The sequence below is a fragment of the Tribolium castaneum genome, chromosome 7 (genome assembly GCF_031307605.1).
Source record: "Tribolium castaneum strain GA2 chromosome 7, icTriCast1.1, whole genome shotgun sequence".
NCBI lineage: Eukaryota > Metazoa > Arthropoda > Insecta > Coleoptera > Tenebrionidae > Tribolium > Tribolium castaneum.
The window spans coordinates 4,228,881-4,515,092 of NC_087400.1; the positions used below are offsets into that span (position 1 = coordinate 4,228,881).

A 286,212-nucleotide genomic window follows, 5' to 3' on the forward strand; every position below is an offset into this window, starting at 1 on the left:
GTTGGTCATTATTAAAATCTTTTATTTAACTTGCTTTGTTGTCTGTCTGTCTGTTTCATATTTTTGGAGCCAAATTTGAAACAGTTCCCGTTGTCGCAATGAATTGAAATTTTGCATACTTACGTAATCTGTAAGTAAAAACATTATTTTGTACATTTTAGTGCATCTTTTAAATAAAACCTTTTTTCAAAAAAACATTATTTTTCTCTTATTGTGTTAACACCGGTGGATTCCAACAGTATTATCTTTCGTTGATAGTGGATAATTCGGCATAGGCGTACTGTCAGCACCGCAATGAATGTCCGACTGTGGCGTCAGTGACATAATATGTGCCCATCATCCGTATCTTGACTCCGTATCAGTTTCTCGACTGTCTTTTTTCCACAGTTAAAAATTCCTCGTCTGGTGTGAACAGCCCCGAACCCATAAACCAATAATAAAGAATTCGACTGGTTTATTAACGCCCTGCCAGCATCTGTCATCGAAGCTCCAAGGCCGCTCGTCGCCTCATCCAGCGTCGAAGTCTCCACTTCCTCCAGCTTCTTCGTCTTCGGGTCCCTTAGCAACTGCCGCAGACGCGCCTCAATAAAAATCAAGTGCATGTGGATGTACGACTAGGTACGGTAATTACAATAAACTATGATCGGCAGTGCCGTCGAGGCCAGTCGACAAAGCCTGAAACCGGTCTGTTGAGCCCGCCTGACTTTTTACCGTGGCTTCTTTTATTTCATTCTTGCGGCCCCTCCCCACCTGCTCAGCGATGCCGCCATCAGTCGACGCTTGTTCAACTACCAGAAAGGTACGCGAGCGACTTGCAGTGCCGGCACCATTTCCAGTGAAAGTGATTTACCTACGCCACCATGGGATGATGCGACACGGGAGGTAAGTGCTTGTTTCCTTCCGGTGGCGGCGGCGGACGCCGCCCGGAATCACAGGGCGGTGGGATACGTTGACCGGAGCCGATTCAAGGACGAGATTTTGAAGATGAAGGTTGGACGTGGCCACGGCGTGTAAACAACAAGGGAAGAAAGAGGCACTTTTCGAGGGTTAACACCCGGTGGGAACGTAACACTGACTTGCTATGAATTATGCATACGAGGAGAGCGAGCGTGACGGCTGCTCAGGGTATGGTGGTTAAAATGAGGCTTATTTAACCATTTTTTACAATTATTGGAGGTATTGAATACCAAACGTGCCGTTATTGCTGTTACAATTTGCATTTTTATTGTAACAATCATTCGCTTATCATTTATACACTCATTACTCACCACTGACTAAAGCTTGCGTTTAAAGTCAAAAATTAGCACAATTATTATTAAATTAGCGTTTTTCTCATTCCAATCAACTGGTTTTCGCTTAAACTATTGATGAGTGAGTGATAATTGAGAAAATTATTATAAAAATGTGTTTTTTTTAAATTTCTAGTTGTAGTTAATTTTCAAAATAAACAAACAAACAAAAATAAAAATTTCATTCTCAATACAAGATGACCGTTTTAATTATTTTGTGAAGGCAAATAATTTGAACAAAAAACTCGTTCAAAATTCATTTTTTAAAACATATTTTGTACCTCTCATATCCATAAATCATAACAAAATTTGGACTCAGTTTAGAGTCAGATTATCTAAAGATTATCAAAGTTTTAGGCGCTGGGGTATATTAAAAAAAACATAAAAGAAAAAAAGAATAGTTTTTGTAATAAATTTAACAATAAGTTTTTCTATAAATAGAACAAATAATAATTTGTGAAGAAAATTACCAGAGTCCTAATCATAATAACGGTTTACAAAATTTCACTTTTTGCAAATTTAACAGTTAATTCTGTCTACTTTTGAAGTGTAGATTTCAAATCTGACGTTTAGGTTTCTCGATAAGTTTAAAAAAATTAATAAATAAATTTTTTTTAGCACTCAGTGACCAGTTCTTATCTCGATTTAAATATTTTTAAGTTTTAATGGGTTAAACAGCTTAATAATTTTAATGTTTTTATGGAAAAGCCTAAGGTTAGGCTAATAAGTTTATAAGTTATATTATGCATACATTATGTATTATACATATTATAAATACTAGAACCCTAATAAAATACGTACAATTTTTGATAAAAAATAAAACAACCAAAAGTTTTTTTTTCATTTTATTGTGAATTACTTACGATTTTTTTTCAGATTTGTATATATTGTTGCTAAGGCCCTCACAAAGTTACGATTTTTTTTTCTTGAGTCTTAAACTCACCATATTTTTTTCTATAGAACAAAAAAAAATAATTTGTGAAGAAAATTACCGGAGTCCTAATCATAATAACGGTTTACAAAATTTCACTTTTTGCAAATTTAACACTTTTAAAGTGTAGATTTCAAATCTAACGTTTAGATTTCTCCATTAGTTTAAAAAAATTAATGAATAAAATCTTTTTTTTACAATTCGATGTTGTTCCTAGGTTAAGCACTCAGTGACCAGTTCTTATCTCGTTTTAAATATTTTTAACCAAGTTATAATGAGTTAAACAGCTTAATAATTTTAATGTTTTTATGGAAAAGTCTAAGGTTAGGCTAATAAGTTTATAAGTTATATTATGCATACATTATATATTATACATATTATAAATACTAGATCCCTGATAAAATATATCAAAAAATACGTACAATTTTTGATAAAAAATAAAATAACCAAAAGTTTTTTTTTCATTTTATTTTTAAATGACTTAAGATTTTTTTTCAGATTTGTATATATTGTTGCTAAGGCCCTCACAAAGTTACGATATTTTTTTTCATCAGACTTAAACTCACCATATTTTCTATAGAAAAAAAAAATAATAATTTCTGAAGAAAATCACCGGAGTCCTAATCATAATAACGGTTTACAAAATTTCACTTTTTGCAAATTTAACACTTTTAAAGTGTAGATTTCAAATCTGACGTTTAGATTTCTACATTAGTTTAAAAAAATTAATAAATAAAATATTTTTTTTTAAATTTGATGTTGTTCTTAGGTTAAGCACTCAGTGACCAGTTCTTATCTCGTTTTAAATATTTTTAACCAAGTTTTAATGGGTTAAACAGTTTAATAATTTTAATGTTTTTATGGAAAAGCCTAAAGTTCGGCTAATAAGTTAATAAATTATATTATGCATACATTATATATTATACATATTATAAATACTAGATCCCTAATAAAATATATCAAAAAAATATGTACAATTTTTGATAAAAAATAAAATAACCAAAAGTTTTTTTTTCATTTCATTTTTAAATGACTTAAGATTTTTTTTTCAAATTTGTATATACATATTGTTGCTAAGGCCCTTAGAAAGTTACGATATTTTTTTCATGAGACTTAAACTTAAATTTTCTATGGTTACGTAATAAATCGCGGTTTTAACTCTTTTAAACTCGGTTAAAATGAAGTACAAACTAATCGGTGAGGGAATTATTCAACAATTGAAAATACAACACCCAATTGTAAAGAAACCATTTTGAATTTCGTTTACTGCTTTTCAAAAAAAATCATTTTCAAATTTTGTGATTACGCCCTTGTAGGAACAGCTACTTTTCAGACGTTAAAAAAATTGAGTAAACGGTAAAACGGCATTTTATTCACTGATTACTTCATGGTAAAACGAAATTTTATCGTCTGGAGAAATACGAGTATAATAGTTCACAACTATTGTTGTTTTTCTGTCATTGGTGTTTTTTTTAATTGTTTTTTTTAACATTTATAATTTTATTGTCAATCAAACTAACTCAGTAATTCGATCCAAATAATGGGAAATGGAATAAAATTTTGGATTCTTTACGACAATAAAATTCAATATTATCTTCTCAGGCGTTTCAGTCTCTCGACCTACGCCTAAATATTATCATCTTATGTAATAAATAACTCGTTTATTTATTATTATTTGAATTACATTAGGATTATTCGAGTTGACGTATATTTTGTACAAAATGTCGGAAAAAATAAAAATGGTGTTCAAAGGAAATAAATGAACAAAATTTAAGAAAAAACCTAGAAGAAAAGTTAATTTGAGCTTTAAATCTTTAAACTGAACACAGTTATTGTTATTGACAAAATTTATGTTCAAAAATATCTTTATGATTATGACATAGAAAAAAATACATTTTAACAACTAATAATAAGTCATTATGAAATGACGAAATTCTATAATTTACGAATAAAATAAAAATTTGTTTTTTTGTTATTTTTCATTAATTTACCTATTCGTAATTAAAATAAATTTTTGTTTTTGGTAATAAATTGTTCTAAAGTGTTTTCTTCGTAATTCAAAAAAAAGCTTTAGAGAAAATTCACTGTCCAATTTTTCGGTTTTTACTGAGATTCTGAATTCTCGTTGTTTTCTAAAATGGTACAGGATGGTCACATGAACATAACATAAACTTGCTATGAATAATGCATACAATGAGATCGAGCGTGACGTCTAGTGAGGGTATGACGGTTAAAATAAAACTTATTAACATTTTTTTCAATAATTATAATCATTGAATGCGAAACCTGCCATTCCTATTAGCATTTTTCCGCAACCAATCATTCTCTTATCATTTATCATCCATTACTCATTATTTCTCAGTCACCGATTATGACAATCATTATTGCGCTTTCTCTCTGATTTAGGGTCGGTTTATAGAAGCGGCATTAATTAAATAAATTAATTTAATTTAATTAACAAAAAACGCCAGTCTGATGGTGTTATGTCAGAATGTATTGTTTTACATGGCACACTACGTTGGTATCAGAAAAATCGAGTTATCTCCGAAACTATCAACTTTTAGAAAAAAATTAGGAGGTGAAAAAGATGTAAAATGGGATGCTGAATAATACTCAGTAATAAAATACAGAGAGTGCTATTTGAAAAAATCAAGTTATGGGCCTTCAAAGTTTACCAAAATGAATGTGTCACAGCATGGTAATGTAAATGGACAGTCTTGTCGCCGAAAAATACCTCCGACAGTTGTTTACACACAGACGAAATCCCAACTCAATATCTTGAAAACCAAGCGCACTGCGATTTTTTAATTATGTGCTTGCAGACGCACAAAATTGTAGAAAAAATTAAATAACTTCTGAATGGTTAAAGCAAATTGCAAAAACTAAATTGATTTATAAAGCCTAAAAAGTGCGCATTTAAGTATGTACAAATATACAGGGGGTGCCATTTAAAAAAACTATGTTGAAGGCTGCACTGTAAAAATAAAACACCCTGTATAGGGCAAAATAATTTTAGGACGTACACTTGGACTTCCCATTTGCAGTGCCATTTAATTTATTTCGATATCTTTGACAGTATAGGTGCAATCAAGCACGTCCTTATCAATGACTCACCCTGTATTATAATTAAATAAGTTAAATTTACTGTAGTGCTTTTTTCAGTCAATTGTGAAACACATGTTGATTTTATTGAATTTAGTTTATAAAAAAAATAATAGAGACATTTATTTTCAACTAGAATACTTTTTGAAACGGCTGATGTTGGGTAAAATTCACACGCTAGATTTTTACTATGTTCTATAGGTTAGTATTACCTACTTAAAGTCTGATTATCATTCATAAACTGTACAAGAGGGACATTTTAACAATGTTTTCTGTTGAAATTCTAATACGTTTGTTTCATTGTGGTTGTAAGTGTCGTAAAGCATTGAAATTTTTAAAAGTTTCCGCTGTTTCAGTAGTCAGTGTTGGTTTCAAACAATTCAACCCTGATTGATTTCACTTTTGAAATACACAACACGTATAATAATACAAAAATGTCAACTTAAGTATTTTGATTTTTAACAACGAAGTTAATTTTTTTCTAACAAATACAGCGTGTTAGGGAATAGTTTAGGAAAAATTTAAAGGTAGATAAAATGCATAAGAAATTCATAATTTTCCCAAAAAATCCCAAATTTTGAGAACCGCTGATGTAGAATTATAAAAATCAGCGTAAATTTTAATAATATTAACAAAACACTAGGGGTAAATTAATTTTTTGGTCCACTACGTTATTCTTCTATTTCAACTTGTGTTGTGTTATTTAATTTTACGAAAAAAAAAAACAAAAAATTTTTTTGCCAGGACTAGGATTTGAACCTGCCTCACAAATAAACATGTTAGCCACAATTTTGAAAAATTCTCAAAACGCCCATGCGCCACCATCTCCATTATTTTTAATAAAAAAAAAACTGCAAATAAACTACCAAAAGCCACACAGTGGCTCTCAACAGGTGGGTAAATAAAAATTTCTGAATTTCTTTTGGAAAAATTATATGAGTTTTTAACTCGTCTGATCATGACACCCTGTGTTAGGATTAAAAAATGAGTTATTTGTATTGTAGTGATGGAAAACTAACACAAAATGCATGTTTCACTTGACATTTTTGATATCTCACTCATTATAAAAGTAGACTGAACTCTATTAAAAACATTTCTGAAGAAAAAAGCATCCAACCTGTTTTAATACACTGATTTATATTTGTTCGTTCCTCCTACCTGTAAAAAACCTATGAATAAATATCTATTAAAAAATTTAACTAATATTAGGAGTAGAAACAAGTGGGTAGGTCCATTTTTAATCAAAGATAATAATTCTTATAACTAGAATTTTTTGTTTGGTTTAATTTCCAGGCTTAGTTATAGAGCTATTAAGTTTCGAGTAAACTTTATCAAATATAAAATTTATCTCTCGTAAACATGTGCTCGTATGCCGAGAATTTAATACATGAAAACTATCAAATGGTCACTTATCATTAAATTCACACAAGAAATATTTCTAATTTTTTCCTTCCCCACTTGCAGTCTATCTCGTTTCTAGCATTCCGGTTCGAACGGAAGTTTCAGTTTCACTGGCAGCGACCAGAAAAATTCCTCATCGGTTCGATGAAACCGAACTAGTTGGAAGAAATAAAACTGATGAATTATTCCATTGGCTTCAAGGTCTTGGTTCTAATTGATTATTTTTGGCGCCAAATTCTAAAACTGCGCGTTAAACACATATATTTTTTTCGAAACGGATTCAAAATGGCGGAAGGGCGCCAAGCGCGTTAGAGGAGCGCGTATGCTGCGAGTATTAGAAAGGAGTAGAGGGGAACGGCCTTCAGATTTCATTTCATGGCCGAGGTAAATGGCATCAAGTTCATGTTCAACTGAGCGTTGGCGGACACAGTCGGTTCATTGCCTGGGAGCAGTTTTTCCAATTTATTCGAAAAAATACGCACGCACCCATCTCTAATTCGGGATTCACCGGCCTGAAGTTGGCTGGGTGAATAACCTAAAATCGGGAGCGCTGTGGAAATTGTAACAATAATCTAAAAATAGATTTGGCGCTGAAACCGGTCATGTCCACCAACATATGAGTAAAAAATGCGGAATTCTTGCGCAATTATCGCGAAGATAGCCGTGATTGCAAAGACGTGCCAACCTAACAAACTGATAAAACGGCATTTCCGCCTCGATTTATGACATATCGGGTATAAATTGCATCGACGAATAATATTTCACATTACGAATGCCACAAAAACCATTAAATCAAGCCAAATGACAGCAAAAAACGTAATAATAGAACGGGTTTACGCTAACATAACTGTGACATTTATGGCTGCGATTGTTTCCAGCTCTGCCAACTTCCTATCATGTTTTGGTCAAGTTTCGGTTTTGTGTAAAGTCCAATGGCCTTTTCTGGCCTTGACTCCAGCGGGCGCTTTTATCGGCCACAATTAAAAACAGAGCAGTTGGTACGACTGGGTAAAAGTACCGAAATTCTTGGATATAGTGAGGAGTGGTAACTCCACCACCGTTGGCGTGTGTTGTACTGCCAGCGGTCGAGGAGTTCCTTAACCTCGCTGTAATTCTCCAAAGGACAAGGTAAGTTGGGAAAAACAACAAGTATTGCCAACTTAAACATTAGATTAGGTGTAAATGTCACTTTTGGGTGAAAATGTCAAGATTTAAGGAGGAACACCTACTTTTATTACCAACTGAAGCAAAAAGAAAATGTGACAAAAATCAAAAGGTTGCACATAAATATGATTGTGGATTATGTAAAGTTCATAATTTTGAGAGACCAGGAAGACATTAACTGTTTGGTTGGCAACTGAAATAGAACCTTGATTCAGATGCAATTATTTGGACACAATCATTATTAAACTAATGACTATGTGGGTGTGACATGTTTTCGATCATTGTTTTAAATAACGAAAATGAAAAAAAAATTAAATTGGAAGTCAAAAGGCAACCTTTGAATGTTAAAAAAATATTTTTTTACAACGGTATTAAGCCCCTGACTCGCCTAAAATTATCATTAAGTAGGTATACAGGGTGTTGTCAAAGTTAGCCACGATACAGGTGATTTTTTAAATGGAACACCCTGTATTTTTGCATTTTTAGATGTAGCTTTTAACACTTATATATTTAGGATTGGTTGATTTTTGTTAGTTTTTTAAATGATTTGATTTGTTTGACAAAAAAACCTTTAAAATTTCGAAATTCCTTTTAGTTTTATAACTTTTATTTTATACTTTATACAACTTTCATAATTTATTTTTAGAAAACAATTGATTCTAAAACAATATTATTAAATTACAAGTAATTTTTAGAGCATTTTCTTTCCCCAAAAAAATTGCCGTATAAGGATGCCATTACAATTTTTTTTGATAATTTGAAAAATAAAAGAAATTTCGAATAAAAAATTGTCGAAAAATAATTACACTTGAGAGTTTCGGCACAAAACGATTGGTTCCATACTTTTGACCATTAAAATTTAATGCGTTCTTTAAAGTTAATCTGCCATTAGTTCGTAAATGTTCGCAACTGATTGGTTCAATTTGGTCACGTGATCTGTCAATTAGACATTTAATTGCCGTACTTAAAATGTGTTAGCTCTTGCTTTGTCGCACCTTAAGAAATCATCCATAAGTCTATCCTTTGCTTGCAAAATCCATTAAAATTTAAGTATTAGCTCTTTCAAAACTATAAAAACGTCGCATTTTATCAAATTATTTTTTTAAATAAGAATAATAAAATTGTAAAGTAGTCATTAATACGAGTATAAATTACATTAGCTATTATTTTTTTGAATTGCATAAATAATTTTGAGAGAAAATGCGACGTTGGCGTTTTTATAGTTTTGAAACAGCTAATATAAAAAACAATGCACTTGTGGTATCAACCTGAATTTATCTGAATAACTCATACCTTCACTCATAGCTAAGTTCTTGTACAAGATAATACTTAATTCAACTAAATTTTTTTCAAAATGGCGCCAACTGTGAAATTTTAAATGATTTTTTTTGGGTCAAAGAATTTCGCCGATCATCGGGATTCCCACTCAAACTCCGAGCTAGCAATTGATAAGAATATTTGTCAATTTCCGCTAATTGATAACAGGTGCGCAAAATAAAAACACACTTGCTTCATTTTTCCCATATATATACAGATAACGGTGTAATTAATCGAATTGTTTGTAAACGATAAGCGATACATTTTCTAAATTGCGTTAAACGTGCGACATGCTAAAATTAGCAAAGTGAGTGAGCCATGGTTGGAACAAACGAAGAGCTGGGTCCTGATGATGACGATCCGAAACTCCGGATATATCTACCCTCGCAAGACAGTGGCGTCGACAGCACTGAGTACCTAAACCGGTGAGTCATTTTTAGCTTTGATTCCATTAGTTATTCCAATTTGGTAGCTTAATTACAGCTATAAAAAGTAAATTGTAGCTGGGTTGGGTTGCTATCTTAATCTGTTTCATGGCCAACTTGCTTTACATGTTTGTTGGCAAATTGGAATCAAACGGAAATTTTGGGATCTTCGCACAGGCGTACCAACCATAAATCGTCCATTGTAATTAATTACTGTCCCAAATACAATACAGGGTGATTTTTTAACTTTTCAAATCAACAAATTTGAAAAAATTGTTGTATTTATATAACGGTTAATGACAAACAAACAAAAATACAGACAAATAGAGCATTAATTATTTAATAAGACATAAACATAATGCAAAAATTTAATCGTAAACTACAGGGTGACCCAGCTCAGCTCCCGTCTTCCGTAGCTTAGTTATTAGTAAAGTTGGACTTTTGATATTCTGTAGACGGTATTTATACTCTAGGACGTATTTCAGGAAAATATTTTTGATTATACAGAGTGAATAAAAAATAAAAAGTAAAACAAAAAAAATCAAAAATAAAACAATAAAAAATTTAAAAAATTCTTATAAAAAATCTTAAAAAAATCTTTTAAAAAAATAGCAAAAATAAAAACATTCAAAATAAAAAAAAATAGAAAATAAAAAAAAATTAAAAATAAAAACCAAAAAGTTTTCACATTTTTTTTAAGTTATTAAAAACTAGAAACGATGTTTGTTTGATGACTTTATTGGTATGAACGTCTTGAACAAGGTCTAACAGACATATTAATTAAGTTTGAATGATCTGAAGTACTACAGGGTGTTTACAATTTCTTTTCAAACTTCTTAAACTTTCGAGCCTTTTATTTTGCGCACCGCCGCATATTTATCAAAACGCTGGGAATACAGTTGAAGATACAAAAAAAGTGTAGAGGACAAAGTTGTAGAGAATTAAATTTACTATAAAAAACTCTGAATACTATGTTTCTATCTTTTACAGTTTAGGTATAAATTAATTTTCCGTTACTTAACCTTACTTAATCCGTCTTTAAACGCCATTAGGACCTAAACCGTTGACGTTAGAGATATGGTCTCGCTGACTTTTTTAAAGAAGATTTAATTCTCTACAAATTCCTTCCTAACATTTTTCTTGTATCTATAACCGTATTCGCAGCGTTTTGAAAAATACAGAAGGAAGCGTAAATTTTAAATTTTAAAAATTATTTTCTAATGTTTTTTATGCCAATTTTAGCCGTCAGTTTTTCTCAACCTGTTAAGAGCCCAAAACTCAACATTTCTGCATTTTTTTCCAAGTAATTAGTTAATTGGTTGGATTTAAAACGATTGCCGAGACGGTAAAAGCGCCCTCATTTTTACTCTGCCGTACTAATCCTTTGTGTTCAGAGAATCCTCCTAACTTGTAGTCCTCCGTAGTTTTAACTACATATTTCAAAGTGTTCGGTCTATGAGAGAATTCGCTGGATGTAAATAGTTAAAAATTGCAATTACAATTGAAGCCTAAGTAATTATTTACTTCTGCACGTAATTATAATTAATTCTTGACACCAGTGACCGCGAGTGACTCTCTTCAAACCACTCGATTTGCATAAATATGTTGCAAGTTGGTTCAAACTAAAAATACAAAAATGTGCGGCTGGCTACCAGTTTTTGAGCAGCGCGCAAAGCGGTTAAACAGGATCTTGCAATAATTACTTCTCTTCTTCAGATACATCAAACGTGAATTTCCAGCCCAAGATGGCGCCGCGGCCGTGTACAGCATTCCCAAAACATTCCGAAAATCGGGGGAAAAACAGGCGAGTTTAGCCGAACAAGAAGTTTTCACCAAATTGACGAAATTCGGCCAAAACGCCAAATTTCGAAATTTATGGATGATTTTCTTCCATGGCACCTCATACGCTGGCCACTCTTTTCGAAATCAAAGAGTGGGCAAATTGATGATTCGCGAGCACGACTTTGTCGTTTTTGCCACTTTTAACGACTCCCGTTTTGTGACTTTGATCGAAGTTAAATCAACAAACGACAATAATCGGAGCAATTTAGAAAAAACAAGCGATGCGAAAATAATTAAAAACAACAAACGCTCGGCCCAGCACCAACTCCGCGACCACCTGGAGGTCCTCCAGAACATCCTCGGGGGGAACCCCCTGGAAAAAGGGGTCCAGAACTACGTCATGTGGCCCTTCTTGACCCCTTACACTCGCGACCCTAGACAACAAGTCACCAAACGGTGGAAGGAGGACCACAATTTGCACGTTTTCGAAGACACAATTTCAGATCAGAGCAAATTTGATCAGTGGTTTTATGATAATGTGCTCAGTGGAGCCAACGTTGATGAGGGTATTTTTACGAAACTTTTGAACAGGTTTGTGTGAATTTTTCGTTTGGTGCCTAATTGCTCCAGATTTATTATTTTGGGTTGTGGGGCGTTTGTTGATGAGATTGATCGTGGGTTGGTGGCACTGCTGACACAGGAACAAATGGAGCTTTTGAGTGGGGAAGTTGGGAGAAGGGATAAGGTGCTGGTGGTTCATGGGGCTGCTGGGACTGGTAAAACAATGCTGGTTTTAAGGAAACTTCAGCAGCTTTACCACGATGGCAGACTTAATGAGCACAATCGGGCGCTGTATATCTGCTACTGGCCCGGAATTAGGTAATTCATCCAGGTTGCGTTTTATACAGGGTGATTCAAAAGTACCGAACAGTTTCTCGGGTGGTGATAAAGGACATCAAGCAGTATTAAAAAACATTAAAAAAAAACAATAAATGTCTTATGTACAAATCATTAAAAAAACTTGCCATAAAAAATAAAATAAAAAATACATAAAAATTAAGTCGATTAAAAAAATCTGACTTCATTTTTGTGCTTAACTGAACGTCTTTTAACACCATACGAGAGTTTGTCCGACACTTTTGAATCACCCTGTATGTTTCCAAAAAATTTTTTTAAGTTGAATTTTATACAGGGCTGTCCGTATTTATGTAACAACATTTGAAATGATATTATTTTAAATAAAAACTCATTTTCTATCTCACTGATAAGAATTAGAGGTATCACACTAATCTTCGGAATTATTTGACTATTAATACAGGCTGATGCTTTTTTAAAAACTTTTAATGCAGCTAGAACTTTTAAAATTTTGGGCATAACCCAATTCGACCATTGTGAGTTCAATTAAATTATTTTCAAAATTAAAGAATGCCGGAACTACGAGAAAAGATAACCACCACAAGAAATAAAAATAAACAATAAAAATAAGTTTTTTACATTTTTTTCAAAAACTGTAAGGGCATGTTGATAAAAGTAATCCTATAGATTGATGTACAATCTATTGCAGAAGCCGTTAAGAAAATAAGTCATATCATTTAAAAAATCTGAGTTATAGCCATTTGCGAACATTTCACCAAAAATCATACTAGCCTTGAAATTTGACAGTTGACAATCTTTGGACCTACCTACGAATCTTTAGTTATCAGATGTAAAAAAAATATTCATTTATATCAAAGGGTTCAAGCATTCAAGAGCTGTGATGTTTTCAACTAACACCTGCCAATGTAGGCTCTAAAAGAAACACCTTGTATTGTAAAAACTGATTTCCAGGTGCAGCCTTTCCGGGAAATATTTTTAGTGTTTTTTTTATTATTTTTATTTTTATTTTATTTTTTTTTATATTTAAATAAGCACTATTTTATAGATTATTCTTTATGTTCAAATGTTGGTGCATAAATACGAATAGCCCTGTATAAAAAACTCCTTCTATAAGTTGCATTTTATTGAAAAAAATCTGGGAAATATTCCCAGTACATACAAAATCTGACAGTGCAGATTTTCTGACTGCACATCATTCAATCTTGCCAACTTAATTTCAATATCACTGGCTACTACGATCTGAATTTTATTTATGTTTTCATACATATTTAAAGGTTAATAAATTTACACACCTTTATATTTCTTTTAATATTTTTGTGGAATTCATCTGATTAATTTTGTATTAAAATTTTTATCCAATGAATTTTTCTATTAAAAAAATATGAAAAACTCTATATAAATAACCTTTCAAGTTGCATTTGACTTAAAAAAAAATGGAAATATAGACAGGAGAACAGGAGATATGAAAGTTAACCTAATCCATATTAATATATATTATTATATATTTATATATAATATTAGATATATTAATAATAATATAAAATATATTATGCCAACTTGATTTCACAAACCTAGGTCACTTTGATCAGAAGTTCATTAATGTTATAGTTTTTTTAATTTCATTTTAATTTACCACACAAAAAATGTACAAAACACTTTCAGGTACGACATGGAGCTGAAAATGGAGGCCTTGGGCATACGCAAGTACGTCGACACGACCCGATTTTACATCTCCCTGTCTGACTTTTTCAAAAACAACCAAAACGCCTACAAACATGTGTTTATGGACGAAGCTGAGGCCATTTGCCTGGCCCTAGATGGCGCCATTATCGGAAACACCCTCAGCGCCATCTATCGGTGTTATCACGCCGGGAACTGCAGCCTTAAGTCTTGTCCGAATGCAATACTGCATTCGGATAACATTTTAGAAAAACTACAAAGCCATGATGGCACAAACTGGGGGGAGTTATGGTTCATGGTTGACATAAACCAAGCCTCCCTTTTCCTCCCCAAACACTCGCCACAAATCCTCAAAACGCCGTCTTTGATTTTAAGCAAAGTCATGCGTTCGACTGGGTTTATTTTCGAAGTGTTTAGACAATTCTACAGTGTTCCTATGCCCCTCCTACCGAAGGAAATTCTACAAAATGTCAATATACCCGAAATTACGATTGGACACCATGTTTGGGGGCCTCCAGTATACTGGGTGGACTCCCAAAACAACATTGATAAAATGATAGCCCGAGTTATTATAGATTTGTGTTCGAGTAAAGGGATCAAAGCACACGATTTGTGTGTGATTCCGTTTTTAGTCAACGAAAAACTAATTCCTGAAAGTATCAATAAATACATTGATGCGGAATTTGTTGAAAATAGTTTTAGACCAAATGCGGTCCGCGATGTTGAACTGTTTTTGAAACACAGGGAGATTAATCAGTTTTTGATCGCGTGGGCTTTGAGAGTCAAAGGGCTGGAATTTAAGGTCGTTATTATGGCTGTTGATGAAGATGATTTTGATTATAAGGACGCAGAAGACCGGAAGAAGGCCTACATTATGGCGTCAAGATGCACCTCTTTGCTGATTGTGGTCAGTAATGAGAAAATTAGGAACAGTCTGGATCTAGATGGCTCTTTCCAAAAATATCCGTTTTGTACTAACTTATAAATAACCAAAATATATAAAAATGATATATATAAATATTTAATTTTTTTTTCAAAAAAGTTTGAAAAATATGAGACGAAGCGCAAATTTTAAATAGTTTTTTTCCCATGTTTGTTATAAAAACCTTAGTGATCACTTTTTCCCAGTCTGTTAATAGTGCAAAGCTCAACATTTCTGCATTTTTCCAAGCAATTAATGAATTGGTTGGAATTAAATTAATTTAAAACGCTTTGTGATACGCCACTGGTAAGAACAACCCGACTGACAGCATTCTGACAGATAATTGTGAGGTTATGTCATCAAATTTCCAAAAAAACGTTTTATTTGCACAAGTAATTACATAACTCGGCACTTTGACCATAAATACCACAATTACTGGCAATATCTAACATTTGAGAAATAGTTGAGTCATGGCAGGTCGTGTTTTAGAGGCCAAGGGCCTCATGAATTTTATCCGAAATAGCAAAGGTTTCGACAAAGTTTTGGAAAAAGTGGGTGCAAAAACTGATTAAGGACCGAATAATGTGCGTTTGTAGGTAAAAATACTCTCTCTAGGTGGTGGCAAATGCTCGGCAGAATTCAAAGTTGACGAAAGTCATACCAATCCCATGGGCGGGTTACATGGGGGGTTTTCGGCAACTTTAGTCGATTGTATTTCAACGTATGCACTCATGTCGAAAGTTGAGGTACCTAACGTCTCGGTTGATATTCATATGAGGCAAGAAATAATAATAATTTTTTTGTAATAATTAATTTCTCCATTTTTTGCAGTTATTTAAAAGGAGCGAAAATTGGAGATGACGTTCTAATTGACGCAAGTGTACTCAAAACTGGCAAAAGTCTCGCATTTCTTGAAGTTGAGCTTAAAAATAAAGAAAGTGGCGATGTGCTGGTTAAAGGGTCACATACGAAATTTTTAATGCGATGATTCTGTATTTTGGGTTGAATCTGTCTAGTCATTTTCAAGGTTTTGTTATCTTGTACACATTTTTGTTATCAGATAAATAAACTCTTTGAATCATTGAAGTGTAGTGTTTTATTGAATGAACATGCTTTTACCGATTTTATACGCCGTCTCTACCTTGGTAACAAAAATCGTTTAAATATATATTTTTTTAATTATTTTTGATGTTTCTATAAACCTCCAGCGGATTTCGTAAATACCAAAATATAAAACATAAATACAAAAAAAAACAACCACCTCTTATAAAATAAAGCAGGAACAAAAAAATTAACCTCTTGGTATAAAACTCAATAATTTTTGTAACTTATACTTTTTATTTTATTTATTTTTTGATTTTTTTGAATTGTTTTTTGAAATTTGTTTTTATACTTAAAAATATTGGTTATCAAAAATTAACAAATGACGTCATAAATGTCAGTATGGTGTCAAAATTTAGGTATTATTAAAAGTTTCAGACAAATCATTGTTAGTTAAATTATTTTGGAAGTTTTGAAATATATTTTTTTAATTTGATATATCAAAAATTATACTGATTTATTTTTGTCATATTACTTTTTAGGACGCTCTTGCTTTTGCATTGGTCATAACTACGATAAATCCCTATGCCTTTTCATTAGGAGGAACCCAATTTTATTTAGGAGTTTTAGGCTCACTAGCAGCCTTAATTAACCTATTTTGGAACCCTATTGTGGTAAGTTAAATAATAATTATGCGACAAAAATTAATTATTTCAAGGGGAGTTTAAGTGACAGTCTTGGACGCAAAAAAATCCTCCTACTATGCCTCGCCTTTGTCTTCGTTGGAAATTTACTAGCGACACTATTTTCGTCCCTAACTGTACTTTTCATCTCGCGGATTTTATCAAGTAGGCGGTAAACTTAAAATTAAACAAAATAAGATTAAATTTTAGCATTTGGGACCCAAATCGCAATCCTGATCAAGTCGCTCCTTGACGACAAAATCAAAACAAAAGAAACCAAAATGGCAGCGATATATCGAATGCAAGCGATAGGCGGCATTGCTTTCATTTCCGGCGCCCTGATTGGTGGGCATTTGAGTGAGCATGCCAACGGTTTCAGGATCACATTTGCCTTGATATCTACCATGGTTGCGGTTAATTTCGGTATAACCGGTTTTCAAATTTTGGCGCCAAATAGCACTTTATTTCAGCATTGATTTGCCTGATCCCAGACGTCCACACCACAGAAAAAAAAGCAGTGCCAACACTGCAAATTGCAACGGAACTGAAAAACGCTGCTGCCAACCTAACCAAAGTTAACTGGCCGAAATATTGGGACTTGTTCACTATGAAACTAATCGTTGATTTTGTAATGAACGTAATGCAGTTCAATTTGGGTCTGATTTTGCAGCAACGTTTCGGCGTCAGTGGAAAACTCTTCGGTTACGTTTTCGCTATAGCGAGTGTTGTGTCAATTGCTACGAGTCTAGCGATGAGCAAAGCGCAGAAATCTTTGTATAAAAATGATATTTCTGGGTTACAGAGACTAAAACATGGATTTTTGCTCCTAATGTTGGCTTGTTTGGGGCTCGGTTTGAGCCCCAATGTAATTTTATTTTGTTTGTTTCTTATGCCAACGTCTGTGACCAGAGTTTTGTTCGAGTCGACTTTTACCGAGATTATTTTGGCAAGGGCTTCGCCCCAGGAAAAGGGGAGTATTATGGGGACGTTCGAGACGACGCTGTCTCTAGGGGGGCTCACTGCGCCCCTGATTTCAGGGATTGTGTCCGATTTTTGGGGCGAAATGTACTGTATTTTAATGTGTGCGGTGCCCCTTGTGTTGGGAACAGGTTTAATTTATTTGCAGAAGAGCAAAACGCAATAGTTGTATCAACAACTTAACTTTTTATTAAACAATTTTAAATAAAACAAGTGTTTTAATTACCCGGCACTGCGTTCCAAGGCCTTGATCCGGTCGGCTTCTTGTTTGGCTTTGATTTTTTGAATGGCATCGAGGAATTCTCGTTGTTGGGTGGTGTTTTCAGGGGGGTAGAGCTCCCGTTTTGTCTTCACGACCCATTCTTCGAATAATTCCGGTTGGTTGAAGTAATGAAACATTGCCACCGGGAAGGTTATATAAAGGGCCATTTTTCCAATTTCGAGACGCCAACTGCCCATTGTGGCTATTATTCGTGGTTTTTGCGAAGAAAATATGCACAAAAAGTGGGGTTAAGTAGCTTTACGTCAAAATTGGAGGAAACTGCCATAGGCGACTCCGACTCGTCGGTAAAATTGTAAAACAAAGAGCGTATTATTGGTTGCATATAATATTAACTGTAATAACTCAAATCGGTAATATAGCGATCTATTCTTGACCCTGCAGAAGGATTAGATCTGAGATGAGATGCTTATGAAATCTCATCATTAATTAATGATGATTATTAATAAATTATTATTATTATTATTTATAAATTATTATGAAGTATGAAGAATTAATAAAAATGTTGCTTGGGTGTTTAGTCGTAAACCAAAAAAACAGTGCTTCCAAAGGCCACTACAACTTCCCATAAATGTCAAAAATGACATTATTTTTTGCAATTTCTGAGAATTTAAACATAGTTTTAGATTAAGGTCAAGTTTTTCGTTCATTTTTTTTAAATAAATAAAAAAAACAACACATTTAGTCAAAACTGACGAGAAATGTAGCTTTTTAATGCGTACTTAATTATTGCGCAAAAGTTCTTAAAAAGTAAGCCAATAAATAAAAAAAAAATGTCAAAAATGTTATTATTTTTGCAACCTTTGATGATTTAAACAAGTTTTCAAACTAAAAATCTAGTTTTTCTTTTTGTTTTTATTACACTAAAACAAAAAATCACCAAATTTAGTCAAAAGTTATCCAAAATTTACTTCTTCTAAGCATTTGTTCAGCAAAAACTCAATGAACTTAGAATAATCCATTTTAATCATACACAAAAAATAAAAAAAATAAGAAATACTCAAAAAAATCCGGTAAAATCAAATAGAAAAAATTTCGCTCTATGTAGGTCTAGCGACATTTTTTTTAAGTATTTTTAATTATTTTATTTTTTTAGAGATGACAAGAAATAACAAATTTTTAGTAAATAGTTAATAAATTCTAATAATAAGTTATAATTGTGGAAAAATTCTGAAAAAATCACAGGTTTCGAGAAAAACATACACAGTGTCCAAAAACAAACCCTGGATTTTGTGCAATTATTAGTTTTTGATTTATAGTTTTAGTAGATTCTTGCTCGAAGAACAAGCAAATAAACTAAAAAAATAAGTACATACATAATTTTTTATTTAATTTGGCTACAGAAATTTACAAAATATTCAATGCCTCGTTTTGATAACATTTTGCGAAAAAAAAGCAAGCTACCAATTATTCTAGGCAGCTTAAAAGAACACAACAAATTAGATTCAAATTTGGCAAAATTTTCTGATTTTGGAGTCTGCTTTAGCGAATTTTTGGCAAAAAAGCAAATTTATAATCATTGTTCCTCCTTCAGTTAACAAACTTATAAAAATTATATTATTGTTATTATTTTGCGTATTGCTGGTTGAGTCCATCTTCCTTTTTTTAAAGCTTTTGATTTAACTTGCTTTGTTGTCTGTCTGTCTGTTTCATATTTTTGGTCCCAAATTTGAAAGAGTTCCCGTTGTCCCAATAAATTGAAATTTTGCATACTTACGTAATCTGCGTGACAATACAATCCTATAAATTTTAAAATCCTAATTTGTAAGCAGAAATATTCTCCTCTGATAGAAAAACATTATTTTTAAGTTTTTCGTACAGCTTTTGAATAAAAGTTTTTTTCTAAAAACAAAAAATTAAAAAAAATTATTCTGTATGTAACACGACGTAAAATTTTACAAAAACATTGTTAAACATTTTTTTTTAAATAATTCAATAACAAAATATGCTTAAAAATATTTGAATAATAAATACGATTAAATAATTTAAAAAAGAATAATTATTAATTAACTATTGTGTAATTAATTTGTTTAAAAATACTTTAATAATTAAACACGTCGCTACAAAACAAATTCCAGCGTGTTAACAATAAAGCTGAAATGCCAAATTAAAGTTGCCCTTTAATTGCAAGTGTGTACAAACGTGTAAAAATAATTCGAATCACAAAAAATAAGTCACTACTGGATATACATCTTAGAGTACAGAAATAAACTTGACGTCCGTGGGCCGAAGAGTGGGCTGCGATTACTGAAAGAGCCGTGCTGCACGTCTTATGTTAATAACCCACACAGTTAACAAGGAACCGAACAAGGGTCACATGATATAAACACACTGCTGCTACTTCTCCCAGAAAAATCCGGGTTTTATCGCCCTGTTAGTGACAAAATAGCTCATTTCGTCATTTTTTCCCAATTACCAAGCATGACGTAACCTGTTACATGCCCTGTGTGCATCACATTAAACAATTCACCCGTGACCGTCCTTTGCAACGGTAATTTTTTTTTCCACTAGTTGTGTAAAAACAAACGGCGAGCGCTACACCGGTGGTCGTTTGTCGATGATAATGGCGTCTTTGAATGCAAGTGTTGATGCACCGCAAGATTTTTTTTTACAAAACGTGCATTTTGCATCGCTCTTTGTCAATTTGTGCTATCACTTAAGCGTAAGATTGGCATCCGATGCCTTTGATGAGTTTTGTTTTGCACAATTTACATAAAACAAATTCGTTCGCTCTGACGATTCGGTCTTTTCCCTTTGTTGCAAGCCGGAGGGACTCACGGATGGCTTGCTTTGATTTGCGATTTAATGAAACAAATCATCGTACCGACGTTTTACTTTAATTACTTAAAAAGTAGCAAAACTGCGGGAGATAAACTGGAAGGGAGATGCAGCCTTAAGAGAAAACGCAACCACCAATACACAAGCTAAATTCTGTGCTTACTACGAGCTCGGAAAAAATACAGACAAGTGTTAAACAAATATTTTCTAACGATAAAAGATGTTCCCTTCCAATTAATGGTTTTTTAATCTTTTTCGTTTTCTTATCTTTGCTGAATCTTTATTGAATAATTAGATTTAATTTCTCGTCCGTTGTTCGTTATTTTGCTTCGAGCAAGTTTAAAATAAACCATTTTTCATATTCTATTTAGATTCGTTATTGTTCTTTTTTTGCATAATTTATATCGAACATATGACTGTTTTTTTTCGGTTTTTCTACGTTTTCTCTTCTGTTGTCTGTTCTCTTGGCTACAATTTTTGTCTTTTGTTGAATTTTGTTTTTTTTTGTTGTTTCCAGTTTTTGCATCATTATTTCTTTTTTATTTCATTTCATTTCATTTCATTTCTATCTTTTGTCTTTTATTTCTTGTCTTCTAACTTCTGTCTACTTACTGTCTTCTGTTTTTCAGTCTTGTTTTATATCTTCTATCTACAGTCTACTGTCTTTTGTTTTCTATCTTCTGTCTGCTGTCTTGTACCTTCTATCTCCTGTATTCTGTCTTTTGTCTACTGTCTTTTGCTTTTTATTTTCTGTCTACTGTGTATTGTATTGTTTTTTTGTCTCTTGTTTTGTCTGCCTTCTGTCTGCTACCTGCTGCCAACTGGTTTTTGTCTTCTTGTCTTTAGTTTTTTTTCTTTTTTCTTCTGATCTCTGTTCTGTCTTCTATCTTTTTTCTGTGTTTTGTTTTCTGTTTTCTTTGTTTTGTCTTCTGTTTTTTGTTTTCAATCTTCTATTTTTTGTCTTTTGTAATCTAACTTCTTCCTTCTGTATCCTACTTTCTGTTTACTGTCTGATGCCTTTGGTAACCTATTTTCTGTCTGCTATCTTCTGTCTTCGGTCTTCTATCTTCTGCCTACTGCTTTCTGTCTATTGTATTTTATTTTCTGTCTTCTGTTTTTTGTCTTTTGTCTTCTGTTTTCTGTTTTTTGTATTCTGTCTTCTATTTTTCTTCTGTTTTTTGTCTTTTGTCTTCTATCTTCTGTCTATTTTTTTCTGTTTTCTGCCTTCTTCTGTTTTGTCTTCTGTTTTATTTTTTCTATCTTTTGTATTCTGTCTACTGTCTATCTGTCTATCTTCTGACTGTTGTTTTCTATCTTTTGTCTTTTATTTCTTGTCTTCTAACTTCTGTCTACTTACTGTCTTCTGTCTTTCAGTCTTGTCTTATATCTTCTTTCTACAGTCTACTGTCTTTTGTTTTCTATCTTCTGTCTGCTGTCTTGTACCTTCTATCTCCTGTATTCTGTCTTTTGTCTACTGTCTTTTGCCTTTTATTTTCTGTCTACTGTCTACTGTATTGTTTTTATGTCTTTTGTTTTGTCTGCCTTCTGTCTGCTACCTGCTGCCAACTGGATTTTGTCTTCTTGTCTTCAGTTTGTTCTCTTTTTTCTTCTGATCTCTGTTCTGCCTTCTATCTTATGTTTTCTGTCTTTTGTTTACTTATTTTGACTTTTGTTTTCTATTTGTTCCCTTATTTTGTTATCTTCTGTTCTATTTGTTCTCTCCAATAATCTACGTCATTCTTTTTCTACTATTTTTATTTCATGTCTACTTTTTTCTGTTTCCCGTCTTCTCTTCTGGCTTCTTGTTTATCTTCTGTCTTGTCATCTTTTAAAAGTACAAACTTTAGGTACTTCTAAAGTTTATCTCGATGAAGTGGTCTCCAAAACAAATAAACTTTCGGATTTTTTTATCTCACTTATGTGTTTATAAAGCTAGTAAAAGATGTCATTATTAATATTATAAAAAGAAAAGTCGATACTGTATATTTTTTTAGATACAGGGTGTCCCAGCAAATGGGAAAAGTTCGAGAATGAGTCTTTTAATAAATGTTATTAGGTATACAGAGTGTTTTCGAAAATTAGCTACAATACAAACTTATGATTTTTTTTAAAAAGAACACTTTATATTTTTTTTTATTGGTCGGTTTTACCTAGCTTTTTAAATAATTTGTTTTTTTGTCGAAAACACGCTTTTTAAAAAATATTACATAAAAACTAAGAATTTTAGAAAGCAGGACTTCTACAACTTTAAAGAAGAAAGTTCTCACTCAAAGAACTCAACAGGCTCTACTTTTTTAAATCAAATCGTTGTAAATTTTTAATTATCTATATCTAAACTTGACCAAAAACATCAAAATTTGAGAGTTTTTTGCTATATTTTTTACGAGGCGGTTTCGAAATATGTAAGCATGTAGGGTGGCCGGTCATTTTCAACAATTCCAAGTACACAATAGATAGCAATTCCCAAGAACCGCGATTCCATTTTTCACGTTTTCCATAAGTTATGGTGAACTACCGTTTAACGTGATCACGAATTATTTGAACAAGAGCTGAACAATGAAAGGATTCAAAGATAGGAATCTAGCAAACTACTATCTGTAAAATCTCATCTGGCATAGAACATCACCATAAATAATAAACAACGATAGTTATAGCCATCGTCAGTCTAGTCGACTCGTGTCATTTACTACAAGCCTACCAACATCAATTAAATCAAATTCAATGACAGTTCAATTTTGTCCCTCTCCGTGCTATATACAGGTATAATACTGAATTAATTCGTGTAAGACAAGCAGTGCGTGGTCTCATTAAAATGGAAAGAGACGTAAACAACTTCATCTGCTGTTGCCTCGTTTAGGGGATTTATTTTTTGCGACAGTGGCGCTACGCCGATTAATAGAGGGAGAATTCATTATAGTTTTTTCGGACGAGTGGGAAATTGATGGATTTGAGGCATGCTACGATTTTATAAAAACCGATTAAAATAAATCACGGTTTCAATTAAATAACTGCGTGTATTTCCCTCCTACTAGGTAGTAGAGAGGTACTTTTTCTTTGTATAAATCACACAACGGGTAGGAGACGAGGTGAGAATGGCAATGGCCTTTCGCTGTTACTTATCTGACGGGTAATAACACTATTATGTGCTACTCTCAATGCCGATTTTTATTGTTTTCGTATTTTATGCCTTGTTTGTACTACAATAGGGCGTTTAGGAGGATGACAATTAAGAGAACGTACAGGGTGTCCTAGCACTCTCAGCGACTTGAAAAAGTCCATAAATGCTATCAAATTAACCATTTTTTTACTAATGACATAAATACCAACCCTTTTTAAGTTAACTTAAACTTAAGTTGTAAGGATATATTATGTATAATATATAGTGCTCAAAAACTGGCGCACCAACTCAATGGTGTGTGATAGAGAAGTGGTTACATATAATGGTAAAAATAGTAAAAAAAATTCTTTGTATTAAAGTTATTGATAAATAACTAATTTTAGGTAAATGATATGTGGCAACGTTGTCTAACAGTCATGATCGCAATAGAATTTGAGCAACAATAAAAATAAATTATTTTTAAAACGGTTTCCTAGGCAATAATCCCCAGTGTTGGCACATCTACACATTGTGATTTTTTGGATGAATTTTAATTTTTTTAAATCAAAAAAACTGCTAAAATCTCATAGTAAATTTTAAAATAATTATTCATCGTTTTGTTATGGAACGATTACCTGGTACGAAATATACAAATATAAAAAAATAATGAAAACTAAAGAAGTTAACACAATAAGTTTGTAGCTCCAGATTTTTCAAAATATAACTTTAGGAATTTTTTCAACATTTTTCCCGTAATCTGCACTTGCTTCTCAATAACGTATCACTGAGTTGGTGCGCCAGTTTTTGAGCACCCTGTATAAGGATATATATATTTTTTAGCTCACTTCAATCAAGAAGAGATTTATGTTGCAAGTTGAATAACTTAAAATTTTTAATAGGAACACAGATTTTTTTATTTTTGGACCTAAAAGTCTTTTAAATTGTCCCTCTAAGTGTAATTGAACATCACTGCAAAACATTTCGAGTTTAAATAATAATAATAAAAAAAAATTAAAATTAAACAGTAAAGAAAATAAACATATAATTACAGTAAAGTACAAAAAGAAAAAAAAAGAAACTTTGTATAATGACATTAAAACTAAAGAAGATGTAAAAAAGATGAAAATGAAAAGAAATGTAGCATGAAATGATGAAAATCATAATTAGCACTTAATCATGTGAAATCGAGAAATTTTTTGTATTATCTGTAATTTTTATTTTGTGATATTATCTAAATAGAGATAATATACAGAGTGATCCTTTTAGGGCTTACATTAAAAACTATTAACTTCTAATACAGCTAGAGCTTTAAAATTTTGTATACGGTCTAAATCCACCATTTTGAGTTCAACTAAATTATTTTCAAAATGGCTGAGCTTCCGAAACTACAAAAAATTGGTGCCAAGTTTAAAATTTTAAATAGTAACAACACATTTTTATTGCATATTTGAATTCACCTTCTCAAGCTGAGTAAAACTTACCCAAGTTGTTGGTACTTACCTGTCATAGTTTTTGACATATGTCAATTTTTTTAACAACATTTTTATTTGCAAGGGTTTATCTAAGATATTACAGCCCTTGAACCCTTTGCGATAAGTAAACATTTTTTTTGTATTAGATAACCGAAGGTTTAAAAAGTTTTCTAGAATTTTTGAAATTGTCAACTGTCAAAATTCATGGCTAGTATGATTTTTTCAAAATGGTTTTCAAAAAACTGCTATAACTCAGTTTTTTTAAATGGAACGACCGTGTTTTCTTAACGGCAATCAAAAGAATATCGATATCTATGGTGACTCTTATCAATACGCCCTATACCTATCTCTTCCAGTTTTTGAAAAAAATCACAAAAAACGGATTTTAGTTCGTAATTTTCACAGTTAATCCAGTAGACTTTGTAAAACGGTCAACAATTGTCAAACTTCAATATTTTATTTAGTTTTTAGCTGGTTCATTATCGAATAAGCAATAAAACAATAATAATTAATTATGGTTTGTTATAACTTAGTGAATTATGTAAAGTAACTCACTCAGTATGCCATTAAATTTTGAACTTATTGAATAAAAATGGTGAAAAAATCGAACATTTCGTTTAATCAATAGTACAATTTTATCGTATTTTTCCAAATTTTACTTGATTAAAAATGAAAATAATGAGCTAAAATTTAGTTTTTTGCAATTATTTCAAAAAGTGTTAGAGATAGATAAAGAAGTTATTAATAGAAGTTTGCATAAAAATTGATATTCTTTTGATTGCCATTGAAAAAACAGAATCATTTCATTAAAAAAAAACTGTTTTATAATCATTTTTTAATCATTTTCAAAAAAATCGTAGTAGCCTTGCAATTTGACAGTTGATAATCCTAAAAACTTGAGAAGACTCTCAAGTCTAATACCTTTGGCGTCTAATAATAATTTAAGAAAAGAATAAATTTTTTTAGGACCATATTATGAGTTCTATGGCCAGTTTATAAAAAGCTTCATTAAATTTAATTCGTTGTTAAAAGTTAACAACGCGAATATAGACTAATCAAATTGGTTCAGTTTGGTCACGTGATCAGCTAATCACGCATTTAAGTGCGAATTAAATTAATTGGTTTTTAAAGAGAAGCAAAAACAAACAATAGGGTGTTCATTTAATTTTATCATAATTAAACTTTTAACATTTTTTTTTTATTTTTTTACATACTTAAATTGCAATGCTCTTAACAACTGGTAGAGATTTTAAATTGAACTTTGCCCTTTAAAATGGGGAAAATCTTACTTTTATTGAATTTCTAGTTTTTGTCTTAAAAATTAAAAAAAACACGTTTTTGTAAAAAAAAAATCAAATTATGTATTTCAAAAACTAAGCAGAATCGACCAGTACAAGTTTAATTAGATCAAAATCATCAGTATTAGAAGCTACGTTTAAAAATTCAATAGAATTTAGAGACTTGCATTAAAATGTCATAAATTTGTATTGGTATCTCATTTTTGGAATACTTTGTATTTTTGAAAATAATTTTTGATTTTGAAAATATCTCCGATTTTTGTAAAAAGTGGATCATTTTTTTAACAGTTAAATATCAATAATGGACTTTTTCAAATCGATGAGACACCCTGTAGAAGCTTTCTTTTCTGATTAAAATTTTATTTAGAAAACAATGTGTAGAATAAAAATTCTGTTCCTTTAATCATCATTAAAATAATTTCTCGTGGTTTTGTTGCTTTATATTTTGCTCTCTGTCAATGTGTTGCAGTCAAAGTTAATTTCTTAGCCGGGTCTGTAATATAAATTGCCCGAAAAATGTTCGTTTTTCATCCGTTTTCATCCCGACTTTACGATCTTCCCTTCTAAACTAGAAAATATCCTCCGTCGCAGTTTATTGGCTGCAGCGAGCGTCTCGCTTACAAATGTGTAAAATTTAGTTTATGGAGTGCAGTCCTGCATGATCCTGACGGGATTGATCCTGGAGGAGGACATTTGGGTTTTGCGTCGTACGAAATCGTATGATTTAATTCGATTCGGGTGGGAGGGGGGCGAAAAGGGGTGAACGTCCTGCAGGATTTGAACTGTGAGGCGTCGAGCCGCCGTCTACCAGGTTACGAGTTTAAGGACCCGGCGTCGGGACGCTCGTTGCAGCGGGCACTGCGGGGTGATGCGTCTTACCTCCGAGGTCACCTGAGGTCACTTGTCAGACGCACGCTAGCCCCAAGGATTAGACCGGGTTGCGACTAATGGACGATGAGAGACGAAGCCTTTGGCACGACCGGGGGGACTCGGGGATTGACCCGAAAATTTATTATTTACCCGACTGGGGACACTTTTCTTACGACATTCACAACAAAATCAATTTGCAAAATTCCCGCACCAGGAAAAGAATTACTCATTTATTACTTATTTTATGACAGAAATGCCAGATATATTATACAGGGTGACCCAGGGGTGCGTAATGGGTCTATAACTTTTTTGTTGTTTGAAAAATTGCAATGCCGTTTTCATTATCCCAAAGATTGACTTAAAGTCGACAAACTAAAAATATTTTTATTGTTCGCAGAGTGTTGTATACAGGGGTGGTGAACCAAAGTTATATTTTTTTTAATAAAACACCCTATAAATTTTTGCATAAGTAAAATCTACATAAAAAATAATGTAACTTCATATAAACTATTCTGTGTCTATCTCTTTTTGTTTCGGAATTATTCAACTTTTCGTTATAGAAAAGACCAATTTTTGAAAAATCGCTGCAAAGTCGCCTATGACTATTTTTCGGTAAATTTGCAACAGAAAAACTCAGAATAACTTGCAGTTTTAGGAAATAGTCAACTTTTACTTGAAACACGGAAATAATGTACAGGGTGTGCCAAAACGCAAAAAGTTGAAAAACTCATTTTTTTCAAATGAAATACCATGTATTTTTTCAAATGTATCTTTTTATTAATATGCGGTTTTAATAGCAAATTTACAAAATTTTTCTTAAAGTGTTCAAAAAAATAAAAAATATTTTTTTTATTCATATTATTATTAATTCTTGATAAGTGAAATTCATTTAAGTATCAGATAATAATTAGATTACTTGTGTAATTAATCACATAAGTACATATCAAAAAATTAATTACCATTTGACTATCAGATTCTAGGCTAACATATTGTCTTGTAATAAAATATATTCTTTTGAAAAATCCCAAAAAATATTTTAAATTTGCTATGGAAACTCCATACCGTTAGAAAGCTTATCAAAAATGCATTCGATATATTTAATAAAATACAGGGTGTTCCATTTGAAAAAAATAAGTTATTCAACATTTTGCGTTTTGGCACACCCTGTATATTATCTGCGTGCTTTAACTAAAAGTTGTCGATTTACTAGAACTACAAGGTATTCTGAATTTTTCTGTTGCAAATTTATCGAAAAATATTCATAAGCGACTTTGCAGTAATTTTTCAAAAATTAGTCTTTTAATCTAAAGTTAAAAAGCCAACTTGTTGTTCTGTCATTTCCACCTTTTACTTGTAGATTATTTTTTAATGTTGAAATAAGTTTTAATGAATTAATGAAAGTTTGCACATTATTTTGGTTTTGGTTTTGGTTTCCAAAATTTTCTAAGTAATTGAATGGTTCTAATAACCACATAATAAACAAATGGTTTAGTTTCAATTTTAAATAACTTTAAAGATTTACTGATTTGCTGTCAGGGACAGGCTACCAGGAAAATCAAGAAAAGTTTTAAGTAGAAAATATCCGTGTAATAAATGTTTACCGTATATTTTATAATGACATTGCCAAGTTTTTTAATCTAAAGCTAATTTAAAGCCAATATCAACATTATGGGAACCTAAACTCAATTCCCGTTTCCTCTGATAAATCTTCTCTAGACATTACACACACAAAAAATTAAAATAGCTGCTCTTAATACTTGTAATTATTTAAAATAACTACCTGCTCATTTCAATATCCTTAAGATACGTCGTGGATTTCTTCTAAACATAAATGTTTATCCCAAGTAAGCGTACTTTCCTCTTAATTAACACGATTCAAGACGGAGAAGTTACAAGTAATTTATCAAAAATAATTCGCAATTGTCATTTTCAGTAATTACCTCTTGTAATTACCATGTTATTGCGGTATGTCCAACTTGTTTTGTTTGACCGAAATTCGCACTCTTTTATTGAACAAGTAGAAAAATTATTAGATTATTCAAAGCAATCACAAAAACAGTGAAAGCTCTTTTAATGGACATCTCTCAATAGCGGACACTTCTTCACAACGGACATTTTTTATTTCGAATTTTGTGTAACTAGAACATTTATGTCACAGTTACACACACATTTGTTCATAAAAAAAAAACAATTTTATATACAGGGTGAGTCACTGATATGGGCGTGATCGTTTGCACCTATACTGTTAAAGATATCGAAATGACTCAAATGGCGCTGTAAATTGGAAGTCAAAGTGCACGTTCTAAAATTATTTTGCCCTATACAGAGTGTTTCATTTTTACAGTGCAGACTTTAATATAGTTTTTTTAAATGGAACCTCTTATATATTTGTACATCTTTAAATGTGCACTTTTTAGGCTTTATAAATCAGTTTAGTTTTTGCAATTTGCTTTAACCGTTCAGAAGTTATTTAATTTTTTCTACAATTTAGTGCGTCTACAGGCTCATTATTAAAAAATCGCAGTGGCCTTGGTTTTTGGGATATCAAGTTGGGATTTTGTCCGTAGGTAAAGAAATGTCTGAGGTATCTTTTGGTGACAAGACCATACATTTGCATTGTATCATCACCTTGCTGTGACACATTCATTTTGGTAAATTTTGAAGGACCATAACTTAATTTTTTTAAATAGCACCCCCTGTATTTTATTACTAATTATTATTCAGCGTCTCATTTTACTTTTTAAGTTTTTTCCAAAAGTTGATAGTTAAGGAGATATTCGGTTTTTCTGAAAAATGCACACAAAATTTCTTGGATACTAATGTAGCGTGCTATGAAAAACAATTCATTTTGACATACTTATGTTAAAATGGCATTTATAGTACGTCACGTTTTGATTATATTGTGAAAATGAATTTTTCGCGTAAAATGCATCATCTAGACATAAATTTTAATAAAATTTTGACATGAAATTATTAAATAAAAATGACAGAAATTTGCAATGGAGAAATAAGGAAATAAAAAAACCGAGATATAACAAATCAACAGCGATAACATATTACTTGCAGTTCCAAAACTGTTTAAAATGACAGCATTCTTAAGCAATAAAGTAATACATTGGTCAATTCTTTTTAAAAATTCACTGCTTCTAATGTGAGATGATCAATTCTACGAAAAGCTTTATTAATTTTTTCTTGCATATTTTCTCTTGTAGTGCCGTCGAATTTTTTTATTTTTATTCTATGATTTCTTATCAAAATTAATGTTTATATCTTGATGAGCTGTGTATGCAAGTTACGTGAAAAATTCATTTTCACAACAAAATCAAAACGTCACGTACAAAAAACACCAGTCTGATGTTATGTCAGAATGTATTGTTTCACATGGCACACTACGTTGGTATCCAAAATATTTTATGTGCAGAAAAACCGAGTTATCTCCGAAACTATCAACTTTTGGAAAAAAAAATTAGAGGTAAAAAAGATGTAAAATGAGATACTGAATAATACTCAGTAATAAAATATAGAGTGCTATTTGAAAAAATCAAGTTATGGTCCTTCAAAGTTAACCAAAATGAATGTGTCACAGCATGGTAACGCTACAATGTAAATGAACAGTCTTGTCGCCGAAAGATATCCCTGACAGTTGTTTACACACAGAGAAAATCTCAACTCAATATCTCGAAAACCAAGCGCACTGCGATTTTTTAATTATGTGCCTGCAGACGCACAAAATTGTAGAAAAAATTAAATAACCTCTGAATGGTTAAAGTAAATTGCAAAAACTAAACTGATTTATAATCCCAAAAAAGTGCACATTTAAATATGTATAAATATACAAGAAGTGCCATTTAAAAAAACTATGTTCAAAGCTGTACTGTAAAAATGTAACACCCTGTATAGGGCAAAATAATTTTAGAACGTGCACTTTGACTTCTCATTTGCAGATCAACGGACAATTAAAGATTCCTGATCGGTGTCCGTTGTTGAGAGCTTTTACTGTAAAATCCTAAAAAATGTGGTCGTATTAGACTTTAAAGGAAAGGAATGCATAAAAAATTAGTCCTCGAACACTAATAATCGCATAAATATTCATTTCCTCGTGCATTGTTAAAGGGCGAATTCTCCATAGACCGAATTTAATGATAGAACAGTCATGATAACAGACAATTGTAAGTCCGTATAGCGAGGTCACGAAGTTGTAGCACATTGGGGGCTGCGAGGGGATGTCTGACCGAATGTGGCCCGACCAACATCGATAATTGCGTCTCACGAACTAGACGTTGCACCAGGAACATTAACGTTATCTAGACAGACACAGCCTGTATGTGAAACCATCCTTCTTTCGCACGCAGCAAAAACCACCCCCCGGCGGACGGACAGCTGAATTTTGATAACTTTACAAGACCAACAGTGGGTGGTTTATTGTCGGAAACTGTCGCCCCTATCGGCCTTAAGTTCGAACGACCGATGATGATATCGCACAAATAAATCAATTCGCATTCTCGGCTGCTTCGTTACCGTAAAGCACGCGCTGCACTAAACTACATTCGCTCGTGGAAGGAGGAATGCACGTAGTGTGCACCCGTCCTTATTGCACTTTTGTTCCGAACATGACGCGAGCTTTACGTGCGAGCTTTACTAAGAGGGTTTAAGGCGTCTGATAGCTAAGACGTGTCGACATCAACGTGATATCTTAAAGAAAAGTAAATTAAAGCGGACGGAGCTGCTGCACAAAGACGAGGAAGGCTGGCTTCTTATATTTTCAAAGAAAATGCTAACGACTTTTTCGTTTTGGACGTTCTTATGCTTGGCAAAAAGAACGCCACTGGAAATTTACAACATTTCAAAACTTGGAACTATTATATGTGTGTCAAAACCACGACCAGATTATACAGGGTGCTCTACAATCGCCACACTTCGAAAATCAATAAGGAAAGTGGACACAGTGAGGTTTTCTCGCCAATACAGTGTGTCCGAACAAAATCAGACCATAGTTGTATTTAAACTTGCTAAAAATTATATGACAACGCACTAACAAAGAATAAAAGTAGCGAAATAATGAAGAAGAAGAAGAATAATAATAAGAAGAATAAGAAGAAGAAGAAGAAGAAGAAGAAGAAGAAGAACTCCACACATAATTCTCTTTATTTAAGAGATAAAATACCACGCTAAAAAGCATCTAATTTTGTCATTAGCTGTTTTTATCTCCCGACTTCTGTCTCTGTTTTTCTGTCTGTTGTTTGATTTCTTCTATCTAATGTTGTATGCTGCCATCTGTTTTTTTTCTAATTTTGTTTTCTGTTTTTTTTTTCTCTTCTATCATTTGTCTTGTTTTCGTCTTCTTTTTTCTGATTTCTGAATTCGATCTTTTGTTTTAAGCGACCTAGCTCGAGTATTCAGAAGTAAAATTACCGTTGGGGGCGCCACTGAGCTAGGTCGAAAACAGTAACCATAAATGGCGGGAAAATGTTTATTCGGATATTTTGAGCGTTGTACGAATTTTGGGGCTTCACAATTATTACATTGCCTATGCGGAATGATTATTTCATCTTTGATGCAAGAAACTTATGTTGACAAATGAGAGATGACGAGGAAAACACGAATAACGAATGACTGTTTGGTTCACTTTCTTTATTGGAAAATTATTACAAAGACATTGAAAAGCCCACCTTTTGGCAAAATTTACGTTTAAATGTATCAGCAGTTGTTAATCTTTATTGTAGTTTTGTAGATTTACCGCAGCATTTCATGATTTTTTCAGTGGAAAATTCTAACCTAAAATTCATAACACTTCACTAATTTCTTGGTTTCTTGAGCCAAACTTTGTGTTCGCTGTGATCCATTACTTATAATCTTTAATTAGACAACTGTTTGATAACACTTTGTAATCAAAATTTAAATATTTTTCACTTTTTATCCACTTTCAAGTTCCAACAATAAACACTTTATACCACGAAAAACTACAGAACCAAAGTCAACGCTAGTATTTACCACCACGTACTTTTAAAGTAATTCTTTCGATTGTAAGTAATTAACACTATACACGCGAAATTGTTGAACAATTCATTAAATGTCAGTTAAATGTGGCATTACGAAAATTTCTTTACTGTTTTCGACATAGTTCAAAAGTCATCACCAGAGGGCGTCTAATTAATTTTATCTCCGAATTTTACAAAAATGTACAGCTATTTTGGATTTTCTGTTGTTTGTATTTTGTATCGGCATTAATTTTTTTAAACATTTCTAAGAAAGTTGCTGTTGGGAGAAGTGTAAATAAAGGTTAAAGCCGTCATCAGCATAAGCATGTTTTAATGAGCTTGACTTTATGTCTAACAAATTGGTCGTATATAAAGAGAAAAGAAGAGGACCAAGAGTGGACCCTTGGGAAACTCCTGATATTCTCGTTCCAAGATTAGGGAAGAAACTAGCAATCATAACTTTCTGAGTCTGATTAACTAGGTGACATCTAAATAAATTAAAAAAAAAAAAAATAACACAGCATAGAGTAGTCAAGAGTCAAGATTAATTATTACCCAAGTATGTCTTGAAAATAAGAACTAATCAAGTCATTTTTGGTGATTTTAGATACAATGCTTTGAAAATGGATACCTTTAAGCTTGAAACATTTTCTTTGTTGCATTGCATTGTGTTATCTGTAGAGTTCGGACTTTTTAGCACAAAAATAACAAAAATAAGCGCTAAAATAAGCTTGAAAATTAAGCAAAAATGCTTAGAAACCGAAAATATACCTAAACCCATACTCAAAACTTTTCCCAAAAAAATTTCGACACTACTTAAAACACAATCTACTTATCAAATGTTTAAGAAAAACGAACCTTTATAGAACAAGACCTAATAGTAATTTAAAAAAAAATCTGAAATATTTTTTGTTGAAATTTGATTTGATTGATTTTTTTAATATGGCAATTCTTTTAGTAAAAAATTTTTAAAAATGACATTTAATTAAGAAATATTGTTTTTTAACCAGTACTTTTTCAAATTAAATTATTAAAATTGGGTTCCGAGCTCATTATTAAGATTTTCGGAACTTGGCCGAATTTTATTTGTCAATTTTTTTGCCACGACGACTCAAATGACGAAAGTTTGTTAGTTTAAAAAAATATAAAGTTTGAAAACTATTAGATGATATTAAAGCTAAAAAAACTTTGCTTAAAAATAGCACAAAAAAGTTTTCTAGCATAAAAACGCCCAGTTAGCAAAAAAGCATTTAAAAAATTGGTTTATTTGAAAAAGATAAACTTAATTTGCCTATGACGACAAAAAAAATACGGATTAGCAAAATGCCAGAAATTCGAACTCTAGTTATTCTAATTTGTAAGCAAAAATATATCTTTTAAATAAAAACTTTTTTCTAAAAACACATTTTTTTATTTACTGTTTTTGAGTCTTTACTTATTCTTAACGTCTTTTTCTCTGAGATTTAGTTATTTAACCACATAGGATTGCATTGTCACGCAGATTACGTAAGTATGCAAAATTTCAATTCATTGGGACAACGGGAACCCTTTCAATTTTGGCTCGGAAAATATGAAACAGACAGTCAGACAACAAAGCAAGTTAAATAAAAATGATGAGCATGATGAGCCTGCTTTCCACTAACGTGGCCAAATTTATAAAAAAACGACTTCTTAGAAAAGTCGACAAATTTAAAATGGTAATTCTACCAGAAAACCACTTTTCGTCAACATTTTATCCCTGGAGTCTCTCGGGATAAGTGACAATGACGTATGACATCGATTTATTTTCAATTGAAATAACAGATTACAGTAAAAAGCTGAAAAAGTGTCTTTGGCTATGTATTTTAACCGCTGCAGTCTCCAATTTCCACAAATGTGTTTATTTACTCATCCTCTTTACCATTAAATTGAGGGTGAATTTACAGTTATTAAAAAAATTACGAATTCCCTAAGTTATGAAATTATCGAGTGTCTCATTCATCCCCTGGCTGGGGTTTGTTTTCTGGTTGAAAAGTGCGCAAAAATGCTGTCGTTCGAAGACAGAGAGGAAGAGGAAGAGGAAGCGAAGGCAGCAGGAGCAGCAGTAGCAGACGGGTGTATCGATCCGAGGTCCGGACCTACTCCACTCTGCCCCACTGCACTGCCCCGGATCGATTGAAGTATTAGCCACAGTACGCACAACCGGAACAGCATCTCGGCTACGTGGAGCGCACCAGACGACGTCTACGCTATAGTCTGCATCCGAGACGCGTCGTGACGCCGACGACGCTCTATTTAGGAAATGCACCACGGAGACCGAGCTATACTGCGCGCCGACGTATACGCTCCAGCTTCCAAGCTCACTTTTCCAGCTATGTGCTCACGTGTGACATACAATTTTTTCTACTACTCAAACAAAGCGGGAAAATATTAATCCATTTTTTTCATCTTGATTATCAATATGTACTAATTAGGAAATACACCACAGACACCGAGCTATACTGCGTGCCGACGTATACGCTCCAGCTCCCAAGCTCACTTTTCCTGCTGTGCTCACGTGTGACATACAATTTTTTTCTACTATTGAAATAAAGCAGAAAACTATTATTTTCATTTTTTTTCATCTTGATTATCAATATGTACTAATGAATACACATGAGTACACTACTTTTGTGACTTTTAAAAATTTAATTTCCGTTTTATAGGGCTTTTTAAGTCAGTAAGTGTGCATGAAATGCACAGTCCATTGTAATAAAATCTTCGTGGCTTTGATTCGGTACTAATTTCTAATTTTGTCACCTGAATAAAAAAGTTTGCGGTCGACGAAAAAATGTTGTATTCAACTCTTTTTACAAAAAAATCAGTAACTACGCCATTGATAGTATGCCTTGATTGTAAGAAAAAGTGAACAAGAAAAATTGTTCATTTAAATAAATCAACCGAAAAACTTTCAGATGAGTGAGTAATTTGAACACCTGGAAAAAACACTCGAAAATATTTTTCCACTCTCACCCGACACGCTAATCATCACAATTTGCGATTTTTCTTAGTCGTCGGGATTTTCTCAAAGGTTCTGTGTTTATGAATGTCTTAAACAGCGCCATTAACAAGTTTAACATCCCAGTGTTAGAGAATAACCATCTATTTACTAGCTGGCAATCCTGAGCCGCCATAAACTCTATCATTAAGTCACCCATTTACCATAGGCAAAAAGGTTTAACACTTATATGGAGTTTAATCGATGGTAATAAAGGTCGGAGTTTTATTAAAACAATGAGTTGGGTGGTATTTACAAAGATTATTACTTACACGAGATAAAAATAAAGTAAACGTGTTTATTATCTCTAAAACAATATTAAAATGTTTAATATTCTCTAACTGTTAATCACCTGCATCCTGCAGGCGAAGGTAATAACCATAAAATAGAGAAATGTGGAGTACGGCGGGAGGAAAAAATTCGAGGCTAATGGGGTGGAGCAATATCGTGGAACTTGTTTATAACTGTAGACAATTTTTTCAGTAGACTGTAAAGTATTAAATTCGTGATCAAGTCTATTCATCATAATTGAACCCAATTACCGGCTTTCCGTTAAAACTGGATCGATACTGGACTCGGAAGCAAGCCGCTCTCCGTATCCGAAAATAGTGTCTGCGAATTCATCAAAATTACCAAAAAATATTAATTAAAATAACTACGGAAAATAATTATTATTACAAAAAAATGTACTATTTTCGTACCATTGCTATGATAACTTCCATACATTTCAAAATAAGGAACTTAAAAATTTATAAAATCATCACATACCTAAATGAAAAGGTCAATTACCAAAATAAAGAAACCACCTATTTATAGATTTTTTATTTTTATTACTTACATGACTGTTGAAAAACACGTGTTCGTGTCTAGTCTTTCTTCTTTAATGATTTTTAGTAACAATTTATCGTTTTTTGGAAATTACATCAAATATACAAAAACTATCTAGAAATTAAAAAATATAGTGCCTGATGTAGAATAACATATAAAAAAGTCAAAATCCAAATTCTTGGCAAAGAAATGTCTATATTATTACGTATTATGTATCGGTTACTACTCGAAGTTTGTCAACCGGAGATTTTAACAAAATAATCCTGTATAATTTTCTGCTTAAAAGTTCGAAAATAAATAAACACAGTGATTTAGAAATGTGTGTAATAAGTAGAAGATAATGTACTAAATGATTTTATTTTTATATATATTTTTTATATACTTTTTATTTTTTTTCTATATTCACCCTGTATAAAATTTGATACTTTCTGGTTCTGATTTTGTATTAACTCAAATAATTAAAGAATCATGTCAAACATTCTGATATTAACCAAAAATATGAGAAAAATTTATTGTTGTAGAAGTAAGTAGAGGGTGATTTTTGGAGTCAAGTTCGTTTGTATAATTACATAATGTACCTAATAAATTTTGAATAATTTTTCGGACTACGCAAACAAAAGTTCTTTATAACTATTTTTTTACAAAACCTTAGACAATTTTAAATTTTAGAAAAACTTGTACCTCTAAACTACAAGGTGAGTCTGTCAGAAGTATTTATATTAGGTATATTTAAAAAATATAAGGGCGTGTATTTTTTCAGAAGAATTGATGCAATAATACATAAAAAATAACTAATTAAATAACTAATAACTAATTAAAATAAATAATTTATAGAAAAATTATTATTATTATTATTGTTATTATTAAAACCCTATTTAACCCCCTTAGGGTGTAATTAACTACATAGAATTGCATTGTCAGGTATATTACGTGAGTACGTAAAATTACAGTTCATCCGGACAACTGAAACTCTCTGAAATTTGACACAAAAATATGAAACAGACAGACAGACAACAAAGCAAGTTAAACAAAAGCTTTTAAAAATAAACAATTTTTTGTGTGAAAAAATTATTTATGATGTTTTTTTTGTTACGCATCGCATCACTTTAAGGTAATTTTGGGTAATAGGATTTAAATTTATAATTTCAATAGGTTGTTTAGACACAAAAGACAAAATCGAATAAAAAAATTTATTAGCAAGAATAAATAAAGCAGAAATCAAAATCAAAATCAAATTAACTTTTTTCTTTTGTTGTTTATTATTATTATTATTATTATTATTATTATTATTATTATTATTATTATTATTATTATTATTATTATTATTATTATTTCTTTTATTACTATTATTATTATTATTATTATTATTATTATTATTATTATTATTATTATTATTATTATTATTATTATTATTATTAATTGTAGTTTTTTAGATGTACAGTGAAAATTTTATCACACACACACTGTATAACAAATTTGCTGTAGTTAAAAGTCTTGTTTCAGTTTGGGTGTTAAATAAAAATAAAAGAAAAAATAAAAAAAAGTCGAATTAGACAATTGGTTAAAACTTGCAAATATGGTTACTTGACCTGACTTTGACTAAACCTTTCTGTTATTAGGATTTTTGAGTTTTTTTTACTAATTCATACGAGTCTGAAGTACTTTTATTAAAACAAGCAAAAAATGTAGAATAAGACTAAAATAAAAAATGCAAGTTTTATCTTAGAAGATCGCGTTTTGACGGTAATTAACTCTACAGTTTTGAATTACAAAAAAAACCAACCGATTATACTTATTAGTGAAGCAAGAAATACCAGGTGATTCACATAAGCTGACGAGCCTTCCAAAAAGGGAAACGCAACACGCAATAAAGCCGGTCATCTTACGTGCGAATCACCACAATCAAAACATCATGAGCAAAACAAAAAAATAAATGACATGTCTTGACGACTTTTTGTCTTTTTCCCGTTGCCAATTTAGCGTCAAAAATTCCCCCATAAAAGGTCACGTGACCCGAAACCCTTTATTTTGGATTTTTTGCGTGCGCGGCCCGTATCTCGTCCGCTCCGTCCATAAATTCCCCTTTAAACTTTGCTCTTTTTTCTCGTCGAAGGTGAAAAAAGAGCCTATCTTGGCGTGCAGAATGTAGCAGCGTGCGAAATTCGAGCGACTGCATCGGTCGTGACGCGATCTTGCAGGCGCGTGACCGCACTGCGAGTTTTCTTCACGCATGGTTGGCCATACTGCCGTGTCCCTAAACGCAATCCACTCTCATTACATCGAATTATTATCATACATATTATTACAGCGATGCAAAAATCGACGCCCCGATAACGAAATCGGAAACTCATTTCTCATTGCACAATTACAATCATTTTTCACCAAAAAAAATCATCTCCACGATACAGGGTGGCCCAACTAAGACTTTTTCCAACTGTTCTTTTTGTGTCAGTCTGGATTTTGAACTCACTTATGTTGCAACAGAAAAAATAATTTATACTGATTTTTTTCTGCTTATTGACTGATATCTAAAATATATCTTACATTTTTCCAAAATAAATCAAGAAAAAATAAATTCATTACGAGCAATTATTATTCTAAGAATTTAAAATTAGAAAAATAATACTAGTTTACAAAAATACTAAGAGATAATTTATAAAGTTTTATAAAAGTTTTGAATTTTTTTTCTGGTGTTTAATTTAAAATTCGTTGTTTCCCGGAAAAACTAATTGTTAAACAATTTATTTGTTTTAAAATATCGTCAAGTAAATTTAGGTTAGACCAAAACAACATTTGTTTTTGAAAGATTTTATTTAACTTGCTTTGTTGTCTGTCTGTCTGTTTCATATTTTTGGAGCCAAATTTGAAAATGTTCCCGTTGCCCCAATGAATTGAAATTTTGCATACTTACGTAATCTGCGTGTCAATGCAATCCTTTGTGGTCAAATACCCCCCAAATGGTTTTCGAATTATTATCATACATATTATTACAGCGATGCAAAAATCGACGCCCCGATAACGAAATCGGAAACTCATTTCTCATTGCACAATTACAATCATTTTTCACCAAAAAAAATCATCTCCACGATACAGGGTGGCCCAACTAAGACTTTCTCAAACTGTTCTTTTTGTGTCAGTCTGGATTTCAAACTCACTTATGTTGCAACAGAAAAAATAATTTATACTGATTTTTTTCTGCTTATTGGCTGATAACTAAAATATATCTTACATTTTTCCAAAAGAAATCAAGAAAAAACAAATTCATTACGAGCAATTATTATTCTGAGAATTTAAAATTAGAAAAATAATACTAGTTTACAAAAATACTAAGAGATAATTTATAAAGTTTTATAAAAGTTTTGAATTTTTTTTCTGGTGTTTAATTTAGAATTTGTTGTTTCCCGGAAAAACTAATTGTTAAACAATTTATTTGTTTTAAAATATCGTCAAGTGAATTTAGGTTAGGCCAAAACAACTTTTGTTTTTGAAAGAATTTATTTAACTTGCTTTTTTGTCTGTCTGTCTGTTTCATATTTTTGGAGCCAAATTTGAAAGTGTTCCCGTTGTCCCAATGAATTGAAATTTTGCATACTTACGTAATCTGCGTGTCAATGCAATCCTATGTGGTCAAATACCCCCCAAATGGTTTTCGAATTATTATCATACATATTATTACAGCGATGCAATAATCGACGCCCCGGTAACGAAACCGGAAACTCATTTCTCATTACACAATTACAATCATTTTTCACCAAAAAAAATCATCTCCACGATACAGGGTGGCCCAACTAAGACTTTCACAAACTGTACTTTTTTTGTCAGTCTGGATTTCGAACTCACTTATGTTGTAACACTAGTTTACAATTTTTTTTTCTTTTACGAAAAGATATTTTATACTGATTTTTTTCTGCTTATTCGCTGGTAACTAAAATATATCTCACATTTTTCCAAAAGGAATCAAGAAAAAACAAATTCATTACGAGCAATTATTATTCTAAGAATTTAGAAATAGAAAAATAATACTAGTTTACAAAAATACCAAGGGATAATTTATAAAGTTTTATAAAAGTTTTGAATTTTTTTTCTGGTGTTTAATTTAGAATTCGTTGTTTCCCGGAAAAACTAATTGTTAAACAATTTATTTGTTTTAAAATATCGTCAAGTAAATTTAGGTTAGGCCAAAACAACTTGTGTTTTTGAAAGATTTTATTTAACTTGCTTTGTTGTTTGTCTGTCTGTTTCATATTTTTGGAGCCAAATTTGAAAAGGTTCCCGTTGTCCCAATGAATTGAAATTTTGCATACTTACGTAATCTGCGTTTCAATGCAGTCCTATGTGGTTAAATACCCCCCAAATAGTTTTCAAATTATTATTATATATATTATTACAGCGATACAAAAATCGACGCCCCGATAACGAAATCGGAGACTCATTTCTCATTGCACAATTACAATCATTTTCACCAAAAAAATCATTTCCACGATACAGGGTGGCTCAACTAAGACTTTCTCAAACTATTCTTTTTTTGGCAGTCTGGATTTAGAACTTACTTATGTTGTAACACTAGTTTACAATTTTTTTTTCTTTTACGAAAAGATAATTTTTAATGTTTTTTTCAGCTTATTCGCTAATAACTAAAATATATCTCAAATTTTTCCAAAAGGAATCTAGAAAAAACAAATATATTACAAGCAATTATTATTCTAAGAATTTAAAATTAGAAAAATAAAACTAGTTTACAAAAATACTAAGAGATAATTTATAAAGTTTTATAAAAGTTTTGAATTTTTTTTCTGGTGTTTAGTTTGGAATTCATTGTTTCTGGGATAAACTAATTATTAAATATTTTATTTGTTTTAAAATATCGTCAAGTGAATTTAGATTAGACCCAAACAACTTTTGTTTTTAAAAGTTTTTATTTAACTTGCTTTGTTTTCTGTCTGTCTGTTTCAAATTTTTGGAGTCAAATTTAAAAGGTTTCCCGTTGTCCCAATGAATTGAAATTTTGCATACTTACGTAATCTGCGTGTTAATGCAACCCTATGTGGTTACATACCCCTCAAATATTTTTTTAAACACATTGTATTTATTTAATAGAGAAGAAAGAAAAGGTAAATATTAATAATAGTATTGAATCTACATTTCAAAATATTAGAGCTGGGGTGCCACAGAGCAATGTACTGAGTCCGATACTGTTTCTGTTCCTAATTATATAACTAATTGTAAAATAATTATGACAAAGCTAAAAGGCTTATAATTATAAATAAACAATTTAAACAGCATTGACAGTTATACAAAAAACACGATCTAAATATAAATGCAAAAAAAACCCTCGCTACAATAATTAAAACTGTTAGACAAGTTAATGAACAACTGAATTAAAATAACTAAAAACTTGCATAGACATTTTCTGGGAAAAATTTAGAAACTTACTTTGATAGAGCATGTACAAAAAAATTTTTATCAGTTTAGGCGTTTAAATTCACTAACAAAACTTATCAAAAAAACCTTTTAAATTCTAACTTAAAAATTTCATAATAAATTAATATTTGCATCCATGTCCACCAATTTTAACGTAGCAAAAATTTTTTTAGTCATCATTAAGAGCTAAAATATACTCGAAACGTCGACTTAAAATAAAAAGTCCGGACTTCTTCTATTCTATTTCAAACTTAATAATTATCACGGACGATTGATTAATCATCTTCCCAAGATTAAAAAACCTGTATATCTGTTTAAATTGTTAATTCAAAGAAGTGAAATTTATAATGTCAATGTTAGAATTAATTTATTAATAATTTTATTTTATTTTATTTACTTTAATAATTGATTAAATATTAATAAAAAAAATAACGATGTGTTATTGTTAAATGTTGTGCAATGTATCTAGTAATGTTTCTGTGTAGTTTATTTTAGGGCCAGTGAAAGATAGCAGCTGCTAACTGTTCCCTTTTGTAAACGTATCTTTATATTTACCATAAAGTTTATTATTGTTAAATCTGTTACTTTCAAGCAGTATTCTGTATTGAATTTGCCAAAAATTTGTAATTAAAAAAATTACAAAAAAATCGAGTATTGTTTTTTGTTTCTATAAGCCGGGCAAACATGCTGCCAACTGTTTTTTTTTGGTGATTTCGCATCGATCTGGTCCTTCTGCAGTCGCTTGTCACCGCACCACCCCAAATCGTTTAGGGTAGTGCGCCAGTCGTTTCATCTCAACCCCTTGCACCCTCGTGTCGCAGACTGTCCAATCTAGGTCACTCGTGATGACCCAATTTTCCCTGCATTTCGCCAATGGCAGACGCCTTTGACAAAACAAAGACAGACGCCGAACAAAGAAACTTGCATGATTGGCATGCACACTGGCGAAATCCCTATTTACCCTGATTTTTCAACCAAAATGTAAAAAAAACACCAGACGACAATACACTTAAATGGGTTTTTTGTGTTTGGCAGTTGGTGCGATTTACGGTTTTCACATTGCGTTACTGCCAACTGTCTCAATGTGAAATCGCCAAATTGTGAGACGAGCATTTTTGGTGGATGCGCCGGGCTAGTCCGTAAGGTGGAACGAATAACGGGATTATGATGATTGTTCGTGAGATTATCCGACAAGATGTCACTTTTAATAAACATTGGCAATAACTTTTCGTTCGTGAGACCGTTGAGTCACAAATGAGCAAAAAGCTCCACCGGTACATACATTTTCAGGGCAATAAAGATAAGGATGGTAAAGTGGATCGTAGTTTCCTCGTCATAAAACAAACAATTATAAAAAAATAAGATTGTCAACACGACAAATTATGTAAAGTAAAAAAAATTGTTTAAAAATTGTAAAAAAACGAAAAATTAGAAAAGTTTCATTCTGCAAATTAACTCTTACGTTAAAAATGGTTTTTTGAAACTTGTTTTTTAATATATTCTAATCTTGATTTACCCACAAATTACTGCACAATATGTGAGGAGTTATAATAATTATATTAGATAATAGTATATTCTATTATGTATGGCACGAATGGTTTTGGAGCACGACGAAGGAGTGTTGCAATATAATAAGTGCCACAATTATAAACCGAGTATAATATACTATTTTTTCTACTTTTTTACAGTACAAAATTTATCTTAGAAAATAGAAAAGTCATAAAAAATTGTCCCTTGATGGTGGTTTTGTCCAGATAGACAATCATGATTATTAAATATTTACGAGTTTAAAATTTACAAATTGAAAGTATCAAAAGTGCTTTTGATTGGACTGGAACGAGTAATTAATTTAAATTAAAACGCAAGTAATTAGTGACCACTTCTATTACTATCAAAATTAGTCAATTAATTTCCCAAATTATTGTGTAAAAAAGTAATTATTTAACTTAAAGTCATTTTTTTTGTATCGTCAAATTTCTCTCGCTTGACAGAATGATTAAAATAATAAAAACACCTAAACATTGGTCATGCTGCCACCGTTTAATTTAACCTAAATCGCCAGGAATCAAGCAAATGCCTCTAGTTTGTTCACGGTTAAATCCACCTAATTGCCATCGATTACAAGCGCTTTATATGACTGCAAAACTAAGTAATGACCAGATTAGTTTTTCACGAGTCATTTACACACATGCGAATTTGGCTAGAAATATACATTCAAAAAAGAAATAAAAAAAATCGGAAGCTCAAGGAAGTTTAATTAAAATAATCCAACACTGAGTTCCTAAGGCTACAAACTGACTTCACCTAAACTACAGTGAGCGGAAAAATTATGGAATAATCTTAATAAAAGCTGAAATATTTTGACTTTTTTTAAAAAATTATTTTAACATTAACAAATGAAAACTCCTACTTTTTATTTCCTGTTAATTGTCGAAATTATAATAAATGTAAGAAGGTAATATTCCAAAAAATCGTGGAAATAAATTTTAAACAAAATTTTATTACCCCTTTTTTTAAGTAGAAAATTCCACAGATCTGTTCGTTGTAAAAAAGTCGGTGATGACTTGATGAGACTTCAAAAATTAACTTTACTCAGTTTTTGTTAAATAATAGAGATTTGTTTGTTTGTTGTTAATATTAAAATTCGGGTTTATCGCCTTTTCGAAAAATTTTGGTTTTTTTTCAACATTTAGTATTTTCCCATTTTGACCATTAAAATACAGTTGAGTCCAGTTATAACGAACCCTCTAATAAAGAACTTCCGACAATAACGTACTATTCAGAAATAAAATTAACTAGACGCCCTCTGGTGATGACTTTTGAACTATGTCGAAAACAGTAAAAATTCCACATTTAACTGACATTTAATGAATTGTTCAAAAATTTTGCGTGTATAGTGTTAATTACTTACATTAGAAAGAATTACTTTAAAAGTACGTGGTGGTAAAAACTAGCGTTGACTTTGGTTCTGTAGTTTTTCGTGGTATAAAGTGTTTATTGTTGGAACTTGAAAGTGGATAAAAAGTGAAAAATATTTAAATTTTGATTACAAAGTGTTATCAAACAGTTGTCGAATTAAAGATTATAAGTAATGGATCACAGCGAACACAAAGTTTGGCTCAAGAAACCAATAAATTAGTGAAGTTTGTGAATTTTAGGTTAGAATTTTCCACTGAAAAAATCATGAAATGCTGCGGTAAATCTATAAAACTACAATAAAGATTAACAACTGCTGATACATTTAAACGTAAATTATGCCAAAAGGTAGGCTTTTCAATGTCTTTGTAGTAATTTTCCAATAAAGAAAGTGAACCAAACAGTCATTCGTTATTCGTGTTTTCCTCGTCATCTTTCATTTGTTAACATAAGTTTCTTGCTTCAAAGATGCAATAATCATTCCGCATTGGCAATACAATAATTGTGAAGGCTCAAAATTCGTACAACGCTCAAAATATCCGAATAAACATTTTCCCGTCATTTATAGTTACTGTTTTCGACCTAGCTCAGTGGCGCCCCCAACGGTAATTTTATTTCCGAATTTTTCAAGCACTGAAAATCTTTCCCGAAGCTCGATGTGTTTTTTACCGGTTATAGCAAACACGCTTATAACGAACTTCCAAATATTCTGACTTAAAATGTGACGCAATTTTTCGTTTCTAACGAACTTTTCACTGAATTATGAGAAATATGTTGGCTGATGATGACAAAGCAGCAACTGATGAAGAATTATTAAATCATTTTAACAATAAAAAGTGTGTTTTTAACATAATTACAGTGTGAATTTGGTAATTGTGCAAATATTTTATGATAGTAGAGCTCAAAGAAATTCAAAATAAATCAACCAAAAAATTTACATGTTTGTTTACTTCGACTTATTTCTTATGTAAAGTAAAAATAACTGCTAAAAAACACTTTTTTCAATTTACCGTTTATAATAAACTTCGAATATAACGAACTGATTTTGATGCATTTTCGGAGTTCGCTATAATCAGATTCTACTGTATATAGCAAAATTCCAATTAAAAAAATGTCGCTGACGTCGTACCTAAAATACAAAAATTGGAAAATATCAAGTTGAGAATTATGTATTTATGTCTTAATTTTGCTGCTCATTGTACCAGGTGGGGCAACCTTATCGCGCACCCAAAAAAATCGTGACTTTTAATGAAATAAAAATCCTGAAATTTTACACACCAGCCTGTACATTGATAGGAAATAGGCGTAGTTTAGAATAAAATTCAAAATTTGATTTTTTGGTCAAAAAATTTTTTTCAATTATTATCTTAAGTAAGTAAAGAATTACTAAAAAAATAGAGGAGATACTTTTTGAACGTACAGTCGATGTGTAAAATGCAATTTTTTTATTTGATTCGAAATCGCGATTTTCGTAGGTGCGCAATAAGGTTTGCCTCACCCGGCATGTATAGGTAATAATGTGAACTAAAAGTGGTTTAAAAAGTAAAAAAAATGCTTTTTTATTTATTGTTTGGCCAAAAATGTTCAGAAAACAAACAAAAGATTTAAATAAATTAATTTCATTGAAAAAATAACCTGTATTAAAGTAGATATTTTTAAAATCCATCAACTTTTGCCAATTTCCAATTTTTTTCTGTAGTTTATTTCATTTCTAGAAGTAGTTTAACGTAACTTGTATAAGCTTTTGCTGCGACTTTGCGAGTCGAAAAAAAATGAAAATTTCTTCTCAGCCCGCGAGTTGACCTCTGTCTCAGTTCAAGCTCTCGCCATGCCCGTGAGCCAACGTTATCATTACCCCAACGGTCCGTCGTTCTCAACAAGGAAGACAATTAGAGCTCAACGACGAAAATCGCATTTTTGCCGAGGCGTCCTTTCACTGGAGCTCAGTTTGTGTTGTTTTAATTGCATCGCGCACACACGAGGCCGTAAATTAGAGAGGCTTTACAGTGTGTGAATTGGCAGGATGCATCACGAGACACGCATTACATGTAATGCTCATAGTTGCGCTATTAAGTTGCTTTTTTGCACAAACGCAATTTTCTGCACGTTAAGTCTTCGGCCGTAACCGACCGTAAGCGTCACCATTTGTCACCGAACGATTTTTTTTCTCGCATTCGAGACTTTTTCACAAATTGATGAGCTCCAATGACCATGGAACGAACGGCAGCGTGATGTGCGAGGAAATTCAATTGCAAAACGAAGCAAGTAATTAGCGGCACTTGCAGATAAACGTATGCGAAAGGAGAACCAGGTTTTACTCCATTTCAACACTTTCTGGGAAAATTTCGTAAATATATATATGATTTTTTAAGGCTTTTATTTAACTTGCTTTGTTTTCTGTCTGTCTGTTTCAAATTTTTGGAGTCAAATTTAAAAGGTTTCCCGTTGTCCCAATGAATTGAAATTTTGCATACTTACGTAATATGCGTGACAATACAATCCTATGTGGTTAAATACCCCCTAAATAATTTTTGAATTTTTTTTCTGGTGTTTACTTTGGAATTCGTTGCTTCTGAGATAAACTGATTGGTTAACATTTTATTTGTTTTAAAATATCGTCAAGTGAATTTAGATTAGGCCCAAACAAGTTTTGTTTTGGAAAGCATATATTTAACTTGCTTTGTTGTCTGTCTGTCTGTTTCATGTTTTTAGACCCAAATTTGAAAGGGTTCCCGTTGTCACAATGAATTGAAATTTTGCATACTTACGTAATATGCGTGACAATGCAATCTTATGTGGTTAAATACCCCCTAAATAATTTTTGATTTTTTTTTCTGGTGTTTAGTTTGGAATTCGTTGCTTCTGAGATAAACTAATTGGTTAACATTTTATTTGTTTTAAAATATCGTCAAGTAAATTTAGATTAGACTCAAACAAGTTTTGTTTTTGAAAGCATTTATTTAACTTGCTTTGTTGTCTGTCTGTCTGTTTCATGTTTTTAGACCCAAATTTGAAAGGGTTCCCGTTCTCACAATGAATTGAAATTTTTCATACTTACGTAATATGTGTGACAATGCAATCCTATGTGGTTAAATACCCCCTAAATAATTTTTGATTTTTTTTTCTGGTGTTTAGTTTGGAATTCGTTGCTTCTGAGATAAACTAATTGGTTAACATTTTATTTGTTTTAAAATATCGTCAAGTAAATTTAGATTAGATCCAAACAAGTTTTGTTTTTGAAAGCATTTATTTAACTTGCTTTGTTGTCTGTCTGTCTGTTTCAAATTTTTGGAGTTAAATTTAAAAGGGTTCCCGTTGTCCTAATGAAGTGAAATTTTGCACACTTACGTAATCTGCGTGTCAATGCAATCCTATGTGGCTAAATACTCTCTAAAAGGGTTAAATGGGCTTTTGAAGATTTAAGTTATGTTCACAAATGAGTTTTCGATGTGTACATACCGTAACTTATACCAACATTAACGGTATGTTGGTCATTGGGAAATATATTAATACCTAGTCATTTTTATTACGTTTCGGTATAAACAAATGTCGCTATTTTTTTAATTCATTTATCTTGGACGATAGAGTATAGACACAGAACAGAGGTTAGGATGTGCTTTCAATGTTAACAGCTGTTTTCTATCATATACCACTACAAATTTGCACAAATCTGCAAAATAATGGTGTTACAATAATACGGTGAAACTAAATCAGAGAAAAAAAAAACGTTTAGAATAAGTAAAGACAAAAAAGCAATAAATAAAAAAATTTTTTTAGAAAAAAGCTTTTATTCAAAAAAGTAAAAAATAATGTTTTTTTATTTAAAACAACAAAGTTGGCGCCCACTGAGCAAGGCTTTAAACGTTTATGGCTGTATTCAAATTTTCAGACGATTTATCATTATAATTAGAACCTAGATACCATAATGCTCGGTTTAGACGAAACAGCCTGTATTTAACATACAAAGTGTATCAATTATGTAAATTTCAAAAATAAAAAATTGTTTCTTTGTTTTATTTGATCCATTTGATTTCGAAAAAACACTTTTCTGATTGTGATTTAAATTAACGGAAAGTTTGTCGTTATCAAAAAAGTAATCCGTTTAAAATTCCCCACATTTTGCTTAATTTTTCATCGGCCATTTCCTCTCCAGTGAGATTCTTCCATTAAATTACGAAATGAGTAAGTACGTGTAGCCATCATAAAAAAGAAATTCCAAGAATATGTTTCCAGTGTAACGTAATTGGCTTGATGCACATGTAATTATAATGACTGTAATGTTGCAGATATAAGTATTTAATTAGTCTTTTTCTATTAGGTTCGTTGCTGGTCTTTCTGTGTACGGTCGTTATTTGTTATGCCAGATGCGACAACTGTTTTTGTAATAATTAATTGTTACAAATTATTTATTTTGAATAATTAAACATTAATGTGATTAACGATTCACTTCGTGTCAGGGTTTTTGGTTGTTATTTTTCTTGTAAGATTATTTTTTTAAATGATGTCTCTAAGCCCCAACTGTCAAATAAGTCACTCAATTGGCAAATTCAAAAGGTGGTTTCCCTTTGCCATGGATCAGGATAATATCTCAATTCAACAAGAGAGACCTTTGAAATTCCACAATACTTACTTCTATAGAGAACCACAGTATATGGCATTGTTGGATGCAAATGCTGTTTAGGATCAGAATGGATTAAAAGTGAATAGGAAATCGGTAAAGTTAGCTAAGATTTTCAGCTTAAATCCAGTGGCCACTATTTGTTTTGTGCACACTACGATTTATTGAGATTTTCAAAGTAATAAAGTTAAAAAAACATATTTAGGTGTCAAAAAAAGTTCAACAAAAAAAAACAAGAATGACATTCTAAATAAAAAACTAATACGCTATAAGAGAATAAAAAACTACAAAAATTGATATACAAAAAAATTAAAAAAACAGGAAAATTAAAATTCTTCAGATCTATAAGTGAATAAAAGTTAAAAAACTAAAGAACTGCAAAGTAAGAACATTAAAGAACTATAAAATTACAATTATAAGACAGTGAAACAACGAAAAACTGAAAAATTTAGAAAATGAATATGAAATATGGCAAATTAAGAACCTAAAACGATGAAATATTTTGAATAAACTAAAAAACTGTGTTATTAAAACATTAATAAACTCTTAAATTGAAACACTAGAAGACTGAGAACTTAAAAAAAAGTCGAAAAAAAAGAATATAAAAATAAAAAGTTTGTAAAAAGCTAAATAACTTGAAAAAGTTAAATATTTTTTGGTTTTTGTTTCTCAAGGAGTAACTCAAATATACTCATAAATTTCAAATGCCCAAGTTAATAACTAAAAAAATATAAAAACAATTTTTACTCATTCCTGAAACAAATGAGACACCAGTGCACCGGTTTAAGGGTCGATCTTTTTCACAGAATGGGATTTCCTTTTAGATGCGAATTAAGTTAGTCGATTCTGGTTAGTTCTATAAATAATTTAATTTTTTTTTGACAAAAACACTCTTTTGAAATTTCATTAGACCAAATGGTGTCAAATATTTCCATTTCTAATAAACCACATTTATTTCTATTTTCAAGAAAAGCTCTTAAAATAGGTTCGTATGACCTGACCTGACCCAACCAGTTGCTTATTTTTTTAATTGACGCAGTCGGTAGGTTTCACAGATTAACCAATTTAGTAATTTCCTTTAAAGTAGCAACTAAATTTTTATTTAACTTTCTTTTAAACACATGCATATTAGAAAAAATTTGCTACTTTCGATCTTGATCATTGCTCACAGCAAAGTTTTTTTCTCATATTTTAAATTTTTACGCTTTTTTTTTGAAATACTGAAAATAAACTAAGAAACTATGAGATTGAAACACTATAAACTTGAGAACTAAAAAAATAACAAGTTTGTAAAAAGTTGAATAACTTGAAAAATTTTAATGGAACACCCAATTTTTTGTTTTTGTTTCTCAAAGATCATTAAATTTTCTAAAAACAACGTAACTCATAAATTTCAAATGCCCAAGTTATAAGAATATAAAAAAATAACCTAATTTGATACATTTTTGAGTTTTGTGAAAGAATCTTGCGAAACAATTAAGTTTTTGCTGAAAAACTTGCAAAATGTTTGAACTTGGACAAAAACTAATTGCAAAAAAAAAACAAATCGATCTAAAATTTATTCACGATTTTTGAACCCAAGTGTAATAAAAAACTTGAAGTTTTCTTAGAAAACGGCAAATCTGCAGATGGTTTGAACAACATTTACAAAATAATCAAACAATTTTTTACTCATTCCTGGAACAAATGAGACACCAGTGAACCGGTTTAAGGGTCGGTTTTTCCTACAGAATAGAATTTCGCCATAGATGCGAATTAAATTGGTAGATTCTGCTAAGTTCTTTAAATAATTTGTTTTTTTTTTGACAAAAACTCACTTTTTTAAATTATATTAGACATAATGGTGTCAAATAATTCTATTTTAATAAACCACATTTATTTCTAGTTTAAAAAAAAACCCTTAAAATAGATTCGTATGACCAGACCTGACCCAACCAGTTGCTTATTTTTTCAATTGGCGCAGTCGGTAGGTTTCACATATTTACCAAAAATTGCAACTAAACTTTTATTTAACTTTCTTTTAAACACAAGTTTACTATATTAGAAGAGATTTGCTACTTTCGATTCTGACCACTGCTCCCAGCAAAGTTTTTTCTCATATTTATAGTTTTTGTCATTTTTTGTTAACTGTTTGTGGGCCATTCGGTCGAATACAGTTAGCCAGTCCACTTGTGGCCACCAAAAAAATTAGAAAGCTCCAATTTCCCTTGATAGCAACTGTTTCCGATGGTGACCTAGGCCAATCCAAAATATTGTGTGGACAATAAAGTTGTTTGTCTGTCTCTTCTCTTGTCTGCCACGTCATTGACCTCATACGCAATGCGAAATGACGTCACGGGGACAACGACCATGGCTAGACTGTGGTATCGATTAGTTGTGGGTTTTCGGCGTCTGCTGCTCTTCCTCAAATCGCAAGAACCAACACGAAAATGCTAGGGAGAGGTCCTGACTTTCAGGCAGATGATCCTGCTGAGGGGTGTACAAACCCACACTCGGACCGACTGAAATTTGGACGCGTCTGCTAAACCCACACATTCCTGCTTCTTTGGAATCATGAATAAGAAATCGTCAAATTTTATTTGGAGCTATTCATCAATTTGAATGATTCATCATGTTAGAACATGGGGTCAATGGACTTTTAACGGGACTGTATTTAAAAAGACAAAAATTGGTAAATCGAAGACAGGTGTGGGTTAGTTTTCGTCAAAAGAGGATTGGAATAACTTAACTGTACTTCTACTGTATAATTGTTAATAAAAACATGAAAAAAAAATCAAAATGGCGTCTTTTTCTTTGATTTCGGCCTATGTTTGCGAAATTAAGTTGGCAACAGTTGCTGTCAACATAAACGTCACTTTGCTAAGTTTTATTTTTGTTACATAATAATATGTGGTTGTTTTTATACAAAATTAAACAAAATAGTCTGTTGCCAACTTAATTTGCGAATCTTAGCCCACTTTAAACGGAAATATAATCGAAGGACGGTATTTTGAATTTATTTAGGAGATATATTGATAATAACATTCACATTCATTAAAGCAAGTATTTCTAAATTACATTATAATTGGAACCTAGCCTAACACTGAACTGGTTTAAATAATACCACGTGCTTTTTTATACATATTAACAGTGATTTAGTGTTCAATTAACATTAGATAATGTGTCCGTAATCATTTGATATTTTAACACTGTTTTATTAGACAGAAAGAGATGCTATTTTTGAAAATACCAACCAAGAGAATAAATTAAAATTTCCTGATACCAAAAAAAATGTAAAACAAACTGAAGAATAACGATTATTTAATCGTAAATCTACGAAACAATTCATAAGATGTGTACGTTGTCGGTGTATCTGGCACTTTTCTTTAAAAATATTTAAACAAAGAACATATAAATTAATTTTTTTATTATGATTTATTCTTTCTAGAAAAAAAATTTAAGATGATTTACATAATTCAGAGTCTTTGTTTAATTCTTTGTCTTTTTTCTTCTGTTTCTCCTTTTTAGTTTAGCTTTTTTTTCTCTCTTTCATACTCTATTTTCTACTTTTTATTTTCTATTTTATGTTATTTGCTCTTCCTTTAGAAAATTGTTTATGGTACAGTCTTGTTATATATTATGTTCAAGTAGAGGGAAGACAATTTATAGTGAATTTATAATTTTTTTATTTTTGCTATAAAATAGGTAAAAAAAATGGCCACAAACTTGAATTGTTGTTAACTAATTTCTTGTTACCACCAATTTTGACTCAAAAATCATTGAGAAAAACTGAAAGTAAATTTCTACTATGTAGATACGTAATTAAAAAAAACAAAAAAAAAGAAAAACATACAAAAAACAACCGGTTATTTATAATAAAGAAACTAATGTTTGTTTTTTAAGTTTTCAAAATTTGTATACATATTAGTTGTTTCAAAACTATAAGAAAGCTAATGTCGCATTTTACCAATTTTTTTTAAATAAGATCTCTCACTGAAAGTATAAATTGTATTAGTCATAATTTTTTAAAGTGCATGAATAATTTAAAACAGCTAGTTTTGATAAAATATGCGACGTTGGTGTTTTTATAGTGTTGAAACAGCTATTACGTATCTCAACGATTTACAACATAAATACAAGTTTAGTCTTTTAAATGTATATTATTTTTTCTGTTTTTCAAAATATTTCTCTCTATGCATATGAATTTTTTCAAAATCTCTCAACAATTTTATACTTATATTCAAATATTTAAAATTAATTCATTTATATTAAGTAAAATTAAGTAAATATTAATATACAATAATAATAATAATTATTATTAATATTAACAATGCTTATCATTCCTGATTACCTGCTACTGTTACCCGACAATTAATAAATTTCACAAAAATTACATTTTCACTATTTAAATAATCTTGCAAAAGATAAGTAATAGTTTGAGAGTATGTTCAGAATTAAAAAAATGTCTCTGTATGCGTAAAAAAATTGGCACCTACTCCTAAAAATAATTAATTAAATAAAAGTTTTACACAAAATAGCTTTCTTTGATTTCGATTTGGTTTAGAATAACACTAAAGGCCGGTTTATAACAGCGTCATTAATTTAATTCGCAATTAAATGCGTGATTATCTGATCACGTGACCAAATTAAACACATGTGATTGGTCCATTCGCGTTGTTAACTTTTAACAAAGCTTTCTATATATCGTCGTATTTTTATTATTATAAAATTGTTTAAATTTTTAATTTAAAGCAATTTTTTTTCCAATTTTTTATTATTGTTTAGTTTAAAAAAAACAATCAGATTTTTAAATTTAGTTATTGTTTTTTAATTTTTACACCTAGAAATATTTTCTATCTTTAGCTTCCAGTCTTTCAATCTTGTAGTTTCAGTCACACATTTTTTAAGTTTCTCAGTATTTTAGCTTTTTGGTTTCTTTACATTTTTTTTATTTTTTTTATTTCATAATCTTATAATTTCAATTAATTATTGTCTTAATGTTTTTGCTTTGCAGTCTACTATTTATTGTTTTTTGCTTTCTTTTTTTTGTTTTTCAAATTTTTTTTTTGTTGTTATAGTGTTTAATGAAATAAAAAAGTATGTTTTCTTCATTTTTTCTGCTGTAGGAACTAGAAATTAATAAAAAATTAAACTTAATTTTTGTTTTTTTACAACCTTTTTGACAAGTAATTAAAGTCTTAACTTCCTAGAAATCAGGTCTTTGATTATAAGGAAAAAAATTACAAGCATCGGGAAATAGAATTTTAAATGCTAACAGAACTTATTGGGTACAACCCACACAATACATTTGTGGTGGAATCAATTCAACATTTTAAGAAACCATAAAAATCTGTGTTTTTATAACTGAATGTGGGCAGGTAAGGACACTACAAATTTATTAATACTTGTAAATTAGTAATTAAAAATTTTAACTTGCTTCAGTCTGATAAAAAAGTTGCTCATCTTTATTGAGCTGTGGCAATAAATCGTCATTTGTTGTAATAATGTATGAAATAGTTTAAGGCCTCATCCATTGTGTATTATCGTCGTTATCAAAGTTTGATAATCCTCGCCCAAGTTCGGAATTATTAAATCTCGTCCGAAATTTAAAACTGTTTCGGAAGTTGCAACTTCCGAGCAACATGTCAACTCGTAAAGTCGGCGACGTCGCCATCCCACTGTAAATAAGAAAATCCTGGAAGTAGGTCAGTCACGGGCCCTTTTCCCCATTAAGCAGCGTCGGAATCCCGATCCCGAATTATGATAAAGTTTTCGATTCGGTTTGAAAGTTTCGCGTTGTTCGTTTTTGGAGGAGTTACGCAGATATTTTATTACCGAGTCGTCGGTAATCCCGGTTTATGATATCGACCTCGAGGAGGATACGATGCGCCGCCATACTCCCGAGAGCCATCATTTGCGTCAAGGACTACTCCAGAATGCAATCCGGGATGCGCTATCAAATTAATAGTGATATGCGGCGGCACCTTATCGCTGGATTAAATTATCTGGGGCGAGGAGAATGGCTCTTTGTGATGGAGGAACGGACGGGGAAGGGAAACTGCTTCGAGTTAATTAAAGGAAATGGGGATTTTTGCAAAATGGATTAATGAAGAGAGATTAACTCATTCAAAACTTGCTAAATTGTTACAGAAGGGAATAAAACGCGAAATTAAAAATGAATAGGCGACGCTTTTAAAGCAGGAGCAAGGAGTTTATGGGATCACGTGTCGAGATCTCTGGAAAATTCAAGCTCTGCGAATTTGTTAATCAAACTAGGTCTCCAAAAACTGAGAGGTTTAATTCGGAAATAAAATTAACTAGACGCCCTCTGGTGATGACTTTTGAACTATGTCGAAAACAGTAAAGAAATTTTCGTAATGCCACGTTTAACTGACATTTAATGAATTGTTCAACAATTTTGCGTGTATAGTGTTAATTACTTACAATAGAAAGAATTACTTTAAAAGTACGTGGTGGTAAATACTAGCGTTGACTTTGGTTCTGTAGTTTTTCGTGGTATAAAGTGTTTATTGTTGGAACTTGAAAGTGGATAAAAAGTGAAAAATATTTAAATTTTGATTACAAGGTGTTATCAAACAGTTGTCTAATTAAAGATTATAAGTAATGGATCACAGCGAACACAAAGTTTGGCCCAAGAAACCTATAAATTAGTGAAGTGTTATGAATTTTAGGTTAGAATTTTCCACTGAAAAAATCATGAAATGCTGCGGTAAATCTACAAAACTACAATAAAGATTAACAACTGCTGATACATTTAAACGTAAATTATGCCAAAAGGTAGGCTTTTCAATGTCTTTGTAATAATTTTCCAATAAAGAAAGTGAACCAAACAGTCATTCGTTAATCGTGTTTTCCTCATCATCTCTCATTTGTCAACATAAGTTTCTTGCATCAAAGATGCAATAATCATTCCGCATAGGCAATGTAATAATTGTGAAGCACCAAAATTCGCACAACGCTCAAAATATCCGAATAAACATTTCCCCGCCATTTAATGTTACTGTTTTCGACCTAGCTCAGTGGCGCTCCCAACGGTAATTTTACTTCCGAATAATAAAACTGCTACAGAATTAAAAGTTTGTATAACTTGAAAACTGTTAAACATGAGTATAGGAAATGTTAATAATTTGGGTTTCTTAAACTTTTTTTAAAAAATTTAAAACACCAAGGAAAATATCTAAACCTTCTCTTTCAAATAAGCCAAAAAAAAATATTTTTTTTTTAATCGGCAAATTTACCGATGCAAATACAAACATTTTCCAAAAACTTTAAATATTTCAAAAACGACAAAATTTTTCCTTTTAAAATAAGAAAGTTGACAGTGACTTTCGGTAATATTTTCATTGATTAGGACCTAAGGAATTATGGTTGTACACAAATTTTCAGATGACTGTCATTATTACAACTCCCAGTACTTCTTAATGTGGAGTTTAGACAGAACAGCCTGTATTCTAGCAAAGTTTTCTTCGTACACCATTAAATTTTTATAATAATTACCCCAAACCGCAAAAATTTTTCAAGCTTATTGAGTGATTGAGTGATCGGTGTCGTAAATATTTGCTTATCTTAAACACAATTATCTGTTGTAAAATTTTATGGTGTACAAAGAAAACATTGCTAGAATACACATTGTTAGTTATTCTAAAAACTGAAAAAAGTGTACAAAAAGACCCAACAACATATCGACTTGTGCCTACTTTACCCATATTATTAATAAATAAGCCATAAATATTTATAGCGAGCTATAGGACTTCAGAAGACCAAACATTTTAATTTTACGTACAACTCTGCTTTTTTTGTTGGTAACATTTTCAACCTCCTTTTGAATCTTAGATTATAAACACTATTTTTAAACACGTGTTCTCGGGTGTCTCGCTTACGCTCGTTGCATAACGACAGCCCTCAAACTTTACGTTAGTGTTTTTGCACTTGTATTATAAATAACATAATAACTATAGTATTTAAACAACTGCACAAAAATCTGATTTTTGTAAACGATACTTAAATATTTTGTGCAAAAAATACGTAAAAAAAATTGTCGTTAGCCCTACTTTTGTTTGAATTTTTATTTTTAAATTATTATTTAATATTTTATTTTATACAGTCGAGCTTTGATAACCCGAATAGGCAGTGGCCAACGAAACAATTCGAGTTATTGAAAATTCGTCTCGTTAGAAATAACTCAAAAAAAAAACTTGAGATTGAAGACAAATGGTACTAAATTTTATTGCCTAAAAAAATTTCGTCTACAACCATTGTAGTTTTCGGTTTTTGATGGTTTTTTCCATTTTTGAATTTTTTGCCGTTTATAAATGTCAAAGAAAATAACTCAATAATTAATTTTTTCAAATTAATTTATAATTTTTAAAATTTTTTTTTTATTATTTATACAAAAAATACGCAAAGTGAAAAAAACTTAAAGTAAAAGTAGTAGAAATTTTTTTTTATCGAATAATAAATATTACGATTTCATGGCTTTTGTGTATAGAAGTCACAATCATTGAAGTTACCGAATTTACGATAACGAAAAATTTACTATTTTTACTATTATTGTTAATGAAATTATTTACCAAATAGTATTTTTTAGTGTAGATATGACCTTTTGTAATCGTGGAAATAGTTTCAAAAATGACCGAAAAACTCCCAATAAATGCACGTGTGTAATGTTAGTGACATGATTTTTGATCAGAACATTTAAAAAACTTTATCTGTTTTATCCAGCACGCATTTTAATATCAGAAAATGAACTTTATTCTTAAACAATTTTTAATAAAGTGTATTTTTATTTCGAAATCAGTTAATTTAAAAATTAATTTGCAAACAACTATCATTTAGCAAGTCCAAACAATGGTTGTCTAAAAATGAACAACTGAGCGGAAAACTATTTAATAAAAATTAACAATTAATAATAGTAGATAGGCTGTGTTGATTCTAATTCACTTCTCCTGCGCATGCGCTATTTTGGGAAATCCCCGGAGCATTTTCCAAAGTAACGCATGCGCAAACAAAGACAAGCCATGACATCATAATCTAAAAATACTTCTACTAATAATATAAAATAAAGACCATAGAACATAGAAGTTATAAAAGTAACTATTTTCGACAAATTAATGTTAACATTTTAAAAAATGACAAGGTTTAAAAAATTTTAAAGATTCAAAAAATCGAAAACAATTAAAATAAAAAAACAAACTTGCCACTTATTAATATTTTTTATGTTCTACAATTTCTAATTTATTTATTAATTTTAAATGACCTGACCTGACCTGACCTCAGAACTCTTTCAAGTTGTTATTTATAGAAAATGTGAAAACATCACATCATCACATAAAAAAATCGGAGAATTGTGCTGCCAGTAGATTTTCTGCCACAACTGGTCCGTTCTACATCGCTTGCAGTTTTCTGTGCATCACCCTGTATACAAATTAGAGCGTTCGTATGCTTAATTAGCGCAAAATAAGGTATTTTAAAAGCCTAAATCAAAGCCTGTTAAGTAAATTGCTCATGCATTAGCAGCTGAGTGCATTTACCACTAATGACATCTTATAATTGATTGACAAAATTGTTTCTTAGAAAATCAACGAACAAAATTTAAACAATGGAAAACCGAGTTCTGCGTCGCATTAGTAAACTTTCAGTTTTTCACATATTTTACGATTTCCTTTGTTGCTTGTAAAAATCGTCCAACAAAACCAAATTCAGGTCAATCCAATGGTGCAAACGTCGACCTTCCTCCTAGTGCAAAAGCTCGATTATTTAAGCTCCCAGAACACGAACTCTTGTTTGCGCTTACACATATTTTATTTTCGCTCGTAAAAGGGGAGTGGATATCTTGAAATTGATGCGGAATAAACATTCCCCGACTTGGAGAATAATTTTTGTTGGATGAAACAAGTTGGAAAAAACTACGTTAAACTTTACAGCTTTCGGAGGAAACTGCACGAAATCAACGGAAAAAGCGACTTTTTCCTTTGGACCACCTGTACATCTGGCGGTGTCAAACTTGGGCCAGCACAAGTTCGATAATTCAAACTTCTTGCCCAAACTTCCAACATGACCGTCATTAAATTAGCCTTATGTCGGTCGCAGGTGCCGTTGAAATTGTTGCTAATTTCAAAAATCCCTCCATCAACAAATTAATTCGAAGTTAGAAAACGAGCAAAACACAAGGATGTCGTTTAGCTCCAGCAACTTTTTTGTGCGTCTGCATTTTTTCATGCACTGGTCTTAATCCAAGGTTAATAATCGCATCAAATTTTTTAACTGGGATTTTGGCACAAAGAGATGTAACTGACCTTAGTTACGTAACTCTAACGAATTTCGACGCGACTGGAATTTTGGCGAAAAAAAAAATCTGAAATGTTTGTTGCTAAGCAGATTCGCGGTTTCTAGGAAGTTATTTCGAACCGTTACATAGACCTAACCTAGCCTAATATCTATGCATCGGTGCCAAGATGTGCGCAATGGGGTGATAAGGCGGAAAAAATCGCTTATCACAAAGTTCAAGTTCAATGTTGTGGCGAGATAAGCGCTTTTTGGAATTACACGACCTGCGAGAATAAATACAGCGTGCGTCATGCTAGTGGAGGTTTATCAAATTTTGATTATTTTTGCGTCGTGGCTTTGGAGAAAAGCGATTTTTCCGGTCAATGAGGCCGATTTCACTCGACCGTGAACAACTCGACCGATTAGATTTTGGATTGGATGATTCGTAATAAGTTGTGTGGGATAACTCGAAACTGCTAAAAATAGATATCTGCAGTTGAGATTATTGAATTCCGGCAAGAGGAGGAAATAAAACCAGAAAAGTTGACTTGCTTGCAAATGAAATCAATCACTTGTGTGTGACGGGATAATTTTGATTTTTTTAGTTCACTAAGTTTGTTATTAGATGCATTGAAATTAAATTTATTTTCGATTTTAATTTACGAGATTTCACACCATTCATACGCTACCAACCTTGCAGAAATATTGCTCATCCAAGTGATCTTTTAATCTCTTAATTACATTGGAATAGACTCAAGACAGACGAATTTTTAACTTAGGAATAATGCAAGTATTTTCGATTTAGAAATTTAATTTATATAAAAGTCGATACTGTATTATGCAACGATTATTTATAAAATATAATTAATGATTAGTAGTTTTCGATGCAGATTTTTGATGCAGGTTTTTCACCTTTTTTTAGACCAATCTGCATTCCTCGAGTAAGATTTTATCCAATTAGAGTGGCATTTTGCCAACACGTTGTTTACGTAATTATAATAATATTGCATACAGGAACAGCAATTTGGAATTTGTTAAAAATTCTTTCTTAAAATAAATGTAATCAATATTATTATAATTCGGTATGTTACAGTTTCATCCACAAAATTTTATCAAAAGATTTTTGATGAAATGTAAGAAAAATTTCTAAATACGTAATAGAAACTGGTTCTCGAAAAATCGGAATCTGTATCACCAAAGGAAGAAATTGAAATTGTTATTAACTTATTTGTACTTTTCAATATAAAATGTTTTGTTCTCGAATGCTTCATATACGGGGTCAGTTTTTCAAAGTATATTTTAACTGTACTTCGAAATCTACTAAAAACTGTACAGAATTCAACGTTTATTAATAAATAGTTTTTATTTTTCTACAGTTCTTATAATTAAAATTAAATAATAAGTTAAATATTTAATTAACATTACGTAAAAAAGTGCAAAAAAATATTATTTCTTGTGTCATCGGTGAACAATCAATGCTTAGTTAAATGAGTTTTGTGCAAGAAAATGTCGACAGACCTACAAATAATTATTTAAGTGACAATTAAAAATTCAAATAACGTAATTTTAGTGGTAGCTAAAATTTCATTGAGAATTTTTTGCTCAAAACATTATTAGACATCGTTGTTTTAGAATAAGAGCAGAAATCATTCAACAAAAAAGCAAATTTTCTGTCATAAATAAAAGTAAAATAAAGTGAAAATAGATAGATAGATAATGTAGTTCAAGTTTTCAGTCTTATTATTGTCCAAATTTTGATAAACATTTTATGAAATTTTTGAAATTCATGGAAGCTGGAACTCAAAAACTTTTTTTAACAATTAAAAAACTTTGACCGTAACGTTTACTTCTAGCACATGTTACTGAAAAAACAGCTGCATGAAAAATTTGAGTAAAACGTTAATTTTTGTTAAATCTTATAAACTGTTGACTCGCTGTTACTAAGCCTATAAATTATACACTAGAAATAATACAATTTTTAGATTTAGAACTACCACGGCTGTTAGAAGTACAGCAGAGAAGTAATTTTTTATTTTTCTAGGTAGTTGATAATTATTTTTCTACATAGATGTACTTTTGTCAGCTTTTGAAAAATCACCAACTACTTCTCAAAATAGCAAAATAACTAGTAAAAATTATCATATTGGTATTCATATGCTGGCTCATTACATTCTAATTGTTGTTAATGAAAAAACTGTGTTTGTTTTTAGAAAATTTTAAACTAATTAAAAGTATATTTTCAATGAGAAAATTGAAAAAAATATTTAAATGCTCAAAAATATGTAAATTTAATGGAAAAACAATGAAGTGTCAAATAATAGAACGCAATAGATATACCCGTTTTCAAAATAAAAGATATCGCGGTAGGCCATGACTGTGTAAAACGACCTTTACGTTTTCTAGCCAGAAGTGATAAAGTTACGTTTACGTTTGATTGCCAAAACTCAAAGCGTCAAACAAAATTTGAGGTAACTCTAGAAAAAACAATGTCACAGTGCTTGAAGGGCACTAAAAAGATATAAAACGCTTTGATTTTCAAAATTCAATAACCCAATACAATAACACACAACACAAAAGTGACAAATCCTTTGACAGTTTTGACACATCTAGCTAGAAAACAAATAAAAATAGCAGTATTACCAAATTAAATTCAAATTTCCACAGCTTACTGAGATATCATTTAATTTGAAAAAGAGTATATGTGCGTTGTTTTCGAGTTATCACTGATAATTTATCGACAGAACCATTTCATTTATAAAATCGTTTTGCTCTTCTAAGCGGTTGTATGTCAATTATTTTTGGTTTTAAAAATTTAAATAATTACAATCTTATGAAATAAGTGATATCTATTGAGTACCACAATAATATTTTTGATGTTATGAAGCCTTAGAAAGTAGGATTATAAGTATCGCATTTAAATTAAACTGTGGACTGGTTTCAAAAAATACTAAATAAACTGCTAGGTAAATAATTGCCATTTTGTAAGTAAATTATTTTAAATTTTATGTAAAATCATATAAGTTTGGAATCAAAAATAAATGCTACGTAAGTATAAAAAGTTATACCTACCTAGATTTTGACCAAAAATATTGATACATTGACCAAAAACAATTTTTAACATGAAGATCAGATTAAAACACATCTCTTTTAAAAAAACTATTTTTTAAGATAGGATTAACAAACCCATTGTATATTTATAAAAAAATAGATAAAAGGGTTTGAGACATTTTTTTTTCTTAAATATAAATTTTCTTTCGTAGTACTTACTGTTTTCACAAAGCTTTTAGCATTTTTACCCAGCGTTTACTATTTTTTACCTGTCATTTACTATTTTTACCTAGCGTTTGTTATTTTACCTAGCATTTATTTTTTTCCGTTTAAATATTGATAATATGTATCGTCATGATGAACGTAAAAGAACAAATTTAGGTAGTGTAAAGGCATTAAATAAAGAGAAGAAAATTTTTTCATCTTTTGAATAATCACCAATTCTTTACTTCATCACAGCTTTTTTGTTTTTATTGAAAAAATAAAAAAATAAAATAATAATAATAATAATGTCAATTTTTACTTTTATTTTAAAATTCTAAATAATTTGATCATCAATTATCCTAATTTATGCAACCTTATAAAGTAGGTACCTAGAGAGTACCAGAATATCCTGTTCGATGTTTTGAAGTTTTTGTAAGTAGTACCCTATTTAAACTATGGTCTAAAAACTAAAATGCTCCTAACAAGTTCTGCTAATATCATTTGTTGACATTATTCTTCTTATCAAAAAAAACAGAAAACATTGTTCCAGACAGTATTCTTCAAATAGTTGGATAAACAAAATTTCCATGTTGTGTGTGGCGTCCAATTAAAAATTACAAATGAAGTCATCATTTAAACAACTACTGCATGTAGTAAAACCTTACATAATAGTACTAGTTAACAGCACCACAAAAACTTGTGATATTGTAATGCCCTGCAGTAATCCAACCGCAAACAAGTCATAAAACTCCTAAGTGGAAGATGTGGTTTGAAGAATTATTGATATTCCGTCAAGATTGTGCTCATGTAGTATACAATCTGTGAAGCAGATTTGAAAAATGGTGAAGTTCTCCTTTCATAGAGTTCCATCTTTGCTCATTAGACGCCTCCTCTGGGCATTAACTCATCACATTGCTGTACCTCCGTAGTCGTCGACTTCTTGCCCAAGACACTTTGATTCAGTGCGAGGCATCCGGATGTAACGCTAACGTATAGAAAACGGCGAAGAACCCGAGCGTGACGAGATGAATTTACGAATTGCTGCACTGTTGTACCCTTCTACCACTTACCAGCAATTAGCGTGGATGCGAAGTCGTGTTATTCGACCATGAACGCAATATTTTTTGCCTCATCTTAGGCCATCTTCCAATTACGTTTGCATTAACGTTGCGATTCCCCGAAGAGTTCGCTCTTAATTGTCTTTATCCGGAAATGAGCCCCAGACTCAAAAACACCCCAAATAGCCGCTCTGATGGAATATTACAACATCAGCGAGTTCGCATTAGCTCGCTTAATATAGTTTATTGCCCTTTTGGGGCACTCCTCTGTGGCGTACCGGCGTGCTCCACATTCACCCAAGCAATCTTGGGAATTCCCCAACAGACAATGAGATTTGCGAAGATTTGACGCGAAAAATTCCGATCTGTGCGTGGTTAGTGAAGCGTTGGGCCCGGTTTTGGGCGATAGCAAGTGCGTGAGTTAAACTAAAATTATCAAGTCGGAGATAATAATTTACTACGTACATGGCTTATCGAAATGTTAATTGCGATTTTTTCTTTGTTTATATGCGTCGAATCTTTGAATCTTTGAACGGATGCAAAAGATTTATCGCTGAGTTTATTGAAGCCATAATAGAATTTTTATTAAGACACTCATTTTACTAGTTAGTGCAATTTTCCTTGAAAGGTTGGTAACGGTGTCAATGACCAGTAAATGTCAAACACCGAAACTCTTGAGCGAGTGTTTGAGTTGGCAACAGAGTCAAGACCATTTTTTAAATCCACTGTTACCAACAATAAAGCAGCTCACTTATTTTATGAAATTTCTTCACTAATGACCAAAAAATATCTTTCATCACCAAAAGATTATTTTACCAAATCGGTCCAGAAATGGTATTGTTTTGTCATTTTCAACTGAGGTTTTTTCGAAAGTTTTTCAAAAAATATAAGGCCTATATTAGAAATTTTTTAACTTCTAAGTACAGATAGGGCGTTAAAAAGTTTGTTATTTTTACAATTTTTATTTTTTTTGCAATTTTTAATTCAGTAAAAATTTCCAAGTTGTTGGTGCTTAACTGTCATAGTTTTTGAGATTGTGTTAATTTTTTTGTTTGCAATTTTCATTTGCAAAGATTTATTTGGAATAAAACAGCCCTTGAATTCTTTGCAATAAGAAAATAACTTTTTTCAAATTTGTTAACCAATGGTTTGAAAATTCTTCTAAAATTTTTAAAATTATCAATTACCAAAATTCAAGGATTTTTTCCAAAAAATTATTAAAAATTCAGTTTTTTCAAATAGAATAAAGGCAATTGGAAGAATAAATTCAGCCATTAAACACATCTTCCAAACGTACTTAAATTCTCAAAACTTGCAAAAAAATGTTATTTTTGACATAATTTTGTGATTTATTAATGGCTTGCTTTTAAAGAAATTTTGCAAAATAATTGACTTTTTGCTAAATAAACCCTTAAAAATAGTAAGTTTTTGGTCATTTTTCACCAAATTTGTTTTTTTTTTTGGTTTTAGTTTAATAAAAACCGAAAAAAAACTAGATTTTTTGACCTAAAATCGTGTTTAAATTCTCAGAACTTGCACAAATAGAGTCTTTATTAACATAATTCTGTTATTTATTAATTTTCTTTTTAAGAAATTTTGCGGAATAATTTGAGTTTTTGCTGAATAAAGCTTAGAAATGGTAAATCCTTGGTCATTTTCGACCAAATTTGGTGATTATTTTTGTTATAGTTTAATAAAAACACAAAAAAACTTAATTTTTGGACTAAAAACGTGTTTAAATTCTCAGAACTTTCAAAAATAATGTTATTTTTGACATAATTTTGTGATTTATTGGCTAACCTTTTAAGAAATTTTGAGAAATAATTTGAATGTTTGCTAAATAAACGCTTAGAAATAATAAATTTTTGTTCATTTTCAACCGAATTTAGTGTTTTTTCCGTTTTAGTTTAATAAAAACAGAAAAAAAACATTAATTTTTAGACTAAAATCGTATTTAAATTTTCAGAACTTGCAAAAATAATGTCATTTTTGACATAATTTTGTGATTTATTGGCTTTTTTTTTTAAATTTTGCGGAATAATTTGAATTTTTGCTAAATAAACACTTGGTCAATTTCCACCAAATTTAGTGATTTTTTTGTTCTACTTTAATATAAACAAAAAAAAAACTTAATTTTTTGACTTAAAATCGTGTTTAAATACTCAAAAATTTTTGGCCTACTTCGACCAAATTTTTTCGTTTTAATTCAATAAAAACAGAAAAAAAACTAAATTTTTGGACTAAAAACGTGTTTAAATCCTCAAAACTTGCAAAAATAACGCCATTTTTGACATAATTCTGATATTTATTGGCTTACTTTTTTAAAAATTTTGCGAAATAATTGAGTTTCTGCTAAATAAACGCTTAGAAATGGTAAATTTTTGGTCATTTTTGCCAAAATTTGGTGATTTTTTTAATTCTAGTTTAATGAAAACAGAAAAAAACTTGACTTTTTGACCTAAAAACGTGTTTAAATACTCAAAACTTGCAAAAATAATGTCATTTTTAACATGTCTGTAACAGAAAATTCCAATAGTTTTACATTAAATGTACAAAAATAAATAAATAAAATAAAACGGTATTGTTATTTTTTAAAATACAATGTGAATCATAATTTGTGGTGATTTTTGGGTCACTCTGTTTGTAAAAACATTTTAATCGGTCCTTGTAACTCCCACTTATGGCATGTTATGGCCAAAATATTGGTATTTGAAAAGCAAACAAAACAAAACTCGTCTCATATTGAGTGAAATAAAATACGAATTTAGAAAAAAGAAAAAAATAATCTATGCATATTATAATTATTTGCTGACCTCCAAAATTTCGTATGCAAATTTTTGGAGTGTAGACTTTGGCTAATCTCTCGCTATGACCTAGATATCAGCAGACTTGTTGCAAAAATATTCAAAATTGTGCATTTTTGCCTGCAAACAATGGACAAAAATATGATAATCAAAACGGCACTAACACTTTCTTCCTCTCATTCTTCTATTGAAACGGCTAATGAGATACACTTTTAAACCTGCATTGATCACAAGGTGAGACGAAAATTGTGTAGGTATGCTAATAAGTGCAAAAAAAATCAAAAGTTTCCATGGTAAATACGTGTAGAAAAAATTAATATTCAAAACAAAATTGATTCGCCGCTAATTACGGGTAATAATACACTTTTAGGTCTAGGTACAGTTAGAAAGTCATTAATCAGTGTCCGATTTTTTTCGTAAAACTATAATCGAATTTTCGGTAATTATGCGGAATAATGAGAGCTTATTTTAAAAAATAAAATCAATTAACCGATCACCACATCCGTCACGTCCAGTACATCGATACTCCGCGCGCTATTCAGTAAATTGAAACGTAATAAAAAGTAAATGAATCCGTTCAATATAAAGTCATAATTAGTGTGCGGAAACTGTTTGAAGGCTGGCTTCTTAAAGCGACTAACTGTACTCCTTTTTGCCGCTTTTTAACTAGCGCCAAAGTGCACCAGATGGGCCAGGTTAATGAAAAATTACACAATAACATTTTTACCAAGTTGAAAAAATGCGAAATTAACAAGCTGCAACCACTAGTTCCTGGAAGCTTATTTAGAAATTATCCCAGTTGAAATTTTTTTAACTCAAATTTTGAATCGCCTTGGCTGTGAATTCCTGAATAATCGCTTTTCCATTTTTCCAGATGGTAGAATGTGAACATGATCGTGTTAATTGCAAATTAATTTTTGTGTGGAGCTTGAACGCAGGTGCTAACATTGTAAAAATTTTGAGAAAAACCTAATTATTACCCGACGTGTGTGTTTATAGGAATTAATTTAATGCTTGAATTATTTGTAAAGCCTCAGATTCCAGTTTTTGTGTCCAATGTACCGATGCATAAGCTCAGTTACTAACAAGAGAAAATAGTTTATTTTACAACAAGAGGTGGAAATAGCGATTTTTATGAGGTAACAACCGGGTGATGAACGAGAAAAACATGTTTGGATTTTGCCGCGATAATTATTAGATGAGAAAATTTTAAATTTTTAATTTACTACGGATATCTAAAGGTTAGGATACAAATAAAACGTTCCCGTCCTCCATAGTTCCGTTAGTGACGCCAGAGAGCGCAGTTGTTCCATTACTGTCTAAGTTTTCAGAGCAATAACTTTGGAAAAAATGCTAGTATTTGTATAATAGTTAATAGATAGCAAAGAAAAAATACAGACAGGTAGAGCATTAAATTCTTATATAAGACATAAACATGATGTAAAAATTTAATCGTAAACTGTGTTTAAAAAAATTCCAAACTTTTACCAATAGGCACTCTAACCCATATTTTTCAAAACGCTGCGAATACGGTTCTAGTTGGAAGAAAAATGTTTGGAAGGAAGTTGTAGAGAATTAAATTTCCTACAAAAAAGTCCGCGAAACCATATCCCTATCTTCAACCATTTAGGCCCCCAAGTCTTTCAAAGACACTCAAGCAACGGATTTGCTTCATTTTACCGGTGGTCAAGTAATGAAAAGTTAATTTACACGTAACCTATCGAAGATAGAAATATGGTGTAGCAGACATTTTTGTAGAAAATTTAATTCTCTACAACTTTGTTTCTTACAGTTTTTTTGTAGCTTCAACCGTATTCGCAGCGTTCGCAAAAATATAAGGTGGAACGCCAATTGATAATTCTAAGCGATAATTTTTTGCGCACCGTCGCATATTTATCAAAACGCTGGAAATACGGTTGGAGATACAAAAAAAGTGTAAGGAACAAAGTTGTAGAGAATTAAATTTCCTACAAAAAAGTTTGCGACGCCATATTTCTAAGTTCTACAGTTTAGGTATAAATTAGCTTGAAGTTACTTGACCACCGATAAAATGAAACAAATACGTTACTTCAGCGATTTTGAACGTCTTTGGGGCCTAAACCGTAGATGGTAGAAATATGGTCTCGCTGACTTTTTTAAAGGAAATTTAATTCTCTACAACTTTCATTCTAACGTTTTTTTTGTATCTTTAACCGTATTTGCAGCGTCTTGAAAAATAAGGAACGAAGCGCAAATTGTAAATTTTCAATATTTTTTTTGTCATGTTTTTGATGAAAATTTTAGTTCTCTGTTTGTTAAGAGTACATAGCTCAACATTTTTCCATTTCTTCTAACTAATTAGTGAAATGGTTGGATTTAAATTGATTTCCTCTGCCGTACTATTTTTTGGGTTCAGAAAATCCGTCTCCTAACTCATAGTCCTCCGTAGTTTTATACATAACTCAAGCTCCTTGATTAAACAACTAATTATTAGCTTTGAAAACATTTTTGTTGCGTATTTTTGGGCAAGTGTCAGACTTGCATGAACTAACTAACTACATGCGGAGTTGTTCCTTTTTGTACAAATTTAATGTAAACTTGAGTTAATGTTCATGTCTGGGTAAATAGGGAAACCTAATGTTATTTACGGCCCTGAAAGCGAATTAACACAAGACATGTCTGTGGTGGGTTTTGACCTACATTAAAGTAACAAAATTTTTGACTAAAATAAAACACTGTTTATTTTCGTGTGTTTTGGTTTGGATAATTATCTGGTAAAATGCAGTTATGTATTACATTTTGTACAACTTTAAGTAAACAATATTAGGATTTTTATTGTACAGTTTGATAAAGAAAAATAATATTTACAGATTTCGTGTTTATTAGAGAAGCTGATTAACAAATTCACAATGAACACTTGTGCTAAAATCATTTTGATCATAACAGATAGATACGATAGTTGTAATTATCGAAGAGTAATTAAATCTTAGGTAAACATCAGGTAACAGGTAACGATCCCATCAACCGATAACTGAAATTGAAATTAATTTATTTATCTCATCTTCGCTTGCTCTAATATTAAATGACAAATGTGGGTTCATTCAAATTCTGGAATCAGTTAATTGTCAATCTATTATTAAATTAAATTAATGGTAATTGAATTTATGCACAAATACCGGTGTTCATCAAAATACAAACTTTATATAAAGCAAAATTAATGTCATGATTAAACATTTTTACAACAGAGGACGAAATATTAAATATTTTTTTAATAAAATGTGTTTTTTTTTTCGTTAAGCTAACAAAATTTTATTAGTTCGATAATTTTTTTAAAAATAAGTTAACATGAGTTACATTACAAAACTCTTAACTGCTCTTAAAAATATTAAATTTGATCCTTCTTGTTACTAAAAAAAATCAAGTTAGCCACAAGGCTAACTTGATGATACAAATACACAGAACAAATGAAGATAGAAATTTAATAAACATTTAAAACGACAGAATTTAAGTACTTTTAAGCGTATACCGATTTTAAATCAGTTCTAATGAATAGTTTTTATAATGATTAACAGTATTCATACTTTTAAGCGACCCTGTATATAATTTTTTGATTTATAGAATTTTTTTAATGCGAAATATGTAGAAATAGTATGTTCAAATAATTTATTATTCATGGAGATTAGGTGAATTACTGAAGTAAATACTGAAGATGAGAACAGCCGTTCTCGAAACGTAGCACTCCATAAATAAAGTGTAAAAGCAGTCAAATCTTCAATCTTCACAGATAAAATCAACAATAATTACAATAAAAAGAACTAATACAATTATATAATTGTAATTATGTTTTTTATGATTGTATTTGATTTTTCTTTAATAAAAATTGTACTTAAAAACATGACAGTTTTTAAAACTAATGCCATCTGCCCCAAACTTACCCTAATTACATTATCTTGGAATGTCTGTTTTAAGCAATAAATAATACTTACTTACCTAAAATAAATATAAAATTAAAAAAAAATATTTTTTATACATACATGGTTGCCAAAGCTACATTAGAACTCATTAATAATTATGATAATAACATTTAATAATACTTTGTTCACTTACGCCCGGTATTTCAGTGCTTGGTTAAAATCTTTAGTAACTAACCTAAAGTAAATACTCAAAATTTTCAAAATTTTTTGGAAATTTTTCAAATGCGTTCTTTGATTTAAATTAAATTAAAAGTAAAAAACTAATTTTGTTTAGTGCAAGAAAGGGTTTTCCCCCATCTGATATTTTTTCCAAGGCGTTCCAAGTGTCAGGTCAGGTCAGTACTAACAGTTACTGACCTGACCTAATGTCATAATTACTAATTATGACATCATGAATGCCTTGGAAAAAATATCATTAGAAAAAAATCATTAGAATATGAAATATTAAACTGTCAGGTCAGGTCAGGTCAGGTCAGGTCAGGTCAGGTCCTGACCTGACAGTTTAATATTTCATATTCTAATGATTTTTTAACTATCTATTGTTTATACTTTTTTTGCTTTCTTGTGTCATGCTTTCTGTCTTTCTCTCTTTCTTTGTTATACTTTTGGTAAAGCAGTTTCAAAGATTTGTGTTCTTTAAGTTGTACCTAAATAAAAATATTTTCATAAAATTTTACTTTAATTCTAAACAAACTGTGCAATTATTTCAAGTTTAAAGTTCCAAAATTATGTAATTAATTGGTGCAAAAAACCCTTTTTTTACTTTAACATAACGAAATATTTAAATTTTGAAAAAGTTTTCTACTACTAAGACTTATTTCGTTTTAAGTGAATTGAATAAATACATTATTACCCTGTATAAAAAACAAATTATTAAAGACATTCCTTTTCGTCAAAAACTGGTGTTGTGTCTTATAGTTATAAAACTATTAGCTGTTTCAAAATTATAAAAACGCCAAGGTCGCATTTTCTCTCAAAATTAGCTATAATAAATTATTCAAGCACTTTAAAAAAATAATAGCTATTGTAATTAATTGTTTCAATGAGAGATCTAATCATAAATAACTATTTTAAAATAATTTGGTAAAATGCGACGATGGCGTTTTTATAGTTTTGAAACATCTAATAGCTATTAGTTTTTTATTAATTATTGATTATTCCATTGAAACATACGTGTTAAATGTGTTCCAAGTAACGAAACGTTTCGGTTAATTAGTTTAAACTGAAAAAATAATTGACTTAGAACTTGCAACTGGCAAAGTTTCATGAGAGCAAATGCGTCGTTTTCCCCCGTTCTCCTCCCCTTCCGCCCCAAATATGTAATTTCCTCTTGCCATAAAAAGCTTTCGTAATAACTAGCGAAGATAAATTCGGAGCGATCTTGCTCTCGGCCAGAGGCCTTCTTTTTGAAAATTTAATCAAGTCTTGAGTACCTCCGCACTCCTGTCCTATAACGAACGCACAGGCGTGTCCGAGCTTCCCTTCGACCAATCGAAGTCGACATCCGACACCCTCGCAGCTCGAGGGAGGAGTCTGCACCCCTTATCCACATAGGGTTTGTTATCGATATGGTGTTCACAGCCATGACCCATCAAAAAACTCACTTATTTTGATAAATTACGGGGGGAAAATCGAAGTGTGTTGCAAATCCTTGTTCTTGTTTGCATAATATTCGCATTACATTGTAATAATTCTGAATTTTTACATGTTAATGTCGTTGGAATATATTAATATTCCAATAGTGAGCTGGGACACCTATCGATGGTTGACCTTAAGTGGAGTTTTATGATATGTTAATAACAATCGTTTAGATAACACTTTTTTCGCCTCAAACGACTTGAGGAAGTAACGCAATAGTAATTATAGACGGACATTTTGTTCACTTATAGGTCGTAACAACGAAACTATTTTTTGTGAAAGGAGATTGCAAGGATTAATTCAAGTTGCTTAGGTGCAGGATATTAATATTAAGTTGGGAAATTTCATAGATTTTCAATATTGAATATTGAATTATCTTTTTTTTTGTGAAGATAATTAAGAAATTATAATTTAATTATAACAAAAAAGTATGTTAAGGAAGTAACATGTTAAAAAAAATAGAGCTCAATGTTGGAATTAATTACTTAGATGCTCATAGCCAATATTTTTAAAAGCTTTTATTTAACTTGCTTTGTTGTCTGTCTGTCTGTTTCAAATTTTTGGAGCCAAATTTGAAAGGGTTCCCGGTGTCCCAATGCATCGAAATTTTGCATACTTACGTAATCTGCATGTCAATGCAATTCTATATAGTTAATTACCCCTAAATAAGCTTTTAAAGTTCTGGGATATGTTTACACAATTCAGCAAAATAATGGTATTACAGTAATACGACAAAACTAAATCTCAGAGTAAAAAAGCGGTTTAGAATAAGTAAAGACTAAAATGCAATAAATAAAAAAAATTAAAAAAATGGTTTTTTTTTAGAAAAATGCTATTCAGAGTCACAGTGGTTGTAAACTACAGTAAAACCCGACAAATTTGGTTTTTATTTATACGTTTAAGATAAACAAAAAAAATTTAACACAGTTATCCTGTGTGTGTATGTGTAATATTAATTACCGCTTAATGGGAGTTAAAGACTCGTAGAGTTGACGAACAATTTGTAGTTTCAATTGAATTATCTTTAACTGTTTATAAGCATGTGTTGATGTAACTTAGTTATGTACACCTAATAAAATTGGTGCACTTCAAAACGTCCTTTATTTATTAGATTATTAAAATAAAAAAAAATATTTTAAATAATTTTATCATTAATTTTCTACTCTCGTAGCTAAGTATATTTTGTTATTCGTTAAATATTTGTGACCTGTACCCGGTATTTTAATGATACAAATTTGTGACCAATCAGAATGCAGCATGCCAACCATAACAACCAATAGGGATGTGACATGGCAGGGTCTGACATTTAAAAATAAATTTTTGTGAAAAAATATTTTTTATATAACTGATCAAAAGGTAGAAAAAATAGTGTATGCAGCTTGCACTTAATAGCCATTACGTCCCTCGTACTTATTACAACACTCGCCCACGGCTCGTTGCATAACATGCGAGTGTACAGTTGTTCATGATAAAGTGATAACTTATTAATTGTCACTTTTCGTAAAAAAATAAAACCTTTGACATAATCCTGAAGAATTTTATTTAAATACGAGTAAATAATACAAAATAATCTAAAGCAAACTTTATATCTAAAACTTTACAACTCTATTAAGGGTAATAAGCAAATTTTAAATAATTTCTTATTCTCAAGAATTACAAAGTGAATGAATTAGTTCCTAATTTTACCTTTACTTGTTAGTAGTTATCTCAGAGTGACAAAAATTCATTACTTATATACCTATAAGATATTGAATTCTTATTACATTTTGTTCTTCAATTTGTGTAGAATAAGTACAATTAGTTATTATATCGGGTGTTTATTTGAAAAATTTATCAAGTTGCATTTGTTATCGTCACGACTTTTTAAACACTTTTGAATTAAGTAAAATAATTTACATTTATTATTAAAAAAACAAGATTTGTACAGTGACGAAAATAAGTAAAGTACAACTTACCACGTAAAATTTAACTTTTCAAAAATTATTGTAATCGTTATTATAGGTGTATCGGAATTTTTCTATGGCCATTTTTTCACATTTCACGATGTTTTTTTATACGAAATAATCATTTGGCTGAAAGATTTTAGATGCTTGTGTAAAATTCTGCTAAAGTGTGCCTAAAATGTTATGTAATAGTAACTATTTTAAAAGTTTACATTTGTTAAATTTAATATTTTTTTAATATTAATTATCAAAAATTACTTGAAATTAAACATTTTTCTTGCCTCAAAGCAATTTTTCTAAAATCCGACTTATGTCATCATTCTTTGTCCAGTATATTTTAAACATTTATTCTTTCTTTCTGTTTGCTTGAGCTTCATTATCACTGTAATGTGTAATTTGTTGAATCATATTGTTCCCACTATTATAAATGACATAGCAAATAGTATTTTGAAAAATTTCCTGAATTGTTATTACATGAGATTTTACCTTTCAAATAATTATAAAAAAATAACAATAAAACGTAAAGTTTGCAAAGTGAAAAATGAAAAAAAAAGAAGTTTGTTCAGAGTTTTGCCCAACCACTCGTAGAGTTGCGATGAATTTTTGTTGAACACAATGTTTTCTGTTTGTTTTTACTTTGTAAATAAGCTAGTGCTATTAAAAATAAAAATTTTGCTGTTTAAGAATTTTTTTAAAATTATTTAAAAAAATATCTCTGTGCTATTTTCGTACGAGTAAAGCTGCGTTTCATTAAACCGTACTTTGATCGCCTTCCAGAATTGTGTGGGCTTTGCAGAAAACAACCCTAGATAACTTCTTAGGAATTTACTTGAGTTCTTTCATAATAATCTCCAGCTGATTCTAGATGACTCTACATAAATCCAAAGCGCTTTTTAGTAAAAGGACAAAAGTTATTCCTATTTTTTCGCGTCGGAAATGGAGCTTTTGTGTGTTTTTAATCGAAAAACTCATTTATTTATCAAAATGTTTGCAAAATATTTCACAAAAAATCGCCGAAATGGGTCAAAAATGGTGTTATACACGTAGCCTTTGCCGGTTGGTTGAACACAAACGGCCTTATCTTTTCAGTGTTCAGGCCTTTTGGCATGTTTTTCAAGAAGAAATGTAATTATTTTGAGAAAATTTTAATCTTATAAAAATTACGCCAAATAAAATATTCTACTCACATAAATAAATATCTATTTTAAAATCTCATATTTCGAGAAATTCCGAATCAAAAAGACTTAAATATAATAAATAATCACCAATCACTGATTTCAGTTTGTGTAATTTTTAACTTGCTTTGTTGTCTGACTGTCTGTCTACAAAAAAATCGAGATATTGAGGTTTCGAAATATGGAATATTTCTTTTTATACTCCTATATTGTTTTAAAATTACATTGTTTTACTCTTTTTCTGACTTTTGTCGGCTCGGTTTTAACTCTAAATACGGAACTTTTTGCCGAATTTTATCAAAAATCTCCCAAAAAATCAGCATATTTTCGTATTTTTTAGTCAAGAATAGATAACATTTTTTAAACTATCGTCAAATTGGCGCTATTTTTACTAAATTAAGCTTACAATTGCATTATTTTTAATTTTGGTCTTGCTGGATTTTTTCAATTTGATACTTTGATTTTTCACTAAATTTTATCAAGAATCACGAAATTAAGGTAGAAAGAACAATATTTCAAAATTTTTCAAGCGTACAAGTTAATTTTTCAATTCGAAAATCCCATATTTCGAAAAATTCTAAATCAAAAAAATTTCTCCTTGTTTTCACTTTGTAAATAAGCTAGTGCTATTAAAAATAAAAATTTTGCTGTTTAAGAATTTTTTTTAATTCTTTAAAAAAATGTCTGTGTTATTTTCGTACGAGTAAAGCTGCGTTTCATTAAACCGTACTTATGGAATTGTGTGGGCTTTGCAGAAAACAACCCTCGATAACTTCTTAGGAATTTACTTGAGTTCTTTCATAATAATCGCCAGCTGATTCTAGTTGACTTTAACAATAATCCAAAGAAATTTTTAATAAAAAGACAAAACTTATTCCTATTTTCCGGAAGATTTGTGTGAATTCAATAAAAAATTTTTGGAAGTATTATTTTTCCCGCCTGTTTGCAAAAACCGTCCAAAGTCAAGGCCAACCCAATTTTCTCCAGTGACACATCCCGTTGGTATTTTTCCCGAAAACAATTGCCCCACTAATCCGTGCCCCCTTTCAGCTCACTGGAGTCACCTTGTACGTGCAGCGATTAACTCATTAATGGCTGATTGTCTGCGTTTTTTGTGCGTTTTGTTTAGGCCCACTCGTCTGCCGTAAAATGAAGTAGAGTGTGTGGTTCAGTGTTTGGTCAGTGGCGCATAACAACCTATTCATTATGCACGCATTTTGGCTGGGACTGACCGTCTCAAGGATAAATCTAGTCTACTAGGCCTGACATTGGCAACGAAACGACTGTTAGCACAACCCGGACGAGGGCCTCTCATTTTTTCAAACCGAATAGAATGCGTCTGGTTCGGTTACATAACAACACTCTGTGTACAGTTAGACGCTTTTGAAGTGGAAAAAAGGGGCCAAAGCTCCTGCTAGGGGCGAAGTGACCGCAGGAAGGGTGCTATTGGACTATTCCGGATGTTGCAGACGCTAATACGCAACACGGAAAATCCCATGCAAATTATTCCAAGAGTAATTGGAAGTTTTGGAAGCTCAGTATTTGGTGGGGGCTTTGTTCCGGTTGGGTTTAACGCGAGCTGGTTCAAGAGTATTTTCCAAACAACCATCCAAAAAAAAAAATAACACTTGAGAGTTCAATGAACAATTCAGGACCAAGTCCTGAAACAATAGTCCTTGTGTTTTTAACCAGCTTTTTGGAGACTTTTCGCTCTATTTTCAAGAGAAAAGACGTTAGGTCAGGGAAGGTTGTTGTAATCACAGTTTTTTTTGAAAAAAAATTCGATGGTTTAGTAATTTTTCAATCGGTGAAATATCGCCAAAAAATATTAAAATTCGAGCGCTTTTGAGACAAAAATGCATTTTTTCGCAAAATTTTACAAAACGGAATTGAAAATGAAATCATGTATGTTGTCGCTTAGCGGGCAAATTTTTCATCCAACATTGCAATTATTTCACGTCGGAAATGGTGTTTGTTCGTTTATTGAGCTTTTGTGTGTTTTTGATAAAAACCTCAATTATTTCTCAAAATGTTCGCAAAATATTTTACAAAAAATCGCCGAGAGGGATCAAAAATGGGAAATTTTAAATCTTATAAAAATTAAGCCAAATATTCTACTTACATAAATAAATACCCAACTCTTTTAAAATCTCATATTACGAGAAATTCCGAATCAAAAAGACTTAAATATAATAAATAATCACCAATCACTGATTTCTGATTGTGTAATTTTTAACTTGCTTTGTTGTCTGACTGTCTGTCTACAAAAAAAATCGAGATATTGAGGTTTCGAAATATAGAATATTTCTTTTAATACTCTTATATTGTTTTAAAATTACATTGTTTTACTCTTTTTCACACTTTTGTCGGCTCGGTTTTGACTCCAAATACGGAACTTTTTGCCGAATTTTATCAAAAATCTCCCAGAAAATCATCATATTTTCGTATTTTTTAGTCTAGAATAGATAACATTTTTCAAACTATCGTCAAATTTGCGCAATTTTTACTAGATTAAGCTTACAATTGCATTATTTTGAACTTTTTTTAAGGTTTTGCTGGATTTTTTCAATTTGATACTTTGATTTTTCACTAAATTTTATCAAGAAACACGAAATTAAGGTACAAAGAACAATATTTCAAAATTTTTCAAGCGTAAAAGTTAATTTTTTAATTCGAAAATCGCATATTGCGAAAAATTGTAAATCAAAAAATTTCTGAGACTTTTGTCGGCACGTTTTTGTCTCCAAAGACTGAACTTTTTGCCGAATTTCATCAGAAAATGTGAGTATTTTTTTGTCAAAAATAGTAAAAAATGACCAGGCAATAGTCAAATTTGCGTCGTTTTTGCACAAAAACTACTAAATTAAGCTGTGAATTACATTATTTTAAACATTCTTAAGGTTTCTGTGCATTTTTTAGTATGAGACTCACTCATTTCGCGAAATTCGGAAAAGTCAACCAAAAAATATTATGTTGCTAGTTTTTTGCTTTACATGTTAACACTAAAACAGTAAAAATTATGTTGTTTTTTTTCGTTCATAAGATGTGGTTCATATTTATAGAAATTTAGTTATAATGTGGATAAAACCTGGAGGTATTCTCTTTGATTTTTGATTTTTTAATCAAAGAAACTTACATAATATTGCTACCGTATTTTGTTGAATAAAATTATTGAAATAATGACGGCAGTGATGACAAATGAATAAATGACGAGTTGATAACAACAAAATTCAAAAATAAAATTCAGTGTTGCCAAATTATACAGTAACTATACCCAAAATGATAACAAAACATGTGAAAAAAAAGAAAAAAATTTAGAACAAATACTTTAGATGATATTTTTTTATCTTATTCAAGCTCAAAAATGGGACAATTAATAGAATTGAAATTAAATTTTTTTATAAGCTGTTTTTAGAAGAATATTAATTGACTGCAAACCTTATAATACGTTTCCTTTTGAATAACCTTAATAAATTTTATTTAACTTCTTCAATATTTTTTTTAAAACTAAACTAACAAAAAAAATTCGCAGAAACTTTCTGTAAGGAAATTGCCCTCTACGATAAATACCTACTGCTTATTTTATCATTTAAAGAGTGATTTCTCGTGTCATGACGGAATTCAATAAGGTAATAATAAAATATTTCAAATAAGTTAAATAGTTAGGACGTTGTCTATCCGAAGGAAACACTCAGCACATGTCAAAGAAGATTTGAACATTTCCTGAGGGTATTTTTTCGATAAATTCATTCATCTTTCACATGACTTGTCAAGTTCAAAATGATTTATCCTACAAGGATATGGTGAAGTATTTTATTCTTATATTTGTCTGATAGAATGTTTGACAACACGCTGAGCCGATGAAGTATAATATGAATAAATGTTCAGTCGTGAGAGACTAGCATATTGCTTAAAAATTGGCGTTTTACAAGTAACGACCACAGGTACATTTCCGCATACTGTTCCATTAAAAAATCCTACATTTTTTTTGTCTTTTATATTATATTGCAAACGCCGTCAAGCATAATATATAAAATTTTAGAATGTATTGAGAAAAATCTGTAACAACTCTTAACGATCCAACTTTGCTCAAATACATTTCCGCGAATCTCAGAGTAACAAACTAATAATGTAATAAAAGAGGATTCAAGTAAAATATTATTTTAGGTGTTAATTGCAACAGTTGCAATCAAAAAAATGTAAAACTGGTAATTATAAATCAAAATTTTGTCTAGACTGAGATAATTTATTCAAGGACAAGTTAAAACATTCCCAAGCAGAATAGTTCAATACTTCATGCCTCTTGAAAAAAGCAAGCAAATATCTCACAACCCGGAAATAATTTTAAACGAGGAGGAGATAAGTGACCGGAAATTAATTGGATTATGGAAACGCGATAATATACGAACGTACAAGTGCAAACTAGATATTTAAAAAATCACAATGGGAAATTCAATCCCGGCTTTAATTAAATTTTTACAACAAGAAAGCGCACAATAAAATCTCGGACGCCACTGTTCCATATTTTCCCCCGAATCAAGTTTTACGGTTGATATAAAAATGGTGGCTTGTAAAATCCTCTTTTAATAATAATAAAATTTCCTCATTCTTTACGTGGCGTGTAAAATCACCGAAACGAGCTTTTTGCGCAATTTGTTCAATTCGGGGAAATCGCCAAAATCCCCTCGGTCGTTGGACACCTGCACACAGGTGGTGCGGAGGCACAACCCTCCAAAACTGCCATTTCCGGAACGATTTTTTCGAAATTAGCATAAATATCGCTAATTTTGGACTAATTAGTGGAGGTTAGAAGCGACATGTGTGTTGCTTTTTTATCGAGATCAAAAGCTTGCAAAAAGCGCTTCAGATGTACAGTTTTATTAATTACTCTTCCTTCTTTTTTATTTTAGATGCTTCCTGTCGATTTGTACTGTGGCTAATGAATTATAGGTTCGTCAAATTAATTAGTTTCCGTTACATGACAGAATTTTTAGTTTCTTGGTTTTCGAAAAACGGATATCATTAATTTTAGAGAGCGTCCCGGTATGAGTGAAATTTCAGGGAGAATGCAAAGAGAAGGTGGATTTCGGTTTAATTAATGTACAGGATGTTCCACGAGTGCATTATTTTCAATCGTACCAAATGCAAAATTAAAAATTTTAGTACACTTATTTTTTGATGTTTGGAAAACACTTTGAGCTTATAATGAAAGGTAAAACATTGGATATTATGTTATGTATTATGTGTCTTATTGGTTTTGGAAACATTTTGACACAGTTAAAAACAACTAAGGTGTTGGATAGTTTTCGAAAAATTGTTATTAAAAATTGCAGAAAAATAAAAGAAATAACAAGATATCAGCTTAATTTACGAATAAATAATCACCAATCATTGTTTTCTGATTGTGTAATTTAACTTGCTTTGTTGTTTGACTGTCTGTATACAAAAAAATCGAGATATCGAGGTTTCGAAATATAGAATATTTCTTTTTATACTCCTATATTATGTTAAAATTACGTTGTTTTACTCTTTCTCAGACGTTTGTCGGCTCGGTTTTGACTCCAAAAATGGAAATTTTTGCCAAATTTTTTAGTCAGATGTTTTCAACTTGATAATTTGATTTTTCACTAAATTTGATCAAAAAACACAAAATTATGGTAAAAGGAGCAATATTTTGAAAATTTTCAAGCATACAAGTTGATTTTTCAATTTGAAAATCTTATATTTCGAGAAATTCTAACTCAAAAAACATTTTAAAATTACATTGTTTTGCTTTTTCTCAGACTTTCTATGCCGAATGTCATCAAAAATCTCCCAAAAAATCATCAAATTTGTGTATTTTTTAAACAAGAATAAGTAAAATTTTCAAACTATCCTCAAATTTGCGCCATTTTTGCACAAAAACTACTAAATTGAGCTCACAATTGCATTATTTTGAAGTTTTTTTAAGGTTTTGCTGCATTTTTTAGTCAAGAACCACTCATTTTGCTAAATTTGAAATAAAAAAATATCAAATTAGGTCAAAAAACCCAAATTTATTCCTTGTTCAAAGCGTTTCAGTACTTTTTCAACGTGAAACTCAAAAGTTTTGCACAATTTCGTTCAAAATCAGTTCAACCTTCTACAAATTTAGTGTGCTCTTAAAATATTCGACTTATAGAGGTTATATGTAGAGAAGACTGGAAATATGTTAAACTTAAAGAAAGATTTTTTTAATGCAAAATTGTTGGCCAAAATAATTTCAAGATATTCAGCTTTTAAAAAAACTTCTTAATTTTTTTATTTTTTTGACTGCCACCAGCTAAAAAAATATACTTATTTTTTGAATTTTGTTCATTAAAGTGGTAAGTGGATTTTGGACAATAGATTAAAAAAAAACGTGCTTCTGTTAAAATAATTCAAACATTTCAAAAACTAAGCAAAAAAAGTCAAAATTATTAGTTTTAAAAACTACATCCAAAAATGCAACAAATATAGAATGTTCCATAAAAAAAAACAAAAGTTTGTATGTAGCTAATTTTGGAAACATCCTCTATACTCGCTGGAACACCCTGTATAATGGCGCGATCACAAGTGCAATCAAAATTTAATGAACCCATGTCTTGCCTAACTGTAATGTTTAATCAACTATTTAAAAGCATTGAGAGAACTAGAGCCATTTAGAGTTATTTATTAATTTTATTATACAAGACGATAAAGAGATTGTTTATCTACAAGTAAAAAGAGTTTCTATAGAGAGTTTTTCTATAGCAAAAGTAAAAAGTTAGTATTAACCCTTCAAGTTAATATGTTGGGATTTCTAAATTTAATTAAGTAAGATAAAAAAACATTTTATCTACCCTTGCGGTTAAAGTGCTATTTCATCTACTCATCTGCTATAAAAAACTACTTTTAGCTTGTTATAAAATACATATTCAAGAGGTAGGTACCGTAAGGCAGGTGATCAAAAATTGAAAATTTTTTGAAAATTTGCGATATTTTTTGTATTTTGTGACAACAGTGAATAATTGTTGCCAACGTAATTTCATCTGGAGCATAGACCACTTTGCGAAACTGCTTTTTTTCAGCCCAACTGAAGCACAATGACGTAAAATGTAAATATTTTCCAACATACGGCAAGCGTTGTGCTACAATCTCATATTTTCATTCCGTTTTCCTAATTTGAAAATTTCTAAATACGAGAACGCATCAAAAAGAGCGTTTCCGCTCCTACTCCTTCCCCTTTAGCAAAAAGCAATTTCAGTATCCGTCGTCAGCCCCCCGACGCACCGCCGAAATCCTCATTTCGACCGATGCGTCCGTCGCTGCCCCCGCCGCCGCCGCCGCCGCTTCTTTGTCACAAAGTCAAAACAACGAAGACGCTAGACAGAGGGAATGCAGCGCGGGGGCGGCTGGGGGCAGACGTCTGGCCCCGTGCACCGGCAACGAAATTAGTGGGTGAAGGTAGCCTAGATCAATACCTAGTCTAGGCTAGTCCAGCACCCCTCACTCCAGACACTGCGTCACGCGCTGTCTCGCACCCCCAAGCCTCCGACGCCCACCCTCCCACACTGACTGCACTGCACACTGCCTCCGACTGCAGCACTGAATTATGCAGACGAATTGATAATTATCGACTTAAGCCAGCTTTGAAATTCGCACGCGAAACAACAACGAAAAAAAAACTGTTAAAAGGGGGCAAGTGGCTCAGTTTTTAATGGATTGACTTAGTTTCGGAAGCCGCGAGTCGATAGTTGGAAAGTTGGTTTTCCCCACTGGAAATGGTTTTCTCTCACTGATTAGTGTTAAACAAAATATCACAATAACGAGATAAGTCACTTTTGTAATTTTTTTTTTATAAAATATTGTTGCTCATTAGGAAAAAGATTCCATTGTTATTGTATTATGACTATTATGAGTCCCTTGCTATATTTTCTTTATCCTTGCTGTCTTTGCGGCACAGCTATATCTTTAATATGTCAAGTTGATCCCGGAAATACCTCTTATAAAAGCTTTGGCTTTTATAAACATAAATATATAAATACTCTTGGCCGTTGGCTGAATATAAAATTTTATATAAATTGTCTCTGAAATTTTATTAAAGTTAGATGTGCTTGAAGCTCGTATAAAAATTGCTCCATTTGTATATTGTTTTTGATTTACTTTGATGAATATACAGGACGTTCAAAAAATGGCGCACCAACTGCATGGTATATGGTAGAGAAATGTTTACATACAATGTGTACGAAAAAAGTAATTAAATCATTAAATATGTAGTTCCAAAAATGTGAATATTTTTTTCGAATTTTTTTTTTTAGTTTTCGAGTTATTCAAAAAACATTTTTTTGAATTTTTCCACAGCAATAAAAAAATTAAATATTTAAAAAATTGGTGTTTTTATCAAAATATGAAAATTCTGCCATTTGTCCCAAAACCCAAAAATTATTTAGCAATGTAAAAAATAATGTCCTGAGGATTTTTAATCCAAAAATGACGTTTTTATTCCTGTTTTTATTCAACTAGAACGAAAAAACTCATACAATTTGGTCCAAAATGACCAAAAATTTACCTTTTCTAAGCGTTTATTTAGCAAAATCTCAGCGCAAAATTTCTTAAAAAGTAAGCCAATAAATCACAAAATTGTGTCAAAAATGAGATGATTTTTGCAAGTATTGAGTATTTAAACACGTTTTTAAACCAAAAAATCTAGTTTTTTTTCTGTTTGTATTAAACTAGAACGAAAAAATCACCAAATTTTGGAAAAAATGCCCAAAAATTTACCTTTTCTAAGCGTTTAGTTAGCAAAAACTCAAATTATTCTGCAAAATTTCTTAAAAAGTAAGCCAATAAATCTCAAAATTATGTCAAAAACACATTATTTTTGCAAGTTTTGAAAATCCAAACACGTTTTTAGGCCAAACAATCAAGTTTTTTTTCAGTTTATATTAAACTAGAACGTAAAAATCACCAAATTTTGGCGAAAATGACCAAAAATTTACCTTTTCTAAGCGTTTATTTAGCAAAAACTTAAATTATTCCGCAAAATTTCATAAAAAGTAAGTCAAAAAATAACAGAATTATGTCAAAAATGACATTATTTTTGCAAGTTTTGAAAATGTAAACACATTTTTAGGCCAAAAAATCAAGTTTTTTTCGGTTTATATTCAACTAGAACGAAAAAAATCTCCAAATTTTGACAAAAATGACCAAAAATTTACCATTTCTAAACGTTTCTTTAGCAAAAACTCAAATTATTCCGCAAAATTTTTTAAAAAGTAAGCCAAAAAATAACAGAATTATGTCAAAAATGACATTATTTTTGCAAGTTTTGAGAATTTAAAAACGTTTATGGCCCAGAAAATTTTTTTTTCCGTTTATATTAAACTAGAACGAAAAAATCACCAAATTTTGACGCAAATGACCGAAAATTTACCATTTCTAAGCGTTTATTTAGCAAAAACTCAAATTATTCCGCAAAATTTCTTAAAAAATAAGCCAATAAATCACAAAATTATGCCAAAAATGACATTATTTTTGCAAATTTTGAGTATTTAAACACGTTTTTGGGCCAAAAATCAGGTTTTTTTTCTATTTTTATTAAACTAGAACGAAAAAATCACCAAATTTTGTCGAAAAAGACCAAAAATTTACCTTTTCTAAGCCTTTATTTAGCAAAAACTCAAATTATTCCGCAAAATTTCTTAGAAAGTAAACCAATAAAAAAATCACAAAATTATGTCAAAAATTACATTATTTTTGCAAGTTTTGAGAATTTAAACACATTTTTAGGCCAAGAAATCAAGTTTTTCTTTTTCTTATTAAACTAGAACGAAAAAAAAAATTACCAAATTTGGTCGAAAATGACCAAAAATTTTATTATTTGTAAGCGTTTATTCATCAAAAAGTCAAAGATTGCGCAAAATTTCTTAAAAACTAAGCCAATAAATAAAAAAGTATGTCAAAAATGGCAAGTTCTGAAAAGTTAAAAACGTTTTTAGACAAAAAATCAAGTTTTTCTTTCTGTTTTTATTAAAATGGAACGATAACGTCACTAAATCTGGTCGATAATGACCAAAAATTTAAACGTTTATTTAGCAAAAATTCACTTATTGTCCAAAATTTCTTAAAAAGTGAGCCAATAAATCACAGAATTATGCCAAAAAAACATTGTTGTAGTGAATAAACAAATAAACTAAAACATGGAATAAGAAAAAACCGTAGAAGGAGAAACTTGTGGAAGGAGCATAAACAAAAAAAACATGATCCTTGCTTTATTCCCAACTTGAAATTTCAAACCATTGGCGTAGTCAACATATTTTAATTTTGGGGGCACTTGCAAAGTTTGCCGCTCACCATTGGCAAAATAAACTTAAAACACTAACCGTTATACTAACAATTGAACAATTACGTGCCATTACTTAAAACATTAAAGTAGCTTTAGACCTGCGCACTGATTGTACATTTTGGCGGAAAATTTAAAATAGACAACAAAAAGTGTTTGTAGATCGCCTCTCCACACGTTTCTCCCTCCATGGAAAAACCGAAAATAGCTATCTGATTTTACTAAGAGTAGATAATGGAAACAATTTGAGCACTAAGGCGTAATGTTTCATAACGAAGGCAATTTCGAGACTTCAAGACAAGCCAGACAATAGGTCACATGAATAAACGGACGCTCCTTTTACTTCAGTTGAAAGTAGAGGAGGGATAAAAATAGTGATTGATTGTAAACTACGTATTTTCATAACAATTCGTTCTCCAACCCCTGGTAGGACAAACTTGATTTTGCACCAATTTTCCGATCGCAAAAACGTGCCATTGCCACTTTCCAACTTAATTATGAATGAAATCGTCACCAGGAAGTGTTGCCGGCAAATGGCACGCTGTTTATGAGAATAATCAACGTAAAAGCATTACAACGGAAACTTCTAACTATACACACGCTACGTGTACATAGCCACCAACTGTGAACTCACAATTTCGATAGTGTTGTTGCTCTTGGCACACTGAAACAATCCATTCGATAAAATCAATTTGCTGGCACTCGCTGCGGATTTTTACTTTTAATTAGTAATTATGTAAATATGCCCGAGGTGCGCTTATCGCTGCAGCTTTCTGAGTAATTACTGCTATTTTCATAAACGGATTCAATTTTAGCGTTAATTTTGTGAAAAAACCAAAAATTTTAGTAATAGGAATGAAATTGTCACGTTATTCTAACTGATAAGAAGCCATTAAACCTGCTAAGGTCACGTGTTGTTTCAAGCATTGCACGGAAGTTGCGTAAGGCTAACAAAACACCCCCTGTATTTTAATAATAGGGTCAGGTACTTTTTTCAACATCGATTGGATCCAATATTATAGGCTGTGTTTCATTGTCATCAGTTTGAATAAAGGATAAAATAAATCGAAAACAAATATCAACAAGTAAAGCCGTTGGTGAGGCAACAAATGCCGTTCCAATGATAATAAAAATTCTGTGATTAGTTGCATTAATTCGTTTGCTTCTCAAAATTTTTCGACAAATTTTGCACTTTCTATTTAAAACAGCCATTTCTAACTTGCTTTATTTGTTTTTTTTATTTTTATAGCAAATCAGAAATGAGCAAGAGACTCGTGAATTGCTTTCACGAGTTTATTAGAAAAATCAATGATCATCAATGTTATAAAAAAAAATTAATTTTTTGAATTAAATAGAAAAATCTCTAATTATCTGCTGAGCGTTGTTTTCGAAAGATAATCGTATTTGTCGAGGTATTTGTGCGAGTAAACAACTACACATTTTTATAAAAGTGTTGCTAATTAATAAAATTTTTGCACAGTCACAATTCCGATTAAAACTTCCTGGCTTGGAAAAGATGCGCTTCAATTTCCATTTTGAAACAATCATCACGTTTATATCAAACTTTTCAACAGTTTTAGCAACAATACAATTGTAGATACTCCCAAATTATTTCTTTATAGCAATGTGTAAGGAAATACGACTAAACATACTTTAGATTAATTTCCGTAATACCGTCACCCTATACGTCGTGCGTAAGATAACGATGTCCACTTGTTGCATAAATGACTGCTATTACAATACCACACGTGTGCGTGAACGTACACCTATCTCATCAAAAATAAGTGAAATATCATTTTGTTTAATCAACGATTAAATTGTAACAACCGTAAATAAATACCTAGAATCCCTTCTCATACAGAGACTTTTACAATTATGTTTAAACTGTCACCTCCTTTATTTTGCAATAAAAAAACAAACAACAAATCATATTTTGTTTAACTGTTTGTGGTCCTTAATGAAATAAAAGCCGTAATTTTAAAACTGGACATTATTTTTTGATTTTACTTTAAATATGACAGAAACGAGTTATCACTAACATGAGAATTTTCATAAGAACGCAATAGTTTGCATTTGTTGTATAATGCGGTCAGAATTTGAAACATTTGGAAAAAATTTAGATTTTGTGGGTCAAAAAAATATATTGGAGGTGTTTGAAAGGAACTGTTTAAACGAGCAGAATGAAAAATTTGAAACTACATATATTTTTAAGAAAAATAAAAAAAAATACAATTATTGTAAATTGTTATTAACAAATGAAATCATTATTTCCCAATATAAACTAAAAAAAATTAAAAAATTGTGAGCTTCTTTATAATAAAATAAATAAAATGTCAAAAATAAAATAATAAAATAAAAATAAAAAATTAATTCCTAATTTTATTTCCCTAAATTAAAATAAGAAAAAAAGTTTCTTTAGATCTACGTCCAGAAATGCTTCCCTTTTTTTTCAATGATTTGTACATACATTTAAAAGAGTTTGCAACTGGAGAAATTTTCTGCCCATGAATCTACTGTTGGTATCAAAAATTGTGTATCTAGCTAGTCAACGTATGCAAGGTGTAAAATTTTACTTTAGAAGAAACTTTTTTATTTTTTTATTTTCTATAAGTTATTTTGGAACGATTCACCGTTTTCGAGAAAAACAAACATTTTGTTTACCCATTTTAGAGATTTTAATAAATAAAATCTTCGATATGGTACATAATTCTCTGTCTAAAGTTCTCTAGACTTTAGAGGACAGGGGACAGAATACAGCAAACCAGAAAATTTTGTTTTGACTTCGGAATACACTCGTCTTTCTGTTTTTCTGTTTTTTGTTTCTCTTTTTTTGTTTGTCTTTTATTCTCTTTCTTCTACATAATCTTTATTTTTTGACATTTTGACACTATAACGACATTTCTGACGTCATTTGCTTTTGAGTAATGAAGTCATTTTTAATTTTTTTTAATGACAACTGACATTGAAATGTTTTTGTAAAAATTAAAAAAAAATAAGCAAAAAAATTTAAAAAAGAAGAAAATAAAATAAGTATTTTTTGGTTGTTGCTTTATTTTATAAAAGGTAACTATTTTTTGTAAATTCTTTTATGTTTAGGTGTCATATTAAATGTTTTTATGCTAATTATACAAAAAGAATCATAATAAACAATTACCACTTATAAATTATGCCAAGAATAAAAATAATGCCCATTATGTTTTAGTTGTCAATATTTTTTCTTGTTTTATTAAATTTATTTTTTCATTTTTAACTTCATTTTTGTTTTTTTATCACCAGAAAGACAAAGATGTGTACTATTTAAAACAGACAAAAGTGTCGGTCGTCATTTAAAAAAATTAAGAATGCGTGATGTCAGTATGTAGTATTTAAAATATAAAATCAACCTGTTCGAGGATTTTTTTGAAAATTGACTAATTATAACAAAGATATAAATTTTGTGCGTTACTTTTGGTTCAGTCTGTATAATATTCTGCATTATTTATTTCCTGTTCTTAATTTGCGTATCACTGTCCTTTTTTTCCTTCATATTCTTCCTCTCTTCTTTATTTTTTGTTCAAGCTTCTATTCCCTATTCTTTCGTAATCCTTCTGTTGTCATCCTTCCTGTCTTCTTTATTTACTATTCTCTTTCTGTATTCGGCGCTCTTTCATCGCTATGAATTTTTTCCAGATATTGTTCAAACAGATGTCACTATTTACAATTATATTTCTTCGAAGAATAAATTCTTTTTAAGATACAGGGTGACCCCAGGGGTGCGTACTCAGTCTATAGCTTTTTTATTATTTGAAAAATTGCTATGCCGTTTTCACTGTACGATAGATCGACTTAAAGTCCACAAACTAAAAATATTTTTATTGTACACAGGGTGCTGTATACAGGGTGGTGAACCAAAGTTACATTTTTTTAATGAAACACCTTATATATTTTTGCATAATTGGAATCTACGCAAAAATTATATAACTGAATATAAACTGTTATAGGTCTATCTCTTTTCGTTTCGGAATTATTCAACTTTTTGTTATAAAAATTTTTTTTTTTGAAAAATCACTGCGAAGTCGCCTATGAATATTTTCCGAAAAGTTTGCAACAAAAAAACTCAGAAAACCCTGTAGTTTTAGCAACTGTCGACTTTTAATTGAAACACGCGGATAATGTACAGGGTGTACCAAAATGCAAAGACTTGAATAACTCGTTTTTTTCAAATAGTTGAGTCATTTAACATTTTCATATCTGTACTTGTACAACCATCTTTTTTTTTAATTTTTTCCAAACTATTAAAATAAAAAGGAACACCATACAGGTTGGAACTATTTAGTAGATTTCCATCGCCAATCAATATCCAAAAAACATTGTTGGTTTATTTAATTTTTCTACATTATTATAAAATAAAAAAAAATCTCCTTGCAAATAAATAAAAAAAAAGCCGAAGAAAGCGAATTGTTGATCGTTGTTATCGTCGAAAATTCCTTGGCTCGGTCGTGTGCGAACGACGACGCAATAATAAATTCTATTTTAGGCGTGTATACGCGTGTGCGTGCGAAAGCAGACGTGTTCGCGTCCTGCATAGCCGCTTGGCGATAGTGCAGATTTGCGCCAGATAACAATAATAACCAAGTACGGCCTGCACGCAAATGCCACACTGTGGCCCCTCCGAGTCACCTTGCCTTGCAGATTCGGTCGCGACCTCCAAACGCATCGCCTAAACCTAAAATTTGTTGTTGTTGCGAGAAACGAGACGACGCAGCAATTATCTAACCGACAACAGCAGTTCCCAACTCTTTTTTTTCTTTCTTTCTTTCCTTCGTTGTTGGATTTTGCTTGCGGACGACACTCGAACGTGCTAATTGGACGGGAACGCTGGATATAATCGCTTCGGTAAACAGGAAGACGGAGGATCGCGACGTGACGAGCTAAGTCTCAATCGGGGACTCCCGGGAGGTTTCAACACGATTCAACGATTTGAATATAATCGGGCGAGAAAACGCAACTGCAGGCTGAATCGCCAAGGGAGGCACATTTCTAGACTATTTTCTAGTCAGATACCCCACATTTTTTAATTCTTATTAACGGCGTGACGATAAAAAATGCATTTTCTTTGTACACCATTAAGTTTTACAAAAGATAATTGTCTTTAAGACAAGCAACCCTCACAATAAAATGTCTTGACAAGATAAAATCATTAAAAAATAATAAAAATTAAAGAAATTAATAAGTTTGTAGCTCCAGATTTTAAATAAAAAAAAAAGTTTTTGAGCACTCTGTAGTAAAGTGCCTCAAAATATACAACGATTTTTTATAATTTTCACTTACTAATAGTAATCAGTAATCACTTTATGAGGGATTTGTCAGGCAAGGTCGTAAAAATGTTGAGCTACTGGCAGAGTATTTGTATTTATATATATAATGTATAATATATAATATATAATATATAATATATAATATATAATATATAATATATAATATATAATATATAATATATAATATACAGCGTGCTCAAAAACTGGCGCACCAACTCAATGGTGTGTGGTACAGAAGTGGTTACATATAAAGGTAAAAATAATAAAAAAATTCTTTGTATTAAAGTTATTGATAAATAACGGATTTTGGATAAATGATATGTGGCAACGTTGTCTAACAGTCATGATCGCAATAGAATTTGAGCAACAATAAAAATAAATTATTTTTGAAACGGTTTCCTAGGAAATAATTCCTAGTGTTGGCACATCTACACATTGTGATTTTTTGGATGAATTTTAATTTTTTTAAATTAAAAAAACTGCTAAAATCTGATAGTAAATTTAAAAATAATTATTCATCGTTTTGTTACGGAATGATTACCTGGTACGAAACATAAAAATATAAAAAAATAATAAAAACTAAAGAAGTTAACACAATAAGTTTTTAGCTCCAGATTTTTCAAAATATGACTTTAGGAATTTTTTCAACATTTTTCCCGTAATTTGCACTTGCTTCTCAATAACGTACCACTGAGTTGGTGCGCCAGTTTTTGAGCACCTGTATAATATATGATATATAATATATAATATATAATATATAATATATAATATATAATATATAATATATAATATATAATATATAATATATAATATATAATATATAATATATAATATATAATATATAATATATAATATATAATATATAATATATATTGACTACGGATTCTAAAGCTTTCCCGAATATTTTTTCAAAAACAGACCTCGTAAGAAACATCTTCCCATAATTTCATGTGACAGATTTTTGTTAAAGTGACACCACTAACTGCCATAAACGGCCCAAAAAGTTAAATATCCTTAAAGACCTTAAATCGTCATACAGGGTGGGCAACTATCGGCTCAAAGATATTGTAGCAACGTTTTCTTTGTACACAATTAAATTTTACAACACAAAACCAACCCCCATAATAAGATGTTTGGACAAGGGTGACCCGAAAATCACACAATAAGCTTGCCTGAGTGATTACTGATTAGCTTGAAGGGTCCTCGGTTTGGGGTAATCATAATAAAAATTTAATGGTGTTCAAAGAAAACGTCGTTACAATAAAAACGCAAATGCTCAATGAAGTATACCCGCATACAGAGTGCAAATACTTGAACAGAATAAACACTTAAAATAAATTCATCCATTTTTTAGCTTTTTCAAAAAAATTAAAAAAACACTGTTCTACAACCCAAAGTTTGCACTATTAACTGATTATTTAGAAAAAAACATTTGCATGCCTAATTTCATTAAAATTTGATAAATATTTGTATTGAAAAAAATACAAAAAAGCTAATAATTCCACAAAAATCATTTTTGAAAAAATAAAAATACATATTAATTTATTTTTAATACTTAATCTGTTGTTAAAATAATTGCGTTTTTTCACGAGACATTCTATATGTTTCTATTTTCGACCCTCTTTAGTGACTTTCCACCTTGGTTCATCAAAATGGCGTAGAACAACAAAACTTTTACCTCAAAAATATGCTTAAATGCTCGAAAAATACACAAATCGTTCCGTTTTTTAAATTATTTTGACGAAATTTTACTCAAAAATAATTATTGTGACAGAAAAAGCTCACGAAAACCTTAACGCCCAGATTTCGTAAAAAGCACTTCGATTGATTAAATAACTAATATCTTAAGTTTAGAAATTTATAAAGAAAATGAAAATTGGACAGTAAATTGTCTGAAAGCCTGAAACAGTTATAGTTATATAATTTCCCAGATGAGCACTTTCTTTGCTACACGAGCACAGCGAGTGCAGCATGAAGTGCGAACAAACAAGTTAGGTACAATATTTTTTGTAACAAATATATCAAAAAAAAAATAAAAATTATTTTTTGATAAGTTAGTGTTTTTTGCTGATGGGTTGATAACATGTCAAACAATCATTAAATTGACATGAACTGTTTCCATATCAACGATAGCGATACCAACCTATTAAATGTCCCTAGCCATTGTTTGGAATATCGGAATATTTTGACCTAAATAAATTCCTATTTATAATTCAAAATCTAGTTACATGTTTTGTTGCAATAAATATCAAACAAGTTTTTGCAGTTTTATTAATCATTTTTAAATTTTCACTGTCTGTGTCCAAATTATACTAAGTGAGTAAAAAAATGGAACCAGACATTTTTTGCTTACACTATTTATTTAAAAAAAATGATTTTTTTAAAAATAAAAATTTACATAAATCAAAACAGAAAAAAAAACATGCTCACATTTCTAGCACTTTGTCTTTCAACAATATGTAATTATTTTTTGAAAATACGTGGTTTAAACCAGAAAAAAATTAACCAAAAACTAAAAGCCAGCTGTGGCAGACTAGGCCTACAGGTATAGTAGAGACTCGATTATCCGGAATAATGTAGTAAATCCGTATTAACCGGAGTAGGTCCGGTAGTCATAAAATGTTTTGTCCAAAATGTGGAAATTATTGGAAAAAACTTTTATTAAATTTTGGTTGTTTTTTCTGCAATCGGCAACACTGTCTAATTGTCGCAGTGCACAGATCCATTGAACTGAAATCACGCACGTGACCTTCGATTATCGCGTAAAAATTGCCAAGTTGAAGCAATTCGCTCCTTAAAAGATCGTTCTTAGGCCTTCTGCCACCATCTCCTAGGCTAAAAGCGCAATCAGTTTGTGTTTTTCGTCGATAATTTGGCGTTAGGTGTCAATGTCGTGTCCAAATCGGTGCATCCGTCCATCGCGTGTGGTCACTGTCGGCGTCGCGTCGCCTATCGACTCGCAGACGTCGGCGGGTGCCCCACTTCCCCGATGATGCGTCTCGACGCTGCACTCGGCGTCGCGACGGCCGAAGGCGATGCGATGCGTATGCACCGCCGTGGTGGGGCTGCGGGGGCGACGGAGCGCGATCCGTTCCGACAGCCGCGATCAGACAGTTGGCCGGCGACTTGATTCGAAGCCGGGTCGGAGCACCCAGTGAGATGCACCCCTAGGAGCTAGGGCGTCACGTGCCATTTTCGCGACTATTTGGTGGCAGTTCCGGGTTCGGCGCCCGATGCTCTCCTCAAAGACGACCACGCTACATGCCCAAGTGCCACTTCCTGCTGGTGACCATTAAACCAGTGCTCAGTGTTACAGTTGGCGTTGCTGAAACTTTGTGCGTTCCACGCATTGCATAATCAATGACAGAAAGGTACCTCTTTCAATTTGACATTTGCACACACACGGGAGCGGGGATTTACAAGGCGAAGGACGGCGTGCCGTCATCTAATACGCAAAATACCTGCCCACGCATAAGCGTTATGATTGTTTGTTTAACCCAAATACGGAGGTTTTTGCAACCGGAAGTCGACCACTTCACCATTTCGGACAGAAAGTGGCAGTTTTGGAAAAATGCACCAAAGTTGGGGAAAATTTTACTAATTAAAACGCTTTATTGCCGGCGTTAGATGTTAACTACGCCATAAAAAAGAGACAAAACTTACAGGGTGTCAGCTCAGAATTCCATACGTAGTTCCAAAAAATACCTTACTACTTATTTGCCTAAATACATAAAACTGTCTCTATGCCTTTTTAGGCTTAGGTTAGTAGTTGGTGGTTTCATGGATTAAAAACTGTTTGTTGTTTTGTATTGTCCTTCGTACTTTTTGTGGTCACTGGTTGCTTACAATCAAATATAGGGTTCAGCTCTAAAATGTACAATCTCCAGGTTTTTGACTTTTCAGTAACTCAGAAGAACGATCCGAAAACTTTTTTTTTTTAGTTATTATTTGGTTTGGTTAACTTTCATAGGAAAAATTATATGTAGGTAAATTTAAAAGAAAATAATTGTCTCTTGATTGATTTTGCATTTTTTTATTTATACTTTATACTTTACCAAACTATACCCAATAATAAAGAGCTTTTCTGATCACAAAAAAATAATGTAATTATAGTTAATATTTATTAGAATGGGTTTAATAAGCCTTGCAGATTGAAAATTTTCTTTTTATACTCAGAGCTTTTAGATAGCTATTTCCTGTTATCTTCGGCGTGTGGAAACACGTATGCGTTGCTCTTTACTTCAGAATAGGTAACGTGTAGAGTTACCTATTTTATTGTGTTGTTATCGCCACCGTTGTGATAAACAATGATTTTTTTACGATAAGTGACATTTCATTTAAATTTAATAAATCTAGTGCTCTAGATTTAACCTACTAGCAAAAAACTAAATTACGGAATTGGAATTGGTTTGTTTATTTTTTTTCTAAAAACCACTAAACGTTAACCAAAAAAAAAAACAGTTTATACAGGGTGCTTCACATAATTTTACGATTATAAATTTTGAAAAATTGGATAGTTTTCTCTAGTTTGTTCACCCCTTAAAAAATTGCAGCGTTTTTAATTAGTTTTGATGAACTGATTAAGTTAAATAGATTAGAATCATATACGCATTCCGTCTCTGGATAGAACACATTATAAATTGTATATCAAAAACAGTGGTTAGTTTGACTACCTACTCCTATCATATGGATTTACAAAAAATAATTAGTAATTAAATATATTTTTTCTATGTAACAGTGTTTTATGATTTTTGTAAGGTTTCGGTCTCGTAAAATTGATTGGAAAACCCTGTATTTTTTATTCGATTTTTTATCTTTAAAAACACTTGTCAATTTTTATAAAATTAGGCGTAACTTTTTATAAAATGTAGGGTAATGCCGGTAGAGATGGGCCAGCGGGTGAGATGACCCATTGACATTATTCAGTTACAATTCAATTTAGGCGCCTGTTTGTCATACCAGGTTCATGTCATTAGCAATAGTGATGTGAAAATGCGGTCTGGAAAGCAACCAAAAACTAAGATATATCTAATATATATTTTCAAAAAAGCGTAAAATTTATTTATAGCTGGACTATGCTGTCGTTTAAAAAAAAATCTTAACTGATTTCTTACTGTTTCATCATATTATCATACTTTTAGGGGTATATTGACATTCCTTCATTTTCTAAACAAAAAAAAAAAATCAGCGCGCCATCTCTCCCGCAAGAATAGGATAAAATTTTGAAAGCAAAAATAGTATGAAGCGAGTGATGTAAAACATTACAGATGATACAGATGGCTCAACATCAAATTTTTTTGTAATTTTTTTTAAGAAAAGTTTTGATAATTTGTTACTTACCTGCGTACTCAATAGGACTGTAGTTATGTATTTGTTCTAAATTATAAATAGAAAAGTGTCAAAAATAACAAATTTTTTTTTTGTACTCTTGTTTAAATGTGGGTCATCTTACCCTGAGTTACCCTAGTTTTTTCCAGTGAAATAATAAAATGTAAAAAGACATCGCAATGTACAGGGTGTTTGTGAATTCTACAAACAGCCTGTATAAAAAAGTTTTTTAGAAAAAAAATTTAAAAAATTCTCGAGTTATCATCTGCCCAATTCAATTAAATTGCAAAATATCAGAAAACGCACATTATAAATTTATAAATTTTAACCACCAACCAAAATTAAGCAACCGAGAGTCATACAGAGTCGCTCAACAATATCGGGACTCAAAACTGTTTACACATAATTAATCTAATACTTAGCACGAATTATTGTTAATTATTTGAAAGGAGTCCTAACTTTGAATTTATCTAAAATTTTAAAATTCCGTGAAAGAATTATGAGTAAAAGTTGTGCAGTTTCTTAGAGTCCACTACTAAAATTTCGCTGATGTAAGTCGATCTTCAAACGGGCAAAATTGTTCAAAGAGCGACTTACACTAGCGAATTACACCCAAATTACACTAGGAAGTGAGCGCAAAGGAAATGAAACTACTGTAGTTACCTTACTTGTTTTTTTTAATAAAGCACAAGTAAAAATAGGTTAGCCTGATTAGTATGTTATTTCAGAAATAGTGTGACTTTATAGACAGTTTTTTTTGAGAATAAAAATCCTCATGAATTTTTTTCTCAAACACACATTATATAATAAATGAACGCATAATTTTGGTGATTTTTCGAATTGTTTTATAAGAATCTCCACTGGCAATTAAGTATTTTCGACATACAATTTGAATCAATTTTTATGGTTTGGTTCAGACCACATTTTTTCACAATATTTTCTAAAGCTTGATCGTCTCAGCTGGGACACTCTGAACATAAAACTTATTTTATTGCCTTAATTAAATGTTCCAATGATTTTATTATAAATTGTTGTTTGACTGGTAACAGACTGACTGCAATTTAAATACCAGATTTAGCAATTATCGAATTGAAGTTTACAATAATTTGCCATCAAATTCTTGCGATTATTATCATTCATTTACATAAACTGTGCAATTGCAACACTGGTTGTTATCATAATTCGTATCGTGCGATAATTTTTATTACCCAGGCTGTCCCAGTAGTATTTTGCAGTATTTTTGTTAACTATAATTTTATTAATTTATTTTTTTAAAACCCTTTTACTGAAATTAATTAGCCTGACACAATTATTTAGTACATAATCATATTACCGTCGATTTTATTGGTCAAAGAGTTAAAATTGAAAATAAATTTGGGACGTTTTATGGCCTATAAAATAAATGTCTTGTATTTTTTATATTTTCATTCTTTTTTCATTACATCACCGGATGTAATTGTGATCAATAAAATTTGGTCGTCGCGTTGGCCATGACCAATATTTTTTCGTAACTATGGTGTTTTTTAATTTAATATTTTAATGTCAGTTGTGTCAAATGATTTAGACGCCCTAATTTTTTCACGAAAAGTCTTCACATTTACTGCTATTTACATAATTACTCGATATTTGCATAATTCAACACTAGGAGATTATGCCGGATTTGGTCGTGTCTTTGTTGTAATTTTGTAATAATATTGTCATAAATAATGTGACGATAAATGTCAAAACTGACAACTCTTACACGCTAAGAGATAAATTGATTCGTGTAGACGCGATAAAATAGGAGTGATAATGTTGCTACATATTTGTTGATACAACCTTAGTGTACTGACTTTAATAAAATCGTCTAGGAGCAGTATTCAAGTGACAAAATGAAAGTAAATACGGTGGATTTAAGGTTATAATGAGCAATTTTATTGCATTGAATGCTAATGAAATGTCATTAAAGGTTTCTTCAAAAGTAAACGGCTGAAGCAATTATCTTGAACCTTATTATCACTAATTGATTTGAATGAATTATTGTTTTCATATTAGCGTTTTTTTTTTTCAAGTTGCCGGAAGTTCGGCCCAATACCCACGAAGCTCCACTTGCAATTTGGGGTTCAAGCAAAATTTAATATTCAGTCGTTAATGCAAATTTTGACGGAACAAATGCATCTAAGCACATTTAAATAAATTTAAATTCCGGGGAATTTATTCGTATTATATGCCATCCTGTAATTAAACTAATCGACGTGGCTCATAAAATAAATTTTCTCTGCTGATCTCACACTGATTTAAATGCTTCTATGAATATATAGAATATTATTACAGCAAGAATAAATTATATGGAGATTAGGTGTAATTTGCAATTTGACTTTTGTATCTTGATCGTTGCTATCTAAAGTTTTATTTTACCAATCTTATCAAATCAAACTGTGACGAGTCGCTGAGAGCTGCAATTTTCCGGGATTTGTGCACACATGGAATTTTTTTTACTTTATTATCGAAAATAACCAGCAATAAAGCAAGGTACAGTTTCTGAAGGAAATACCAGCAGAGATTATTATTAGTATTATGGAGTATAATTATGCAAAACAGAGACGTACTTAAGCTTTTTTTGCTCTCATTTAGAACCTAATTTAAATGTGTGGTAATTGCTAAAATTGTGTTTTTTCTAAAAAAAAACAGAATCAGTGCTAACCCGGATTATCATCTTTTCTTTTATTTCTTTAAATTATATAATTTTTTGTACATTTTTTTTATTTTTTAATTTTCAATTAAAATAGTCATGTCAGGTCAGGTCAGGTTAGGTCAGGTCATTAATTAAGTAGGCGGTGAATGTTAAAATTGTATTTTTTCTACAAAAAAAGGAAAAGAATTTGTGCAAACCGAAATTATTATTATTATTTTTTAATCATTTAAGTTTTTGTACGCCCAGATTTTTTTATTAGTTTTCAATTAGGTGGTAAAATGTTAAAATGTAATTTTTTCTACAAAAAAAGTAAAAAAATCAGTGCTAAACCAAATTATTATTATTTTTTTTTAAATTGTGTAACTTTTTTTACGCACATATCAAATATTATTTATTTATATATTTATACTTTTTATTTATTAATTTTCAATTGAAATGTTAAGGTCAGGTCAGGTCGGGTCAATAATTAAATAGACTGTGAATGTTAAATTTGTTTTGATTTTTCCTTTTTTTTGATTATTTATTTTTTGTATGATCATCTAAAGTGTGAGTTATTTCTACTAAAGTATTTTTTTTATTATTTTTCAAAAAAAATGGCCAAGTCAGGTCAGGTCATTATTTATAACTTATTATAACACTTAGTTAACAGTATTCTGGTCTAATGTAGAATCTTATTTAAACAGGTGATAAATGTTAAATTGTATTTCTTCTGTAAACATACGGAGAAGTGTTAGTGCAAACCAAGATTATAATTTTTTTTTTTTTATTATTCAACTTATTGTAGGTATGTTCACATCAAATGTTATTTATTTCTACTAACTTTTTTTCCTATTTTTTAATTAAAATATACAAGTCAGGTAAGGTCATTACTTAACACTTGGTAGTTAATTTTTTTAGCTTTTATTTAGAACCTAATTTAAATAGGTGGTAGATAAATGTTATTTCTTATAATAAAAATTGTAAAAAATGGATAGGAATTAGTGCAAACCCACATTATTTTATTATTATTTTTAAATTGTCTAACTTTTTGTACACATATGGGTATCAAATACTAGTTCTACTCAACTTTTTTATTTATTAATTTTCAGTTAAACATGTTAGGTCAGGTCAGGTCAGGTCTGGTCATTCTTTTGTAAAAAAGATGAGTTAGTGCAACCTGGGATTAATTTTTTTTAATTGTTCAACTTTTTGTACGCACATATCAAATATTTATATTTATACTTTTTTTTAATAATGTTCAATAAAAATGGTCAGGTCAGGTCAGGTCAGGTCGGATCATTAATTAAATAGGTGGCAAATGTCAAAATTTTATTTCCCCTCCAAATAAAGAAAAGAACTTTTATGTACGCACATACCAAATATTATTTATTTCTACTCATCTTCTTTATTTATTAATTTTCATTTAAAATGGTCTTATTAGCTCAGGTCAAGTCATTACTTAATACGTACTTAAATTTCTTAAGCTCTGAGATCGAACCTTATTTAAATAGGTTGTAAATATTAAAATTGTACGTTTCTTCTGCATATGAAAAGATAGAGTCAGTCAAACCTAGATTATTATTTTTTCTTTTTTTTTAAATTTAACTTTTTATTAAAATTTTATTTCTTCTACAAAAAAGGAAAAAAAATCAGTACTAACCAAGATTATTTTTTCTTTTTTTTTTAATCATATGGCTTTTGTACGCTACTTATTTTTTTATTTACTAATTTTCATTTAAATGGCCAGGTCAGGTTAGGTCAGGTCCAGTCATTAATTATGTAGGCGGTAAATGATAAAATTGTATTTCTTCTGCAACAAAAGGAAAAGTATTTGATTTTAATTAGGTACCTATACTTAGTTTTTTTTACTTATCATAGATCTAGGACCAGTTTATAGAAACGTCATTAACTGATTGGTCACGTGACCAAATTGAAGCAATTTGGTTGGTCCATTCGCGTTGTTAAATTTTAACAGCGAATTAAATTTTAACAGTTTCTAGTTATTTTTTTAATGTTCAATTAAAATGGACATTAAATTAAAATGAATTTAATTAATTTAATATAATTTTACTGAATGTACGTCTGTTTTAAAATTATTTCTTGTAAGAGCTCAGTATTGATTGAACTTTTTTCGAGATGCAATATGCAAAAATGTCTATTTTTGTACCAAGGACGCCATGTTTCTATTATTAACTTGTCAACGGAAGCATTTTTTTGTGATATAATGCGCTAAATTTGTATGGAATGTAAATTTGTTAAAAAATTAGCGCTTTTATTCAGCAACTGGGCCAGTTATTCTAAATTTTAAATAGACGTAATGAATTGCAAAGGTGCAAGATTTGCAAATTTTGACATTAACCGTTCAAATTTAGCCGCTCGCCTTGACTTCTAACTCATTTAAAATCGTGCCAACTTTCGCATAAAATTCCGCGCGATTTTTAAAAAACCATTCATGCCAACCCTATTTCGCGATGAACTGATTGTGATCGCTGGTGCATTATCGATAAGCCGGCGCCATTTTCAGGCAGGGGAGCCCGACACGTGTCGAGGGACCCTTCCGGCGTGCTTAATTTACGACCAAGAGCGGAGACCACAGAGATAACCTTCTTTCTATTAGTAAAGGGGCGTGTCCGCTCATCTTCGGCCAATGGAAAGGGGGGTTTAGATACGACTTATCGCCATAATGTAGGGCTCTATCGGCAGCATGGCGACCAATCGCAGGAATTCAAATTTCCGTAATTTTTTTATTTGAAGCACAGGTCAGGTGTAGCAGGAATGAAGAGAATATTAAATGTGAATAATAACAGATATGCATCGGAAAATTACAAGCTGACGTAACGGCTGGGCTACTGAATTGGTAATTTTGAATTTTTAAACAGGTATTTGAATACCTAGTTTGGCTGCCGGAATGCAGCAACGTTTAGGGAAATGGCTTCGGGACGACATGGAAATATTAGTTGCTGATTCGAAATTCTAATTGATTGGTTGGAAATTATTTAACAACATTAATATTTCGTTTTACTTATCGAAAGCTCCATCTCATTGTTTGTTGACTTTTAACAAACATTTTATTACAACTCGTGGACAAGGTAGAGATAAAGTTCTGGAATGAATTCCTTGAAAAAACTAGGGTGTTTGTATTCATAAAAATTCAATCAATATTATTAACTAATTTTTTAATTGTTTCAATCAATAAAAAATTCTCTTTTTTTATTTAACTTTTTCGTTAACTTGTCTAATACCTAGTTTGGTATTGTCGACGTAATAATAAAATTATGAATTATGATGATAATGACAAACCACAAATATTCGTAATTCACTCAGAAATGAATTAGAAAATGCCAGGAAAGAATATTATTATAAGCGAATTAATACTTCAGTCAATAAATCGAAAGCAATATGGAAGAAAATTCAATATATTTTTTTAACTGCGTTAAATACGACTATTTCGACGAATTAAATGATTAAAGAAGGCGTTGGCGCTGGTTTTCATAATTTGTATCAACTGATTTAGGTTAATTTTTGTATTTCTTATGTTGTTTATTCTGTGTTTGCTTATTGTCATCACATAGTTGCTTACATACGCTAAACTTTTGATTTGCGCTTGTTTTTGCGTTTGCATCTAGAGGGCGATGTTTTGTTACGTCAGGTTAGTGAACCAATCAAAATGCTAGTGGGCGGTTCTCGGCCTATGACGTCATGATGACTTAAAATTGTGACTTAAAATTATGTCTCTCAAAAGTCCTAAAGGACATCTTTCTTATATTCACTATTACCAAATTTTTTACTGTAGTATTTTTTCTTTTATTAGAAATAAACGGATTTATAATATAGCGGAACTTAAGGCAGGTGTCAAATTATTAGAGTACAATGTCTAAAGTATGAACACAAAAAGTTAAGTACTGTACAAACTACCGTATCTGTTTAGATTATCGAAACCATGTAGAATTTAATATTTAAATAAAATAACAAGATTTTAAATTTTTTTATTGCAATAACTTTTATTTTTCATTTGTAGGGAAATTCGAAATAATTTTTGTCTGAACTAATTTTACAGAAGCTTTGAGACCTAATATAGTCTTTTCATACATATTTTTAAAGCAATATACATAGTAAGTACAAGGTGTGTTAAAATGATTTTCATCTAGTTGCCTGAGGCGACTTGATGACTTGATCCACTTGACAAATTTACTTATTTCTTATTATATTTTTTCTTGGGTACTGCACTTTTTTACTTTTAAATAAATACTACTAATTTTTTTCTTTCTTTTAATTCAATCAAATTTAATGTTTATTTTTTATTTATTAGGAAAAAATTTGCTATAAATAACAACTATAATCTACAACTGTATATGAATTATAACTTGGAGCTTTTGAAACAAAAATGTAGAAAACATAAAGTGATCGAAAAATACATTATTTTAAATTTCAAAAAAGGGTTTTTCTTCGTAAATTAACGATTGACAATTTGTTAAAACGTTAAACAGTAATTCAAAAGCAACTTTATTCCCAAAAGTACTACAGGGTCTAAAGTACTCCTAAATAATATTTAAAGAACATCAATTATTTTCAGTTTTCAGGATTTTTTATTAATTAAATAAAGCATTAAATTAAATTAAATTAAATTAAATTAAATAAATACTTTCTTAGAGCCCAAGTAAGATGAATCCATCCTGTAAATAAATTTCAAAAAAATTATTACTTAAAGTTAAAACACCCATTTTTCAGTTTTCAGTTTTCAAGATTTTTTTCTGAATGAAATAAAGCTCTGGCCGCACTTTAAAAGATTTTCTCCTCTACAGCTCGAATAGAGAAATGTTCCGTAAATAACATTTCAAAAATTTTAGGTACCTACTTAAAAACTGTAAAACTCTGAGAAAAATAAATTAATTTTCTTATAAAAAAAACATCAATTTTAGAACAATGTCTAACGGGAATTTGAGATTTTCTTAATAAAATCAAATAATTCTTGTTGAAAAGAAAGTTAAATTTTTACATAATATAAAAAATAATAAAATAATAAATAAAAATAATAAGAAACAAAATAGATTTCTTCCCACAATTTTGGAACAATGAATAAAAAATCAAACGCCAGTAATTTAAACGAAACTATTTCTCGTACTGTGGTCTTAGATTCTGTTATTCGTTTGAAAAAATTTGGACTTGTTTATAGCTCGAGTTAGGGCATTAAAATGACGGTTTTTTATTGAAACTAAAGAGCATCAAGTTGGGTTGACTGCACCCGCTGGTATTTAAAATTTCTATTTTGGTTGTTGCTAAAATTTGCAAACAAGTTTTTGATGTATAACTTGAAAATTGTTTATTATGTGGCAAGTTTAGACTAAAAGTGCTTAAAGCTTTAACGGCGTCATTACGTCGGAAATAATTGACTCTCGTCTTGACTTTTTTTACCTGTTGATGTTGGCACTGTTTCAATATTTTTCCGTTCGCGATTTCTCATCGGAGGACTTATTTACGACACGAAATGTCACGCTTTTGTGTGCATTTCATCTCTGGAATAAAATTCGCCAACGGTTCTATTAATTAATTAGTGTCAGTGCATGCACCGATCATTGACTTAAAAATCAATGTTCCACGGCTATAACCCCAGTGGGCGTAGCTCGATACTTTGGCATTTGTTTTCGACTGTCGCCATTTTAAAATGGTAAAAAAATTGACGTCATTGGAGATAAAACCTGCGATTTTCTCAATTAGTCTGTGGAGCAAACCAAGCAGAACAAACTTTTGTATTTCGCAGGTTAGTGAAGCAAAACATGCAGGATTATGGTTTGAGCTTCATCATTTCACGATGACGTCAGAAAAACCGCTAAATTTCTCCAATACGCTGTCACTGTGGAGCAAACAACGTGAAGATTTATTTAGATTAAATTTTACGTTGTCGGAAGTGGGTTTTATTGGGAATGTCAGAAGTGAATTTTTCTACCAATCACTAAATTGAGGGTAACAGTGAAAGCTACCGGAGTTTTCGAATTTTACTTAGCAAATGAGATACTTCGCTTCTAATTTATATTTCACACTGATTTTAAAAAGAATTCAAGCGGGATTGCATCAGGCGATATCGCTGGCCAATAATAAATTAACGCTCCAACAGACACAGAAGGATGATGCAACGAAGCAAAAGTTATTTGCTTAATTTGAACAAAATACAGGATTATTCACTTAAGGCCCTTGACTAGGTAAAAGGTAAAAGAATAACCCTGTATACAATAATACAATTCTGTTAATTTAGCAATTAAAAAATACATGTTTTTTTTTTGTTGTTTACGTGAAAAGTTTTTGAAACCTACGATTTCATTATTTTATTTTATCAAATCAAGAAAAATCTGAATAAACAGTTAACAAAAAACACATAAACATATTTTTGACTTACGAAAACTAAAAACAAACTCAATTCACTGTATAGAATTGTATTATCATGCAGATTACGTAAATGTGCAAAATTTCAATTCATTCGGACTACAGGAACCCTCTCAAGTTTGGCTCGGAAAATATGAAACAGACAGACAGACAACAAAGCAAGTTAAATAAGAGCTTTTAAAACGCTTTTAAAAATCGTCAAAAACAATTCGAATTTCGGTCAAATTTAGTAAATTTTTAGATCGATTTATCAAAATTTTGTGAGTTTTGTTAACTTTTGAGGAAATTTTACTAACTCGCGTTTTTGGCTGAAAAATGTACCAAAACGTTCGAAATTTTTTTCGAGTAGTTTTATAACTGGAGGATCATGTTCATGAGAAATAGAGAAATTTTATTTTGCTGTGTAAACAGGCGATGATTGAAAAGTAAGGTGTGGGTGGTTGTTGTAAAATCGAGCCGATGAATACAGCCTACATCTTTGTAGTAAAAAATTGACAAAGAAAAGACTTAGTTGGAGAACGAGAACTGGGAAATATAATGACAATATTCTAATTTACAGGGACAAGTTATCGCCCAATATTTATGTTATTCAGCGGATAATAATAAATCAACCTTAACAAGTGTATTAATTAATTAATTAAAATCTTGAAATTCTGTGAATTTGTTCTTGTGAATTTATTTCTTGTTAACCAATCCATCCTGTTACGAGAAAAAGAGAAAAAATGCTTTTGTCTAACCTCAAAAAATGGGTTTGAAAATATATACTTAAGAGAGACACCTATACTTACGAAAATACGCAAAAAATACAGTGAGTTTAAAAAGTCTTTAGATCAACTCTTGCTGTGGAATTTGGATTGACAGATTTTTATTGTCTTTGATAGAACACTTGCGATTTTCGCCAATGCCAGTATTTTCGTATGAAGTAATCGTAAGAAATCAACATACGTTTAAAATTTCACAGCAAGAGTTGATCTAAAGACTTTTTGAGTCCACTGTACAATCCGATAAAACTACAGTTGGAACAAGAATACTACAAATTTAGACTAAATGTCATAAATATAACTTCAGTTATGCAAACAATTAATTATCGACAATAAATCTTCCAAGACGACAATTAGACAATTAGAATGGTGAAAAAAAAGAAACAGGGAAAAAGGAAAAATAAGGGAAAGGTAGTAAGGTGATTAATTTTGCATCTAATACCGAAGAAAAGTAAAAAAAACAGAAAAATGGAAGAAAATTCCTAAGTATACTCCAAGTGGCCAAAAAATCACATTTCTTTTAATAAAAAAAAACAAAAAACATAAAAATGTGAAGATAATTCCATATTTTATGGAACACAGATATCCAAATTTTCTATAAACGAAAAAAAAATATTTTTTTGATTTTTTGGGCAAGTAAAACACCATTTTTACTCGATTCGGCATTTTTTAGACCAAATTTTCGATGAACCTCGACATAAGCGCTTGAAACTCGCTTTAAAGAAAGCAAAAATAACATTATTTTAGACTCAGTACTATACAGAGTGATTCTGTTATTTACTGTATTTTGAAACCTAATAATATCTGTTTCAAAATTATGAAAAAAACACTCACTTTTCACAATTGCTTTTCTCCCTTACTGATTACTTTTTTTTTTGGTACTAAATTTGTCACTAGACTAGAGTCTAAATTAGCACAGAATTACACGGAAACACAGCAAGTTTTAATTTGTGACCTATTTGATCCCAAAAACTGTACTTAATTATTTTTTCATTTATTTCTTAAGATCAAAATTGATGGATAAATTAATAGGATTGGTCCCTTTTCTGATTATTTCTACTGAGTGATGAGTAATGACGTTTTGCAACCAACAAGAATTTAAAATAAATCTTAAAAAAAATTAATAGTGTGCAAAATATGAGCTACACAATCAATAATATTATTGATATTAAAAAAATTGTCCAGGGAATTTTTTTTACATAAATTTTGCACAAAATAACCCAAACATAGAGAAAAAATTAAGTAATAGTTAGGTGTTCATTGAAGAAGTCTGGACTTGTACAAATTTTTTAAGTCGACGTTTCGAGTTTATCGTAACTTTTATTCATGACTCAAAACAATTTTTTAAATTGAAGTTAGTCCATGGAAATTTTAAGTTTGAATTTGATGAAACCATTTTGCAAAAGCAAACATTTAAGCTCACTATTAGTTGGTCATGTTGAATAAAATACTCGCAAAATCACCAGAGTTTGGATTTTTATTAAAGTCAGTTTCTATCGGTAACAAGACTGGAAATTTTCTGAAATACTTTTCAACTGTAATTAAAACCAAATGAAGTTATGCGCTATAATAACATGAAAAAACACCAAAGAATGGGAAATAAGCTGTAAAAAGCTTGAATAACTTGTTAATTTTATACAGAAAGTAAACGACATTTTCAAGTGGTAACTGAAACAGGACTGTTTCATTTGTATGGGGAATGAGATTTGAGTAAAATGTTGAAATCTTTGTTTTTATTTCTAGTGTTGATCGGCGTGCAGAGAGATGGGAAGCGAGCATTACTGTTTGAGGTGGAATAATCATCAAAGCAATTTACTCGGGGTGTTCAGTCAACTGCTCCGTGACGAAAGTCTAGTAGACGTAACCCTGGCCTGCTCGGAGGGCCATTCGATTCGAGCTCACAAAGTCGTCCTTTCTGCCTGTTCCTCCTATTTCCAGACGCTCTTCGTCGACCATCCCAGTCGTCATCCTATCGTCATTCTCAAAGACGTCCGCTTTGCGGAGCTTAGGACACTCATCGAATTCATGTACAAGGGCGAAGTCAACGTCGAATACTGCCAACTGTCGGCCCTCCTCAAAACGGCGGAGAGCCTCAAAGTCAAGGGACTCGCCGAAATGACCAGGGAATACAAACACACGGTAAACTACTTTTTTCAAAAAAATTTTTTGCCACAAAATGTAAGAAGATATTAAGATATTAACTGGAATAAAATTCCCGAAACAGGTCAATTTTTGTTTTTCCTTGCCTACTATTTGGTGCATATGGTTTTTGTTTATCTGCTGTCAGAAATGCACAGCCACCTCTAACTTTTTTTTTCAAATGTAATGGTATGACAAGTGACACCTCGATTGAAAGCCCGTTTCGCAAGCATTACAACGCACTATTTGTTTTTCAAATTTTTTCAAAGCCTACGTGATAAAAAAATAAAAACCAATTTTATAAGTTGAACATTATTTAATCCAAAAATTGTTCAAAATGGGCACTGTTCCTCTCTTGGGAAATAACATAACGATAGTAGCATGAATTTCCAACATTTTGCAACATTTCTAGTCTGATTTGCCTAATTTCAACTCATAAAAATTGGTTTTTATTTTTTTATCGCGTAGGCTTTGAAAATATTTAGAAAACAAAGAGTGCGTTGTATTCCTTGCCAACTGCTCTTTCAGATGAGGTGACACTTGACATACCGTTACGTTTTTGTGCATTTTTGAAAACAGATAAACAAAAACCGACCTGTATCAGGATTTTTATAAATTTTATTACAAAAATTCCACACTGTATGTAATATAATATGTTCTTTGGGTGTTCATATTTTATTTAAAATAATGATATACACTTATTCGGGAGCAAAAATGTGTAAATATTATACAACAGGACAAGTTGTTGGGTATTTAAATTTTCCATTTTCTTGAGATTGTTTTGTCTCTTGATGGCATTATTCTTCCATATAGTAGATGGAGGTATTTCTTATTTTTGTTTGATAAAGTAAACTGTCTACGAGTTATTACGTGGTTGTTTTTAAAGAAGCTTAAACTTGTTGTTTTCTTTGTGTATTTTTATTCCTAGAAAGTATTTGATAAGTGGGTAGTTTGAAGCGTAAAGCCGTCTAAACTTTTTATTTTTCAATTTTAAATAGAACTTGCGTGTCAGTCAATACACGTAAATTCTAATGTTTATTAAGCACACAAGTTGGAAATTTCTATTAAACAAAGAATTTTCAAATAAATTGATGTTGTATTGCTACATTGCAGAAGAATTATTTAAAATGTCTCGTATTTGGAAAGCAATTATTGCGTGAATATTTGATTTTGTTATAGTATTTTCTGATAAATTTCGGTAATGTAAGTATGTATCAAATTGGAAATTCCTGCTGAACGCGTTTTTCTTGACACTGTTTTCCGACTCCGACGGTAAAATTGTTACACTTGGGAATAATTGTTCTTTGAGTTTAAAATGGTTAAAAGTTAAACTAGGGCCTTTCCAAATCAATGAATTTGGATATGATAATTTTTTTTATTTTGAAATAGTATAATTATGTTTAATAAATTGTCTACAAAAATCACAGAAAGTTTTTAGTATAATAATTAATAAGTGTCTCAGAAATGAGTAAGAACTTATGTTTTTTACATGTAACACCCTGAATATTTCATTTTTTGATGGTCTTGCCTTTATACTCGAAACTTTTAGCTTAATTGATAGCATTAATAAATGGGGATCTTTAATTAGGTTAATAATATATAAAACAAAAATGTCTTGGTTTGCACTGAAAGAGTTTTGAATTTCTCTTGTAGAGAGAATTAGATTTTTCATTTTTATTCAGAGTACAAACAATTAGTTACAATAAATACCATTTAATTTACATTGAAAACTGCAAAATTATTCACAAACTCAAAGAATAGTTTACGATTATTTTCTAAAAACCAGTTCTTATGATGTAAATAGATTCAGTTAATTTGTAAATTGCTAACATGAGACCATAGTGAGACTACTAAATTTATTATTATTAATTCTTAAAGAAAATGTACCAATTACATATACCATTCCTTAGGTCATGCAAGTCTCCAACAAAATACACGTTAACTAGCACGCACGATTTACGCTAAAAGTTAGCTTCTTCTTCCTTATTAGAGACATTTTCTATAAGTCTCTAGAGTCAAGTTGAAAGAATTTTTCTATTCACAATTTTTTATTGACAAAAAATTGGATAAAATCAAAATCGTCGAAAAAAGTTAGGGATATTGCGAATTTTAGAGAAAATTAGCAGGAACACGAAAAATACTGCCATTGTATCCTCCAATGCTTTAATTTAGAAATTGCAAAAGTTTGTCGTCGCTAAGCTTTTTTTGAAAATTTTTAATATTGTGTAGAATTATTTTATTAAACATACGAAAATGTTATAGATATTCAAGCTACAAGGTAGAAAATGTTAAAATTTCTCACTCGCTACGCTCGTTTTTTTATAAACTTTTTTATAAAATTAAGAAGTTCTAGATAAACTGATCGAAACTTAAAAAATGCAGAATAATATGGTTTCAGCCTTTCACCCTCAAAATGATGATAATACCTTGGAATATATTAAAATACTTATCAATATATCCCCAGATATTTTTTTCGAGCAGATAGATTATTATCGGCATAAAATCCGAGTTTAAATCAGACTTTCACAAATGAGTTGCTTTTTTATATTAATTTGCTACAAACGGTCTCATTAAACTAAATGCAAAGCAACAATCAATGGCAAATATTAGTTTCAACTGCAATTATTGTTTTGAGAAAAGATTGCTTGCAAGATTATTGGATTATCGATTGGCAATTCATTTCTTTATTTTTTTTAAATAAATACAGTGAAATATTTTATAAGTGGATTTTATTGTTGGTCCCATTTTGACATAAGCGGACTCTCCAATAAACGGACGCGGACAATATTGAAAACCAAATCTCTCCTTTAAGCGGACAGCATACCATGCGCGCGTATGTTATTATTATAATATGATAAACCGGCAAAAATTCGGGGAATCACTTAAGCGGGTACATATTTTATTTTAGTGCTAACCTGATTCACATTCAAACCTCGTTAGCAGTTATGCCTAAATAAGACTACAAAACTAAAAAATACAGATTTGGCAAAGTCATGAAAAAATGAAAATGAAAAAAAAAGGCGGTACTACTAGAAAAATATGCAAGAAAGAATTTAAAAAGCTTTTTGTAGAAATGATCAATGACCAATATATTACTTTATTGCTTAAGAATGCCGTCATTTTAAACAATTTTGTTACCGAAAGTAATATGTTATCTCTGTTGATTTGTTATATCTTAGTTTTATTATTTCTTCATTGTCATTTTTATTTAATAATTTCTTGTCAAAATTTTATTAAAGTTTATGTCTAAATGAGATTTCAAGATAATAAGCATTTTACGCGAAAAATTCATTTTCACAATAGAATCAAAAAGTGACGTACTATAAATGCCATTTTGACATTACTATGTCAAAAAGTATTGTTTTTCATAGCACCCTACATTAATATCCGAGAGATTCTGTGTGCATTTTTCAGAAAAACCGAATTATCTCCAAAACTATCAACTTTTGGAAAAAACTAAAGAGGTAAAAAACATGTAAAATGAGACGCTGAATAATAATTAGTAATAAAATACAGAAGGTGCTATGTAAAAAAATCAAGTTATGGTCCTTCAAAATTTACCAAAATGAATGTGTCACAGCAAGGTGATGCTACAATGAAAATTTATGTTCTTGTCACCGAAAGATACCTCAGACATTTGGTTACCCACGGACAAAGTCCCAACTTGATATCCCAAAAACCAAGGGTACTGCGATTTTTTAATAATGTGCCTGCAGACGCACTAAATTGTAGAAAAAATTAAATAACTTCCGAACGGTTAAAGCAAATTGCAAAAACTAAACTTAATTATAAAGCCCAAAAAAGTGCAAATTTAAAAATGTACAAATATATAGGGAGTGCCGTATAAAAAACTATGTTAACGGCTGCACTGTAAAAATGAAACACCCTGTATTGGGCGAAGTAATTTTAGAACGTGCACTTTGACTTCCCTTTTGCAGTGCCATTTGATTGATTTCGATATCTTTGACAGTGTACGTGCAATCTAGCACGCCCATTTCAATGACTCACCCTGTAGATAAATACTATTATTTCTCTTAAGAGGACATCTCCATTTAGAGGACAAAAAACGTCTAATCTTCGAAAGTATAAAATAAAAACGCTATCTAAGTTGAAAAAAAAATTTTTCCAGGAACCGGAGCAGACGGAGCCGACGGAGCTCACCCGGAGGCCGGCGTCGCGCTCGCCGTCCGTGGACGAGAACGACCGCCTCCATCCGTCGTCGCAGTCGCCGCCCGTGCAGAACCTGAGGGTGTGTCGGTCGCCCCTCGAGCACCAGGAGAACGATGCGAAAAGGGCGTCGTCACCGGAAAACACCCGGAATGTTAGTTCGCCGGTGACAAGCGATTGCGGTCCGAGCGACATGACAATTCACAGTAACAGCAACAACATGGTGGCGGCCTGTCCGGGAATGAACGCCCCGATTATATGCACGAGGTTACCCTCGCCGATCACTGAACCTCTTCCGGGACCTTCCAACATGCCACCAGTTCAACAAGTGCCTCTGGTGAGTGCCTTGCATAACGAAAAATATTCTTTTTACCGATAATGTTTACATACAACTGGTTAACGCTTTCGAACGATAATTGAATTAATCGGTTTTTGCTTATGGATATGTTTATGGATAATCATATACCATACAGTATACATTTCTGTAGATACCGGCTATTATCGTATTGTATTTTTCGTTTTATTTTCCTTTGAAAAGCGACAAGCTTTCATTTCTATGGTTTTGTATGGAAAAATAGCGCGTCTTGACTTGAAATCAAAGGCTACAAAGACTGAAAATTTCAAAAATAAAACCACTCCTAACTCAAAAACAAAACGAGCAATAATTTTTTTTCTTAAATTAGAACTTCCCTTTCAAAAGCCTAATCACTCTGTTTTTGTTTGAAAATATATTTATTAATATCAAAAGGTATTGAAACTGTCTTTTTGAAATAGTGGTACTTAGATACAAAAAATATTGTTTGTATTTTTGTAAATCATTTGATTTGATTTTTTTGAATTAATTTTGCTATAAAACTTCAGTTTCACTTCACGTTTTAAAAGTTTTTATTTAACTTGCTCTGTTGTCTGTATGTCTGTTTCATATTTTTGGTGCCAAATTTGAAAGGGTTCCCTTTGTCCCAATGAACTGAAATTTTGCATACTTACGTAATCTGCGTGACAATGCAATTCTATGTGGTTAAGTACCCCATAAATGGGGTTTCGAAGGTTTAGATTATGTTTACAAATGGGTTTTTGATGTTTATATACCGTAACTTATACCAACATTAACGGTATGTTGGCCATTAGAATATATATTAATACCTAATCATTTTCATTTCGTTTCGTTACAAATAAATGTCGCTATCTATTTTAGTGCATCTTTTAAATAAAAGCTTTTTTCTGAAAAATATTTTTTTTTTAATTTTTTCTTTGTCGGTTTCTCTAAGAAAGTATTTACCTCAAAAAAAAGATACGTTTTACTTCAAAAACTTGCAAAATAATTTGTCGGTTTATTTTTTCGAAGTTCACTAAACAATCGTGTTCTTGGACGACACGAAAAGTGTAATATGTCAAGAAACATTATTTTTTTTTTCGATTTAACGAAATTATGCTTTATTTATGGAAAAAAGAAAAATTTTTATCGACGTTTTGTTGTTTTCTCACTGGAGGATGGCCATTTTGTGGTGTTATAGGTTTAAATTAAGTTTCTAATTATTCAGATATTTTTTAACTGAAAAAAGTTTGCAGTGTCATTTGTTTTTCAGTATTTTTTTCTTAAACAAACAACAAGGTGTCAAATATATTTGGTAAAAACATTCATGACAATGGAAATATCAGAAGAAATTAAGAAAAAATTGAAAAGAATTTGTCGATTTTTTTTTGTTGCTGCATGATAAAATATTTGAGTAAAATTTTTGAGAAACATTTTCTAATTTATTGAACTTTCTGTGGTATTCTATGGATTATTTTTTAACGTTAATTGAAAAAAATAATAATAAAAATTGATCAATAATGCTTATAATTTATTTAAAAATTGCTTCACTAAGTAACAAATTTTATGTCTCTTAGAATTTTGACTTCTTGCATACAAGGTGAGTCTACTGAAACAATATTTTTATTAAATATACCTCAAAAACAAAATTATCGCACCGAATTTAGCTTTTGTTTTGTTTTTGTTGTAAACTTTTTTAGAATATTTCTACAATTATTTATAATTAAAATTAATTATAATTAATTAAACGTGACTAGTTTAATCTAATTCTAAACTTTGGAATATTGTACTGATGTGCAATTTTTGAATGAATTTCTAGACGCTAAGTTGCCTCCAGGTCTCAAAACGAAGGGAAAAATATTCTGAATTCTCTTATCACTCTGTACTTATGTTTAAAGAAAATATTTTTTCACTGATTAAAATGTTACTTTTCCTGCTTTTTCATTATCAACCCCAACATATTATTTAAAGTTTGGTCAAGAGTTCGTTATTAGAAGAAAATTGCATCACATTTTAAGCCAAACCTAGTTCGTCATAAGCGGGAAAAAATCACATACACAGAGAAAAAATGAAGTATTTAGCTTGAATAAATAGCCTTAGGAAACTCAGTCTGTATAAGTGTATAAATAACTCCGTAAACCAAACATTTATTATTTTTCATCGCTTTCGTTATAAATTTTATTTTGCAAATCTCGCCGATGATCCCATTCATTTGCAAATGAATGTACTTCAAATAATTCCGAATAATTCCCATTAATAATAATGACTGAAATTAAAAGCTTTTGCAGTTTTTAGAAACCACCAGAAACATCAGTATACAGCGCGAAAATAAATTAATTGATATAAAAATAAGTAAAAAAAAACAATATACATAATAAAATAAAAAATGCAGCTTTTGATAGTTTTTTCTTGTATGCAAACTGAAACAAAGGCTCAGTACACATTTTTCAACATGAGTGCAATATTTATTCAGTAATGAAAATAATACACGTTTCCTTATTGTAATTCGTGCTTTTGTTACACCCTTTTGTATTGCCTTTCATATACCAATGGAATATAATGATGTCTTAATAAATACATAAGCATAAATCACAAAAGAAATCGCTAAATATGTTTATTCTAGTCACTTTTACTCAAAACCGCAGAAACACAAGACAAGTTCTAATTGAATATTTTGCGTTTTTTTTAAGTACTTTTTACAGTTAGCGTCCATTTTGATTCACTGTTCGTAGTTTTAAAAAAATTGGAAATCAAAAATAGGTTGACTGAATAATGCCCTAAGTCTCCAAACAACCAACTATTGAATTTTCCTGTAAAATCTGTTTCAGTGGATCGAATTTTGCAAACTATCGGTTAATTTAATGTTGAAACTCGCATTTTGGTGCCGTTTTTACGAATTACGAACGTTAGTGTAATGGAAAGATATTAAAACCAGTTTTAGTTTGCGAAATTTATTCTTGGTGCCGTCAAAACATTTAGCATTGAGTCATTAACGAATACAATTAACTCGTTTCCATCTGCCTACTCAGTGAGCCTACTACACGAGAACGTTATTGTTTCAGAGCCTCAAGAAGGAAGTTGACTGGAGCGGAGGTCTAGAAGACAAAAATACAGGAGAGAGTTCATCAGACTTTTCGAGACACCCCCACGATTCTGTAAGTAGATTGACGTATCGTTGTTTATGAAAAAAAAAATTCAAATCCAATTTGCAATTTTGCGAGTTCGTTTCGTTCCCACAGTCTTGACGTTTTCATCTTTGTTGGAATTACCACCAAAGGTAAAAAGTGCTCAATATTCTGCGACGATGACGATGACAATTGCACAGTTTGTTGCAGTCGCTGCAACAAAAATTGGCTCGCTTGTCACGCTTTTGCTTCTTAAACATTTAATAATTTTCTTTCAACCGGCGGTTAATTATTGCACATCGTTCTTTAAAATGACATTTTCTTGACTAGATGGAATAAAAACGAAAAAGTGGAACTGGAGATTTATGATTAACAGTAAAACGGTTTTGTGAGGATTTAATTAACTTTCGCGGGAATTCTTTACTTGATGTGGCCATAGATTCATGAACAGATACGAGTTTTGGAAAATGGTGCTTGAATTCTTTTCTAATTTAATAAAAACTGCCGCTTCGCAAAATTAAAATTGTCCGGGTTTGGATCCAGTTATTTTTCATTTCAAATGGGCACTAATTTGTTTTTTGATCTGAGTTTGTTGTGTTTATTAGCAGCTTACAAAAAATTACTAACTAAAATTCTTTGTTATCACTAATTTGTGATTCTAAGGGGATTTGTTTATAAAATTAGGTTGTTACAAAGAAAATAACATGGAAAATTTGAAACTTTCCTCTAAAGTTATTCGAAATAAATTCCCTTGTTCACTGCAGGCACGTGTTAAAAAAATTTCAAAAATCGTAAATAAAATTACTAACATTCGTTTCTAAGCATGTTTTGTTTTTTTCACTAAAACATGAGTTTGTATATTTAATTTAATAAAAACCCTAGTTTTTTCTTCCAATAATAATTTTATTTTTGAAAGCTTTTATTTAACTTGCTTTGTTGTCTGTCTGTCTGTTTAATATTTTTGGAGCCAAATTTGAAAAGGTTCCCGTTGTCCCAATGAACTGAAATTTTGCATACTTACGTAGTCTGCGTGAAAATGCCAATCTACATAGTTAATTACCCCTTAAATGAAATTTTGAAGTTTTAGGATATGTTTACAAATGGGTTTTCGATGTGTACATACCGTAACTTATACCAACATTAACGGTATATTGGTCATTGGCAAATATATTAATACATAATTATTTTAATTACGTTTAGTTACAAACAAATGTCGCTATTTTTTTATATTCATTTATCTTGGACGATAGAGTATAGACACAGAACAGAGGTTAGGATGTGCTTTCAATGCTAACAGCTGTTTTCTATCACATACCACTAAACAAGTTTGCACAAATTAGCAAAATAATGGTGTTACAATAATACGGCGAAACTAAATCTCAGAGAAAAAAATGTTTAAAATAAGTGAAGACTAAAAAACAATAGATAAAAAAAAATGTTTTTTTAGAAAAAAGTTTTTATTCAAAAGATGCACTAAAAAGTAAAAAATAATGTTTTTCTATTTAAAACAACAAAGTTGGCGCCCACTGAGCCAGGCTTTTAACCGTTTATGGCTGTATTCAAATTTTCAGACGATTTATCATATCTGAGAAAAAGATGTTTAGAATAAGTAAAAACTAAAAAGCAATAAATAAAAAATATAAAAAAATGTTTTTTTAGAAAAGAGCCTTTATTTAAAAGATGCACTAAAAAGTAAAAATAATGTTTTTCTATCAGAGGAGAATATTTTTGCTTACAAGTTAGGATTTTAAAATGTATAAAAGCTTTGGAAACGGTCATATAACCATATAACCAAAAACTTCTTAGATTAATTAATTTGATTTGTTATTATTAATACAAAAAGCCGGCGACATATCAAATATAACTGTAACATAACCCTGCTTAGATCACCGATATATAAACTGAATCTAGCATACGCTATATTGAATCACATATATAGCAGTTATATAACCGCCACATAACCTTTGCTGTATACGCCAGACATAACCATGGTTAGATAACACTTAATCCAACATGGGCTGTGATGCTTAAGAAACATAACCGTTATATAACTGTTATATAGCGGTTATATAACTGTTATATAACGGTTATATAACTGTTATATAACGGTTATATAACTGTTATATAACGGTTATGTAATGGTTATATAACCGTAATATAGCCATGGTTATTTACGCTAAACATAACTTTGGTTAGATATCCGTTATATAAGCTGAGTCTAACATAACTAACGGTTATATAACGTTAGATAACCGCTAGATAACTCAGCAAAATTGTGCTACTAGGGTTAATTTTAGTCAACTCAGAGTGAGAAACCTCGAAAAAAAAGGGAGAAAAACCAATTTTGTTCATGATTGCTTATCATTTTGGTTTTCAAAATATTTGCAAAAGAAAAAATGTCCCATAGACTAAATAGAAGTTGGACAGCGCGCTGTATGGTAGTAAAAAAAGTAGTGTTTTTATTGTTGTGACGTCCACTAGTGTGCCCCCCGCCGCCTTCAGGATCGTGTCCTCCCCCCCTTAACTCAAAAAAAAAACACAAAAATTCCGGTACGCCTCTGCCGTCAGGAAGTTGACAATCATTTGGCCGGAAGCTCCGCGGCCGCGCGTCCCCCTTGTCGCATTCGCTCGAATCTTCATAAAAAAAAAAATCAAAAAACCAGCCTCCCTCAGCCAAACAAATGAGCGTCAACTTCTTGTGGACGGCGCCCGTTCCCCTCACCCCCCCTGCTTCTCAAGAAGTTGATGTGGTCATTGTTTGGTTGCAGGAGCTGGAGCGCGAGGGCTCGCCCCGGCTGTACCCCTGCATGTACTGCGGCTCTTCGTTCCCCCACCAGAGCAAGCTGACCCGGCACATCCTGTCGCACTCGCTGGAGACGCTCAAGTACCGCGAGCAGCTGCAGCCGCCGCCGTTCTTCGGCGGCGGCGTGCCGCCCCCCGACCCCACCGACCAGCCGCCCACCATGGACGTGGACCTGGCGGAGGCCGGCGGCGGCGTCGTGCTGTGCAAGTTCTGCGGCAAGAGCTTCCCCGACGTGAGCTCGCTGATCGCCCATCTGCCGGTGCACACCGGCGACCGGCCCTTCAAGTGCGAGTTCTGCGGGAAGGCCTTCAAGCTGCGCCACCACATGAAGGACCACTGCAGGGTGCACACGGGCGAGCGGCCCTTCCGGTGCGCGTTGTGCGGAAAGACGTTCTCCAGGTCGACGATCCTCAAAGCGCACGAGAAGACGCACTATCCCAAATATGTACGCAAGTTCCTGTCGCCGAGTCCTCTCGATACCGAGGAGGAGAGTCCGCATTAGGTGCAATCACTACTGGCGGTGGCTTGAACGGGCTAATTATTACGTTGTTGTTATAAGGGCTGCTTGTATGGCATCTGTAAGAGCTGTGATAGAATTATAACTTAGTTAATGGTGTACATTTAAGAGTTAAGGGTGAGTCCGCCTCAGTTTTTCAACGCGAACGAGAGGGAAATGCTCCTGGGTACCTACACGAATGACATGGTTTATTTTTGCTTTCAGTTGTAATAATTTTCAATTATTTTTTTTATTCTTTATTTATTGTTGTGCGAACAAGAGAAACAGAAAACACCTTATTTTTGGTTTAATGATTAAAAACACACGGCAATTAAAAAAATTATGGTAAGAATATGGAGAAGGGAAACTGTATAAAACAAAATTATATAACAACTTTTTTTAATAGCTGATCTCGTGAGATAAGTATCTTAGGATCAAAAGAATTGAGAAGGAAGAGGTAGTAAGTGTGTTTTCTACTTGAAATGTTTTTTTTTTAATTATTGAATACGCAAAAATCATTAAGAAATATTACAATAAAACAAATTAAACAAAAAAATTCAAAAGCTGTTTTTTTCTTTAAAATATACCTATTTTTTATTGAAAAGTTTCACTTTTCCATTTTAAAATAAAAAAAACGTTATAGAATTCCTCACCGTATTTTACAAATTCAATTTTCCTATTTCTTTGCACAAACAGCTATCTTATTGTGACAAAAAAACTGAATTTTTAAAGGTGCACACACGTGACTTTGAAGGTGTAAAGTTCAAGAATTTATAAGAAATCAGAAAAAGTGCGAAATAGTTTGAGGTTTGAGATTAAAAGACTCTACAGAGGATTCAAAAATTGGCGCACCAACTTAGTGGGATATGGTAGAGAAATAAGAAGAAGGTAAAAATAGTAAAAAAAAATATCTATCGAAGTTTTTACGATAAATAACGAATTTTAAAGAAGTGATGTGGTAACGTCTAGCAATCGTGATTAAAAATTAATTATTTTTTTAACGGTTTCTTAGGAAATAAGCAATGTTGGCACAACTACAAATTTAATTTTTTTGAAAATTTAAATTTTTTTTAATTCAAAAAATTGCTATGGGATCGTAAATTTAATTTTTTTTTATTATTGTGTTAGGAAACGATTATTTAGTGTGAAAGTTAACATTAAAATGAAAACTGAAGAAGTTAACAAAATAAATTTTTGAAAATTTTTCATACTTTTCGTGTAATTAACACTTTCTTCTCAACAACGTATGTACCTACCACTGAATTGTTGTCCCAATTTTTGGACATCCTGTATATGAAAATTTTTGTGTTTTTTCTCTATTGTGAGCAATAAACAAGGTTTTTATTTTCAAATATTAGCTGAATAGAAATTTAAGGTTTTGGTGTAACGAATAGTAACCCTTGTTATTTCTTTCTCAAAATCTAAAATTCATTATTCTGTCTTAATCAGTATATTTTTCTTACTTTTTCTTCATTTAGCGATTCAGTTTTTTATTTTAATTTAAAAGGTCACTTCAATCACTGAGGACGGAGATATATAGAGTGAGTTTAAGTATATAACGCATAAAATTCATATTTTTATTTTTATATTTAAAAAAAAAACAAAACAACAATTGTCCTTTACAAAATAAAGCAAAATCGAAAATATAGCCATTTATGTGTAATTATTAAGTTTTTAATTTTTTACATTGTTTTCTTCTTTTTTTATTTTTTTTAAATTAATTTTTCAGTTTTTTTGTTTTACTTGTCTGAAAGATAAAGAAGTCGGTTGCCATTAAAAATAACCTCATTACCCAAAAACTAATAACGTCACAAATGTTACAGTGGTGTCAGAATGTAGCATTTTCAAACAAAATCGACTTTTTGAGGTTTTTTTTTAAATGACTCAACAAGAATATGAATTTTATGCGTTACTTTAAACTCCCTCTGTATTAATTTTATTTACATTCACGTATTTCTTATATTTATTATATTATTACTTCATTGTTGAAGTTTTTAAACACCTTGGAATAAAATTAATTAAAAAAATACGTCTTCGTATTTTACGTTGGTTTTTACACACTTGTAGCAAAATTCGAACTTCATCGGAAATATTATTATTTTCCAAAAATCCTGAAAAAGTTTTTTACTTTGCTGAATAATGTTGAAGAAGACACAGAAGTTTTGAGGGAGAACATCCATTTCGGCCACATTTTGGCCTTTATTTTGCTTTAAGGGTTTATTAAATGCTGAAATATGAGCTTTTGAGTTTGAAAAACTTTACAATCTTTAGCAAAAACTGTCAGTTTTCATAATTATTTTTCTCTTTTACGAAAATTGGTGGGTTTTCTTGTCACTTTTTTCACTAAAATCCACTATAACACCCATTTAACTTAAAAAAATGTAAATACGCTGTTGTTTTTTTTGCTAAAGGTTTGAAAAGGAGAATAAAAATGTCAATACATTTTTTCTTTTTTTTCTTTGTTGCCATTTATTGCCAGAATTAACAGCCGAACATTTTACATTAACCCTACTTACTTTTTCCTCATGTTTTAATCAATATTTTATTTACATTTTTATTTCTTATAATAGTTATAATAGTATTACTACTGATATTAAAAAACAGTTTTTTTTTATAAACTTTTAAAGAAATCAAATAAACTGTGACTTTTCAATGCCAATTTTACATAAACTTAGGAACACAATTCTTTTTCTCTTCTAATTGACATTTTTTTAATACAATGTAATGTAAATATTTGATAAATATTTACGATTTTCGGTGGAATTATGGCCCATTTTAGGTTTTTAATTTTTTATCTCTGTAGCAGCGACAGTTGATGCACTGTCGCCCATAAAAGTAGTGTCACTTGTGTTATTTTTATAAACGATTTCATTCGATGGCTGTACAGCCGGTGCCGGAAAGCATGTCCCTCTCGCGCGCCGTGTACACGTCAACTAGTGTAATTTGGTGATCTTCCACGCAGAGTGAGTGATATCCATTCCATTTGGCGCCGCCTTAGTTACTTAATATGTTAGGGTATTAAATGTACCTTTGCAGTATTATGATGCAGGGAGGAAATTCGGCACGAGCCCTCGGTTAGTAACCACATAACTCTAAAATAGTAGTAATAAAAATGCTTTGGTTTACACTAGAAGCTGACCACTGACCGGTGCGCAGTGCCGTCTACCATAGCAATATCCTGCAATGTGTTGTTCCTTTGTTTTTTAGAGATGATTGTTTACCATGGGAAATATATAGCAATAATCATTATACAAATAGTACTAAAATAGAATTAATATTTATGATATATACCGCGAGGGACAGAGTCAAGGTCATTGCGTACAGTTCGTCACTGAATTAGTGTGACTTTGGCGCGGTCTTTCGCTACTCGGCTACTTGCATATATATCAGCACCTAGACGCCTTAGTCATAAGTTTGGACTAAAATTTTGTTTCCTAAGAGAGTATATTTATGATATTTTTAATAGAGAAATATATATTGTTGTACATAGATACTTCTAGTTGAGTAGCGTAATTTATTATGGTTTTTCTGGATACTCATCGGCCCGATTGGCCAGTGGTCGGCGATTGCCTGACTGATATATCATCATAAAGAGTGCCTCTACTAATATTCACCAGTCATAACCAAATAAAGGTGCTGTCAGTTCTGTCGAGGCAGTGTAAACGTTAAATGACGTGTGATAACCCTAAAAATTTCACTGCCTTGCGGCGACATCGTGAGAGTTTTCGGACTGAAGTACTACATCGAGAAACAGTCGGTTTCTTTGTCTTATGCGATAGAAAATTTAGTGGAAATTCAGTGAGTGTAGGGAACATATTAAGTAATAAAAAAAGAATTGCAGATGTAATCTGTGATAGTCTGTGATGCAAACAATCTCGTGTTGTTAATTTTTTTTTTTTGAGTTGTGATCTTGTGCTTTCGTTGACGCACCCGCCCAGGCTTAAATGTATCGTTTAATGATTATGTGATGTGCAAACACCCTGTAGGATGAGCTGTAAGACAGGTTTTTATATTGTAAGTGTCTAAACATAGGACGGTTTATGTTAAGTACACACTCATTAGGTATTATCTCACACGGATGGGCCGGAAGCTATTCAAAATTGGACCTAATCTGGGAGCTGAGGCACTTTTGAATTTGCTGAGTAAAAAACAACTTTCAAGAAATTGCCCTTTTTTGGTTTTTACCAAATTAAAAAAAATGAAAAAAGTGATAGATTTCAAGCTAACAACTCCAACTTTTAATTCGCACCTTCTGCTTCTGACTTCAGAAATTCGAACCTGCAAGCTTACAAGAATCAGTGTAGAGTCAGAAATCCAAATTAGATTTTAGAAAAAAATTTTGGACTTCAAAATTCAAAATTTTAATGAATTATAGAAATTTTCGATTCTTCAAAGCTTCTGAATTCTGAAATTTTGAATTGTAGTCAACTTTATTGAAGTGTTCAGAATTCACTTTTTGTAAATTTCTTCTAAGCTAGAAATTCAAACTCATCAGTTATCACAAGCAGATAAGTATAGACGGTCAAACTGTGAATTCTAAAGTCCAATTTTTAGTTCCGTGCAATTCGAAAGCTTAGTACGAAAGTCAAAATTTTAGAATTCGCGTAGTTAAATTTATAACCTTGAAGAATTTTTGAATTTTTATCCAAAATTTCATTTTTGAATTCAAAGTGGTGCAAATTTTGAATTTGTTATTCGCAATTCCATAGCCTCAAGAGGTAAAACTTTGAATTGCAAAGTTAAAAGGAGGAGTTCAGAATTCGAGTGTAATTGCAGATTTTTCAAAATTTCAGCACTTAAAAACGAATTTCATACTTCGGAAGTCCAAATTTTTACAATACTTAATCTTAATTAATTTGATAATTACTCGAAATTTCCAGTAAAATCATGAAAATAATATACAGAATTTCTTTTTTTTGATTCTTCAGAATTTTGCATTTCTGAATTGTACTTAACTACTAGAATTTCAGAATTATTACACGCATATAAGGACTTTTAGACTCGGAATTCGAATTTTTAGATCCGAGCAGTTTGAAAATTTAATATTTACAGTAGAGTTCATAATTCTAAAGTGCATAATTTCATATTTAAAATCCTTGCAGTTGATTTAGAGTTCGAAGTTTAGAATTTTCAAAATTCTAACACTTAATGGACTTCATACTTCAGATGTCCAAATTCTAACTGTAAATACAATTAATTAATAGACTACTTACATGGAATTTCCAAGTAAATATTACGCAAATATACAAAATTCCATTTTTCGAAATTTCGGAATTCTGAAGTATAGTTAACTTTTACAGAAATTTTCAGAATTCATGATTTGCAAATTTCTTTTGATCTCTAGAATTTCAAATTTCAAATCTACCACAAGACAAGGAACTTCAAACTTGGGAAGTCCAATAATTTTGGACTTACCCAACATTTTTCAAAGTCTGAAGTCCAATTTTACAGTTTAAAATTTCAATTAGGAAGACCAATTTTCAGTTTTTGCAAGTACAGAAGTCAGCATTCTGGCTCTTAGCGACTCAGAATTCTGGACTTTGCATCTCATACTTAAAATTTTTTCGAAATTGAATTTAAAACAATAAATGATTTGCTTCTAATTTTGAGCTAAAACTGGAAATCTTATTTTTAACTTAGAATTCGATCTCATCAAAAATTTGAGTCTAACTATGAGCAGTTTTGGCTTACAAAATTTGTAAGCCAAATTTATTTATAGACTCAGCATTATGATTCATTAAGAACTAGTTTTTTCTTACGACTGTAGAAACTTTAACTGCATTTTTGTATCTTGAAGTCCGAAATTGGACTTACTTAAAAACCGAAGTCCAATAGAATTCAACTAGAATATTCAGAATTCAGAATTGAACTCGAAATAATTTCAAAATTTGACCTACAATGAAGTCCAATTGTAGATTTTGCCGCTAAACGGTTTCCAAAATTCAGGACTCCACAAATAAACCAAATTAGTTGAAAGTAGTTTTTTCATAACTTGTTCCTAGTTTCGAATAAAGGGCTTGTTGGAAAAGTGACTTAACTCTATATTTGAACATGAGTATATACTTTTATCGTTCCTACTACAAAATAATAATGTAATCCAAATTTGAATTTCGCTTCTGCCGGCCGATCCTCCACGTTAGCTTGTGAAATAACCCATCTCATTACTCTAATTCTATGGTAGCTCAGGGCCACACACTTCCACTAACAATAGAATTACGAATACAATATATTTAGATATAAACTGACCAACATCACTTTACACTTAAGAAAAACCACAGACGCAATCAAAGCCGACGTTTCGTCGCGCCCATCATCAGTGTTATTTTTCCCAATTGCCCCGAAAGCAGTCGCTTATCCGTTACAGATGTCTATAGTTAATTTCGTCGATTAGTTGAGTGCCAATTTACCAAATAGACACTAGTGATGTTGTTAAGTTTTTGTATTTTATATATTGACTATGCAAGAAAAACTTATTATTTCCATTGTGATTTATGACTAGATTTTATGTACTCATAGGTGCACCACACAAATAACGACTCCATAATCCATGTTGTAAGTCCATATTTGTTACAAATAGTAAATAATAATAATTTTACAAAATGTTATCGATTTTTTATTAAGAACACAACACACGATTGTCACAGCCAATGGCAGCCGTCGGCGCGCCACGCGGACGCCTCCCATTGGCCAAGCAGCGAGAAAGGCTCCAACCATGACTCAAGCCAGATGTAAATTTTCTTTCGTAACCGATCGTTATTTTTGATATTTTTTTAAAACGCTTGGACTATTCTTAATCTACACTCGATAAGACGCATAAGGAAACTGACGTTAGAGCTTTCGCAACTTTCGAAATCATTTCGCACGAGAAAATTCATGTATTACGCAAACTTGTAGATTTGCAGTGCAGTAGTCACAGTTTTTAGTTGAGTACCTTCGTTGGTTACCCTTAGATATTTATTATTTATGTAATGTTCGAAAAATTGTCAGACTCATCATTTATTTTTGCCATTGTCTGCAATGCTTACTGTTATAAAAGAAAATGCATATCATAGCTGTAAAAACCATTTTTGACAAATAAAATATGTATAAATTATCGGAGTTTTTAATGCACCCTATCGACGTTTTAAATCATTCATTTCAGGGAAAAGTTTCACCACTGAAATATTTATTTTGCCGATTCTGTTACGTGCAAATAATAGACTAGCGTTTCACTGTTAATTTTTTAAAGCGAGGTATCGCACTCGCAGTGTTTAAATCGATCTATGTTCTCCTCGATTATTTAGTACCTGTGACTATTTCGATTCACGCAGTTTTGAAATTTTTATTCCGCTTCCCAGTACTGCAATTAGGAAAGTTTAAACAACCAGACTTGAGGAAATTGCGGCTAATGAGTAAATAAATGCCTTGACTATTCGTTTCTGAGTAGGCGACCATTTATAAAAAATTAGTCCTTTTTTTTGGAAAGTAGTGCTCAGTTTAATTTAGTCACATTTCAGTTGATTTTCAAGTCTTGCTCACTTAAAGACGAGCAAAATCACTTGGGAATAGTTTATTTTGACCGAAAATGTAGTTTTCCGCACATGTACTTGGAAAATGTTTGCGTAGGACAGACGCTGACTTTGAATTAGTTAATATTGGACTAATTCTGACTATGGTTTGAGTATTTGCTCAATCAAATACGTCTGAAAACTGTTGTAAAAACTTCGTGACCTAAACATTTTGGCATTTGTTGTTAAAATATGTATGGTGCTTTCTTATAGAGAAAAAAGCTTCTTGGTTTAGTTGTAACTGACTGCAGTATTTCTATAAAACTAATCAATTAGTCAAGAACTAGGTCTTTTTTGTTATCAGTTTTATAATAATTAAAGGGTCGTGTTTTTTTCATCACTTCTTTTTCATTTGTTTCTTTAATTTTTTAGACTGATACAAGTTCGTCTAGACTGCAAAACTTTAACCCTGTTTTTTTAATTTTTGAGGCAAATCCATCCAGTTTGGATACATTTTGAACTTGAAGGATAGTTAGTAACTTTTTTTCAAAATCTGGAATTTTTCGAATTCATTGGAAACAATGGAATTATTAGAATTTCCGTGGAATTTTTTAGAATTGGAATTTTTTGTACTTGTATATCATTTTTTTGAGTTAAAAGGCTCCTCTAGTACACTTTTTTAATCCTTAAAGAGTTAAAAACAATTGAATTCATACAAAATAATTAAATTCATCTAACCACTAGGACTTGGCTTTGAGGAAACGCTAAGTCCTTTAAGTGCTCGCAAAAAAAGGATCCGAAATCCTGAGAAACTATTTTTTTTTTGGACCAAAAATCAGTAAATTTTGGGTCGAAAATTACAGTCATCTTTTATATTTTTCGTTCACTTCAGTACAACGTTCATCAAAAATGATCCGAAAATTTTTAAAAATTTGGTTTTCGGAAAATTTTGCGTTGTGCCAAAAATGAAATTGTTTTTCCGTACTCTTTAATTACTTGGCCCATTTATCAATATTCATCATGGAACGCTAGTATTTCCCCAAAGTTTGTCAAAAATACACGAAATAAATTTTAAAATAAGTCGGAAATGGTATTATTTTTGCGTTTTTTTATAGAGTATTTATGCGTTGAACTAAAAAACTACTTAAAAAATTGCCGAATTGGATCGAAAATTGTGTTTTATTTGCCTCTTTGAAGTACTTAAACTGATAGTTGTGCCTTTTTAAGCACAACTTTCGAGGAGACAAACGCAAAGCTCATGTTTTTTTCCAAAGTTTTTAAAAAACCTAAGACAAAAATTACTGAACATGTTATTATTTATACATTTTTCGAGCGTCTATGCCGGTTTTTGATCAAGAATTTCGCAAAGTTTCGTCGAAAAGTACCGAATTGGGCCAAAAATTGTTTGCCTTTTTTGCGAGAAATTTAAGTTAATTTAATTGGATCGAAAATAAAATATTTTGCTGCGTGTGGCTCATTTTTCATCAAGAAACTTAATTATATCCTGAAGGTGTCACAAACCAAAACTTAGCCAAAAAATCACCAAATTGAGTTGTAAATTGTGTTATTTCTACTTTTTTGACTTTTACTTTTTACACTCGCTTTTGATCTAAAAAATTTCTCACAATTTCGTCGATAAGTACCCGAAAAATTGCCGAATTAAGTCAAAAATTGTGTTAGTTATACTTTCTTAGAGCACTTAAACTGATTAGTGGAGACACATTTCTGAAGAAGACAACGCAGTTTTTCAAGAAATTGTGCTCAAAATTCACTAAACTGGTTCGAAAATGCAATCATTTTGCTGTGTATGCGTTTATTGCTTGGCATATTTTTCATCTAGAAACGCGAATACTTCCCAAATATTCCCAAATTTAAGCCAAAAAAGCGACCTAAATACCTAAATGGTATTGTTTATACATTTTTATCTGATTTTAGCTTCAAAACTGAAGAATTTTGCAAGGTTTCGTCAAAAAGTACCCAAAAAATCGCGAAATTAGACGAAAATTGTATTGTATTTGTCTTTTCAAGCACTTTCGAGAAGAAAGTTGTTTTGCGGGAAATGCATAATTTCAGCGTTTTTTCTGAAATTATGCCTGTTTTTGACAAAGTTTATTTGACAAAGTTTAATTAAAAATTACCCAAAATCTTGTTTTCACTTTTCAAAATTGCATGTTCAATTTTGCCCGAATCTAGTAAATGTACAGTCACCATCATAAAGAATAAACACGGCCGGTTATCAACGATATTTTAATCACTATTTACTCAAAATGATTAAAACTGTATTACGTTAATTAGTTTGAGTTCAGCTCCTTCTTAACCGGCCGGGTTTACAGGGGTGACATTCTTTATGACCGTGACTGTACCTACCAAATAATAAATTTTCTAGACAGAGAACCCAAATTTTGGTAAAATTGTACCAAGAACCCGAGTGCCCCAAGTATGACCCCCTCTTTTTGCAGACCTCCGTGGACGTGGACCGGCCCTCCAGCTCGCCCCTCGAGCGCCCCTCCAGCACCCAGAGCAGCCGTTCCTCCACCCCATTCGCCCTCCCCTTCCCCTCTCTCCCCACGTCGATCCTGGAGGTGGGCCTCATCCACCCCTCCCTCCTCGGCGAGGAGATGTTCCGCTGTCCGTCGTGCATGGCCGCCTTCCCCTCCATCTGGCTCCTGGAGCAGCACACGGCCCTCCAGCACATCGGCTCCCTTAACTCCCTGGAGAAGCCCTTCATCTGCGAGCAGTGCGGCCAGAGCTACAGGTACCGCTCGGCCTACGTCAAGCACCGCGAGCAGAACCACCGGGCACGGCTTCCAGCCGACAAGCTCTTCTCCTGCGACGTCTGCGGCATGCAGTTCAGGTACCTCAAGTCGTTCAAAAAGCACAGATTGAACCACGCCTTGGAGAAGCTCCACGGGAAGAGTGGGGACGCTGGGAGGGTGGGGGCGCTGGAGGAGTCCAAGAGTGTGGACAACAGCAGCGACCAAGTGTCGAGTTCCAACGAGACCATTGTCTTGGAGGGGAAGGACGAAGGGGTGGTGGTCAAAAAGGAGGAGAGTATGAATGATGATGCTGGTAAGTCCACTTTACAGGTTTGTGAAAAATACAACTTAATTAGAAATTACGACGTAAAAACTCAAATAACGTCCTAATCGGTGTAGTACTGCACGTTTTATTAATTGTCCAGTTGGTTACTACATGTGAAAATATATCAAGATGTCGGGATAAGCAATAAGAAAACGTCTGGAGGAACATTCCCATACTTTGAGAAAAAACATGAATGATGATTGTTAATTACCGGTTAGTGGTAGTGCTGTATTTACGGTTTAATGAGCAAAACTCTACTTAATACCGTTACATATTTCGTAATTTATTCACTGCTGGGACCCCAAACCCGAACAAGTTTTCTAATTTTGTGCAAGTTTTTTCAAATGTCATCAATATTCACTTCGTATCTCTTTAAATGCTAAATGCATTTACGCTAACGAGTTACAGCAATCTGTTAAATGCCAAATCGTTTGCAACAAAATCTTATTTTAAATTTAAAGGAATACAAGAGCAACAAAGGAAAAAAACCAAAAAAGTAAATGAAATAATTAAAAAGTGGATAATAAGTTAATAAGGAAAAGAAATTACATTCACTTGGTGTTTACATGATCGTCTTTTTCGAGACAATAAATTACTTAGTCGTAAAGCAAATGCTACGTAACAAGTGGGGATTTCCATAATCCACAATTTGCACCTCACGCAGATAAAGATAAATGTTTGTTTAATCTTTAATTGTTTGGTAGGTAAGTATTTACAGTTTGAGTTAAAAAAAATATGACTGTTTGTCATGTTTCTACGGTACATTTTGATTGATTGTAAATAATAATTCATACACATGTTAAAATTTCATTTCAATTACACCATGTCATATCATTACGTAATTATTTTCTAATGTTGTATTAATCAGCCATTTAATTAGACATATTATGCTGCTTGTACTTAATTTTTAACAGAATATACCAACTACCAAGGCCCCAAGGCAAGTTGCTCGGGAAGACATAATAAATAATATTTATTAGGATGAATAGCATACATAGTGTCCTATAATAATTATTATATCTAGAATTACCCAGATTCCTAGATTCGTAACTGCATACCGAGTATCTTTTAACTGTCTGTATGACATATTATTGTTTCATCATGTTCAATACATTTGCTTTTATTTTAAATAAATTTACTCAACATTCTACAACGTAATTTTCATTCTTGAAAAAGCTAAAACCTTCTAAGTATCAATAAAAATAATAAGACCATGAAAACTGTTTCTTTAGAGTGCCACAAAAAGCTATAGCTTGTGTTAAATTAAAATACAAAGGCACTACCTCGGTTTTCGCAATGTTGTAAGGTTTTAATAACATATTCTTGATATTCTGAACAAAGATTGTAAAATTGTAAGGTTTCAGTAACTAATTATTGATATTACGAATAAAGACACTTGCTCAGCTACTCTGCGATATTGCAAGATTTCAGAAATTAACTCTTAATATTCAGAATAAAGACACTTGCCCAGCTACTCTGCGATATTCCAAGATTTCAAAAATTAACTCTTGATTTTGAGAATAAAGACTCTTGCTCAGCTACTCTGCGATACTGCAAGATTTCAGAAATTGATTCTTGATTTTGAGAATAAAGACTCTTGCTCAGCTACTCTGCGATATTGCAAGATTTCAGAAATTAACTCTTGATATTGAGAATAAAGACTCTTGCTCAGCTACTCTGCGATATTGCAAGATTTCAGAAATTAACTCTTAATATTCAGAATAAAGACACTTGCTCATCTACTCTGCCATATTGCAAGATTTCAGAAATTAACTCTTGATATTAAGAATAAAGTCTATTGCTCAGCTACTCTGCGATATTGCAAGATTTCAGAAATTGATTCTTGATTTTGAGAATAAAGACACTTGCTCAGCTACTCAGCGATATTGCAAGATATCAGAAATTAACTCTTGATATTAAGAATAAAGACACTTGCTCATCTACTCTGCCATATTGCAAGATTTCAGAAATTAACTCTTGATATTAAGAATAAAGTCTCTTGCTCAGCTACTCTGCGATATTGCAAGATTTCAGAAATTGATTCTTGATTTTGAGAATAAAGACTCTTGCTCAGCGACTCTGCGATATTGCAAGATTTCAGAAATTAACTCTTGATATTAAGAATAAAAACACTTGCTCATCTACTCTGCCATATTGCAAGATTTCAGAAATTAACTCTTGATTTCGAGAATAAAGACACTTGCTCAGCTACTCTGCGATATTGCAAGATTTCAGAAATTAACTCTTGAATTTGAGAATAAAGACTTTTACTCAGCTACTCTGCGATATTGCAAGATTTCAGAAATTAACTCTTGAATTTGAGAATAAAGACTTTTGCACAGCTACTCAGCGATATTACAAGATTTCAGAAATTAACTCTTAATATTCAGAATAAAGACACTTGCTCAGCTACTCTGCGATATTGCAAGATTTCAGAAATTAACTCTTATTTTGAGAATAAAGACACTTGCTCAGCGACTCTGCGATATTGCAAGATTTCAGAAATTAACTCTTAATATTCAGAATAAAGACACTTGCTCAGCTACTCTGCGATATTGCAAGATTTCAGAAATTAACTCTTATTTTGAGAATAAAGACACTTGCTCAGCGACTCTGCGATATTGCAAGATTTCAGAAATTAACTTTTAATATTTAGAATAAAGACACTTGCTCAGCTACTCTGCGATATTGCAAGATTTCAGAAATTAACTCTTGATTTTGAGAATAAAGACTCTTACTCAGCTACTCTGCGAAATTGCAAGATTTCAGAAATTAACTCTTAATATTCAGAATAAAGACACTTGCTCAGCGACTCTGCGATATTGCAAGATTTCAGAAATTAACTTTTAATATTTAGAATAAAGACACTTGCTCAGCTACTCTGCGATATTGCAAGATTTCAGAAATTAACTCTTGAATTTGAGAATAAAGACTTTTACTCAGCTACTCTGCGATATTGCAAGATTTCAGAAATTAACTCTTGATTTTAAGAATAAAGACTCTTGCTCAGCTACTCTGCGATATTGCAAGATTTCAGAAACTAACTCTTGATTTTGAGAATAAAGACTCTTGCTCAGCTACTCTGCGATATTGCAAGATTTCAGAAATTAACTCTTGAATTTGAGAATAAAGACTTTTACTCAGCTACTCTGCGATATTGCAAGATTTCAGAAATTAACTCTTGAATTTGAGAATAAAGACTTTTGCACAGCTACTCAGCGATATTACAAGATTTCAGAAATTAACTCTTAATATTCAGAATAAAGACACTTGCTCAGCTACTCTGCGATATTGCAAGATTTCAGAAATTAACTCTTATTTTGAGAATAAAGACACTTGCTCAGCGACTCTGCGATATTGCAAGATTTCAGAAATTAACTCTTAATATTCAGAATAAAGACACTTGCTCAGCTACTCTGCGATATTGCAAGATTTCAGAAATTAACTCTTATTTTGAGAATAAAGACACTTGCTCAGCGACTCTGCGATATTGCAAGATTTCAGAAATTAACTTTTAATATTTAGAATAAAGACACTTGCTCAGCTACTCTGCGATATTGCAAGATTTCAGAAATTAACTCTTGATTTTGAGAATAAAGACTCTTACTCAGCTACTCTGCGAAATTGCAAGATTTCAGAAATTAACTCTTAATATTCAGAATAAAGACACTTGCTCAGCGACTCTGCGATATTGCAAGATTTCAGAAATTAACTTTTAATATTTAGAATAAAGACACTTGCTCAGCTACTCTGCGATATTGCAAGATTTCAGAAATTAACTCTTGAATTTGAGAATAAAGACTTTTACTCAGCTACTCTGCGATATTGCAAGATTTCAGAAATTAACTCTTGATTTTAAGAATAAAGACTCTTGCTCAGCTACTCTGCGATATTGCAAGATTTCAGAAACTAACTCTTGATTTTGAGAATAAAGACTCTTGCTCAGCTACTCTGCGATATTGCAAGATTTCAGAAATTAACTCTTGATTTTAAGAATAAAGACTCTTGCTCAGCTACTCTGCGATATTGCAAGATTTCAGAAACTAACTCTTGATTTTGAGAATAAAGACTCTTGCTCAGCTACTCTGCGATATTGCAAGATTTCAGAAATTAACTCTTAATATTCAGAATAAAGACACTTGCTCATCTACTCTGCGATATTGCAAGATTTCAGAAATTAACTCTTGATTTTAAGAATAAAGACTCTTGCTCAGCTACTCTGCGATATTGCAAGATTTCAGAAACTAACTCTTGATTTTGAGAATAAAGACTCTTGCTCAGCTACTCTGCGATATTGCAAGATTTCAGAAATTAACTCTTAATATTCAGAATAATGACACTTGCTCAGCTACTCTGCGATATTGCAAGATTTCAGAAATTAACTCTTAATATTTAGAATAAAGACATTTGCTCAGCTACTCTGTGATATTGCAAGATTTTAGAAAATAACTCTTGATATTGCGAATAAAGACACTTCCTCAGCTACTCTGCGATATTCCAAGATTTCAGAAATTAACTCTTAATATTCAGAATAAAGACATTTGCTCAGCTACTCTGTGATATTGCAAGATTTTAGAAAATAACTCTTGATATTGCGAATAAAGACACTTCCTCAGCTACTCTGCGATATTCCAAGATTTCAGAAATTAACTCTTAATATTCAGAATAAAGACTCTTGCTCAGCTACTCTGCGATATTGCAAGATTTCAGAAATTAACTCTTGATTTTGAGAATAAAGACTCTTGCTCAGCTACTCTGCGAAACTGCAAGATTTCAGAAATTGATTCTTGATTTTGAGAATAAAGACTCTTGCTCAGCTACTCTGCGATACTGCAAGATTTCAGAAATTGATTCTTGATTTTGAGAAAAAAGACTCTTGCTCAGCTACTCTGCGATATTGCAAGATTTCAGAAATTAACTCTTGATATTAAGAATAAAGACACTTGCTCAGCTACTCTGCGATATTGCAAGATTTCAAAAATTAACTCTTGATTTTGAGAATAAAGACTGTTGCTCAGCTACTCTGCGAAACTGCAAGATTTCAGAAATTGATTCTTGATTTTGAGAATAAAGACTCTTGCTCAGCTACTCTGCGATATTGCAAGATTTCAGAAATTAACTCTTGATATTAAGAATAAAGACACTTGCTCAGCTACTCTGCGATATTGCAAGATTTCAAAAATTAACTCTTGATTTTGAGAATAAAGACTGTTGCTCAGCTACTCTGCGAAACTGCAAGATTTCAGAAATTGATTCTTGATTTTGAGAATAAAGACTCTTGCTCAGCTACTCTGCGATATTGCAAGATTTCAGAAATTAACTCTTGATTTTGAGAATAAAGACTCTTGCTCAGCTACTCTGCGATATTGCAAGATTTTTTTTATTTATCTTTATAGATAATTTTGTAATTTTATAAGCTCGTACGCTGTGGACACTATACAATAATCCAATGGTTGATACAATAATTTAATCCGGCTCGAAGGACCAAAAATGTTAGTATATGCTCAAAGTAGGAACCGTAGATTTTATTATTACAAATCACTGTTGCCACAACACTTTGAATAAAATTTAATTGAGGTAGAAAACTGTTTTCTGTTGAAGGTGAAGGCGCATCCTCCGACGCCGAGAAGCCCGACGCCGACCAGGACGACACCATCGACTCCATGGCGGTGTCATACCCCGTTTCGTCCGGCACCGGCCTGGACATCCTCCGGAGCAGCCACGACTCCTCCATCATCAGTTTTCTTCGCGCCGACGCCGCCGAAAAGCAACGCGAGCGTCGCTTCGCGTGTCCCTTCTGCGGGAAATGTGTCCGCTCTAAGGAGAACCTCAAGCTCCACGTGCGCAAGCACACCGGCGAACGGCCCTTCGTGTGCTTGTTCTGCGGACGTGCCTTCGGCGGAAAGAGCGACCTGACGCGACATCTGCGCATCCACACGGGGGAAAGACCGTACCATTGCGACATGTGCGGGAAGTGTTTCGCGCGCGCTGATTACCTCTCCAAGCACTTGACTACACACATTAACACTTCCCGCTGATAGTACTGGGAAAGGGGGGCGCGTGGCGACATCTAGGCTGCCGGAACACTACTGCCAATCACGCGCTGCCACGACGGCGCCCGTCATTGGAGCACGCTTATTCGCGCCAAATTTGACATTGAACATTTAAAATAATTCACAAAAAATTGATAAAAGTTTTGGTTTAGTTCACGGAGGAACGTGGGTTAGGAAACGAAACGAGATACAATTTACGATTTCCTGTTCCCGAAAAAATATAGTACAGCTGAGAAACAATGAGGGCGCTTCGAGGGTTAATTACTTGTAAAAAAAATAAAGAAATGTTGAGCTTTGCGTTCTTAATACACTGAAAAAAACTGACTAACTAATATTTTTACAAGAAGTTATATATTTTTCAAAACGCTGTAACCGCATCCCATGGTAGCACAGTTTGAGAAAGTTATATTGCGGTTATATAACGTTAATATAACCGCGATTCACAAACCTAACCATTGGTTATGTTATACTAAGTTTATATAACGGTTACCTAACCATGGTTAACATTGCGGTTATTTTGATTTACATAGATATTCGTATTATATATATATATATATATATTTATATACATTTATTAGTGTCCTTCGAAGTTAAAAAAGAAATTTAATTTTAACAAATTTTTAAGTACCACAAACTTAAAAATCCAGAAGGTAGGTAAATATTACCATTATCGCCATTATCGTGGTCTGACCACCTAATAAAACAATTAAATTAGTTTTTATACTTAAAAAAAGTAGTTTTAATTTAACCAACATTTCATAACAATAAATTCAATAAATTTTTAACTCAAAATTATAATCTGGCATGAGTATTTTAAGAGTTTTTAGTTTAATTTTTCCCACTTTCTACCTACCGACCCTTTTCAAGTAGTCTGGTAGAAATGACGACATCTGAACACTTGTTGTATTTAGTATTACATATTTAAAATGAAGAAAATAGTGATAATTTGGAATCACGTTTTTTTTTTAATAATACTTTTAAATATTTTTGGTAAGTAATTTTACCAACTCGTAATAGCTATTTAAACGTTAGAATCAAAATATCATTATTTTAATTACGGCTACAGAGTGTAATTTTTAATATAAGTAGTTCCATGTTTGTCTGTTCTTCAGATGGTTTAGTAATAAAGCAAAATGTCGTAATAAGAGAAACATAGGAATGGTTATATGTATGTATAAAACATATTCAGGGCTGTAATCGAGATGTAACCGCAGTTATATAATCCCAATATAACCACGGGTAAATTAAGGTTATATAACGAAACATAACCGCGATATAAAAAGGCCAGTTATCGCAATATAACGCATAGATAACGGTTATATCGCGGTTATATTATAAGTGTGCAACTAGGGTCGAAAGCGTTTTGAAAAATATGAGTTACCTTGTGGTAACCGTTATTTAAATCCAACCATTTTTTTAATTCGCCCTCTGTCGACATTAGCGGAACTATCGCGAACGGGGACGTTTTATTAGTACATTGTTTCGTATCCTAATTTATAGTAATGCGTAGTCCAATGTAATGTCAAATTTGGGTGATGTGTGCCAATCAGTGGCGGGCGTTGGTTCGAACGCATTGGCGGTCAATTTAAATTTTCGGTGCTTTTCGATGCTTTGTTTTCGGGTTTTTGTTTGGTATTTGTCCACAAATGAATGTTTTCCGTCCTTGTATTTTTGTTTTGATGGCTGTGAATTTGAAAGTGTTATAGTTTTTTAACTTGGTCGAGAAGCGTTTAGTTATCGCGCATATTTTGTGAGAATATGTGCCATCCCTAAACTAGCCATTAGACGACGTAAGCGATATTAGTGAGCTAGCAATTAAAGCAATATTTAGTGAAAACAGATGATAACTAATTGGGGAAAAATCGGGTTGATCGTTCCTTCTAGTCATGACGGTAGTTAACTGCTGTGGCCTTGTTCCAGTATTAATGTCCACAAAAATGATAACTTTGTACACGGAAACATCGAATATGAATCTTATAACTGATTTTAAGTATAACTGATGGTTTATTATGTAGTTTTGTGCCAATTCGATGTACCTCATGACATTCTGTGTTTAGATGGTGTTGAAATATTTACAATGTAATTAAGCTAAACGTTTCTTTTCATAGTGTATAAATTAAATGTTTAACATCGAATTTCTACAGAATTATTTTTTTATACGCACTATACAACAAGACGATGTCCATTAATCCGTATTGCCAAGAATTATTTTTTATACATGTAATAGATAAGTTTCGACGATGCTCAATACAATCACATCAAGTACCTAATGGCCATAATACTGATGTTAAACATTTAGCCACTTTTTTTATACCTCTAACTTTGAACTACTTTAGGACAATTTTACATCTTGTAAATGTTGATGGTGCCTTTTCAAATATTTTATTGATGAAAATTCATTTTTATGTCTGCTACGTCACTCATATTTTACCGGAATCTATCTCAAACAGGACTTTGTTTCCGTCTTTCACAAATGAAATATTTGCTGTGATAATAACGAATCAACTCTTTTCAAACAACACCACCGTTACAATTCGGTTGCGTCTTCGTCTGTAAAAATGTTTTTTCATCCCACAATTTTGTCCTAAAGTACGCATACTTTGATCATTAAAATAGTTATATAAATAAATGTTCCTAATAAATGTGATTAGGTGTTATCGACTATGTATATTGTTATTGTCATATTCTATATTGAAACAAGAATTTTATTTGGAAAATTGTCCAAAAAAACAAGTCAAATGATGCAAAGGAGGGGCATAGACTTAATCTCTAAAATAATATTTGTGAAAATAATTAAATGTTTCTCTCGATGTACGTCTATACCTATGCTACTTTATCTCATAGTTTTCAATGGTTATTTTTTAATATAATTTATTTCGATAGTTATTACTTATTATACAAATAAATGTAATTTTTTTCTATTCGTTCATTAAAAGGGAAGTGTTGTTCATTGCACACGGTTTCATTCAAGCCTTCTGCGATCCTTATATTAATCCGATCATCCTTTTTTTCTTCTTTTGTAACTGAAGCAAACTGGGTTCAAAGCGACAAACAAAAGATAAGTACATCCAATTTTTTAACAAAAAACCAACAGGCAATAAAGGTAGGATTAAATTTTTTGATTTATTATTATTAGAACTACTTTATTTATGTCCAATCGATACGTTCTAGAGTATTTCCCAAAAAAAATTCATAACTCAAAAACTAAAGGTCATAGAGCAATGCGGTTTGTTCCATTGAATTCAGCGGCTTATTTTGCGTATAAAACCATCTTTTAACGAGATGTAAACTTTTAAAGTTTTTTGCTAAAAATCAAGATAGGCAATATCTATAGTGGAAAATTTTATTCACCAAAAAAAATTCATAACTCAAAAACTAACAGTCGTAGAGCAATGCGGTTTGTTCCATTGAATTCAGCGGCTTATTTTGCGTATAAAACCATCTTTTAACAAGATGTAAACTTTTAAAGTTTTTTGCTAAAAATTAAGATAGGCAATATCTTTAGTGGAAAATTTTATTCACCAAAAAAAAATTCATAACTCAAAAATTAAAAGTCGTAGAGCAATGCGGTTTGTTCCATTGAATTCAACGGCTCATTTTCTGTATTACACCGCCCTTTTTACAACACTACCTTACTCGAAGACTTAGTTAAAAATTTATTAATTAAGTTGAAAAATGGTAGATGCGCCGAATTATTTATTAAAAAATACATAACTCAAAAACTTAAAGTCGTTGAGCAATGCGGTTTGTTCCATTGAATTCAGGGGCTCATTTTGCCTATAAAACCGTCATTTAACAAGATGTAAACTTTTAAAGTTGTTTGCTAAAAATTAAGATAGGTAATATCTATAGTGGAAAATTTTATTCACAAAAAAAAATTCATAACTCAAAAACCAAAAGTCGTAGAGCAATGCGGTTTGTTCCATTGAATTTAGCGGCTCATTTTCTGTATTACACCGCCCTTTTTACAATACTACCTTACTCGAAGACTTAGTTAAAAATTTATTAATTAAGTTGAAAAATGGTGGATGCGCCGAATTATTTATTAAAAAATTCATAACTCAAAAACCAAAAGTCGTACAGCAATGCGGTTTGTTTGATTGAATTCTACGGCTCATTTTACATATTATATCAATTTTTCACAAGAATTAAAAATTTTAAATTTTTTATCTAAATTTAGAGTAGCCATTTGTCATAGTGGAAAATTTTATCCAACAAAAAAATTCATAACTCAAAAATTAAAAGTCGTAGAGCAATGCGGTTTGTTCCATTGAATTCAGCGGCTCATTTTCTATATTACACCGCCCTTTTTACAACACTACCTTACTCGATGACTTAGTTAAAAATTTATTAATTAAGTTGAAAAATGGTGGATGCGCCGAATTATTTATTAAAAAATTCATAACTCAAAAACCAAAAGTCATACAGCAATGCGGTTTGTTTGATTGAATTCTACGGCTCATTTTACATATTATATCAATTTTTCACAAGAATTAAAAATTTAAAATTTTTTACCCAAATTTAGAGTAGCCATTTGTCATAGTGGAAAATTTTATCAAACAAAAAAATTCATAACTCAAAAACTAAAAGTCGTAGAGCAATGCGGTTTGTTCCATTGAATTCAGCGACTCATTTTGCGTATAAAACCATCTTTTAACGAAATGTAAACTTTTAAAGTATTTTGCTAAAAATTAAGGTAGGCAATATCTATAGTGGAAAATTTTATTCACCAAAAAAAAATCATAACTCAAAAACTGAAAGTCGTAGAGCAATGCGGTTTGTTCCATTGAATTCAGCGGCTCATTTTGCGTATAAAACCATCTTTTAACAAGATGTAAACTTTTAAAGTTTTTTGCTAAAACTTAAGGTAGGCAATATCTGTAGTGGAAAATTTTATTTCCCAAAAAGAATCATAACTCAAAAACTAAAAGTCGTAGAGCAATGCGGTTTGTTTGATTGAATTCTACGGCTCATTTTACATATTATATCAATTTTTCACAAGAATTAAAAATTTAAAATTTTTTGCCTAAATTTAGAGTAGCCATTTGTCATAGTGGAAAATTTTATCCAACAAAAAAATTCATAACTCAAAAATTAAAAGTCGTAGAGCAATGCGGTTTGTTCCATTGAATTCAGGGGCTCATTTTGCCTATAAAACCGTCATTTAACAAGATGTAAACTTTTAAAGTTGTTTGCTAAAAATTAAGATAGGTAATATCTATAGTGGAAAATTTTATTCACAAAAAAAAATTCATAACTCAAAAACCAAAAGTCGTAGAGCAATGCGGTTTGTTCCATTGAATTTAGCGGCTCATTTTCTGTATTACACCGCCCTTTTTACAACACTACCTTACTCGAAGACTTAGTTAAAAATTTATTAATTAAGTTGAAAAATGGTGGATGCGCCGAATTATTTATTAAAAAATTCATAACTCAAAAACCAAAAGTCGTACAGCAATGCGGTTTGTTTGATTGAATTCTACGGCTCATTTTACATATTATATCAATTTTTCACAAGAATTAAAAATTTAAAATTTTTTGCCTAAATTTAGAGTAGCCATTTGTCATAGTGGAAAATTTTATCCAACAAAAAAATTCATAACTCAAAAACTAAAAGTCGTAGAGCAATGCGGTTTGTTCCATTGAATTCAGCGGCTCATTCTGCGTATGAAACCATCTTTTAACGAGATGTAAACTTTTAAATTTGTTTGCTAAAAATTAAGGTAGGCAATATCAATAGTGGAAAATTTTATTCACCAAAAAAAAATCATAACTCAAAAACTGAAAGTCGTAGAGCAATGCGGTTTGTTCCATTGAATTCAGCGGCTCATTTTGCGTATGAAACCATCTTTTAACGAGATGTAAACTTTTAAAGTTTTTTGCTAAAAATTAAGATAGGCAATATCTATAGTGGAAAATTTTATTCACAAAAAAAAATTCATAACTCAAAAACCAAAAGTCGTAGAGCAATGCGGTTTGTTCCATTGAATTCAGCGGCTCATTTTGCGTATGAAACCATCTTTTAACGAGATGTAAACTTTTAAAGTTTTTTGCTAAAAATTAAGATAGGCAATATCTATAGTGGAAAATTTTATTCACAAAAAAAAATTCATAACTCAAAAACCAAAAGTCGTAGAGCAATGCGGTTTGTTCCATTGAATTCAGCGGCTTATTTTCTGTATTACACCGCCCTTTTTACAACACTACCTTACTCGAAGACTTAGTTAAAAATTTATTAATTAAGTTGAAAAATGGTGGATGCGCCGAATTATTTATTAAAAAATTCATAACTCAAAAACCAAAAGTCGTACAGCAATGCGGTTTGTTTGATTGAATTCTACGGCTCATTTTATATATTATATCAATTTTTCACAAGAATTAAAAATTTAAAATTTTTTGCCTAAATTTAGAGTAGCCATTTGTCATAGTGGATAATTTTATCCAACAAAAAAATTCATAACTCAAAAACTAAAAGTCGTAGAGCAATGCGGTTTGTTCCATTAAATTCAGCGGCTCATTTTGCGTATGAAACCATCTTTTAACGAGATGTAAACTTTTAAAGTATTTTGCTAAAAATTAAGATAGGCAATATCTATAGTGGAAAATTTTATTCACAAAAAAAAAATTCATAACTCAAAAACCAAAAGTCGTAGAGCAATGCGGTTTGTTCCATTGAATTCCGCGGCTTATTTTGCGTATAAAACCATCTTTTAACGAGATGTAAACTTTTAAAGTTTTTTGCTAAAAATCAAGATAGGCAATATCTATAGTGGAAAATTTTATTCACAAAAAAAATTCATAACTCAAAAACTAACAGTCGTAGAGCAATGCGGTTTGTTCCATTGGATTCAGCGGCTTATTTTGCGTATAAAACCATCTTTTAACAAGATGTAAACTTTTAAAGTTTTTTGCTAAAAATTAAGATAGGCAATATCTTTAGTGGAAAATTTTATTCACCAAAAAAAAATTCATAACTCAAAAATTAAAAGTCGTAGAGCAATGCGGTTTGTTCCGTTGAATTCAGCGGCTCATTTTGCGTATGAAACCATCTTTTAACGAGATGTAAACTTTTAAAGTTTTTTGCTAAAAATTAAGATAGGCAATATCTATAGTGGAAAATTTTATTCACAAAAAAAAATTCATAACTCAAAATCCAAAAGTCGTAGAGCAATGCGGTTTGTTCCATTGAATTCAGCGGCTCATTTTGCGTTTAAAACCATCTTTTAACGAGATGTAAACTTTTAAAGTTTTTTGCTAAAAATTAAGATTGGCAATATCTATAGTGGAAAATTTTATTCACCAAAAAAAATTCAAAACTCGAAAACTAAAAGTCGTAGAGCAATGCGGTTTGTTCCATTGAATTCAGCGGCTCATTTTCTGTATTGCACCGCCCTTTTTACAACACTACCTTACTCGAAGACTTAGTTAAAAATTTATTAATTAAGTTGAAAAATGGTGGATGCGCCGAATTATTTATTAAAAAATTCATAACTCAAAAACCAAAAGTCGTAGAGCAATGCGGTTTGTTTGATTGAATTCTACGGCTCATTTTACATATTATATCAATTTTTCACAAGAATTAAAAATTTAAAATTTTTTACCTAAATTTAGAGTAGCCATTTGTCATAGTGGAAAATTTTATCCAACAAAAAAATTCATAACTCAAAAACTAAAAGTCGTAGAGCAATGCGGTTTGTTCCATTGAATTCAGCGGCTCATTTTGCGTATGAAACCATCTTTTAACGAAATGTAAACTTTTAAAGTTATTTGCTAAAAATTAAGGAAGGCAATATCTATAGTGGAAAATTTTATTCAACAAAAAAAAATCATAACTCAAAAACTAAAAGTCGTAGAGCAATGGGGTTTGTTCCATTGAATTCAGCGGCTCAGTTTCTGTATTACACCGCCCCTTTTTACAACACTACCTTACTCGAAGACTTAGTTAAAAATTTATTAAATTGAAAAATGGTGGATGCGCCGAATTATATTATTAAAAAATTCATAACTCAAAAACTAAAAGTCGTAGAGCAATGCGGTTTGTTCCATTGAATTCAGCGGCGCATTTTGCGTATAAAACCATCTTTTAACGAGATGTAAACTTTTAAAGTTTTTTGCTAAAAATTAAGATAGGCAATATCTATAGTGGAAAATTTTATTCACCAAAAAAAATCATAACTCAAAAACTAAAAGTCGTAGAGCAATGCGGTTTGTTCCATTGAATTCAGCGGCTCATTTTGCGTATAAAACCATCTTTTAACGAGATGTAAACTTTTAAATTTGTTTGCTAAAAATTAAGGTAGGCAATATCAATAGTGGAAAATTTTATTCACCAAAAAAAATTCATAACTCAAAAACTAAAAGTCGTAGAGCAATGCGGTTTGTTCCATTGAATTCAGCGGCGCATTTTGCGTATAAAACCATCTTTTAACGAGATGTAAACTTTTAAAGTTTTTTGCTAAAAATTAAGATAGGCAATATCTATAGTGGAAAATTTTATTCACCAAAAAAAATCATAACTCAAAAACTAAAAGTCGTAGTGCAATGCGGTTTGTTCCATTGAATTTAGCGGCTCATTTTGCGTATAAAACCATCAAGTTACGCCACGTGTCATTTTTTTTGATCGTGACTGTACTGTACTGTACTGTCTTCGTATTTCACTTAGCAACAGAGATATTGATAATTGTTTATAACTTCAATTATAAAAATTAATTGAAGTAGATATTATTGCAATGTTAAATTAATTAAAGATACAAAGAACACAAAAAGGTGATAAAGGGGTGGGAAACATGAAGTAAAACACGCAGTAAAAATATATAATCTTTAATAATTATAAGGCAATACATCATAATAAAAGCATAATAAAAACTGTAAAATATTGCTGTATAAAATACAAAAAATAAAACTATTAAGTATCGAAATACTTGATAAATACTTTCGTAATGTTTGCACCAGAATCACAATAAACTTCCTTCGTGTTAAAAAATTTCGCATGGCACCGGAAACTCCAATGAATTTATTTAAAGCAAATCGGAATACTTCTAAGTCAAATGGCAAACTCCCGACTAGACTCTTTTTGGCTTACTTATAACCGCATACGGTTCATTATTGTGAAAATCATGATCGACATTTTTCAACTCCTTCCCCGAACTCTTCCTCACCAGTGCATACCCCAGATGCTTATCATCCGCCAGCCGGATCTCCTCCAGAGCCGGCTGGACCTCATCATAGTCATTAAACGCCGGCGCCGTCACCGTATTCAACCCCGAAGCCACCGAAATCTGCTTATACCCCGACTTCACATTCAACTTATTCGACGACCCGAAAAAATCCAACTTGTCGTAATTGTCCTCAATCGAGGTCTGCGTGATTATCTTGGGCGCCTTGTGCGCGGGGATGATGCTGGGGGAGGTCTTCTGGTCCCCCCAGGACATGTAGACCTCGTCGTCGTCGCCGACGCCCGGGTTCTCGGTGTGGCGGACGTCGTCGACGCCGAGCGTCTTCCAGGCGTCGTTCCGGTACTCGATTTTGTCGTACTTGTCGATGGGCTCGTACGTGTTTATCTGCTTGGTGGCGAGGGATTTTCGCGGCGGTTTCACCGGTTTCGGGCGGGTTTCGAGGATGCTGGAGGTGGAGGAGGTGCTGGAGTCGATGTCGTGGAGGGTGGTCGAGGCGGTGGGCGAGGGAGGCAAGGGACTGCGAGATCGGGCCTCCATACTGAGAGCGGCGTGGAATTGGTTGTCGCCACATTCGAGCAGCGGCAGCGACGGGTTGGAGTCTTCTTTGAGGAGTTTCTTCATTGATTTCATTTTCGAGGAGAGGACTCTGCAAGTGGCGTTAAACAGTCAAAAACGACGATTTTCTTTTATCTAATTCGTTAAAATTTTCACGGAAACTATTGATCGTTTCAGTTTATTTTTGGCGAAATTCGGAGAAATAGTTGCTTTTTTTACTCAAAGGTAGACCATTTTTTAACTATTTAGCGAATAAACTTATTTCTTAAAGTAAAACCTGCATAAGGGCTTGAAAAAAGTAAATAATAATAAAAGTATTTATTAAATAAATACGATTGCGAAAATACAAGCTTAAGGTTCAGGGGCCATCGTTATGCAACGAGCGTATGCGAGTTGCGCACCTAAATACCCAAGAACTTTAAGCTTTAAACTTTAAAACACGTTGCTATGGGAAGCGTGTTTTAAAATAGTGAAATCACGTTGCTATGGGAAACGTGTTTTAAAATAGTGTTTATTAGAGTTCCTTTATTGGGAGAGTTGGGACACTGCACGTCAAACCGAGCCAATTTTGTATTATGTGGATAGGGTATATATTTCTATCCTTTTTTATTAAAATTTTTGTTAGTAACTTTCGTCAAAGGTTTATGTCGAAAATAATTTCAAGGTTATAATTTTTGTCAAATGCATAAAATGACATAATTTTACGTCAAATTTAACCAGGGACGTAGAAAACGAAGAAATTTTGGGATTACTATTTTAAAAAAAAATAACTGAATACCTACCAATATTAATGTTCACATTTCTGAAATTTTTCGATATTTATTTTAATATTAAATACATAACTTAAAACATACTTCAATGCTAAAAATTGCTTTTCTTTCAGTCACAATTTCTAGTTAAACATCTCGTCCCAAAAATTGGTCATCAAGAATCCTTCATATTTCCTGTCGTCTTTTTAAATTTTCTAAAAAATGATATTGAAGGTGTTCTCGTATGAAAAACGTAACAAAATCGTGAATTCCCAGTTACTTTATAATTTGAAACAGAATCTAAAGTTCACGTAGATGCTAAAGGCGGCCAAGCAGCGACAGGTTAAATTTTCCTAAAAATTAGAACTAATTTTGAGTTCAAGTACCTACGTATTTTATAAATGCATAGACAAATTCCCAAAATCTCATAGATTTTGTACATAACATTATTTAAACAATCCACTTTTCCAAATGCTTGTTACAATAAACGTAAAACTTGGCAGGAAAGGTTCAATTTCTCTTTCTTTCATCGCTGATTACCATTTCTTAAAGTTAAGGAAAAAATGTTTGTGATGAAGAGTTTAGACGTAAAATTCTTGTACTTGCAATGAAATGTCTTTTAAAATTTGGAGTTCATATAAACAAAACAGTGAATTGACGACGACTGCCAGTCTAAACCATTTCTAAACGCAGTTAGTCGACGAAAAATGGAAACATTTTTTGACAAATTTATTTGACTTTTCGCCAAATTTCAAGTGTAACACCACTATTTCTATCCCAATTTGTTTTTTTACACATTCCAACCGACGTAAATAAAACAAAATGTCGAAAATTGACATTCGGGGTCCCAACTCTCCCAATATAGGAACTCTAGTGTTTATAATCTAGGATTCAGGTATTAAAAAAAAGCTTCAAATGTTACCAACAAAAAAAAAATAAAGAGATTTCCAACCTACGAGTAATTTGTGGATTTTCGGTTTATTTTTGTATCTTCGGCTCACAAACGTTCTTAAACATTCGAAAAAAAAAAACAATATAATTCGAGACATAACTTTTTTTCGATTGAGTTCATCGAATTTTTTCGAAAAACTCAACAATTTTGGGTGCAAATCCAAAAAACACAAAAATAACGTCATTACCAACCTAAATTGACGATGTTTTTGAAAAACTTTGAACTTTGAAATTCGTTTACATGTAAAAAAACTTGTGTCGCTCTGTCAATAAATGTCAAGCTGTCAGTTGTGAAATTTACAAATTGTCAATTAATTAATTTTAAAAATTTTGTCAAATTGCAACTAAATTGTTACACTGTGCACGAAAACACTTTAATTGTCGAACCCCTTTCCTGAATTCGGTGCCTGTCATTACTTCTATAAGCGGCATTTCTGATTTTAAGTCAGAAATTCAAAGACGACTAGATGACAATCATTTAAAAACACATTGTATTTTTGACAAAATTCTTTGGTGCGTTTTAAATTGACAATGGCATTCAAAAAAATTAAAAAGAAAATATTTTCGTAATTTTTCAGCTTAATTTAGCAAAATCTTGCAAAATATCAAGTTTCTAGCTCAATTTAACATTAAAAAAAAAAGAGAAAATATACTTTCTCACATAAATAATTTTTTTGCGACACGAACGCAAACCTGCTTTTACAGGTACATTGATAAATTTTTAGTATTTCTTCACCAATAAAAAAATAGAAACCGTGCAGTTTCTTAGGGTCCATTGTGGTGCAAATGACTAAGCTGTTACCATTTGAACCACAGTGGATGCAGAGGAAATGAAACCTCTTTATTATTTTTTATTTTGGGATTTTGTGTGAAATTCCTTAAAACAATTGCGTTTCTAGTTGAAAAATATCCTTTAGATACTTTAGAAAAAGAAAAATCTTTAATACAATGTATGTAGCCAATTTAGCTAAAGCCTGGGAAAAATAAGTTTTTAGCTGAAAATGTGGCAATTTTTCAGCTTATTTTTAGACAAAATTTCTCGAAATAATTGCGTTTCTGGACGATAAATGTCCGTAAGCATTCAAAAAAAAACACAAAAATTACGTAATTGAAACCGACTTAAGTGGTTTTTCGGTTCGGTTTGACAAAATCTCGTGGAAAAACGAGTTTTTAATTCAAAATGTAGTTAAAAATAGAAAAAAAAAGACATCATTACTAACGTAATATGGAAATTTTTTGATATATTTTTTCTGTAACTCCTTGAAATAATTGCCTTTCTGCTTAAAGATACACAGTTTTTGATATAATTTAGTATTTTTTAACTAATTTATCTTCTTGTTTTGTAACAAACTTTTACTTAGATATCCAAAATAAAAAACGACAGTAGGTAATCTGAGAACTAAGTTAGAAATTTTTCGATCGAGTTTAACGAAACAGCGCGAAAAACCGAATTTTCTGTTCAAAAATGTGGTTAAACTTTCAAAAAAAAAACAAAAATAACAGTACTAACCTAATTGGGCGTTTCTTCGTTTTGACTTTACAAGGACTGTGGTATCTTTGGCAAAATTCCTTAAAATAATTGCATTTTTGGGTAAAAAAGTGCTTATATTTTGGAAAAATATAAAATATAAATATATAAAATGTAATAAAAATAAAATAAAAAAAATTGATGACGACCTTTTATTTTAGTTTAGACGATATTTCTCGAAATTACTGCGTTTCTGATTGGTAAATGTGCTTAAATACTCAAAAAAAAACATAAAATCTGTGCAGTTTCTTAGCGTCCACTCCCGCATGTAAATTTCTAAAATTTCTCCGATGTAAGTCGCTCTTTAAACCGGTAATATTGATTAAAAAGCGACTTACAAAAATAACGTACACCCAAATAGACACAAAAAAATTAATCTGTTGCATGGGAATGTAATTAATTTTGACCTGTCTTAGAAAATTTTCGATTCAGTTTTCTTCCGAAAAAATTAGTATTCACAAAAATAGAGTTAAACGTTTGAAAACAGCAAGTAATATAATTAATCATTAATTATTTTTGCTATTTTTCAATTTATTTTTGACGAAACTCTACAAAATAATTGCGTTCATACGGTTGAAAAAAACACTCAAAAAAGCAAATAATATAATTTTTGATCTTATTTGTGATTTTTGTGAACCAATTTAGCAAAATCCAACGACAGTTGGCGATTTTTCGGTTTATTTTTGACGAAATTTCTCGTCAAAATACACACAATTCTGAGTAAAAAAACGTAATAAACTCTAGAAAAAGAAAAAATAATAACAGATATTTTAACAATTTGCTGATTTTCAGACAAACTTATTAAAGAGCTCGAAAAAATGTAATATCATTATTTTCTTTTAATTGTATGTTATTTATTTACTTATTTTCTACTGATACCAAACAAATTAAAAAAAATGTTTACACATCAAATAATACCTCCAATAGTATTAAATTTAATAAAGCTTCGGACTAATACGGACCTAAGAAATTCAGAACGTAAAAGTAAAAAATTAAATATAAAGAACTTTTTCTTTTACTCGTATGTTACATAATAAAAATAGCGAAATAACAAATAAAACGTAAACTGGGAAATCGTAGAAATGAAAAAAATTGGAAAAATCTCTAATAACACCAATATAGGAATAGGAATAGAAATAGGAATAGGAATAGGAATAGGAATCGGAATAGATGTAGATATAGGCATTCGTATAAATATTTAAACATATAAAAATACGCCAAATAAAACTTTTGTAGTACGATCACCAAATATTTTTGTACCTGAATATCTCTTGTTGATTGGAATGCTCCAAAAAAAAGGTCCCTTCCCCCGAATCGCACTTCCTCCCGGCTTCAAACGTGAACTTCCCCCCCTTGTACCCATACCGCCTTATAAAACAATACGGCCAAGTGTATAAAACAGCCCCATCAAAGGGGCTCTTCAACTGCATGGCAGTCGAAGTCAGCACTAAAGTATACATTGACCCGCTATCAAGTCCACACCTTTCCGACGCCGCTGAAGGGTGAATCCTCACATTAAAAATCCCCTCACCCGAGGAACAATACAAATCATTGTCTTCTTCAATGCTAGTCAACGCGGAAACATCATCAGGAAACGCCACCGCCTGAAAAGCCGACAACCACTTCTGCTTCTCCTCGAAATTCAAGGCGCAGAATTCGTACGGGCAAGCGTTGGCTTTGGTGGTGATCGTGAAGCGGGTGTCGGCTTCCGGTGTGAGCTTGATGCAGTTTTTTAAGGTTATTATCCGGACCGGAGGACCTTTACTTTTGTCCGGACTGTCGTAGATTTCCAGTCTTTCAATCCCAAACTTACTGGCTTTGTACAAGTAGCAGTATTTCTGCTGCCAGGATTTCTGCAACAGTTTTGCTAAAGTTGGGAGAGACGTTTCTTTGTTTTGGTTACCTTCATCAAGAGTTTACCACTTGGTGGTAGCAAAAGGAAGCCACGGTGCACCTCGTTTTCATTTTCCATTATTTGGGAATGTGGGGATTTGAATTTTTAGGCGTGTTGGGTGGTTTAGGTCGCGTTTTATCACAAACATATCACTCCTTATCACTTAAACCTAACCTATACGGATGTGTCATTTTCAAATGTCAAAACAACGCTGACACGTTTCATTTTTTTTGCACAAAAAGTGGACAAAAGATAATTGGATGCGAAACAAATACAACATAAAATTGTTTTACGAAACGCTACAGGTCGGCAAAATGTGGAAAAAACTACATTAATTTTATACTTTGGGCCCAAAATGTGTGTTCACACTGGTGTGGCAACGATGTAGGAATTTCAAGGACGTGGAAGGGAAGACCATGGGCGTAGTATCATCTAAATAAACAAAATTCGCAAAATTCACTATTGACTGACGTCATTTTATCACTAGTGATAATGATAATATATCACTCAATAGAAATAATTATGAGGCAATAGCTTGCTATTATTTTATTTAAGAAATAGCCAGACAATTTTTTTTAGAAATAACTTATAATTAAACTCATAAATACAATTTAAACTATGTTTAAATTCATAAAGTTCTTTACTTGAAAACTATTGCATTATAAAAAATAGTTGAGTGTTTAGGCAACTAACAAAACACAAAATTCCAGTGGCGTAGCAAACTTAGTGGGATTAAGCAGTTGGTTCAAGTTAGTCGAAGCAATCAAAAAGAAAACACAAACTTAATTATCTCTAAAATTAATACTGTTCGGCTTATTTTGATAGATGTAGCTTTTTTACCAAAATTACTCTTATTTTAAAAAACGGAACCTAAAAATAAGTTTTCTATTTTATGTGAAAAAACCTAAATAAAAAAATTACAACAATACTTTTGTAAAAAAAAAACAAATAAATCGTACGCATAAACAGGTACCTTCCTACAATGGCAAACAAAAAATTTCGGGTATTTTTGTAATTTCATTGTCAAAAATATATGGAATTACATACGTTTATATCAGCGAGATGTCACAAGTGACGGAAATTTTTTGCTCGTCACTGTACTATTAAAAATTTTATTCAAATTAAACTTTTTTAAAACTTCTCAAACTAAATTTTAATATTTTCAAGCTTATTTTGCTCGATTAGCTTTTGATTTAGTTTTTCTTTAACCAGTATACAGGGTGCTCAAAAACTGGCGCACCAACTCAGTGGTACGTTATTGAGAAGCAAGTGCAGATTACGGGAAAAATGTTGAAAAAATTCCTAAAGTCATATTTTAAAAAATCTGGAGCTACAAACTTATCGTGTTAACTTCTTTAGTTTTCATTATTTTTTTATGTTTTTATGTTTCATACCAGGTAATCGTTCCGTAACATAACGATGAATAATTATTTTTAAATTTACTATCAGATTTTAGCAGTTTTTTTAATTTAAAAAAATTAAAATTCATCAAAAAAATCACAATGTGTAGATGTGCCAACACTGGGAATTATTTCCTAGGAAACCGTTTCAAAAATAATTTATTTTTATTGTTGCTCAAATTTTATTGCGATCATGACTGTTAGACAACGTTGCCACATATCATTTATCTAAAATCCGTTATTTATCAATAAGTTTAATACAAAGAATTTTTTTACTATTTTTACCTTTATATGTAACCAGTTTTCTACCACACACCATTGAATGGGTGCGCCAGTTTTTGAGCACGCTGTATAAGTATAATAAGTTTAAGTAGAGATTTTACATATTGCATTTGAATATATTAAAAAAAAAAACGACAGAAATTTGTTTTGTTGAAAAACAACAAACATAATTTAAAATTATACAATGTGTTCAAAAATGGTTGTTCATCAAGTCGACTATGGAATTTAAATCTAATGTGCCGCTTCGTTCAAATGACTATTGTAGTCCGGATATTGTAATTTTTGTCAAATTTTTGAATTCGCTTTTCGCTCACTTTTTTGCAATTTGCGGCAAAAATTTTTTGTTATTTTATATTTTTTATGTTTTATATTATTTATATTTTTCATATTTTGTATATTTTTTATATTTCTTATATTTTTTGTTTTTTATATTTTATATTTTTATTTAATATTTTTTTTCTTATTTTGCACAATTTTGCTTAGGTACATTTTTTCTACTGTTCCTATTCTAGGAAAAAACAAGTTTCATAGTTCTATATGTGAGATACACTTTTCGCCTTATTTTGTTCAATTTATTCAAAATTTAGCTTATTTTTTTATCAGAATCATATTTTACATATTTCGCTCATAGATTTATAAATAAAAATGATAAAAATTAGCTATATTGCAAAACCACAAATCGAAACATTCTTGAATAAAATTTAAGCCAACATTTTTTATTTTTTATTTATATTTTAAAAATGATGACAAGAAAAAAATTTAAATGTTGAGTATAATATATAATATATAATATATAATATATAATATATAATATATAATATATAATATATAATATATAATATATAATATATAATATATGATATATAATATATAATATATAATATATAATATATAATCTGTATAGATTTATAAAAAAAATGATGAAAATTAGCTATATTGCAAAACCACAAATGGAAACATTCCTAAATAAAATTAAAAATTAAACATATTTTTTAATTGCCTTTTATTTACATAAAATTTTGCCAATTTGAGTAATCAACCACACAACATGCATTATTAGTGCAGGTTGTTCTATCACCCACTATAAAATAGCCCCCCTACGCGTGCAACTTTCACATTTTCGCCAAATTCAAACGAAATCAAAAATTAGAATTTTCACAACGATTTAACGTTCTCCAGTGCATGAAACCAAATAATAAAATCAATTGTTTTTGATGAAACTTGTCTTTCTTGAGCAAGGTCAACCTCAGGGAGAACGGTTCAACTTATAAACCATACCGATTTCGAACACCTTTTAGTCGCAACCATGACGCGGTTGAATATCACCATCCTGCTACTTTTAACCATTGGTAAGTGTTACAACTTTTTATCAATTATCTCTTTGTTGCCGAGAAAGTTAGATTAGAAACGAGTCGAACGAATGAATTTCCAAAAAGACACAATTTTCTTCTTTTATTTTATTTAGCAACAATTTTTCCCATTTCTTCAGTCTGTGATGATGAATTATTCAAGTAAAGTAGCCAACAATAGGCCACGTAAATTGATGAAATAACTGTATTTTGTGTTGTGAAAGTGATTCTTTGGATTCCTGCAAAGGCCAACTGCTTCCTGCAGCGCTTTAATAAACGAGCGACAATGGATTTTTCTAGGTTTGGCGGCAGCAGCGAGAAAACACCAAAAGCAGGAAAGCAGGGATGAAGAGTACGAGGCCACAGATCAGTGTCCGGAAAAGTACGGATTTTTCGCAGATGCTGAACAATGCGATAAATACTACGAATGTAACGACGGGCAAATAACCGAAAAATTGTGCCCTGATGGCATGGTTTTCAACGATTATAGCTCCGAGTACGAAAAATGCGATCTGCCCTTCAATATCGACTGCACTTCCAGGCCAAAATTGCGTAAGTTTTTGAATCGTCAAAAATAATTAATTTATTCCTTGAGCAATGTTTAGTCATTAGAAATATTTGAATGTTATTGAGACAAGTCAAGCATGATGTGTTGATCTTGTCAAAATGTTCCACTCGTTTACTTTTTCTATAAACTGAAATGAAGTGAATAATAACACGATTGTGTAACAAATTATATAAACAAAATAAAAAATATTTAATAATGGGTGACTACAGCCAGTCATTCAAGCCGAAAGAAACTGTTTACTAAAATGTTCAATTAATAATGTGGGCTTTTATGATTAGTTTTCAAGTGAAGAAATCATTGAAACAACTTTCGATGACCGACAATTACCGACAATTTTTGGCGAAAAAAAGCGTCTTTAGTTGATTAAATCTCAAATATTTCGTAAACAAATTGTTTTCAAAGACAAGAAATACAAACAGGTTTTCTTAAACAAGTCAGAATGAGAAACGTTAAAAATGGAATCAACAGTTTGCTCAGTTTTGGCAGAAATTTATTGAATCGAGTAAACATGGATGAGATTCTTTCGTAGCAGCCAACGTTTTTTATTTATATTTTAAAAATGATGACAGGAAAAAAATTGAAATGTTGAGTATAATATATAATATATAATTATATATAATACAAATAATATAAAAAATATAAAATAAATAAATATAATATAATATATAATATATAATACATAATACATAATATATAATACATAATATATAATATATAATATACAGCGTGCTCAAAAACTGGCGCAGCAACTCAATGGTGGTAGAGAACTGGTTACATATAAAGGTACAAATAGTAAAAAAATTCTTTGTATTAAAGTTATTGATAAATAACGGATTTTAGATAAACGATAATGTGGCAACGTTGTCTAACAGTCATGATCGCAATAGAATTTGAGCAACAATAAAAATAATTTATTTTTGATACGGTTTCCTAGGAAATAATTCCCAGTGTTGACACATCTACAAATTGTGATTTTTTGGATGAATTTTAATTTTTTTAAATTAAAAAAAACTGCTAAAATCTGATAGTAAATTTAAAAATAATTATTCATCGTTTTGTTACGGAACGATTACCTGGTATGAAACATAAAAACATAAAAAAATAATGAAAACTAAAGAAGTTAACACAATAAGCTTGTAGCTCCAGATTTTTTAAAATATGACTTTAGGAAATTTTTCAACATTTTTCCCGTAATCTGCACTTGCTTCTCAATAACGTACCACTGAGTTGGTGCGCCAGTTTTTGAGCATCCTGTATAATATATAATATATAATATATAATATATAATATATAATATATAATATATAATATATAATATATAATATATAATATATAATATATAATATATAATATATAATATATAATATATAATATATAATATATAATATATAATATATAATATATAAATAAAAGTAGTCTCCAGTCTTGAAAATCCCACGGTACTTATTAGATAATAATAAATATTAAAAATTAAATGCGGTAAAAATTTCCGAAATTCTTTGTTCACCAGTAAATTATTTTGCTTACTTACAATTTACGATTTCTGATGAAATCTTTTAAATGATATGTTATCTAAGTGAAGAATTAATTATAAACTTTGTAGATATTATTTATTAGAAGAAACACCACTGAAAATTTTTATTATTTTTATTTTTATTTATTTATTTTCAAAAATTTCATAACCAACATCCTGTTTGCCTACTTGCACCTGTTGTGAGCAAGTTTTTATGGTAAATAGAGTTGCATCGCAGGTGCACAGCTGACTCGTGCGCCCTTTTGTCGACCATACAAGTATTGCACGTCAATAACTCGTAACATCGTTGTGTCTTTACAATTGGTCGATTGCACTCTTCGGCTGCAGGCTCAACAAAAACAAGTTGGCTTAGGACGGTCCACGCACCCTTGCAATACTTGTTTTTCAAGGCCACTGGGCACGTGCGATCATACGTAAGACAGGAAATACTTTCGTTTTTATTTATGGTATTTAAATACGTATTCAAAAATTGGGTTGGATAAAATTTTTTTTTTCAACAGGAAATTAAATTTTGTGTTAGAAAATAAATTTATTATGTTAGGCATGTAACAAAATAAATTTTTTTTGTAAATCTGTTTTACGGAATATTTACGGACATAAAAAAACAAAATTCAATTCTGATTGGGTGTAATTTAATTTTAAAATGAGCTTGATGAAAAAATTTGGATAAACTTCTCATTTTTTTTATAACTTATTCACTCAAATTCCAAAGAAGGTGTTTATTTACCTACATTATTCAATTAGGTATTGTGTAAAAGAAAATTTTTTCGCAAGAAATCAAAAAGCAATCATCTCGTAGCAATAAGTATTTTAGAATGATAGTAAAACATAACATTTGGTTGAGACGCAGAACCTATTCACAAAACATTTAAAAATGATTTACAAAGTTTAAATTGAGATTTAAAAACGTTTTCTTTGTACACCATAAAGTTTTACAATAGATAATGATGTTTAAGGTAAGCAACTCTCACAATAAGATGTTTTGACAAGGGTGACTAGAAAATATTTACGACATCGATCGGTTCGTCTTAAAGACTACAGCCTGTCTGTAATAAATAAACAATAAGCTTGTCTAAGTGATTATCTCCAGAAACAAGTTATTAGATTATTCTTATTTTTTTTAACTGGAATAAAATTCATAACTTGGACATAAGCAATTTTTTTAAAAATTTCGAAAAAAGGTTGCTTTTTGTTTTTTTTTACCTATCATTTGATGTATATGGTTTTTGTTTCTCTACTGTCAAAAGTACACAGCCACCTACAACATTTTTTTCAAAAGTAACGGTATGTCGTGTGATACCTCATGTGAAAGAGCACTTCGAAAGCAGTACAATGCACTATTTGTTTTCTGAATATTTTCAAAGCCTACGCGATAAAAAAATAAAAACCAATTCTTATAAGTTGAAATTAGGCAAATCACACTAGAAATGTTGCAAAATGTTAGAAATTCATGCTACTGTCGTTATGTTATTTCCCAGGGGAGGAACGGTGCCCATTTTGAACAATTGTTGCATTAAATAATGTTCAACTTAAAAAATTGGTTTTTATTTTTTTATCACGAAGGCTTTGAAAAAATTCAAAAAACAACTAGTGCGTTGTAATGCTTGTGAAATAGGCTTTTATATGAGGTGTCACTTGACATACCATTACATTTAAAAAAAAAAGTTATAGGTGGCTGTGCATTTCTGACAACAGATAAACAAAAACTATACGCACCAAACAGTAGGCAAGGAAAAATAAAAATTGGCTTATTTTGGGAATTTTTACCAAAATCACTTTAATTAATGTTATGAATTTTATTCCAGTTAAAAATTCCACACTGTATATATTTTTTTCGTAAAAATATCTCGGATAATAATAATAATAATAACCTGGACGGTTATTTGTCGATACTAGAAATTAACATCACTCTATCTAACAAAACAGATCAGTTCATAAGTAGTATTTTTTAGAGGAACCCCAGCCCAGCCAGCACTGCCCCCGCAAGCACGGCTACTTCGCCCACGAAGAGCCCCACATTTGTGACAAGTTCTACTATTGTGTGGACGGCAAATACAACATGATCACTTGCCCCAACGGTCTAGTCTACAACGATAAAGCCGGAATTTGCTCCTGGCCTGATGAAGCCAAGAAAAAAGGCTGTTCCTCCGAAGGTAACATTCAAAAACGCATTGATCCAAAAGCCCACAGCATTTTTTTCAGAGGTTTTCCAATTCGAATGTCCCAAGGTAAACGAGACGGTGGCCGCGACGCACCCTCGTTATGCCGACCCCGATGACTGTCAATACTTCTACGTCTGCATCAACGGAGATACCCCCAGGAGAAGCGGCTGCAAGTTGGGCCAAGTCTTTGACGACGTTGGCAAAAAGTGCGACTGGGTGCGGAATGTCCCAGAATGGTGAGGTTTCGCCAATTTTTTTTCAATTGCAGATTTAAAAAAAAAATAAAAATAAAAAATAAATACAAAGTGTGTCAAAATGATTTTCATCTAGTCGCCTGTGTACTTTTAACTTTTAAATGTAACTAATCTACAATTTGTGAATTTTACAACACATTGTATCAACATTTATTGACACTGCATTCAATTAGGCAGAGCGGCACATTTTTTCTTACAAACAATGTCAAAGTTAACGAGATGAAAATCTTTTCAACACACTTTGTATTAATTAATTAAAATAAATATTAATAAAATTGAAAATAGTATTAAAGTGTTAATTTTGTTTTGTAAGCAATTGTACAAAAACTGTGAAAAAATTCATACACTTAGAGAAAAAATATAGTATTTATTTAATATCAGTAATATACAAAAATATATTTTTTGCAGATTTTTTTTTGTATAATTACTGGAATTATTATTTTAATGCTTATTTCAGTGCCGATTGGTACAAAGGGCGGTTGACTGACGAGCAGTTGAAGGAGTTGGAGAATCCGCCCACACCTAAACCTAGGCCCACCAAGGTCAGCAGGAGGAAGCCTAGGCCGCCAAGGCCCACACAAGTCGAAGAAGAGGAGGAGAAATAGTTAGAATATGAAGTGTTTTAGTGGAAAAGTTTTATATTATTTTGATTGTGGTGGAAAAGACCAGATTGTCAGTTTTGTTGGTTGTATATTTTAAGGCGAATAAAAATATTTTATAAAATACTAAACGAGTTTTTTTCTTCTTTTTCCAAAAAAATTACATTATTAATTTGTTCAGTCATTTTATTTGTTCCCGATATTTAACCTTGTACTTGAAACAAATCTTGACCTTTATTTTATTAAAAATATTTTACAGTTAATGAATACAAATTAAGTTTGTGGTTTTACAAGGAAAAAATTAATCACCTAAATTGTTGGATAGTGAAAGTATATTATATAAAATTATTTTATTTATTTTGCATTATAATTCAATAAGTAGCAGAAATACTTTACATTCAAGTTTTTACAGGTCATTAGTAATGCAACAAAAAAGTACAGGGTGTTTCACGTAATTTTACAAAGCCTAAGTCGGTAAGATATAATTAGCAATACATACACATTTCGTTACAAACTCCTAAAAATTAAAAAAACTGGATATTCTGATAAATACAAAAACAAACAGTAGAATTTAAAAAAAATAATACTCGTATTATACACTCGCTCATTGATTAACGAAATATTAGACAAAAAAACTATTGATTTAGTAATTTTTATTAAATAAACATTTTTAATGCAAAAAAACGTGACCTTAATTATAAAAATTTTAATTGTTACGTTGGTTTTAGTTAAAATTAAAACACATGCAGAATGTATTGCATGTTGCCTACTATACGTATATAAGCTCGTCATCTAATCTGAGTCAGCCTGTATATACAAAAAGCTGTATCTACCAAAAAATAGTAACTTTTTCTGTAAAGAAGAATTTTAAAACAACGTTTCTTACTATGTAATTAAAAATTAAAAACAAAGAAAAGTTACACGGAATTAATTTTCGACTCTTCGAAACTAAAGTAATAATAGTAATAGAACTTATTTTTTATTTTTTGTGTATAAAAACAGCAACACTGAAAAATTTGTAATTGTTTTGAAAGCACACAAAATGGATACCGAAAAATCTTCAAGCTAGTTATGTTTATATATTTTTTTATATACTATATTTTTCTTCGAAAGAAGCGGCAAACTTATACTTATACTTTATACTCATACTTTACTTACACTTATACTTATACTTATACTTATACTTATACTTATACTTATACTTATACTTATACCTATACTTATACTTATACTTAAAAAACCTACATTTATTTATAAACAGTTTGTTTTACTATCAATTAAACAAAATTTTAATTGTAAACGCAGCTGGATTTTGTGCAATTATTTGTTTTTGGGCAACTTAGTAAAAATATATTGTTAACAAACTTACCTTGTATTATATGTATAATAAATTTTTATTTATTTGGAACGCTTATTATTAAATTAAATACACATAACAGTAGATGTAAATTTATTAATAAAATAAAAATGTACAACAAAGATTATATAGCTATAGTTTTTCCAACGAAAAGTTAGACGTTGTAAATAAAAACATTAAAATATGCAAAAAGCCTCGTATTTTTAAAATACCATCAGATTTTTCTAATTTGAAGCAGTTCTTCCAAAAAAACGGACGCCACTGAACAAGAATGTTTACAGAACATCAACAAGTCATTTTCTACCAAAAAATAGTAACTTTTTCTGTAAAAAAGAATTTTAAAACAACGTTTCTTTCTATGTAATTAAAAATTAAAAACAAAGTAAAGTTACACGGAATTAATTTTCGACTCTTCGAAACTAAAGTAATAATAGTAATAGAACTTATTTTTTATTTTTTGTGTATAAAAACAGCAACACTGAAAAATTTGTAACTTTTTGAAAGCACACAAAATGGATAACGAAAAATCTTCAAGCTAGTTATGTTTATATACTTTTTTATATACTATATTTTTCTTCGAAAGAAGCGGCAAACTTATACTTATACTTATACTTATACTTTACTTATACTTATACTTATACTTATACTTATACTTATACTTATACTTATACTTATACTTATACTTATACTTATACCTATACTTATACTTATACTTATACTTATACTTAAAAAACCTACATTTATTTATAAACAGATTGTTTTACTATCAATTAAACAAAATTTTAATTGTAATTTTAATTTTAATTGTAATTTATTGTAATTGTATTTATTGTAATTGTAATTGTAATTTTAATTGTATTTATTTGGAACGCTTATTATTAAATTAAATACACATAACAGTAGATGTAAATATATTAATAAAATAAAAATGTACAACAAAGATTATATAGCTATAGTTTTTCTATCGAAAAGTTAGACTTTGTAAATAAAAACATTAAAATAAGCAAAAAGCCTCGTATTTTTAAAATACCACCAGATTTTTCTAATTTGAAGCATTAAATTGGTTTAGTTCTTCCAAAAAAAAAGGACGCCACTGACCAAGAATGTTTACAGAACATCAACAAGTCATTTTCTATAAATACATTAGCCATTGGCTATAACCACATTGTCTTCATTCCCACTTAAAATATTTGCCATTATTCCAAACAAATCAACACTTCATAAAGTAAATTTTTTTTGAAAAAACCTTTCACTCAAACTGGAATATTTCCATAAACCGACTCATCTTCCTTACACGTTTCCACTCTTTGACATTTGTATGTTGATCATTTCGCATTCTTCAGCTTATTGCAAATGCGTTCTCATGTTGCAATTTTTCGGTGCTATTGACCCTTTTTACCACATCGTAGACTGGAAGACGTAATCGAATCAAAGCAACCTAGGAGTGTTCCATATACCCATATTACACTTTCACATGTTATCACTGAGTGAAAGTAAGTCTCTTATGTGTACGAATTTGCCCCAAAACATCTCCGAGCTGTTATGCAATTTTGCGTTGATGAAACACCCTGTATAGAGTAAAAAGCACGTAAAGTTGTTTTTTGGTTGTCGGTGGTGCCAACCACCAAACCATTAAACTTTTCCTGCCACAAAGAAAGTTTCTTTTTTCGACCTCTGCACACAATGAAAGTCTGCTGTCGGCTTCAAGGGTAACATAAACTGTCTTAATTCATTCAAATTAGTCCGAAAGAGGAGAAAATGACTGCGTGCTCCAAAGGTTAAATATTTCACCACCTCATCGAGTGGGGAGTCTTCCAATCGGCCAATTAGAAGAACAAACTTTTCGTGATTTCTTTGACATTCAATGATTGGTTGTGCGACAGACCGCGAGTTCTTAAATAAGCCACCTCGAAGTGGCCGTCCAGTTAAAGCTCCGTCTCCACAGCCAGCACTTGTAGTTTTTATTTATTTTTAATTTAGTTGTAGTTCGAACGCAATGAAATTTGCATTAATAGCGCTAGTTCTAGTTTCCGCAGCAAGTAAGTATCAGACTTTCTAATTATTTTCATGAAATTTGTCGCCTATGTGCGAGTGCTTGTTTCCTGGTTATGTCATTTTCGTCAAAATAAATAAATGTCAATGAGAGAAAGTTATTGGTGCACCGGAATTTTTCTTGTTGAAATTTTTCTAGACACTGATTTCGGGATGGATACAGGTTTCGTTTCAGCCTTTCACTTTCCTTACTGACACGTTGACCGTACTGCGGACATCGCGGAATTTATGGCACCTGGGCGGGTGTATTTCGGTTTTTTATGTGACGCCACTGGATTCAAATTTAAAATAATTACGTGGACGCCACTGATTTTTGTTTTAAGTCACATAATGTGACTGAAATATGTCAGAAGGAAAATTTACTGTTCTTGAAAGCTTTTCAAAGTATTCTTGAAACTGTCGAGGTTACGTGACCTTCTGTGTAATACGTGCACTGAAAAGTTTACTCACTGTTTCCTATTACTTAAGTAAATTGAATTTTTTGCGTTTGTCTCAACTTGTCCATATTCTTTTCTCTATCATAATTTAAATTTTAGTCATAGGGCTAGCAAATTGGACAATGAATTAAATCCGAAAAAAGAGCAGCAATTAACACGGTTGCTAATAAAAAAAAAATGATAAAAATGAAAAATTAACGGTAGAAATGGTTTTTGGTTGTTTCTTACATTTCTCGTTGTAGCCTGATGATGATTTAATTTAAATCAAAACGTTGCCAAAAACAATTTCTTCCGTCAAAAAATTTTTCAAGCGCATAAATGTCATTTCAACATTAAAAATTAAGTTGTTTGCTAAAGTCTTGACTCATTTTTATGCTTAGCTGAACGTCTTTTAACACATTGGTCAGATACCTTTGAATTATTCTGTATACGAGTATGTACAGAAGTTTCAGACAAAATATTTATCAAAAAATCATTTGCAACGAAAATACATAATACTACCTACAGTAGAGTTAGTGGATATTATTAATTCTTGCAAAAAATGTGATTTTAAAAAAAAATTCGTGTTTATAAGGCCGTTTATTTACTTCGATTATACCGAAAACTATTTTTAAATTTTTAATAATTAATTAATTATTACTAAATTAAAGCAAAAAATTTTACCAAAAAAAATTATAATCTAAAAACCTGGTCTAAAATATTAAACAAATATAATAATTTTAAAATTTTTCAAAATTTGTTATTTTATAAGCCCTGTCGCTGAAATTACATAAAGATATTTTTTAAATCATTGTCACAAAATAAAGTTTTTATTGGTTTCTTAAAGTTTTATTATTGTCTCTTTTGTGTATTTTCTACCAAATTTTTTTGTATTTTTTTTTCTTTTTAATTTTTAGTCACAAAATTTTTAAACAAAAGTTTTAAGTATTAAGTTGTTAGTTCTATATGAATTTGTTATTTTATAAATTGACCGGTTCCAGTTTTGAACGAACATTTTTGAACAATCTCGATATAAGATTTTGTTGATAAGAGTCTTATTTTGAATTAGGTGATAAATTAAGTTAGTATATGTTCTACAAGCACGAATAGAACGGAAAAAATAAAAAATAAAAAAAGTTTTTATTGCTTTCTTAAAGTTTTATTGTCTCTTTTGTTTTTTTTATTTTTTTTTTGTTATTATTTTTCTTTTTCATTTTTATTTACAAAATTTCTAGACAAAAGTTTTAAGTTTTGTTAGCAAGTGATAAGTTGTTATTTTTATATGTATTTGTCATTTTTAAATTGACTGGTTCCAGGTTTGAACAAACTTTTTTGGAAAGACTCAACATAAGATTTTGTTGATAAGCACGCACAGAACGAAAAACAAAAATGTTTATCATATTTATTAAAATAATTTGTTAAATTTAATTATTAAATAATAATAATAACGAAATAACCACTAAATCAAGAATTAGAAATAAAGCGAAAAAAGCTTCGTATATAGAAAAAATGTAACAGTGACTTTACTTTAAAATTTTTTTTGGAAATGACAGAATTGACAGAAATATACTGCAGATGAACCTTAAGGCAAAACTTTTTTTATTAATTATTTTTTACTATTACCTACAGTCGCGACCAAAAAGAATGAATCTTTTAAGTCATAAATTTTAACAAACCTTTCAGTTTACAAACTGTTCATCTAGTTTACACAATATCCAGCTAGTTTATAAACTAGGCAAACGTATAGTTGGGAAATTTGTAGATGTCATGCCAATAAATCTCGGCACTCTAACCGCATTAGCATGACATTTTCAAATCACCCGGCCGTACACATTTACTGTATCAGTTAGCTGCGATTTTTGGGGTGTCATTTTTTTGATCGTGACTGTACTTCTTAATATTATCTACTTCTCAAGTCATCTTTTAAAGCAGTGTTGATTTGTCCAAACTTAATAAATTAATTTTTATTTAAAAACACAAAAACGAGTGATCTGTTACAAAAATCTTGAATAAAAGCCTCTTTTTTAATTTTTAATTACGTAGTGAAAAATACTGTTTTAAAAAAGAAAATTACTTTCCCTGATCCAAAATAACTCTGATTGTAATTTTTGGTCTTAATCAATCACACACTTTTACTTTGCGTTTAAAAAGTCTTTAAATCAACCCTTGCTATGAAATTTTGAACGTTCTTACGATTACTACGAAAATCGCGACTGGCGTTGGAAAAAATCGCAAGTAGCGCGTTTAAAACTTCAGCAGTATAAAACGCTAATATATCAAAAAAAATCTGTCAATCTAAATTCCAGAGTTGATCAAAAAAAAATAATAATGAAATTATTTTACAGTTTTAAGAGTTGAGTCTTCCCAAAGATCAACTTCCAAAATTTTATTAGGTTGTTCAATAAATTTTAATAGTTTCAATAAAACGCAGAAAAAAAATACTTAAAAAAATAAATCTTTATTATCTGATATTTACTAAACTGTCTTGTTCAATCTTATTGCACAATTTTTGTTTAAATCAAGTCACAAAACCAAAAAACACTCATTTTACCAGAACACAATTCCTGCAATTCCGAGGTTAGCCCAGTCCCCCATTTGACCTTCCAACAACTTAACAAATTAGCATATTATTTGCACAAACATTTCACCCAAGTGTCAATGACATTGTCGCAATTTCTTATCACTTTCAGACGCCCAATTCAAGTGCCCCCCAAAAGACGGCCAATACGAAGACCCGCGACAATGTGACAAATACTACGAGTGTGAAGAAGGCGTCGCAAGGGAGAAACTTTGCCCAGATGGGCTAGTTTTCGACCCTTTGATCCGCAAAATCAACAAATGCGACCAACCCTTCAATGTTGATTGTGGAGACCGGACCGAGCTTCGTAAGTGGAGGGTGAAAAAAAAATTTTTTTTATTATTTTTTACTTTAGAACCTCCAAAGCCCAACCATTTCTGCCCACGCCGCAACGGTTTCTTCGCCCATCCTGACCCAGCAGTTTGCAATAAATTCTACAATTGCATTGAAGGCGAACACACGGAAATCACCTGCACTGCAGGACTTCATTTCGATGAGTTTACCGGAACTTGCGTCTGGCCTGATGCTGCAGGACGTCAAGGATGCAATAAAGACGTCACAAGTGATTTTACATTTTTTTTTTGAAAATTTTTTACTTAATTATTTTTTTTGGGGTGGTTTAGATAAACTGAAAGATGGTTTTGAGTGCCCCAAAGATGGCCAAACCGACGCCAATGGCCAACTTGTAGTTCACCCCAAATACGCCCACCCCACAGATTGTCAAAGGTTCTATGTTTGTTTGAATGGGCAAGAACCCAGAGATCTGGGCTGTCAAGTAGGTGAAGTGTACAATGAGGAGTCTCAAAGGTGTGATGCTCCCGAAAATGTTCCCGGATGGTAAATTTTTTGGTTTAAAAAAAAAATAAAAATAATGCGTGTTTGAAATTTTAGTGAGGATTGGTACAAAGATGAACCTGCTCCTGCTAAACCAGCCAAGAAGGTCTAAGGCTGGTTTTTGGAAAGACTTTTAGATTTTAATTTCTTGTTTTTTGTATGGTCACGTGTAATATTTGTCAAATGAAGTGGTGTTGTTGAGAATGTATACGTGTAAGCAAAAATAAATTCATCCTGATTTTTTAGTTTGTGTTTAATTGCTAATTTCTTAGAATTAAGTTTCCTTGAAAAATTTCGACCGAAATAAAGTATAATTTTACTGGCTTTAGAAGTTTAAAAAAGTATGTCAACATATAACTACAGATTTACAATAAAGTAACAAAAAAATAATCGGATAATTTTCATACAGGGTGAGTATGCTAACGTATTTTTATCACGAGTGTATCTCAGAAACTAATCATAAATAAATAAAAAATTACTTCCTATTTTTCTTAATTCATGTCAATTTTTACAGACTTTTAATGACAATTTTTATAATTAATATTATTAATATCTACAAAAGTATAAATACATATTACGAAAATACAATAAGTATTAATTAGTTCAAATTTTATAAGTATGTTAAAAAAACATAAGTGTTGCAAGCACTAAAATTATTTATTTGAATATAAATTTTTACTTAATTTATATTCTTTTTAGTGCTAGCGATATTTTTGTGACGTAATTTGTTGGAAAAACATTGTTTGTTACAGGATTACAAATGCAATACTTCTAAAATTTTTTTCTATAATAAATAATTGTTTAATTAATTTATTTACATTATAAACATTGTAGAAAAATTAAAAAAATACATTCTAAAAGAAAAAACATAGTGACGCCGAATTCTGTACGTTAAGTAGTTTCTGAGATAAATAGAAATGTACAGTGTGTTCAAAAATGATTGTTCATCAAGTTGGCTATAGAGATCAAAATCAATGTGTCGCTTCGTCAAATCTTTGAATTACTTTTTTACTCACTTTTTGGCATTTATCGGCAAAGTTGTATTAAATTTTGTTTTTTTTTGTTTGTCTTAATTTGTGTTTTATATTTTTGTTGTGTATTTTTTTTTGAATTTGAAGCCATTTTGCATTATTTGAAATAAAAATTGTAATTTTTAAAAGCTTTTATATAACTTGCTTTGTTGTCTGTCTGTCTGTTTCATATTTTTGGAGCCAAATTTGAAAGGGTTCTCGTTGTCTTAATGAATCGAAATTTTACATACTTACGTAATTTGCGTGACAATGCAATTCTATATAGTTAATTACTCCCTAAAAGTGTTAAAGGAAGTTTTGAAGTTTTAGGTTATGTTATTTAATTAATTTATTCGAATTATAAAAATTGTAGGAAAATTCTAAAAAAAATACATTATTAAAGAAAAGAATTTTAAGACAACAAACAAAAGTTTTGATGCATGAACATTAATAATCGTTTTACTTTTTGTAAGAAACTACACTTATCTAAAAATATTCGAACCAAATATGTAGTTTAAATAAGATAAATACTTTATCAATAATACTTAATATTTTTTCTGTTTTTAAAAATAAAGTATTATTTCAAAGACAAAGTTCAATTAAATTTAAAACAACTATCCTTAATTTTTACAAAGTTACCTAAGATTATGTTTTTTTTTAAATTTGAGTTTGAAATTGTACCAACAGGAATTTTCATCCACTAAAAAACATTTTTTAGTATATATAGTATATATAGTATATATAGTATATATAGTATATATAGTATATATAGTATATATAGTATATATAGTATATATAGTATATATAGTATATATAGTATATATAGTATATATAGTATATATATATTGTATATATAGTATATATTAGACGTTATTGAAATAATGACTGAACATACAGTTTATCGACAACGTTTCGATTTCTTTATAAAATCTTCATCAGGTAGCCAACTGTTTTTATAAACCGTCAGTGTGATGATCGGACATTTGGGTTTTACTAGGATTTGAAGAAAAAAGAGTTAAAACATTACCTAAATATGTTAAATTAATAAGATTAAAGACTAACAGAAGCTATTTAAGTTAATTGCAATCAAACGTTCGATACCCTGAGTATGTGGTCCAATTGAACCACTCAGATGCTTATGTTTTTTTTATAAATTCGAAAAATTTAACAATATTTTAAATTGCAAAATAAGAAATTTTGATATTTTTTTCGGAAAAAAATAATCGAGTAGGCCATTATCGTACAATTTAAATTTTCCATATTATTCTGAAAAGAATATAGAACAGAATCAGGAATACATCACAAAGGAAACAAATCTAGTAGTCTTTATATAATCAGGAAAGTAACAGCCCACTCGATTTAAACCTCAATATTTTTTATTTCGTGAAAATCTTACAAAATTAACAAATTAGACCCCACAAACCTTATATCGACAAAAAGCTCATAAAAAACGCCATGCAATGGTGCAATAAAATAAAATTTTAAGACAACAAACAAAAGTTTTGATGCATGAACATTAATAATCGTTTTACTTTTTGTAAGAAACTACACTTATCTAAAAATACTCGAACCAAATATGTAGTTTAAAGAAGATAAATACTTTATCAATAATACTTAATATTTTTTCTGTTTTTAAAAATAAAGTATTATTTCAAAGACAAAGTTCAATTAAATTTAAAACAATAATCCTTAATTTTTACAAAGTTACCAAAGATTATGTTTTTTTTTTTAAATTTGAGTTTGAAATTGTACCAACAGAAGGAATTTTCATCCACTAAAAAACATTTTTTCATTGAATTTACTTCCCAATTTTTATTTTGGATAAAATTTGTCTTTATTTACTTATTAGATATTTCATAAATAGCTATTTACTTTGAAATCAAGTAATAGCAAAATACTTAACTAAAAGTTTACTGAGGTAAGTAAATTACTGAAATTTCTTTAATTTAAAAATAACTAAACCAAAATATTTTTGAGAACCTACTGCAGTAAAATTATGTTTTCGAAAGAAATTTTTTTTTATTATTTTATTATGATATTTCATAAAAATTACGGCATGTCTAATCAGTAGTCCCAATTTCAACATAGCGCATCAATCTCGCAAAAAATTGATCAAAAAACTTAAAAATGCGGCCAATTTGCTAACTTTCACCAATTTTTGTCACTTTTTATTCCCAGCAAAATTAATGTTTTATTGTAAAAATGCAGTTTCAAAATTTCGTTAAAGTATTTTTCAATATATCATTTTACAAATTCTTTAGTGTTACTACCGTTCAACACGCATTCTTGTTCACTTGCAAGCAATTTCTTCCAAATAAAAACAAATCAAAGCAAGGTTAATCAATTTCCTCGCTTGCGCTACCGTTAAAATCTCCCGTTGAACGGCGCTAATTGCTACAAAGATCAATGCAATTTGATTATTATAAATCCCCATCTCTCCAGCAGGCGGTAAGAAGGAGGTAAGGCTTGAAAGAATATTACCAAAGCCCACACCTTTCCAAAGGGTGCGACTTTCTTCAGTCTGTGAAGTGTAGAGCACACTGTATTTTCAAGAGTGGAGAAATGAAGACCGTAACTGTCGCACTTCTGATATTCGTAACGGGTGAGTTTTTCTTTACTGTTTTTTGTAGAAAAATAAGGTGATTTCATGCCTCAATTAATGCTTTCTATTTTTATTGAAAAATCTCATCAAGACTGATTTATCTTATTTTATTGATTTTTAAACAGTTGGGTTAAATAACTGGGTAGAAGTTATTTTCAACTGTTAGGTAACTGCTTTACTTTTAAATTCATGTGTTGGTACTGCGGTAACTGGTGTGTAACTAAATTTATGTCGAAAGTTGATATAAAGCTTTAAGGAAGTAGCGCTAAGGTTATGTTTACGTGCGTAATGTTTTATTATAAAAAACTGAATAAATTAGATCAATAAAACAATTTATTTAAATGCACATGTAACCACATTTCTTTCTTTCACGCACAGTTTTATTATGCAATTAAGCTCTAAATATAACTAAAAAAAATATTTGTACAGTGTTTTAAGTAGGTATTCCAAAAAGATATTAAACAACTCATATGTAACACAATTTTTGATCAATCTAGCCTGTAGCTCTCAAATTAAGTTTACATCACTGAGCAAAATAAGGACATCTTCGGTTTCTAGATTCTCCAGTCTTGCCAACTTAATTAGTAATATTAATAAAAAAAATTGAACTTTTTAAAATGCTGTTTCTAGTCAGTTCTTGAAAACTCGGTGTAATAGAAACTGTTAGCTATTTATAACGATTTTCAGAATTTTTTTATCTCTTTATAAATTACAAATTCCTTTGCACTAATAGTTACTTAATGACGGGCAATTATAAAACCATTTATGCATTTATGCAGCAACATTTCCTAAAAACCTGTGATCCACTTAAGTCTAAAATGACTGATGTTACATTCTACGAGACTTCAAAGCTGCACTATTACAAGTATTATGATTTATAAAATAAAAAACTCATATTATAGTTAGTTAGTGTAATTAGTTATTAAATGTGTTATTGTCCATTTTGTTTCGGTAAAAAAATAAATACTTCTAGTTGTCCAAAAGAAAAAAATTACATCACAAACAATAGTGTTTCTAACACGCTTCAATTTAATGCTTTAACGTTATATATAGTATATATAGTGTATATAGTATATATAGTATATATAGTATATATAGTATATATACTATATATAGTATATATACTATATATAGTATACATAGTATATGTAGTATATATTAGACGTTTTTGAAATAATGACTGAACATACAGTTTATCGACAACGTTTCCATTTCTTTATGAAATCTTCATCAGGTGGTCAACTGTTTTTATAAACAGGCAGTGTGATGATGTGATGATCGGACATTTGGGTTTTACTAAGATTTGAAGAAGAGTTAAAAAATTACCTAAATAAGTTAAATTAATAAGATTAAAGATTAACAGAAGCTATTTAAGTTAATTACAATCAAACGTTCGATACCCTGAGTATGTGGTCCAATTGAACCACTCAGATGCTTATGTTTTTTTTATAAATTCGGAAAATTTTACAATATCTTAAATTGCAAAATAATGAATTTTGATGTTTTTTCAAAAAAAAAAAATCTAGTAGGCCATTGTCGTACAATTTAACTTTTCCATATTATTTCGAAAAAAATATAGAACAGAATCAGAAGTGCCTCACAAAGGAAACAAATCTAGTAGTCTTTATATAATCAGGAAAGTACCAGCCCACTCGATTTAAACCTCAATATTTTTTATTTCGTGAAAATCTTACAAAATTAACAAATTAGACCCCACAAACCTTATATCGACAAAAAGGTCATAAAAAACGCCATGCAATGGTGCAATAAAATATAGGGTGTTGTATTTGAAAAAATCGAGTTATCGCCATTTGAAATTTGTCGTTTTTAGAAAATCGTAGTAGGCGATGGAATATCGACTCCAAATTTTTTTTTATTTTAAAAGATGCGGTAAAGTTTAAAAAATCAAACGGAAAAAAGTTGGTTAAGTTATCTTGAATCGTTCTGTGGCTGTATGCCACTGTATGCACGACGTTATTTTTAAATATAAATTAACATAAGTCAAAAACTATGACAAATATGAGATAAAATAAGTGTGCGTTATGTAGACAATTTTGTTTTAATTTCAAAAATGTAACAAAAAATTAAGGTTTTTATTAAAAAAAAAACAAAACTTAGTTGGGTATTTTACTTTGGAACACTCTGTATTTAAATTAAAATATTTTTAGAATGTGCCTTATTGTTAGCCCTGTCGTTAAAAAAAATCAAATTGATAGCAAGCGTAGAAAATTTTTTATGGAGCATACATGCACTCCTGGGTCACCCTGTATTAAAAAATCAGAGTTGCGAAGCTTTTTCTTCTTTTTTGATAAAATCCGAAAAATTTAACAATCAATAAAAAAACTTTCCTGTAGAGGAAATATTAAAAAACTAAGAAAAATAAAATAAACATAAATTAAAATAAATAGTTTGCAATTTTTTTATAATTTTTTGCAAATTAGGCTCTTCTGCCCAGTTCAAATGCCCCGACAGGACCGGCTTCTTCCCCGACCCCGTCCAATGCGACCTCTACTACGTGTGTTCCAAAGGCGAATACGAAGAAAAACTGTGCCCTGATGGCCTAGTCTTCGACGCCAGAGACCCCAATCACGAAAGATGCGATATACCAGCGAATGTAGACTGTGATGAGCGGACCGAATTGCGTAAGTGACATTTGCCACTTACATAAGTAAAAAACCCACAAACACTTTCTAATTTTTTTTTCACTAAATTTATTCAAAATTAGAGGAGCCCCATCCCAGCCCGGGCTGCCCCCGCGCCAACGGCTACTACCGCCACTCGGACCCCCTTGCCTGTGACAAATTCTTCAACTGTGTCAACGGGGTCCCCCATGAGCTCCCGTGCCCCCCTGGACTCATTTACGACGACACTGCCAGTACCTGCGCCTGGCCTGATGATAGCCATCGAAAAGACTGCAAAAATGCGAAACGAGGTGACACAATTTAACGATAAAATGATGTTTTATCTACTATTTACTTCGTGGTAAAATTAAATTTTATCATCTAGTTTTTTACGTTTTTTTATTGTTGAATAATTTTTTGTCTATTATAATAAATATCATTTTTTTATTTAAATTAGATAAATTGGACGATGGATTCACTTGCCCTGACGAGGAGATTTTGGGACCCGGAGGTCGAAAATTGCCACACCCTACTTTTGCCCATCCTGAAGATTGTGGCAAGTTTTATATTTGTAGGAATGGGGTAATGCCCCAGAAAGGACAGTGTGTTAAAGGGTTGGTTTACAATGAAGAAACTTTCACCTGTGATGATCCGAAAAATGTACCAGGATGGTAAGTGGATGGGTTTGGTGGTTTTGTAAATTTATTGTTTTGTTCTAGTGAGGATTATTACGAAAAAGCCGAAAAATCAAAGACTAAGAAAGCATAAAGACTAGTTAAGAAAAAATTTACGTTTTTGTAATGTTTGTAAAACAGTATTTTTAAGTGTACGGAGGTGACTGATGGAAATATACAGTACCAAAATTCTCAGCGTTTTATTTTTAAACTAAAAACTTACACTCTTTTTGAACTAATAATCAAAATCTAACAATCCTTTAATTCCTTTAATCCCAGCGTATTTAGACCAAAAAATAAATAGAAAAAATAAGCAATAAGTATTTCAACTAGAATTATTTAAAAAAAATGACATCAAATTTAACTTGTATAATAAATAAAATCTTTATTTTACGCAACCAAACATTAATTTTTAATTACAGCCATAATCGAGTAAGTATGTACAAAGCTAAGCCTGTTTTAGAAAAAAACAAGTTAAATAAGTGACAATTTATTGGTTTAGTTTTATCTTTTTATCCTTTTTTTGTTCTTTTTTTTATTGACACACTATTAAGTGCCTTAAAAAGGAGTGCCTTAAGAATGCTTCTGTTTTTAATAAATTTGTTGATTTTATTAATTTATTATTTGTTGAATAAATCGAATCCTCTTTATAAAATTAATGACTTTTTATGTCGTCGGAAATATTCTGGCGATTAATTTATCAGCGGAAAATAACAAACTTTGTTGACACAAATTTTCGGTGCCGTTTATGGCTAGTAATAATAATAATAATAATAATAATAATAATGAATAAAATAAAAAAATAAAATAAAATATACAAACGAAGTCTAACAAAAAAAATATATACGTAATATAAAAATTAAACAATATAAAAAATAAACATTTAACTGCAAAGAAGTACCTACAAAAAAAAGTGGAAAAAACTTCTACTACGTACTTTGTTGGTTGTTAAATAAGTACAAGTACTTTTTATTCCCTAGCTACTAGAAAATATTTATTTAAAAATTGTACTATTACCACATATTCGCGAAAATATTTAAAAAAAACTCGAAAAAAAAACTAATAAAACAAAAAAATTTGTCAAATAAAACTGTCTAGGAATATCAGTGTAAGTACAAAATTGAGGAAATCAGAGAAATTTACAGAAAATGGTTAAAAAAATAGGGTTTAACTCGGAAAAATCTTGAGCAAATCAAGAGAAATAAGGCAAAATCAAAAAAAATATGAAGAAATTGTGATTAAATCAGAAGAAATCTTGAAAAATTTTGGAGCACAAAATTTGGAGTGCAGTTTATCCCACGAATAAAATATAGCTTTGTTTACAAAAAATAGCACAAATCTTGCAATGTTGAAAAACAGAAAGTGGCTTTAAAGTGGCAAAGTCCAGCTACCCTAGAATTTTTGATTTTGTGAAATAGATTTTTTAAAAAACTTGTTCTTCTTAAAAATCCACTTTTTTCAAAAAAAAAAGGAAAATCAACCAATAAATAGTTTAAAAAAAAACAGTAATAAATTCAAAAACGGTAGAAAATAATACGGTGCGTTCAAAAAATCTCTTGCTGTGGAATTTCGTTTAACAGATTTTTATTGTCTTTGAAAGATTGTTGTTTTATTCTGTTGTTTATTCTCCAACTCCAGTATTTTCGTATCTAGTGATCGTAAAAAATCAACATATGTTTAAAATTTTACAGCAAGAGTTGATCTAAAGATTTTTGAACACACTGTATAATCTGACTTATTAAAAAAAGCGCCAGTTTGTATTACAAAGACCTCGTATATTCGAAAATAAGTTTTAATTTACTATAAAACTTTTTAAATATTCTTTGTTCGTCATTCTAAAACTCAAATCACTGTGAAGGTTTTTAACCTTTTACCTTCAAATTTTAAAGATTAATTAAAGTTCAGAATATAGTCAATTATTCTGTAACATTTCGGTACCGGTTTAAAAAACTGGTCTCAAAGTAAAAGAATAGACAAACATTTGTAAATTAAAAATGACACACTTGACGAAATCAATCAGATCTCGCTGAAACAATACGTCTCAGCTTTTCGTTTATTTATTTTGTTTCTCTCGCCTTTGTTTAACCATGTCAAAAATTTCTACAAAAACCCACTTTCTTAAGTTTCTCTCAACGCATTGAATCGATTAGTTAATGAATCGATCTCTCACAATCTCAAAAATTTTCTCAATTTTCCTCACTTTTACTTTTACCAAATCGGCGACCTCGAAATTTTTAACCACCTAACACCACGACTTTCACTGCTCCCGTTCATAATCTGTTACACAATGAATTAATTACGTGTGTACAGTAGTCGCATGAAATAGCGTACATTTTCGAAAAAAAAAAAACTGCTCCAAATCGTGGCCACGCGACTGGATATATCACCAATCGAAATGAAATACCACAGGTGAATGGTTGGACTTCTTGTGTGCGGCAAACCGAACATTTTTGTAGTATAGAAAGTGTTGTGGTACGAAATCGCCGCTATTCTTGCCAGTTATCAAGGATAAGGCAACATGAGAGTGTTTCTGTTCGTCGCAATTTCCATACTGTCAGGTATGTAACATATTGACCATTTCTAAACGAAATTTTGGGCGCAAAAACACCCCAGAAGCGAGTGAAAGTGGCACAAACTTACACAACTCAAAAATTAAAAAAAAAAATTGCGACCTCAGTGCTAGTTCCTGGTTGAAAAATTCTTTCCGCGTCTATCGTTAGCCCAAATGACCCACTTAATTAATTAGCATAAAGATTTAGCACTTTTCACTTTCCGTTTCATTGTTTGTTGACGATTTCCTGGTTGGTTTTTCCAGCCAACGCAGGAGTGGTCCTGCAGGACGCCCCCAGTTGTCCCGAACAGCACGGGGTCCAGGCCTACGCCCATCCCGAGTCCTGCAACCTCTTCTTCCTGTGCACCAATGGTACTCTGACTGTCGAGCAGTGCGAGAATGGTTTGCTCTTCGATGGTAAAGGGGCCGTGCACCACCACTGCAACTACCACTGGGCTGTGGACTGCGGACATCGCAAAGCTGATTGTATGTCTAATTTTTGGGGGTTTCCAAGGTTGAGTGCTTTTTGCAGTGACGCCGATTAGTACTCCTGGGTGTGAGTACCAGTTTGGAATCTATGAGGAAAGTCACGGCTGCTCGACCCATTATATCAAATGTGCCCATGGGGAGCCCATCCCGCAGGAGTGCGAACCTGGGCTGGTGTACGATGAGAGGATTCATGGGTGTAACTGGCCGGATCTTAAGCTGGAAGTTTGCAATCCGGAAGGTATTGTTCATTGGTTCATTTCCTTTCTATTTTTAAGGACGAGAAAAACGTGCGATTTCACCTACTTTTTTTAATTGAATTACAATTGCAATTTTTAGAAAACTTTAAAATTGATTTACTTAAAAAATAGGAAAATGCAGTTTCATTGTTTTGATGTTAATATTATCGTATTTTCTCATTCTCATTAAACTTCACTCTTTGTGATTACCTACGTCAAGCCTTATTCCTCTAGTTTGATAGTTGAAAAAAAAATACGTAGGATTTGGTTTTACTTTTCTGTTAATTGTAAACAAAAAATTATTTAAAGCGCAATAGCGTGGTTTAGTTTAGTTTTGCGTCTTTTTTACTTATTTTTTTTATTTTACCTTTAATACAGAGAGTTTCGTCTAAACCCCAAATTAGAAGTATAGCGAGTTTTAATAATATTTATCTGAAAATTGGTACACAGCTTTAGAAAGCAGTTATACTAGAGGTTATTTTATAGAAAATCTGTGTTTTATCGTCTTTTAGGTTTACGTAAGTTATTTATAGAGTTTTAATAATCAGCGCACATTTTTTGTCGACATAGGCAAATTAAGCTTTTCTGTTCCAAATATGCCAAATTTTTGATATGTATTTCCTAATTTGGCACTTTTATGTTAAAAATAACATTTTTGTGCTACTTTTATGCAAATGTTGATAGTTTTTATTTTTTTGAAATTTGTTTTAGCTTTAATATTGTCTCTAATACTAGTTTTATATATTTATAATTGATTGACGAATAAAATTCGACCATATGTTCCAAAAATCTTAGTATGTAATGAATTGGGGGACCGGAAATTTAATAATTTAATTAAAAAAAACAGGTTTAAAAACAATATTTTTAAATTAAAAGTCATTTTTAGAGCAAAAGTAAGGCGTCATTAAGAAAAAAATAACCAACTCAAAAAGTACCTAAATAATTTTTCTAAAAAATTTCTTCTTAAATTCTTTTTCAATTTAAAGGTTTGTTTTTGTTATACATTTAAAATTTTTTATTTTTTATGCATAATTTTAGCGCTTATTTCCGTCATTTTTGTGCCAAAAATCCTTGTTAAAAAATGACTTTACACTTTTTTCAAAAATTGACTTTACTATTTTTTAATATTTTGAGTAGTTTTTATGTTGCTTCTAAACTTTGGAAAAAATAAAACAACCCCCAAATTTTAAAGGTTGAGTTTGAGGAACCGCAATTTACTCAAATTCATACCTACCTACCTCAAACCTCAAATTTTTTAAATAAAATGCCTCATTTTTTTCTTTATTGTATAAATAAGGGTTTAATATTCGCTAGATCTAGTATGCTTAATAGTTTTCAAGTTATTTTAATCATTTTTACTTTGCGGAAAATTCTTTACTTACCATTAAAATTTTTTCACATAAAAATAATTTTATTAAGTAAAGATCAAATTTTGGTTAAAATTTTGTTATATTTAATTTAATAATCTAATAGAAATTTCTTGATTTATTTTCGAAATAACTAAACCGCCTTGAGATACCTATTTAAAACGGGTTTATTAGCAAATTTAAATCGGAATCAGGATTAGGATTAAACTAATTCTACAATCATTAAGTTGCAATTTACATTGCTTTGATAAAATTTCATTAGATTTAAATTTTTTCTAATGCGGCTCTTACACAAAAAATTTTTTTGGCTTAATAAATTTTTAATTTTGATTATTGCGTTTGGAGAACCTCAATACACAATTACTCAATTTTTCTTAATAGAATCCTCAATTTTTTTTCAATAATAAATAAATAAAAACAGAGAAAAAAAATATTTCTATTAAATAAATAACAAGTTCTGTTCACAGTTTTATTATATATTTGATTAGTTCAATAAAAATTCTATGAAAAAAATCATATAAACAAGAGTATAGAAAACATTAATATACTCGTAGATCTATGCAGAATTAAATTCTTTCTTGGTTAGTAAAATTAAAAAAAATAGACATGTTTGTAACCATACTTTAAAATTTTGTAGTTTGTTAATTGTTTTTTTTTTTTAATTTAAAACTACCAGAAGAAAGATCTCTCTTAAATGCTTAAATACGACTTCACAATATTAAAAAAGAAATGAAGAAAAGAGTGGAAAAAAATGTTTTTTTTTGAAAAGTGTACCTAACGTTTCGAAGACGTCTAAATTTGGGTAAAAAAACTCAAAATGATAAAAATAAAAATATTTCAAAGTAATCTAAAACCACTCTAGAAGCTGTAAACAATCGCCTAAGTCCAAAAATTAAAAACTCAGGTGGACTGTTTTTGGTGGTTCACTTTGTATACTAGGCCAATGCAAATTTCGAAATTTTTATTTTCTAAAATATTGTTAAATAGTCGAGCATGAAACCTTCGGAGCTTATTTGACACGCTTTAAACAAATCACATTATGTACTAATTACGTAAATAATAATTATTAATACCGAGCTATTTTTAAAAATTTTGATCTAGTTATCCATGACAGTTTCGCCAGCAGTGAAACGAATTGCGTGCTTTATCTGTCAATAAGTCCAAAATGTTCACCGAAGAACATAAAAAAATTATGTATTTATGTAAATGAACATCGGGCTAACGTAACTGTCATGGCTAACTAGATCAAAATTTTTTAAAATTGAATGGTATAAGAAACAGTTTTCGAAAAAAAATAAAATATCACAATTTAAAACACATTTTAACTGTTTTTCAGTTGAGTTCTTATATTTATAGAATCATTGCTTTCCAAAACGTTGAAATACTTAAAAAATGAAAACACTTTCTTAAATTAAAGGGGAAATTTAAAAAAGGTCACACATGTTTGTATAATAAAATACATAAAATTGACTGTTTTCTATTTTAATGTCAGTTTGTTATTTTTAAAATAAATTAACCTTCAATTAAAAATTGAAATTTTAAAGTTTACTTTTATATCACCTATAATGTGAGAAACTGTAATTTTAATTTTTCATGCAAATAATGGCACTTTTTTCCAGCTGTCGTAGGCTTCAAATGCCCTACCAAGGTCCCCTCAAACAGTCCCGCCGCCAAATTCTGGCCCTACCCCCGATTTGCCGTCCCCGGTGACTGCCACCGTCTCATCACTTGTGTCAATGGATTCCCCCGTTTGATTTCCTGCGGTGAAGGAAAAGCCTTCGATCAACACTCTCTCACATGTGAAGAACCTGAATTGGTTCCTCACTGTGCCAACCACATTAGAAAATAAAACAAAAAAAAACAAAAAAAAAACCAAAAGTTAAATAAAAATAAGAATTGATTCGGTTTGTTCATACTTTGTTTTGTTTGTCAAATTTCTGTTCCTGTTTCGATCTATTTATGTGCTTGTACATACAGTTTTAATAAATTAATACAGAAATTTTATTTGGTGTGTTTTATTTAATCTACAGAACAACAAAAAAACATATATTACACACAATTCTAAATTGTTATACTCATACACAAAGTATATATTGTTTTGATTTAATAAATGCTACAATTAACCATACTATTAACTTTTTGGAAAAAAATAATTGATGAATTATAAGTACTATAAATACAGGGTTATTCTAAAAAAACTACCTCTAGATTTAAATATCAAAACATAAGTTTATAACATTATTATCACTTATCAGGAATCCAATTAGCTTTAAAATTTGTGTTTTGTGTTGTTTTTTTTACTTGGCCAGTTCTCACTGTTGGAGTTTTATGTGAATAATCCTGTAGGTGTTCGTTTTAGACTAATAACATTCTTATTATGTTTTTAAGTTTGAGTCATATGTTTAATTTTTTAAATATTAACTCACCAATTTTTTTTGATAAAAACTGTGATATATAATATATAGTTTATCTCAAAAAAGTTTTGATTGAAAACATGATCATGAACATGATAGCACTTTATTTTTAACCAATTTTTTTTCTGGAGATTTTAGTCTTGATGAGACATTGTATATATATACATTGTATTGTATATATATATATATATATATATATATATATATATTTTACTCTATATATACTATATGTATATATAGTAGTATATATATATATATATATATATATATATATATATATATATATATATATATATATCACGAGATAGTGGCAATAAAACAATTAGCTTTAAAATTTGTGTTTTGTGTTGTTTTTTTTACTTGGCCAGTTCTCACTGTTGGAGTTTTATGTGAATAATCCTGTAGGTGTTCGTTTTAGACTAATAACATTCTTATTATGTTTTTAAGTTTGAGTCATATGTTTAATTTTTTAAATATTAACTCACCAATTTTTTTTTATAAAAACTGTGATATATAATATAAAGTTTATCTCAAAAAAGTTTTGATTGAAAACATGATCATGAACATGATAGCACTTTATTTTTAACCCATTTTTTTCTGGAGATTTTAGTCTTGATGAGACATTGTATATATTAGTATACTATATATATACATATAAATATATATATAGTATATATATACAGTAATATACTATATATACTATATATATACATATAGTATATATAGAGTAGAATATATATATATATATATATATATCACGAGATAGTGGCAATACAACTGACAAAATGTGGTCTCAGAACTAGTAAAGTTTCCCTTTTCGGTTTGAAAAAATTAATTAGAAAAACTTTTACATTTATGAAACCTGTGAAAGGTATCCACAGAGGTCAGTATAAAGTGGCACCTTATTTGCGAAAAAAACAGCCGCACCGGTGCTCCAATTTAGATTAGAAACTTTAAAGCCCATCTAATTAACCGTTCCTCACGCACATGTCTGTACGAAAAGTGTGACAACTTGAAAACCGTAAGTAAATTCTCTTTCCAAAAATTACCATCATCAACTATTAAATCCATGCGAAAAAGTAACAGTTGGTAAAATTGTGATGATAATTACGACGCTCGTACATTAGTTTTCTCCGCAATCGGAAATTTAATGTGAGAGAAGATTTGGAATTTGAATGTCTTCTCGCCGATATATAAGTTGGTTCACTGACCTAATTGTTCAGTTTACTGAGTGTGTTTTAACTGCAGTGGCCGACTTAAGTGTGCTTCTTCTTCCACTGACCATATACATGCTTCCTGGTACGAATTTTCTTCGATTTTCAACAAAATGAAGGTATTTATCACGTTTTGTCTTTCGCGCTGGAATTCGCTGAAGTTAAGCCAAATCGGGCTTTCAGAAGGTTTCTAGTACATGAGAAATGAGCAATGTGGCACAGCTCCGGGTCTCAACCTCATATAAACAACTTTTTCATTTTATTATTTTTTTTTAATAATATATATAATATAGTTATTAAATAACCGTGAACAAAACAAGTATTTTTAATTTAAGAAAAAAAATTTAGAAATACTGTAACGTCAATCTGTTCAGAAATTGATTGTCACTAGAGACAGAAGATAATAGTGTTCTATATTTTTTTAGTTCAGAATTTTGAGTAACCTTAATCAAAAACTTTATCAAAGACATTGTAGGAAAAAATATAAGGTATTTAATTTTACTATAATACTGGTTATATGTAAATCTATTTTTCTTAATTCTTAATTTTTCTAATTGCTCCGTAAAGACGTTATTATAACGAACAAATTCTGAGGTCCCTTGAGTTTTCGTTGTAACTGAGTTCTACTGTAGTTATATCATAAACGCAAAAATACTATGAATTATAAAGCAAACACATAAAAATTACTCAGAGAGTAATTGAGTAAAAAAAAATTATCAAGATTAATAATATATTACTATTTATTTATATTTTATTTTGATTTGATTTTTAGCCATTGCTAATTTTTTTTTGATTTCGTTTTTAACAATTTCAAAAACTAAAATATGAACACACATGAATTATTATAAAAAAACCTTTAAGCTATTTAATCAATCATTAGACAAATTGGATTAGAAAATAACTAATTTAAGTACCAGTTAATTTTTTTAAAATTTGAATTAGATTTTTAGTCATGGGTCCATTTATAAAACTTTTTATCGCAATTAAAAATTAATCCCGATTAACTTGACGTTAAACGTTTAGCTTAATTCAACCTAGTTTCATTTTGGATTATTTTTTTTAATTTATAATTTATATTTATATTTATAAGAAGATTAAATTTTATCAGACACATTTAAGGGCATTAAATTCTAAAATTTTTTTATTCAAAATCTGATTAAATTTTTAAATAAAAAATACTTTAAAATAATAATATTAAAACAAACGTAAATATAAACTATAAAGAAAGAATATTAAAGTTTATCAAAAACACACAATAAAACCAAGTATCATATCTTCAATTTTTTTCATTTCAATTCAATTTTTAGCTATTTATCAAAAAAGTACTAAAACTTTTAAATTTCCAATAATAATATAGTATAATATAATATAATATATTAAAAACATAATCAAATATAAAGAAAGAACGTTAAACTTTATCAGAAATATATTTCATTAAAAAATTATCAAAATTAAAAATATAACTATCAATTTTTTTCATTCGATTTGTTTTTTAGACATTTCACAAATGAAAAAATTCAAAAAAAAATAAATCAAATAATACTTAGTAAAAATAAACAACATTAAATTTCATCAATCATTTGACACAAAAATGTGTAAAATTAAAAATAACTTACACTTTTCAATTTTTTATATAAATTTGATTTTTGACCTTTTGTTATTAAAAGAAATTAAAAAATTATCTTTTCAATTTTTATAATTCGAATTCATTTAATGGCTAAAATTTGTCAAAAAAATCTTTGAAATAATAGTATCATAGATGCAAAACTACGATAAATTATAATGAAAAAAAAATTAAATTGCTTCATCAAAAACATTGGGTTATAAAAGTTAACGAAATTAAAAATTACATATTAAAATTTTTTTCATTTCGATTAGACTTTTTGCTATTTCAGAGTAAATTTATTAATAAAAAAATTTAAATATCTAATATAACAGACAAGATGCAAAGATACGATGTATTATAAAAAAAAACAAATTAATTATAACTGACTCAAATACACGACAAATTAATTTTGTAATTAATTGTAATTAAATAATTAAATAAATAATTACACCACGAATTCCACCTTCATTTTTTTTCATTTCGATTTAATTTTTAACCACTTTAAAATCAAAAATTTCTAAATATGAAAAAGTTTTTAAATACAGGGTTAGTCAATAGTGGGTTATTTCTGACATATCCTAAAATGCTACCAAAAATACTAATTGCACTTACCACTTGGATACTTTGTTTAGTTTTTAAAAACATTAATTAAATTGATAGTGTTTTTTTTGTGTTTTAGATAGTTGTATTCCATAATGAAAGTTTAACTTGACAATTTCTAGAATAATATAATCGTAGATTAATTTTAATTTTTTTAACGATCTGGTCAATTAGAATCAGTACTATTTGCGTATTAATGGTTGCATATTTAAAAAAAAATCAGAAATAATCAATTATTGACTCACCCTGTATAACAGACGCATATTATGTAGAAGAGGAATTATATAAAAAAAAACGTTAATTATAATCAAACAAAAAATTACACTTTAAAATTAATTTTAATTTCGGTTCGATTTTTAACCATTTTAAAAAATTAAATTTCTATTAACGAAAGTTAATAATAAATCAACAGAACAATGTTAACTGTTTAACATTTTTAACATTTAAATAATATTGTAATTCATTAAAAAGGAAACAAAAAAATTGTCAACTGCATTAAAAAAATAATAAAACTTGAAAAATGCACTTCAAATTTTTTATTTGTAAAAAAAATGTTAGCCATTTCTTAAAACTACCATAAAACCATTCTGGATGGTCCGTTTTGCACGCACCCATTATCACCCAAGTCACATCCCATCCGGTTCGGCCGCGTCCAATGACCCACAACCGATCCCATCAATTTGAACCCATCCGGAAGGAAGAAACCGTCCACACACTAACCTGAATTTTTTCCCCATCGGATTTCACCATTTTGCACAAAAATAGCGCTTCTAATATCCAGGTCATTGAATACCCACCACCCATTTCGGTTTCAGTTTTCCACAATTTGTCTCTCCATCCTCCTGACCGCCACGCTGACGACATGCGAATACCCCCGACCCAAGTACCGCGGCCCGCCCCCGTTCCCCAAACCGCCCCCGTTCCAGCAATTCGCCAAGAAGTGGCAACAGCACCCGCCGAGGCCCCCGATCCGCCCCCGCCCCATCCCCGTGCACATGCCCAAGCACCACAAGATTCAAATGGGGGCGGCGAGCGTCAACAGGCCGGTGGCGGTGCCAGTGAGGAATTTCTGGAAGAATACGCAGACGACGTTCAGGACGCCGGTGGAGAGTTACAATCATAAGCATTTTATGACTTCGGCGCCGGTTTTTCCAAAGAAGGTGTTCCAGTCATCGCCGGCGATTGCTGTTGCTCAGGATTATGATTTGCAAATTCAGAGCAATAATATTGCGCCCATTCAAACTATTAAGCAGATTGGGGAGAAGGGACCCATACATACCATCCCAGCACCCAATTTAAGTCTGGCTGATAAGCCCAAAGTGGTGGAAGAGGTCAAACAACACGTGCAGAGACAACAACAACAACTAGGGATGGAGGAGGTTTGTAAAATTACAATTCCCTCAAAAAAAAGTCAATCTCAAAGTGTTTTTTTTTTAATTTATATTAAAAAAAAACTAGTGTATTTATGAGGAAACTTAAATTTATTCAGAATATATAATATATAAAATATTATATATTATATATTATATATTATATATTATATATTATATATTATATATTATATATTATATATTATATATTATATATTATATATTATGAGAGTATATTTTTCTTCAGTTGAGTATCTAGTTTGAGGATTCAAAGCATCGGTATGGCTTAAAATATAAGCTCGGCTTAAGTGTTTCAAATTGAAACAGAAGAATAACGCAGAACATCAAAAAGTTAATTTACTTTTGCTGTCAATGATATTAAAATTACAATTTCCTCAAAGAAAAAATTCAATCTCAAAGTGTTTTTTTTAATTTAATTTATATTAAAAAAGACTACTGTTTTTATGAGTTAACATAAATTTATTCAGAATATATAAAATATTATATATTATATAATATATTATTATATAATTTAAAAAAGTATTTTTTTAATTATTATATTATTATATATTATATTATATATTATTATATATTATATGTTATGAGAGTATATTTTTCTTCAGTTGAGTACCTATTTTGAGCATTCAAAGCATCGGTATGGCTTAAAATATAAGCTCAGCTTAAGTGTTTCAAATTGAAACAAAAGAATAACGCAGAAGACCAAAAAGTTAATTTACTTTTGCTGTCAATGATATTAAAATTACAATTTTCTCAAAGAAAAAATTCAATTTCAAAGTGTTTTTTTTATTTAATTTATATTAAAAAAGACTACTGTTTTTATGAGTAAACAAAAATTTATTCAGAATATATAATATATTATTTATTATTATTATTATTATTATTATTATTATTATATAATTTAAAAAAGTAATTTTTTAATTATTATATTATTATATATTATATATTATGAGAGTATATTTTTCTTCAGTTGAGTACCTATTTTGAGCATTCAAAGCATCGGTATGGCTTAAAATATAAGCTCGGCTTAAGTGTTTCAAATTGAAACAGAAGAATAACGCAGAGAACCAAAAAGTTAATTTACTTTTGCTGTCAATGATATTAAAATTATTATATTTACCTTTAAATTTTTACTAAAATATTCTTTAGTATACAGGGTGTATCAGAAATACGTGTGTTAATTTTGACAGGTAAGAGAGCTCAACAAAAAAAAATTTTTATTTGTAATTTTTCAATAAAAGTTTTAACAATTTATTTAAATTTTAAAAAAGATAAGATATTAAAACGTGTAATGACTCTATAGATTTTTTAAAAAATTCTAGAAAAATTGAACATAAAACAAATTGAATATAATAATGCCCGAAACTTTAAGGTATCCAAAGTATTGGAGTGTCCGATCTAGAGTAGTCGAAGTTACACTGTATTTTTTTAGTTCACTGCAATTAAGAGGATGGAATATATAAAAGTAAATTAATACGTAAATTAACTATTGTTTTAGTAGTTGAAAAGTGAAATTTTCTTCTAACAATAGCATTGATAATGTTGTGCTCAGGCCACAATTATTTATTATTTATTACTGGAAAATAATAAAATGTTATACTAAAAAATAAATTTTTTTAAATGGATAGCCAAAATAGAAGACCCAATTTTATTTATTTTAACCAAAACTATACCGTTTTTTGAGGAAAATAAATATAAATATAAATATAAATATAAATATAAATATAAATATAAATATAAATATAAATATAAATATAAATATAAATATAAATATAAATATAAATATAAATATAAATATAAATATAAATATAAATATAAATATAAATATAAATATAAATATAAATATAAATATAAATATTAATATTAATAAACAAATAATCCGTAAATACAATTAAACGACTAATGCATCTTGAAGCATGAAATTTCCTCTTTAAAGTGATGAAAGTCCTATTTTTCTGAGATTCTTGGCTTTTGAGTGAAGACCAATGAATCATCAGTGAGTATATCAAGTATTTGAAAGCTTATTACAACGCCTAATTATATATATTATATATTATTACAACGCCTAATATTTTAGAAACATCTTCACAAAAAAAAACAAACTTATCAACATTTATAAATTAAAGTGTGTATTTTTTATATATCGCACGTAGAAAACAAAACTATTTTGCACATTTACAATAAGTTTATAGTTTTATACCACTTTATTCATACTTTGATTAATCCAGTTACATTCAGTTTAATAACTTACAGAGTAAATGAAAAAATATTGTTTCTATTATTATGCTTTTAAATAATAATGTTGGCCTTAGAATAACACTAGGAAATTAAATTGGTGAAAGGTCTACGAGTTTAATATTTAAATAATCTACACGTATAAGTCTCTAACTTGTTGTCTTAATAGCTATAAAGCCGTATCTGAGCTTTAATTTTTCCAAAACAATGTTAACAGGCAAAAAAAGTTATTTGAAGTAGAATGACTTCAATTTGATTTAATTTTGATCATCTATAGCCAATTAAAAATTCTTGAAGTGCCAAAATGTAGATTAATAGATAATCCTATTATGTAAAGTATATAATAGTTGTTTCAAAACTATAAAACTATAAAAAATTATAAATTATTTATGCACAAGAAAAAATAATAGCTAATATAATTTAAATATACTTTCAATGAAAAATTTAGCAGAGAATCATATATTTCGTCATCTGCAGATAAACATGAAGCTGTATTATTTAAGTTTTATTAAGAATCAAAGGGCCATATTTATATTTATATTTATATTTATATTTATATTTATATTTATATTTATATTTATATTTATATTTATATTTATATTTATATTTATATTTATATTTATATTTATATTTATATTTATATTTATATTTATATTTATATTTATATTTATATTTATATTTATATTTATATTTATATTTATATTTTTATTTATATTTAAATTTATATTTATACTTATATTTATATTTATATTCTTATGTTTTAAGCACTAAATTAATTTTATATTAACTGTTTGCTTATGTAAAAAAAATATTTATAACTTTTTCTAATTTTTGGATCATGCATTACTTTGTTACACAACAGATAAAACACCAAAGACAACCCGAGGCCACCTCGTACGTCCAAGTCCAGAAATCTCACTCGTACCAAGTAACCGAAGCGCCCGAACTTGCCAAACAAACCCTCTTCAAAAACTACTACGAAAACCAAAACCCTTACCAAAACCCCACCGAACTCTACCAACTCCTCAACGCCTACTCCCAAGGCGCCACCATCGCCGTGCCCGTGGTCCAGGACCCGCAGGACTACCTCCAATACTCCTCGCTCTTCCCACAACAGCCCCAAAACTACGTGGAGCAAGTGGCCCCAGAACACGTCGCAATGGACAAAAGCAGCTTCGAAGAAGCCAAAAAAGAGCCCTCGTCCCAAGTCACCGCCACCTACAACCTCGAACCCGATGTCTCCGAGTCCATAATTCAGTCACAATACGTCCAGAATTATTTCGACACCAAACCGAAAAGTAACGTGGAACCTGACGCCAAACCCAGCGAGAAAAATAACACCATCCCGGAGGGTTTCTACGTCAGTCTTCCTAATAAAGAAGCCGCGGAAAAGTTGGCTTCGTTACAAGCCGCGGGAAAATTAAACAGCAACTTGATGCAAATCGGGACACGTGGACAGGAGCCAATCTACGTGCAGGAGGAGAGTCAGGAGGCCGATGAGGACAACTACGATGAGTATCCTCAGGAGGATTTAGCGCAGGAAGAGGCGAATCAGAGCGGGGAGGAGTCCTTCGGACACCGCCTCCAGCCAAAGACGTAATTATTTATTCTATTTATTTATTTATTTCGTTTTTTTAATTGTTGTTTGCATAAATAAATATTTTGTTACTTACTTTTGGTTTTTGGAGTTGACCTCGATACTTTCTTTCAAACAGTATTTGGGATTAGAAAACAGCAGTGAAAGCTCTTAAGCAAATTTATACTCATCTTCGTTGAGGAAAAAAATCATAATCATAGACTACTAAAGGTTTGGTTGTGGTTTTTTCTACGTAAACAACTTTCTACAGTTTGGTGATAAGACGGTTTAAAAGTAGGCATTCGAGTGCAAGGCCGTTCTTCTGCATATAAAAGTGTCACGGCTTTGAAAGTGTGCCAACGATCGGAGTAACCTGAATATAATTAAAAGAAGATGACTTTATTATTTTCCAAGCATGTGACCTTTCAGTGAGGCAAAAATAAACAATTGAAGCTTTCGAATACGTTAATAATGATACAGTAAAAGTATAAAAAAATATGAGCCCGATTAATCTGGAATATTTGTTACAATAATTAATAAATAAAATGTACTTATACAAAGTTTATTTTCAAATAATTAAATTACACTCAAAAATAGTTTATATTATACAGGATGATTCAAAAGTGCAGGATCGACTCTCGTATGGTGTTCAGAGACTTATTTTTTTAAAGTTTTATTTTAACTTGCTTTGTTGTTTGTCTGTCTGTTTCATATTTTTGGAGCCAAATTTGAAAGGGTTCCCGTTGTCCCAATGAACTGAAATTTTGCACACATACGTAATCTACATGACAATGCAATTCTACATAATTAATTACCCCCTAAAAGAGTTAAATCTTTGCACAAATCAGCAAAATAATGGTGTTACAATACAAAGCTCAGAGTAAAAGACGTTTAGAATAAGTAAAGACTAAAAAGCTATAAATAAAAAAAATGAAAAAAAATGCTAACTAAATTAAAAACAATTTTTTTTAAGTTATATCTTATAAAATCAAGATCAAACAAATTTTTATCAATACTCAAGAAATGATTCGAGACTTTTGAATCATTCTGTAGTTAATAACAAAAAGCCTTACTGCCTATTTTGGACCGTGTTCAGGTAAGTATAAAATGTAAACGTGGTTTTACAAACCTTAAATTGTTTATTTAAGCCGAAATAGTGAATTTAATTGTAAATATTACCAACTGGAACATGCGAATATTAATGTGGATAAGTCCAAATCCACTAAAAGTGAACGGAATTTGAGCTCTTCCTATTATTAAGATCAAACATTTCTTAAATTCCGTTGATTTAATTCTAAACCATTTTGAGTTATACACAGAATCAGCAACATCGATGGCCTTAAAATATATTTTTTAAAATTATATCAAATACCTTAGTTTGTTCTTACAGCATTTACTGACATTTCAGCCGGGAGGCAATAAAAAGCCATTTCTAAAATATATGAAACAAAAGTCAGTAAACATTTCACTCTGGTACTCAAATTGCCACTGAAATAAAATTATTTCGAAAAAAAATTAGAAAAAATTACAAACTTACGGTTGCATTACGATAAAAACAGCAACTGAAGCTGACGTTATTGTAATAAAAGATTGGACAAAAAATATGAAACTAAACAATTTGTTTAGTTTTTTGCAAAAACTGGAAAAATCGTCTCAAATTAAACAGACAAACTGTAGAAATCCCAACTCAATCAAAAATCGATGGTAGTTGATCAGTTCTTTCAATTGGTTCCACAAAATTGCAGTTTCGTTTTCGTGACAAGTCCCAAGTAGTTTAAATTTTTGGGCCAATAGTTTAAACTGGACGGCTAACGAAAGCCCAAGTGCCCAGAATAAGGCGTCCAGACCCACAACCGACGGAACTAAAGTCGGGATCAAGTACATGTACGAAATGGCTAAAAACGGGAACCATCCCTCGGGAACATAACAATCAGATGGTAAATGGTGTGCTGTGAAGGGTTGCAGAAAATAAAAAGTGGCGGCAGCACAAGTGAAAGAAAAATAAATCCGCACAGCGATTTTTCCCGACGTTAGAATCATTTCACATTCTTTGGAAATTTCGCCGTCGAAATCGTCCAAATTCCAGAATTGCGATTTCATTTTTAGAAGCACGTTTATTGCGTTTTTCTGAGCGTGCAGGAAAATCTGCTTGCTTATTGCCTACAAAATAATAAGGGATGGAATAATGTTTGGATTTGGTTGAGAACTGACGTGAAGCATTAAAGTACAAGTTCCCAAACAGTCCACTGCAAGAAAAACGTCGTCTTCGTGATAACGTACAATTCCAACAATGCTCAGTATTATAAGTAGTGAGCAAAAAAAAGTGTTAACTGGTATGAAAAAAATCGTCCACCAAATGCTACCAGTCGGGTGGTGGCGCCCGAGCCGAAGCATTTTCAAAGAATCGGTTATTATGTCTTTAGGCAAGTCGGCAATCCTTAAATTGCAAAAATTATTTAAATATTGCTTAACATCTCTAAAGTCCTAGGGCTCATATTGATTGCTCATATTTTAATAGAATTATGTAATAATAAAAGTCGTTTCAGTCATAGAAAAATGTTTAGTAACGAGTAAAATATGAAATATTAAAAAAAAAAAATTAAGAACGTATTTTAAATTCCTAATATCCATCTTCCAGGTAGGTAATTAAAAAATTTAAAAAAATACTTACATCTTTGCACTTCAAGTATCACAATCAACTGACAATTTTCTTAATCTGAGAGCAATATATAACTTCCAAAGCACTAAAATATTGATACTCTTTATGCAATAACAACTTACCGTATAATAGCTTATAGCTTAATAATTATTTTATTATTGTGAATACCAGTGTTTCTTAATCCCGATGTATCAAAAATTAAATTAACTTGTAATCAAATTTTTTAAAAATATAGCATTATATTTGATACTATTATTCAATGTAATTAATTTAGCAGTGGTTGAATCAAATCATTGTTATTATTGTCACTGTTTAAGTTAGTTAGGTGACAGAACATTGAGGAAACACTGGTACAAATGCAATTGCTGTTTCCACAGAAAAATCCTGTAAAATATAAATACTAGAACACGTCATTTTTTCTCTATAACGTATGATTTTATCGGACACAGGTGGTGTGTTGAATACATTGAAAAATATTTTTCCACCAAGACGAGCAATTTCCTCATTTAATTGCATACAGAAACGTAGTATTACTTCGGTAAACGTTTGCAGACATAATCTTTTATTCAAAAGGGTTTGCATTGCAAGAAAAAATGTGCCACAAACTCTCTTTTTGCTCTAAACCATTTTTTTTAATCCTCGAACTGGTCCTTTTATAAAGTAATTTATTTTTTTTATTATTTTTTCTTATTATTTTATCCGATGTTTTGTTTTCGATCGTAAGCATCTTTATCTTACTGGTAATAAATTAATAATAAAAACATTGAAGAAAAATACAATTTACATTTAAAAATAAATAAAACAAACAATTTTTTCCTAGCCTTTTTTATATACGTAAAGGACAAATGTTTTTTTATATATTTTTCAAATAAATATTTACACACAAAAAAATTTAATATAAAACCTAAGACAAAAAATAAACAAAAAAACAATCACCCTACACAAAGTAAAGCAAGAACTGAAAGACGAAGCTCATTGTAAAAAATTATAAATATTTTTTTATTTATTTTTTATTTTTTTACTTTCCAGAAATAACGTCAAAACTCAAAAACGTATACCGTTATACAAGGTGGTTCTAAAAGATTTTGCCAAACGTTAGAGTTAAAAAAAACAGCGAATACTCAAAAGTGTTGATAAAGAATTAGTTTAACATCTGCTATAAAAAATCAACCAGTTGTAGCATTTTTTGAAATGACTGATAACAAAAGTGTGAATCTTGTGCATTACTTTTCGTTCAGCCTTTATTTTTTCTACTCCATAAAACGCGACAGTTTTGTCAAATCAATTAATAACATTAAACAAGAACAAAAAAGAAAGACAAAAATTTAAATGATAATTTGGGTTAAAATATCTAATAGCTTAATTTTATTAAACTTTATAAACTATGTTTTTGTGCCTTGGCGGCGTTTGAGTCGCCGGTATATTATCTCCAATTTGATTGAAACTTTGTGAGCAAAAAATGCAAAATTTAAGAGAATTCTTCTGCAAAGAATCAAAAAAACCACTAGAAAACTGTGGTCTCTTAGTACAAAACTTTCGTCATTTCACAGAAAATTTATCTGGAAATAAATCAATAACAATTTGCACATTAACACAGTTTTTTTTAGTTTTATGACAAATTGATTTTTTGAAATGCGGCGCCATTCTCGTTTGGTTCGCCAATCTGCCAACAATGGCAGCACGTGTCCGCATGTTGTTGTGGTTTATAGGGACGTTTTAACGCCGATTTTTCGGTATTTAAGGGTTCAAGAGTCCCTAAAACCACCGATTCACCGACGAAATAAAATAACCAATCGGTACGAATCGAAAAAACCGTAAAAAATCGCCCACAAGTGTAATTTATCGCACTTTGACTGTTGCACATGCTCGAGTTGACAATCAGCAAGAAAAAGATGGTAAGGCGGGCCATTGAAGACAGTATGAAATTATTTCCTCATTTTTCGTTCCTCTGTTCATTAACTCCTGTAGTTGATTAACTGAAGACGCCAAATATGGACGAGAATATCTTGGGGTATGAGACCATAGATGAGGCTTCCAGTCTGTTGCAGAATGGAATTCTTGTTGAGACTGGCAAAGGGTAACTAAATGCTGATAACACCGTGTGGTTTTTTACAATTTTGTGTGGTTTTTAGCCTGGTTTGTATGTCGTTAAATGACGCGATCTCCTCCGGTCTGAATTTATCAGTTGAGGATTTGAAAAAGGTGGCAAATGAGTTAATTTCGCAACAAAATGTTGGAACCAAGGACAAAGTTTGTGTCAAATCGTCCATAAATCTGGACAGTGATGGGTTTTCGAGTGAATGTAGTGACGTGAGCTTCACTTCAACGCCCAGCACCTCCTCCAGTTACATCACTTTTACCTCACTATCAAACTCTGAACTTACAACCACAAGTGTTACAAAAGACACCAAAATCGTCACTTTCCTCCCAGTTAAGTCTCTACCTCCAGACTTCAAACAAGAGCCTAAGACAGGTAATAAATATACTTTTTTGCGTTTTTCTCGGAAACTGTAAGACTTAGAGCAACGAACAAAAAACCATCTGATAGCGCTTAATTTTTTTTTAAACTCACTCCAGTACATTTTTATGGACTTCTACATGTCCTAACAACCCACAAAAGTTGTTAAAAGTCCACAAAAAGTCTATATGTTCGATTTTTTGACGTTTGATTTTTTCAATTTTCGTCGATTTTCGGTACCCGGAACATTTCTCGAGCAATAGCTCCGGAACTATTAGAGATAACCCCATGAAGTGTATTATCGTTGGAAAGCTCTTTAGATTATCTATTTTTTTCAAAAAAGATTATTGTTCTCCGACTTATAGTTTTTGAGCAAATTGCTGATAAATGCAAAAATTGTTGAAATTTTAAAAAATTCATAACTACAAAACTATTCGGAATTTGGTAATTTTCTCGATGCCAATCGATTCCCCGGATCATTTTGCATAAATATAAATCAAAATAGTTCCACTTTTTAGAATAGTTTAGCCGTAAATGAGAAAATAAAAAAAATTAAAATAAAGTTAACACCCCCCCTTAGAAATCGGTCAATTTTTAAAGTGTCTCAAAATCAAATAAAACCGATTTTATCTTATAGATTTTGATGTGCTCTTTCCGATGGAAAAAAGCGTTTTCTCCTAGCTCTTTTAGTTTGGCCGTAATCGGCATTTGAAAATTGAAATTTTTTTGCGAGATATCGCCTTGAGTCTTATGCCATTTTGTAGAGCTTTTTATTCCGGTTGACCTCGATTTTTCCGTTTTTCGATAACTCTAATAGTTTGGCCGTAATTGGCGGTTGAAAATTGAAAAAAAGTGAAAATGGAAACCTTTTTGTGCGGTTTTCTCGGAAACTGTAAGATTTAGAGCAACGAACAAAAAACCATCTGATAGCGCTTAATTTTATCTATTTTTTCGACTAAACCCGGAGCCGCTCCAGGCAACGGTTCTGGCTACAGAGGCGATCAAAATTTTTCACTAAAACAATTCATAAAAAAAAAACTAAAAGTCGTAGGGCATTGCGGTTTGTTCCATTGAATTCTACGGCTCATTTTACATATTATATCAATTTTTCACAAGAATTAAAAATTTTAAATTTTTTGCTTAAAATTTCCTGAGTAAATACACTTACCTTCAAAAAGGTAAAAAAAAATTTTTTTTAAACTCGTTCTAGTATACTTTTATGGACTTTTATATGTCTTTACATCCCTCTAGAGTTGTTAAAAGTCCACAAAAAGTCCATATATTCTATTTTTTGATGTTTGATTTTTTCAATTTTCGTCGCAATTTTTGTCAATTTTGGGTACCCGGAACATTTGTCGAGCAATAGCTCCGGAACTATCAGAGATAACCCCATGAAGTGTATTATCGTTGGAAAGCTCTTTAGATTATCTATTTTTTTCAAAAAAGATTATTCTTCTCCGACTTATAGTTTTTGAGCAAATTGCTGATAAATGCAAAAATTGGTGAAATTTTAAAAAATTTATAATTAAAAAAGTATTAGGAATTTGGTAATTTTCTCGATGCCAATCAATTCCCCGGATCATTTTGCATAGATATAAATCAAAATAGTTCCACTTTTTAGAATAGTTTAGCCGTAAATGAGAAAATAAAAAAAATTAAAAAAAGTTAACAAGTTAACAATCGGTCAATTTTAAAAGTGTCTCAAAATCAAATGAAACCTATTCTATCTTATAGATTTTGATGTGCTCTTTCCGATGGAAAAAAGCGTTTTCTCCTAGCTCTTTTAGTTTGGCAGTAATCGGCGTTTGAAAGTTGAAATTTTTTTGCGAGATATCGCCTTGAGTCCTATGCCATTTTGTAGAGTTTTTTATTCCGGTTGTCCTCCATTTTTCCGTTTCTCGATAACTCTAATAGTTTGGCCGTAATTGGTGGTTGAAAATTGAAAAAAAGTGAAAATGGAAACCTTTTTTTGCGTTTTTCTCGGAAACTGTAAGACTTAGAGCAACGAACAAAAAACCATCTGATAGCGCTTAATTTTATTTATTTTTTCGGCTAAACCCGGAGCCGTTCCGGGCAACGGTTCTGGCTACAGAGGCGATCAAAATTTTTCACTAAAAAAATTCATAAAAAAAAAACTAAAAGTCGTAGAGCAATGCGGTTTGTTCGATTGAGTTCTACGGCTCATTTTACATAATTTATCAATTTTTCACAAGAATTAAAAATTTAAAATTTTTTGCTTAAAATTTTCTGAGTAATTAGCGTAAGTTTTAATATTATTGACAAAACAAAGAGGTAAATTAACTTTGGTCTACTACGTTATTCTTCTATTTCAATTTAGGTTTTGTTATTAAATTTTATGAAAAAAAAACAAAAATCTTTTTTCGCCAGGACGGGGATGCGAACCTCCCACACAAATGAACACGTTAGCCACGATTTTGAAAAATATCTATTATTTTCTATTATTCTATCTATTGCTAAAAAATGTTGTAAAATAGTATTATTATTTATTTTCCCAAAAATGGTCTTATACTGTTGTAGAAATTCGAATTTTTTTCAAAAACCAACTTTCTTTTATTCATTAACAGTTGGCAGTGAAGTTGTCCCCAACCCTCCTATTACCACCATTGACGTCCACAAACCCCCAAAGAGACGCGGGGGATGGCCCAAAGGCCGGAAACGGAAGCCGGAACTGAAAAATTTGCCGCCGAAAGCACCCGCCACCGGATACAATCTCTATCTCAATGACCAGCGGAAGCTGTTTAAGGACAGCAAACTGGCGTTTCATGAAATTACCAAAGTTATCGGGAACAAATGGTCGAATTTGAGTTTGGAGGAGAAACGGCCGTATTTGGCCAAAGCAGAGGAGGACAAAAGGCGCTACAGGGAAGAACTTAAACAGTATCGACAATCAGACGCATATCGCGCGTATTTGGCCAAAAAACGGCGGAATCGGCTGCAGAATAACGTGCTGTCAGAGAGCGACATGGACGCCACCGATGAAATCGACGTAAGTTGCAGGAACTAATCCAAAATGCCAAAATATGGGCGAATTTTTTTTCTATTTCAAAGTTAATTAATTTTATTAATATTGTCGATTTTTTTAAATTCTTAACAGATTTAAAACAATCTTAAACCTCGTTGAATGAATTCGAAAAATAAAATGTTGTATTCAACTCGTCTCGTATACAGGGTGATTCAAAAGTGTCGGACAAATTCTCGTATGGTGATAAAAGACGTTCAATTAAGCACAAAAATAAAGTCAATTTTTTTCAAGCAACTTTTTTTTTATTTATTTTTTAATTTGTTTATTTCCTATAAAGTCGAATTTAATTTATTGTCGAATATACAAGTTTTTTAATGGTTTTGCACATCATTATATATTAATTGTTAATTTTTGTCAACAGATATTTGTTTAATGTTGCAAGAGCTGTCATTTCCGCCAACTAGGGTCAAAAAATTATGTTCTTTTTAAGTTTGAAGACTTTAACATAGTTTTTTGGTTGGTAACATTTCAAGCCTTCTTTTCTGTATCCTAAATTATAAACACTATTTTAAAACACGTTTCCCATAGCAACGTCTTATAAATATCTTAAAACACGCTTCATATAGCAACGTGTTTTAAATTAAAACGTATTAAGAATATATTTATTTTTCGATATTGTCATTTTTTTTAATTTTTAACAGATTTAAAACAATATTAAATCTCGTTGAATTAATTCGAAAAATAAAATGTTGTATTCAACTCGTCTTCGTATACAGGGTGATTCAAAAGTGTCGGACAAATTCTTGTATGGTGATAAAAGACGTTCAATTAAGCACAAAAATGACTCTTTTTTTTTCAAGCAACTTTTTTTAAATTTATTTTTTAATATGTTTATTTCCTATAAAGTCGAATTTAATTTATTGTCGAATATACAAGTTTTTTAATTATTTTGCGCATCATTAGATATTAATTGTTAGTTTTTGTCAACAGATATTTGTTTAATGTTGCAAATGCTATCATTTCCGCTAACTAGAGTCAAAAATTATGTTTTTTTAAGTTTGAAGATTTTAACTTAGTTTTTTTGTTGGTAACATTTCAAGCCTTATTTTCTGAATCCTAGATTATAAACACTATTTTAAATAACGTTTCCCAAAGCAACGTCTTTTAAATATCTTAAAACACGCTTCATACAGCAACGTGTTTTAAATTAAAAGGTATTAAAAATATATTTATTTTTCGATATTGTCAATTTTTTTAATTTTTAACAGATTTAAAACAATATTAAATCTCGTTGAATTAATTCGAAAAATAAAATGTTGTATTCAACTCGTCTTCGTATACAGGGTGATTCAAAAGTGTCGGACAAATTCTCGTATGGTGATAAAAGACGTTCAATTAGGCACAAAAATGACTCAATTTTTTTCAACCAACTTTTTTTTTATTTATTTTTTAATTTGTTTATTTCCTATAAAGTCGAATTTAATTTATTGTCGAATATACGTTTTTTAATTGTTTTGCACATCATTAATATAATTGTTAGTTTTTGTCAACAGATATTTGTTTAATGTTGGAAGAGCTGACATTTTCGCCAACTAGAGTCAAAAAATTATGTTCTTTTTAAGTTTGAAGACTTTAACATAGTTTTTTGTTGGTAACATTTCAAGCCTTCTTTTCTGAATCCTAGATTATAAACACTATTTTAAAACACGTTTCCCATATCAACGTGTTTTAAATATCTTAAAACACGCTTCATATAACAACGTGTTTGGAATTAAAATGTTCCAAGAAAAAAAATTGAATAACACTCAAAGTTCTTAGGTGTCTTGATACGCAACTCGCATACGCTCGTTGCATAACGACTCGAACTTTAAAGTTTGTGTTTGATTAATAACTATAACTTTTTGTATTAGGAGGAAGATAACGAGGAGTTGTACTGCCGCACATGCGACCAGTGGTTCCACAACTTGCACAACAAGCGCGAGCATTTACAGGGCCGCCAACACACGCAATCAGTGGCCGGCGACATCAAGCGCGAATTGGACCTTTCGGCGTCCGATAGCGGCATTTTTAGCACGTCTTTGGACGAATCTAGTCTCGACGCAATGCCTAACATATCAAAACATGAAGACAAGTCAAGCTCGGTATCTGATGCCGTGGTTAATTTAGTCGCGGCTGTTGCTAGTACGTTTCCCCCAGATTTGTGTTATTATGATTAATTTGAAATTGTAGGGCGGGAGAGAGAAATCAAATCGTTGCAAAGGAAACTCCAAGAGACAATAATGGCACAAAGTGCGTTCTGCCAACAGTTAAATGCGCTGAGACAGAGGCACTGTAAACTGAAAAATGATTTGAGTAGTTTGAAGGAACACGAAAGGAATATGGAAGCGAAGGTGGCGCAGCTGTGGCAAGTGCCCAGCTGGTTCATCATCACGGATTTTAACACCGATTTTAACGATGAAAACAAGTAACAAGTTAATCAGGAAAAAAGGTTATGGGTTATTTGTTTATTTATTTATTGTTGACTGTACAGATGGAGCGACAGGATGTTAAAATAAAACCGCTGATCCTGTTTATTTATTTAATATTGTATAAAACAATAAACTGAAGGATAAATTGTTGAATCAGTCAATTAGACCTCCTCCACCACCAAAGTACTATCACAGCTTGGGCACTTGACCGCGGCTTCCCCCAAAATCGACTCGTTTTTCACTCTCCCGAACACAGTCGAACACTTCATGCACTGATACTTGACATCGTCCTCTTTCTTCGGCTGTCGCGTGTTGATTTTGTTTTTGATGCACGCGACAAAGGCTTCGATTTCGTCCTCGAAGACGTAGATTCGTTGCTTGCGGCTTTTCCTCATCGTTTCGAAGTCGATTTGAACTGTTGTGAGCCCCTCGTCCAGGATCTCGCAGTTGGTGATGCTGTCCAGGTGCCACTTTTCGCGTTCGTTCCCAGTGGAGCACTCCCTCTCACTTAGGTGCGTTTGCCCGATTACTATGAAAATGGGCTCAGTTTCTGTTCGAACAGTGGCCAAGTAAATGCTTTCTTCCCCTTCAATGTCGGGCTCGTCCGGGATTGCTTCGATTTTCTTCTCGTATTCTTCGTTAATCTGGTCAGGGGGCTCCACAACAGTGCCTTTTGCTATTTCTTGTTCTTGGGTAAAATCGCCGGAATAGATCGTAAAGTCGGCCTCGTACGGACTTGTGCTCAACGGGAGCGAGAAACTCTCCAGCCCCAGCACGTCCAACAGCCCCGACTGTGAGTTCAGCCACGACTCGCCGAATTTTTCGTGCAAATCTTCGATTTGTTTCTTTGTTTCCAAATATTGCTTTGGGGTGGGCGGCAGTGAGGGGATGCTGCTCTCCCTCACTGTGTTCTCCTCCTCAATGACCACGTGCCGCACCCTCCTGGCTTTCTCCGTCGTAAGACTCAGAGAATCGGTGGAAAAACTGTTAGTTCTCATCTGGAGAGGGTAGTAGGAGCCGACCAATTTCTTCTCGTTTTTGCTCAAAACGGCGCTGTTTAGCACAAAGTGGGTGGTTGCAGTGTTGACGTGGAGGTAGCTGGCAGTGCGGTTGCGGTGATTGGGGTGGAAGCTCAAGGGGTTGCTTTGCAAGTTGAGCCACTGGAGGGCGGCCAAGTGAGATAGGGCGATGAGCGATTTGTGGTCCACTAGGCAATTGTTGCTCAAGTCGAGCACCCAGAGGTTTGTTAGGGCGCGCAAACCGGCGATGTCTTCGATAAAGTTGTTTTTTAGGATCAAATTCTGTAAGTGAAATTCTTTGATATTAATCAAAAATTGCGTTATATCCCATTTCAATTCTTGCATTTTTTTTAATTTGTCGCGGGGATCTAGTGGGCTCGTCCCGCAAATTGTAGATTTTGTTAATTTTGTAACTAATGAGAGAAAAACAGCACTATTTCTACGAGATCTATGCCCAAGAATGCCTAAAAAATTAATTTTAAGTCATCCTGACGTCACAGGCCGAGAACTGCCAACTAGCTTTTTGATTGGTTCACTAACCTGACGTAACAAAATAACGAGTAGCGCATGCGCAAAAACAAGCGCAGATCAAATGTTAGATTGTGTTCAGGTTCATATAACGTTTAGTGTTTTTTTTTAATAGTGTGTGTAAGCAATTATGTGATGACAATAAAAAAAATAACCTAAATCAGCTTATACAAATCATTAAAACCAGCGCCCAAGCCTTCTATAATCATTCTATCGTTGAGAAAGGTCAAAATACTCGAAATAGTGGTAGGCGTTTGCAATGAATGCGTATGCGCGCTTTGAAATGGCAGTAGCTCGGCCTACTACGTCACGCGATCAAAAATTGCTTTTTTTGGCCTTAATATTGAAAATCTATTAAAATAAAAAAATATGGGTAACCTAATTTTTTATTAATTTTCCAAAAATGCAAGTAAAAAAAAGTGTGGGACGGGCCCAGAAAGTCTCAATTTGCGCTTTATTTTACTTCAAAAAATTCAAATGTGCTGTTGCAAAATTCTACTAAGAAATAAATGGGATATACAAGGTGTTTTACGTAATTTTACGAGGTTTGCGTCTGTAAAATGCATTCAACAATACATATTCCAATACGCACTAGATTCCAAATTTTGAAAAATTGGACTTCAAAAAAATTGAACGTTTTTAGTTAACTAGCGATTTAGTTAGAAAAATTAGAATCATATTTATTTTGTCTCTTGATGAAAATTGTTTATTCAAGTTCATTCTCTTAATACTCAATGGAATTTCAAGTATTATGCATCAAATTAAAGGTTTTTTAATTCTACAGGCCGATACGTTGCCATATTTAATTAAAAAAAATTAAATCCCTCAAAAAAAAAGAAACAATATGCATAAATGTCGATCTTAAAAGCAACTTTACTCAGTTATTTTTCAAGTAATAGATCTGGATTTTTACAGGATAATTCACAAGAATATTTTATAGGCCGATGCGTTGAGCTTTTTTTATTATTTTTTTTTTGGGTGATTTATGGTGTTTATCAGTAAACTTAAAAATTCGTTTTAGGATTTTGGTATTTATTGCAAAATATTAATTTTTAACTAATTTAACAATATAATAATTTTCAGTTATTTTAGGAAATCAGTGGCTGAAACATTTGAGCAAGAAAAGCGATTTTTTCCGTTCGAAAATTTTTTAATTTGAAGTTTACCTACCCATCTGTTTAAAATAACTGCTTTGTAGAGGTTTAAGATTAATTATTATTATTATACATAACAATTTTGAACATATGACAATAATAAACAGATAAAATAATGTATTAATATAATGTATTATCATTATTATTCTGGGGTATTAATAATAGAAAAAAAGAAAAGAAAAAAAGATAGTAAACGAAAAAGAAAAAATGGAAACTAAAGCTTTACAAATAAAAAATATAAAAGCTTAGTGCTACTGCAGTTCCAGGATGAAATCTATTTAAAAAAAGTAAAGCTTACACATAGATTTTTTATGCAAAATTATTAAAAAAAAAAAACAGAACTTAAACTCGGCAATTAAAAAACAACAAAACTTTATGTTCATTTTTGCTTAATGGGTTCAATTATTATAGTATCAGCAATAATAAACTATTATTATTTCTATTATTATTATTATTATTATGAAACTATTATTATTAATTTAACCGACCCAATTATTAAAACTTTAGGCATGTTTTTGTCTAAATTCACACTCCTTCACACACTCCTTCGTCGTGCTTCAAAACCATTCGTGCCCCAACAGAACGTCTTGTAAAACTCGTGTAATATACTATTCTAGAGACAAAAACAAACGAAAATGGCCGTTTCTTCACCAAAATTTTGGCTTTTGGAGTATTTTTTGACTTATGTGCGAAAATAATTTTCTACAGCCTATTAATTTAGCGAAAAAATCGGCTTGGCGGCGCTGCCTGTCAAGTGGCAAATTTTAGCGCCCGTCTTGGGGCTGCATTTACCTGTAAGCGGTTGCAAACCTGTCCTCTGAGCACCGAGACGCCCTCCAGCCTGTTGTAAGACAAATTCAGGTACTTTAAATTGACAAGACAGCTCAAAGCTTCAAAATTCGTGATCTCGTTGTGGCTCAAATCGAGCGTGTGGAGCCAGGGGGCACACTCAAGACTTAAGTCTAGCTCCACTATGTTATTACCAGTGCAGGCGGCTTCCTTCAGTTCGTTCCAGCACAAAGCCCGGCTCTTATCGCCCCCACAATTTATCAAAATATCGCTTAAATTATTTTGAGTCTTGTGGCAACTTAATTTTTGTAATTGCGAGCGTAACAACTGGAGGCCTTTAACAGTGTTAACGTCCACTTTGGACAATTCTAAAGAGATGAGTTTCCGGAATTTTGTGATGTCGATTTCGGGGGTGTCATCATAGCTGTCGATGTATAGTTTCAAGGTTTTGGTTTCTTGTATGTAGTTGGAGAGGTATTGCAAGTCTCGGAGGAGTTCAGCCTTGAAGTTGTGGGGCTGCTTGACATGGAACGAAGTTGACTGTTCTTCAAGGAGCTCAAATGACGACAAAATCGTATCTAGTGTTCGTGTGGACAATGTTAGGATGTTGGACTTGTTATTGGCTGAGCCACGAAGTTGTGCTGCAAGAATACACATCTGGTTGCCCTCCATATCGCCTAAAACTCCCGTTTGTTAACGCAACTTTAGGTAAGTTGAAGCCCACTCACATTTTTATGACCAGATGAGAAACGAATCCCAAACGACACGAAAATTTGCAAGTGCGCTTTTTATCACCGAAATGTGGGGATCTCCCAACCTCGGGGGCATTTCTTATCAAATTATAACCTTTTTGTTTGTTGTGACACTTGGCACCTGTCACCTGTCAAAATGCCTTATCATAAACATTTTTTTAATTTATGCGCCAATTGCCTAATTGTTAATTATTTAAATTGGCCATAAATTAATTAATGGGTGCACTATACTATAATTTTTCGTTTTCTACCATAGAATAAGAGAGAATAAGTGAGGTTAAAAATTTGACAACTTGTGCACTAAAGTAGCTACCGCGCGATCTAGCGAAATACTTAATAATAGAATATGCCATAAAATTCGCCAAATACAAAAAGGTGGCCACAATTTATAACATTTGATAACACTAAACGAGTTACACTCCAAATACACTAATTAATTAAAAAATCCTACACTAATTGTGGTTGACTTTTTTAAAAAATCAGGCAGAACTTCTGCATAGTTGGCTTGATTTGCCACTTTGACAGTTGGTCCACTGTACTTTTGACTTTTGACAGGCCAATTGTTTGTGTTATTTGTTTAAATCAATTTATTTACACTTGGTTAATTTAAAACAAGTTATAATTTCGTCAATGTTGCTAAATGTTGAATTTAGGGGTAATGTTTCGGCGTAGATTTAATTTTTAAAGGCCACAGTTGGTAGTGGCGATGGTTGTTGTCAAATGTGAATTGTTTGTGATTTTAGTAGAATAATGAAAAAATGCCGTCTCACAAACCCACAAAAACGTACCCAAAACGAAGACGCAGCCAACATTCGGAATCCGCGAAGGTTTTTAATGCCCTACTTGCCGAAAACCTGACAAAACGACTCAAAAGTCGAAAGAAAAAAGCCACTCTGGAACTGAGGGATTTGCCCCCACGTGTCCAGGAATACATAACTGAAGAGTCACTGCATGTTTCGCCGAATGACACGTTTGATAAACTTTTGAAAGGGAAAGTTTACAATGAAGTGAAAACGGTCGCAAGTTTTGTCAAAATCCAGTCATCAGAAAGTGAGGCTTCTACTCATGTGAAGCTTTCGGTTCATTCGCCTGTAATAAGGCGACGAAAACGCCCCAAAGTTGTTGTGGCAGAGCTCCCAGAGCCCCCACTCCCTAAGAGAAACTCCACACCAGTCACTAGTAGTTTATCCATTGAGAAGGAAAATAACAAGAAGGATTATCCGTCCTTGAGTTACATCAAACTGCCACAAATAAGGGAAAATGAAGTGTCTCATAACAATTTGCGGATTTTTTCGGACACTTTTCGTGAGAGAAACACCGTGCATTCAAGCACACCGTGTGTCACTGCCCCAGTTCGGAGAATAGTTGGGGACCCCATTTCGCCCATTACGACCTCAGGGTCGTCGAAACTGTGGAAGGAATCCATCGAAGAGATACAAAAGTGGGACAAGGAGTTTCCAAAGTTGGAGACTTCAAAAGGTGCTTTTTTACGCAGCAAACTAAAGACTGACTGGAAACTCACTTGTCAACCGAAGGTCTACTTGAAAAAAACGGATATTATAACAAGGTCTAAAAGCAAGAGGAATGATTTTAAAGGATTCAGTCAGGAGGAACAAACAACCTGGAGCCGAACCGCCAGTTTGACGAAAAGTTCAGTAAGGGAACTCGATAAGGAACTAAGTGATTTGAGTCAAAGACAACCGCACGTTTCAACTCCGATAAGGACCACCAGGAGTAGCAGTTTAAAAAAAAATGCACAACCTACAACTTCTCCCCTTCCTTTGAGGAGAATATCAACAAGAAAAAGGAAACTAACAAATGTATCGGAAAAGTCGGCTCCAATATCTCCGAAAAAAACGCGTTCTTCAACTCGTCTGAAACCTGAACGAGAAAAACCGCGTACAACACGTTTGAAAAAATCGAGGAGGATATCAAAAAGAATATCAGAAAAATCTCACGAAAACTCGCATCCAAAGCCTGTGAAAAAATTGCAAATTGTAACACCGCCGAAAAATCGTTCTTTATCACCGGAAGCACGGACGAGCGAAGCGAGTTCCAAAACAAAACGCGAAAGAGTCGTGTCTTCTAGAACTCGCAGTAAATTTAAAATTGACACATCATTTGATTTTTCATTAAATAAAGTTGCATCACCAAAGAAAAGCAATCTAACGGCCAACTTGATCGCTTTCGATGATTTCACTCGGAGTCACTTTTCATCCATTCAAGTACCTGAAAGTTCTATTGTAATAAGTGACGATAGTTTTAACACTGAAGCAAGCATTAATATTTTGAGTGAAACTTGTCAGAAGGTTTTGCACGATCATTCGTACTCGAATTCGTCGGCAAAACTATCAGATGTGATCGAATCTTCGTTGGTTGATTTCCCGCTACCGGGAACGTCTAAAAATGTAGCAGTTCGAAAAAAACCAAAACCGATTCAAATCAAACCGGGAAAGTTGTACAGGAGGACACTTTCGTTAATGCGGCGAGAGTCTGTAGTTGTCCCAGAGGCCGTTTTGGATGTTTGGCAGTCTGGTTAGTTTGGCAAGGAATTGTGGGTGGTTTTATTGTTTTTGCTGTGCAGGTTCCAAATGTTTGCGAAGGCGTTCGATTTTTCTATCGTTGGGAAAGAAATCGCACGGAGATACGATTTTGGAGAGTTATGCTAGGAGCAGTGTGGGTATGTATGTGTACAGGAATCTGTAATTTTTCGTTTTGAATTCGTTTTAAATCTTGCCATAAAGCAATTTTTCTACGAATAATTTAGTTATCCAGCCGAAATTTTTTGTTTTGTATAATTTAAAATATTTTTTTTTTGAGAAGCAACGCTAACGTCGCTTTTTCCCGAATTATTTTTTTTTAAATAAGATTGATAAAATTGTAAAGGTCTCTCATTAAAAGTATAAATTACATTAGCTATTATTTTTTTTTTTGACGAAAATGCGACGTTGGCGTTTTTATAGTTTTGAAACAGCTAATATCATAGTTGACTGCGACCATGCGAACATTTTTACGAGTGCACAAGTGTGTGAGTAGATGTATTCAAGAAAGAGTTTCCTGAAGAAAATTTCAAATTTTATTTTAGGAATTTTACGATAGAAATAATAAAAAAATATTTTGGATGAATTATGGCCAAAAAATCGTAACTACAGTAACTACGTATTTTGTTCAAATACTAATTGTTTGAAATTTTTTTGTGGGAAATAGTCAATATTTCTTTCATTTCGTACATTATCCCGATAATTCTGTTTTTTTTTTATATAAATCAAGGAGGCTCAGGGTCATTGTTCCATTGTTATTGCATTTTATTACAAATGAGGGTATTGGTAGAAATGACATTGCTTCTGGTAAATATTTGTAGTGCAAATATCACAACAATAAAGAGTTAAACAGATAAGTACATAATAACCCAAAAATTAAAACGTAGATTCTGTTAATGAGAAAAATATCAAAGATGTTGATTTAGATTTGTGTCTGAAAGTGTAAATAAAATAAAGTTTGTAGTCATTCTGTTAAAAAAAAACACAGTTTTCTTGTAAGTTTTTTTTTCTTACAATAGGAAATATTTTTAATTGTTTCATATTTTTTTTTATTTTTATTCTTGTACGGAGTGAGTCTGCTAAAAGTATTTTTCACTGTACCTCAAAAACTTATAGTTGCAAAGAAATCAGCGTTTGCTTTTTAATATTTTATATTTTTCTTTGTACATGTGATTTTTTTTATGAATTTTTCTAATTAAAATTAATTAAGAATATTAACATTAATAAAATATAAAATATAAAAAAGCAATTTCAAATCGAAATTTTAAAATTTCCAGTGATATTCTAAAACAACGATGCTGAAATAATTTGAGCAAAAAATTCTTAAAAAAATTTTTTTTCTTAAGAAATTCTAAAAAATGCCTTTATTAAAATTAAGATGATAACAAGATAGAGAGAAAAACTACAGGCAGATGAATACGTCACAATAGAACATAAAATTACTATAATTTTTTTTCTCAAAACAATAAAAAAAGTTTCAAACCAAGTAATGAAACATATGAAGAAAGGGTAATTGAAAGAAGCCTTAAAAAAATCCAGACATTTCGTCTCTAACGTTGGTAGAAATATGGTGCTTTTAAATAAAATTTATTTATGTTTTTTTGTCTTATTGTTTCCTCACTTCAAGTAAAATACTTACGTGTCTGTAAGTTTACTATTTGCGTTGATTTATTTTATAAATTTTGTAATTTTTATATTAAATAAGCCAAGGAAATATTTTTTGTGTATCAAAATATGGATGATTTTTGGTAATAAAATAAAAATTAAATGCAGCACAAAACATGCATTTTATTTGAGACTTTCTTTTTTAATAAAATTTATTTAATATGTAACGCTTGCTATCTTGCGTGAATCACAGAAACAAAGATAATTAATGAAATAGCCTTTCTCAATGTTGCCAACTTAATTTCATTGGTCACTTTTTTTAGAAAGGAGAAAAGAGTTTTTTGAGAGGCCTATGTGAAGCAGCGTTTGGATTTTTGACAGATTTATTTTATTTCTTTCCTACAGCTTTATTTCTTTTTGTTTAGAGGATTTAAACCTGACGATTAAAAAACGTTGGGTTATTGCCCGACATACTTTTACTTCTGTTTTAAACAAGGAATAAAAAACATTTCTTTATCAGTTTAATATAGAACGTCAGCCTTTTTTGATAATTGATGATATTAGAAGGCAAGGGGAAATAGTTTATTGTTATTTTGCTATTTTCAGTTGAATATTTGAGAGTAAATTTAAAAAACGTAATAATCATTACTGTTGTACGAGCAGTTAAATCACTCTTTGAAATTCAAAATTTTGCTCATTTTGACGTTTCATGATCATGGCTTGCTAACGCATAACTTCACACAATAATTTTATTGTATCGTGGTTTTTGACTGCGATGATACTTTTATAAGGAAATAAGTAAACATGTGATAACATCTTGATTTAGTAAAGGCCAGGGCAAAGTCATTTCACCCCAAGCGACCCCTCTTGCCCACTTCCACATCTGTGAACTTTCTCCTTCTGCCGTTATCATGATATTATTTTTAATTAATAAAAACAATCCAAAGTCAATTATCGGTCGCCCTCCCAACCTTTCCTTATCACTTTTATCATATGCATGACTCACTTTCCACATCATCGCACTTCCATGAATTCGCCATCTAGCATAATTTACTTCTGTGAACTTTGTTCCCGTTCTTTGCGACCAATCACGAGCTAGCATTGCGTCCACGTGACACCAGCAGAGCGTCATCTTGTTGAGTGACTCCCTGAATAACTGTTCAGTTGTGCTTGTCTTAAAAATCAGTCAAATTTTGCAGTTTGAGTGCGAAACTTTGTATTTTTTTTATTTTTTTTGTTACGTGAAGCCGTAATAAGTTTTTTTGTTGGTAAATCGTCGCGTGTGTTTGTCTCGAAGTCGGTGGATGCATTACCGTTCGGAGAAGCTGCGTCTTTTCGAAGTCCCCAGCAATTGCATGTGCATTACCACCTATGAATCTTTATCAGGTTATGTGCAACAGGAAGAGAAGTATATCAACGATTTGGATGACAGCGTTCGAAGTCTTTCGCTAGATTCGAGGGGGTCACTGTCTCCTAACCTACAAATTGTCACTGCAAAGGACGTCGTCTTGAGAAGATGCGGACAAACCGATGTTTTGCCATTCGAACAATGCTATCCACAGAGGTACGAAGCGAATTTACAAGTTTTAATTGCTAAAATGTTACCCAAACTTTCGATTCTTGCTAATTGCGCAATCATTCATTTTGTGTATATGTATGGCTCCAAGGTAAGTTTTATAAATTGTTCGGTAAAAGTTCCACGAGGGAAAACAGTTTGGGAAAGTTTGAAATGACGTAATTAGATTATGACCTACTGGGATTTTGCGACGCAAAAGATGCACTAAAGTCGAGACCTACTTGATGTTGCGCAATATTGATTTTTGTTTTTTTGATTTTTCGTTTTTTTCACTTTGCAAAGGAAAAATAAACATTGGTCGGTGGAGCGAAGCTTTTTTGTTTTGGTTTGGTGTTTGTTTTAGTCAGGGCCAAGCTGTAACATTGGAATTTGGAGGATTATAGAACAATGTGTTGTGTACACTTTGTGGCTTTTTTACCAACAAAATATTGTTCTTTGTTTGGAAAAAGAACGTCAAAATCCATATTACTAAAATAAGTATTAAATAAAAAATAAGATTGTAGTTTTTAGAATATGCAGTATTTTATGTTAACTTCTTTACATAAACAGTTTTTTTTTGTTTGTCTGAACGAAACAATTCATATTTTGAATATTAAGAGACTTTATTACACTATTCTTTTTTATCTGCGTGTGTACAGGGTGTTTCAAGTTTTAGTTCCAGTGAAAAAATAAATACTTTCAGTTGCCCAAAGAAAAAAAATTATATTTCAAACGATAGAGTTTCTAACACGCTTCAATTTGATACTTTAATGTTATCCCCAATTTTCATGGTATGGGCGTGATTTGCAAAAAACTACATTAAATTTTTTTTAATTGCTATTATGTTACATTCCTATTGGTTACAAATTGTCCCGTGGTTGTCATAACGTATTCTCATTGGTTACAAACTTGTATACGTATCCTAATAAAAAAATCTTTATTTTTTTAATTAATATATTAATATATTATATAATATATCAATATATTAATTATATAATTAATATATTAATTATATTAATAATTACTATATTTTTTAATTACCAAATTAATTCACACAGGTTTTAATTATTAAATTAGACAGTGGAAATTAAAAATACTTGGTAAGGAGTAAGAGCAACATTATTTGTTTGCAGTAACGGATGGGACACCAAAATTTACGAAGATAAAAAAGTAATATTACTTACCGATTTCCAATTTCTAAACTACCAGAAACTAGAAAAAAGAAAAACACTAAAAAGTTATTCAACAGTTGTAGCACGTCATTTTATAAAATCTACAACAAAAAAATCTTTTGTCGCAAAATAAATTAATTAAACCGAATCATGTATTTTCAAAAAACTTTACTTACTGAACTTACTTTGAAAATAAACATAAATGAGAACAAAGATAATAAAAAAGTATAGTAAGTATAGTATAATTAATAATAAATACCTAATACTATTGTCTCAATTATTAAAGAAATGTTTCGGACAGAATTAGTTGTTTGTTGTGCCATAGTTTAAATATTTACAGAAAACAATTTTTTTGATTAACAAGAAACTAAAAACGAACAATTTGATGAATAATAATTAGAATGAAACTGGTCAATAATACAAAAACATGTTTTGAAGTTCGGTTTTTTGCTACTTGAAAATTTATTGATTAGATATTGTTTTTCGCTTTTGTGAAAAATATTTCTAGGTAAGTTTTTGTACGTCACAAAATCAGCAAAGTAAATATTTGAAGAATGTAAAACTTGTAATACAGGGTGAGTCACTCACACTTGTTTGCTTATTATTGATATAATTTTTTATAAACTACTCATTTTGTACTAAAAAATAATAATTAAGGCAATTCCACACGTATTTACGAACAAGTTTAATTCAGACCAGTGATATATTTTTTATTGTTATAACGGTTCAAGTACGTCAATAAAATAATTTATGTTTAACAGTTAAATGGCCTTGGAACATTTTACGATTGATTAGTAATTTCTGGGTCTTATAACGGGAATTTCGGGAACGTTATTATTTTTGTGTCAATTTTTCTTATTAAAAATCACTCTGGAGCAAAAATTTCCTGGAACGATCGTTAGAAAGGATTTCCACTGACGCAGTTCGATACTTTCAAAACAATTATTATAATTAATTGATTTTAAATAATGAAACCAACATGTTCTGTGACGTTGTTTGCAATGCAAATAAAAGTTTTAACCACAAATCACAAAACAAAGTATCAGTTAATCACTTCCTTAAAATGGGGAAAACAGATAAGGATTTTGTGCAAGTCAAATGTTAATGAATCTTGATTTTACCTTGAAAACGTTTAAATTCCTTATCTTTGCAGTTGTGTTGCTAAAGGTCATTAAATTTATTAGTGTAAGCGTACAAATATTTGATCGATAACTGATAAGTGAAATAATTAGCTTCTAGAAAAAATAACGTGTTAATTTCAATTGCACAATCAGATAATCGTGCTTATCGACACGTGTCGTTACATTAAAAACTGGAAGAAATTAGTCTTACACATCTGTTTTAGCGATAATGGGTCAGAGGATAGAGATATTTCTAAAATTAGATGATTTTCTATTAGACTGGTTCTATTTTTAGTTAACAATCATTGATGGCTTCTGTTATCTTTTAGATAAGCATTTGCAAACTTATTAAAAATAATGCGCAAAAAGTTATCTTTTCATTGTCAGTTATTAATAACAATAAAAAAATGGAAATTTAAGTGGAACAGACTTCCTCGTATCTATTATTATAAATACATTTTCCAACTTCGTGTCTTAGTTCAGTTCTAAAAATACGGATTTCGTGCCCAACCTTGAGCTATTCGGGGATTTTGCCTACGGCAAGTTATCGATTATTCTGAAATACAATGATTTTCCAGCGCTCTGCAACACTGCCAGAAAATCGGCGAAGGTGTCTATGGCGAGGTCTTCCTCTACCGAAACCCAAAGGGCGGTACTTCTGTCATGAAAGTCATCCCCATAGAAGGCGACCTCATCGTTAACGGCGAAAAGCAAAAGAAATTTGAGGAAATCCTATCAGAAATTGTCATTGCAATGTAATAATTCGTATTAGAAAAAAAAAATAGTTTGTGATTTTTTTCGTTGATAGGGAATTGAGCAACTTGAGAAACAATGAGAAAAACACCACGACCAGTTTTTCCCAAGTACAGAACGTCAAATGCGTGCAAGGAGTTTACCCTGAACGGCTTCTAGATCTGTGGGAGCTTTATGATGAGACAAAGGGCTCCGAAAACGACTCCCCGCAAATGTTCCCGCCACATCAGCAATATATTGTGTTAGAACTCGCAAATGGCGGGGACGATCTAGAGTCTTACGTTTTTAATAACGCCCAGCAGGCATACGCCGTGTTCCAACAGGTGGGATTTTAGAAATTATTCAACAGTGTCAACTTTTATTTTTTTTGTAGATTGCATGTGCCTTGGCGGTTGCCGAAGCCCAGTTGAAGTTCGAACACCGGGACCTTCACTGGGGCAACGTGCTGATCAACACCGTCAATAAATCCAAAGTCTTGCCTTTCCGTTTAAACGGCAAAGAAATCCTGGTTGAGACCAACGGAGTTGAAGCAACAATAATCGATTTTACATTATCGCGAGTTGAGTTCGATGGTGTTGCTATTTTCTATGATTTGAGTCTGGATGACGAGCTGTTTCATGCGAAAGGAGACTACCAGTTTGAGATTTACAGGTTGATGCAGAAAGCCAATGGGTGAGACAGACGACTTTGTCAGTGTTTATTTTTACTGATTTGTTGTTTTATTTACAGGAACATGTGGCAGCACTTTGAGCCATTTAGTAACATTTTGTGGCTGCATTACATCTTAGATAAAGCGGTTACCTCGGCTGTGCGGTACAAAAATCCGAAGTCCAAGATCCATCTGAAATACATGGCAAAACTAAAAAAAATCAAAGATGAGATCTTGGCCTTCCGGAGCGTTGCGGAGTTTGTAGCTGAAAGTTTTTAATAAATAACGTGTACAATTTTATGTATTGTTTTTGTCTTTAAGTCTAGATATTTTTAAAAATAAAACAATTCAAATAAAACAGCCTATTGTTTTAACCACCTTAATTAACGAAAAATATTTACACGAGACAATTTTTTACGAAAATGTTTAGCGAAATAATGATAACTTCCGTCCACTTTGTATTTTACCGTCGCTGACGAGCCCAGCTTGGATGAATTCCAGGGCCGGCATTCGGCGCAGGTCCCCTCGGGCCGCCACGGACGGCTGTGAACTTAACAGTCTTTTCGCAACGGCCACAATATCATCCCGAGTGATTTTTTCTATAAAACCAAAAATTGAACCCCCGACTCACATACAATATTTTTTGCCTTACCGATTTCGGTAATGAAATGTTGCGGCCGTTTCCGGTGCCCGGTCGCCAGCACTTGCCGCCCAATGTCCTCAAAAATCACCGGTCGCGACTCCAAGTTCATCAGCAGCATGGACTGGAGTTGCGTTTTCGCTCTCTGGGAAAAATGGTTGTAGAAAAAATTACAATGCGATTCGGGGACATACCCTTAGTTCTTGTCCATTGACCGCCCCCGCCATGTTGACCATCTCTTTGACGACCACTTCGACCATTTCTTTGACGTGGTTTGGGGGCGCACTTGCGTGAATGCACAAAAGGCCGCTGTCGGCATAGGCGTGGTTGTAGGCGGTGGCGCTGAACATCCAGTGGTATCTGTTCAGTACGTTGGTGTAGAGGCGCGTGTACATGCCTTTGCCGGGCCCTCCGGCGCTGAATGACCCACCGCCCCCTAGCATCATGTTGAGGACGCAGATGGCGATGAAGTCGGGGTCTTGGTGCGAACAGCCCTCGAGGCCCACCATCACGTGGGAGAGGACGGGGAGCCCGGCTGAGGCGAACTGGGGTATATCACACTCTTCCTGTGTGAAAATTTTTTGAAATTACTAGATATTACGCCTAAGTTCCACTTCAGTTTAAAGTAGAATTTTGCAACAGCGCATTTATAATTTTTTGAATTTTTTGGAGAAAGTCTGGTGGGTTTTCTTAGCTCAAAGTGTGTCGCTAGACTTTAGTTTAACACAGCTAGAATGAGGAAGTTTCCAATTTTTCAAAATGTTATTTATTTTCAACATAATAGTACTCAAATCAAGAAATTGAATGAAAAAAAAAATATTTTTTGTCTGCCGGTTTGACAGTGGTCTCGCTAATGACGTCACGCGGCATAAACTGTTCACAATGTAACGGCGATTTATTGGCATTGTATTGAGATCTTTGGATAATTTTATTGGCTTAAAAAAATTAATATTGAAAAAAAGTGTCATTTGTGATGACTGAAGTAATTTGTTTAAGTAGATAATGTAATAAATTACTAATAACTAATTATTATATCCATTTATAAATCCATTTAGTATATAATAATAAATATTATAATATAATAAATTAATAAAATAAATAAATAAATTTATTATAATATAATAAATGGATATTATTATATCCATTTATTATATCCATTTTAATAATCACACATAAATCAGCGTTTGCGATTTTTTTTTGCTTTATTTCTTTCTGTATGCCTTCGAATTTTTTCAGATTTTTTTCTATAATTTTTTATAAATAATAAATATTAATTAATGAGAAATACTTATATTAATAAAATATTATTTTATTAAAAAAAATATATTAACTAATGAAATTTTTTTATTATTTCTAGAACAAGCGATGCTTGCAAAATGTTTTGTACAAAAAATATGTAAAAAAATAAGTGTTCTACAAACGACTTCTTATTAAAGATATCGATTCTTGCATAAACAGAAATACAATTTTTTTATTTGTCAATGTTTTTGAAGATACGTTCGATGAATAAGTGGATGTGGTTTATAATTCTCAAGATATGAAATTACGATTTTCTTGTTTTTTAAAGTTGTAATGTTAAATAAAGTATGAAAAAACGGTGACGTAGCCACGAGTTTCATTTCAATTTTCCAGTAACGTAAAAAGCAAATAACACGATTATTATAACATGGTTTTGCAATTTTTTGCAATCCCAGGCATTTTTTTTCACAAATAGCAATTTTATTTATTTTCAAACGATCGAAAATCGCAACGGTTAAAGTGTCTGCTGTTTTTGTAACCGGAGTAGAAAGATTTCAAACCTCAAGGTCGAGTTGTATAAAAAATTAATCGTCCTTGATCCTGTTTTAAACCCTTAGTGACGATTGTTGCAATAACTGTTATTATGGGTTTAAATCAGAATTAAAGGAGATTATTTTTTATACAAGAACAGTAAGAAAAAAAATGATGATAGGCGGCACTTTCACAAGAAAAAAAAACAAAGAAGAGTCCCAAAAAATGCTGAAGCTGAATAAACTTACCACTAATTATTATTTATTTAGGTCACGATTTAGGCAGTACATCCCGCTACAACGGTTTCCAAAAAAAAAGATTAGATCTGTCAAATGTATAACCTTACAATACAAAATGATAATTAAAATTTGCAACTACGTATCATTTCAGATAATATTTCGATAAGAAATCATATTTTCAGATATTTTTTGAGAACGTTTTTTGATGACACTGATCGCCTAGAAGCTGTTATATATTTTCCAGTGATAGACTTTTTTAAATAATCTGAAAACGTTAAAATCACTAAGATCTACGTATGAGCGGGGTGTTTAGTGCATACTGTTAGGTTGGTAGTATTACGCGATTTGCGTATCGTAATATCCAACGGAGTGCTATAATAAATACACTAAAAACAAGGGTAATTTAGTTGGATAATGTTGCCAACCTAGTTTTTTGACAATTATCTGAGAGAACTGTCAGTGTCAATCGGCACCTGTTTCAAGTGCATAATTTAATCAATTTAATCACTTTCAGAATACATTTGTACTAACAAGCTAATGACGGTCCAAATTATTAATTTCATTTCACTGTCTCCGCGCAAATGCTGTCAACCGCCATAAAATTCCCAAAATTTCTAAATTAATTTTTTTGGTACAAAATGTGCAAAGTTGAAAAAATACTGTATGATATCTCGTTTACAAGGCATTTTGTCGCACTTACTCTATTATGGCACTCCTCGCTGCGCTCGTCGTGCCCTAAACCCGAGCGTGCGACAAAATGCGTCTTATAAAACTCGTATCAGTATATATACTATTATTTAACTAGTTTAAGTATAAATCGGACGCTTTATTTCACGAGTGGAATATTAAACCACGAGTGGTTCATGATCCACGAGGTGAAATAAATTAACCGATTCTCACGAAAACGAGTTGAATACAACATTTTATTCTTCGAATTAGGCTCAACAAGGCCTAAAATTGCTTAAAATCTGTTAAAAATAATCTGACGTTTCATATTGAGAAATGTCAAACAGTTGTCAAATTTTTATTACACAGGAGAAAAACCGTATATTAGCTGTTTCAAAACTATAAAAACGCCAACGTCACATTTTCTCTCAAAATTAGCTGTTATAAATTTTTAAAAACAAAATTATAAGCGACACAATTTTATGCCCGAAAATTTAGGGTATGATACGTACACACCAAGAAGTTTTAAGAAATTATACAAAGATGCAAAGATAATTTAATTTTCATCAAAAGAATGTTTTAGATTTAATTAAAAAAGTCCATTATTTAATTCTAAATATTGGAAAAGTAATAATTTTATTTTCCTAAGCTGTAGACACGAATCTTCCGCCTCACCCAAAAATTATTTTCAAATATACAGGATGTTTCTGAAATGAGCTCTAATACAAACTTATATTTTTTTAAATTGAACACCCTGTATTTTTTTGATGTAGCTTTAAAAACTAATGATTTTGACTTTAAGTTTTATTTTTTTTGACTTTAATTTAACAAAAACACGCTAATTTCAAAAACGTATTACCCAAAAACTAGACTTCCAGATAATTGGGACTTTTTTTTATAAAAAAATGCATAACGTGACTATGCTGTGCTATAGGTAGTTTTAATTTTTTTATTTGTTCCGACACAACTTATTCTTTAAAAACATTTGCTTGGTCTAGAAATAAATTTGTACTGTTTTCAAGCAGAACAGACGAAAATTCGGAAATATTTAACGATTTAATACGAAGGCATTTCCTGAACAAACAACTTTTACTTACGTAAACCGGTTATACAAATCGCTTTATTCGCAAAATCACTTTTCCACCAAATTATTTAAACTACGTCAGTGCCAACACTCCAAAGATAGGACGTTTTTTGCAACAAAGATCAATGAATTCGCGAAATAATTGCACAACGTACCGAATAAATTATTTTTATAAATACGCCTCCAAAAATAAACATCTATCAATGTTTACCCGAAAAAACCTGATAATTCGACCATGTTGCGACTTATCGTAATTGTAGCGCGTGATTTCAACCAACAACAAAAACACAACTAATCACCTGCACTATCCCCCCCGTGTACTGCGCTATGCTGTCATCAACCCCTAGATTTTTATGCGGCGTGAAGAGGGTGCGGTCCGACTCCCATATGGGTTTTTTATCGACAAAGTGCTTCTGCACGGCTTCGCACAGCTTACTGTGCTCCACCCCCACCCCGGCCACCACCATGCGCTCGGGGGTGTAGTGCTGGCTCAAGTAGGTGAACAGCAGCTCCCTGTCGATTCTATTGACGTTTTTCTTGGGGCACAGCTTCGGGAGCCCCAACGTGTTGTCCCTGTAGGCGGCCTAAGGGCGAAAAATTAGGCCAGGTTTGGGAAAATTGCAACTGTACCGCGTGTATCATGTCCATGAGTAGGGTTTCCTGCTCGGGGCGCATATTTAGCGTTTCTAACTCGAAACTGATCGCCTGTCGGGCGCCATCTATCTCGTCGGGGGTGATCTGGGGCCGCAAGGCCGCCTCGGCCAGGAGCTGGATCACGTCGTTTAAGCCCTTCGTGTACGCGGACGCCGCGTAAATCATCGTGTCGCGCGACGCCTGACTGTCACAAATGCCCCCGTGTTTTTCCAGCTTGTTGAACATCTCGTCCTTGTCAGGATAATACAAAGTTGACTAAAACTTTACAATTAAAGACACGATTAAACTCCGGTTGGTTTTCGTTACATTGAAGGCCAGTTTTTCGAGGAAATGGGAAATGCCGCTCGGGTACGCCACCTCATACCTTGAACCTGAGTCTATGACGACTGAAATTTTTTTTTCAAAAAAAATTCACAAAAAAAGAGTTGGGGAAAAACTCACCCCCCACGGTGCAGAACTCGCCGAAGCGGTTCTCGGAGGCCACCCTGAGCCCGTTCGAGAGCGTGGTCACTTGCGTGGTTTGGTGCTCCTTTTGCAGGGAGGCGTAGATGGGGGTTGGGAGGTTCTCGACTGGCTTGTCCATTGAGGGTAAATTTGTGACGTTCTTGCCCGATTTGTTGGCGAAAGTCTTTGGGAAGGGGCTCTGGGGGCTCCATAACCTTCAGACGGGTGGTTAGGTTTGATAGGATTTTTTTAAATTCAACTTACGGGTTTTTGTTGTGTAAAATGCATCGCTGAAACTGTTTATATAAAGCCATAACTCTGAAGGTTGAAGATGAAGTAGAAATGGTTAAATTTTCAATGTTTTTGACATGAGACTGCAATTTGACAGTTGACAGAGTAATTTTTGGGTTTGAGGCTGGCAATCAAATGCACGGGTGAATTCTTGGTGGCCTATAACGCACTTAATTAAAAAAATAAATTGCTTTGATTTGAATTATTTCGTAATACTTATCAGTATTTTATCTACTTATACTTTCTTAATACATTTTAATTAAACTTCGTATATTTTTTGTAACAAATAAGTTTGTATACGAACTGAAAAATCACAAAATATAAATAAAGACTGGGGTAATAATGAAATGAAATAATATTTCATTTTTAATGAATAATAATAATAATAATAATAATAATAATAATAATAATAATAATAATTTTTTTCTTACATCTGTAGATTATGTTTTCTGTATTACTTAAAACATTAATAGATTTGTATTTCTTTGTATATTACATTTTTTAGTTCCAAGTTGAAATATATGTCCAAAAAATTAACTTATTTTTAAAAATTACGTAAATAATTGAGTACTATTACTAATGATTATTAATTATTAGTGATATTAAAACAACAAAAAAAAAAGTATTTTCAATAGTAGGTATATCGGCCGCTTTACAGAAAGTTTAATTGCAATCGAATTTAGTTCGTAATTAATTATAAAAGGTACTACTACCAATAGTAATTTAAATTGATTTTTTTTTCTATATTAATTGAAATGTCGTTTAGTTTTTTTATATTATTATATTGTTTATTACAACTAAAACTAAAATCTAATTAATAATAATAATAATAATAATAATAATAATAATAATAATTATAATTTAAAACAGCTTTAAAACAGATAAAAATAAATTTTGAAGAAAATTTTGCAAAAAATAGAACTAATTACTATTATATTTATATTATTTTATTATTAATTATATTATAATAATAATAATAATTATTATTATTATATTATTCGATTACTTTTAATTGAATTAATATGTAATTTGTTCCAGCTATTAAAAAAGTAATTGCAATTATAATGTAATTGAATTATTAATTTACTTACACATTAATTTGATTACTCTGCAAGTTGCAGATCAGGTTTTTTAATTTTTGAATGCATGTAATTAATTAATTAACAATTAGTCAATTACTTAAATCTAAATTAAATATAATTGACTAAAGTAACAATAGAAAAAAGTTGATGTCTTCAATTTATTGTAAAATCCAAAATGTCCGAATACAAACTAAAATTTTTTTTTCGGTTTTCCAAAAAATTGTTATTTTTTTTTATTTTTATTTTGGATTAATTTTTAAATTATTTTTTGTTTTTATTGTCACATTGTCTACTTACACTTTTTCAAACTATTTTCAATTAGACTTTTTTTGTGTACAGTTTTCAATGATTATTTTAATGAAAATGAAATACTTGTTTAAATTTTTAACCGAAGCTCTATTAAGGTGAAATACAAAAGACTGTATAAAAATCGAAACATTAAAAAAATATTAGTTTTGCTTTATTTTGTTAAAGTAAATTTCGGGCTTGCGTTTTAAGTTAAATATTTCGTCTACTGTTTTGTTTCAATTAAACCATATGTTTTTTGTTTTTTATATAATTTTTAGTTCAATAATAACATCTATAACACAAACTGTTGGAATAAAGAAAAAATAAAAAAAAAAATTTGGTAATTTAGCTCTGACGTAATTTGAAATAAATGTGTGATTTTTTAGGTAAAATTTATTTTTTCTATTTGCACACATTTTGTAAATGCTTAGCTGTCTAAGTTAACAAAAAATTTAATTAATAAAAATGTAATTATTTGAAATTATTTGGTAAAATAATAATAATAATAATAAATAATAATAATAATAATAATAATAATAATAATAGTAATAGTAATAGTAGTAATAGTAATAGTAATAGTAATAGTAATAGTAATAGTAATAGTAATAGTAATAGTAATAGTAATAGTAATAGTAATAGCAATAGTAATTGTCCGAATACGATCATATTTCATTATATATAGAAAATTCCATAACGATATAGGCAATAAATAGGTCTACAGAACTCTGCAGTTTTATTTTATTTTATTCTGAGTGTGGTTGTAAGGTCGTATTCTAGATTAAAAAAGCAAAAAAAGCAAAAAAAAATTAGAATAAATTTGTATTTTCTACATTGTGAATTTTGGAAAAACTTGATAATCTAGAGCACAATATTGAGAACATATTAATTAATTTTATTAGAGACTGAAATATTTTGGTGTCGTTATAAAATATATACAAGAAGTTTTATTACAAAAATGTTTTTTTAATCATAGCTTCAAATTTAAAGGTACACACTTTTTTTTTCAATACAAGGTGGTCCTAAAACGTTTTTTATGACCACTTCGTAACATCTATTAATTTTCGCATTAGACAGCTTACCGAAGCTGTCGCATTTCCGCCAAGCCTGGCATTAAAAACCGCAAATCTCTCGCCGTTTCCTAAAAAAATCTGAAATTTAGCGTCGCCGACCGGAAGAGCGGCCTCTCGCCCTCCTAATCGCATAAAACCAATCAAACTCCCATTTGAAAAGGTGCCAGTCGATGGGTCTGATCGATGCTGGGCACACCCACATGGGGGATGATTGACGATGATTTTTTGCTTCTTTTGTGGAAACAAGTCAACGACCGCAGATGGACAAATAATGACCATTTCTTCGGACTCCCGTGAGCTACCGTTGCAACATTTGGTGCGGTTATGATTGAAAGATGGTCAGCTTGCATTGTTTTGCACGCGCCAACGTCATGTTGTTGAACTCGATTTTACCGAGAAAGCCCTCGAGAGGCTTCCAGAATTCGTGTCATTTCAGGCCCGCCTCGAGAGGGCTATTACAAGCCAAGACAAGTGTGCAAAACCCTACTCTAATTTATTCATTTCTGCTTTATGATTATTTCATTTTGATATTGACGATAGTGTTTTTCATAATTATTATTTTTTAAATAATTTTGTTTTTTTTATCTAACTGTTGTTGTTTTATTCAATTACGTAAGTATGCAAAATTTCAATTCATTGGGACAACGGGAACCCTTTCAAATTTGGCTCCAAAAATATGAAACAGACAGACAGACAACAAAGCAAGTTAAATCTAAAAGCTTTTAAAAATATCATTGGTGTAAAGCCAGTGAGTGAAAACGATAAGAACAGTTTTGAAAAACAAAATTGTTGCTACTTTTGCTCTTTTAACTGATGAGGATAGCATTAAAATAAAAAAAAATTACTACAAATACAGAAACGGAAGTTAAATCTCTTTAGAGCAATTTCCAAAAAATAAAAAAATGACTTTTTAGAAAAGTTTTTGAATCTAGTTTTTTAACGAACTATATATTGCACGTATGTAGTTGTGATTTAAACTAAGCGTAACTTTATACAAAAAATACTGTACTGAGTTTTCAAAAAGTCTTTAGATCAACTCTTGCTGTGAAATTTTTGTTCAAATTTTATTTTTTGTTGACATTGTTAAAGTTTTGTAACATTGTATTTGTTCAATAATTTTTAAGATACTATAAATGAAAAAAAAAAAAACTTGTCAAGACGCTTGACATCGGTGTTATTAATTTTTTTTATACAACAAAAGTTGTAAATGCCGATCACTTTTTCTCGTGAGCTTATTTGAAATTTTGTACATTAGTTGTTCTCAAAATTGCGTCGTGATTTTCACTTATTTTCATAAGATTTCCTTAGTTTTTTAAAGTGATTTTCCGTAATTTTTTCTAATTTCCCAAATTTTGTTGATCGACATAATTGCAATAATTTACTGCTTGTAATTTTAATTTTTTAAAATGAAGTATTTAATTAAAATTTTGAACACAAAATTTTTTCAACATTTTCTCTGATTTCATTCATTACTTTTTTTTATAAATTCCTGATGTAAATTTTCGACAAAATTTGTTGTTTTTTGCGTTCTTAAAACAGAAAAAACCTTGATTTTTGGTCTAAAATCGTGTTTCAATTTTCACAACTCGGAAAAGTTATCTCAATTTTGACATAATTTTGTGATTTATTGGCTTACTTTTTAAGAAATTTTGAGCAATAATTGAGTTTTTGCTGAAAAAACGCTTAAAAAAGGTTTTTTTTTTGTCATTTTTGACCAAATTTGGTGATTTTTTAGTTCTAGTTTAATAAAAACAGGCAGAAAAACTTGATTTTTCGTCTAAAAACGTATTAAAATCTTTATAACTTGCAAAAATAATGTCACTTTTGACATCATTCTATGATTAATTGTCTTACTTTTTAAGAAATTTGCGCAATAATTGAGTTTTTGCTGAATAAACGCTTAGAAAAGGTAATTTTTTTGTCATTTTTGACTAAATCTGGTGATTTTTTAGTTCTAGTTTAATAAAAACAGAAAGAAAAACTTGATTTTTGGTCTAAAAACGTATCTAAATTTTCAAAATTTTGCGCAATAATTGAGTTTTTGCTGAATAAACGCTTGGAAAAGGTAAATTTTTGGTGATTTTTGACTAAAATTGGTGATTTTTTTCGTTCTAGTTTAATAAAAACAGAAAGAAAAACTTGATTTTTGATCTAAAAACGTATCTAAATTTTCAAAATTTGGCGCAATAATTGAGTTTTTGCTGAATAAACGCTTGGAAAAGGTAAATTTTTGGTCATTTTTGACTAAAATTGGTGATTTTTTCGTTCTAGTTTAATAAAAACAAGAAGAAAAACTTGATTTTTCGTCTAAAAACGTATTAAAATCTTCATAACTTGCAAAAATAATGTCACTTTTGACATCATTCTATGATTAATTGTCTTACTTTTTAAGAAATTTGCGCAATAATTGAGTTTTTGCTGAATAAACGCTTAGAAAAGGTAATTTTTTTGTCATTTTTGACTAAATCTGGTGATTTTTTAGTTCTAGTTTAATAAAAACAGAAAGAAAAACTTGATTTTTGGTCTAAAAACGTATCTAAATTTTCAAAATTTTGCGCAATAATTGAGTTTTTGCTGAATAAACGCTTGGAAAAGGTAAATTTTTGGTGATTTTTGACTAAAATTGGTGATTTTTTTCGTTCTAGTTTAATAAAAACAGAAAGAAAAACTTGATTTTTGATCTAAAAACGTATCTAAATTTTCAAAATTTGGCGCAATAATTGAGTTTTTGCTGAATAAACGCTTAGAAAAGGTAAATTTTTGGTCATTTTCGATCAAATTTGGTAATTTTTTCTTTCTTGTTTAATAAAAATAGAAAGAAAAACTTGATTTTTGGTCTAAAAACGTATCTAAATTTTCAAAATTTTGCGCAATAATTGAGTTTTTGCTGAATAAACGCTTGGAAAAGGTAAATTTTTGGTGATTTTTGACTAAAATTGGTGATTTTTTTCGTTCTAGTTTAATAAAAACAGAAAGAAAAACTTGATTTTTGATCTAAAAACGTATCTAAATTTTCAAAATTTGGCGCAATAATTGAGTTTTTGCTGAATAAACGCTTAGAAAAGGTAAATTTTTGGTCATTTTCGATCAAATTTGGTAATTTTTTCTTTCTTGTTTAATAAAAATAGAAAGAAAAACTTGATTTTTGGTCTAAAAACGTATCTAAATTTTCAAAATTTTGCGCAATAATTGAGTTTTTGCTGAATAAACGCTTGGAAAAGGTAAATTTTTGGTCATTTTTGACTAAAATTGGTGATTTTTTCGTTCTAGTTTAATAAAAACAAGAAGAAAAACTTGATTTTTGGTCTAAAAACGTATCTAAATTTTCAAAATTTTGCGCAATAATTGAGTTTTTGCTGAATAAACGCTTAGAAAAGGTAAATTTTTGGTCATTTTCGACCAAATTTGGTAATTTTTTCTTTCTAGTTTAATAAAAATAGGAAGAAAAACTTGATTTTTGGTCTAAAAACGTATCTAAATTTTCAAAATTTTGCGCAATAATTGAGTTTTTGTTGAATAAACGCTTAGAAAAGGTAAATTTTTGGTTATTTTCGACCAAATTTGGTGATTTTTTTCTATCTAGTTTAATAAAAACAGAAAGAAAAACTTGATTTTTGGTATAAAAAAGTATCTAAATTTTCAAAATTTTGCGCAATAACTGAGTTTTTGCTGAATAAACGCTTAAAAAAGGTAAATTTTTGGTCATTTTCGACCAAATTTGGTAATTTTTTCTTTCTAGTTTAATAAAAATAGGAAGAAAAACTTGATTTTTGGTCTAAAAACGTATCTAAATTTTCAAAATTTTGCGCAATAATTGAGTTTTTGCTGAATAAACGCTTAGAAAAGGTAAATTTTTGGTCATTTAATATTGTACAATGTGTTCAAAAATGATTGTTCATCAAGTCACCTATGAAATTTGCGCGTAATGTGCCGCTTAATTTAAGTTGTGAATGCTGTCAAAGTGACAGATCTGTCAAAATAACGCAAAAAAACTTCAAAAAATCCAGAAATGAAAGAAAAATTACAGGAGCATAAAATACAAGTCAAGACAAACAACGTTGCCGAAAAATGCAAAAAGTGAGTAAAAAGCTAATTTAAAAATTCGACAGAGAATCTGCAATAGTCATTTGGACGAGGCGGCCAATAAAAAAAACAAATTGTTTTGTGTGCAAAGTACCCCGGAAGTTTGAAACTAAAGGAAAGTAGTAAATGAAACAAACACGCTTTTTTACACAATTGTTAATCATAAATGCTTCAGTTAGTACAAATACAAAATCATTTCTTAAAAAATTTCGGTTTCTTTATCCAACTGTTGCTCCTCGAAGTCCCTGGGGACGTCTCCTTACCCTCCTCCCCGCCTTTCCCCTCAGCCAACTGTGGCTGAATATCCACCACCAAGCTCTGCCGACACAAAGTCGAAACCGCGTTCATTTTCTCCTTCCCTTTCCTCATTTTCACTTTCCTGAACTTGGAGGCAATATTCGAAAACCCGAACTTCCCCCCAAGCAGCCCCTTCTGCTTCTTCGTACTCCGGGGGAGCGACACATAGCCCCCTCCATGCACCTCCGGGTCAATTTGTCTGTACACCAGAGCATCAACGTTGATCATTCCAGCACTTGCCGACTTGATCAAAGTTCCACAAGCCGAATCATAACTCGACTCACTGTCCACACTGATCTGACTCAGGCGGTTTCTGGCGGGAAATTTGATCGCTTCCTCCGAAACCTGTGGAGGGGCAGAAGTTGGGCCAGAATTCAGAAATTCTTCCTTGGCTTTTTGCAATTTTTGGAGTCTTAGTTCGGCGGAAAGTCGCTTCGCCTCGAGGTGTTCGTTTTTGGCGAAAGTGGCGACACTTGAGGATTTGGCGATGGCGGAGGGGGCGGTTTTGGGGGTTGGGAGTTGGCGGTGGAGGAAACTGGCACTTGCGGATTTTTGCACTGGGGTTGATTTTTTTAATTCTTCTTGGTAGCGTTCCGTTTGGGCTTTGACTCTTCGTTCCGCCGTTGGCGAACGCCAGGCTACTGGCGAAGCGGAACCGCTGCTTTTCCCCGATTTGGTGGCTGGTGATTCGGAGATTTTCTGGTTGTACTTGTCCATCATGATTCTGATGCTGGGGGAAATGTCCTTGAGGAGTTTCCGTTGGGGGGCGGGGGACACTGGAGGCAGGTGGGTCACGGGGGTGGAACTGCGTTCGCTTGAATTGTCTTTTGTTTCGTCTGGTTCCCGACTTAGTCCACTCTCCACCAAAGGAGTGAACAATTTTCTGGTTGTTTTTACGAAAACAGTAACAGGGGAATCTGATGGTTTTGCTTCTTCGTCAAGAGAAGAAATGTCCAAGAAGTTGGTTTGTGTCGGAACTACAACTTTTTGGATTATGCTTTCGTCAACTACCACAGTTTCTTTCTTCGCTCCACTACTTTCGGAAACAGATCTTGTCCGGGTTAGTTTTTTGTGGGTGTTTTTTTGCACTTCGTCTTCTTCATCATCAGTGTCTGCTAGATTACGGTTCTGTTGGCTTTTTTGCCTGTAGCGGATCCGTTTTTTGATAGCCCCTTGACTCTGAGTGTTGCAAGTGTCAGATTTTACGTACAGACGGCCTTCGCTTCCTGTATTGGACTCGTTTGATGTTGATTTTTTTACCAATTTTTTTGAAAATTTTCTTCTGGGGGCTGTTAGATCTGAAACAAGCTTTAAGGTACTACCACCAAGACCATGAAAGTAGTACCTGAAGCAGCACAAATGTAACTGAGACGTCTTCTCAACTCCAAAATTTTGGTCTTGATGTCTTTGGCAGTTTCTATGATTGGGTTTAAAGACCGAGCGCCACATTCTCGGAACGCTTCGTAAACGTTACGATTGGTCAGTTCAGAATCCAATCGTTCGGTCTGAAAATAAAAATTTCGTATGTGAATAAAAACTCTTATATATTTTTTTCAAAAAAGTGCGTACTTTCTTTAGAAATTTTTATTAACCCACCTGTTGAGAGCCACTGTGTGGCTTATGGTAGTGTATTAACAGTTAATTTTTTTATTAAATAAAATGGATATGGTGGCGCATGGGCATTTTGAGAATTTTTCAAAATCGTGGCTATCATGTTCCTTTGTGTGGGAGGTTCGAATCCTGGTCCCGGCAAAAAAAATTTTGGTTTTTTTTTTGGAAAATTTAAAACAAATTGAAATAGAAGAATAACGTAGTGGACCAACAAATTAATTTACCTCTGCTGTTTTGTCAATAATGTTAAAATTTACGCAAATTTTTTTATTTCTAGTTCAGCGGTTCTCAAAATTTGGGACTTTGGGTTTTTGGAAAAACCAATTTAAAAAACACGAAATTCTTGTTACCAATTGATTGATCTCCGACGATAGGTCTTGGACGGTTTCTAAAGTCTCAACAACTTGTCTCATTTCCGACTCATCTCTCGTAATGCTCGCAAAAACGCTCGAATTCGCCTCTTGCAAACGCTGGATCTTGTCGTTGAGACGACCTGACATAGCTTTTTGCGACTCATCAAACATCTAAAACCAAAGTTTAGGCAAAAATTTATTTTGAATCGAAAAAGTGACCTTTAGCCGAATCAAATCCGAATTGGCTTTCGTCTCTTGCTCGCTCATCAATTCCTGAGTTCTCCTAAAAACGTGTGAAAATTTTGCCACAACTTATTGCAAACTTACTGGATCTCTAACTCGTTCTCAATGAGATTCTTCAAAATGCTGAAAATTTCTTCGATTAAATTGTAATTGTTTTGGGCCTTGGCTGACTCGCTGCGGCGCACTTTGGGGGCGGCGCACGTTTCACCCTCACTGTAACAAATAATTGTTATACAGGGTGGTGTTCAAAACGCCCCATCTTAGATATCTTAGAAAATAAGAAGAGAAAAACGCACCACGTGGTCAATTTTTATTGATTTTTTTGGCGCACACCGTCAAAAATTTAAATAGCATCAAGGTATTTTGATCAAATTCCTGTAAATTTTTTTGAGTTTCTATGAGTTTTTATTAAATTATGCACACCCAGTTATATCCCAAGTTCAATAGAAATATAAAAAAAATCCCAAAATAAATTTGAAGTTGAAAATCTCGAAAAGTAACACACATTTTTTGTTTGCCATTAGAATATTTTTCTTTTAAATTATAATTTTTCAGGCTATTTACATGTTTTTCAAAAACAGAAAACATTTCGTTTGCATAAAAATAGTGTACCTACGGTATAAAGTGTTGCATCTATTTTTATTAAACGTAAAATTTTCTACCAAATAATTTAACACTTTTTAATCATTTTGTTGCTTTGTACGTAGAATTTAAAATGACTTTACCTTGTCTTTTTAAGGGTATGGTTCATTACTTCAATAAATGCATCAAATAAAATTATTTCTTGATTTTTTATTTACTTTATTTTATTACTTCGTTGATAATGAAGCTACAACAATGTGTTCAAAAATGGTTGTTCATCAAGTCACCTATGAAATTTGAGCGTAATGTGCTGCTTAATTTAAATTGTGAATGGCGTCAAAATGACAGATCCTTTAAAATAATGCAAAAAGCTTCGAATCCAAAAACAAAAAAAATTCACAACAACAAAAATCATGGAAAATAAAAAACAAATCAAAACAAACCTTACTCTTAAAACAACTTTGCCGAAAAATGGAAAAAAGTGAGTCAAAAGCTAAAGATTTGACAGCGAAACCACAGTAATCATTTAGAAAAAGCGGCAAATAGGATTTAAAATTTCATAGTCAACTTGATGAATAACCATTTTTGAACACATTGTACAATTTTTCGTTTATAAAGAATAAAATAAAAATAAATAACTAAATAAATAAATAAAATAAATAAGAATAAAATAATAATATAGAAATAAAATAAAATAGAATACAAAAACTCGAATCTTGAAAATTGCACTACTCAAATAATACAATGTGTTTTGAAATGATTGTCATCTAGTTAACTTTGAAATTGGTAACGTGTAAAAAAATTGTGTCGTTCGGCTCAATTGAATTCTCTGTCATTAAATGTCAAAACTGTCGAAAGTTGCAAATTGTCAATTATTTAATTTTAAAAATTTTGTTTAAATGTAACTAAATTGTTACACTGTGCAAGAAAACACTTTTACTGTCGAAACTTATTTCCAAATTAAAGATTAATAAATGCCTGTCATTAATTATATAAAGCGACATTTCTGATTTTACATGGGAAATTCAAAGACGACTAGATGAGAATCATTTAAAAACACATTGTATGTCACGTCGCAATTTTTTTAGTATTCTTTTGTAAAGACTTCTAATACACGTTTGGAATTTACATTTATTGAGGGATCTTTTGTTAAAAAAAAAGAAATTTTTAGCTTTATTCAAAAGGAAGAGATAAAGATGTAAACACAAAATTATGTTTTCTAAAAAATATCAATATAAATTCAATTTAAAAATAAATTTTTAAGTTTTTTTGTGCATTTCATACATTATTAGTATCATCATTCATCAGTAAAAGAGTAGGTACTTCATGTAACTTTATAAAAAATTATTCTCGAAAGAACCAAAACTCAAAAAAAGACAGAACTAAATTCCTGGTATTACCACAAGTGGGGTCAAGCTATTTAAAATTTTAGGCAGTAGTTTTATGATTTGTCACGAAAAAAATTCTATTATTTTTCATAAAAGCTTGTTAAAAGACGCAAAAAAACTAAAAATAAAAAGTCGCACTACAAATTTTTGGCAGTACTTTTATGATTTGCAACGAAAAAATTCTATTATGTTTCGTAAAAAAACCCAAAAAAACTAAAAATAAAAAGTCGTACTACGAATTTTTGGCAGTACTTTTATGATTTGCTACGAAAAAATTCTATTATATTTTGTAACAAAACCCAAAAAAACTTAAAATAAAAAGTCGTACTACAAATTTTTGGCAATACTTTTATGATTTGCCACAAAAAATTCTACTATGTTTCGTAAAAAAACCAAATAAACTAAAAATAAAAAGTCGTACTACAAATTTTTGGCAGTACTTTTATGATTAGCCACAAAAAAATTCTATTATATTTTGTAAAAAAACCCAAATAAACTAAAAATAAAAAGTCGTACTACAAATTTTTGGCAGTACTTTTATGATTAGCCACGAAAAAATTCTATTATATTTTGTAAAAAAAACCTAAAAAAACTATAAATAAAAAGTCGTACTCCAAATTTTTGGCAGTACTTTTATGATTAGCCATGAAAAAATTCTATTATATTTTGTAAAAAAACCCAAAAAAACTAAAAATAAAAAGTCGTACTACAAATTTTTGGCAGTACTTTTATGATTTGCCACAAAAAATTCTACTATGTTTCGTAAAAAAAAACAAATAAACTAAAAATAAAAAGTCGTACTACAAATTTTTGGCAATACTTTTATGATTTGCTACGAAAAAATTTTATTATATTTTGTAAAAAACCCAAAAAAACTAAAAATAAAAAGTCGTACTACAAATTTTTGGCAGTACTTTTATGATTTGCCACATAAAATTCTACTATGTTTCGTAAAAAAAACCAAATAAACTAAAAATAAAAAGTCGTACTACAAATTTTTGGCAGTACTTTTATGATTAGCCACGAAAAAATTCTATTATATTTTGTAAAAAAACCCAAAAAACTAAAAATAAAAAGTCGTACTACAAATTTTTGGCAGTACTGTTATGATTTGCCACGAAAAAAATTTATTATGTTTCGTAAAAAAACCCAAAAAAAAACTAAAAATAAAAAGTCGTACTACAAATTTTTGGCAGTACTTTTATGATTTGCAACGAAAAAATACTATTATGTTTCGTAAAAAAACCCAAAAGAACGAAAAATAAAAAGTCGTACTACAAATTATTGGCAGTACTTTTATGATTTGCTACGATAAAATTCTATTATATTTTGTAAAAAAACCCAAGAAAACTAAAAATAAAATGTCGTACTACAAATTTTTGGCAGTACTTTTATGATTTGCCACAAAAAATTCTACTATGTTTCGTAAAAAAACCAAATAAACTAAAAATAAAAAGTCGTACTACAAATTTTTGGCAGTACTTTTATGATTAGCCACGAAAAAATTCTATTATATTTTGTAAAAAACCCAAAAAAACTAAAAATAAAAAGTCGTACCACAAATTTTTGGCAGTACTGTTATGATTTGCCACGAAAAAATTCTATTATGTTTCGTAAAAAAACCCAAAAAAAACTAAAAATAAAAAGTCGTACTACAAATTTTTGGCAGTACTTTTATGATTAGCCACGAAAAAATTCTATTATATTTTGTAAAAAAACCCAAAAAAACTAAAAATAAAAAGTCGTACTACAAATTTTTGGCAATATTGTTATGATTTGCCACGAAAAAATCTATTATTTTTCGTAAAAAAAAACCAAAAATAAAAAGACGTACCACATGGTCTTCAATTCTTCCCTCTGATACACCGGTTGTTGAATCCTCTGTGAGTAAGTCGGCAACGGCGCCGCCGTCTCCTCAACTATATCTTCAACTTCAACAATCAGCGCCTCCGGCTCATCTTCAACAAACTGCAGCGACGAAGATTTAGACTCAGCCAGGACTTCCTTCTCCAGCTCCTCCACATCGTTCAGCGACAAACTCGAAGGTTGGTGGCTCATCAAAGGACAAGTGAGATTCAGCGCCGAAATGGCAATACTATCGGCAGACTTGGACCGCACCAGAGGCGGAGTCCCGTCTGGAGTTTTGTGTTTGGGGCTAGTTTTGCGATTCAGAGACGAGTTCAAAAGAGCAAAAGTGGACGATTCTGGACCAATGCCTTGCGCCTTCTCCCACTCGTACAATTTCTGGGTAAACTTCCGGGAAATCCCCTCGAAGCGGTAAAACCCCGAAGGGGTGTGGATCAGGACCTCCTTCTTCAAACCACCAAGAACTGAGCTTCGCAATTTTGATAAACTCTCCTCCCGCTCGAGGAATTTTTGTCTTTCGCGCTCCAGTCGTTGTTTTTCTTTTTCGATTTTTCCCAACTCTTTTTCAAACCATTGGAGTTCTTTGTCGTGGGGGTCTTTGTGCTTTTTGCTGTGTTTGGGGGATGATTCTTTCCGGGTTAGTTTCGGGCTTGACTTGGCTTCCGGTGTGGCTCCGGATTTGATTTGTTTCCACTCTTCTAGCTTCTTTCTAAAATCTTCGGATAAGGGGGGGTATTCGATGGTTGGGGAGGTTTCACTTTTGGGGGCGCTGAGCGACTTCCAGCGCGGTACTTCGGATAGTTTTTTTTTGGGGCATGAAAGTTTCCGCATTTTTTCCCACTCTTGTAGCTTTTTGCGGAACTCAGGTGGGAGGTTTTCCTCACTGGTCATCTGGATGCTTCTTTTGACGGACGGTTGGGACTTGATTTTTTGCCACTCTTCCATTTTTTTCATAAAGGCTGAGTCTTTGGTTTCCTCGATGTAGCCACAAGAGGACGAAGGGTTGGACGTTCCGGGAGAGCTTTGCTTCATTCTTTCCCACTCTGTGAGCTTCTCCTGGAATTCCAGGCTGAGTTTCTTCTGCAGTTGCTTGTAATTTCTTTGAATCTCGTCTTCAACGGTGTCTTGGACACTGTCAGGAGGTGGCAAAAACGCCTTCTTGACTCTCGTCCACTTTGAAACTTTCTTCAAATCCTGAAAAGTTACAAAAAAATTTTTGGCCTTGTTGGGGTTACATAATAGTTACAGAATCCTCAGCTATTGCTTGTTGGTACCTGGCCACCACTTCAGGTGGGAGGTCGTTTGAGTCCATTCTTGCGTAGTTTTTGGGCGACTTTTTCTCTTCATCTTCGAAAACATTGTCTTCGTTGTCACTACACAGCTCCACGTCAATTTGTATGTCATCGCTGTGTGCACTCAACCTGTGCTTCTTTTTGAAGCTGTTCCTCGTCTGGATAATATCTTTCATCTTGGCCCATGGTGTTTTGTGGCTTTTGTGTGATTTTTGGGATCCTTCCTGAAAAATCTCTCAGCGGTTAGAGCGTTTATTATTTCAGTTTTGGCCGAAACAAACCTTGGAATGTGGAATGTAATTATGTGAATGCTCATCATCTGAACTTCGAAAATCTTCGCACGGACTTCGCTGATCTAAAATTAGCAATAATACGAGAATAAGGCTTTGAAAATTTGCATAACTCTATACAAATAGGCGAATACACGGCTCTATTTTCCATTATGTCTAAAATTAGGTTCTGGCAGTCGAACAAATCCTCATTTTTTCCTATTTTTTCCATGTCAGTGAACGAAACTGTGTTACTTTAAAAATAAATCTTGAATGGAGCGTTTCATCTTTGTTCCGATGTGTAACGCGATACGGGGTGGAAAAAATTAAGTTTATTTAATTTCTTCTTTGTGTCAAACTGTGTTTAAGTAACCTAGTTGTGAAAATGATGGAACTAATATTTTAGTGTAAACTTAACACTTATAAATAGATATTTTAGATTCAATATTTATGAACTCGGTTTCGTAATTTTTGTCAAAATAATGTTTCAAATTAAAGTGCATGGTTAAAAATAGGGTCGTGTTGGTCCATCATTTTATAGTTTGCATCCCATTAACTAAATTTAGACATTAGGGAAATGAGCTTTAATATTTTTTTAATTCGGCTAAATTGTTGGAGCATATTTAAATAATTTACCATTTTTATTAATCAGTTCCTGCTTTCTTTGTTTTCGATATTTTGACCTTTACTGATTTGTTTTTATTGAAAAAAGCTAAATTAAAATGTTTTTGTTCATTTTTAAGACATTTTTTGGTTTTTTATTTAACTAGTTAAGAAAAAAAAGGGATGAAAATTTATAAAGTAATTCGTGTTTTATTTGAATAATTCGTGAATATTTGTTTTCTTCACCATACCTTCGAAACCATTTGATTATTTAAAAATGGAAAAATTTGTTACGAGTTCTGACTTATGAGTTTATGAGGAAGAGATAAATTTGCTTAATTTCCATAGCATTTCGGAGGAAACCTTGGATCCTTTAAAATATAAAAGCCACATTTTTTTCTTCTGAAATCACAACTTTGACTTTTATCGACTTTGGTAAAATTACTTTTTTGAATTGGACTCGTTTTTTTTGAATTTTAGAATGAAATAGCGAATTCAGGTTTCATCATACGTAATATTAAATTACAAAGTTTCGTTTTAAAGTATTTAAATCAATCGAAAAGCTCTTTAGGTCCGTTTTTTGAGAAAATAATTTTGGTCAAAACCACATTCCGCTATCGAGTTTTGTTTTAGACTTATAAACAAAAGTTGTCTTTTTATAAAAAATATATCTTTTTTATTAAAAAAGGTACACATTTGAAAAAAATACATTATATGCACTTTGTTACAGAAAATTTAATAATGTTATCAGCGGTTTTTATTAATCATTCGTTCAGTTGTAATAACTTAAAGTTGTATTTTTTTCAATAGGAATCATGGTGGGTTATCACATTTTCGAAAAGCCTATTTTTTTCTGAACTGAAAACAACATAAATACAGTTTGATATTGTTATATATTTTTGATAAAAATATATTTAAAATATTTGAAAGTAGTTGTATTTTTTTAAATAAGAATCATAGTGGGCTATGACATTTTCGAAAAGTTGTTTTTTTTTTGAACTGGAAACGACATAAATACAGTTTGATATTTTTAAATTCATATGATAAAAATATATTTAAAATATTTGAAAGTAGTTGTATTTTTTTAAATAAGAATCATAGTGGGCTATGACATTTTCGAAAAGTTGTTTTTTTTTTGAACTGGAAACGACATAAATACAGTTTGATATTTTTAAATTCATATGATAAAAATATATTTAAAATAGTTTAAAGTTGTTGTATTTTTTTAAATAGGAATTATAGTGGGCTATGACATTTTCGAAAAACTGTTTTTTTCTGAACTAGAAACAACATAACTACAGTTTGATATTTTTATATACTTTTGATAAAAATATACTTAAAATATTTTAAAGTAGTTGTATTTTTTTAAATAGGAATTATAGTGGGCTATGACATTTTCAAAAAACTGTTTTTTTCTGAACTGGAAACAACAAAAATGCAGTTTGATATTTTTATATAATTTTGATAAAAATATATTTAACATATTTGAAAGTAGTTAGCTATGAAAAAATTATTTCACATAAAAGGTGTGAATAATTTAGTAAGTTTGTGAACGGTTATTAAAGTAAATAAAAAAATGTTTTTTAGAAAAAAGCTTTTATTTAAAAGACGCACTATAAAGTCAAAAATAATGTTTTTCTATCAGAAAATATATTTTTACTGACAAATTAGAATTTTTAAATTTATAAAAGCTTTGGGAACAGTGCACAATTTAAGAAAATAATTTTGTAATGCCATATATTTATGACTTATGTCATTAACTATATGCAATTGCATTGTCCCGTAGATTACGTAAGTATGCAAAATTTCAGTTCATTTGGACAACGGGAACCCTTTTAAATTTGGTTCCAAAACAATAAAACAGACATACAGACAACAAAGCAAGTTCAATAAAAAATAAAAGATTTAAAAAATGTGCAAAAAATTGAAAACAGTGTGTCACTTTCATTAGATGACAGTATTTTTTTATTTAATGAACTGCAATGGAGGTGACTTTGATATTGTTATATATATTTTTTTACCGCAAACTGTATTTGATTCTGGTGTTTGGATTGACATTTTTTGTAAAATAAAATTTTATTGACAGGCAATCATACAATTAACAAGATTTTTTTTCGAAATTTCATGTTTAATTAGAAAATAGAATGACAATGTAAGCTTGCCATTTTAAATCTAAAAACAAATATTTTTTACTAATTGCAGAAACTTGATTTAATAATAATTTATTTTGCTGTTTTTGAATTAATTAGGGTTTAAAAAATTATTTCATAATATTTTCATAGTTTTAATTGAAAATCCAAAATTTTTTCATGGCCTACTATAAAGAAAAAGCGAAATGTTGTGTATTTTCTTACATTTTTTTTGTATCTTCAATTGTAATTGCAATTTTTTTCATGTTGTTTGAATTTGTTTTCCAAGTAATTAGAATTTAAATTGTTTTTAAGTTTCCACAATTTGTTAATTCACAGTAGTGTTGGATCACAAAAATTGCAATAATTTTCCAAGATTCCTACCATGTCTGTGAAAATCCTCCGTGGACGAAGCCGTGGAGAGGCTCGCCGGCGTGCTCGCCTCCGCCGCCCCCGAGTCCACCGGACTGTGCCCGTGGTCGTCGCACGACGGCACCCTCAAATACCTCGCCACCTCCACCGGCACCATGCCCCCAATCCCACTGTCCTGCGACTTGGCGTCACTCACATTGGGGGCGGCTTTCTCCCACTTAAACGCCGCCTTCACTTTCGTCCATTTCGACACTTTGGCCGGCTTGGCCCTACTGTCCACACACGTCGACGCCCTCCTGTCGCCCCTCACTTCCTGCTCCAGGCCCGCCACCGTCACCGAGCCGCTCCTGGTGCGCCCTTTCCGCGAGATCGACTGTCGCAGCCTCGAAGGCGCGGAGATCTTCTGCTTGGGGCTCTTCGTCTCCGAGAGGATCGACTCCAGGATGGTCTCGGCGAAGGCGGTGTCCTTGTCCAGCTCGGGGCAGTCGTCGCCCACGTCCAGCTCCTTGCGCATCTTCTCCAAGTTGTTGAGGTGCTCCAGGTCGCGGACGCGGCGGTGGAGGCGGGCGTTCTGCTCGCGGAGTTCGAGCATTTGCTCCATGAGCTTGTAGAGCTTCTCCAGGTGGTCGAAGGCGTCCTCGGTGGCGATGATGGGGGTGAAGGTGGACGTGGAGCGGGAGTATAAGTTGGATTTCTGGAGGCTGTCGAGGTACGCCAGGAAGTCATCTTTTTCCGATTCTTTCTCGGTGGGGTCGGGCGGGGGCGTGGGCAGCTTCGTCTTGTCGTACTTTCGACGAGACCTGAAGACGTGGAAAAAATTCAAAATAATTAACAATGTTTAGTTTAAATAAAATAACAGGAGTTTTTATTTATTTATTTTTTTTCATTGATTGAAGGAAGAGGAACTAAAGTATACCGAGTGTTTTAGTTTGGAAGTCTATTGGATAAACTTATCAATTTAACTTTACGATGACAAAACACTAAATTGCTACTTTTTTTTAATGACACTCTGTATATTTTATGTATCATTTTATTTTAAATTTTATCGAAAGAGTCTAAATAATATATTTTTTTAATTTAGGAAATAAAGTAGTTGTCACTTAGTTTTTTTTTCAAAAATTATTAGGTTTTTAAGTTTTTTTGTTTGTTTTCTATAATTTTGTCCAATTGTGACACATGTGTAAAATTAGAAGGAAATTATATATCAAATGCTATACAAATGATAACAATATACACGGTACCATTTGAAAAAAATTACAAGGGGGTGAATATCCAGTAGAAATACTCAATATAATACAGTGGGTTCAAAAAGTCTTTAGATCAACTCTTGCTGTGAAATTCTGAAGGTATGTTGATTTCTTTACTGGCGTTGGAGAAAATCGCAAGTAACGCGTTTGGTACTTCAAGAGAATAAATCTGTCAATCGAAATTCCACAGCAAGAGTTGATCTAAAGACTTTCTGATGGAAACTTTTGTTTGATATTTCGTTTTTTTTTGGTCGAAGCTTGAGAAATTAAGAAATTGAATTGAGGACCGAACTGGCTAATACTTGTACATGGTTTAAACGATTTTTATCAAAGACCATGCAATAATTTAGAATTTCTGGAATTTGTCTATTATGTTTTCTATGAATATAGGAAACAGTAACTGCAAACGGAAGCGGTTAGTGACGTTAAAACGATATTATTTACATTCTAGAATTTAACGCGTGTTATAAATACATGTTTGTAAGAAACACATATTTTGATCGATTTATATAGAAATTTAAAAAAAAGAAGTCAAAAATTGATCTTCGAGTATCCTGTGAGTCCAAGCATTTAATTAATTTAAGATTCAATTTGGTTACATGATCTGATGTTTAATTAATGACGCTTTTGTAAAATAATTCTTAATAAGTAACAATTGAAAGAAAAATTGCTAAACGAATTGCTAGAAAAGCTAAAATTTTTAAAAAATTTTTCAAAGCAATTTCAAAATAAGTAAAAATAGATCACTTTCACAATATCAGACTTTTTATCATTGGAAAGTAATTACAAAATAAAAAAATTACAACTATTATAACGAGACACATCAGAAATTTTTTCAAATGGCTTAGAAATTTTTCAAAAATTCTAGTGGAAGAATTTCCATGTATTTAGGGGAAAGTGGAAAATCGTTGTTAGATAAGGTCTGAAATTTTCTTGCGAATTTAGAAACATTTTGGTGACTTATTGAATTAGACGGGAAGCAAAGAACAGAAGGCAGAAATCAAATGCATTATTTTTTTTTGTTAATTTACCGACATTTATCACTTCATCAGTGAAAGACAGGCGTGCACTAAAGCAAAAATATATTGAAAAAAAAAGCAAAAAATTATAAAATTCAGTCTGAAATAACATTTCACACATCGTAAGGTCTTTTGTTTCTTTAAATAATTAACTTTAATTGAACAAATAAAATTAGTCTCTGAGGTTTTTTGACTAAAAGTTCTCTGAATTCGTAGGATTGTGCCAAAGAAAAGTAAAACATCGCTAAAAAATTGAATACTAAAACTTTTGTATGATTTTTGAATCAAATAGAGGTCTAAAATTTGTTATTTTTTGTGAATTTGGAAAGATTTTTAAATGAAAGACATTTTTATCAAATCAAAAATATGTTGCAGAAGTGTAAAAAATTGCAAAATTAATTCGAAAATGCTTGCTTTTACGTATACTGTCAGGAATTTGCCAAAATTGAAGGATTACGTTAAAACAGCGTGAAAAAAATTGTTACACTTGCTATTTTCGACTGATTTATTATAGCATTGAAAAAAGCCCAACAAATTCAACCGATTTTGCCAAAATGTAGAAAGTACAATGTGTGTTTAAATGATTGTCATCTAGTCGTCTGTGAATTTCTCATGGAAAGTCAGAAAATGCCGCTTCATTGAACTAATGATAGGCACCATATTACCATTTCGAATTCGGAAATAAATTTTGGTAATAAAAGTTTTTTTACATGTAGACCAATTTCAAAGTTAACTAGATGAGAATCATTTTAAAACACATTGTACAAAATTGCTAAACTATTAAATGTTTGACTTTCTAATATAATATCAACTTAGAAACATTAGATTTTAACTTACAAAATTTGAAATATTTTATCAATACACGGTACTAAGTACTTAAGTTAAGTACTGATAAGTACTTGTAATTCTGAAGTGTATTATTTACTGAAAACAGGAGAACGTTTTTCACTAAAAAACTCACTAAATTAGAAGAAAATTGCAATAGCAAATCCGCTTTTAATTAAACTTTTAATTTTTGTTAGACGGTTTAGCAATTATCTTTTTATTAATTAAAAACGTGACGTGGTAGATCGTTGTTAAGGATAAACAAGGATAAAAATGTAAAGCATTTTTCTTGTTTTAGTTTTGTTTTTTTACTTAGTCATTTTTTTCTCACTTTCTTATTGTGCAGAAATAGAAAAAAAATCCTAAATAAAGCTGCTGAAACTTTCGTGTTACTACAATCTTGATATTATTTTTAAAACAGTTTTTGTAAGTTAAAAGGAAATAAAGAAAACAAGTAAAAGGACAGTTGTTTTATTTTCAAAACTTTCAGTGTAAGTAAAGTCCTTACTATGCTGTCATTATCCGGTTCTTCCAATTTAAACGAAAGCTGAGCCACATTTCTGCCTAATATCTTTATAGTAGTCAGGAGAATAAATTTTCTAAAAATTGTCAACATTTTAACGTAGGATACTCCTCTATAAATAGTCTTTTTAAAGCCAAAAACACGTACGTTTAGCATTATTTGGAAACCTTCCCGTAGAAAAAGGTGTTACAGCAAATGTAGCTTGAAATTAGAAACGTTTAAAGTTTGTATTTATTAATAACCCAACTACCCATTTCCTCAAAATTTCTAAACGTTTAAAGTCATAAGGAAATTCGATCGATTTTAAGTCCTAAAGTCAGTCAATTTATTTTGTTACTATGCTTGCTAAAACTATAGTTTTCCACTTACTTAATACAAAACTTTGATTTTTTTATTTTATTTTTTATTAAAATACGCACTTTCTTATAAAGTCCTAGTTTGACTATTCCCACGTGTTGTGAGTAAAACTGAATTTTAATAATAAGTATTTCCTCTCTGTGGTACCTTTTGCGAGGTAAAGTCGTTGATGGAATGTTATCACTCATATTCACGCACAATCACTTGTATTCTCCGGTGCAGCTACATGATCGTGGACGCGTTTTGGGCGTCTGGACGCTCGAGACTGACCCGCGACGCTAGACGTCGCTCCTCGTCGGTATATACTTAGCATTGGCACACGGTACTATCTTTATGCATCTGAAGTGTGCTCAACATCCGTTGGTGTTTGTTTACGTCATTGGGGTCGATGCGGTGCTTGTTTTCGACGACAATTCAAATAATCCAAGGGTGGAATCGGGAGTTTGTAAATATTTGCTCGGGGATTTGATTGAGACGTTTCTTTCGTTGCGGGCAGAGGAAGGATTTATGGCGCTATTTTGGTAGTGGCATTGAGACACGGTTTTATATTTAGGAAAATTAGTCCGATTTGTTTTATTACATCACCGCCAGTTGCTCAAAAACCGACTCAATTTTGGAAAAATTTTGTGTGTTTTTTTTTTGGACTTGGAAGTATTCGAAAAATTTGAGACGAAATTTTGGTGAATCATATTATAGTGCGTGTAAAAGCCCGGCCATCTGGCTTACATTTAGCAGCGGTTGTTTATTTGCTTTGCATAGTTTAAAATTTGTCGGTGTAAAATATGGAATTTGTATTTTATTATTGATAGATGACGTAGGTGCTATAAGAAAATTTATAGGGAAAGAAAGAGCGCTTTCGCGCGGTTTGGATTTGCTGTCATCACGTGTCTTTTCATACACACTAAATCTGAAAACATACACACATGCCTCTGCTGTAAAATATCACTTAGGTTTGGGAAGAATTTGATTTATTGGAACGTAAAATTGCAAGTTTATTGAGATAAATGGACCGAGAGTTGGGAAAAAATGAGGGAATTTTTGATTTTTTGTGTGAAATTAAATAATCAAACACTTGTGGAGGTCACCATGAGTCAGGTCAGGTTGAAGGATGGAAAATTAAAGAGGTGGTTATTTATACTCTTGGTGGTTATATTTTCCACTGATAAATTTAGCGAATAAACTGCATGTTTCTATAGATTTCTAATGCCTTGTAGTTGTAAGACAAACAATCTTTCTCTTTCAAACAGTTTCTATCCGTAAGTCTTATTTATGGCCACAGTGTCATTATTACTTGGATTTGGATACATATCTGAGGCTAAAAAATTGTAAGAAAGAAGAAGTCATTAAAAAAATAGCAAAAAAGATAATAACACGAAAACATATGGAACTAGCTTTGTGTCGCTAACAATTTTTTGAAATTAAAAAAAAATTTTGAAAAATGGTATTATTTAATTTTCTAGACAAGAAACTAAATAAGTGCTTGAAAGCTTGAAAAAATAGAATTAACTCTATTTTCAACCGAATTTTGTAATTTTTTAGGATATTTTTGAAGAAATTTTGATCATTAACAAACAAAATCGAGTGAACTAGGCAAGGTAGCATCAGTTCATTACGTAACATAAAATTAATAGCAATTTCGGTATTTTTTCAGTGTTAACTTCTCAGAAAAAGCAACAATTCAATTTTTTCGGTCTAATTTAGTTGATTTTTCGGTTTAGTTCGAATAAAATTTTGCGAAATATTTCCGATTCTGGCAGAAAAAACGTGCTAAATACTCAAAAAAACACAAAACCTACATACAGTATAGTTTGTAAAGTTGATTTATTTAAAAACTTTGTGTTAAAATATCTGCAAAAGACGGTCAGTACCTAGGGCCTTGGTGGCCCAGTGGTATAAGCGCCACTTACGACGGGGGAGGTCGCGGGTTCGAACCCGGATCAGAGCAACAATTTTTCTATGAAAAAAAGTGTAGAAAAGGTAAGGAAACAACACGTAAGCAAAAATAAGAGAGTGAGAGAACACATAGACGTATAAACTAAAGCGGAGCATAAAACTGACAGAAATAAGAAAATAATGCGACGAAAGTTGTAAGTACGTAAAGGCGCAAAATTGTAAACGTAAGAGAACATCCTAATAAAGGAAAATACTTTTTGTTTTGAGAAAAAAAGATATGAACGTAAAGGTGAAACATAGCTTCAAACTTTAGTTGAATCCTTAAATGACTTACTTCTTAAATTATAAAAAAAAATAAACGAAAATATTTAATTTGTCTCTAAAATTTTTTAGTTAACTGAGTTTGTTTAGTAAAGTCTCGAAAAACATTGTTAATAAAAACCATGGCCACTGCGAATCCAGTAGGATTTGCGCACGTTCACTATTTTCGACTAGAAAATACACAAATTTGGTGATTTTTGGAAAAAGTATGTCTATTTTCGGTCAAAAACGTGCTGAAAGTCTCAAAAAAAGTAAAAACAATTTTAATTTTGTAGAATAAACTTATACGCCTGGTATTTTTTGATGAAATCTGGTGAAAAATTTGAGAATTAAATAAAAAAAAGTGGAAGGAAATATTTTCTCGAGCTAATTCGCCGACTTTTGAACTGAATGTATTTGCATTTTAGGTGAATTATTGCAATTATATAGTTTGTAATGTCGATTTATTTAAAAACTTTGTGTTAAAATATCTGCAAAAGACGGTCAGTACCTGGGACCTTGGTGGCCTAGTGGTATAAGATCCACTTAACGACCGGGGAGGTCGCGGGTTCGAACCCGGATCAGAGCAACAATTTTTCTATGAAAAAAAGTGTAGAAAAGGTAAGGAAACAACACGTAAGCAAAAATAAGAGATTGGGAGAACACATAGACGTATAAACGTAAAGCGGAGCATAAAACTGACAGAAATAAGAAAATAATGCGGCAAAAGGTAAAAGTACGTAAAGGCGCAAAATTGTAAACGTAAGAGAAATTTTTGACTTTGTTTATTTGCAAAATTGGCAAAAATTGCTACGATGAATAAAGGGCATTTGTCAAAGTCACATTTTTACTATTATTAATTTATTTTTTACAAAATATGTTATAAAGTACATGTTTTTAAATAAATATTAAAAATTAAGAAGAGAAATATCACTCCACCATCGGCCTTTTCCTCACGTCTGGAATAAAGCACGCCAACACGGACGTCCCTGAAACAAATTCGATCCTTATTTTGACTTGTTAATTGTGTTTTCATGTAAGCGGATATAATTCTGGGTTAAAGAGGACGCGAATGAAATTCTTCAAGTTATTCTTGAAACCTCCTAGTACCCATCTCTTAGCACGTGCAACGCTCCATTAAAAATAGAATTTTCTTTCAAACGATCGAACGAAATATTCCCAATAAAAGTTGTACACACCTAACATTAACGGTGCCAAAATCAGGTGGAAATTGTGCCGTGACATATCCAGAAAAGCGTACAGGAAACAGGAAGTCACGTGGGCGTAGAAATACGTAATGCCCAAGGCGGTACCCCTGAAAAATATTTTTGCAAAAAAAAACAAACAATTACAATAATCAAAACTATGAACCTGACAGCAGTTGGAAAATTTTCGATTACGACCACGAAAAGTGTGGACTCCACCAAAGTCAGTCCAATGATGAAAAAAGACGAACATGTGGCCAGTAAAGGGACGTTGTTAACGTACCCCAAGATAGCACTCGTAAAAGAACACATCGTCAGTCCTGTAACTGAAAATTGCGATTTTTTAAAACTTTTTTTAACTTGCTTTGTTGTCTGTCTGTCTGTTTCATTTTTTGGAGTCAAATTTTAAAGGGTTCCCGTTGTCCCAATGAACTGAAATTTTGCATACTTACGTAATCTGCGTGACAATGCAGTTCTATATAGTTAATAATAATAATAATAATAAGCAATAAATAAAAGATAAAAACATGTTTTTTTATATATATTTTTATAATTTTTTTTATAAAATATATTTATATTTTTTGTAAAATATAAATATAAATTTTAAATTCTAATTTGTAAACAAAAATATTCTACTCTGATAGAAAAAAAATATTTTCCACTTTTTAGTGCTTTTTCTTATAAAAATTTTTTTTTTAATTTTTAAAATTTTTTTAGGTCAGGTCAGGTCAGATAATCAAAGATCGAATCTCGTTTTTATGGACTTGCAAACATCTGGCCTCCGGCCAACAAAATAATATTTTTGTTTAGTTTTCTCCGTGTTGCTATGCTTGACTAGCAGACAACGACCGTTGAATCACATTTCTATTATCTTGCTCCCAAGATAAAATTATTATGGACTATGAAACAGTCGTTTGATTTTATAGGTTTTTGAGACTCGAAAAGTGGACTTATTTTGGTCAAAAGCGGGACAAAACCTGCTGAGAAAACGTTTACTACGCCGATGGTTCGTGCTCGAATTTCCAGAAGCGTTTATTTTACGAGCTAAATATAAAAGCCCGAAAACATACGAGAATTATACAGTGTTGTGTACTTACAAATCGGAAATTTACGTCCGAATCGATCGATTATGCACAGCAACATTATTTGCCCCAAGAGAATATTTATAGAAATCAGGAGGAAGTTTTCGTATTCATGTTCCACCAAGGATACTGAACAATTACCATGGAAAATCAGACTGAGATGAATTAAATTTCCACCAGTGACTGTTCCAGTTTTTCCATCTACGATCTGGGCTAGATAAATAATTGTGCCAGGCAATCTAAACAAATAAAATTCAGTTTTGAAAACTATGTTGTGTTTTTTTTTGTACCCAAATAAAGTTGGTAATTTAGTTACAGCTATGACTAGGGCTACTTTAAGGAAGGGTCTTTGTAGCATGATTCTCAACATTCGGAGCATTACTTTGATTATAAGATTCATTTGTTGGATCAGGCCGACGGGTTCTGGGTCAATGTTGATGTTGTAGTCTGATATCAAGTCCACCAGTTGCTGCGACTGGACCTAGACACAAAAAATTACTTTTTTTGAAAACTCATCAAAAAAAAATTTTCAAAAAAAAACTCATTTTGATGTCAAAATTGATAAATGATTTTAATAATTTAATGTAACAGTTTTTAGTATTATCTTGTTAAAACATTTTAAACAGTTGTTGGCAAAAAATATTTTACAAATTTTGAACATATTTTTAACAATATTTGACGATTGTCGACCAAAAGAAATAAAGAAAAACTACTTTTGACTAACAGAGTCTAAATAGATTTACTCAATGAAGAGAATTTTTTTTTGAATTCGAAGCTGTTATTTGATTTTGAGTCTTTTTAAATTTACATATCTTCTGAATTTTTCAGAAATGGAAAACATATTTTTTACTAGAATAAATAAATATGGGAAAAACTTTTTTTAATAACGAAAACATAAGTAATTGTCAAAATGTTGAGTTATTAACTGCTATTGAATTATTTTCATTGAAATATCTTCAATTCAGTATTGTGAGTATTGTGTGAAAGACTATTCTACATGTGTTGTCAATTTCTGAAAGACGCTAGACATATTTTTGACAATATTCTACTATTTTATTCAAGAAAAATGAAAGAGAATAAATTTATTTACTAAATTGTAAAGATTTATTCAAAAGAAAGAAACTATTTTTGAAGCAAATGTTATTAACTAATAGATGAACAAAACACAAACTGTTGTCAAGATGTAGTCAAAAGGTGGAATTTTTGATTTAAAGTCAAAATTGTCAACTAATTTTGAATCAGTTTATATAACTGAATCGTCAATTTCTAAAAAATGCTAGGCATTATATTTATATTTTTATATTGAATTTGACGATTTTGGTTCAGAATTAATAAAAATAAATGACAATATATTTATTCATTAATAAAATATAAATTGTCTAGATTTACTCAAAAGAGAGTTTCTTCTTTGAAGCTAAAATTGTCAATTGATTTTGAATGTTTTTAAATGAATTACTTCAATAAAACGTTGTAAAAAGATATTGTCAAAAAAGACAATTTCGAAAAAATCTTAAAAATATTTGACAATATTTGACGATTTTGTACCCGAAATTGTCAAAGAAAGATAATTTCTGAAAAATGTTAGAGGATTTTTTTGACAATATTTGACAATTTTGTTCCAAGAAAATAAAAAAAAATAAATTTATTAATTACCAAAACATAAATTGTCTTGATTTACTCAAAAAAGGAAACTCTCCTTTGATCAACTGATTTTGAATGTTTTTAAATGAAATGTCTTTAATGAAACGTTGTAAATAGATATTATCAAAGAAAGACAATTTCTGAAAAATGTTAGAAAAATTTGACAATATTAGACGATTTTATACCCAAAAAAAAAGAACAAATAAATCAATTCAAAAACTTAAATTGATTTTTTTTAATCAAGTATCTTTATTGAAACATTGTAAATAGGTTTTGTCAAAAAAGCCAATTTCCAAAAATGTTAGACATATTCTTGACAAGATTTGATTTTTGGGCCACCACAATAGAATGAAAAAAATTCCTAACATTAATTAATGATTGTGAAAAGTTACTCAAAAAAAAGTCTTTTTATTAGAAGTCAAATTTGACAACCGACACGAATCGTTTTCATTAAAATATTGTCAAAAACTATTTCACATGTGTTGTCAATTTTTGAAAATTTGTCAATCTTTGAGATTTAAAGTTATTTCACAAGTTTGACTTGTGTTTTGACAAAAAGAGTTTTTTAAAGTCTTTATTAAAATGGGATGTAAAGAGCAAAAATTGTGTTTAGATTTTGTTAATTGTACCTACATTTACGAATACTATTTTCACTGGTTTTAGTAGGTATTAGGTTAGTCCTTATTTTTTATTTTTTTCTTCAAAAATTGTCTAATACTTGTATTTACCGTTTTCAAAAATTTATTTGAATACTTTCAATTAATTTATAATTGTTAATGTGCTAAATCGATTTATGAAAAAAAAATATGTTTGTGCAAATTATGCAGTTATTTATATTTATATTTATATTTTACTTTTAATTTTAGTTCTAATAACAATATATATATATATATATATATTTTTGAAAAATTTGCCAAAATTTAATTTCTTACATCAAAAGTTTCGCTATACTTGGACCTATTGATTGCATAAAACTGCTTTAAAATCAGCGTCGCTGTAATAATCCTCCTTTTAAACAACAAATATCGCGGACTCATTTCCAAAAGGGCCGAAGTACAGCCCATAGTAATACACAATCCGCCCCCGATCGCAAAAATAATCCTCCAAGAAGTAAGTCTCATATCCATACCCTGGTGTTCGGTGATGGCTGAATTCAAGGCCCCAAAATAATAAAGAAATGCTAAAACATTTGACTACTATTTGTACCAAACAATTTGATTATTTTACCAGCCGTTGAGAAATAACCAACTGTCCAAAAAATATCCGGCAGAACGATGTAAAAACCTCTTCTCTCAGCTGGCAAAATCTCAGCCAAGTAAATTTTTACCGAAGCAATGTTTGCTTGTAGTCTAAAAAGGGAGAAATTTATTCGAATTATTTTTAAAGTAGTTGCAATATTGGCAAAAAATTGTTATTAAATTCTTCACCCAGAACCTAAGAAAAAGACTGCCAGATACAGGGTGTACATATTGTGAGAGAATGCAGAAATGAAGCAGCTTCCAAAAATAATGATCAGGCTTTTTGAAATCATGCATCTTTTGCCGGTGTTGTCGGAAACGCTGCATAGGAGAAAACCGCCCACGGCTTTTCCTGGAGTTAATTTTTTGTTATGTTTTTTTTTTTCGAAAAAAAATTACCAAAATTAAAGCACACATAAATAGAAACGACATCATCTCGCGTTAAAATCGTGTCACAGGCACTTAAAGGCAGTGCAAAGTTCACACACAAGAGCACAAAGCCGTTGGTGAATAAATTCGCCGAAGCAAATCCGACTAGAAATTTATAATAAAGCCCCCATCCTGCAACCCCGTTGAAAATCGATTAAATTCGTACAAAATCTCACCTGTCTTCTGCAAAGCGTCTTCGAAGTGCTGCAAGCGCGGGACCATAGGGCGGATTTGAGACATTTGAGTTTTAATTAAAATTTGACGGTTTTTGGTGTCAAACAGGCGAAAGCAATTCGATCGTTGGCAGATTAAAAATGAGCTAATTTGTTGTTTTTGACAAAGAATCGCGGATATGCGGTAGGTTAAAGGAACAGTCGTAGAAATCAACAGGCACAGCTGCATATCGCTTTGTAAAACAATAGGCAAATCATCCCCATTCTTTTATTTTGAATTCGGCACGAATTTCAGACTTCACGTGAGTTCTTTGATGCGAATACAAGCGATTTTGGGGACTGGGGCGCGGCTCCCTGGGGGGCTGGGCCTGGTAATGGTTCAGTTTGAAACTATCCCAAGATGGATAAGGAACGATTTTATAATAGAAATATGAAAAAATATTTGTATTTATTTATTTTTTTACCCAAAAAATACGATGAAACGTTTTGAAAAAAATATTTAGTTTTATTTTCCAAAAATTACTTTAGGAAAATCATAATAAAAACTTTATTCAATAAATTTGTCATTAAAGAGATAAGGAATTTTGTCTATTCATAAATAATAGAAAAAATATAATGCAAGTGGAAAATCAGTCTTAACATTTTTTGTGCAATTATTTATAAATACAGTGTGTACTATGTATTTAAATAATTAAGAAACAGATGTAGATGTATAATAGTTGGCGAAGATTTTGTTTTTTCTAATTAAAAGAAACCCAATTTTTAAGGTATTTTCTTAAAACGCGAAATTAATTTGTTTTGCTAAAAATGGAAATATTTGAATACTTTTTTTATTTTCTCTAAATTCTTAAAATGACCTGTATCCTAAATGAGTTTTAAACATCCTACAGTTTGGTTTAACCTTCCTAATAAAAAATAGGAATTTTTTTAAATTTGTTTATTACTATTTAGTTTAAAATCATTACATCAAATTTTTTGCTTTTATTGTTATCTTATTTTACATCTAAACATTTTTGTTTCTTAGGCTTCCAGTATTTCAGCTTTTTAGGTTCTTAATTTTTTCATCTTAGTTTGCAGTTTCATTGTTTTTTGATTATTTTTTTTAGTCACTTAGATTTACAGAATCTTACTGTTTTTTTAATTTTTTTGTAATCCAGTTTTTTTTAGGTTTTCAATCTTTTAGTGTATTAGTTTTTTATTCAACTAATGTTCCAATTTATTTGTGTTTCTGTTTTCCAGTGTTATAGTTTTTCCAGTTTCTTAGTTTTTCAATGACTTATTAGTTCTTCAGAATTTCAGACTCAATACTTTTAAGCAAAAACAAAAAAATTGTTGTTTCTTTTTCAAGTTATTCAACTTTTAACAAGCTTCTTATTTGTTTTATGTTTTCGGGCTTCCAGTCTTTCAGTCCCATAGTTTCTTTTTATAAGCTTTTATTTAACTTGCTTTATTGTCTGTCTGTCTGTTTTATATTTTTAGAGCCAAATTTGAAAAGGTTTCCGTTGTCACAATGAACTGAAATTTTGCATACTTACGTAATATGAGTCACAATACAATCTTATGTGTTTTTTTAGAAAAAAGCTTTTATTTAAAAGATCCACTAAAAAGTAAAAAATATTGTCATTCTATCAGAGAAGAATATTTTTGCTTACAAATTAAAATTTTAAAATTTATAATAGTTTTAAGAACGGTCACAAGTCATAATAATACGCTATTACAAAATAACTTTTTAAATTGAAGACTGTTCCTAAAACTTTTATAGATTTTAAAATCTTAATTTGTTTGAAACAATATTCTGCTCTGACAGAAAAACATTATTTTTTACTTTTTTGTGCATCTTTTAAATAAAAGTTTTTTTCTAAAAGTTTAAAACTAACGAAATTGGGCCGAAAATGAAATTACATTGCTGTTTTTACATTTTTTATATATATTATATATTATATATTATATATTATATATTATATATTATATATTATATATTATATATTATATATTATATATTATATATTATATATTATATATTATATATTATACATTATATATTATATACACAACTAAAAAAGCGAACGTTTGACAAAAATTAACGGAGATATCACCAAATTGTGGCAGAAATTATGTCATTTTTAGCATTTTTGAACGTTTTTGGTTTAAAAACTTAATTATATCGTAACATTTTGTTAGGTCAAACTAGCTTTTTTTACTCTTTTGTAAAGGTTGAGTTTAAAGTAACGTATAAAACCAAAGAAACTAAACAATTACAATTAAACTCTTAAGGGTCATTTTTGAAAAAAATTTTCGAACAGGTCCTTTTTATTTTGTAAACGCTACACTTTAGGTAACACATTTATAACGTCATTGCTTTTTGAATAATGACTTTTTATTTTTATTTTTTTATGGTAACCAACATATTACATTTTTTGATAAAACACTGTAGTAATAATCAATAAAACAAAAGACATACTTTTTGTTGTTTTCTTTTTTTATTAAAGACACAGTGATTTATTTTTTTAATACTAATTATTATTAGCGAGAAAACACCTAATATGAAATTCACGAAATACACAAAATAAATAATATATACACATATAATAAAAAATAAAAATTACATATGAAATAACACCAGTACAGAAAAATAAAATGTATCAGTATTTTATTCTCTAAAAAAATTTTCAAAAATCAATGACGTCATAAATTTTGAAATAGACTTAAAATATCGCAGTACCTTTTTATAAAAATAAAATCAATTAGTTTCAGCATAATTTTTGGCGAATTTTTTTTTCTATTTTTTTGGTAAATTGTATTAAACTTAAGCCGAAAATTGCGATTGTGTGTAGTAGAATTTATAATGTTTTCAATTTCACAAAATAAGAGTTGAATTGATCGGTCTAGACGACTTGGAATCAATTTTTGTAAAGTAATTATCGAAACCTAGCTTGTTCCTAACGAGTGTAGGAAGATTTATAAGGACTTAATCAAACATTGGGTCCAGTGGGTGTGTTTGGGACATCGATCAATCATACATTAACTCTTTACAAACTCATAAATAATTCATAGACACATTACTCAAAATAGATAACTCAATTAAACCGTTGCGAAAAAGTTAAGTACTCCGGCCCGTAACCTATAATTAAGCATGATTGAGGAGAGGGTTGGAACCCTCGAAAGTGTTTTTCCCCTCTGATTTGTTAAGTCATTTCGGTGCCGATAAATAAATGACAGGACGTATCATTATCAAAAATGTTAAAATATTAATAAGCGATCGCTCAGCAGGTTGATATTATCGTATCATTGTTGCAAATCGAGTCAAGTGCAATATTCTGATAGGTCGTGGCTTTAATTACAGTGATCGGAGTACCGCCATTTAAAGCCTTTTAAGTAATTGATAGCTTTCAGATTGGACAATTCAGGGGTCCCAGCTGGGCGGGGCCCCGGCATCGAACTTGATCCGAAAATTGCGCGAGCCAATTTTTTTAGGGGAAATGAGACGCAGCCAACTTACCTAACTTAATTGCAGGGTGGGCGATAGGAGGAATAAGGAAATTAATTAGGCGTTTTTAGCACAAGGGATTTTCATATTTTTGAAGGAGGCAAGCCCTTGGAATTTATATTATAAGCTTGATGCATCAAAATTTTGGGAAGACTTTAATCGTTTCACTTGAAACATGCTGGGTCAGAATTCTTTCTCTCATCTATTTTTAGCAATCATTTAAAAATTTTAGAATTTTCAAGTAGCTATTATTACATATTTGGCTGAGTTTACCGCGAAAGCCCTCCAGATAGGCGTCCACAATTCGTGTCATTTCAAGTTTTGACAGGAGATGCCTTTGAGAGAAGTTATTAAATGGGAACAGGGTTCTTGAAATATTCTCAAGGAAAATAATTGGACGAATTAAAACAATAAGAGTTGGAAATTGTGCGTGTTTCTAAGCAAAAATATGCACCTCGCGCAATTTTATTTTTGATTATCACTAAAAACTGTTTAAAATTTGGTGATTTCAGGTTTTTAATGAAAAAAAAAAAAGATTAATAAACTCCTAACACAAAAGCAAAAGCAAAAGCAAAAAAAACAAATATTGTCCAAATTAATTGAATTAATGTTATGATAATACAGGGTGATTTAAAAGTGACGGACCAACTGATGGTAGACGTTCTGTTAAGCATAAAAATAAATACACAATTTTTTCAAAAAACCTAATTATGTATTTATTTTTATACAGGGTAAGTCAATAGTGGGTTACTTCTGACATGTCGTTAAAATGCAACCAAAAATACAAATTGCACTTACCACTTGAAACTTTGTTTGATTTTTGAAAATTGAATTATCACTGGTTTTTTAATGAAGTTTTAGTAAAACTGTCAAGACAAACTACTCAGAACAATATTATCTTGGATCAAATTTAATTTTTGTAACGACTGTGGATCTACTCTGCTGGAATCGGTATTATTGGTTGCATATTTATAGAAATTCAGTAATAACTGACTATTGAATCAGCCTGTATACAGGCTGTATCAGAAATACATGTGTTAGTTTTAACAGGTAACAAAGCTCAACATTTTTTCTATTTATAATTTTTCAATAAAACTTTTACAAATTTTTAGAATGAAACTTTCTAAATTTTAAAGTTGTATAATTTTGGCAAAAATAAGTCAAAAAAACAACAACTTTTGGTCTTTTTGAAGACTTTAAGCACTTTTGTGAAGTAAGTTTTTTAAAATTGTTACTCAAATAAATCCAAAAATTATGTCAAAATAGTCAAGAGCAGTAAGATATTTTTCTGATCGAAGATAATTGTTATTAATTATGTAAGTTTTTAACGTCCGTTATGCTTATAACGTTTTTTGCAAGTCTGATCTTTATAGAATATTATACTTACCGTCCATACTAAATCAGTAGGTAGTAAGAACTAGTAAAAAAAACTTACAGAATGCAATTGTTCAAAAAATACATTTATTCTCAAAAAATTTAAACTTTGGCTTCAAACGGTATTGTTCTTATCTTTTTTTATATTTTTCAAGCCATTATTGAGCACTTTTTGAAATAAATTATTGAAAATTGATTCTAAATCGGATCGAAATATTATTAAATTAAGCCAAAAAAATATATTGACTTTGTCGCAAAAAATAATCCAAAACGCAAAAATTTTGTTTACAATGGACTTGCTTAAAGTTTTTGCTCAAAACTTCTCGAAAAGCCAATTTTCAAAAAATCAGGATTTATTTAAGACTAGGAGACAACAGGGTGGTTTGGATAGTTGTGCAAATATTTTATGAAATGATAATTAAGCTAAAAAAATCACCTTGCTTTATCTGAAGATTTACTATATAGTTTCTAAGATACAGAAAATTTTGGCGAATAAATTTAAAAATTTAAAGCACTTGTTTCAAACATTACCATCAAAAATTGTAAATACATATTAATTCTGACATTAGTTCGTCAAAACCTAATAATTGCTTTAAAGAAATTGAATTAAAACAAAAAGAGAGACAGAAAAAAGCCCGTTTTCGCATTGAAAAAATGACAAAAAAAGAAAAATTTTGCATAATTTTTTTTAGTCGAGAATACCACAGAACGTTTCCTCAAATATCATTGACTATTAGCCTTGCAAACTTAAGAATAAAACGTATTACAATTTTTTGACGACTTTTCTTAAAAGAAAAAAATGCTAAATAATATGTCATAAGTTGAGTTATTTTGACTTTTTTTAATCTCTACTGTCTTTATTCATGTTTTTAATTATGTGCCGAACAATCAAATAATTTTGTTAGTTTTGGTTTTTTAAAAAAAAATGTTTTACCAAGTAATTCAAATTTTGATTGTAACAAAATGGAATGCATAATAAATGTTAATAATCATTTTATTTTCTGATTTTTTAAACTTTTGGAAATATCTCGAAGACTTAAAAATTCTCGAGAATTTTCAGCCAAAAATGCTCAGTCTCGAGAAAAAAAAGCGAAAAACCAAAAACCCACTTTTTCGAACTAAAGTATTAAAAATTTTTCTTAAAAAATAATGTATTTTGTTTGTTGCATTTGATTTAACACGAAATTGGGTCAAAATATGCCCCAAAACCACAGAATTTGGTAGAAAATATGTGGTTTTACTTAATTTTTGCCAAGTTTTTAAATTTTTTTTGATCCAAATTTTGTTAAAATTACTGAAAAAATACCAAGTAGTACCTAATTGATATAATTTTTGCCTTTTACACGAACGTTTTAGGAAGTTTTACAGTCAAAAAGGCAAAACTTTATTAGAAACAAGCCCAAAAAAAAATTTGGCTAAAACAGTGTTGTGAACCTTTTTCGTGTGCTTTAAGTAGAAGTATTACTTTTTGTTTTGTTATTGTTACTTTTTGGTCCATTTTACTTGATGTTGGTTGTTTTTGAACTACTTATTCAAACTATACAAATAAAAAAATCTCCAGAATGATGGAACTTATACCAAACCACAAACGCGCTTGCAACACGAAACCTATATTTTCACATAAAGAGCAAAATTTGTAATTTCTTCTCATTTTTTCGCCGTAATTCACAATAATCGATTTTTAACCAACTTGTCCGGAAATGGCAAAAAGCAAATGATTTAGCTGCGTGCTGCTAGTCTGGTTTATTATTAGAAATTGTAACGGGATTTCAGTAAACATCTGAATGATTATGTGATGCTGATGACTTTATGTCTCAAATCGACAAAAAGCCCATACAAAAAAATAAATAATTTTGCTCTCGTTGCTGGAACATTACCGACCCAAAAACCGCAATTTGCAACTTCCGACGATCTAACTCAAGGTTTTTCGCCGTGGATGAGTACTTGCTATACCTGTCCAAAAATAATCCACCTCGGTGTCAATAACCACCAGTACACTATGCGGAAAAAGTGCAGACTGTAAATACATCTGGCACGGATTCTGGTTATTTTTTTAAATAATTTTTGCGTTGATTTAATAATAATAATAATAATAATAATGTTTATTAATGTTTAAAGACTACACTGGTCATAACACAAGTCAATAAGAGGGCTTACCAAGAACATAAATGACATAAAATACAATCATCATACATAATATATATACAAAGTTAATACATAACATCACATTTAAAATCATTAAAATACTCATCATATGAGTAAAAAGCTTTTATACAGAGGTATCTTTTTATAACCTTATTAAATTTATTTGTCTTTAGCTTAGCAATATCATCAGGCAACGCATTAAAAAAAAATATTCTTAGGTTTCCGGTGCCGTTTTCGGAGCTTTTTAAGCGAATACTGTGTAGGCAAATTTTATCTCTGTGACGTGTACTATATTCGTGAATGTTACTATGTGATTTAAAATTCTCTATGTTAGATTTTATATAATTTAAACACTGATAAATATACATACAAGGAACAGTAAGTATATTAAAATTCCTGAAAACATATTTGCAGTCTTCTCTATATTCTAGACCTCCTACTATACGGATAGCTCGACGTTGTAATCTGAAAATTGTAGAAATGGAAGCTGAATGACCCCATACTAATAGTCCATAACTGATGTGACACTGGCATAATGAATAAAATGCAGTTTTTAGAGTTTCAGGAGGAACTTGATCTTTTAAACTGCGAAGTGCAAAAATACCACTACAAAGTAATTTTGCAACCTTTTCTGAATGTGTATTAAACCTCAATGAGGAGTCAAGAAAGATTCCTAAAAATTTTGTAGATCCTTCCACAAAATCTATTTTTTTCTTTAATGAAAAAACCAATGTATTTGTTTTATTTTTGTTTAATGTTAATTTATTGGATTCGAACCAAGACAAAGCCTTTGACTGTGCATCATCTACGATTTTTAACGCTGTAGACAGATTTTCGTTTTTTTCCATTAGAGTTGTATCATCTGCAAAATGTATACTTTTATTTTCCATATATGAAGAAAAATCATTTATATAAATAATAAAAAGAAGTGGCCCAAGTACAGAGCCTTGGGGCACTCCTAATTCAACACGATTTTTGCCTGAGTCAATTCCTTTGTGTCTTACAAGCTGTGATCTGTTGCTTAAAAATGATGCTATTATTTTACAACTACTAGGTAGCAAGTTATAAAAATATAATTTTCGTAATAAAATGTGGTGATGAACGCAGTCAAAAGTCTTGGAGAGGTCAAGAAAAGTTCCTATACCATAGCTTCCTTCTTCCAAGCAATCTGTCATATATTTTAGAAATTTGGTAACTGCACTAATTGTATTTCGGCCCTGTCTAAATCCAAATTGACTGTCTGTAAATAGATTATTGACTTCAAAATGATGAACTAATTGCAAGTATAAGACTTTTTCAAGTACTTTGGAAAAAATTGAAAGTAAAGATATTGGTCTATAGTTATTAACAACGTTAACGTCCCCTTGTTTCAAGAGTGGTATTACCACAGTTATTTTCAGACAGTCTGGAAAAATAGAAGTAGTAATACAAAAATTAATTAAACGAGTTAAAGGAGACACTATTCGGAAGTAAAGTTACCGTTGGGGGCGCCACTGAGCTAGGTCGAAAACAGTAACCATAAATGGCGGGAAAATGTTTATTCGGATATTTTGAGCGTTGTACGAATTTTGGGGCTTCACAATTATTACATTGCCTATGCGGAATGATTATTTCATCTTTGATGCAAGAAACTTATGTTGATAAATGAGAGATGACGAGGAAAACACGAATAACGAATGACTGTTTGGTTCACTTTCTTTATTGGAAAATTATTACAAAGACATTGAAAAGCCAACCTTTTGGCATAATTTACGTTTAAGTGTATTAGCAGTTGTTAATCTTAATTATAGTTTTGTTGATTTATCGAAGTATCTCATGATCTTATCAGTGAAAAAATTCTAACCTAAAATTCACGAACTTCACTGATTTATTGGTTTCTTGAGCCCAACTTTATGTTCGCTGTGATCCATTACTTATAGTCTTTAATTAGATAACTGTTTGATAACACTTTGTAATGAAAATCTAAATCTTTTTCACTTTTAATCCACTTTCAAATTCCAACAATAAACACTTTATACCACGAAAAACCGCAGAACCAAAGTGAACGCTAGTGTTTATCACCACGTACTTTTAAAGTGATTCTTTCTAATGTAAGCAATCAACACTATACACGCAAAATTGTTAAACAATTCATTAAATGTCGATTAAATGTGGAATTACGAAAACTTCTTTACTGTTTTTGACATTGTTCAAAAGTCATCACCAGAGGGCGTCTAGTTAATTTTATTTCCGAATAAGATCTTTAATATACTTAATAATACGAGTGTTTAAGTTATATATATCCATAGAGTTACTAGATTTCATGTTATTTATAATATCGCGAACTGTAGCGCAGGAAACCTCAGAGAATGCAAAATTTACTCTAGAATCTAAATCTGAACAATGAAACATCATTATATTTATGGGATCTATTGCTTTATCTGGTAGTCCCTTTGCCAGTTCTGAAGCAATAGAAGAAAAAAAGTCGTTAAAAGCGTCGCTACTAATGTTGCTGTCTTTACTATTCTCGTCAACATGTTTCCTTGACGCACAAGAATTATTTATAATATTCCAAGCTGCTTTGGATTTATTGCTAGATTTATCAATATATTTTTTAGAATAGAATATCCGTTTTAATTTAATTTGTTCTCTATATAGTTTACGAAGCTTATTCCTTGCCTCCCTGGAAATATTTGACTGATCAATTTTATGTATGTCATCTAAAATCCGTAATTTATTTTTTAAAAGTAGTAAATCTTTGTCAAACCAATTCACAACCATACTGTTTTTAGATTTATATTTCACCTTAATTTCCGGGAAGGCACGGTCACACTTCTCACTTATAACATCAATAAATTTTTCAAACTTACAATTTATATCTAAAGAAGCGTCATGAATAAAATCCCAGTCAGCAAATTCCAGCAATGAGAATAATATTCCTTTACCATTATCCGTTATTGGTCTAATTTTTTTTACAGTGTTATTAATTAAAGAGCAGACTTTAATCCAGTTTCGCGGTGAAATGCTCGTGTTAATCCGCTTTTTGTCTGTTGTGTGGGCGACGGAGATGTTGTTTAAAGTCGCTAAGTATCAGGTAAGTAGCGCTCAGCATATGATTAGAGTTGTCAACGAGCGCCTGCTTTGTGGTAAGTCCTTCCGCCGCCTAAACGAAGTCCGGCGGTCTCCTGGGTGGCTCATAAACCGTGGTCACTCTCCTCTTGATTAGGATTAGACATGTCATTACACAGGCAATTTGTTAATTCGGCTCGTTCTAATAACAACTTGCAATTATTTAGCTTTGTGTTGTCTGCCGCACGGCCACCAAACCATAAATCAAAGGGAAATCGACAGAGCGAAAAGCTTGTTTGTTTTTCGAAATGTCGCCGACAGGAGGCCCAAATACAAAAGGAAAATGAAAAGGATGAGACGGAGAAATGTCGCTGTGTTGTGACCACATGGCAATTTTTTGGGAAAATGAACACAATCCTTTGCCCAAATAATATTTTACAATACAATGTCTAATCGCAACAACAAAACTGAGTTTATTCTTCGACACTGTCAAAATTTACGGTTTTTCTCCTGTGTAAGGAAGTTTTGACAACTGTTTGGCATTTCTCAGTACGAAACGTCAGATTATTTTTAACAAATTTAAAGCAATTTTAAGCCTTGCTGAGTCTATTTCGAAGAATAAAATGTTGTATTCAACTCGTTTTTGTGTAAATCGGTTCATTTATTTCGCCTCGTGGATGATAAACCACTCGTTTTCACTCGTGGTTTAAAAATCCACTCGTGAAATAAAGCGTCCGATTTACACTCAAACTCATTAAATAAATAACTATTTCAATAATCAAATAAAAAAGCAAAGATTTTGGAAACACACATAGTGTAAAGCGCTCTATCAAGTATCAAGTTTCAAAATAATTCAGTCAAGTAAAATTTTTTTTCGCAAAACACCATCTTACGAAATTTTTTTAAATTTCTATTCCAATTGTTTTAGAGATATGTATACAGTTAATATCGTTTTTTAAAAGAATTTTTTTTTTAATTCAGTAATGTTTTTAAATTACATTTAAATAAAAAGTATAAAAAAATTTAAATTTTTCAATTAACTATTTTATAAAAATGTACATTTTTCAGGTTACTATCAATAAGGTAAATAAATAAGTTAAACAGAGTTGTAAATAATCGGTCAGAAAACATATTTTGTATTTTGTTTTGTCTAAGCTAGACTTTGCCTCCTCACATTATTTTTTCTTAAATAAAGGCTTTTATTCTTCTTATTCTTATTCTTATTCCTATTCGTATTCCTATTCCTATTCCTATTCCTATTCCTATTCTTATTCTTATTCTTATTCTTATTCTTATTCTTATTCTTATTCTTATTCTTATTCTTATTCTTATTCTTACTTATTCTTATTCTTATTCTTATTCTTATTCTTATTCTTATTCTTATTCTTATTCTTATTCTTATTCTTATTCTTATTCTTATTCTTATTCTTATTCTTATTCTTATTCTTATTCTTATTCTTATTCTTATTCTTATTCTTATTCTTATTCTTATTCTTATTCTTATTCTTATTCTTATTCTTATTCTTATTCTTATTCTTGACGCTATTTTAATTTTTTTAAATATCTTAACTGATATCTTTGGGTACAGCAGTCTAATTGGTATAAGGTTATATGGAGGGTCCCTTTGTACAGAACCGCCTCACAATAGTAATAAAATACTGTTTATGATAGTATATAGGTACCATTTTATTTTTCTGGTAAATATAAAAAATGAAAAAATAAATAAAAAACATTATAAAAAATATAAATTTAAAGCAGTTTTACTTTAAAAAAAAAACATATTTTTTTTGTTTTTGTCTTATTTTGTAAGAGTCTTTTGTTTTTTTGTTTGTTCTGAAAAAATACAATAGTAAGTATATGAATTTTATGAGAACTTTAAACTTACTCTCTGCAGTATTACTCTGTGCAGTATTAAGTAGAATGACCTAATGAAATTTAAAGAAAAGTGTAAAATTTTGGTTATATAAAAGAAAAAAGCATAAAAATTCATCAATATTTTTCAAGTTAAGCAGAAAATCTCTAAATATATGTATAAGTAATTACCACTAAGTTAATTATTATCTTATTTTTCAAAACTGTCAAAATTTACAGTTTTTCTGCTGTGTGAGAAAGTTTTTACAACCGTTTGGCATTTCTCATTACGAAATGTTTAATTATTTTTAACAAATTTAAAGCAATTTTCATACTTGATGAGTTATATTTGAAAAATAAAATGTTTTATTCAACTCGTGTTTGTGTAAATTGGTTCATTTATTTCACCTTGTGGATGATAAACCTCTTGTTATCACTCGAAGTTTAAAAATCCACTCGGCAATAAAACGACTAATTTACACTCAAACTCAGTGAATAAATAATTATTATTTCTATCTAAATTTTATATAAGATGAGTTTGCTAAAAGTATATTTTGACTTATATTTCAAAAACCAATAAATAACCACACAGAGTTTAGTGTTTAATTTTAAATAATATTTAAATTATTTTTTCTTTTATTTATTCACGTGTTTTTTTTTTCAAAAGTTTTTTTACAATTTACAATTCGATTGTAATATTATCTATTAATTAATTAGGTCGCAATTTAAATAGTTATATTTCTTAGAAATGTCATTCTAAAACAAACTATTCTTAATCTTGTTTTGTAAAAAATGTGTCTAACACCAAATAATAGTTAATAATTAATTAAACAAAAATAAAAAATTGCAAGAAACGTTTTTGGGACAGTCAACCATTCTTTTCTAATTTTTTCGAGCAAATTGCCATTTAAACATTGTTTGTTACTTTATTTTAAAATAACACTAGAAATACACTAGTTTTTTATGTAATCAAAAAACCGATTTTGTTAAACCAGCATAATGTTTGCCAAAACGAGTGAGCGAAGCAAAGTTTTGCAAATTATACCAGTTAAACGATAGTAAGGTTTTCGTAACGTATTACGTATTAGGTACAAAATTTCTTCTAATTCCGTCAAAAATTAAAAATTTATATTTTTTTTATTAATAAATAATTACTATTTGTTATAAAAATTTTTAGGAGCAAACGCTGATTTTTGTGTAATTATTAACTTTTAGAGACAAACAGCGAAAAAAAATTGTAAAAAAAACTCCAAATGAGGGGTTTATTTGTGCAAATCCCCCCCGGTTCCGGCGCCTCTGTTTCCCAGTGTTTGTTTAGTCCTCTTGAAAAATACGTTTTTAACTTTTTACCTTCAATTTATTTCCCTTTTTTCATTTTTTATTGTATCAGGCAATTGTCGATTATTATCATTAAATTTGAATGGAGACGGATATTGTTAAAAAATCCTTGCGGTCTAACATTTGCGTGACAGCAAACAATAGCGGCTTCGTCTTTTTCCGTCAATTTCCAACCCCCAACTCTTGTTCTTTTCTTCCACCTAATGCCACATAACAAGTCTCGAAGACCGGATATTGGTAAAATTGAAAAAACTTACTTTACTTATTACCAAAAACAGCATCAATCATCTCGTTTACCTGCGAGCTTATTAAAAATTACGCCGAAGCTCGCACACAAATTGCCTTCAACCCCCGAACAAACAAAAAATCCAGTTGACAGTAAACAACCCTCGATCATATCCCGGTTGACAATACGGCCACTCAAAGCCTCCTAATTGATTTTCTAAGCGATCGGAAGGGTTGGTCATAATCGGACGTGATTTATCTCGGCTGGTTTTAATTTCGGGACTTAAAGTGTGATAAATCGCACCGATTTTTTCCCACTGACGGGGATAAAAAGCTCGGACTTGGGTAATAAAAGCCGAGACGTTGGGCCGGAAGAGGGATGTAATAACAACCCTTTATAGGCCATATGCGGCGCACAAAAACTGATAAACAGCAATTAATTTTTTCCCGATTTGAATATTTTCGAAAATTTTTCTTTCGGCTACGTTTTTGTAGCGCTCACTAATTTGAATCTGAATATGAGATTCCGACAATGCGCTCCTTATTAATTAGCTTTTAAATGGCATATAATAAGCGCAGTGTCCCCAACAGAAGCGACATTCTCACGAAATTCACCAAGTTTAAACATCGATAATGACAGGGGTCGGCGGATTTCGTCGTGAAAAAATCGAAAATTACCATACTTTCACAAAGAAAAGCAGTAATTGAATGTTGGCGACCGTATTTTGTTACTGTAGGCTAGCTAATTTGTGATGATGCAGATCTAGATTTAATTATGTGGTCGCCTAACGCCCATTTAATTCTTTCGGTTCGTCGTTAGGACCACCGTTGGGTAGTCGAAACGATGGAGTTGTTGGTTTTGCGATGGTATTTCTTACACCCATTGGGACGCCACCTACGCTTGACAATTACCTAACCAATGGTACAAAAGGGCGACAGAGCGCAACGAGACGTTACTAATAGATGGTGGGTTGGACACGCGCTTCGCTTGCGACACCTGTTCAAGAACAAACGGAAAATTACGACATAAGGTTTTAAACATGTTACAGCTCATTTCAGAAGAAATGAACAATAAAACAAATTTTAAATTTTGAAGCAAATATGTGCAAAAAATACCTTCAACAAAATAAAAATAAAAAACCATTTTAGAATTAAAGAAAATAACTTTTGAAAAAAAATATTTAGGTAAGGAAAAGCAGATGGGATTAGGTCTGAGGATCGAGCAGGCTGTCAAACTGCTCCATAACAAATAACTAATCGATCAAATATTTTTAATCAGAAATAAAATTGGATTCTTGATGAAGTGTTTTCAAATTAATTTCATTGGATGAGCAGTCATTTAATAAAATCACATAAAATATGAGGAAAAAGGGACCATTTTGCATAGGTATGGATCAAAATAGTTTCACTTTTTTGAATAGTTTAGCTGTAAATGAAAAAAAAAATTAAAATAAAAAAAGTTAATTTTTAAAGTGTTTCAAAATCAAATGAAACCTATTCTATCTTATAGATTTTGATGTGCTCTTTACGATAAAAAAAACCGTTTTCTTCTAGCCCTTTTAGTTTGGCCGTAATTGGCGTTTGAAAATTGAAATTTTTTTTGCGACATATTTATTGCCTTGAGTCCTATGCCATTTTGTAGAGCTTTTTATTTCATTGTCGTAAGTCATAGAGCAATGCGGTTTATTCCATTGAATTCTACGACTCATTTTACATATTATATCAATTTTTCACAAGAATCAAAAATTTAAAATTTTTTGCCAAAATTTGGGGTAGCCATATGTCCACAAAAAAATTCATAACTCGAAAACTAAAAGTCGTAGAGAAATGCGGTTTGCTCCATTGAATTCAGCGACTCATTTTGCGTATAAAACCATCTTTTAACAAGATGTAAACTTTTAAAGTTTTTTGCTAAAAATTAAGATAAGAAATATCTATAGTGAAAAATTTTATTTACCAAAAAAAATTCATAACTCGAAAACTAAAAGTCATAGAGCAATGCGATTTGTTCCATTGAATTCAGCGACTCATTCTTTGTATGAAACCATGTTTCAATAAGATGTAAACTTTTGAAGTTTTTTGCTAAAAATTAAGATATGCAATACCTATAGTGAAAAATTTTATTTACCAAAAAAAAATTCATAACTTGAAAACTAAAAGTCGTAGAGCAATGCGGTTTGTTCCATTGAATTCTACGGCTCATTTTACATAATATATCAATTTTTCACAAAAATAAAAAAAATTAAAATTTTTTGCCTAAATTTAGCGTAGCCATTATTTATGGTAGACAATTTTATTGAACAAAAAAATTCATAACTCAAAAACTAAACGTCGTAGAGCAATGCGGTTTGTTCCGTTGAATTCAGCGGCTCATTTTCTGTATTATACCAATATTTAACAAAATCTAAAGTTTAAAAATTTTTTGCTAAAAATTAGGATATGTATTTCTTATAGTGAAAAATTTTATTCAACAAAAAAATTCATAACTCAAAAACTAAAAGCCGTAGAGCAATGCGGTTTGTTCCATTGAATTTAACAGCTCATTTTCTGTATTATGCCAACTTTTCACGAGATTTAAAATTTTAAATTTTTTGCTCAAATTCCTGAGTAATACACTTACTACCTTCAAAGAGGTGAAAAAAAGTGGTTTTTTAAACTCGTTCCAGCAAATTTTTATGGATTTCTATTTGTCTTAATAACCCACTAAAGTTGTTAAAAATCTACAAAAAGTCCATATGTTTAATTTTTTGATTTTTGATTTTTTTAATTTTCGTCGCAATTTTTGTCGATTTTGGGTACCCGGAACATTTGTCAAGTAATAGCTCCGAAACTATCAGAGATAACCCCATTAAGTGTATTATCGTTGGAATGCTCTTTAAATTATCTATTCTTTTCAACAAAAAATATTGTTCTCCGACTAAGAGTTTTCCAGCAAATTGCAGGTAAATGCAAAAATTGGTAAAATTTAAAAAAATTCATAACTAAAAAACATTTGGGAATTTAGCAATTTTCTCGATGCCAATCGATTCCCCGGATTATTTTGCATAGGTATAGATCAAAATAGTTCCCTTTTTGAATAGTTTAGCCGTAATTGAAAAAATAAAAAAAATTAATAAAAGTTAACACCCCCCCCCCGTAAAATCGGTCAAGACATAAGATATCAGGTATAAGATAACGCTTTTGGTGTAATTGTTGACGCAGAATTTAAAATAAAACTATTTAGTGGAAGTTTTTATCTCCAGTCTATTTTTTAAGACGTCGCACTCAGTACCAAAGTGTACATTTTCTGTTGACAGGGGTATTTCATATTTCAAAACCGAAATCCCTAGATTCAAGAATCAATCATACAGACTAAAATTAATTCTAAAATGAGTAATACCAGTTTGGTACAATGTGTTCAAAAATGGTTGTTCATCAACAACATCAGCTCCATTTAAATGACTATTGTAGTGTGAATATTGACATTTGTGTCAATTTTTGGATTCGCTTTTTGCTGTTTTTGCATTTTTCGGCAAAGTTTCAAGTCTAGGGTTTGTCTTCATTTGTATTTTATGTCTCCGTGATTTTTGTTGTTACGTACTTTTTATAGTTTTTGGTTTCGAAGATTTAAATTGACTGCAATTACAATTTAAATTAAGCGGCACATCACGTTGAAATTGCATAGGTGACTTGATGAACAACCATTTTTGAACACTTTGTACATAAATTGGAAAACTGACCTGTCGTGTTTCTTTGCCATAATTTTGCTAAATCTGTTTTAACTTACACAAAAATCCGCAATTGCACTGAGTTTTTCAGATTGCTTGCAATATTCTCAGTAATAAATAAGGATTAAATTATCTTAATTAATCAGTTAAAAAATGTCTCTTCATTTTTCTACAAATACAGTTTTTCATTTTTAACTTGGTATTTTCAGTATTACTCAATTTTTTACAATTTTAGTAAAATGATCAAATCTTGATAAATTCTGTAAATGTTTTGTCAAAAATTTTACTGAATAGAACTATGCTGAACTTTTCTAGATGGATTTTAAGAACGTACTTGAAGAAGAGAAATAGATTTTGTTTTAGGAATCAAGGTAATACGGAAGCTTGAAAGTTAATTAAACAGTTTAATCACAAATATCCACTTAAATTACCTAAATTTTTATCTTAATTATCTTGTACCTGACAAATTTTTTGCTCAAATTCTTACGGTTTTAATAATCGTTACTTCTAATTTCAATGTCAAAATGTAATTAGTCGCAGTTCTTTGCTACTAATTCATCCTGTATATTTCTTCCGAAAGAAGTCATGTTTCACTTTGTTAAACTAGCGACATAATGGGTGTTAAATGGACAAATCCAAGCGGATTTGCTCCTGTATAGCCCTCCGCTATTGTCGTGCCGCCTCATTACTATGCAAAGCTTAACACTTGAGTCATATTTTGACACGCTACGCCACCCTAGATGTTATCCAGTTCCTTGCATGATTGATCACCTTGCCGCCTTCTGATCCATTTACATAATAACCAATCGTTAGCTAATCGATCAAATCATTCCAATACACATCCAAGTTTATAAATGTCGGTATTTTTTCCAAGACGAGATAGTTCCAACAGCCCCATGGCGGAGGCACGCGAACTGGCCCATATCTATGCACGTGTACCATGCTCGAGGTGATTTACGACTAGACTAGATAATAGTCGACTATTTTAAATTTTGACTAGAGAGCGTACCCCAAGCGTCAATATCCGGACCTCTTCTGTTTGCGTTTGTGTCAATGACTTTGGGAATTGTATCAGTTCTCATGAATGGTCGTTTTATTCGTTGGCTTGTAATTATACCTACACACAAACGGTGAATGGAACTACTAACCAGGCATTTTTATTTTTTCGATAATTCGGGGATTTTACTGCGATCGTGCCGTATTGGCTGACTGCATAATAAGAAAGGTGCACGCGATCGCCAACGGTGATGGGCCAAACACCCGAAATTAGGGAAACGAGTTGTTGCTGAATTTTGGAGTTAATTGCAGCCGACGTTCTCCCACGCACTTATCGCCGAAAAGGAACAAAAAGTGGTTATGATCAAAATTTTGCAAAATTAAATAACTTCGAAAAACTAGAAAGAATGAGGTGTGAGTGGTTCAAGTGCCAGGAAACTTGTTGGCTCCGAAAAATTATTATTTTTGTACTGTTATTAGCTAATTGTAGGTAAGTCTTGAAGCTTTTGCTGCTTTGTCATTACACAGTTTTTTCATGATGTCCAACTGCGACTTAAAAGAACAAAATTTTCTACAATGATTCTCATAAACTCGAGTGTTTATTTATAGGTAACTAATAAAATATGAAATTAAATTTTTTATTTACGATAGGTACAGTCAAACAAAGTGAAAATGATGCTTCAGTAAACCAATCCCTGTTATAGATGCCCATCCTTCTAACTGCAAGCAGCAAATTAACAGAAAAACATATAGAAAAGTTAATTAAATGTTAAATCTAAATATTGTTTTAAATTTGCTTTCATCTCAACCCAGAAAATAAATTCACTGTGTGGAAATACTTATAGTATTTTGTTTTTTCTTCTTAAAAATTATTAAATTGCCTTTATAAAATCATAACTTTGTTTTAAATGCCATAAAAACTTGAAACTCTTCAAGGAAAGAGCAGAATTCTAGATGGTTTGACCGACATTTAGAAAATAATTGAACCACAATCGTTTGTTCACTTTTAAACGCCTTATAATTAGTCGGATTTACAGTTGGGAGGTGAAATGTTCTTTTGATATCCAATGACATACGTTTCAATCGTTTTGCAGTTTTTTGTGCATTAGATAAACAAGTAGAAAGTGATTTTTATATTTTTCTCAGTCAATTAGACATTTCTGAGAAAAACGAGAACCGGTTTAAGGGCTGGTCTTTCTCATAGAACGGGATTTCGCCTTAGATGCGAATAAAATGGTCGATTGTGCTTAGTTTTTTAAATAATTTTAATTTTTTGAGAAAAAAATCTTGTTTTTTTAAATTTATTATACAAAAAGTAGGATTCCTGGAAAAGTAGGACCTTCACACAACTAATTAAAATTTACACACTCGGTTTAGAAAAATTTAAAATTACATTTATGATAATTAAAATAAATAAATTTAAAATAAAAATTAACAATTTGCAATTTTTTCGTTCTAAAGTCAAAGCTGACACAAAAATTTTATAAAAGACAAAAATTATTTGAAATTAAAAAAAAATTTAATATAAAATTTGAGTATATAAAGTATCTATAAAGTATATTTTAAAAAATTATAAGCGCAAAAAATGACAAAAACTAAAAAATATCAAGACAGTAATTCTAAGAATACTAAAAAACTATAGAACTAAGAAAAAGAAACACTAATAAATTGAAACATTTGATTTTGAATAAAAAACCAATACACGAATAGACAGAGAAAGGTAAAAAATTTAAAAACTGAAGCACAAAAAACCAAAAAACAGTAAGACTAAAATTCTGTACATTTAAGTGAATGAAAGAGTGATAATAAAAAAACAAGAATATTAATAAAGTAAAATAGTAAAAGCACAAAAAACTGAGAAATGGAGGAAATGAAAATATGAAATACTATGGGAAAATAAAAAAATAAAAAAGCTGAAATTCTGGAAGCATGAAAATAATAAAAAAAATATCTTTTTTTTTAATTAGAAAATTTAAACACAATTGTAGAATGTTTACATAACTGATTTGACTTAAATATTGTTTAGGATACAACAAATCAATTTAAGAATTTAAGAAAAATAAAGAGTGTCAAATATTTCAATTTTTATCAAAACAAATTTATTTCGAGTTTTAAGAAAAGCCCTTAAAAATTGCGAAATTTCCTAAAATTCTCGGAGCAAGAAAGTTGAAGCCAATGTAAACAAAATATAAAACAGTTCGATGCTTTTTTAATACTAGTTCCATTTAAAAGAGTGCTAACTATTTTCCAGAAAATGTTAAATTATGCAGATTTCTGGAAGTAATAATAAAATTTCTATTTAGATTTTGTTGTGCTTCGCAGAATGAAATTTATTTACGTATGAAATACTTTGAATGCATATTTTTAAGACTTTCACTTACATATACTGGTACACAACGTACTTATTTATTATTGACTATCAAATTTATTAGTTTAATAGAGTTAGATCAATAAAAACTAAACTCGCAATGATTGAATAATTTTCTAAAAAGTGGTAGGTCGTACATAACATAATCAAAATAAAATTATTTAAACCAAATACAGAAAAAAAATTAATAATTGTTACTTTGTCTGTGTCTTTGTTCGTTTTTGTACCAAATGCAAATTTAATTAAACATTTGTGTTTCTTTGTCTTAAAATTAGAACCCACTGACATGAACACAAACCAGGACAAGACAATAAAACATTATTACCGAATTTTCAAGTATAAAAGCGAATGCATAGTCGGGACAAAATGTACGAATTTTTCCAAAGCCAGTAATTTCCTCCACCCCCATCATGTAAATACCCCATTAATTGGATCAATAGAAATCCGTATATGCAATAAGCAAACACTCGTCCAACAAAAGCGAACGAGCGCTGGTTCTTTTGTTATATAAAGCAAACAATCACAAAACTCAAATATTCGCACAGCAGATACTTTTCAATACGATGATGGTCATCACAGGCCTCGTATAGTTTTAAAATTGATTCATAAATGTTATCGAACGCAGTGCGAGCACGTGCACATCCACTGTTTTAATGCGTGCGGTAATAAATACGCCATTGTTGCGGCGCGTGTCGCCCGAAGAGGGGCCACTTGTGTAATTGATATTTCCGAGGGAAAATCGGTTTTCTTCCTTGGGCGAAAAAGTGGATAATAATTAAACGGTTTCCGTTTTGAAATTCGAAAAGGTCGCTGATTGGTCGGGCGCTTCCAGAAGAGTTTGGAAGGTCCCCACATGACGCATGGGGCTGTCTAGGCCCAGCCACCTGCACGGCACGCGCTACCGGGAAAAGAGGGGAAACACAGTTGGCAGGCGTAGCCACCCCCGATTCACCCCACTCTAATTGGGTCATTCCAAATACACTTATTATGGTTTTGGCAATACGTTATTATTACAACGTATCGGATTCGAGGACGATGTAATGCGACTTTAATCTCTCCGCATGCCTCCGAAGGGGAAAAAATCGGAGAGGATGAGGAATAATTGGGTCACGATTTTTGCCAATTGCTCCAAACAACGTTTTAGCAATTGTTCTGTCTTCAAATCGTAAATGTCCTCAAATTCTTAGTTCGAGTTCAGAAAGTCACTTGGAAATTTACACTTTCAACATGTTTCCAAATCAGAAATTTATCGACTTATTTGTCACAATCTAAAAACTAGGCATGAAAACAGTTCTTCACCAATATAATTGATTTGTGGTTGTAAAAGACTTGACAGGGTAAATAGTTAGCTTTTAGTGATAATTTTAAGCGAAGGTATTGCATTTTTTTCTACTAAATGACCAAACACATGAACATTAATTATAAGTAGCAGAACTTTTTTTCTTAAAATTTTTTTAAAATTTGATTTGATTATTAAACCCCAATATTTGGCATAACTTTTCAATAAAAAAATTTATAATGCCGCAGAATTCTGAAGATGACAAAAAACATCTCTAGTTTTTTATTTTTTCTTAGAGAAATCCAAAATACCCATAAGTAAAAAAAATAAAAAAAAAATATTTTCTTTAATCTGCATATTAACTAGTGAGGGTGTTTACGGTCTTCAGACTGAAATTTAAGGGAGATAATATGTGTGATAGAAAAACCCCAGAAAGCTAAATAAAATAAAAATTCACATTACAACAGAAAATTATTCAGTTTACATTACACTGGCCAGTGTCTAACATGATTTGTTTTGTTTAACCTCTTATGTATGTCGCTTATGTACTTTTTATGCAGATTCTAAAAATGTACTCAAAAATTAACAATCACATCAGGTCTCTGAAATTTTTTTTTATAATAATAGATTAAATTTTGTTCAAAAGTAAAGTAAAGCCTTATCGTGGTCGCAACAATTAAATTTTATTTTGACACAGAGAAATTACTCCAGAGACTTTCAAACCTTGTATACCAATATACTAAGAAGTTAAATAAAGTTCTTAAAAGTAACAATTCCGTCAGTTTTTTTTTCACTGTTACCTTATTTCTACATTCTTCTATTATAATTTTTCAGGTAAATTTTTAACCCCAAAACCCTACAAACACTGTATTATTATTATTATTATTATTATTATTATTATTATTATTATTATTATTATTATTATTATTATTATTATTATTATTATTATTATTATTATTATATTATTATTATTTTTAGGTAACATTTATTATATTATTGTACTCGCTAGTGGCCTCTGGCTGATGAGATGAGTTAAGTAAATAAAAAAAATTTCTTTCTTTTCAAACCGGTTCAGGTATTTTTGTTAAAAAAATACACAACAAAAAAAATTGATTTACATCTAAAGTTCTAAAAATTAATAAAAAATATAAACGGTACTTCCATGATTACATATTAATAGGTACGTGTGTTATTAATTAATAATTAAGTTTTATGAATCGTATTACTACAGGGTGTTCACAATTTACTTCCAAACTTTTGAAATTTTAGAGTTTTTTATTTTGCTTATTTAAAACAAAAACTCCTGTTTTTTTCTACATCGGTATTTGAAAAATTTAAATCAATATTTCGCCGGAGTTTTGTTTATAATATCTTCTTATTCTACAATAAAGTTCCTCTGACATTAAAAAATTCTAAAATCAGCAATTTTAAACATAAATACAAAATGTTTCTTAGAAAATAATTTTTCTATTTTTCTTATGTGTTTTTTTTCTTCTCTATTATTTTGTTAAATAGAATTCGATATTTTTTTATTATATTTTTTATTTTTCTTTAATCACATTATTTATTTTTATTTTTTGTTATTTCTCATTTATTGTTTGGGCCACAACCTTGATCAACCTTTTGGTCCAATTTGTGGTAGGAACAACTTGTAGAAAATTTTTATTTTGTTATCGTATTTTTTTCTTGTTGTAACTAATTATATTATATTATTTATTATTATTATTATTATTATTATTATTATACAGACAAAAATTAAAGAAAGAAACAAAAATATCTAATCTCATAAGACACAGTTTGGTTCTAGGCATCTTTTTATTCACTGTTTGATATTAAATAGTTTATATTAGTTTAAAATTAGAAACAACTAAATGCAATAAATATTTTTCTTTATAACTCATTGAAACAGATCTTTTTAAGCGACAAATTGTACCTACCTGTCTGTAAGTAAACTGCAATTTCTTTCCCACAGCATAAAATTCTATTGATATACGTGGCATAGTTTTTTTGCAAAGAACAATAAATATTTAATTCAGAACACCTGATGGTTTTACAGTAAACTTTCCTTGAGCGCAAGACAAATAGAATTCTTAAGAAACTTACCCTTAATTATAAAGTAGACACATTGATAAAAAACGATTTTATTACAAGATGATCCAAGGACCTGTTGAATTTTTAACTAAAACGCAATGGAAATAAGATATTGCAAGGTCTGTGTCTTTGATGTTGTTCGTAATGACTGCAATTATATAAAATATAAAAAGTTGGTTGGAAAATATAAAAGCGATCCTTTTTCCCGCGACCTGCTAGTGTGTTAAAATGTCAAATAATGACGAAACGGATTATTTCAAAATCCCTCTTAAATTTTACAACTGGAGCGGTGTTCGCATAACCAGTAAAAAAATTCCGAAAATTATCTCGGTGTATATCCTTTACCCCATGATGATTGTTTTGTACGGTTTAATGATTATTAACATACGCTTCAATATTGACAGTCTTGCTAAATTTATAGAAGTCGGCATTTCGGTCTCTACTATGACCATTGTAATAAATTGTTTAACTGCTTGGTTTAGTTTAATTTAATGATTTTTTTAGATAGCTTTGCGGAAAACCTTGCTGATTAAAAACGGCTCAGTGTACGAGGATCTCCTAGAAACCCAAAAATTATACTGGGCGTATAATCGGTTTGGACAAGCCTTTGAGTCCACACAGCGAAAAAGGATGTACTTTTGCTTACTGGTCACGAAATTTATTATTGGTTACTCGTGTGTGTCGTTATCTTATCACTCCATTATTGCACCGATAATTATGCACGAGATGATTTTACCGCAACCGTGCTGGAATCCGGGAAATACCACAATTGGTCGCAACATAATTTTTTTTGTTGAAAACATTTTTTACATAGAAGGTACAAGTAATTTTGTCATTTTTGACTGTCTCTATTTTTTATTGGCTACAAATCTACGAATACAGTTCGCACTTTTACGAAAAGAACTCAATTCGATTGATTTTAAGGAAGACAGTGAGGAGAAATGTTTCGCAAGGTTGGTAAAATGCTCGCAATACCACAAACTCTTATTGAGGTAAATATATACGAGGAGTGAACGATATTATTTGTGAAAACTGCTTCTAGTGTACATAGGAAAATCAACACAATTTATTCTGCGTTTTTTCTCCTAACTTACGTTTTTACTATTACGTCGACCTGCACTCTGATGTTTGTTGTCTTTTATATGTAAGTTTTCAAGAAGGCGTTTTCAATTTGTAAATTTTGCAACTTGTTTTTAGGGAAGCTGATGCTGCATTACTTGGCAAAAGCATTTTTATCGTAATTATTTTGAACACTTTACTTGTGATGACGTTTATTCCAGCTGGAGAATTAGAAATTGAAGTAATAAGTCACGCATATGTGTTGTAAAGTGTTAATATTTATTTCAGGGTGAAAAATTAGCTATGGATATTTATTTTATGAATTGGTATGAAACGAGTAGTTTGAAGATTCGTAAATTTATTCTCTTCTGGCTAATGCGAGCACAGATTCCTCTTCAAATGACTGGGGGTGGAATGTTGGTAGTAAATAGACCTCTAGTACTTCAGGTATTATTATTGCTTTATTTATTTATTTATTTATTTTAATAATTTTTTTAGGCTGAACGTGTTTCCTACTCCTTGGCATCATTCTTGGCAAATCTATAAATTTGGCTTGTTAGCAGCTTTTAAATTTTCACCGCGATGTTGTTTTAATCTTGTTACACAGTTAACGCCACTCAAATCTTTTTTTTAATCAAGCAAATTACAAAAAACGCAGCAATATTGTTTTTTTCAAGCGATTTTTTTAGTTTTAGTCTATTATGTAGAAAATACACGTTTTCTCTAATAAAGTTTTGCAATATTACATATTAATTGCATAGTTTTTTTTTCTTCAAACCTAAACATTAATAGCATTATTGCAACTCTCTTCTCTTCTCTTCTCTAGTTCTTTTTTCTTCTAACCCTTCTATTTTCTAGCTCTTCTTTTTTCTGGTTTTTTTTTTCTAGCTCTTCTCTTCTCTAGCTCTTTTCTTTTCTATCTTTTTTGTTCTCTTCTCTCGCTTTTTTCTTCTCTGCTCTAGCTCTTCTCTTCGGTAGCTTTTCTGTTCTCTTCTTTAGCTCTTTTGTTCTTTAGCTATTTTTATTTCTAGCTCTTTTTTTCTCTAGCTCTTCTCTTCTCTAGCTTTTCTGTTCTCTAGCTCTTGTCTTTCTTGCTCTTCTCTTGTCTAGCTCTTCTTTTCGCTAGCATTTCTGTTTTTTTCTTTAGCTCCTCTGTTCTCTAGCTCTTTTTATTTCTAGCTCAATTCTTCTCTTTTCTAACTCTTTTTTTCTTTAGCTCTTATCTCCTCTAGCTCTTGCTCTTCTCATTTCTAGCTCTATTGTTTTTCTACCTCTACTCTTCCCAAGCTTTTTTGTTCTTTTCTCTAGCTCTTCTCTTCTCTTCTCTAAGTGTTTTCTTCTCTAAATTTTTTCTTCTCTAACTTGTTTTTTTCTAGCTATTTTTTTCTGTAGCTCTTCTCTTCTCTAGCTTTTCTGTTCTCTAGCTCTTCTCTTCTCTAGCTTTTCTGTTCTCTAGTTCTTCTCTCCTCTAGCTCTTTTCTTCTCTAGCTCTTCTCTTACCTAGCTCTCCTCTTCTTTAACTTTTCTGTTTTCTAGCTCTTCTCTCCTCTAGCCCTTTTCTTCTCTAGCTCTTCTCGTTTCTAGCTCTTCTCTTCTCTAGCTTTTCTGTTCTCTAGCTCTTCTCTTCTCTAGCTTTTCTGTTTTCTAGCTCTTCTCTTTCTAGCTCTTTTCTTCTCTAGATCTTCTCTTTTCTAGCTTTTCTGTTCTCTAGTTCTTCTCTCCTTTAGCTCTTTTCTTTTCTAGCTCTTCTCTTATCTAGTTCTTCTCTTATCTAGCTCTTCTCTTCTCTAGCTTTTCTGTTTTCTAGCTCTTCTGTTTTCTAGCTCTTCTCTCCTCTAGCCTTTTGCTTCTCTAGCTCTTCTCGTTTCTAGCTCTTCTCTTCTCTAGTTTTTCTGTTCTTTAGCTCTTCTCTTCCTAGCTTTTTTCTTCTCTAGCTCTTCTCTTTTCTAGCTTATCTGTTCTCTAGTTCTTCTCTCCTCTAGCTCTTTTCTTCTCTAGCTTTACTCTTATCTAGCTCTTCTCTTCTCTAGCTTTTCTGTTTGCTAGCTCTTCTCTCCTCTAGCCCTTTTTTTCTCTAGCTCTTCTCTTCTCTAGCTTTTCTGTTCTTTAGCTCTTCTCTTCCTAGCTTTTTTCTTCTCTAGCTCTTTTCTTCTCTATCTCTACCCAAGCTCTTCTCTTTTCTTTTCTAGCGTTGCTCTTCTCTAGCTTTTATCTTTTTTAGTTCTTTTCTTCTTTAGTTATACTCTTCTCTAACTCTTCTGTTCTTTTTTTTTTCTCTTTTCTTATCTTCTTAATTTTTATAAAATTTAGTGGCAGTAATATGTTAGCAAAACAGTTATGGTTTGGGGTCATTCAATATTTTTGTTAATTTAAAAATATAGAAAAAAGAAGATGGTCTTATGATACATAGAATAATTGAAACTATTAAATTCGTCTCATATATTTTAATATGCAGTATTCCTGGTTCCTTTTTGTCATAATTTTTTTGTTACACTCCATATAGAACTACCTGATTGGCTCTTTACTTTCTCACTAAAGGAACACATTTACCTTGAAACCAAATTTTTGGGTCAATTTTTTTTGATGTCACATTTTTTACTCTAAAACTTATTTACGCGTATGTGAAACAATGCAATTCAAATTTTCAACTTTGACCAAAACTGATAAAAAACAAGAAAAAGCTTAAAATAAACGACCATTGTAACATTGCAACCGACCATTTTTCATGTCGGAACACAAAACAAACCTTCTTTCATCATTTTTCACTGAACTATTCTTACTACAATATCAGAAAAGAATTTGTGTATTAAAATATTCCGAGCAAGTTTTGCTCCACTAACGTCCAGCTACCAGCACACATCTCGTCTTTTTTTGCTCTCGCAATTAGGTAGTTAAAAACTCTTCTACCTGACATATTAAACTAGTAAACTAGTGCCGACAATCGTGCAAGGCCATTTTTCTTAATAGCTTGGTAACTCCGAGCGTGATCTCGCCACTACTATAATTTAAGAAGGAAGAAGATTAAAAAAAATTGGTGGCCAAAGTACAAAATCGGTAAATGTGTAAACAAATCGGTCACTTCCCTGTTATGAAGACATTGAGGGCGTGGGTGTTTGATCAGGTTCAATCAACAATCATCTGATACAACCTGAACCAATCACCGCAACCATAGACTTAACAAAAAATAGAAATTTCAGTACAATTTGAATTTTTCTCAAATTTTAAAACTCGACGCAAATTATTCAAATTATTGCAATTTTCAAAAAAAAACTGGGTTATTGTGGTAGTGTTTATGGGTTTGTTGGTGAACTTTTTGAAGTTTTTGTTACTTCAGTGGTGCCGAAAACAGTTCTGGGCCTCTGGAACGGATGCAATATAACAATATTTACTTTAAAAATCATAATTGGTTTTGGGGCTACCCCAATTAGCTAAATGTAAGTATAGGTCTGGAAGGATATAATTCGGGGATTAGTTATTGAACCATTATCGGTGATCGAAGGCGCCTGGTTTCCACACTTGCCCATCATAGAGCACACCGCTAACAATCGTCCACACTTATCGCCCGATCTATACCCTCTCGAGTAAATATAGCCTGCGCTGGATTTATTAGACGCGACTATTTTATCGTCTCTACCATCGATTTTTTATCACATGTGCGATTCTAAACAAATTATTTCAAATTATACGAATTAGAAACTTTTTTCAAAATTCGCTTAATAAAATTTGTCGTCGGCCACACGCAGCCAGTGCAAAAAATATCAATTTTTGGCCAGAAACCGCAATGGTACCTACCATTATTAGCCGTCCCCACAAATGCCATAAATTCATGGGTACGTGGTAGTTATCGAAATGGGTCAGTTTTAATTACTCGGGCTACTAGTACTATCACACAATCTTGATCCCTATATCATTACAAACGCAAGATATCATCTGTGTTTATGTTACATAATTTTCTTCTCATGGAATTTACATTTTTTCGACCTTTCGGCTAGGTTGGGTGGAATTGTCGGTTTTATTTCATTTTAATTACATGCTAAATGTTTTTTAGGGTTTGAGCTGTTTGTTTTTAACGACTTAATCGAAAACAAACAAATAGGAATTAGGTGAAATGGTAGGTTGGAGAGATAATGTAACAGTTGAATAGTTTTTTGAATATTTCATGGGTTTAATGATGGGTGTCTACGATGGAATGGTCTCGTGGGATTTTATAGCCGCTTTGACAGGGTTGGATAAATGCCAGAAAAAAGTGAACACAACAAACACAACAACAAAAATACAAGTATTTTTCGGAAGCGCTAAGCTTTATTTTTTTAGTTAGTTACATTTTTTCTATCTGTTTTCTTTTTTTTGTGGTCTTTTAATTACTAATTTTTTTCATCAGTGAATTTTTATCAATTAATTTCCCAGTTTATCACCAAGTTTATTATGCATATTCACAATTGCTTATTTTAATAGAGGGCTTTTATTTAAAATAATAGAATGTTTTTGTAAAAATTTACTATAACTGTGTATATAAATTTTTTTCTCAGGCAGAGAATATTTTCACATGAGATATTATATGATATTCTACAATAGCATAATTAATAAAATATTTATGTATTTACTTAAATATTTGCTTTACTTTTCTTATAAAATCTTCAATTTTGACTTAATTTTGCTGTATTTCGCAAAAAAAAACATTTTTATTTCAAAAATACTGTTAAAATGCAACAAAAATTAATATAAATGTACAGTATATTTTGACGTTTTGGCTTATTTTTGATGAAATTTCATTAAACTATCGCATTTTTATTTGAAACTGTACTGAAAAACGAATAAAAGATGTAAACTATTAAGTAATGTAATTTTTTTCAGTGTTTAGTGCCAAAGGACCGTTATTAACTCTGGATGTGGTAATACAATTTTTTTGAATCGGAATATGTATGTAATTGTTTAGAGGAATTTGAAAGTATTTAAATTATCTTTGGAATTTATAGAATTACTTGAGTTATTTGTAAATTTTTGTGGAATTTTTCGGAAATCACTGGAATTCGTTTCGGAATTACGAAAATTGTTGTTAGTTTACAACTAGATTTTTTTTAAACTAATAGAATTCTCTCTAGAATTATCCTCAATTACAAGGAGTGTAAATTATCGAAGTTAATTTGGAATTATAGGAATTAGAAATTACAAAAATTAAAGGCCGGTTTATAGAAGGCTCTGTTAAAATTTAATTCGTTGTTAAAAGTTAACAACGCGAATGCACCAACCAAATAGCTGTAATTTGGTCACGTGATCAGTTAATCATGCATTTAATTCCGAATTAAATTAATGGCGCTTCTATAAACTGGTCCTAAGTAAGTTGGAATTACAGAAGTGAGGTAAGTTTACAGAAAGCGAATTAAAACTTAATTCAAGATTAAACTAATTCGAATTAAGTTTCCATTTACTTTGCTTGTTTTGGCAAATGACACATCAATCGCGTGTTAAAATCTAATTGTGATTAATAATATATAGTTAATAATAATTAATTCTAATTAATTAATTAATATTAATTCTAATTAATAATAATTATAGATAGCGTTGTTAAAATTTAATTCGTTGTTAAAAGTTAAAACAACACGAAAGAGTTAATCAAATTTGGTCAATTTGGTCACGTGATCAGTTAATCACGCATTTAATTGCAGATTAACTTAAGGTAATTTGCAATTAAATGTATAATTAATTACGCTTCTATAAACCGATCCTTGATGTTTTGGAAATTGACACTTAATTTTTAATTGTTATGGATTATTTGACAATTATTTCATAATAGAACTCAAAGAGCATAAAGCTAAATGTTGTTTATAATGTGCTGGTTACTTCGGACTTCATATTCTAAATCAATGTTAACTTTAAAGTCTCTTTATTTCGATTACCTGGCTCTTAATATAATTAATATTATATATAATATTAATAATATATATAATATTAATAATATAATTTGTTGGAAGTATTAAGAATTCAAAATTTCACTATTTGCACTATTCTCATTTAATTATATTATAACTTATGATTAAATTATAAGATTTTGAATTTTTTTCTATCATTTCTGTCATTTTGCTTCAAATACCATTTCTTTCCCAAATATTTTTTGTCTAACTATCGAACTAAAATCGAGTCTGAGAATGAACATCTAGTAAACTTGTGTGAAACGCAAATATTTTTAAAATTTCAATTTCCGACAAGTATTTACAGTAAAACAAAATACTATAATGAAAAAAATATACCTATACTTTAAGGATTAGTAACAAACCATTAGTAAACTGTTCAATTTCAATTAAATATACCGATTTTTTTATTAAGTCTATTATGCAACTAGCGCTATTATTATTCTCTCCCGTCCCCGTTGGTCAAACTCTCCCGGACGTACCCTAAGAAAAACATTATTTTATAAATTCAGTTTTGAGGAAACTGGCTTTAATAGTTCATATATTCTGCATTAACAGACCATGAAGTGTTTTTTATAAAACTCTAAAACTATTTGAAACGTAGATTTTGGACAAAAACTTTGTTTTGAAGTAGGATAGGAAAAATTTTAATTACTATTTTATTGTGACTAAGTTTGAAATTAATTTAAAATGTTGGTTTCACTGTTCCCCTCAGCCATTAATATTCAATTCGCTGACCACCCCACGGCCCATAATTCACAATAAAGGGCAAATTAGCGCCCTATAATCAAGAGTCCTAATCTCCACGTCGTAAAGTAGCTTGACTATTTCAATTCCAGCCCCCGAGACTGTTTTCAATTTTTCACTGAAATTTATAACTTATTCGGGAGGAGGCGGCACTTGAGGCCACGATACGTCACGCTTGATTAACTCCAAAACTTTTCTACCACAATATTGCACCGGTCCAAGTCATCTGCGGTCAGAGCGAAGCCAAAGCAACCCTCAACCAATCGAAAAAAAGTGACATAACGTTGTTATTTCTTCCCGGTTATATAATTTGCAGATAAATAACCGGTCTGCAATATTGTGAAAAGTTTTTGAGGCTTTCTGTGTAATGTTGGCCCTAACAAATAAATATCACAAGCGTGATTATGATAATTATTAGTACGGTGTAATCCACAATGAAGAGAGCCCGAGCTGTACACAATATCCGTATTGAATAATATTTTTCGAGACGGTGGTAATGATGGGTCGCGTCTTCCTTTCAATGGCTCTAATGACCACCTTGCCTCGGAAGACGAAACCTCTATACTTTCATCTACAACCACCCTATTGTAGCAATACCCGCACAAATATTTATTTTTGGTGAAAATTTTTTTAATCACTTTATCTCGCCGATAATAACACGGCGCGCTTGACACGCCATCAATGGAAGGGGGTGATTGTTTTGACGGCCGTTCAACCACCAAATAACGCTCGATTCCGATCGAAACTGGACCCAGGATGAACACCCAAGTAGCCAACACTGCCAATTCGTAATTTAACACTCTTCAAAAAAGCGATCACCTTGACAAACCCGATTTTTTCAAAATACACACGAGAACTGTACGATTATTAAAGAAATACGAAACCGGAGACGAGATCGGGTTGCCGGGATCTTGGAAAAACAAATTTCTTAAATGGCGCAATTAAATATGTAAAAGGGTTGATAGGAGGGTCGTCTTGCTGTTTCGGCAAGACCACACGCATTTCCGGACTTTATATTAAAGAGATTCATTTTTAAATACCTACCTCAGCTGATTTACTTTTAATAAATGGAGGCATTTATGGAAAAAGTTGTAGTATTTGCTGATTTTTTAAACTGTACAGTAGATGGTAAAAGAATTCCAGAAAGAAACTATAGGAATGCATTTATTTTTAATCAGCAGGACAGATGGTAGTAAATTTAAGCAATTTTTGGCAAAAATGGTACTTTAATTTTTTTTCCACTGGCCAAGAACCATTTCCAAATTGTAAATCTTTCATTTGTATAAAAAAATTCTAGTTCGTTCGAATAATAAAATAAAATTTCCCTCAAAAATAGAAAAGACAGATAACAAAACAAGTTAAATAAAAACATTTTAAAAAAAGTGCCAAAATTTTAACTCAAAAATTTAACCTTTGAAGAGTTACCTATACGTTACATCGTGAAAAAAAATTTTTTGTTACATTATTGTCCAAAAAATTTGGAATTTTAAATCGCTCTATACAGGGTGAGTCATTGATATGGGCGTGTTCGATTGCTCCTACACTGTCAAAGATATCGAATTAAATCAAATGGCACTGCAAATAAAAAGTCAAAGTGTACGTCCTAAAATTATTTTGCCCTATACAAGGTGTTACATTTTTACAGTGCAGCCTTTAACATAGTTTTTTAAATGGCACTCCCTGTATATTTGTACATATTTAAATGTGCACTTTTTAGGCTTTATAAAGCAGTTTAGTTTTTGCAATTTACTTTAACCGTTCAGAAGTTATTTAATTTTTTCTATAATTTAGTGCGTCTGCAGGCACATTATTAAAAAATCGCAGTGGCTTTGATTTTTGGGATATCAAGTTGGGACTTTGTCCGTAGGTACACAAATGTCTGAGGTAGCTTTTGGTGACAAGATTATACATTTGCATTGTAGCATCATCTTGCTGTGACACATTCATTTTGGTAAACTTTGAAAGATCATAACTTGATTTTTTTAAATAGCATTTCCTGTATTTTATTACTATTTATTATTCAGCGTCTCATTTTACTTTTTTTATCTCTTTAATTTTTTTCCAAAAGTTGATAGTTAAGGAAATAATTCATAAGTCTGATGTTGTTATGTTAGAATTTATTATTTTACATGGCACACTACGTTTGTTATCTATGTGATTTGATGTGCAATTTTCAGAAAAATCGAGTTATCTCCGAAATTATCAACTTTTGGAAAAAAAATTAAGAGGTAAAAAAGATGTAAAATGAGATGCTGAATAATACGCAGTAATAAAATACAGAGAGTGCTATTAAAAAAAATCAAGTTATAGTTCTTCAAAGTTTACCAAAATGAATGTGTCACAGCATGGTAATGCTACAATGCAAATGGACAGTCTTGTTGTAGAAAAATACCCCCGACAGTTGTTTACACACAGACAAAATCCCAACTCAATAACTTGAAAACCAAGGATACTGCGATTTTTTAATTATGTGCCTGGCCTGCAGACGCACAAAATTGTAGAAAAAATTAAATAACTTCTGAATGGTTAAAGCAAATTGCAAAAACTAAACTGATTTATACAGCCAAAAAAATGCACATTTAAATATGTACAAATATATAGTGTGTGGCATTTAAAAAAACAATGTTAGAGGCTGCACTGTAAAAATGAAACACCCTGTATTGACCAAATAATTTTAGAACATGCACTTTGACTTTTCATTTGTAGGTGTCCATATCAATGACTCACCCTGTATATAATCCTAGACTATTTCAATTAGAAATTAGAATATTTCATTTTGGTGACGGTTTCTAAAATTCCGTTCACTTTGCTTGCATTTTAAAATCGAAATTCGCCCAACTATCCCATGTCAGTGTTGAATCTGCTGGGTCACTGTAAGTAATGTAACCGTCTGCAAGCACCTGCTTGAATAAAACTTTTCTTCATTTAGATAAATTTACATTTGTAACAAAGATCGCCGATTAAAAAAGCGATGTTTCCAGTCGATAACAGCGCAACTTTCGAATCAAACTCAATTCGTTTATCTTCCTCCTCCGATCAGCAGAAGTGGAAGCTGTAGGTATGGTATAACAGGAAAGCGCACCCCGAAAACATAAAACGTGACACTTTGACAATGTGTAATTAGTAACGTGGATGAAAAGCCCCGTCGTAAATATCCTCTCGTACAGTTAGAAAAAGCAGCGGATGTCAACGGAGTCGAAATCGAAGAGGTTCACCTGGAAGTCGGTGGCAGTGGGGCACCTGCCCACGCACGCGGCCTATAAATCCATCCTCGGAGATGCTATCGGACATGCTTCATACGAATAAACGTCGACAGCTTCTCTCGTATGCAAATGGACGAGCTGGAGAGTTATTGGGTGCGGAAATGTCTATTTTTACTTGGGACAAGGAGCTTGTTCTCGGGAAATTGATTGCGGTTGAGGACACCAAAGCCTGAGAAAAAATCAGACGGATGCTGGGACAAAAAACCCAACAGGACGATCATAAATTTATTCAGCCCGGATTTTATTTATTAAAGATAAACTTTGATTAAGCATTGAATAAAACTGAATAAACGCATTTATTTTTAACGTCGAGGTTTAACTCTTTTTTTTAATAAAATAAATAAATAATAAAATTTGAAACAAATAATTGTAAAACTGGGGGTCCGGACTTCTTTATAACATTTAAGAACCTACTAGCATTTGCCCACGGCTTCGCATGATCACTACCATTTTTATACACAGAAAAACAATACAAAACTTAGTACAATAAAAAGTAGAAACACATAATTTTATTGTGTTCTTCAAAACCGTGACCCAATGCAAACCCGAGTAAATTTTGCTTTTTTTCATAATTGCAAACACATTCATTCTCTGTTTAATTCTCTTGTGGATGTAATTTTCAAAAATCTTAAAACACATTTTCTTTATTTTTAACCGTAAGTCCATAAGTCTTTTGGATATAACTTTAAAAATGAAGGAGTTTTGCGTGTAACTTCTTTGTGGGTGGAATTTCTAAAATGCTGAAATATACGTCTCTTCTTTTTTAACCGACTGTCTAAGATATTAATTGATATGTATAATTTCAACAATAAAGAATTTTTTATATGTACAACTTCAACAATGAAGGATTTATTTGTTTAACCTCCATGGAGTGGAATTTTCAACAAACCTGAAACACGCGTTTTTGTAGTTTTAGACGAAGGCTCAAATACCATTTTTTTTATAACTTTGAAAATGACATATTTTTATATTCAACCCTCTTTGGGGTGAAACTTTCAAAATCCAGAAACACGTCTTTTTTCATTTTCAATCAAAAGATCAAATACAATTTTTTATGAATATAGATTCAAAATAATAACGATTTTTTATGTTTAACCCTTTTTGGGGATAGAAATTTTAAAAATAATAAAATACTTGTTTCTTTATTTAGCACCGAATGTCCAAATACCAATTTTTATAGATATCAGTTAAAAAATGGCTTATTTTAATATTTAACTTTTTTGGGAGTGGAATTTAAAAAAAATCCTGAAACACGTTTTTTTTTTTTTAACCGAAAGCCCAAATACTAATTTTCATAAATATAGCTTCAAAAATGACAGATTTTTATATTTAACCCCCTTAAGGCTAGAAATTCCAAATGTTCTAAGACACAAGTTTTTCATTTTTAACTGAAAGCTTAACTATCAATTACATAGATACAAATTAAAAATTACGGATTTTTATACAAATCCCAACTGCTGTTCAACCCCTTTGGGGTTAGTATTTCCAACTAAAATAGTGTTTCTTTACTTTTCACTGAAAGCCCAAATACCAACTTTAATTAATGTAAATTCAAAAGTTACGTATTTTTGTAGAAATATTATTGCGCCATTTAACCCTCTTAGAGGTTGATTTTTCGAAAATTTTGAAACACTTTTTTTTTAACTGAAAGTCCGAATATTATTTTTCAGGAGCATAACTTTAAAAATGACAGATTTTTATTCAAATTTTAACACTCTATTTAACCCTCTTAGGAAGTGATTTTCCAAAAATCCTGAAACACGTCTTTCTTCTTTTTTAACTAAAAGCATAAATGCTAATTTTCAATAAGTTCAATGTTTTAAAAATGACAGATTTTCAAAATTTTAATTCTAAATTAAATACGTAGAATCTCAATTACACTATAAACTTCGTAATAAACTTTGTAAATTCTATGTATTTTTATATGAAAAATGTGATTTCACATATTGTTTGCAATAAATTATTATGTATCAAAATGTAGGTTTACATAATAAAAAATACTTTAAATGTGAAAATACTAAAAATGGCTGCTCAAAAACTGGCGCACCAACTTAGTGGTACGTTATTGAGAAGCAAGTGCAGAATACGGGAAAAATGTTGAAAAAATTCTCAAAGTTATATTTTAAAAAATCTGGAGCTACAAACTTATTGTGTTAACTTCTTTAGTTTTCATTATTTTTTTATGTTTTTATGTTTCATACCAGGTAATCGTCCCGTAACAAAACGATGAATAATTATTTTTAAATTTACTATCAGATTTTAGCAGTTTTTTTTAATTTAAAAAAATTAAAATTTATCCAAAAAATCACAATGTGTAGATGTGCCAACACTGGGGATTATTTCCTAGGAAACCGTTGCAAAAATAATTTATTTTTATTATTGCTCAAATTCTATTCG

General features: G+C 31.0%; 19 protein-coding genes and 1 non-coding gene across 25 annotated transcripts; 13 read left to right on the plus strand and 7 right to left on the minus strand.

Moving 5' to 3' along the window:
- The first annotated feature begins 7,733 nt into the window (after window positions 1-7,733).
- On the plus strand, window positions 7,734-7,859 carry Mir2765 (microRNA mir-2765). Its single transcript, NR_038621.1, has one exon. It is a non-coding gene; the product is annotated as a microRNA mir-2765 (primary transcript).
- Window positions 7,860-9,332: 1,473 nt separating this feature from the next.
- Window positions 9,333-15,442, plus strand: LOC103314418 (hypothetical protein). Of its 2 annotated transcripts, XM_008200476.3 has the most exons (4): window positions 9,350-9,629; window positions 11,346-12,002; window positions 12,042-12,290; window positions 13,950-15,442. In XM_008200476.3, the coding sequence occupies exons 1-4, from the start codon at window positions 9,523-9,525 to the stop codon at window positions 14,950-14,952; spliced, it is 2,016 nt and encodes a 671-aa protein (XP_008198698.1). In that variant the 5' UTR covers window positions 9,350-9,522; the 3' UTR covers window positions 14,953-15,442. The 2 variants fall into 2 exon arrangements, with proteins under 2 accessions (XP_064213916.1, XP_008198698.1); XM_064357846.1 differs by lacking the exon at window positions 12,042-12,290 and having other exon boundaries at window positions 9,333-9,629.
- Window positions 15,218-15,975, plus strand: LOC103314417 (acyl-coenzyme A thioesterase 13). Its single transcript, XM_008200475.3, has 3 exons — window positions 15,218-15,440; window positions 15,486-15,667; window positions 15,721-15,975. Exons 1-3 carry the CDS (start codon window positions 15,360-15,362, stop codon window positions 15,875-15,877), a joined length of 420 nt encoding a protein of 139 aa, XP_008198697.1. The 5' UTR covers window positions 15,218-15,359; the 3' UTR covers window positions 15,878-15,975.
- On the plus strand, window positions 15,944-17,800 carry LOC103314416 (major facilitator superfamily domain-containing protein 9). Its single transcript, XM_008200473.3, has 5 exons — window positions 15,944-16,034; window positions 16,473-16,604; window positions 16,649-16,778; window positions 16,824-17,036; window positions 17,084-17,800. Exons 1-5 carry the CDS (start codon window positions 15,993-15,995, stop codon window positions 17,755-17,757), a joined length of 1,191 nt encoding a protein of 396 aa, XP_008198695.1. The 5' UTR covers window positions 15,944-15,992; the 3' UTR covers window positions 17,758-17,800.
- On the minus strand, window positions 17,758-18,156 carry LOC660523 (uncharacterized protein). Its single transcript, XM_966747.4, has one exon. The coding sequence runs from the start codon at window positions 18,048-18,050 to the stop codon at window positions 17,814-17,816; it is 237 nt and encodes a 78-aa protein (XP_971840.1). The 5' UTR covers window positions 18,051-18,156; the 3' UTR covers window positions 17,758-17,813.
- Window positions 18,157-94,864: 76,708 nt separating this feature from the next.
- On the plus strand, window positions 94,865-139,604 carry LOC660399 (zinc finger and BTB domain-containing protein 49). 2 transcript variants are annotated; one of them, XM_015984022.2, is made up of 6 exons: window positions 94,865-95,241; window positions 108,734-109,129; window positions 113,259-113,633; window positions 116,672-116,764; window positions 129,980-130,589; window positions 136,183-139,604. In XM_015984022.2, exons 2-6 carry the CDS (start codon window positions 108,755-108,757, stop codon window positions 136,515-136,517), a joined length of 1,788 nt encoding a protein of 595 aa, XP_015839508.1. In that variant the 5' UTR covers window positions 94,865-95,241; window positions 108,734-108,754; the 3' UTR covers window positions 136,518-139,604. The 2 variants fall into 2 exon arrangements, with proteins under 2 accessions (XP_015839508.1, XP_008198694.1); XM_008200472.3 differs by having other exon boundaries at window positions 94,871-95,241; window positions 136,203-139,604.
- Window positions 139,605-145,458: 5,854 nt separating this feature from the next.
- Window positions 145,459-151,881, minus strand: Dok (Downstream of kinase). Its single transcript, XM_966470.4, has 3 exons — window positions 151,517-151,881; window positions 150,874-151,466; window positions 145,459-146,476 (listed from the first exon to the last, which is right to left on the minus strand). Exons 1-3 carry the CDS (start codon window positions 151,583-151,585, stop codon window positions 145,717-145,719), a joined length of 1,422 nt encoding a protein of 473 aa, XP_971563.1. The 5' UTR covers window positions 151,586-151,881; the 3' UTR covers window positions 145,459-145,716.
- Window positions 151,882-154,495: 2,614 nt separating this feature from the next.
- obst-B (obstructor-B) lies at window positions 154,496-159,768 on the plus strand. Its single transcript, NM_001080097.2, has 5 exons — window positions 154,496-154,538; window positions 154,839-155,090; window positions 158,593-158,793; window positions 158,843-159,038; window positions 159,514-159,768. Exons 1-5 carry the CDS (start codon window positions 154,496-154,498, stop codon window positions 159,659-159,661), a joined length of 840 nt encoding a protein of 279 aa, NP_001073566.1. The 3' UTR covers window positions 159,662-159,768.
- A 3,240-nt stretch (window positions 159,769-163,008) lies between these two features.
- On the plus strand, window positions 163,009-167,004 carry Cpap3-a1 (cuticular protein analogous to peritrophins 3-A1). The gene is made up of 5 exons (NM_001168438.1): window positions 163,009-163,051; window positions 166,171-166,365; window positions 166,414-166,620; window positions 166,682-166,895; window positions 166,950-167,004. The coding sequence occupies exons 1-5, from the start codon at window positions 163,009-163,011 to the stop codon at window positions 167,002-167,004; spliced, it is 714 nt and encodes a 237-aa protein (NP_001161910.1).
- Window positions 167,005-170,464: 3,460 nt separating this feature from the next.
- Window positions 170,465-173,893, plus strand: Cpap3-a2 (cuticular protein analogous to peritrophins 3-A2). The gene is made up of 5 exons (NM_001168437.1): window positions 170,465-170,504; window positions 172,946-173,146; window positions 173,230-173,436; window positions 173,583-173,796; window positions 173,845-173,893. Exons 1-5 carry the CDS (start codon window positions 170,465-170,467, stop codon window positions 173,891-173,893), a joined length of 711 nt encoding a protein of 236 aa, NP_001161909.1.
- A 2,424-nt stretch (window positions 173,894-176,317) lies between these two features.
- On the plus strand, window positions 176,318-180,291 carry Cpap3-d1 (cuticular protein analogous to peritrophins 3-D1). The gene is made up of 4 exons (NM_001168436.1): window positions 176,318-176,357; window positions 176,615-176,836; window positions 176,883-177,077; window positions 180,062-180,291. Exons 1-4 carry the CDS (start codon window positions 176,318-176,320, stop codon window positions 180,289-180,291), a joined length of 687 nt encoding a protein of 228 aa, NP_001161908.1.
- Window positions 180,292-182,029: 1,738 nt separating this feature from the next.
- On the plus strand, window positions 182,030-189,571 carry LOC103314425 (uncharacterized). Its single transcript, XM_015984050.2, has 3 exons — window positions 182,030-182,189; window positions 185,092-185,655; window positions 188,762-189,571. Exons 1-3 carry the CDS (start codon window positions 182,184-182,186, stop codon window positions 189,497-189,499), a joined length of 1,308 nt encoding a protein of 435 aa, XP_015839536.1. The 5' UTR covers window positions 182,030-182,183; the 3' UTR covers window positions 189,500-189,571.
- A 130-nt stretch (window positions 189,572-189,701) lies between these two features.
- On the minus strand, window positions 189,702-192,500 carry LOC107398764 (uncharacterized). 2 transcript variants are annotated; one of them, XM_015984052.2, is made up of 7 exons: window positions 192,147-192,500; window positions 191,687-191,912; window positions 191,163-191,635; window positions 191,013-191,114; window positions 190,864-190,963; window positions 190,655-190,813; window positions 189,702-189,848 (listed from the first exon to the last, which is right to left on the minus strand). In XM_015984052.2, coding segments are annotated over exons 1-7 (1,098 nt in total). In that variant the 5' UTR covers window positions 192,149-192,500; the 3' UTR covers window positions 189,702-189,812. The 2 variants fall into 2 exon arrangements, with proteins under 2 accessions (XP_015839538.1, XP_064214088.1); XM_064358018.1 differs by lacking the exon at window positions 189,702-189,848 and adding an exon at window positions 190,022-190,604 and having other exon boundaries at window positions 192,147-192,499.
- A 1,279-nt stretch (window positions 192,501-193,779) lies between these two features.
- On the plus strand, window positions 193,780-200,196 carry LOC659902 (uncharacterized). Of its 3 annotated transcripts, none has more exons than XM_008200471.3 (6): window positions 193,780-194,051; window positions 194,103-194,211; window positions 194,267-194,607; window positions 197,178-197,599; window positions 199,486-199,756; window positions 199,805-200,196. In XM_008200471.3, exons 2-6 carry the CDS (start codon window positions 194,126-194,128, stop codon window positions 200,041-200,043), a joined length of 1,359 nt encoding a protein of 452 aa, XP_008198693.1. In that variant the 5' UTR covers window positions 193,780-194,051; window positions 194,103-194,125; the 3' UTR covers window positions 200,044-200,196. The 3 variants fall into 3 exon arrangements, with proteins under 3 accessions (XP_008198693.1, XP_008198692.1, XP_015839468.1); XM_008200470.3 differs by having other exon boundaries at window positions 193,780-194,029; XM_015983982.2 differs by having other exon boundaries at window positions 193,780-194,211.
- LOC659837 (uncharacterized protein) lies at window positions 200,140-204,618 on the minus strand. Its single transcript, XM_966105.5, has 3 exons — window positions 204,262-204,618; window positions 203,537-204,210; window positions 200,140-201,344 (listed from the first exon to the last, which is right to left on the minus strand). Exons 2-3 carry the CDS (start codon window positions 204,203-204,205, stop codon window positions 200,205-200,207), a joined length of 1,809 nt encoding a protein of 602 aa, XP_971198.2. The 5' UTR covers window positions 204,206-204,210; window positions 204,262-204,618; the 3' UTR covers window positions 200,140-200,204.
- Window positions 204,619-204,910: 292 nt separating this feature from the next.
- On the plus strand, window positions 204,911-214,038 carry LOC659764 (uncharacterized). Its single transcript, XM_064358126.1, has 8 exons — window positions 204,911-204,940; window positions 205,032-206,820; window positions 206,870-206,965; window positions 209,817-209,994; window positions 212,857-213,033; window positions 213,087-213,354; window positions 213,405-213,703; window positions 213,761-214,038. The coding sequence occupies exons 1-8, from the start codon at window positions 204,926-204,928 to the stop codon at window positions 213,957-213,959; spliced, it is 3,021 nt and encodes a 1,006-aa protein (XP_064214196.1). The 5' UTR covers window positions 204,911-204,925; the 3' UTR covers window positions 213,960-214,038.
- Window positions 213,705-219,608, minus strand: LOC659699 (uncharacterized protein). The gene is made up of 8 exons (XM_965978.5): window positions 219,442-219,608; window positions 219,175-219,392; window positions 219,040-219,119; window positions 218,710-218,988; window positions 218,379-218,663; window positions 214,515-214,886; window positions 214,333-214,465; window positions 213,705-214,279 (listed from the first exon to the last, which is right to left on the minus strand). The coding sequence occupies exons 1-8, from the start codon at window positions 219,489-219,491 to the stop codon at window positions 214,107-214,109; spliced, it is 1,590 nt and encodes a 529-aa protein (XP_971071.1). The 5' UTR covers window positions 219,492-219,608; the 3' UTR covers window positions 213,705-214,106.
- Window positions 219,609-226,131: 6,523 nt separating this feature from the next.
- On the minus strand, window positions 226,132-241,302 carry LOC659628 (uncharacterized protein). Its single transcript, XM_008200500.3, has 10 exons — window positions 241,115-241,302; window positions 237,009-237,796; window positions 233,905-233,978; window positions 233,578-233,847; window positions 232,300-233,525; window positions 228,580-228,708; window positions 228,472-228,535; window positions 228,250-228,423; window positions 227,634-227,793; window positions 226,132-227,586 (listed from the first exon to the last, which is right to left on the minus strand). Exons 1-10 carry the CDS (start codon window positions 241,153-241,155, stop codon window positions 226,184-226,186), a joined length of 4,329 nt encoding a protein of 1,442 aa, XP_008198722.1. The 5' UTR covers window positions 241,156-241,302; the 3' UTR covers window positions 226,132-226,183.
- Window positions 241,303-244,020: 2,718 nt separating this feature from the next.
- LOC103314424 (uncharacterized) lies at window positions 244,021-249,071 on the minus strand. The gene is made up of 10 exons (XM_008200499.3): window positions 248,932-249,071; window positions 248,726-248,887; window positions 248,516-248,678; window positions 248,316-248,437; window positions 248,021-248,268; window positions 245,738-245,928; window positions 245,463-245,686; window positions 244,532-244,691; window positions 244,360-244,475; window positions 244,021-244,149 (listed from the first exon to the last, which is right to left on the minus strand). Exons 1-10 carry the CDS (start codon window positions 248,993-248,995, stop codon window positions 244,091-244,093), a joined length of 1,509 nt encoding a protein of 502 aa, XP_008198721.2. The 5' UTR covers window positions 248,996-249,071; the 3' UTR covers window positions 244,021-244,090.
- A 23,557-nt stretch (window positions 249,072-272,628) lies between these two features.
- LOC107398752 (uncharacterized) lies at window positions 272,629-274,619 on the plus strand. Its single transcript, XM_015983954.2, has 6 exons — window positions 272,629-273,290; window positions 273,342-273,829; window positions 273,880-273,981; window positions 274,035-274,137; window positions 274,185-274,343; window positions 274,395-274,619. The coding sequence occupies exons 1-6, from the start codon at window positions 273,066-273,068 to the stop codon at window positions 274,440-274,442; spliced, it is 1,125 nt and encodes a 374-aa protein (XP_015839440.2). The 5' UTR covers window positions 272,629-273,065; the 3' UTR covers window positions 274,443-274,619.
- Window positions 274,620-286,212: the final 11,593 nt, after the last annotated feature.

Coding starts and splice junctions, on each gene's coding strand:
- LOC103314418 (XM_008200476.3), top strand. CDS start 9,523: ATGGTTGGAACAAACGAAGAGCTGGGTCCTGATGATGACGATCCGAAA. Junction 9,630..11,345: donor AGCACTGAGTACCTAAACCG/GTGAGTCATTTT, acceptor TCTCTTCTTCAG/ATACATCAAACGTGAATTTC. Junction 12,291..13,949: donor TGCTACTGGCCCGGAATTAG/GTAATTCATCCA, acceptor AAACACTTTCAG/GTACGACATGGAGCTGAAAA.
- LOC103314417 (XM_008200475.3), top strand. CDS start 15,360: ATGGCAGGTCGTGTTTTAGAGGCCAAGGGCCTCATGAATTTTATCCGA. Junction 15,441..15,485: donor TCGACAAAGTTTTGGAAAAA/GTGGGTGCAAAA, acceptor GTGCGTTTGTAG/GTAAAAATACTCTCTCTAGG. Junction 15,668..15,720: donor TCGGTTGATATTCATATGAG/GCAAGAAATAAT, acceptor CATTTTTTGCAG/TTATTTAAAAGGAGCGAAAA.
- LOC103314416 (XM_008200473.3), top strand. CDS start 15,993: ATGAACATGCTTTTACCGATTTTATACGCCGTCTCTACCTTG. Junction 16,605..16,648: donor TATTTTGGAACCCTATTGTG/GTAAGTTAAATA, acceptor AATTATTTCAAG/GGGAGTTTAAGTGACAGTCT. Junction 16,779..16,823: donor CATCTCGCGGATTTTATCAA/GTAGGCGGTAAA, acceptor ATTAAATTTTAG/CATTTGGGACCCAAATCGCA.
- LOC660523 (XM_966747.4), bottom strand. CDS start 18,050: ATGGGCAGTTGGCGTCTCGAAATTGGAAAAATGGCCCTTTATATAACC.
- LOC660399 (XM_008200472.3), top strand. CDS start 108,755: ATGGGAAGCGAGCATTACTGTTTGAGGTGGAATAATCATCAAAGCAAT. Junction 109,130..113,258: donor CCAGGGAATACAAACACACG/GTAAACTACTTT, acceptor AAATTTTTCCAG/GAACCGGAGCAGACGGAGCC. Junction 113,634..116,671: donor CAGTTCAACAAGTGCCTCTG/GTGAGTGCCTTG, acceptor TTATTGTTTCAG/AGCCTCAAGAAGGAAGTTGA.
- Dok (XM_966470.4), bottom strand. CDS start 151,585: ATGGAAAATGAAAACGAGGTGCACCGTGGCTTCCTTTTGCTACCACCA. Junction 151,467..151,516: donor GTGGTAAACTCTTGATGAAG/GTAACCAAAACA, acceptor AAACTGTTGCAG/AAATCCTGGCAGCAGAAATA. Junction 146,477..150,873: donor AATCAACAAGAGATATTCAG/GTACAAAAATAT, acceptor CGCCACTTGCAG/AGTCCTCTCCTCGAAAATGA.
- obst-B (NM_001080097.2), top strand. CDS start 154,496: ATGACGCGGTTGAATATCACCATCCTGCTACTTTTAACCATTG. Junction 155,091..158,592: donor CACTTCCAGGCCAAAATTGC/GTAAGTTTTTGA, acceptor AGTATTTTTTAG/AGGAACCCCAGCCCAGCCAG. Junction 159,039..159,513: donor GTGCGGAATGTCCCAGAATG/GTGAGGTTTCGC, acceptor TGCTTATTTCAG/TGCCGATTGGTACAAAGGGC.
- Cpap3-a1 (NM_001168438.1), top strand. CDS start 163,009: ATGAAATTTGCATTAATAGCGCTAGTTCTAGTTTCCGCAGCAA. Junction 163,052..166,170: donor AGTTCTAGTTTCCGCAGCAA/GTAAGTATCAGA, acceptor TATCACTTTCAG/ACGCCCAATTCAAGTGCCCC. Junction 166,621..166,681: donor ATGCAATAAAGACGTCACAA/GTGATTTTACAT, acceptor GGGGTGGTTTAG/ATAAACTGAAAGATGGTTTT.
- Cpap3-a2 (NM_001168437.1), top strand. CDS start 170,465: ATGAAGACCGTAACTGTCGCACTTCTGATATTCGTAACGG. Junction 170,505..172,945: donor ACTTCTGATATTCGTAACGG/GTGAGTTTTTCT, acceptor TTTGCAAATTAG/GCTCTTCTGCCCAGTTCAAA. Junction 173,797..173,844: donor CCGAAAAATGTACCAGGATG/GTAAGTGGATGG, acceptor GTTTTGTTCTAG/TGAGGATTATTACGAAAAAG.
- Cpap3-d1 (NM_001168436.1), top strand. CDS start 176,318: ATGAGAGTGTTTCTGTTCGTCGCAATTTCCATACTGTCAG. Junction 176,358..176,614: donor CGCAATTTCCATACTGTCAG/GTATGTAACATA, acceptor TGGTTTTTCCAG/CCAACGCAGGAGTGGTCCTG. Junction 177,078..180,061: donor GGAAGTTTGCAATCCGGAAG/GTATTGTTCATT, acceptor ACTTTTTTCCAG/CTGTCGTAGGCTTCAAATGC.
- LOC103314425 (XM_015984050.2), top strand. Junction 185,656..188,761: donor AACAACTAGGGATGGAGGAG/GTTTGTAAAATT, acceptor GTTACACAACAG/ATAAAACACCAAAGACAACC.
- LOC107398764 (XM_064358018.1), bottom strand. Junction 191,636..191,686: donor CTTGTACTTTAATGCTTCAC/GTCAGTTCTCAA, acceptor ATTATTTTGTAG/GCAATAAGCAAGCAGATTTT. Junction 190,814..190,863: donor CTGAAATGTCAGTAAATGCT/GTAAGAACAAAC, acceptor ATATATTTTAAG/GCCATCGATGTTGCTGATTC.
- LOC659902 (XM_015983982.2), top strand. CDS start 194,126: ATGGACGAGAATATCTTGGGGTATGAGACCATAGATGAGGCTTCCAGT. Junction 194,212..194,266: donor CTTGTTGAGACTGGCAAAGG/GTAACTAAATGC, acceptor TGTGGTTTTTAG/CCTGGTTTGTATGTCGTTAA. Junction 194,608..197,177: donor CAAACAAGAGCCTAAGACAG/GTAATAAATATA, acceptor ATTCATTAACAG/TTGGCAGTGAAGTTGTCCCC.
- LOC659837 (XM_966105.5), bottom strand. CDS start 204,205: ATGGAGGGCAACCAGATGTGTATTCTTGCAGCACAACTTCGTGGCTCA. Junction 201,345..203,536: donor AGGTTTGCAACCGCTTACAG/GTAAATGCAGCC, acceptor TTTCACTTACAG/AATTTGATCCTAAAAAACAA.
- LOC659764 (XM_064358126.1), top strand. Junction 206,966..209,816: donor TTATGCTAGGAGCAGTGTGG/GTATGTATGTGT, acceptor AATCTTTATCAG/GTTATGTGCAACAGGAAGAG. Junction 209,995..212,856: donor GAACAATGCTATCCACAGAG/GTACGAAGCGAA, acceptor ATGATTTTCCAG/CGCTCTGCAACACTGCCAGA.
- LOC659699 (XM_965978.5), bottom strand. CDS start 219,491: ATGGCTTTATATAAACAGTTTCAGCGATGCATTTTACACAACAAAAAC. Junction 218,989..219,039: donor TCGAAAAACTGGCCTTCAAT/GTAACGAAAACC, acceptor GTAAAGTTTTAG/TCAACTTTGTATTATCCTGA. Junction 214,466..214,514: donor TCAATGGACAAGAACTAAGG/GTATGTCCCCGA, acceptor CATTTTTCCCAG/AGAGCGAAAACGCAACTCCA.
- LOC659628 (XM_008200500.3), bottom strand. CDS start 241,155: ATGAGTGATAACATTCCATCAACGACTTTACCTCGCAAAAG. Junction 233,848..233,904: donor ATTACATTCCACATTCCAAG/GTTTGTTTCGGC, acceptor GAGATTTTTCAG/GAAGGATCCCAAAAATCACA. Junction 227,794..228,249: donor CGTCGGAGATCAATCAATTG/GTAACAAGAATT, acceptor TTTTATTTTCAG/ACCGAACGATTGGATTCTGA.
- LOC103314424 (XM_008200499.3), bottom strand. CDS start 248,995: ATGTCTCAAATCCGCCCTATGGTCCCGCGCTTGCAGCACTTCGAAGAC. Junction 248,438..248,515: donor GTCTTTTTCTTAGGTTCTGG/GTGAAGAATTTA, acceptor CTCCCTTTTTAG/ACTACAAGCAAACATTGCTT. Junction 245,687..245,737: donor AAATTACCAACTTTATTTGG/GTACAAAAAAAA, acceptor TTATTTGTTTAG/ATTGCCTGGCACAATTATTT.
- LOC107398752 (XM_015983954.2), top strand. CDS start 273,066: ATGTCAAATAATGACGAAACGGATTATTTCAAAATCCCTCTTAAATTT. Junction 273,830..273,879: donor TACCACAAACTCTTATTGAG/GTAAATATATAC, acceptor AACTGCTTCTAG/TGTACATAGGAAAATCAACA. Junction 273,982..274,034: donor ATGTTTGTTGTCTTTTATAT/GTAAGTTTTCAA, acceptor ACTTGTTTTTAG/GGAAGCTGATGCTGCATTAC.